The sequence below is a fragment of the Aspergillus japonicus genome (genome assembly GCF_003184785.1).
Source record: "Aspergillus japonicus CBS 114.51 unplaced genomic scaffold BO86scaffold_8, whole genome shotgun sequence".
NCBI lineage: Eukaryota > Fungi > Ascomycota > Eurotiomycetes > Eurotiales > Aspergillaceae > Aspergillus > Aspergillus japonicus.
In genome coordinates this window covers 1-234046 of record NW_020291645.1, presented here as the reverse complement: position 1 = coordinate 234046, position 234046 = coordinate 1, and the positions used below count along the sequence as shown (strand labels likewise).

General features: G+C 52.2%; 89 protein-coding genes and 2 non-coding genes across 91 annotated transcripts; 52 read left to right on the top strand and 39 right to left on the bottom strand.

Moving 5' to 3' along the window:
* Nucleotides 1–11208: 11208 nt before the first annotated feature.
* BO86DRAFT_454161 (cytochrome P450) lies at nt 11209–12567 on the bottom strand (the record flags this gene model as incomplete). The annotated part of the gene is made up of 1 exon (XM_025677040.1): nt 11209–12567. One exon carries the CDS (start codon nt 12565–12567, stop codon nt 11209–11211), a length of 1359 nt encoding a protein of 452 aa, XP_025530514.1.
* Nucleotides 12568–13235: 668 nt separating this feature from the next.
* Nucleotides 13236–14108, top strand: BO86DRAFT_386719 (uncharacterized protein). The gene is made up of 2 exons (XM_025671414.1): nt 13236–13735; nt 13794–14108. Exons 1-2 carry the CDS (start codon nt 13279–13281, stop codon nt 13913–13915), a joined length of 579 nt encoding a protein of 192 aa, XP_025530513.1. The 5' UTR covers nt 13236–13278; the 3' UTR covers nt 13916–14108.
* A 155-nt stretch (nt 14109–14263) lies between these two features.
* Nucleotides 14264–15025, bottom strand: BO86DRAFT_396871 (uncharacterized protein; the record flags this gene model as incomplete). The annotated part of the gene is made up of 3 exons (XM_025673443.1): nt 14264–14601; nt 14675–14834; nt 14978–15025. The coding sequence occupies 3 exons, from the start codon at nt 15023–15025 to the stop codon at nt 14264–14266; spliced, it is 546 nt and encodes a 181-aa protein (XP_025530512.1).
* Nucleotides 15026–15958: 933 nt separating this feature from the next.
* BO86DRAFT_376817 (zinc-binding alcohol dehydrogenase family protein) lies at nt 15959–17032 on the bottom strand (the record flags this gene model as incomplete). The annotated part of the gene is made up of 1 exon (XM_025670554.1): nt 15959–17032. The coding sequence occupies one exon, from the start codon at nt 17030–17032 to the stop codon at nt 15959–15961; it is 1074 nt and encodes a 357-aa protein (XP_025530511.1).
* A 2298-nt stretch (nt 17033–19330) lies between these two features.
* On the top strand, nt 19331–20420 carry BO86DRAFT_446166 (NAD(P)-binding protein). Its single transcript, XM_025676498.1, has 2 exons — nt 19331–19762; nt 19822–20420. The coding sequence occupies exons 1-2, from the start codon at nt 19348–19350 to the stop codon at nt 20391–20393; spliced, it is 987 nt and encodes a 328-aa protein (XP_025530510.1). The 5' UTR covers nt 19331–19347; the 3' UTR covers nt 20394–20420.
* A 1666-nt stretch (nt 20421–22086) lies between these two features.
* On the top strand, nt 22087–22974 carry BO86DRAFT_376815 (uncharacterized protein; the record flags this gene model as incomplete). Its single annotated transcript, XM_025670553.1, has 2 exons — nt 22087–22823; nt 22902–22974. 2 exons carry the CDS (start codon nt 22087–22089, stop codon nt 22972–22974), a joined length of 810 nt encoding a protein of 269 aa, XP_025530509.1.
* A 528-nt stretch (nt 22975–23502) lies between these two features.
* On the bottom strand, nt 23503–24162 carry BO86DRAFT_416648 (uncharacterized protein; the record flags this gene model as incomplete). Its single annotated transcript, XM_025674985.1, has 4 exons — nt 23503–23571; nt 23634–23686; nt 23726–24086; nt 24157–24162. 4 exons carry the CDS (start codon nt 24160–24162, stop codon nt 23503–23505), a joined length of 489 nt encoding a protein of 162 aa, XP_025530508.1.
* Nucleotides 24163–24502: 340 nt separating this feature from the next.
* On the bottom strand, nt 24503–25405 carry BO86DRAFT_306556 (NmrA-like family protein; the record flags this gene model as incomplete). Its single annotated transcript, XM_025667702.1, has 2 exons — nt 24503–24605; nt 24669–25405. 2 exons carry the CDS (start codon nt 25403–25405, stop codon nt 24503–24505), a joined length of 840 nt encoding a protein of 279 aa, XP_025530507.1.
* Nucleotides 25406–25738: 333 nt separating this feature from the next.
* Nucleotides 25739–26861, top strand: BO86DRAFT_396865 (DUF1772 domain-containing protein; the record flags this gene model as incomplete). The annotated part of the gene is made up of 3 exons (XM_025673442.1): nt 25739–25796; nt 25869–26224; nt 26565–26861. The coding sequence occupies 3 exons, from the start codon at nt 25739–25741 to the stop codon at nt 26859–26861; spliced, it is 711 nt and encodes a 236-aa protein (XP_025530506.1).
* A 1153-nt stretch (nt 26862–28014) lies between these two features.
* BO86DRAFT_306028 (short chain dehydrogenase) lies at nt 28015–28932 on the top strand (the record flags this gene model as incomplete). The annotated part of the gene is made up of 1 exon (XM_025667676.1): nt 28015–28932. The coding sequence occupies one exon, from the start codon at nt 28015–28017 to the stop codon at nt 28930–28932; it is 918 nt and encodes a 305-aa protein (XP_025530505.1).
* Nucleotides 28933–29791: 859 nt separating this feature from the next.
* Nucleotides 29792–30796, top strand: BO86DRAFT_441467 (uncharacterized protein; the record flags this gene model as incomplete). Its single annotated transcript, XM_025676265.1, has 3 exons — nt 29792–29904; nt 30017–30135; nt 30203–30796. 3 exons carry the CDS (start codon nt 29792–29794, stop codon nt 30745–30747), a joined length of 777 nt encoding a protein of 258 aa, XP_025530504.1. The 3' UTR covers nt 30748–30796.
* A 139-nt stretch (nt 30797–30935) lies between these two features.
* On the bottom strand, nt 30936–32076 carry BO86DRAFT_441465 (short-chain dehydrogenase/reductase; the record flags this gene model as incomplete). Its single annotated transcript, XM_025676264.1, has 2 exons — nt 30936–31703; nt 31794–32076. Coding segments are annotated over 2 exons (960 nt in total), but the record flags the coding sequence as incomplete, so codon positions are not given.
* Nucleotides 32077–32138: 62 nt separating this feature from the next.
* Nucleotides 32139–35029, top strand: BO86DRAFT_416644 (uncharacterized protein; the record flags this gene model as incomplete). Its single annotated transcript, XM_025674984.1, has 3 exons — nt 32139–32141; nt 32263–32291; nt 33316–35029. 3 exons carry the CDS (start codon nt 32139–32141, stop codon nt 35027–35029), a joined length of 1746 nt encoding a protein of 581 aa, XP_025530502.1.
* Nucleotides 35030–35179: 150 nt separating this feature from the next.
* Nucleotides 35180–36781, bottom strand: BO86DRAFT_306335 (polysaccharide lyase family 1 protein; the record flags this gene model as incomplete). The annotated part of the gene is made up of 6 exons (XM_025667691.1): nt 35180–35518; nt 35587–35820; nt 35938–36034; nt 36083–36208; nt 36264–36407; nt 36582–36781. 6 exons carry the CDS (start codon nt 36779–36781, stop codon nt 35180–35182), a joined length of 1140 nt encoding a protein of 379 aa, XP_025530501.1.
* A 1220-nt stretch (nt 36782–38001) lies between these two features.
* Nucleotides 38002–39026, top strand: BO86DRAFT_396859 (uncharacterized protein; the record flags this gene model as incomplete). The annotated part of the gene is made up of 2 exons (XM_025673441.1): nt 38002–38026; nt 38554–39026. 2 exons carry the CDS (start codon nt 38002–38004, stop codon nt 39024–39026), a joined length of 498 nt encoding a protein of 165 aa, XP_025530500.1.
* A 995-nt stretch (nt 39027–40021) lies between these two features.
* On the top strand, nt 40022–41693 carry BO86DRAFT_441454 (cytochrome P450; the record flags this gene model as incomplete). The annotated part of the gene is made up of 2 exons (XM_025676263.1): nt 40022–40060; nt 40113–41693. 2 exons carry the CDS (start codon nt 40022–40024, stop codon nt 41571–41573), a joined length of 1500 nt encoding a protein of 499 aa, XP_025530499.1. The 3' UTR covers nt 41574–41693.
* Nucleotides 41694–43409: 1716 nt separating this feature from the next.
* BO86DRAFT_386717 (DSD1 family PLP-dependent enzyme) lies at nt 43410–44590 on the top strand (the record flags this gene model as incomplete). The annotated part of the gene is made up of 1 exon (XM_025671413.1): nt 43410–44590. Exon 1 carries the CDS (start codon nt 43482–43484, stop codon nt 44586–44588), a length of 1107 nt encoding a protein of 368 aa, XP_025530498.1. The 5' UTR covers nt 43410–43481.
* A 193-nt stretch (nt 44591–44783) lies between these two features.
* BO86DRAFT_386716 (cytochrome P450) lies at nt 44784–46700 on the bottom strand. Its single transcript, XM_025671412.1, has 3 exons — nt 46434–46700; nt 45269–46369; nt 44784–45176 (listed from the first exon to the last, which is right to left on the bottom strand). The coding sequence occupies exons 1-3, from the start codon at nt 46479–46481 to the stop codon at nt 44844–44846; spliced, it is 1482 nt and encodes a 493-aa protein (XP_025530497.1). The 5' UTR covers nt 46482–46700; the 3' UTR covers nt 44784–44843.
* Nucleotides 46701–47230: 530 nt separating this feature from the next.
* On the bottom strand, nt 47231–51745 carry BO86DRAFT_441445 (ABC transporter-like protein; the record flags this gene model as incomplete). The annotated part of the gene is made up of 2 exons (XM_025676262.1): nt 47231–51670; nt 51743–51745. The coding sequence occupies 2 exons, from the start codon at nt 51743–51745 to the stop codon at nt 47459–47461; spliced, it is 4215 nt and encodes a 1404-aa protein (XP_025530496.1). The 3' UTR covers nt 47231–47458.
* Nucleotides 51746–52497: 752 nt separating this feature from the next.
* BO86DRAFT_441439 (Zn(II)2Cys6 transcription factor) lies at nt 52498–54587 on the bottom strand (the record flags this gene model as incomplete). The annotated part of the gene is made up of 4 exons (XM_025676261.1): nt 52498–53520; nt 53614–54119; nt 54224–54316; nt 54371–54587. Coding segments are annotated over 4 exons (1839 nt in total), but the record flags the coding sequence as incomplete, so codon positions are not given.
* Nucleotides 54588–55530: 943 nt separating this feature from the next.
* On the top strand, nt 55531–56379 carry BO86DRAFT_396853 (uncharacterized protein; the record flags this gene model as incomplete). The annotated part of the gene is made up of 1 exon (XM_025673440.1): nt 55531–56379. One exon carries the CDS (start codon nt 55531–55533, stop codon nt 56377–56379), a length of 849 nt encoding a protein of 282 aa, XP_025530494.1.
* A 1101-nt stretch (nt 56380–57480) lies between these two features.
* BO86DRAFT_441437 (uncharacterized protein) lies at nt 57481–58496 on the top strand (the record flags this gene model as incomplete). Its single annotated transcript, XM_025676260.1, has 1 exon — nt 57481–58496. Exon 1 carries the CDS (start codon nt 57582–57584, stop codon nt 58494–58496), a length of 915 nt encoding a protein of 304 aa, XP_025530493.1. The 5' UTR covers nt 57481–57581.
* Nucleotides 58497–59124: 628 nt separating this feature from the next.
* Nucleotides 59125–60375, top strand: BO86DRAFT_386715 (DNA/RNA non-specific endonuclease). Its single transcript, XM_025671411.1, has one exon. The coding sequence runs from the start codon at nt 59142–59144 to the stop codon at nt 60225–60227; it is 1086 nt and encodes a 361-aa protein (XP_025530492.1). The 5' UTR covers nt 59125–59141; the 3' UTR covers nt 60228–60375.
* Nucleotides 60376–60528: 153 nt separating this feature from the next.
* Nucleotides 60529–60950, bottom strand: BO86DRAFT_396850 (uncharacterized protein; the record flags this gene model as incomplete). The annotated part of the gene is made up of 3 exons (XM_025673439.1): nt 60529–60628; nt 60702–60751; nt 60825–60950. 3 exons carry the CDS (start codon nt 60948–60950, stop codon nt 60529–60531), a joined length of 276 nt encoding a protein of 91 aa, XP_025530491.1.
* A 727-nt stretch (nt 60951–61677) lies between these two features.
* Nucleotides 61678–64716, bottom strand: BO86DRAFT_306094 (terpene synthase family protein; the record flags this gene model as incomplete). The annotated part of the gene is made up of 4 exons (XM_025667682.1): nt 61678–63312; nt 63377–63663; nt 63740–63845; nt 63907–64716. The coding sequence occupies 4 exons, from the start codon at nt 64714–64716 to the stop codon at nt 61678–61680; spliced, it is 2838 nt and encodes a 945-aa protein (XP_025530490.1).
* Nucleotides 64717–65869: 1153 nt separating this feature from the next.
* BO86DRAFT_441436 (putative cytochrome P450 oxygenase) lies at nt 65870–67760 on the top strand (the record flags this gene model as incomplete). The annotated part of the gene is made up of 5 exons (XM_025676259.1): nt 65870–66110; nt 66202–67070; nt 67172–67279; nt 67341–67507; nt 67586–67760. 5 exons carry the CDS (start codon nt 65870–65872, stop codon nt 67758–67760), a joined length of 1560 nt encoding a protein of 519 aa, XP_025530489.1.
* A 418-nt stretch (nt 67761–68178) lies between these two features.
* Nucleotides 68179–69073, top strand: BO86DRAFT_441434 (sulfotransferase family protein; the record flags this gene model as incomplete). The annotated part of the gene is made up of 1 exon (XM_025676258.1): nt 68179–69073. The coding sequence occupies exon 1, from the start codon at nt 68246–68248 to the stop codon at nt 69071–69073; it is 828 nt and encodes a 275-aa protein (XP_025530488.1). The 5' UTR covers nt 68179–68245.
* Nucleotides 69074–71295: 2222 nt separating this feature from the next.
* Nucleotides 71296–74211, bottom strand: BO86DRAFT_441429 (alkaline phosphatase-like protein; the record flags this gene model as incomplete). The annotated part of the gene is made up of 6 exons (XM_025676257.1): nt 71296–71809; nt 71885–71995; nt 72065–72818; nt 72878–73537; nt 73634–73919; nt 74108–74211. 6 exons carry the CDS (start codon nt 74209–74211, stop codon nt 71337–71339), a joined length of 2388 nt encoding a protein of 795 aa, XP_025530487.1. The 3' UTR covers nt 71296–71336.
* Nucleotides 74212–74791: 580 nt separating this feature from the next.
* BO86DRAFT_441421 (serine palmitoyl transferase subunit) lies at nt 74792–76459 on the bottom strand (the record flags this gene model as incomplete). The annotated part of the gene is made up of 1 exon (XM_025676256.1): nt 74792–76459. One exon carries the CDS (start codon nt 76457–76459, stop codon nt 74792–74794), a length of 1668 nt encoding a protein of 555 aa, XP_025530486.1.
* A 587-nt stretch (nt 76460–77046) lies between these two features.
* Nucleotides 77047–78063, top strand: BO86DRAFT_306378 (RTA1 domain-containing protein; the record flags this gene model as incomplete). The annotated part of the gene is made up of 3 exons (XM_025667694.1): nt 77047–77248; nt 77329–77421; nt 77489–78063. The coding sequence occupies 3 exons, from the start codon at nt 77047–77049 to the stop codon at nt 78061–78063; spliced, it is 870 nt and encodes a 289-aa protein (XP_025530485.1).
* A 2371-nt stretch (nt 78064–80434) lies between these two features.
* On the top strand, nt 80435–82295 carry BO86DRAFT_441419 (cytochrome P450; the record flags this gene model as incomplete). Its single annotated transcript, XM_025676255.1, has 2 exons — nt 80435–81490; nt 81546–82295. The coding sequence occupies 2 exons, from the start codon at nt 80435–80437 to the stop codon at nt 82293–82295; spliced, it is 1806 nt and encodes a 601-aa protein (XP_025530484.1).
* Nucleotides 82296–82923: 628 nt separating this feature from the next.
* BO86DRAFT_386714 (LamB/YcsF family protein) lies at nt 82924–83847 on the top strand. Its single transcript, XM_025671410.1, has 2 exons — nt 82924–83015; nt 83090–83847. The coding sequence occupies exons 1-2, from the start codon at nt 82947–82949 to the stop codon at nt 83801–83803; spliced, it is 783 nt and encodes a 260-aa protein (XP_025530483.1). The 5' UTR covers nt 82924–82946; the 3' UTR covers nt 83804–83847.
* Nucleotides 83848–85005: 1158 nt separating this feature from the next.
* BO86DRAFT_396841 (uncharacterized protein) lies at nt 85006–85362 on the bottom strand (the record flags this gene model as incomplete). Its single annotated transcript, XM_025673438.1, has 1 exon — nt 85006–85362. One exon carries the CDS (start codon nt 85360–85362, stop codon nt 85006–85008), a length of 357 nt encoding a protein of 118 aa, XP_025530482.1.
* A 501-nt stretch (nt 85363–85863) lies between these two features.
* Nucleotides 85864–86442, bottom strand: BO86DRAFT_356157 (cell wall mannoprotein 1 family protein; the record flags this gene model as incomplete). Its single annotated transcript, XM_025669655.1, has 1 exon — nt 85864–86442. The coding sequence occupies one exon, from the start codon at nt 86440–86442 to the stop codon at nt 85864–85866; it is 579 nt and encodes a 192-aa protein (XP_025530481.1).
* A 3707-nt stretch (nt 86443–90149) lies between these two features.
* BO86DRAFT_356152 (putative MFS maltose transporter) lies at nt 90150–92517 on the top strand. The gene is made up of 4 exons (XM_025669654.1): nt 90150–90802; nt 90881–91359; nt 91415–91752; nt 91809–92517. Exons 1-4 carry the CDS (start codon nt 90584–90586, stop codon nt 92387–92389), a joined length of 1617 nt encoding a protein of 538 aa, XP_025530480.1. The 5' UTR covers nt 90150–90583; the 3' UTR covers nt 92390–92517.
* Nucleotides 92518–94730: 2213 nt separating this feature from the next.
* BO86DRAFT_306518 (uncharacterized protein) lies at nt 94731–96695 on the top strand (the record flags this gene model as incomplete). The annotated part of the gene is made up of 1 exon (XM_025667701.1): nt 94731–96695. One exon carries the CDS (start codon nt 94731–94733, stop codon nt 96693–96695), a length of 1965 nt encoding a protein of 654 aa, XP_025530479.1.
* Nucleotides 96696–97302: 607 nt separating this feature from the next.
* Nucleotides 97303–99243, bottom strand: BO86DRAFT_306082 (uncharacterized protein; the record flags this gene model as incomplete). The annotated part of the gene is made up of 1 exon (XM_025667680.1): nt 97303–99243. The coding sequence occupies one exon, from the start codon at nt 99241–99243 to the stop codon at nt 97303–97305; it is 1941 nt and encodes a 646-aa protein (XP_025530478.1).
* Nucleotides 99244–99917: 674 nt separating this feature from the next.
* On the top strand, nt 99918–100775 carry BO86DRAFT_306461 (NADPH-dependent oxidoreductase; the record flags this gene model as incomplete). Its single annotated transcript, XM_025667697.1, has 1 exon — nt 99918–100775. One exon carries the CDS (start codon nt 99918–99920, stop codon nt 100773–100775), a length of 858 nt encoding a protein of 285 aa, XP_025530477.1.
* Nucleotides 100776–101181: 406 nt separating this feature from the next.
* BO86DRAFT_441405 (Zn(II)2Cys6 transcription factor) lies at nt 101182–102568 on the top strand (the record flags this gene model as incomplete). Its single annotated transcript, XM_025676254.1, has 1 exon — nt 101182–102568. A coding segment is annotated over one exon (1387 nt), but the record flags the coding sequence as incomplete, so codon positions are not given.
* A 71-nt stretch (nt 102569–102639) lies between these two features.
* Nucleotides 102640–104191, bottom strand: BO86DRAFT_306343 (polyamine transporter; the record flags this gene model as incomplete). The annotated part of the gene is made up of 4 exons (XM_025667693.1): nt 102640–103193; nt 103252–103429; nt 103485–103618; nt 103690–104191. 4 exons carry the CDS (start codon nt 104189–104191, stop codon nt 102640–102642), a joined length of 1368 nt encoding a protein of 455 aa, XP_025530475.1.
* A 725-nt stretch (nt 104192–104916) lies between these two features.
* On the top strand, nt 104917–106334 carry BO86DRAFT_416622 (uncharacterized protein; the record flags this gene model as incomplete). Its single annotated transcript, XM_025674983.1, has 6 exons — nt 104917–105084; nt 105145–105181; nt 105237–105304; nt 105367–105738; nt 105789–105885; nt 105976–106334. 6 exons carry the CDS (start codon nt 104917–104919, stop codon nt 106332–106334), a joined length of 1101 nt encoding a protein of 366 aa, XP_025530474.1.
* A 476-nt stretch (nt 106335–106810) lies between these two features.
* BO86DRAFT_441400 (FAD/NAD(P)-binding domain-containing protein) lies at nt 106811–108339 on the top strand. Its single transcript, XM_025676253.1, has one exon. It carries the CDS (start codon nt 106947–106949, stop codon nt 108270–108272), a length of 1326 nt encoding a protein of 441 aa, XP_025530473.1. The 5' UTR covers nt 106811–106946; the 3' UTR covers nt 108273–108339.
* Nucleotides 108340–108737: 398 nt separating this feature from the next.
* On the top strand, nt 108738–110189 carry BO86DRAFT_306091 (amine oxidase, flavin-containing superfamily; the record flags this gene model as incomplete). The annotated part of the gene is made up of 1 exon (XM_025667681.1): nt 108738–110189. One exon carries the CDS (start codon nt 108738–108740, stop codon nt 110187–110189), a length of 1452 nt encoding a protein of 483 aa, XP_025530472.1.
* A 1445-nt stretch (nt 110190–111634) lies between these two features.
* Nucleotides 111635–112676, bottom strand: BO86DRAFT_386712 (GNAT family N-acetyltransferase). Its single transcript, XM_025671409.1, has one exon. The coding sequence runs from the start codon at nt 112543–112545 to the stop codon at nt 111775–111777; it is 771 nt and encodes a 256-aa protein (XP_025530471.1). The 5' UTR covers nt 112546–112676; the 3' UTR covers nt 111635–111774.
* A 385-nt stretch (nt 112677–113061) lies between these two features.
* Nucleotides 113062–113714, bottom strand: BO86DRAFT_416618 (uncharacterized protein; the record flags this gene model as incomplete). The annotated part of the gene is made up of 2 exons (XM_025674982.1): nt 113062–113300; nt 113384–113714. The coding sequence occupies 2 exons, from the start codon at nt 113712–113714 to the stop codon at nt 113062–113064; spliced, it is 570 nt and encodes a 189-aa protein (XP_025530470.1).
* An 838-nt stretch (nt 113715–114552) lies between these two features.
* On the top strand, nt 114553–115563 carry BO86DRAFT_407565 (DUF3632 domain-containing protein; the record flags this gene model as incomplete). The annotated part of the gene is made up of 2 exons (XM_025674280.1): nt 114553–114922; nt 115004–115563. The coding sequence occupies exons 1-2, from the start codon at nt 114574–114576 to the stop codon at nt 115561–115563; spliced, it is 909 nt and encodes a 302-aa protein (XP_025530469.1). The 5' UTR covers nt 114553–114573.
* A 754-nt stretch (nt 115564–116317) lies between these two features.
* Nucleotides 116318–116390, top strand: BO86DRAFT_t88. The gene has a single exon. It is a non-coding gene; the product is annotated as a tRNA-Thr (tRNA).
* A 367-nt stretch (nt 116391–116757) lies between these two features.
* On the bottom strand, nt 116758–116829 carry BO86DRAFT_t85. The gene has a single exon. It is a non-coding gene; the product is annotated as a tRNA-Ala (tRNA).
* A 548-nt stretch (nt 116830–117377) lies between these two features.
* Nucleotides 117378–119365, top strand: BO86DRAFT_441396 (DUF3176 domain-containing protein; the record flags this gene model as incomplete). The annotated part of the gene is made up of 1 exon (XM_025676252.1): nt 117378–119365. One exon carries the CDS (start codon nt 117378–117380, stop codon nt 119211–119213), a length of 1836 nt encoding a protein of 611 aa, XP_025530468.1. The 3' UTR covers nt 119214–119365.
* Nucleotides 119366–119626: 261 nt separating this feature from the next.
* On the top strand, nt 119627–120804 carry BO86DRAFT_306079 (amidohydrolase family protein; the record flags this gene model as incomplete). The annotated part of the gene is made up of 3 exons (XM_025667679.1): nt 119627–119723; nt 119808–120587; nt 120677–120804. 3 exons carry the CDS (start codon nt 119627–119629, stop codon nt 120802–120804), a joined length of 1005 nt encoding a protein of 334 aa, XP_025530467.1.
* Nucleotides 120805–120900: 96 nt separating this feature from the next.
* Nucleotides 120901–122171, bottom strand: BO86DRAFT_356146 (short-chain dehydrogenases/reductase). Its single transcript, XM_025669653.1, has 2 exons — nt 121693–122171; nt 120901–121634 (listed from the first exon to the last, which is right to left on the bottom strand). The coding sequence occupies exons 1-2, from the start codon at nt 122042–122044 to the stop codon at nt 120982–120984; spliced, it is 1005 nt and encodes a 334-aa protein (XP_025530466.1). The 5' UTR covers nt 122045–122171; the 3' UTR covers nt 120901–120981.
* A 140-nt stretch (nt 122172–122311) lies between these two features.
* Nucleotides 122312–124739, bottom strand: BO86DRAFT_454147 (methylmalonate-semialdehyde dehydrogenase). The gene is made up of 8 exons (XM_025677039.1): nt 124554–124739; nt 124283–124492; nt 124014–124184; nt 123777–123941; nt 122909–123707; nt 122748–122849; nt 122649–122699; nt 122312–122593 (listed from the first exon to the last, which is right to left on the bottom strand). The coding sequence occupies exons 1-8, from the start codon at nt 124677–124679 to the stop codon at nt 122517–122519; spliced, it is 1701 nt and encodes a 566-aa protein (XP_025530465.1). The 5' UTR covers nt 124680–124739; the 3' UTR covers nt 122312–122516.
* A 907-nt stretch (nt 124740–125646) lies between these two features.
* On the top strand, nt 125647–126923 carry BO86DRAFT_356138 (uracil phosphoribosyltransferase). The gene is made up of 5 exons (XM_025669652.1): nt 125647–125919; nt 125989–126136; nt 126218–126318; nt 126387–126591; nt 126659–126923. Exons 1-5 carry the CDS (start codon nt 125736–125738, stop codon nt 126711–126713), a joined length of 693 nt encoding a protein of 230 aa, XP_025530464.1. The 5' UTR covers nt 125647–125735; the 3' UTR covers nt 126714–126923.
* A 77-nt stretch (nt 126924–127000) lies between these two features.
* BO86DRAFT_407561 (PRTase-like protein) lies at nt 127001–127767 on the bottom strand. The gene is made up of 2 exons (XM_025674279.1): nt 127300–127767; nt 127001–127214 (listed from the first exon to the last, which is right to left on the bottom strand). The coding sequence occupies exons 1-2, from the start codon at nt 127716–127718 to the stop codon at nt 127022–127024; spliced, it is 612 nt and encodes a 203-aa protein (XP_025530463.1). The 5' UTR covers nt 127719–127767; the 3' UTR covers nt 127001–127021.
* A 268-nt stretch (nt 127768–128035) lies between these two features.
* BO86DRAFT_407560 (URC4/urg3 family protein) lies at nt 128036–129650 on the top strand. The gene is made up of 4 exons (XM_025674278.1): nt 128036–128280; nt 128340–128667; nt 128725–128901; nt 128949–129650. Exons 1-4 carry the CDS (start codon nt 128125–128127, stop codon nt 129581–129583), a joined length of 1296 nt encoding a protein of 431 aa, XP_025530462.1. The 5' UTR covers nt 128036–128124; the 3' UTR covers nt 129584–129650.
* Nucleotides 129651–130705: 1055 nt separating this feature from the next.
* On the top strand, nt 130706–132433 carry BO86DRAFT_454143 (MFS transporter; the record flags this gene model as incomplete). Its single annotated transcript, XM_025677038.1, has 1 exon — nt 130706–132433. The coding sequence occupies one exon, from the start codon at nt 130706–130708 to the stop codon at nt 132431–132433; it is 1728 nt and encodes a 575-aa protein (XP_025530461.1).
* A 4072-nt stretch (nt 132434–136505) lies between these two features.
* On the top strand, nt 136506–137216 carry BO86DRAFT_416609 (LysM peptidoglycan-binding domain-containing protein; the record flags this gene model as incomplete). The annotated part of the gene is made up of 1 exon (XM_025674981.1): nt 136506–137216. The coding sequence occupies one exon, from the start codon at nt 136506–136508 to the stop codon at nt 137214–137216; it is 711 nt and encodes a 236-aa protein (XP_025530460.1).
* Nucleotides 137217–138819: 1603 nt separating this feature from the next.
* BO86DRAFT_407558 (uncharacterized protein) lies at nt 138820–139511 on the top strand (the record flags this gene model as incomplete). Its single annotated transcript, XM_025674277.1, has 2 exons — nt 138820–138916; nt 138996–139511. The coding sequence occupies exons 1-2, from the start codon at nt 138884–138886 to the stop codon at nt 139509–139511; spliced, it is 549 nt and encodes a 182-aa protein (XP_025530459.1). The 5' UTR covers nt 138820–138883.
* Nucleotides 139512–140937: 1426 nt separating this feature from the next.
* On the top strand, nt 140938–142912 carry BO86DRAFT_446149 (ATP-binding protein; the record flags this gene model as incomplete). The annotated part of the gene is made up of 3 exons (XM_025676497.1): nt 140938–141013; nt 141087–142489; nt 142544–142912. 3 exons carry the CDS (start codon nt 140938–140940, stop codon nt 142910–142912), a joined length of 1848 nt encoding a protein of 615 aa, XP_025530458.1.
* An 885-nt stretch (nt 142913–143797) lies between these two features.
* On the bottom strand, nt 143798–144798 carry BO86DRAFT_396817 (uncharacterized protein; the record flags this gene model as incomplete). Its single annotated transcript, XM_025673437.1, has 3 exons — nt 143798–143967; nt 144027–144576; nt 144637–144798. 3 exons carry the CDS (start codon nt 144796–144798, stop codon nt 143798–143800), a joined length of 882 nt encoding a protein of 293 aa, XP_025530457.1.
* A 2965-nt stretch (nt 144799–147763) lies between these two features.
* On the top strand, nt 147764–148729 carry BO86DRAFT_332692 (YbhB/YbcL family Raf kinase inhibitor-like protein). The gene is made up of 2 exons (XM_025668789.1): nt 147764–147922; nt 148010–148729. Exons 1-2 carry the CDS (start codon nt 147799–147801, stop codon nt 148441–148443), a joined length of 558 nt encoding a protein of 185 aa, XP_025530456.1. The 5' UTR covers nt 147764–147798; the 3' UTR covers nt 148444–148729.
* Nucleotides 148730–150935: 2206 nt separating this feature from the next.
* BO86DRAFT_396815 (uncharacterized protein) lies at nt 150936–151315 on the top strand (the record flags this gene model as incomplete). Its single annotated transcript, XM_025673436.1, has 2 exons — nt 150936–150972; nt 151029–151315. The coding sequence occupies 2 exons, from the start codon at nt 150936–150938 to the stop codon at nt 151313–151315; spliced, it is 324 nt and encodes a 107-aa protein (XP_025530455.1).
* Nucleotides 151316–151641: 326 nt separating this feature from the next.
* BO86DRAFT_441346 (uncharacterized protein) lies at nt 151642–154012 on the bottom strand. Its single transcript, XM_025676251.1, has 5 exons — nt 153857–154012; nt 152794–153766; nt 152718–152740; nt 152206–152656; nt 151642–152135 (listed from the first exon to the last, which is right to left on the bottom strand). Exons 1-5 carry the CDS (start codon nt 153998–154000, stop codon nt 151747–151749), a joined length of 1980 nt encoding a protein of 659 aa, XP_025530454.1. The 5' UTR covers nt 154001–154012; the 3' UTR covers nt 151642–151746.
* Nucleotides 154013–154445: 433 nt separating this feature from the next.
* BO86DRAFT_441341 (uncharacterized protein) lies at nt 154446–156308 on the bottom strand (the record flags this gene model as incomplete). The annotated part of the gene is made up of 2 exons (XM_025676250.1): nt 154446–156195; nt 156226–156308. The coding sequence occupies 2 exons, from the start codon at nt 156306–156308 to the stop codon at nt 154446–154448; spliced, it is 1833 nt and encodes a 610-aa protein (XP_025530453.1).
* A 1538-nt stretch (nt 156309–157846) lies between these two features.
* Nucleotides 157847–158947, bottom strand: BO86DRAFT_441335 (zinc-binding alcohol dehydrogenase family protein; the record flags this gene model as incomplete). Its single annotated transcript, XM_025676249.1, has 1 exon — nt 157847–158947. The coding sequence occupies exon 1, from the start codon at nt 158930–158932 to the stop codon at nt 157847–157849; it is 1086 nt and encodes a 361-aa protein (XP_025530452.1). The 5' UTR covers nt 158933–158947.
* A 626-nt stretch (nt 158948–159573) lies between these two features.
* BO86DRAFT_227689 (putative MFS transporter) lies at nt 159574–161560 on the bottom strand. Its single transcript, XM_025666970.1, has 5 exons — nt 161251–161560; nt 161162–161187; nt 160821–161106; nt 160350–160764; nt 159574–160296 (listed from the first exon to the last, which is right to left on the bottom strand). The coding sequence occupies exons 1-5, from the start codon at nt 161411–161413 to the stop codon at nt 159669–159671; spliced, it is 1518 nt and encodes a 505-aa protein (XP_025530451.1). The 5' UTR covers nt 161414–161560; the 3' UTR covers nt 159574–159668.
* A 366-nt stretch (nt 161561–161926) lies between these two features.
* On the bottom strand, nt 161927–162792 carry BO86DRAFT_386706 (uncharacterized protein). The gene has a single exon (XM_025671408.1). The coding sequence runs from the start codon at nt 162552–162554 to the stop codon at nt 162360–162362; it is 195 nt and encodes a 64-aa protein (XP_025530450.1). The 5' UTR covers nt 162555–162792; the 3' UTR covers nt 161927–162359.
* A 1422-nt stretch (nt 162793–164214) lies between these two features.
* On the bottom strand, nt 164215–166879 carry BO86DRAFT_227519 (C6 transcription factor). The gene is made up of 5 exons (XM_025666969.1): nt 166354–166879; nt 165690–166295; nt 165454–165605; nt 165229–165399; nt 164215–165181 (listed from the first exon to the last, which is right to left on the bottom strand). Exons 1-5 carry the CDS (start codon nt 166492–166494, stop codon nt 164242–164244), a joined length of 2010 nt encoding a protein of 669 aa, XP_025530449.1. The 5' UTR covers nt 166495–166879; the 3' UTR covers nt 164215–164241.
* A 5236-nt stretch (nt 166880–172115) lies between these two features.
* Nucleotides 172116–174298, bottom strand: BO86DRAFT_332683 (cytochrome P450). The gene is made up of 5 exons (XM_025668788.1): nt 174139–174298; nt 172963–174072; nt 172740–172906; nt 172319–172672; nt 172116–172247 (listed from the first exon to the last, which is right to left on the bottom strand). Exons 1-4 carry the CDS (start codon nt 174202–174204, stop codon nt 172519–172521), a joined length of 1497 nt encoding a protein of 498 aa, XP_025530448.1. The 5' UTR covers nt 174205–174298; the 3' UTR covers nt 172116–172247; nt 172319–172518.
* A 2423-nt stretch (nt 174299–176721) lies between these two features.
* BO86DRAFT_441325 (uncharacterized protein) lies at nt 176722–178370 on the bottom strand. The gene is made up of 3 exons (XM_025676248.1): nt 177586–178370; nt 177115–177482; nt 176722–177056 (listed from the first exon to the last, which is right to left on the bottom strand). The coding sequence occupies exons 1-3, from the start codon at nt 178099–178101 to the stop codon at nt 176831–176833; spliced, it is 1110 nt and encodes a 369-aa protein (XP_025530447.1). The 5' UTR covers nt 178102–178370; the 3' UTR covers nt 176722–176830.
* A 534-nt stretch (nt 178371–178904) lies between these two features.
* BO86DRAFT_454136 (uncharacterized protein) lies at nt 178905–180373 on the top strand. Its single transcript, XM_025677037.1, has 3 exons — nt 178905–179622; nt 179690–179921; nt 180026–180373. Exons 1-3 carry the CDS (start codon nt 179093–179095, stop codon nt 180248–180250), a joined length of 987 nt encoding a protein of 328 aa, XP_025530446.1. The 5' UTR covers nt 178905–179092; the 3' UTR covers nt 180251–180373.
* A 388-nt stretch (nt 180374–180761) lies between these two features.
* On the bottom strand, nt 180762–182555 carry BO86DRAFT_407551 (general substrate transporter). Its single transcript, XM_025674276.1, has 2 exons — nt 182175–182555; nt 180762–182120 (listed from the first exon to the last, which is right to left on the bottom strand). The coding sequence occupies exons 1-2, from the start codon at nt 182538–182540 to the stop codon at nt 180834–180836; spliced, it is 1653 nt and encodes a 550-aa protein (XP_025530445.1). The 5' UTR covers nt 182541–182555; the 3' UTR covers nt 180762–180833.
* Nucleotides 182556–184979: 2424 nt separating this feature from the next.
* Nucleotides 184980–188666, top strand: BO86DRAFT_416597 (uncharacterized protein; the record flags this gene model as incomplete). The annotated part of the gene is made up of 4 exons (XM_025674980.1): nt 184980–185351; nt 185514–187510; nt 187814–188317; nt 188423–188666. The coding sequence occupies 4 exons, from the start codon at nt 184980–184982 to the stop codon at nt 188664–188666; spliced, it is 3117 nt and encodes a 1038-aa protein (XP_025530444.1).
* Nucleotides 188667–188987: 321 nt separating this feature from the next.
* On the top strand, nt 188988–190825 carry BO86DRAFT_396803 (Zn(II)2Cys6 transcription factor domain-containing protein; the record flags this gene model as incomplete). Its single annotated transcript, XM_025673435.1, has 3 exons — nt 188988–189593; nt 189654–190744; nt 190807–190825. 3 exons carry the CDS (start codon nt 188988–188990, stop codon nt 190823–190825), a joined length of 1716 nt encoding a protein of 571 aa, XP_025530443.1.
* Nucleotides 190826–191093: 268 nt separating this feature from the next.
* BO86DRAFT_441312 (Isochorismatase hydrolase) lies at nt 191094–191838 on the top strand (the record flags this gene model as incomplete). The annotated part of the gene is made up of 2 exons (XM_025676247.1): nt 191094–191502; nt 191572–191838. The coding sequence occupies exons 1-2, from the start codon at nt 191122–191124 to the stop codon at nt 191836–191838; spliced, it is 648 nt and encodes a 215-aa protein (XP_025530442.1). The 5' UTR covers nt 191094–191121.
* Nucleotides 191839–192058: 220 nt separating this feature from the next.
* On the bottom strand, nt 192059–192865 carry BO86DRAFT_396801 (uncharacterized protein; the record flags this gene model as incomplete). Its single annotated transcript, XM_025673434.1, has 1 exon — nt 192059–192865. One exon carries the CDS (start codon nt 192863–192865, stop codon nt 192059–192061), a length of 807 nt encoding a protein of 268 aa, XP_025530441.1.
* Nucleotides 192866–193294: 429 nt separating this feature from the next.
* BO86DRAFT_386700 (Aldo/keto reductase) lies at nt 193295–195244 on the top strand. Its single transcript, XM_025671407.1, has one exon. It carries the CDS (start codon nt 193704–193706, stop codon nt 194805–194807), a length of 1104 nt encoding a protein of 367 aa, XP_025530440.1. The 5' UTR covers nt 193295–193703; the 3' UTR covers nt 194808–195244.
* A 457-nt stretch (nt 195245–195701) lies between these two features.
* Nucleotides 195702–196106, top strand: BO86DRAFT_396799 (uncharacterized protein; the record flags this gene model as incomplete). Its single annotated transcript, XM_025673433.1, has 2 exons — nt 195702–195822; nt 195910–196106. The coding sequence occupies 2 exons, from the start codon at nt 195702–195704 to the stop codon at nt 196104–196106; spliced, it is 318 nt and encodes a 105-aa protein (XP_025530439.1).
* Nucleotides 196107–196264: 158 nt separating this feature from the next.
* On the top strand, nt 196265–196604 carry BO86DRAFT_227059 (uncharacterized protein). Its single transcript, XM_025666968.1, has one exon. It carries the CDS (start codon nt 196378–196380, stop codon nt 196552–196554), a length of 177 nt encoding a protein of 58 aa, XP_025530438.1. The 5' UTR covers nt 196265–196377; the 3' UTR covers nt 196555–196604.
* A 2666-nt stretch (nt 196605–199270) lies between these two features.
* Nucleotides 199271–201023, bottom strand: BO86DRAFT_227042 (alpha-L-arabinofuranosidase B). The gene has a single exon (XM_025666967.1). It carries the CDS (start codon nt 200896–200898, stop codon nt 199393–199395), a length of 1506 nt encoding a protein of 501 aa, XP_025530437.1. The 5' UTR covers nt 200899–201023; the 3' UTR covers nt 199271–199392.
* Nucleotides 201024–202272: 1249 nt separating this feature from the next.
* On the top strand, nt 202273–202833 carry BO86DRAFT_396796 (uncharacterized protein; the record flags this gene model as incomplete). Its single annotated transcript, XM_025673432.1, has 1 exon — nt 202273–202833. The coding sequence occupies one exon, from the start codon at nt 202273–202275 to the stop codon at nt 202831–202833; it is 561 nt and encodes a 186-aa protein (XP_025530436.1).
* Nucleotides 202834–203986: 1153 nt separating this feature from the next.
* On the top strand, nt 203987–204709 carry BO86DRAFT_376751 (uncharacterized protein; the record flags this gene model as incomplete). The annotated part of the gene is made up of 2 exons (XM_025670552.1): nt 203987–204033; nt 204133–204709. The coding sequence occupies 2 exons, from the start codon at nt 203987–203989 to the stop codon at nt 204707–204709; spliced, it is 624 nt and encodes a 207-aa protein (XP_025530435.1).
* A 648-nt stretch (nt 204710–205357) lies between these two features.
* Nucleotides 205358–206242, top strand: BO86DRAFT_441310 (uncharacterized protein; the record flags this gene model as incomplete). Its single annotated transcript, XM_025676246.1, has 3 exons — nt 205358–205869; nt 206051–206115; nt 206219–206242. The coding sequence occupies exons 1-3, from the start codon at nt 205431–205433 to the stop codon at nt 206240–206242; spliced, it is 528 nt and encodes a 175-aa protein (XP_025530434.1). The 5' UTR covers nt 205358–205430.
* Nucleotides 206243–208153: 1911 nt separating this feature from the next.
* On the top strand, nt 208154–211103 carry BO86DRAFT_386696 (amino acid permease). The gene is made up of 20 exons (XM_025671406.1): nt 208154–208428; nt 208513–208624; nt 208702–208735; nt 208804–208873; nt 208963–209064; nt 209116–209118; nt 209192–209256; nt 209305–209376; nt 209431–209545; nt 209600–209678; nt 209726–209760; nt 209807–209835; nt 209881–209913; nt 209960–209984; nt 210031–210232; nt 210283–210360; nt 210412–210540; nt 210586–210733; nt 210783–210861; nt 210918–211103. The coding sequence occupies exons 2-20, from the start codon at nt 208515–208517 to the stop codon at nt 211016–211018; spliced, it is 1509 nt and encodes a 502-aa protein (XP_025530433.1). The 5' UTR covers nt 208154–208428; nt 208513–208514; the 3' UTR covers nt 211019–211103.
* A 2239-nt stretch (nt 211104–213342) lies between these two features.
* BO86DRAFT_286537 (putative extracelular serine carboxypeptidase) lies at nt 213343–214974 on the top strand (the record flags this gene model as incomplete). The annotated part of the gene is made up of 1 exon (XM_025667360.1): nt 213343–214974. A coding segment is annotated over one exon (1632 nt), but the record flags the coding sequence as incomplete, so codon positions are not given.
* Nucleotides 214975–215058: 84 nt separating this feature from the next.
* On the bottom strand, nt 215059–216128 carry BO86DRAFT_386693 (ubiquitin-like protein HUB1). The gene has a single exon (XM_025671405.1). The coding sequence runs from the start codon at nt 215928–215930 to the stop codon at nt 215130–215132; it is 801 nt and encodes a 266-aa protein (XP_025530431.1). The 5' UTR covers nt 215931–216128; the 3' UTR covers nt 215059–215129.
* Nucleotides 216129–216372: 244 nt separating this feature from the next.
* BO86DRAFT_386692 (dienelactone hydrolase family protein) lies at nt 216373–217588 on the bottom strand. The gene is made up of 5 exons (XM_025671404.1): nt 217545–217588; nt 217373–217477; nt 217255–217325; nt 217149–217196; nt 216373–217092 (listed from the first exon to the last, which is right to left on the bottom strand). Exons 2-5 carry the CDS (start codon nt 217399–217401, stop codon nt 216485–216487), a joined length of 756 nt encoding a protein of 251 aa, XP_025530430.1. The 5' UTR covers nt 217402–217477; nt 217545–217588; the 3' UTR covers nt 216373–216484.
* Nucleotides 217589–218523: 935 nt separating this feature from the next.
* On the top strand, nt 218524–220338 carry BO86DRAFT_356087 (xenobiotic compound monooxygenase, DszA family; the record flags this gene model as incomplete). The annotated part of the gene is made up of 3 exons (XM_025669651.1): nt 218524–218814; nt 218879–219126; nt 219192–220338. 3 exons carry the CDS (start codon nt 218524–218526, stop codon nt 220156–220158), a joined length of 1506 nt encoding a protein of 501 aa, XP_025530429.1. The 3' UTR covers nt 220159–220338.
* A 1803-nt stretch (nt 220339–222141) lies between these two features.
* On the bottom strand, nt 222142–223938 carry BO86DRAFT_396788 (uncharacterized protein; the record flags this gene model as incomplete). The annotated part of the gene is made up of 5 exons (XM_025673431.1): nt 222142–222415; nt 222490–222818; nt 222878–223225; nt 223311–223550; nt 223843–223938. The coding sequence occupies 5 exons, from the start codon at nt 223936–223938 to the stop codon at nt 222142–222144; spliced, it is 1287 nt and encodes a 428-aa protein (XP_025530428.1).
* Nucleotides 223939–231585: 7647 nt separating this feature from the next.
* On the top strand, nt 231586–232868 carry BO86DRAFT_306582 (putative C2H2 finger domain protein; the record flags this gene model as incomplete). The annotated part of the gene is made up of 2 exons (XM_025667703.1): nt 231586–232698; nt 232758–232868. The coding sequence occupies 2 exons, from the start codon at nt 231586–231588 to the stop codon at nt 232866–232868; spliced, it is 1224 nt and encodes a 407-aa protein (XP_025530427.1).
* Nucleotides 232869–233468: 600 nt separating this feature from the next.
* Nucleotides 233469–233999, top strand: BO86DRAFT_396786 (uncharacterized protein; the record flags this gene model as incomplete). The annotated part of the gene is made up of 1 exon (XM_025673430.1): nt 233469–233999. A coding segment is annotated over one exon (531 nt), but the record flags the coding sequence as incomplete, so codon positions are not given.
* Nucleotides 234000–234046: the final 47 nt, after the last annotated feature.

Here is a 234046-nt window from a genome sequence, read left to right as displayed (position 1 = left end):
TATTAATATACTATATAAAAATATAATATATTTTAAAAACTTAATATAATTCTAGTAAAAAGTATACTTAGATTATTTTATATAAAAATCTGCCTTTTATAAGCATTCCAATACTTAATAAAGATAAAAAGTATAGAAAAAGTAGTTCTTTAAAAAAATAAGAATATTATCTAAATAGATAATATAAAAAATATCTAAAATATTATAAAAAGCTAAATAAATATAGTTTTAAAATATAGCCGAAGTGTTGGTTAATCCAAATAGTATAACTAGATATTTAAAATATTTATAACAGGTTTGGAAGGCTGTTTTTTATTTATTTTTTTATTTAATATAGATTTAATAATATATATTTTAAATATCTAATTTTAAAAAGTATTTAGCTTCTATAATCCTATTAAAAATTTTTAAAATTAGAAAAAAAAATAACAATTTTTTACTAAAACTTTATTAAATCTTCTATAATCCACATATAATTAAAGACCTTTATTTTTTTTTAATATAAAAAGAATAGGGGCTTCTGCAGAACTTTTAGAAGATTAAATTTACCCTAACCAAATATTTTTATTAATATAATAATAAAAAAATTAAAGCTTAATTTAAAATAAAAAATAAATAGATCTATACAGCAGGGTTTTGCTATTTTTTAAATTAATAGTATAGTCTAAAAATCTATAAAAAAAAATAGTTAAAAATAGTTAAAAAAAAATATATTTATAAAGTTATAAAGCTTAGGGGGTAATATAGCCTTATTAAGTCTAATTTATAAGTAGTTTAAAAAGATTTTATTTTTTAATAATTAAATATTTTCTAAAAGTTTAATTACAGTATAGATATAGGCAAGATTTTAATAAGCTTTTATAAATTTATAAAAAAATAAGATTTTTAATACTTAGATTTTATACTACTACTGTTAATTCTATACAGATAAATAAATATATAGGTTTTTTAAAATAGTTATTAAAAGTAGAATAGGGCTTTTAAAAAGATTTAGATTATAATTAATAGCTATATAATATTTTATAAATAATTATATAGTTTTTTTTAAATTAGTAGCAGTAATAGGAATTTTTTATATACTATAAATATTTATAGTAAGGCAATTAATTGCAGTAATTAATAGGGCTGTAAAATAAGCTGTATTAGAATAGAATTATTAAATAAATTAATAGCTAATAAAATTAACTTTAGTATACAAATCTAAATTTATATAGATTTTAAGGGTATTTCTAAAGTAAATAAATATATTAAAGTAAATAGCAGTCTCTACTTTAAACCAGTTTATTAAAAATATAGGGGCTTTTTTAACTACTACCCTTTTTCTATTAATTTTTATTTAATTTTATTTTTATTTTTTTTAAAGATATTAATTGGCTAAGTAATATTTACTGTTGTATTTATAGTAATAGAAAGTTTTCCCTTTTTAATTTTTTCTATTTTAAAAAGTTTTTTAAAAAAAAAACTTATTATTTAATAGTAGAGGTTTTAATTTTTTAAAGGCTTTATTTAAATAATTTTTTTACCCATCTGGATTCTGTTTTCTCTTTTAATTTAGTATATTTTAGTAATAAATAGTAATAGATACTATTTTTTTTTAAAAGTCCAGTAGTTTTAGTATATATTTATAAATATATTAACTAAGTTCTAATACTAACTTTAAAAAAAAGGTTAATATATATTTATTATTTTATTTAGGCTTAAAATAATACTTTAGAATATTTAAATAAAAATAGAACTTTTTTAGATTCTAATTATTTTGCTAATAAGCCTGTTTAAGCTGCCCTATAGTATTAAACTGTAAAATAGCAGTATTTTAAATAAAAAAAAAGTCTATTAAATAAAATAATTTTATAATTTTTTAGCTTTTTAGTAGTTTTTTAGGGACTTTTTATTAATATACTAATACTATTTCTGCCGGCAAGTAGAGTCTAGATAGCTAACTACAGCTAAAACCTTTTAATTTTTAGTATAATACTTTTAAAATACTTTTTTAAAAGTATATTATAAATTATAAATCTATTCTATTCTTTGTTATAAACTAAAGCAGAAAAAGAAGATTAGAATTTTTTTAAATTTAATTTTTTTTTTATATTTAAAAGATAAGGTTAAACTAGTATAGTATTGTTATAATTTTACTAAGGATTTAATATCTCTATATTTAGTTTATAATACTTAAACCTATTTTTTTAATTATTTTAACTGTTTTAACTAATAAATAGTAGCTTACACTTCTTAAAAATCTGCCTAAATTAGATAATTTAATTTAGGGGCAGGTAAAGTACCTTAAGGTAATTTTAATAAAAATTTATTAAATATTATATTACTTTTTTTTAAATAACTAAAAATAGAAGAATTAGAAATTATTAGAAACTATTTAATACAGTAGATATACTGGTTAGGCAAGATAAGTAAAATAGCCTAAAAATAGTTTTTTATTAATTTTAAAACTAATTTTTAAAAAATCTTCTTCTTTAAAGGATTTTAAGATAATATATTATATATAAAAAGAGGGGTAAATAATATAGTAATATAGATACCCGGATTAAAAGCCCGGCAAATTAGTACCAATTTAGAAGTGGGCTACTATAGTAGTTGATATGGGTTGCTGTAGCAGGAGGTATTGTATAACAATTATATTATTTTACTTTTTAGTTTTTATAATTTTATTATTTAATACTTTATAAAATAGCCTAGTAAGCAATAGCTGAATATAATATATAAAACTAAACTAAAAATAATTTTTTTAATCTAATTATAAAAAAACTATATATTAACTGCAGGGGATAAATTATTTATACTAAAAAAAAAGTACAGATTCTAACCAAAAATTTTATAAATATTTATATTTATTTAAATAGATTACTAATCTGTAGAAACAGTTAAAAATTAGTACTATAGAAAAATATTTATATAAAAATTTAAAAAACTCTAATTTTAGTACTGTAGAAATTAAAAAAACTAGTATATATATTAATCTATTTATAAATAAAAAATACTACAGTATCTACAACTATATTATTTACTATATATTTATTATTAAATAAAAATTAATTATAAAAAATAATAACTAAAATAAAAGCTAAAAAGTATATATTACAGTAGTTTATTTAAATTATATTTTAAATAAATTATAAAAAGATAAAATAATTAAATTTTACTATAAAAAAATAAACTGGTTTTTGCAAATTTTTTAAAATACAGCTAAAAAACTTTATAAATAAGAAATAAAAAGTCTAGTTAAAAGTACTTAAAACAAAGCCTTATAAAAAAAACCAGAAATTATTTATTTATAAAAATAAAAAAAATAAAAACTAAATTAGATTATAAGATATAAAATATTAATACTGTATAAATATATCTATTTTTTATATTTTTTTATAGTTTAAAAAAGTCTATAAACAGTAGATTTTTTTTATAATTAAATAAGATTTTATTATACTACTTGCAAAATTATACCTAGTATTAAATTATTAATATAAATAAATAAAAAATAAAATATTTTATAAATAAATTTTAAAAAAAAGTTACAGGTCTACTATTCTTACAGATAAAATCTAAAAACCAGAAATCTAAACTAATAATTCTATAAGGGGGCTTTAAAAGCTAAAATAATTTTTTTAATATTATAAATATTTATTAAAGCCCCCAGATTAAAAGCTTACTATAATTATAAATAAGTAAATTACTAAATAAAAAATTACTAGTTAACTAAATTATTTATAAAATAATTAATAAATAAAGTTACAGTATCTGTTTTAAACTAAGTTAAAATTATAATCTACTTTAGTTTAAAACTAAAAAAATAAATAATTTTTTATAAAAAAAACTTTTATAAAAATTAAAATTATTATAAATAGTAGAGTAGAGGTAAATCTAGTATTTATAATATTTATTAAATAAATAAAATAATTAACTATTCTAGCAAAAATAATTATAAAAAAGATTAGATAAAAAAATATACAGTTAAAAAAAACTATAATATTTATAGTATATTTAAAGAATATTTAAAAATATTATAAAAACTAAACAGGTCTTGCAATTACAATCCTAGAAATAAATAAAATATTTTTAAAAATATTTTTTAAAAAATAGTAAAAATCTATTATAAATTTAATAAATATAAACTTTAGTTTTATAAATACTATATACTAAAACTACTATAAATTGCAGTAAAAAAATTATACTAAAATATTTTTTAAAAATAAATTTTTATTTAGTAATAATATAAAAAATTTATAAAATAACTACTAATTAAAGAATACTAGTATAGTACTATAAATATAAAATAGTATTTATAAAAAAAAAAGCTGTAAACTTATTTGTATAAAATTTAAAATTAGATTTAGAAATTAATTTCTATAAAAAATTCCAGCTGAAGCTGGGGCAAGTATATAAAATATTACCTATAAAAAATTCTATAAAACTGTTTATAAAAAATATTAATAAAAAAATAAATCTAATATTTTAAATTACTAGTAGATATATTAGTTCTATTTATAAACCAAAAAAATAAAAGTTTATAAATATATATAAACTATTATAAATTAAATAAATAAATAATAAAAAATACCTATCTACTACTATAGATTAATAAATATATTAACTAATTTATAGGGTTTTTTTAATTTATACAGCTGAACCTATATAAGGCCTACTATAAAATTAGAATTAAAAAAAATATAAATAAAAAAGAATATTTTAAATAAAATATAAACTATTTAAGTATCTAGTTATGCTATTTAAACTAATATATCTGCAGAATTTTAAAAATTTAAAAATTTTCTATTTATAAATATTTAGATAACTTTTTGATTATTTATTTAAATAATATTATAGTATATTTATAAAATTTGAAATATATAAGATACAGGTCTATAAAATACTAAAAATATTATAAAATATAAAATTATATATAAAACTAAGCAAATACTACTTTATAGTAATAGAAATTAACTTTTTAAAATTTTAATTAGCTATAAACTAGAGTGGCTAACAGCCAGATTAGGTTAGATTAATTAGAATTTTTATACCTAACTGCCAGGTTATGGTTAAATTAAAAAAATTTTATATTTAACTGTAGTATAGCTAAAAACTAGACAGTTAACTGTTTTAACTATTTTTAGTATAAAAACTTATCTGCTATATCTTTTTTAGTTTTAGTATAATTAAAATATATTTAAATTAAATAGTTATTAATCTAGCCATCTAAACTATTATTAAAATATATATAAAAAAAGCTTTTTAAATAAAATAAATATAACTTAAAAAAATAGTATTTTTATTATTTATATTTTTAAAAAATAATAAAAGAATTCTAGTAGTATTAATAGAATTTAGCTTTTTATAAATTAGTAGCTGTTATAATATAGAATATAAAAAAATATATAATTACAGCTTTATTTAGATTGTATATTTTAATTATAATATATTATACTACTAAAACTATATATTTCCTTTTAATTAAGCTACTAAAAATAATTATATAGTCTTTAGTCTATTTTTTATTTTTTTTAATTTTAGTTTAGGTAGTCTATTAATTTTTTTATTTAAAAAAGTTAAATTATATATTATAAGTTAAACTTTTAAGTAGAACCTGTACTATATTATTTATTTAGTTTTTTTTAGTAACTATATTTGCTAGAAACTATTTAATTAAAAATTAGATAATAAATTTTATTAGATTTTTATAACAGCTTTTTTCAAAGTTTTTTTATATTTTAATTTATTATGTTTAATTAAGCTTTGCTTAAAATAAAAAAGATTTTTATATTTTTAGATTTTAAATATAATTTTCTACTTATAAGAAAGCTAAATTTAAGAAGTAGTGCAGATATTATTAGTATTATATAAAAATAGAATAAATTATATTTATATAAAAGTATATTTATAATTAAAATAATATTATTTTTATAAAGTTTTTTTATTTTTATTTTTTTATATCTATTATTTGCAGAGTAGTCTTAGAATTATAAATTAACTACAGTTATTTAGTTTATTTTTAGAAAAAAGTATTAAGTTTTTTTCTTTTATTTTTCAGATTTTTATAAACTATAATAATTTTTAAACTAAAATAAGTCTTTTAAGCCAGCTTTTTTTATTTTTAAACCTTAAGATTGCACGTGTTGCAAAGAATTAAAAAATTATTTTATATTTATTTTTTTAAAATAAAATTTTTATCTTTTAAAATTGGTGGCAGAAGATAATTTTTTTTAAATCTTATATATATATTTAGAAACTACTATTTATCTTTGGTTAAAAAAAGTTATTAATAATATTAAACAGTTTTTAAAAAAATATATTATTTTCTAATAAAATTCTTTATATCTATTGTGAAGTATATTTTTATATTTTATAATATCCATAACTTAAAAATTTAAAAACTAGTTTTATAAACTATTATCTTTGTAAGAATTATAAAAAAAATATTATTAGTTATATTAAATAAATAATTATTAAAATACTAAATAAAAAGCTATTGCAGATATTTTTTTATTTTTTTAAAATAATTTTTTTTAATAATTATTTTCTTTTAGGCCTCTACAGTCTATAATAAATAAAGTTTTTAAAATTAAATTTTATATTTTATAATTATTTATTATGTACTATTCTAAACAGTTAAGTATATTTAATTTAAATAATTAATTAATTTTATTATTTTATTTTTTTTACTAAAAGCTAAACCCTCCCAACTAAGCGCAGATTAAAAAACATTTTTTAAAATTATTAAAAAAAGTATATATATATAATTATTATTAAAATTTTTAAATATTGGATATATATCTATTGCAGTAGACTACTAAACCAGTTTTATATAAAAAATATAGATTACTATAAAGTTTTACTGGACGTTTAATCAGTATCTGGATTCTATACTAGTAAAAACCTAGCTGTAATTATTTTATTAGTTTTATATAAATATAATTTTTTTTATTAGTTATTAAATATAACAACTAATAATACTTATAATAATAGTTTAATTTTTAATATAATTTTATTTAAATTTTTAATTTAGCTTAGCCAGAGTACTCAGCTTTATAATATTTTAACTAATTCTAATCTTTTAAAAATTATTTAAAGCTAGTATTATATTTTTTATTTTACTTATATAATTTAGCTGATAGTTAATACTCTTCTGCAGAAACTTTAGATTAAGATTTTAAACAAAACTATTAAATATATATTAAAAAATAATAATAGCAGTTTTAAAGCCTTTTTTAATATTTTAAAAACTTTTAAAAAAATATATTTTAAAAGCTGTTTATAAAATGCTAATATAAATAATCTTTTTAAAAATTATTTATATAAGCCTTTTATAAACAGCTTCTAAAACCTTTCTATTAACTATACTAATTTTTAGTTATAGATTTGGAAAATTATATAATTTATTAATATAAGTTTTTAATACTGTAAAAAATTTCAGCTTATTTAAAAACTTAAATTTAGTTTAGTTTTTTATTTTTTTTAACTGTAAAATCTGCTGGAACTTAACTTATTTTATAATTTACTAAATATTTAAACTTTATTAATTAATCTAAAGCTTTATTTAGTACTGCAACTATAGTAATATTAATTATTTTTATTCTACTATAATTAAATAAAAATAAATAAAGTATTTGTTTTAAACTTTTAAATTTTTATTTTTTTTATATTTTGTCTATTTAAAAATAGTAGACCTACTGTTTATAAGGTTTATAATATTTATAATAATTTTTTAATTATTTAAATTATTTAATTAACCAACTGGTATAAAAATAGATATTTTAAAAATCTTTTTTTAAAGGTATATAAAATATATACCAGAAGCTTTAAAAATACTACTATTATATCTACTAAATAAAAAACTATATTTATATATTTATAACTATTCTAAACCTAATATTAAAGTTTAAAAAGTTTTTAAAAAAAATATACCTAAATAATAATATTAACTGGTATAAAAAGTACTAAACTATTTTTAAAAAAATATTTTATTTTTATTATAGTTAAAATTTAGCTATTAATATACTGTTAACAGTCTCCAGATTTTTATTAGACTTAAATAAAATTTTTTATAATATTTTTAAATACTAAAAACTCTAATCTACAGTAGAGATGTTTAAAAAATTAAAAATATATTTAAATATTAAAAATATATAGTTTATTAAAGTATCTTAATTTATACTAATACTATTTTAAATATTATAAATTATATTAATATTTTTATCTACTAAAAATTCTACTAAAATTAGTTTTTTATTTTCTACTAAGTAGCTAAAGATTTTCTTTTAGTTGCAACTAATAGTATTAATATTAAATATTTATTTAATAGTTTTTAAAATATCTGCTATTATTATAAAAGCTGTTTTTATTTTAATCTAATTAAAATAATTATACTTAAATATATGCTAATTATTTTATAAATAGTAAAAAATATAAAAATATTTTTAATAATTTTACTTTAGATTTAATTATTTTTATACTAAAAAAGTAAAATAAGAATAAGATAATTACTATTTTCTATATTAGTAAAAATAAAAATATAGATAATTTTAAAAATAATTTTAAAAATAGATTATTACTATAATTAGAAGAGCTGGGCTTATCTAAATTTTTAAATATTATATATATTTAAATAAAAATAAAAACCCGGTTTTTATAATTTTTATATTAATATAATTACTATTCTAAACAGCATAAAAAGTAGTATAAAATTATTAGTATATTAATTTAATATTAAATACTATTTTTATTATACTAGGTTTTATAAAAGTGTTTTGCAAAGCGCAGTATATCTATTAATAAAATAAATAAAATAGATAAAATAAATAAAATAAATTAGTTAAACTTAAAAAATATTACTATACTATAATTAAAAGTATATTATATCTTATATATAATATATATAAAAATAATATATATATTATTAATTAATCTGCAGTTAATAATCTATCTGCTATATCTAATTTTTTTAATCAGCAGATATAAATAGTTAAAAAGGCAGTTATATTTTAATATAATTTTAATTATATAGTTAAAAATTTTTTATATTTAAATCTGACTATACAGTTATACTCAGGTTAAGATTAAGATATAACAGTCAGGTTAAGCCACTCTAGTTACTAAAAGAGATAAAATAAATAGTATAGTATAAATTTTATTTAAAAATTTAATTTATAATATATAATTCAGCTTTTTTGAATAAAAAGAAAAAATTAATAGACTATTTAAACTAAAATTAAAAAAATAAAAAGTAGAGTAAAAACTATATAATTATTCTTAGTAGTCTAATTAAAAATAAATATATAGTTTTAATAGTATAGTATATTACAGTTAAAATATATAGTTTAAATAAAAATATAATTATATATATTTTTTTATATTTTATACTATATCAGTAAGTAATTTATAAGAAGCTAAATTCTATTAATACTACTAGAATTCTCTTTTTATTTTTTAATAATATAAATAATAAAAATACAATTTTTTTAAGTTATTTTTATTTTGTTTAAAAAGTTTTTTTTTATATTTTTTAATAATAGTTTAAATAGTTAAATTAATAACTACTTAATTTAAATTTACCTTAACTATAATAAGACTAAAAAAAATATAGTAGATAAATTTTAGTACTAAGAATAGTTAAAACATTTAATTATCTAGTTTTTAGCTATACTGTAGTTAAATATTAAATTTTTTTTAATCTAACCATAACCTGGCAGTTAGATATAAAAATTCTAATTAACCTAACCTGACCTGGCTGTTAGCCACTCTAGGTCAGGCTATCCTTAGGTTTATAGACAAGATATAGCTTAAAGAGCTATAAACAGGATTAGAAGCAGACAGGCAGTTAAAAAGATTACAGATTATATATAAAGCAGTTAGTAAAGGCAGTTAGATTATTAGGGTAAAATAGATTAAATAGGTTAAACAGATTAAACAGGTAGAACAGGTAGAACAGGTAGAATAGGTGCATTAGGTCTGCACTGTAATACTAAATAAACTCTTCTGGATTATTTAATATAGCTAAAAATTATAGAATTACTAGTATTTTAATAAAACTACTATTTTTAAAAATAAAAGCTATAAAGTATTAAAAAGTAGACTAGTATCTGGTTTTTAGTTTAGCTAAGTAATAAAAACAATAGTATAGACTAAACAATTTTTTATAACTAGTTTTTTAATATATTCTTTAGATACTGGATTAGATTATTTTTAAATTTATAAATAAAATATAGTTTAAAAAGCTATAAACAGGATTAGAAGTAGATAAAAAGTTAAAAAGATTATAAATTATGTATAAAGCAGTTAAAAAAACAGTTAGATTATTAAAGCAAAATAAATTAAATAGATTAAGTAGATTAGGAAGATTAAACAGATAAAATAGGTAGAATAGATGTATTAGGTCTATACTATAATAATAATTATTTTTAGTAGCCTAATTAGTGGTAAATATCTAGTTTTAGTTGTATAATATACTATAGTTAAAATATATAGTTTAAATAAAAGTATAATTATATTTTTTTATATTTTATATTATAACAGTATTTTATTATAAAAAGCTAAATTCTATTAATATTATTAAAATTCTTTTATTATTTTTTAGTAATATAAATAATAAAATACTATTTTTTTTCTAAATTATTTTTATTTTATTTAAAAAGCTTTTTTTTACATATTTTTTTAGTAATAGTTTAAATAGCTTAATTAATAAATACTAAATTTAAATATACCTTAATTATATTAAAGTTAAAAAAGATATAGTAGATAGATTTTAGTACTAAAAATAGTTAAAATAGTTAACTATTTAATATTTAGCTATACTACAGTTAGATATAAAAAATTTTCTAATCTAACTATAACCTGGCATTTAGGTATAAAAATTCTAATTAATCTAACCTGACCTGGCTGTTAGCCACTCTACACCCACCCGCCTTCTGGCCGCGTTCAGGCCACACGCCGGAAGGTTAGTAGTTGGGTGGGTAACCACCCTTCTGTTGTATGTTTTTATCCGCATATTCTTTTCTCTTCCACTTCTTGATACAATTTTCAGCATTAGTAGGTCCTCTTTCCATAAAGTATACATAACTAAAATATCAGACATCTAAAGTAGGCTTAACAGAATAGGTGTAATCTCCATCCAAATTACCTACATGTGTATATGTCTACATATACAACCAAGAAAACACCACTATGAAGCCTCAACTTCTCCACATAGCCATATATCCATAAAACCTAAACTACCGTGCAGTTCAAAGCCCGCACCGAAAAAGCCAGCGACGCCGTTGGCTCCGAAACCGGGCCCAGCCTCTTCCGCACGGCCGCCACGTTCGTCACCTCCAAGTCGGCCTCGAGCACCAGCACCGCCAACAACACCTTTGCCTGCTGCATCACATAGCCGCTGCACGGGCAGCGTCGGGGGCCAGTCAAGAATGGCAAGTATTTGCACTCGCCTTCGAGCACATGCCCGCGCAGCCCCTCCCACCGCTCCGGCCGAAACACCTCGGCGTCCGCGCCCCAGACCTGCGAGTCCCGATGCAGCATGTCGAGGGAGACGGCCGCGCGCGCATCCACGGGCAGCACGACGCCGGTGCCGGATCGGGTCTTCAAGCCCACGGCGCAATCGATGGCGCGGGCCGTGGTGGGGATGGGCGGGTACAGCCGCAGGACTTCGTTGACCACCGCGTCGAGGTAGGGCAGCTGTGACAGAAGCTGCGGCGTCGGGCGATGGCGCCATGGGTTGTGTCGCAGCTCGGCACGCAGCCTCTGCATCATGTCGGGGTGCAGCGAGAGCTCCCGCAGCGTCCACAGGAGAAGCAGCGTGGGCGCCGGGAACCCATGCGAGAAGATCTGCCTGGCGTGCGAAAGGACATCCGGGGTGATGGGCTGGCCCGCCGTGCCGCCCGTTTCCTTGGAGATCCGCCGCAGGAAACTCATCTCCTCGCCGGCCGGGGGCGGGGCTTCGGGGTTGAGGAGGTCGGAGTGGTCCTGCAGCAGTTGCAGGACGATCCGGTCGATCGTTGCGTGCAGGGTGTTCTCGCGGGGGTCGGGGGCCTCGAAGGGCTTCCCGCAGGCGAGATTCATGAGGATATGCTGCAAGGGGTAGGACATGCTCGCGGCCATCTGCACGTACTGGTGGAACGGCGCCATCCACTCGGGGGTTCCGGTGTACTGCCAGGCGTTTTCTAGGCCGAGCTCTAGACACCACACCGTGTCCAGGGCGTAGTTCTGGAGGTAGAGCTGCAGGTTGTCGCCCGTGCCCGCCTGCAGAAGTGCTTGGACGTGGCGCCGCGCGATCGCAACGAGCTTCGGGTGGAACACTTCCAGCGGCGGTCGGTTGTGAAAGCCACGCAGCATATCCGCATGCCACTGCCTGGCAACCTCACCGTCGGCGGTGATCAGTGCATCGCGAACAATGCGCTTGCCGGTGCCAAAGGGGCCTTTGGTCTGGCTTCCACACCGGCTGATGGAGTCAGCATTCTGGACGAAAAGCTGCCGGATCAGGACCGGATCACGAAGGTAGACTATAGGCAGGCCCCCGATCAGGGTCCAGGAGATCCCTTCCTCCGCTGCGCCGTCAAAAAAGGCACCCATGGATGTGTGGTAAAAATCATGGGACCATCGCTCCGACAAGAGGCCCAGGGTGGGAAAGCAGGAGATGTACGGGACGTCGGGCAGAGGGTTGACCCAGCAGCCAAAGATGGTGCGGAGCGCAGCCGCAAGCGTCGGTAGCATTGTCTTTGCCGCGACTCTGACGATGTAAGAAGTAGGCTAGATGGAACTGCAATCCATCCTAGTTTATAAATCTGCAATAAGGCTGGAAAAGTCAGGAGGGAATGTCATCTGCGAGGCATTGCATCTGTGCAACCTTTGATCTTGTTTATTCTGATTTAAAGTTTTATTTTGAGTAAGCCCAAAGCTTAAAAACTTGAAGTTTCGACACTTATTACCGGCTCTGTGCCCAGTGTCAGCCCATCGGGACAGGTTGGACTGCACCATGGCTTGCATTGTTGGATAGGTTTTGTTGGAGTTGATGGTCGCACTTTGGCACCTTGGCAGTTGCAGGTGGGCCATGACCAGCCACAAGCCTTCCCTCTATCCGGCCTTTACTTTAAATGGACTAACTCACTTAATGCCAGGTGCCAGGTGGAGGGTGCTTGCACAAATGACAAATGAGCGGCTGTTGGTAGAATCACGTGAAACTGACACTGATTCATTGTTATCACCAAGCTCAACCCGGTTCGCAATCTTGTCCTTTGCTCATCGTTCACTCACCCTCCAGATCTTCCTCGCCCGCCATCTACAATGATGCAATCCAGACTCTTGACAGGGCTCTTAGTCGCCTCTCTCCTATCTATTCCTTGGCGGGTCTCGAACACTCGCACTGTCACCACCGAGATCCCCGCGTCAGCCAACCCGGATACCATCCGCCAGCTGCTCCAAAATCAGCCACTCTTCATCAAGTTGAATCCGGTGGTCACTGGCATGAGCCTCGCGCCCACCGCACCCACGCGGTACAAGGACGAGTGGCTCCAGACCGCGGAGGCGGGACCCCCGATCCAAACATACATCCTTAGCCAAGTGATCACGATGGTGCCAGGCACGAGCGGATGGGGACAAAAGCATATCCAGTTCGAAACCTGGCTACGAGACACCCCGACCGGAGTCAAGACCCGAGCGGACGCTCCTTTTGGTGTGTCGGTGGCAAGCCACTGGGCAGTCGAGCCGACCGCGTTGTTGCCCGACCCCAAAGATCCACAAGGTAAGAGAGAAAGAGCACCGACAGGGCAAAGAAGTTCGGACATTGACGCGAAGAATAGATTGGCGGATCACGGTGCAGAGAAGAATCTCATGTGTATGGTGGATGATGCCTTTTGTGGCCTACACCTACGACGAGGTCCATGCCAGCGTCATCCGTGATTTCATTGAGCTTGCCAGCTGATCAGCCGGCCACCACGTTGTGCCTGTGGCTGGAGCTCCTGTAGAATGGTACAGTATCTTCCTCACGACCGTCAACTTGGATGTTGCGTTGGAGACAATACAGGCGGTATACGCGGGTGGGTAGAGAGGGCGCACATGGACGGCTGTATATGCTCAACATGAACCTTAGATTTGTGTGCAGAACTCGATTGGGAAATCAAGCGCTCTTCCATTTCTACGTACTATGATTTAATCCATCATTAGGTAAAGAATAATCCACGTATGAGACAGCCAAACCAAGGCTGTGCAGCATCGGCGCAATATCCCCCCTCTCCAGAGCGTATACAGCCGATCAGCATACCCCAAAACCTCAGAGTTTGATTCCCCAGTACTGCCTGGTCCGCGCGACACACTGCTCAACCGAGATCGCAGGCTCGGATTCCACCTGAATATTGCCTTCACCGACCCTCACCCATCGGGCCGGATTATATGCGGGGACGTACAGCATTTCATGGTCCGGCCCACAGACATCACACAGATCCAGAGTCCCCAGGCGCAACCGATCCAAGCAAGCACGGTCAAATCGGACACTCTGACATGCGTTGCAGACAAAGAAGCCGTTTGCGTCCGACCAGGTGGTCCCGCACTTTCCATCGCACTGCGCCTGAAGTGGGCCCTCGAGATTCTCATTCTCGACATCGTCATCTCCTGTGGCACCGCATAGAGTGGGAAATCAATCAGCTCTGACTGACCACGCTAGGTCCCTGTGCGGGGATCTCACCCAACAGTCCAACACAGGTCAACGTCTTGTTCATCCCAGCCTTGAGTTCTTGGTATTTGGCATTCGTATCGTTTGCCTCGTCTTGCTTGGTGCGAATCTGGTCGAGAATCTCCTCGATGGTGTATGTGTCGGGAACAGTCTTGAGATCAACGTTGGTGGTCTACATAGAACGAGGTGCAGACCCGGTCCCATGCCTCCTGCAAGCTATACTCATCCTGCGTTCGACTGCGAGATCGTCATCGTGCTTGTTTTACGACGTAGCATTGCCGCGCAAATGACCAAGCCTATCTCTCCGCCGCACACGGTGACAATGTTGCGCCTGATCTGCTGGCCCTGAGTTGCGGTTGCCATCCGGGGTGCATCGCCCGTGTTCGCTCTCCTCTTTCTCGCTGCGGTTTATGGTTATATTGTAGACGCGCGTCCGTTCGCGTCGCAAATTTCAACTAGGCCTTCTGGTTTCCGAAAATATTATATGCGAAAACGACTAGAACAGTAGAGTGGGGGTTGAGAAAGATATAAGTCAGTAGCCACCCTGCAAAACTAAATCTGCCGGTAGGATAACAAGAATCGGGGGAATCGAACCTCGATAAAAACCCCAACAACCCCAATAAAAACGAATAATGAAGGTAATCTTTGGTAAGGAACTCTAATAGTAATGCCCTCGGCCTTCTGAAAACCCAAATATCCCAATATAGAGGGCTTAAACAATCCCGTGATTATCTAAGGCAGCTGGAGAGCTTTGTGAGAGGAAAGAGGGGGAAGGGGATGGACATGGATAGGTATAATCTGGGAAGCTTAAAAAAGCAGAGCAGACGGGCGGGGATAGTTACAGAGAGTCTTATAAGCGGTCACTGCTGCGGTAAGAATACTTGGTAAGGGAATTTGTTCTTGCAGAGTGGCCACTATATCCTTCTGTAGTTGGGATTGAATGCTTGGAGTCGAACCTAAGCTTCGACGCTGAATAAGCTCACTGGCTGTAGAAGGTGGAATGGGATGTACTGAGGTCTATCGATTGCCCAAGATAGTGGTTGGACTTCTTGGCTTGGAGCGCAAAGAGCCCACCGTAGCGATTGAAATGACGGGAGAGAGTCAGCAAGAGGTTGTGTTATGGTAATGAGGAAACTGTGCTTGAAATCCAATGTCCAAAAGCAATACGTTCGCAAGAGTCTGACAAATACCTTGCGAACCCCAGTACAATTGAACGAGAAGAAAGACGACAGCAAGATTTTAGAAAGCAAGTAGGCTCAACAAGGTCATTAGCGACTGGGAGTAGAGTCACATCAATCACGAAAACTCGACGACAAGCTTTGTACCTCGACCCTCTCCCTTGCGTAGTGTATCTAGACCTCCGAATATCTCATTGAAACCGCCCTTAAATGTGGTGATGGGTGGAGGCCTCAGCCTCAGGCTGGGCAAGCTACCATAAAACTTGCTGATGACCTCGCGGTCCGCCGGCTTCACCGGGAACACGGGGCCAAGGGGCGCCAACATCTGGAACTTGCGACCGAAGGCAGTGTAAACCATGAGGAACTCATAGGTCACGTTTTCCTTCTTCGGCTTTCCTTGATCAAGAAGCGTGATCACTTTGCCACCCTCGCGAAACACATCAGCGCAGAAGGCGGCAGAACTGCCTTCGGAAAAGCAGTCCAGAGCTTTAGTGAGGTTTGGATAGGCCTTCTGGATCTCGCCAATGGATGCAGATGTCCGATAGTCGTATACTGCATCGGCACCATAGCGCTTCGCGAGGTCGAAGGAGCGTGGCGAGGCCGTGACCACAACCGTGTATCCTGCTCTCTTGGCCAATTGGATGGCGAAGAGACCGACGTTCGAGCCTCCTGAATAGATGAGAATGGTCGGAGGGTCCCCTTGTTGAGCGCTGCGTCCGTTCTCAATATCCACCCAGTCAATGTCAAGGTACGAAAGGGCCAGCATCGCGGTGGCTGCGGGAACTCCGTAGGTGGTGGCTTCGCTCAGGGCCGTTTCGTCAGGCACCTTCCAGGCCAAGTCTCCATCGACTTTCAGGTACTCGGCGAATGAGCCAACGTCGGGATACAAGCCCCCGTGGACAAAGCCAGCGATTCGGTCTCCAACCTTCCAACGCTGTCCTGAGTTCTTGCCGACCCGAGCCACCTCGCCCGCATAGTCGCAGCCAATGACAGAATTGCGTGGGGAAACGAAATCGATGTCTTTGAAGTCGATGGGGTTCAGCGCGACAGCGCGCACCTTGACCAAGACCTCATCATCGGTGATGCTTGGGGTTGGGACATCTTTGATTTGCGCGCCCTGCCCAAGAGGACTACGGAGAGCAAGACTCAGTAGACGCTTAGGCAAGAATCGATGTGTGATGACCGCTTTCATTAGGGCGGGTGGTTTTGCAATGTTGTGATCTCAACAGGAAGACAGGAAGTAAGAAGTACTGAACGGATGGAGCACTCGTGCGCAATACTAAATCAAACTGAAACGCTTGCGGGGAAATACGCAAGAATTACTTGGAAGGTTGACTATATAGAAGGTCGAATGAACCTCAGGTCGACGGATGCAAGGTATAATCATCAAGTGATTAGCTCATAGTGGCTGGAACAGGAGCAAACTATTGTGAAGTTGTAACGCTTACAAACCACCACATCACAAAAACATGGATCCCGCTTTGAATCGCCGACCTGAAGAAAGGAGCCTGAGGCAAAAAGCCTTGTCCACGGCTATGGTAAACCCTCGTTGTTAGTGGATGTCATTGGCTTTGGTAAATGTTGACAAATTCAAGTGCAAGCGTCTCGACAAGACGAACCGCTGCTTCGGGCCGACGGTAAGTCAATTACAGCCACAGCTACCACAGCTATCGAAGAATTCTGCAACAGTGATTAGTGATATCCCCGATTTTCCAAGATTCGACCCCCAATTAGATCCTTCTTTAACCCCACTTTTTATCATTTAGTGGCTTTCTGCATACAGTTTGTTCCCGTAAAGCTTATAGAAATTACACGAAAATTATTGAAACAGAAATGGTAAAGACATTCGACTTCTCAAGTCGTTGGTATGCATAAGCTTATATGGTGTTTGCAGGTGGCTCGTTCGGATTGTAATTACGTTCCTACCGACTGTCTTGGGATCCGACAGGCGTCCACGGCGTTTCCCGATCGACCCATACGTTGGATATACTCCTGGAATCGGACGAACAGTTGTAACTTGCCCCGAAGGTCCAACCTTCGCCTCGGCATGTTCACTAATCACTGCCACCGTCTTCCCGCCCAACCCTAGATGATTACAAATGTGTTGTGAGAAAACAAGAGGGACTGCTTTGAATCCACAAAACGAAAAGTAAAAAAAAAAGAAAATCACGGCTTGGAATGCAAGAAAAGTTAAAAAGTGAGGACAAGTTGCACTAATCAACAGAGCAGGACATGGTCAAATAAGCAGGATTGTGGCTTGTACGGACTCGGCTTCCGCCGCACCGCCGATCTCTGTGCATGCCAAATGTGGCCACAGGTACGAATACGAGCCTAACCTTGCCCTGATACGGATTCATTATGGATCTCCTTCAACTTTAACAATCTTGACTAGTCGCCCTAGTCGCCATAGGCCCCAAGTAGCCTTTGGCGACGCTGGCTACCTATCTACCAACGATCAAGGCCGCTTGGTGCTGACACTCTAGGATGTTGGCGTAGAATGTACTTAGCTAGATCTAAACCAATCAAATAAACATGCATATCAGGAAAGTAGTTTAAGCTCCAATTCTGAGCAATCGAGACAAGTCGAAGATGGGCTATCGTACTTGATCCCCGGAACTGAGATTTATTTCTATTGAACTACACGTGAAGGACGTGTCGATCTGCCCGACTAAAAAGTCTCCCTAACGTTGTAAACCAGGTTGGCACCACTGACTTTGTTGGTCCTGAGCAGGTCTATTCCTTCCAAGACACTACGTCGACCATCCTTTCCAATCTTGGGCGGATGGGCCTTTGATCTTGCTGTTATCCAAAAGAGCATGAGCCAGCTGAGTGAACTTCTTGGCGTGCGCGAAATCCTCGGGCTCGGTGGGGTCACTAGAATTCAAACCAACACTGACGGTCTCACAAGGACATAATCGTCGGGAGCTTGGATATGGTACGGGAAATCACCAAGCCTGCAGTCTGAGGTTTGGTAACGATAACGGCCCTCTGAGTAGACATGATTGCGGTAATGATATGAAAAGTAGTGATAACCATATACGTGTGTATAGAAGCCCATCATACAACACTGTGCCAAGGCTATCGAACAACAACTCCCCCAATCGTCGGATGGGATCTTGTTGGTAATCAATGCCATGGATGACAAATTCTCACCTATATGGGTCCTCCTTGTATCCATGACGCCTTTCACCGACTTGAATACAGTAGAATATTTTCTGGACGGTTCCATGTTACAGGGATCGGGGATTACGTGACTACGACCATGGAGCGGATGATGTGTAATGTATGAGGTCCTTATCTCTTTGCTCATGACTTGGATACTGGTGATGGGCCATCAGGCTCGATATGAGCCGGTGGAAAGTCACGGCATCATCATATCGGATGTTTTCGTACCCGCATCCGGTGACAGGAATGAATGATCGATTTACTCTCATGCTATAAAGATTGCCCAACTACCAGTTCAAAATAAATCATAATCCAGATTCACCATCAAAGTACCATTCCATCATGCCTGCTCCGTTGATTTTCATAACCGGTGCTACCGGTTTTATTGGCAGTGCCACGGCTGTTCACGCTCTCAAGTCCGGATACCGACTTCGAATTGTCGTTCGCCGAAAGTCCGAGAAACTTGAATCATTGTTGTCAGAGTACCGCGAGCAACTGGAATTTGTCATCGTTCCAGATCTCACGGAGGAGGCTGCGTTTCGAGGGAAGCTTGATGGAGTGGACTATGTCCTCCACCTAGCGTCGCCTCTTGCCAACGGCACCGACAAGGAAGCTTTTTTTCCCCCCGCAGTGAAAGGAACACTGGCCGTACTCAAGGAGGCAGCTAAGGTTCCAGGCATCAAGAAGGTGGTGGTCACTTCATCTATCGCCTCCTTGATTCCTCTTACTGGACTTCCCGACGGTGGGCTCATTAGAGGTATGTTTAATGAACATAAGCTAAGGCTCCTATCCCTGCCATGCTAACATCAGCCACAGAGGATAACGACTGGGATTTCGCCGTGGATGCCACAGCAGATTTTGTTGATCCCAGTAATCCCGCGGCAACACCGATGACTCTGTACCGAGCGTCCAAGCTGCTTGCGAACAACGCGACATGGGAATTTTGGAGGACAGAAAACCCGCAGTACTCACTGGTGACTCTTCATCCGTCCTTTGTCTTCGGGCACAATCTCGTGCAATCTGCCGCCAAGGAGATTGAAGCAGGATCCAATGGAATCATCTGGGGTAGTGTGATGGGCGGCGTCCCACTTGGAGGCATCACGGGTGTGCACGTCCAAAATGTTGCCGAGGCCCACATCAAGGCGTTAGACCCGAAGATCAAGAATGGTACCAAGTACCTGCTCTCTGGACCGCCAACAACATGGAAAGAGGTCGCTCGAATTGCGCACGAGTTCTACCCCAATGTTGGTGTCAAGCTTACAGAGCGCGCTGAAGGTGCCTCTGTGCCGACTGATACCACCAAAGCCGAAGTTGAACTGGGAATGCAATGGCGGTCTTGGGAGGAGATGGTGCGCAACGTGATGGACCAGCAATTGGGCTTCCTTTAAGACCGAGCCATGAAGAGCCTGGAACTGAACTAGATATTGACTTTCTGAAAACACTATCCTGTGTATTCTGTTATTTGTCTCTTCAATTATTGGATTTCTTATTCCATTCTGAGGTTAGACTTACCCTAAGTCCAATCCGTAGGCGAAAGTAACAGATTTATGTAAGGGCCCTACCAACCCTTCCAACCCTCGCGACTCTTCACAAAGGAATACCATATATTAGTCCTGAGGCACCAACCATATGACAGCTAAGCGAGCAGGCCGCAGCCACCCACAAAGGAGCAACGGCCTTGCGAATTAGGCAGATTAACAACAACACCGTAAGGCAATACATTGGCACCTTTGGTCTCGAGAGTCATTTGTTCATCAAATTATTTCACCATTCTAGCCGTTATAAGGCCTCTAAAATTATTTTTTCATCTAGCTTATATTATATAGAATGTGTGATACTACTTACAACTATAGTAGCAGATTTGAACAGTTAGTTGAAAATATATGAAATTGTGTGAATAAAGAATCAAGTACTGTAGTATAGGATATTCCTAGTACACCTCAAAAGTCTAGCTAGATAACAATTACGCTCGGAATACATTTGCGATGGCTGGGCCACAGCTGACCCCTAGATAGACAAGCCGGGGGCTTTAAGGAACAGCCGCCGACCTCGATGCTACGCCCAGTTCGAGGAGCCGACCGTCGTGGGTCTATAGCCCTGGCAGACTGTGGAGGCAGTTATCAGCGGCAAGCACTTCCGTATTGCAGGCACTCCCTGTAAGCAGTTCCCCAGTGGTGAGGTCACAGGCTTTATCGTTGAAAGCGAGTCTTTCGGGGTGAGTGACGACAGCCTCCCGAATGTGGTCTACTTCTCTGGCGATACTGCGTAGATCGACGAGCTGGCCCGTATCCGGGAAAAGTGGCATGTTGCAGTCGCGGTGCTGAATACGGGAAACACCTTATTTCCGACTCCCAAGGGGATGATGCAAATCACTTTTAACGGACAGCAGGCCGCGCATCGGATGCGAGTGTTTGGAGTGGATGCAATGGTGCCGATTCACTTTGAATCTTGGGAGCATTTTACAGAGCATCAGGCGGACTTGCGAAGGGTCTTGGAGGGAGACAAGGTTAACAAGAGGGTACACTGGCTGAAGCCAGGGGTGGAGATGAAGGCTCTCTAGACGCTTTGCGTCTACCAACGTGGGTATTCTAGATGCGACTACAGAAATCGAATATAAAAGGATGATAGAAGTAGAGCGTGTCTTGTCACTTAGTCGTTCTTGGCTATTGTTCTAGGCAGAGCAGCCCATGTGCTGGGCCTTGGGTTATGGGCAGTACCCTTTCGGCTGAAAACTAAAGGCAGGCCCGGAATAGCAACATACAAGCGTGCCATTTCTTTGTGATTACTAGCTGGAGGCCATGTGCGGTATATCAGTTGGACTTGAAACAAGGGATAAAGGTATATACTTGGTCTCGATCATAACAATGATTGAAAGGGTTCATGTTGGTGCTCTTTCATTCAAACAATGCCATTGTTGTCTTCTCACAAAGTACTGACCGGTACAATGACTTTCCGTGGCCTATAAAGGAGCACAACGCCCGCCTCTTGTCTCCTCAAATATAATATCCTAAGATTATCAGCTATTGTCACCACTTTATCTATAACCGAATTACGAACCCACGATTCCAGCACCCTGCCAAAATGCCCCACCAATTCGAATCCGGCCACGTGCTCGTCGCGCCCATTGACCTCGAAAGCCGAAAGACCCCCGAGGAGAGAGCCAGTGAGAGCGCCGCCATCCTCAAACACCCCCGCCACGCAGAGAGTATCCACTGGCGCGGATGCCTGAACAAGTCCGTCGACCTGGTCGAGCAGGTTACCCGGTACCTGCACGCCCACGGCATGACCTTCTTCGTGGTATGCTGCGCGTACTGGCACCTCGAGAACCAATGGAAGATGTTGGTGGACTTCGGCAAGACGGGCCTCCCGGCGGCGGCGCGCGGGGAGATCCTCGCGCGGTTCCTGGGACCGGAAACGCCGCTGGAGATCGACCTGGCGCTGGAGTTGCGCAAGGAGGCGCGGGCCGGGGAGCGGGCAATTGCGCACTGGGAGCGCAGGCGCGTATACTCTTATAGGACGCGGCTGGTGATGGGGGGGGGGGGGCGCGCTCGTGTGGTCGAGCGCGACGGCGAGGTTTTACTGAGGACACGGGAGTTGGAGAGCGAGTCGCCTGAGGGCTCCGCGACGGGGTCGATGGCCAAGTGGCTCCGCGCCTTCTGGCCCCCGAGCATGCGCAGGAAGAACAACTCCGGTTTGCCGCTGGAGGTGGCCTGGGCGAAGATGAGGCTGCCGGGCAAGATAAAGAACCTCCTGACCGATCTGCCCGCGTTGGATGAACCAGTTAGGTTTATTCCTGAGCTGGAATCCCGCCGCAGAAGGTAAGGCTGGGTGCCTTTCTTATTCTCTGTCAATTTATTCTGTGATTGTAATCTTGATGTGCAATTGTGATAATCCAGCACCCCCAGCATTTTCTCACAACAAACCGTACGCGCGCTCGACCCGTTGCAGCCCCGCGGCATCCTCCCCTGAACTGGTGGACACACTGCTCCGGCTCGAGCGCACCACGCCCGGATGCACCCACAGACCGTACCTCACACGGAGGCTGCGAGTTTCGCGGGTTTTGCGGTATTTGCTGCTTCTGATCTTAGCCAATGGTTTGCAGCGATCATACGCTTTTGATACTTTTCAGACATCATGCCCGTCATGGGCCTCCCAAGCCGAAGGGAAATGTGATAGACAAGCTCTAGCTTGGTCTCCTTACGTCTGGGACCCCGATTTCTCGCCCCGCGCAGAACGAATCATATTTAGAACATGATATCACCTTTTCCAAGTTCTAGACACACAGGCACGCGGTTGCCTACATCCACAAGCTTGGAACTTCACAAGTCCCTGCTCATTCAATTCTAAATTTAGCGCAAATCTTCTATTTCAATCACCTCTCAAGAGTCACCACATGCCGTGATGGTAGACCTATCGTCGTGGCTTGTTTGTTGTAGCCACACTGCGAGTCCCTGCTTGCTCATTGCGTCACGTTGGACGCGGTGCAATGCCCCCAAGTTATGTCTTGCCTGTTTGGCCTTCATCCTGATTAGCCACCAGCCGAGCCTCCTCCTGATTCTGAATATCCTGCTCCCCGGATAAATAGTCAGCTCCCTCCTCATCTACAACTGCGCCGACCCCAGACCCACCTCGATAGCAGGCACCGCCGAGTGCCACGCGGCAACCAACATCCCCTGGAGCGCTACATCCCCCCGGACCTCCTAAACAGTCGTCTGCACACTTGCCCCCCGGAACCGCGAGGCTTTCGCTACGCCGTGCATGCCGAAATCCATGTCGATGTGGTGGCGCATGAGCTCGGGGTACTTGACGAAGGCGATCAGGCTCTGATGGCAGCATGTGCGATAGTATCCGATGCTGCCCAGGAGAAAGCCCAGGCAGGAGCCGCCCAGGAACCCCACCGCACCGGCCGTGCAGGCGTAGCCCAGCACCGTCGCCCCGAACAGGCCGATGATCGCCGCCGTCGAGCTCCCCGCCAGCAGGCACTGGAACATGAATAAGCCTCGGCCGCTGGGCTTAGTCAACCCGCCCACGGCGCGCAGCGCTTGGCCCAGTGAGCTGACGGTCTGCGCTGGTGTCTCGCCCTGGAAGTTGAGATGTGAGGCGGCTCTAGTACGGGGGTGGGGGGGTGGGATCATGAGGGGGGATACTTACCTGCATGTCTGGGGGTGGGGGATTTCGATAGATGAAATCTGAGTGGAGCTCGGGAATGTCGCTGGGTGGGAAGGTGAGATCCGAGGAATAAACGCATCATTATGGGTAGGTCACATACACAGTCTGGCTATACCCACATACGGCGGAAAGGGGGACCGTGCAAGCGTAATTGAACTAGGTGGAATAGCGGTTAAAAGACGTGTCTGTATGTGCTAATTTACCGCTGTATATCTACAATCTATACTATGTGAGCATCGGATCGCAGCGACTGGCTCATTGTACTGTACAGGGAGCACCCCATGTATTCCACGCTGAAATAGAAGCTCTTCCGATCGGTGGTACTCTATTACAAAAACTTGGCCAGGTTGTTCTCTACCCACTGCTGCAAGCGCTGCGGAGGATGATGGGCATAGGTCATTATGTTATCGCGTGCAGTGAGTGCTTCGGGGCTTTCCAGGTACGACCCAGCGCGATCAATCACGTTGTGAAGGTGCCACTGGATCATAGTGGACGGCATGCCGGCGGCCTCGAGGTGCGCGACAGCCTCTTCCCGAGTGATAGCAGTGACTTGGACCTCCTTGCCCAGAGCATGGCCCACGATTCCTACCGCTTCCCTCATCGTCATCCGCTCAGGCCCAAGAAGCCGCACGATCTGTTCCTGGGCGCCATTGACCAGGATCGTCCCCGCGACATGGCCGATGTCCTCCGATGAGATAAAGTCAAACGTGGCATCGGGGTTCGGCAGTCCCACTTGTCCCCGTAGAATGGCCTGCTTCTCGTGCAGAAGATTGCTGGCGTAGAATGCAGGCCGCACCGTCACGTAGCCAGAGCTCCCATAGATCTCCTCCAGCGCGATTTCCACCTGGGCATGCTCCCAGGGGACGATATCGGAGGGATCCACCTCATGGATGTCGGTCAGGATAATGAAACTGCTGAGGAAGACAATAAACTCCACCCCGGCCTCTTTGAGTGCTCGAAGCGCGGCCCTCATGAAGTCCGGCCCGTCGAAGATTCCGTACAGAAAGGCAGCCTGCGCGCCAGCCTGGCGAACCGCAGTCCGCAGCGTATCGGGCTGGGTCAAATCGGCTTGGTATTTCTGGAACGGGAGGTGGTCGAGTTTAGGAATTGGCTTGGAGGTATTCCGCGTCGCCAGCGACACGGTGGCTCCGTGCTGATGGGCTTGCAGGGCGGCGGCAGAGCCCACGTCGCCGGTAGCACCAAAGATGATCACGTTGTTGTACTTGGGCATTGTGAACGATGATTCGGAATCGAAGAAATTGAGTCTCGCTGGCGCTTCCCAACAGATGATCAGGCAGGATGATAATGCTACATCTATTCGTTCTGATGTCAACTCACCTTGTTTTTGTAGTAGTCACTAAACGGATAATCAAGCCAGCCCTAAACCCGGTCGGGTTTTGGAAACTTCGATCTGCGTCCGTGACCCGAGCCGGTCCGCGCAGGATTCAGGTTTGCCATCCACAGCTGGACTTTAAATGGGCATGAAAAAGAATTGCTTTCTCTTGATGATTTACGATCAGTAAATTATTCGGTTAGTCCTCATTCCAAGCGCCTATTGTGTAAGATGAGTCCTTTGTCGCTAGTTCATGCCACCGGGATCATTTCTTCCTCCCTTGCGGCCGGTAAGTTGAGCCTACCCCGAGCCTAATCTCTGAACAGAATCCAACTAAGACTCACCCACCTTCTCTTAAAAGGCACGATCTTCACTTCCTCGCTCGCCGGTGTCAGCACGGCCCAGCTCGCCGTTCACGATTCTCCGCGGCTGGCCGCTCAGCAATGGGTCCATGTCCACCGAAGATGCCACAACATAGGCACCCCGTTGGTCGTGCTATCAGCAGTCTGCTTTGGATGGGTGACCGCGCAAAAGCAGAGCCACTCCCTTCTGGCGGCCGCGACCGCATGCATGGGCATCGTACCTTACACGCTTGTGGCTCTGAAGGGGCCGGAGACGGTTCTCTTCGCGGCTGCCGATCCTGAGCACAAGGTTGGGTCGGCATATTCGACTCGAGATATAGGAGCAGCGCTCACCAGTTGGGGAACGCTGAATATGGTGCGGACCATTTTTCCTTTGCTAGGAAGCGTTCTGGCGATTAGCCTGTGTTTTTGATCACAGTTTTTGGGTTGCATAAGAACAACCCTGTTACAGTTGCTGCCTGTACAGTGCTCATACGTAGAGTTGAACATCACTTGAACTTGTAATCAAATTGGCGTATCTGTCTGCGATAATAGAAACATGGGATTGCTTTTTGGTACATGAGACCATTACGAGTCATAGAGGATGCTCCTTTCCTTCTCTTCACTGGTGTAAGAGTTCGAGGTAACGACCTTGCTTGATACCCCGATATTCGTTCTTGCCCTGGAGCTTCCGCCCACGTTGATCATCTGAGCAGATTCCTACAATCCACTGCCCTTGGTTACAAGCTAAGAGCTTAGGCTGGGAGTTTTCCTTACGATACACGGCGGCGGCCGTGTTGACGCTCGGCATCGTGCCGTATACTATCCTCACAATGCGGCCGACCAACAATGCTCTTATCGCCCTGGCACAATCCCCAAAAGATCTGGCCGCGGCGGACGAGACGAAAAGCCGGGATTTGCTCGCAAAACGGACCTCGTTGAATGGCATCCGTGGCCTGCTGCCTCTTGCTGGGGCGATGCTGGGTATGGCTGCGGCCTGGATTTCGGGTTGAGGGTATGATATGTTGGATGTCGGAGTTCTCACTTTGGATCTGTAATTCGAGAAGGACAAATGTACGGTCGTAAGCAAAGAGCACGGTTGATTGTTTGTCTATGCGACATTCCTGATCCAGTAAACCTGTCAACTACAGAATTTATTTTGGGCATCTATTGAGACCTTTGTGTCTCTGAACTGCTAAATCTAGCTAGGAACATGACACTCGGACCCCGTGAAGCAGAGATATACAAGAGCAAGGGGCCTGGTTTCAAGAGAGCTGCCCCGGATCCTTCAAGGTGATCACGGCTTATATTTCAAGTATTGCGAATGTCCTCATTACGCCGTACCTAGATAACTGAGGTGGCGAACTCAGCTCGCTATCATCAATCACCGCCCGTTCCGTCACTTGCATCAATTCACATCAGGAGGACTCTGAGGTTTATTAGCAAAACACACTCGAAGGATGAGATGAAGACCGACAGATCTGAACTTGTCAAGACTCCACTGATAATCGTCACAGACCTCACCACTGGATCCAAGTACACGAGGTCTGAAATCCGTGAGCATTGACGTCATAGATTACTGTTTGTCTTGGTGATTGCCTTAGCATGGACGTATCGACGTCGAGGGGTTCGTTAGGTCAGAAGAGCTTTGCTGACCAGCAACTTCGGAATCGACACCAAGACCATGAGTCCAGACTCGAGGCCCACCAGCCCTGCATCCTGATCCTGCTTAGAAGATAAGGTTACCCGTGTGGATGACGGGCCAGCAACCAATGACAGACAACAAGTGGAACTTGAAAAAATATAAATGCAGGTGGATGACGGATTTTAAACCAATCAGAGGTATTTCCCATGGAAACAATCGACTAGGAGTTAAGGTACTGTACCTAGCTGCCTAGTAAGGAACCCAACTCTGATCAAAGTCTGAGGTTGGTGTCGAGAGTGAGGTGGACTATATATTGTACAGTACCCATGCGAATCCCGTCGAGAACCGCCGAAATAATTGTTAGGCAAACGGTTCTTTTTTTTTTTTTTTTTTTTTCGACACCAGCGTATGTCGCCAGGCCTACCCATTGGACTTCACTACCTCCAACTTTATAGCATTTTTTTGGGCATGAAGTACGTTTGCACCACCAACTCCCAATCTACTACCCATCAAAGCCTGCTATGCCTACATTCCGAAGTCAAGACATCCCTGATCTCCACGGCCAGGTCATCATCGTCACCGGGGGTAATGTAGGGCTCGGGTACGAGACCATCCGCCAGCTCAGCGAGCACCACCCAGCTAGGATCTATCTCGCGGCGCGATCCCGCAGCAAGGCCGAGCAAGCCATTGCAGACCTTGCCAAAGCCAACCCCAATTCCGCAAGCATTATCCGTTTCCTCCCGCTCGATCTTGCCTCCTTCGACAGCGTCAAAGCCGCAGCTGCAGACTTCCTCCGTCAAGAGTCCCGCCTCGACCTGCTAGTCAACAATGCCGGAATCATGATGACTCCGGAAGGTCTGACGCAGGACGGCTACGAGATCCAGTTCGGGACCAACGTCCTCGGTCCCGCGCTATTCACACAGCTTCTCCTCCCCACCCTCCGTTCAACCACAACTCTAAACCCCCAGACCCGGATGGTAACGCTCTCCTCGGCGGCCCACGCGCGGGCACCCAGCGACGTCTACAACTTCGACGAGCTTCGCACGACCGCCCCCAACCGACATACCACGGAGCGCTACACGACCTCCAAGCTCGCCAACTTGCATTACGCGAGAGCCTTGGCTGAGAGGGAGACGGTGGTGAAAATCATCCCCGTGCACCCGGGCATGGTCGCGACGAATTTGCACCATGCCTCCACGGGGACCTTCCTCAAGCCCTTCCTCTCTGCTGCGGTTTGCTTGGCAGCGACCCCAGTCGAGAAAGGCGCGCTCTCGCAGATCTTTGCGGCGGTGAGCCCGGAGGCGAAACATGGGCAGTACTATGGGCCCATCGGGAAGGCAGAAGCCGGGTCTAAACTCAGTCAGAACCATGACCTTCAGGAGGAGTTGTTCAGATGGGTACAAGGGGAGCTTGTCGGGCATGTTGACACCATTTGGTAAAGAAAGCGTCATGCTGCGTTTTGATTCTATTGCTGTGCTTGTCCTTTTTCCTGTCAGTGTTGCGATTTTTCCGTGTCTTTGTAATGACAGTCGATCGCACTGCGGTCTCATTTCCACATTCGGATTATTCTCGGACAGCCTTTCTCAACAATGTGGCCCAAAGCGAGAAGATATATATAAATGCTGAAAAAACCTTTGATACCAACGCTGATGTTCCAAAGCATAAGTCTGCCTCTGTATTTCACACTGCGATTGACTAAATCTCAAACTTCTGCTAGACCAACCCCTCACTCAACGCCCACAGCTTTTCCGCAAAGTGCCCGCTCTTCGCAAAACCCGCGACATTCTCATCATCCACCCGACAGTCCGCAGTGTACACCCCGATGAAGAGCCAAATATGACACTCTGTCCTCGAAAACTACTCTTTCCGGCCAATATCATCAGAACACAGGCTCTTGTGGGGACACCCGACATATACCTAGTCTAGGCACTTCTCAACGATTGGCTATATGATCATCATCCCGGATCTCGGAGTCGGAAAACCTTCAAGTTAGACCCGCTTGCCAGGGACGGACGCTGCTCCGATTGGCTTGTGGTCAAGTCGGAGTTAATCATCCCATGAGCTTAAGTCCGGATGACGGGATATCAGCCAATCATCAACCTCTCACTCTTGGATCAGTCATCGATTTCAAGGTTGAGTCTTCAATCGTTTCGCCCCTTCATCACAGCAGTCCTCTTCTCCATCCACCTGCAGACAAAGACTTCCACTTAATTGTCCACCACTTCAACTGCACGAATCATAGCCCGCATAGCCCCAACCCTCGTGCCACGCTCAACTGGACGCCAGTGCATCGTCTAAATGTCCTCCTCGCAGGAGCGGATTCGCCGCCTCGACGAGGATTGGTCTGGGATCACCGATCCCGCTCTTCGCAAGAAGCTGCAAAACAAACTCAACCAACGTGCTTTGCGTAGGTATCTCGAAGATTCACTTCCCCACTCATCTGAGCTCGGTCTTTGAGTGTTCAGATCCACAATAACTCGTGTCGGGCTGAAAACAACCACAGCACACTAACGGCCTCAATAGGCGCGCGGAGACGCCAAGACCGGCAACAGGCTCTGCGCCTGCAGCAGGCCAAAGAGAAGAGCCAGGCTGCCTTGCCCCGGTCATATGCTCTCATACTCCCTCGACTGGAGCCGTCCCAGGTCGAGAACAAGATATTGAGTCTGCGACGACCACACAAACAACCCACCACACTCGTCGAGGCCGTAGCATTGATGGATCGCTTCAACGCAGCAGCATATGCCAGATACCATGCCGCCGATCCCTGCCTGGACCATCTCTTTACGCTTTCCAAGTTCAATGTGCTGCGTGCCTTCGTGGATAACATGGCGGCCCTGAGGCTAAGCATTGAGGCCATGGGAGATGACGTTATCTCCCCGTTCAATATGAATTCCCCAGGAAACCCCAGCCGACAAGGCCTTCCGGCGAGTCTTTTCCCCACCTCAACGCAATGCACAATCTCCCACCATCCCTGGCTGGATTGTTTCCCATTCCCGCGCATGCGGGATAATCTGGTCAAGGCCGCGGACTCGTTTAATGATTGCGAGCTGTGCACCGATATCGTGGACCCCACCAATGGCGATATCGGGATGATGGTGTGGGGAGACCCCTGGCTACCGCAGAGCTGGGAGGTGTCGCAGTTGTTTGTGGCCAAGTGGGCGTGGGTGATCGAGGGGTGCCCCGAGATAATCGTGCATAGCAATTATTGGAGGGCTAGACGGGGGCTCGGGAGGCTTAAGGTAGGCGCCGTGTGAAATCCTCTATGATGTATTCCTCGCCTCTCTCCGGTAACGGTCAAGCTGGCACTGCATAATACACTATACACTATAATCACGCATGACTACGACTATGATACCTGGATTGTTTTGGTGTACCCGTAATGTCCCAACGATCAACCCACTATGAGTCGGGTTCATCACATCCATTCATACTGCGTTACTCACCACCATGCTACATACACAAGACAACATTCCCGCGAAGGAACGCCGTTATAGGAACAAATCTTCTGAGGAGTTTGACATCCAGCCCCGGATCTAGTTTTGTTCCCTACCGCGCACCGCAGCAAAGGTATCGAGCGTATGCGTCCAGATCAAATCTCTCACCCCTTCCACCCGATACCGCTGCATAAGATCACTGGGTCGATATGTCTCCCCGGTGGAATCCAGCCGATAAAACCCACTCCCAGCAGTCCCATCCGACCCCTGCGCCACCTCACGCCCACCATCCCCCACAAAGCCCCGCGACGGAAACCGCAAAGTCGTCGCCGCGAACAAATGCCTCTCCCCGCTCTCATCCAGCGGCGTCTCCCACGGCTTGGCCAGCACCATCAACGCCGCAAGCGCACATTTCGTGACGGGGCCGAAGTCCCGACCGAGCCGCGTGCGCACCAGTCCCGGGAACGAGTGAACAAACGAAACCCGCGGATACGCGGCCGCGAGATGCTCCATCGAGACGGAGGTCATGGCTATGGCGTGTTTCGCGCAGTTGCGCAGCGAGTAGTGGGTTTGGAGGGCAAGATCGTCCAGCTGGAGGGCTGCTTCGCGGCCGGCTTCGAGGACGGAGACGACGCGGGAGAGGGGCGGTCGGGCTCCGGTTGCTGGTGGCGTGGGGGCATCACCGGCTCTCTGCAGCTGCGGGAGGAGGTTGGCGATGAAGCGCATGCGCGCGTAGTAGTGGAGGCTGAGCTTTTTGTCGAGGCCTTCGGCGGTTTCTGTCGCGGATGACAACCATGAGGTTAGGGTCGGGGTCGGGGTTTGCCCTAAGGGGGAGGGGATGGGATGGGATGAAATGGGATGCGTACCGTCCCGCCCGTTCATCGTCCCCACGCCCGGACTTAGGAAGAGGATGTTGACTTTGTCTTCTTGCTGTTGGATGGCTCTGCATGCCTCGTCGACTTCGCGTAACAGGGAGACATCGGACTTGATGAAAGTGATCTGCGCGTCCGGGTTGAGTTGTTGCAGTTCCCCGATGATTTGGTGCGCTCGGGCCTGGTCGCGGCCGATGAGGTACGCCCGCGAGGCCTGCGTGCTGCGGATGAAGGCGCGGGCAGTCGATTCGCCGATTCCGCTGGTTCCGCCGACTGTATCGTGTCTTGTAAGTGGATTGTATGTGAAGAGTGTAGATAAAGAAAATCATGCAAGATGACATGGCAGTCGGTGATGGCTGGGTTCACTCACCAAACACAGCGACCAGGCCTGATCCGTAGAGACCAGTGATGGCGGAGTTATTTTCTCGTACGGTAGCAATTGAGACCATATTTTCTGTGGAAGGATCCTAATCAGTCTGAAAGATCAGATGGGTGGAACAGGAGCTTTTAACAGCTATGTATTCAAACGAGCAATGGGATCTGAATCAAAACCATATGTTTTATAGGGTACCGCATTGCGTGGCTTAGATGCTACAATATGATTGGTGAATAAAGCGTCATCCAGGGGCATTAGCGCAAAAAAATCCATGCTATGTGGGATATCCACTTTTATCTCCGTTTCTGCAAGACACATCATGGATCATGGGCCTGACGAGTCTGGGCCTATCCCAGTTCAACAAAAGGTGCGGTATCTTGGTACTGTGAACTCTCTACGTAGGCAGGGTCGTAGATTAGATAGCAGTCATATGCAAACAACCTTATTGGGGACGTCCAGCCATTGTCTTCTTTCAGGCGCGCTTGCAACTGGCCTAATTCCTCGCTATACTTGCCCGTCTCGCTTAAGAACGAGCTAGGGAGGAAGTTGAGGCCGTGAAGAACTGATATCGCGGTTGAGATGTGGGTGAAGGCTAGGCTGGTCTTTGGTTCATTCACTAGTCCGGGCAAACCGATATGGATGGAGATCTGCTACTGAACTCAGGATAGATACAGTCGGTGTCTCACAATGTGGGAATCAATCAAAATGATTGTGGCCTGATTCGATCAAGAATCCACATTGTTAATGTTCGCGGCATCCCACCGACGCGAATCCTCACAATTTGCCACACGCCCTGCGTTCCTCCATTTACACGGGGAAATAGAAGCCGGTATCCCACACTCAGCTGTTTCCTCACCGTGGCGACTTACCGTGAACAGCTTAAAGACTGCCAGGTTACTGTATTTGGTTGCCCGAGAAGGCCGGCGGTTGTGAATAATCAACGTTCGGCATCCCACTCGTACCCGCGATCGCCGACCCCTCAGGCCGTGGTATAAATCCAGGGTTCAGAGGCCGGTCGATAGAGAATACTGCAGACACACAACTCTCCAATCAAGGGCATAGCTGGTCTGTAGCCGCATCATGTCGTAAGCTGCATCTCCCTACCACTTTCTAAACCTCTATCTAACGCACTCCATCCAGGGAACAACGCATCAACCCTTACGATACACCTTACTTTGACCTTGGCTCTCATGGCCGCAACGTGACAACGACCTCGAAAGAAGCACAAACATGGTTTAATCGAGGACTAGTATGGGCATTCTCGTTCAACGTTGGCGAAGCCGGCAAATGCTTCGAGCAAGCCGCGCAGCACGACCCCAAGTGCGCCATGGCGTACTGGGGAATCGCCTACGCCGCCGGGCCCAACTACAACAAAGCGTACAAATTCTTCGACCGGCAGGACCTCCACTCATCGATTGAGAGAGCGAACACCGCCTTGACGCGTGCCATGCAGCTAACATCTGAAACGACCCCCGTCGAGGGGGCGCTCATCAGAGCTCTGACGGCGCGCTTTCCACCATCCGATCAGATCCCCAATGACTTCAGCTCCCTGGACCGCGCATACGCGGACGCCATGCGTCCCGTCTACCACCAATTCTCCAACGATTCCGACATCGCAGCCATCTTCGCCGACGCACTGATGTGCATGACGCCCCGCGGGCTGTGGGACCTAGACACCGGCGAACCCACCGGCGAGCACACCGTCGAAGCCCGGCGGATCATCGAGGAGGGAATGCAGACCCCCGAGGGCCGTCACCACCCGGCGCTCTGCCACCTGCAAATCCACGTCATGGAGATGTCGCCGTACCCGGAGCTGGCCCTCCCCGCCGCAGACCGGCTGCGGTTCCTCGTCCCCGACGGCTCGCACATGCTGCACATGCCCACGCACATCGACGCGGCCGTCGGCGACTACCGTCGCGCCGTGGACTCCAACCACCTCGCCACCCTGGCCGACGACAAATATTTCGGCTCCGAGAGCCTCTCGCTGCTCCCCGGCGGGTCGCTGAGCTACGTCGGCTACCGCGTGCACTACATCTGCGCCAAGCTGTACGCGGCGATGATGTCCGGCCGCTTCGTCGACGCCATGTCCGCAGCGGAGAAGCTCGAAGCGGTGATCGACAAGAACCTCCTCTCGATCGAAAGCCCCCCGGTGGCGGATGCCGTAGAGAGCTTCGTCGCGAGCAAGGCGCACGTGCTTATCCGCTTCGGGCGCTGGGAGGCGATCCTCGCGCTGCCCCTCCCGGCCAATCGCGAGCTCTACTGCGCCACGACCGCGGTAATCCTCTACGCCCGCGGCCTCGCGTTCAGCGCGCTCAGCCGCATCCCTGAAGCGGAGGTGGCGCAAAGGGAGTTCGAAGCGGCACGCGCCAAGGTCCCAGAGTCCCGGTTCAACAGCATTCCGTGCAAAGAGGTGGACGTCCTGCGCGTTGCCTCGGCTATGCTGACGGGCGAGCTGGAGTACCGCAAGGGGACCTACGAGGTCGCATTTGCGGCACTGAGGGAAGCCATCCGCCGGGAGGATGCGTTGCCCTACTCCGATCCCCCGCCGTGGATGCAACCTGTGCGCCATGCGTTGGGCGGTTTGCTGTTGGAGCAGGATCGGGTGGCAGAAGCGGAGGTCTTGTTCCGAGAGGATCTGGGGCTTGCCAAGGACTATCCGCGACGCAGAGCGAAGCTGAACAATGTGTGGGGGTTGCATGGGCTGTATGAGTGCTTTACGCGGCAGGGGAAAACTGACGAGGCGGCGTTTATCCAGTCGGCGCGGGATATTGCTGTCGCGACGGCTGATGTTCCGGTCAAGGCATCATGTTACTGTCGTGTGTCGGCGGTGGGAAAGAAGCAGTGTTGCATGTAGGATTTAGTTACTGGCCTTCCAGATGATAATGCCAAATGTGCATATGTACTATTCCTAGCTCGCTATCTTGCTGCTCTCTTTACAAAACCTCTCGAGAAATACTTTGCTACCATAAGTGGGTCTAGATATACCCCGGGGCTGGCTAATCGCTCAGAGATTGCCCTGTCCCGCATTGCTCGGCACGGTAGTCTGAATCGCCGTGTACGCCGACGCGGTCGCGATGTTCTTGCCTTCAAAGTCGACCAAGAAAGCAGTGTCCGACTGCGAGAAAGTGCCTGAGCTTCCAAACCCGTTGATCTGGCACGCGCGGCCAAGGTAGGTTGAGCAAACGGCGTTGGTCGTCGAGTCCGGGGAGGTGAACAGCTGTCCCGATACTGGCGATTCGACGGGAGTGTCGATGTTCTGGAAGACGTTGCCCTCGGCCAGCACGTAGCCTCCGCTACCAATCTCGAACGAGTGGCCGTCGGAGTCGTACCAGTAGTTGTTTACCTAGTAGCGGCTTGTTAGTGGTCTTTCTGGTTCTGCACAGTATTCAATTGGGGCAAAGCTTCGCTTACGGCGTGCAGAAGCGTGTTGCCCTGGACCTTGGGGCTCCGGCCGCTGAAATGATAGATGTAGTTCTTCTGCAGGGTGACCAGATCAGACGAGCCATCGAAATACAAACCCCAGTATGCGTAGCCATCACACGTTGCGCTGTAGCTGGTGACGCCGTCGAAGTACGAGTTGGAGATGGTCACGCGGTTGTCGGCGCTGGTGCCGAGGACGACGTGCTGACGGCCGATGCGGGCGGTCTAGTTTCTCGTTAGCTGTGCGAGAAGAGATGGCCATAGCCGCCCTGGGCGGTTTGGAATAGGTGAAATGAAACTTGAATGGAGGGAGGAATGAGACGGAGGCTGTGGGTGACATACCGTGACATGGTCGATCCAGACCATATCGGCGTCGTCGAGGGTGATGGCATCACCACCCCAAACGTATTTCTCGTTGATATCTGTAATAGCGATGTTCCTAGGTCAGGTTAGAAGAAGCCTCCGGCGCGAGACTACTGTGACAAACTGGATGATAATGTTGCTGGCACCGCTGACAATGCGAAGACCTTTGCCCTTGATAATACCGGTGGATCCGACGCCGATAAGAGTCTTGTCCGATGCGACGGTAATACCCAACACACCAGCGTTGTCGCTAAAATATCGTCAGCACTCAGGGATCGCGAATTGGCTACATGGTAGACACGTACTAGGTCACGGAGACAGTTGGAGCATCAGGCTCATAGTTTGTGCACCAGTCATTCTGGTTTATCGCGAGCTGGCATCCAGCTGCAGTTGTCCACGGGGCACATCCGGTGGCAGTGGTGGTGCCTTCGGTGCCAGTGAAATCAAATCTATGTCGGTTAGCTCATGAGTCTGTTGATATATGTGAATATGAACTCATTCATATGTCTGCGATGGGGCTATCCCCGCCGAGGGGCCAGTTAAGTGCCACCATGCCCTCCATCACCATGAATCTCGTTCAGGGGAGGCACAGTAGGTACTTAAAGTTAGGTAAATCCACTCACGTTTGCTGCAGAACAATGACTCGCGCCGAGGAGTCACCGAGGTACGAGACCAACTCGTCGGTCGTGGTAGGATAAACCGCAGTCGCACTACCACCACCGGTGACACCCTTCGCGAAGCCCTCTGCGGCACCGGAAACACTCACAGCTGTGGCGAGCCGGGCTGCAACGGCCAAAAGACTGAGAACAGTGGTCAATGCCATAGTGGAGGTCGTCAATAATGCTTGGCCGTGCTCTACTCTCAACTCGCCGAGTACAGCTCCTTTATGTGTTTTCCAACCCCACCGGTCAATATAGGGAATACTTGGCTAGTAGCACCTAAAGCATCTACTAGGACATAGAAAGCAGTGGGTCCGGCGACAAGTGATTAGAGAATGGTGGATTAGTGAATATCCGTGAATTGGAAACCATGTGGTGAAGTTCCTCAGCCGTGATTGATGGAGGCGCGCCACACAGTTTCCCGTCCTGTGCGGAGTACTTCCCGTGTGCTGAATGTGCCGGCTGGGGGCCAAGGTGTCAGTGCACCCACTAAGAAGCAAGGGAGCATGAAGAGAAGCGGGGCCAGCTCTAGGAGCCTAATGACTAGTGCCTTGTCAAATTGCATTAGACTGAAATGTCTGGGCGGTGTTCCGCAAAGACTGATTGACGGAGGGTTCGTCTCATCATTTCCGCCGTTTGCGGAGATTTGTCCGTGGGGCTATAGTATGCTTCAGTATAAGGGGGAGGATGAGTTGACCGCCAAGAGGTCCGGATAGAAGTCATTTCCCTCTAAGTGTGAATCGTTCGAATCCATGCTATCGCGACTATTTTGTCTTTGCTTGCGAGATTCGTGGTGGGCACTTGTTGCGACAAAACAGGTTCGGTACCGTCACCTTAACTAGTTGCATTCTGAAATCAAGGAACCGGAAGACTAATGCATATAACACAGTTTCTTAACTATTTTAACTATTGTATGGTCTGATATGATATGGCGAAAGAGATAAGCACCTCGGATAAAGGCTTATGAGAGTGTTTGATAACGCTCTTGGTTGTGCCAGTACCAAATCCAGTGATTCGCATTTAGAGGTAGCAAAAGAAGAGTGGCATCCTTGGGGCGGGTATATCTTTTCCATACGTACAATTTGACCGCGGCGACATTCGCATGTCTGTCATCTAGGCTGTTCGCTTAAGGAATTCCCCATGAGAAAAGAAAAAACAGTGTCGGCCTTGGAACGACTTTTAAAAGCTGTCTTCATCCGCTCCATATTGGTCTATTGAATTAAGGATGCCCACAGTATCCGTTGCATGGCTCGCAGTGTCTGCAGCCAATGGCCGTACATTCAACTCGGGAGAATTCATCTAGGCCCGTGTAATGGACGCAGACTATTTCTTTGACCGTCGCCAACTGCCCCTTTCTCAAAAGTAGCCCACGTGTTGCGACACAATGAACGGCCGTCAGCCAGTGCCAGGTCAGTCTGCGCTTAGGCCTTACCCATCGATTGGCTCCGAAGAGGCATCGCGTACATTCCTAACGATTGAGAGTATACTGCATGCAAGACAACTCGCTGCGCGCCAAGAACGTTTGCTGTAGATATGGGACCAACTGGGGAATGTCGCCAGCATAGCTGTCGAAATAATCAGTAAGGCTTTGCATGGTCGTATTCCCGGGTGCTTGTCACAAAACCAGGATCCCTGCTTTGAGCGATGCGCTGACGCACAATGAATGATGAAAATTGTATATAAACTTGTTGTGCTGGGGGCACATTTCCCGGTGTTTTGCACTTAATTCATCTCACCCTTGTCAAACCCTCCAAAAGAAGTGCCAGAGACTCGATAGCGAATCCCACTTTCCATAGCAGTGGACGTGCCGTGACGACTATACATAAGATGCAGAACTGTACTCCGGTAAGGGGAGCAGTCTCTCCACTTATCCCTCCGACCTGTTTGAGATTCGCTATTTTAACCATTGTGACTAATCCAATCATATCTCACGCAGACGCTGTTGCCCTGGCATCGTGGCTGGCTATAGACACGGGCCGCACCCTCAGAAAAGTCAGCACGAGGCTCACGATCTACGACATTCACCAGAGACACTTTACAGTGCCGGCGGTACACTTCATCAAATACACCGGGCATGCTGGCTACAGCACGATCACCGTGCCCAGGAATCTGGAAATTGATGAGCATGAGGTGATCTTGCATCTGGGTCGGTACCAGATGGACGTGGGGTCAGGTTTCGGGAATGCTAAGCCCTCCTTTGGGGTGATCGAACGCCACTCCGGACAACTAATCCCCGAGACCACGTTCCGGTCCCGCTATGACCGTGCTCGGCTGGAGCCTGATGGACCAGAGGAGGTTGTCATCTCTGCGGAGAAGGTTTCAGAATCGTTCATTGCTCACGCACTACGGTTGGTGTCTCGCTTTAATACGGGTCGGATGGCGGAGCTGGGCGTAGAGTGTGAAGCATAGCCCTGAAGGCTCTACATCTGACTTTCTCGATCGTCTTTCGTATGTACGCAGGCATGCTTTGAATTATGCAATAGTATGCATCATTGGATAAAATCACTTTTCTCTTAATGCGGTCACTGTTCTTGTAAACGACAAATTAGCCCAGTAGCCGTAGGCCTCTTATTACTATGCAACAAAGCCACTGCAGAACTTGGGGCTGGGCTTATATCGATTAGCTAAAGATATGAATCCTAGGATTGAGAATGTTTTAGTAGCTTGCAATGCCATGCAAGACACTCGCCATGTTTTTATGTTCTGCTTTGAGTTTCAAGCCATGGCGAGCTAGGTATGAACGTCAGGAAACTTAAGTCATAAGGACCCATACACAACAATCAAACATCTGGACCTCCACAACAGGTCTGTTGTTATAATATACTTCTTAGAACCACACGTTCCTGGTAAGAAACGCTTTCAGCTCACCAGATCTCCCACAAAGGTCTCGTACCAAACAGACCCACTGTTATGAAAGAAGTAAGCATGAGAGCCACTCTAAACTTCTACTGGATGTGGTCTATGACGAACTTGTTCATCATATTTACGCTACGCTGGCACATTGCTGCGTTATGGTGTGGTAGATAACGCTCTTATGGCCACTGTCTGGGATAGATACTTTCTATGAGAAGTTGTGCTGTTGTATGTAAAATCATCAAACCTCTGATACTGTATGGACAATACAAGTTTACTAGTAGTGCAGTGGAGCCAGTTTCCGATACGAACCGGCCAATAGGAAGCTCCCTTGCTAGCCACAGGCAGCACATAGCCCCGTCTTTGCGGTGGTCATCACGATCGAGTCAGCCCTAACATGACCAAGGGACTTGAGTAAAAAGCCTATCACTGCATGTCTGATCCTAACACATATAAAATACCCCTCCGCTCACTACTTACGCCCTCTATCCCTGTCACTTGTCATTTACGAGGACTTACCCTCCCACTACTACCTCCCATCAATCGCTACAATGACTTTCCTCACCATCCTCATTTTTTCAACCATCCTCGTAAGTTGACCTCACCGCAAGACAAAGACCCCAGCTCTAACAACCAGCCCAGTGTATCTTAACGCAAATCCTGTACAACTTCTACCTCCACCCATTATCCCGCTACCCTGGCCCACTCCTCTGGCGCGCCTTCCGCTTTCCCTTCATCTCAACCAACATCCGGGGTCAACTGCCCCATCGCATCCGCGCCCTCCACGAGAAATACGGCGACGTCGTCCGCGTCGCCCCGGACGAATTGTCCTTCATCGACCCCACCGCCTGGCGCGACATCTACGCCCCCTTCTGCACCGACTCATCCTCGTCCCACTCCACCCCAGCAGGCCGCGAATTCGTCCGCCCGCACCAATACAAAGACCAACCTCCCGGCAAAACCGCCACGAATCTTATCGCCTGCTCTGAGACCGAGCATACGCGACTGCGCAAAATCCTCGCCCCGGGGTTCTCCGAGCAGTCAGTCATGCAGCAGGAACCCATCGTACAGAAATACATCGATACGCTGTTCACCAAGCTTGACGCACAGATCGTTGATAGCAGCAACGCATGCGCGGACGTCGATATGGTCCAATGGATCAACTACCTCGCCTTTGACGTGATAGGCGATCTCACCTGGGGGTCCTCGTTTGGGTGTCTCGATGGCCTACGGTATCATCCGTGGGTGCAGACGGTGAGCCAGTTCAAGGCTGCCATTGTCGTGGGGTCGTTGAAGTTCTATCCGTTGCTATATCGAGGCTTGATGGCAATCACGCCTGCTGAGGCGCTGAAGCCTGTGATGGAGATGTGGAGGGTTACTGAGGAGAAGATGGCGGAGCGGGTTGCTAACCATTCATCTGCAAAGAGAACAGATCTAGTAGGTACAATGATAGCTTCGCAGGCGATGACGCAGGAGGAGATGGAGGTCAACGCGATGCTGCTCGTTGCCGCGGGGAGTGAGTCGATCACCACTGTTATCACGCGGGTGGTGAATCACCTCCTGCGAGAGCCTGATGTGCTTGGTACATTGGTGGATGGGCTTAGGCGGACGTTTGAGAAAGAAAGCGACATCACTGCTACACGGCTGAAGTCGGTCCCGTATCTGGATGCAGTGCTGAATGAAGGAATGCGGCTGTGTCCGACGATCCCGGATGCGATGCGGAGGCAGGTGCCCCGTGGGGGAGCAACTGTGGCGGGCCATTTCGTGCCGGAGGGGATGATTGTCTCTATCCCCCCGTTTGCGAGCTATTGTTCCTCGCGCAACTACACCAGCCCGGAGGCATTTGCCCCCGGGAGGTGGTTGGGCGAGGAGCGGTTCCGCGGGGACAGCCGGATCGCGTTCCATCCGTTCTCGCTGGGGAAGCATAATTGCCCTGGCCAGAGTTTGGCCTGGTTGGAGCTCAGGTTGGTGCTTGCACGACTGTTGTGGAGATATGATCTTTCCGTGCCACCGGGGGTGGAGCTACCGCGGTGGAAGGAGCAGGCAATTTGGTGGTTCTGGGACAAGAAGCCGACAGTGGTGAGGGTAGGGGCGGTTCGATAGAATGCGCTTTGCCTGTCCTAGATCAGACCAGCCATTTCTAATGATCAGAAGTATGGGACATGCAATGGCATGTAAGCTTAGAGCTGTGAATTGACAAACACATTACACATGACAGAGCAGATAATATGAATATTTGGACACTGTGTGTGCAGAGGCTGCCCCATGTACGTGAACTAATCTTCCAGCACTAACAACCACATAACCTACAAAGAAGTCACAAAAAAAGGGGGCTGCACCGTGAAGCTGGTGAGCGTAGCGCGCGGAAGTCTTTTGACGGAACGCTATCGCTGGGAAGAGGAAGATGGCGTGTGGCGGATTGTTGAAATGACGGAGATCAGCCGGGAGTTCCTCTGAGGTTATGGGTTATCTTCTCCATAGCGTGATGGGTCGCCGTGGGTACATGTGGCCTCCTTGCGGAAATCGACAAAGCCGACCAGTGTGTGGATGTTCTTCGACGCAGCGACCCTGATCCCGCTACAAGCATATTTTCTTCTGAGCTTTGAACTTAGTCGAGTACATACCCAATCCCGCTGTCTCAAGAGGATTTTTCGACCCCCATCCTTCGCTTACACGAACTGTATCCATGATCTTCTTGGGAGGGCCTTGTAAGAGTATGAACAGGAACTATCCCATTGTGGGGAGGAAACACACACTCCAGTGCGACCCAAGTTATGAATATATCTATATAGCGAGGTTGAGTAAATGCTTTCTTACATTTTATACTGCGAATAAAAGTTATAGTCACAGGAAAACATCCAGAGTGGCTTACTTTGTGTTTTGGCCGTGCTTAAGAAACGAAGGAAAAGAAGCCTTGGTATGAGGCTACGATCAGCTGCACTGCATGAGTTTCATGGAATTGTATCGGTAGCGAGAGATTCAGTAAAGCATCTGCTGTGCTCCGACCTCTTAAGGAGATTGTCTGTTCCCTGATATGCACCCCTCACAGGTCTGCGAGGAGTTTTCTTGATGCGATGACATTTGCCGCACCCAAATCTACGTTGGGCAAGCGGGAAGGCCCGGGACTCAAGACACGTTCCGGGGGAACAGGTGGGGATAGTGGGTAGCTCAAGGGTCTGCAGCACTTGATGAAAGATATAGCAGTCGGTTGTGTAGATCCAAAACTGCTGGAGCTATGCCTACGCATCTGCAATTATATGTCATTCTCAGCGGCTTCATGCCGACATCCACGTCTGTGCATCGATATATATTATGGGAATGATACACTAGCTAACACAATCTCAGAATTCTACGCAGCGTATGAATAATATTCTTGGCACATCTCTAATTTTCCGAAGCTCTTCTTTGTACTAAGCAGTTGTTCCATACCAAGAATGGCGATCCCAATAACCTGCCGCATGCGGGGTCATTGCGATCCGGATTGTTCAACTGAGCAAGGGGGGTGTGTCCGGTTGACCCGAAAATAGGCATGATCGACCCCACCCGTGCCTCTGGTATGTTTCCCCGCATCTGGTCCAGGATGCCGCTACACTATACGGAGACCTTACACATAAACAATCAAACCATGGGACTCTTTTCTTTGTGAGAGGGGAGAAGGGCACTTTTAACTTCCATCTGTTATGATGGTACTTGTCCTGTAGGGATTGTGCAAGCTTGAGCTCAAGGGTGATGACACTCACCCCATGGTTTATCGGCTTATCGCGATATCTTATCAGCAAGGGACTGTCCTTGGCGGCCGTACACGGCTGTTCCTGCAATGCAGATAAGCCTAATCCCCGAAACGAGGGGCAAGATGCCTCTCTCCATCTCTCCCCAAATTCCCTCATAAATAATGTGGACCCCCCCCCTCCTCCTCTCCCCTGCCTATTTTCATTACACCTGATCCCCAATCCCTCCACCAACCTAATAATCCATCTCCCTATACACAACACCCACCCCGCCACCACCAACATGTACAACCCGAAAATCGGCGACCCCCTCTCCGCCCTCGACACCCCGTCCATGATCGTCGACCTGGACCTCATGGAATCCAACATCCACAAACTCTTCTCCACCCTCCTGCCCACAGGGCGCAACATCCGACCCCACCTCAAAACCACCAAGAGCGCCGCCCTCGCCCGCAAGCTCGTGGCCGCCGGCGCCAAGGGCTGCTGCGTGGCCAAGGTCTCCGAAGCGGAAGCGATCACCGCCGCCGGCTTCGACGACATCCTGATCACGTGCGAGATCATCGGGGCTCCCAAGGTCCAGCGGCTGGTGGAATTGGTGCAAAAGCACCCGGGGATCCGGATCGTGGTGGACAGCGCGGCGGGGGCGACGGCCATCGATGCGGCGCTCGGCAAAGCCGGGGGGAAAACGCCGTTGGCGGTGCTGATCGATCTGGATGTCGGGCTGCATCGCACGGGGGTGGCGGATACGGCTGCTGCGTTGGCGCTGGCGAGGCATATTGCGGACAATCTCCAGAATTTGAGCCTGATCGGCGTGCAGGGGTATGAGGGCCACTTGCAGCATTTGCACAGTCGGGAGGAGAGGAAGAGGGAGTGTCTGGCCTCGATGGCTATCTTGACGGGTACGGCGGAGGCGCTGCGCAAGGAAGGATTCAATATTGAGGTGGTCACGACGGGGGGCACGGGTACCGCGGAGTTCTGTGCCTCGGTGCCGGGGGTCACGGAGTTGCAGCCGGGGTCGTTTATCTTCATGGATACGGACTACCGCAACGCGGTGGGCGGGTTCTATGCCAATAGTTTGACGATCTTGTCGACGGTGATCAGTCGGCAGGGGGAGAGGCAGGTCACTATCGATGCCGGGTTGAAGTCGTTGACGACCGATAGTGGGCTGGCGGAGTGCAAGGATGCGAAATACGTCCACCTGAATCTCGGGGATGAGCACGGGGCGTTGAGCTGGGAGGCAGGCACCACCGATTTGCAGATTGGCGATCGGGTGGAGATGGTTCCCAGTCATATTGATCCGACTATCAATTTGCATGATTTCTACTATGCGCACCGCAATGGGGTTATTGAGGAGATCTGGTCGGTGGATTCGAGGGGTAAGGTGCAGTAGAGTGGAATATATGCAAGATCATTCCAAAATTCATATTGCAGAATTGTATCGCATTCGATGCGTGCCCTTTTCCTACAGTTTACGTCCCCTAAAGGGCTTCTGGCCTAGCTTGCGCGGCTGTGCTGAAGCACTCTAGCAACCTACCTAGCACGATATTGATTTTGACACAAACAGCATTGGTACGCTCAGCTTTGAGTATCCGTATCTACAACAAGGATATTCCGAATTGACTTGTCTACTTCGCATCACGGCACTCTAATTCGGTCCCTCCCAAACTCGCAGCTTGACCGGCAGCGGCGCCTTGACCCACACCGCGTATGTCTCCTGATCCTCCCACCGACCGAGGCTACCCTGCGCCTGGAGGTCAAAACAATACAGCAATTTCCCCAGGATGAGGACAATCTTCATCCGCGCCAGATTCTGCCCGATACAGTCGCGCGGACCCTGAAGGAACGGCTGGGTAGCGCGTCGGCGGTCCTTCTCGAATCTACCTTCCGGCCGCAGCCAGCGATCGAGGTAGAAGCTCGTAGGGTCGCTGTAATTGTGCAGGGACACGTTGGCGGCCCACTGCATGTAGGAGACGACAGTCTAGATTTTGCGATACAAATTAGTCCTTTAGCTTGATGGCTCATCCGATCGCATGCTTCTCTCATGACTGGGAAGAGATTAGGGCTACCTACCCCCTCCGGGAAGAAATCCCCCGCGATGGTGTGCCCACCCTCGGGAATAAGACGGGTCAAGCCAAGCGGCACGGGCGATGTGAGTCGAATCCCCTCCTTGATAGCAGCGTCGAGGATCGGCAGCTTCAGCAACTTCTGGACGTTCATCTGATCCGCCGTGGCAAACGCACCGCGCACCTCGCTTGTCACACGGTTGAGGACGGTCGGGTTTTGTAACAAGCGGAAGAGAATGCCTGTGATGGCCGTCTGGAGCGTATGGCTCCCCGCGACGATAAGAGTGGCTGCGTTGACCACCATCTCGCCTTCTGACAGCTCGTGTCGAGACTGCTGCACAAGGTGGGCCAGGAAATCCGGTCTCTGCACGGTCGCCCCGGGCTTTGCGTCATTGACCTGCAGTTGCTGTAGCCGACGTTGCACTTTCTTCCGGGTCGTGGCTTGGTGCTGGGCCATCAGGACACCGGCAGATTTGGGCAACCGCTTGACCAGATAGTCAAATAACCAAGGGTAAAAGCGGCAGGAGGCGAGCTGGCCCACCCATTCGTGATACCGCTGATGCTCTAGACAGCCGAAGTCTTCACCAAAGCTTAGAGCACAGATGATGTCAAACGTGCAGAAGCTGATCCAGTTCTGGAAGTCAACTGTAGCGTCTTCGGCTTGGGATTGCAGCTGCGTGATCATATTGTTAACATATCCGGTTACGAGGGGCTCCTGGGCCGTCAGGGCTTGGGTGCTGAACGCGGCTGCATAGGCCTTGCCGAGTCGGTTGTGGTCCGCATCGCAGGCTCCGAGGATGCTGATCGGTTGGCCTGGTCGTGGCGGTGGCTGGCGGATGGGGTCCTTGGGGAGCGATTTGAACTCCCCGCTGATGGGTCGACGCTGGTAGATGTCCTTGACGCTGTCGGGGTTGATGAAGGAAACCTCGTTGGGCGCCACGCGGACGGTCTCACCGTACACCTCGTTAAAGTGCTTGATTTCGTGTGCCAATTGGCCGTTGCGGAAGGCCAGCATATATGGTATTCGGGTCAGGGCCCAGAGGAGAGGTCCATTGTAGGGAGATAGAGGATGAAAGTATAGTCGCCTGATAGCGAAAAGCACAGGAAACTTGGTGGTTCGGTTAGATAGGGTTCAACTCAAACTCGACCGGTGTTGGTGCAAGAATACTTACCAGAAGAACAGTGATGAGAGTAGCAAAGAAAGGCGAAATGACTGCCATGATTACCGAGCCTCGCAGCCAGGAAAGAAGAGACGCTTAGGGACAAAGACGGAAAGCAATCTGTGGCAGAGCGTACAGTTCACATAGTTATATGTACGCCCGTAGCGCGAACGACGAAATCTCTACCCGGGTACACTGGGTGGTATCTCCAAGCCGGTGAGATCTTAGTCTCGACTGGATATCAAGGAATAATAGAAAAGGTTGGGCCATCTAGTCTGGCTCAACTTGATGGGCGTTTGTGGTAGGAGCGAATGTCATTTTGCTCGAGACGGCGCGAAGCTAGTACCAGTGTTGGTTTTCCAAGCATAAGCACTAGATGCGCCATCTTGTCGATCTCACCAACGGTGGCGCCCGATCGACCCACTTTGTTTCTTTGTTGGAGTGACAGAGTTTGGTGTCTGGGCTTCAACGGAACGGAGTCCCAATCAGGGGAGACTGATTCGAGCAGATGGAGGCTGACCCCTTGTCCATATCCTGCTGGTTGGTTGTTTTGTTGGCTGAGAGAGCGCTGGCGGGTGGTACTATACTGTACCCCGGTCAAATCTAGTGATTTGGATGACACTACCTATCACATTTCACTAACGGATGTAAAGCTTGGCATTCACACTCTCACCTACTTAGAAATCGAGTTTATATAGCTAGTGGGAATCTCAGGAGCTATCCCAGGACAGAGCACATAGGATCTAGCTGAGAATGAACATAGCACCCTACACAGGGAGGTTGGTAGATTGTTAGGCAGCCTAGCCTAGCAGTACTGTACAGCAACATGGCCACCACATGCAGCCAATGCAATGAGCAACGGTATTGAAAGTCTTTATACCCTACAGCAATGCGCCCCGTGTCTATATGCGGGTTCCAACACAAGCCAAGACAAAAGAAACCAGAGCATAAACAAGCCAAAGTCACAAATGAATGAGGTTGGACTCTCTCCTCCCCGCCCAATGATCTATCGAGCAAGTCCCCCGCCCTGTAAATCTCTATCCCTTTGTCGTCCGTCTTTGTCCCCGTCCCTTGGTAAGCCAGACCACACCATACAACAGCACGAAATTGGAGCAGCAGAACCCCAGAAACGCGGCCCAGTTCCACCATCGCTGGTCGTATCCATACTCCAACGTCGCCAGATAGTCGTCTCCCACCATATACGGACAATAGCCGCAGTCCGCGGTGGCATTGGGGTTAACCAGATACCCAGGGTTCTGATCCAGATACAACCGTCCCCCACCACTGCCGCTGGGACCAGCATACTGACCGCAAGTCAAGCCGGGAGGCGGCTCGAAGCGGACGAGATCCGAGACGCCACAGTGCACGGGGACGTCATGCAGGACGACGCCGACGGTGGCGCCGAAGAAGTAGCGCATAGGGTCGACCCAGAACAGCCAGGGGCGGTAGAAGTCGTTCATGTAGGCGTGGGGGGTGAGGACGCCGGAGCAGACCATCAGGATGACCCAGATGAGGGAGTTGGCGTAGCCGGCCAGGGTCGGATCCGGGAAGCAGGCGGCCAGCAGCTGGGAATAGCCGATGCTGAACAGGGCGAGCAGCAGCCAGGTGAAGTAGTAGAGGCCTGCGATGGCGGAGACGCCCGCGGGGAACCCCACGGTCCAGTACGTGCCCAGAAACACCACCGTGTAGATCCCCAGCTGCCAGGGGATCTCGACGGCGACGAGCGCGGTCACCAGCGCCCGCCAGTCGTAGATCCCGTTCTGCTCGCGCGCGGTGAAGATGGCCCATTTTCGGAACCACATGTCCTGCAGGTCGGCGCTGGTCGTTGGGATGATCCATGATAGGAGCAGTACGGCGATCATCTGGTTCTGCAGGCCCTGCAGGCTGGAGCCGGCGTGGAAGAAGCTGAAGGCGATGAAGAGGGAGACGAAGAGGCTTTTGGCCGTCTTGCTGAAAAGGTACATCCCGTCGCGCCATACGGAGAGCCAGTGGCGCTGTGTCACGGACACGGTTTGTGACCAGAGCGATAGGGCGTATGCTGCTTGGCTGGAGGTAGAGGTAGAGGAGTGGATGGGAAGATGTGGTGGCATGGTGGTGGTGGGGGCGGCGTTCAATTGGCCGAGGGTCGCGTCGAGGGCGTTGCGTTCCGGAGACTCGCGCCAGATGGCGGGCCAGTCCTTCGAGCCCTCCCCTTTGGAGGTCACCGTCGAGAGGATAAATTCCGCTGGGTTGGCTTGGCTATCTATTGTGGCACCGTATCGTCCGAAATACTCGACAACCTTGGAGGAGTTCTCCCCGGTTTCACCAAAGTAAACGGTCTGCCCCCCCGGCGCGAGGAGCAAGACATGATCAAACATGTCGAAGAGAACCCCAGATGGCTGGTGAATGGTGCAGACAATGGGAATCCCCTCTGCCGCAATGCGCTGCAAGAACTGCACGAGCGCAAAGGCCGCTTGACTGTCCAGACCGGAGGTCGGCTCATCCAGAAACAAAAGCGAGCTGGGGCGCGCTGCCAGCTCCACCCCAATTGTGACGCGCTTACGTTCCTCGACGCTGAGCTGGCCGTCTCCGGGCTCGCCAATGAGGGCATCGGCAATGTCTTCGAGATCCAGCAAGTGGATGATGTGCTCGACGTAGGCCAGCTTATCCTCCTCCGCGACTTCGGCGGGCTGGCGCAGGCGCGCGGAGAACTGCAGGGCTTCCCGCACCGTGGCATTGGGCTCGTGCACGTCCTGCTGCATGACGAATCCGCAAGACCGCGCAAAAGACGGGTCCAGGGGTGCTCCACCGAGGCGCATAGCGCCAGTGATCCGGCCCGTATTTTTGCGTTGGGCGAGGGTATCCAGCAGCGTTGTCTTCCCGGCGCCGGAGGCCCCCATTAGGGCTGTCAACTGCCCCGGGCGAGCATACCCGCTCACATCGCGGAGCAGCTGTCTTTCCTTCCCTGCCACTGGAACAAAGTAGCTGACCTCCTTGAAGGTGAAAGTTCGAGCCACTTTCCTTGGAGGGTCAGTTTCGACCTTTTCCAGTGCATGGGATGCGGCTGGCTCGGTGACCGACTGCGTGGCGGACGAGGACCCCGAGGACCCCGAGGAGCTGGCCGTGGACTTGGGCTGGTTCTCCTCATCGCGTTGCTTGAACCGTTTGAAAATCCGACCGTGAGATCCTCCCGATTCGCGCGTCATAATGGTAAGCCCAATGCATCCCAAGACCACATAGAGGAACCACATAACCAAGACGATGCCGAAATTGCGCCACAGGTGGCTTCGCGTGTAGCCAAAGTGGTCTGCCAGATACACCGAGCCAGGGACGGATTCCTGGCCCATAACACTTCCGGTGATACTGCAGGTCTGGTACTGCAACTGGGTGTAGTTCGACCCGGACGGAACCATATCGCTTGCGGCACAGGTCAAGGTGATTCCATCCAACTCATTTGCCAGTAATGCTTCCAGCGCGTAGGGCGACGGCGATGCGCGGCGCAGCCACGAACCCCATCGTCGCTGGGTAGGCCGGGTCGGACCGAAACCCGAATATAGCAGGCCAACAGGGATCGCGCTGCCGGCCATCATCAGCGTCAGCGAGATATTGGGGACCCAGGCGCCGAGCATGCGGAACAAGCTTTGAACGGCCGCGTAATGGGTGAATATAAGCAAGACAAAAATCCAGAAAGTGGACGCGGTCTGTTGGAGACCAATCTCGAAGTAATACAAACAGGCAAACAGGAGACACTGGAAGAATGCAATCGGAATGTCGGCAAGGGTCTGGGCGATGACGAACGCGCTGGGATGGATGAACCCATATTGCACCTGTTTGAACAGGATGTTCCGCGACTTGACCGTGGAGACAGCCTCCGTCAGGGCATTGAGATAGAAGTAGATCAGAGAGAAGAACAAGGCACTGCTCTTCTCATACGTGCCGGTGACATCTTTGGGAGCCTTGTAGTAGGCCGGACCGTTGATCACCGCGTTGAGGGCGACAAAGGCCACCAGGGTCAGAAAAGTCCACTTATCGCCCCACAGCAGCTGGTAATATCGACGCATGGCAACCCAGATCTGCTTGGCCAGCGTGCTCGGGGCAATCGCCTGGCGTGGCACCCAAGACGAACGGATCTGGTGCACGTCGTCCCGGAAGGCCTGGACCCGTTGGCCATCGCTGGCTACTTCCGCCTGATACCGAACGATATCCTCTTGCAGCTGACGATACTCCGCGCTCTCACGAAATGCGGCGGCGAGGCCATCCGGATCGGTGGGCACCGGCCCCGCTGCATCTTTTAGAATAAGACGCTCCGCGGGGGAGGTGACGGCGGTCAGGAAATCCGGGATAGTCTGGCGATCGCGACACTCGAAGCCCAGTCTCAGGAAGTAGTCTTTGGCTCGCTCGGCGCGGCCGCAGAAGATCAGCCGGCCGCCGTACAGCACCGTGACCCGATCAAAACATTCATAGATGGTCTCAGACACTTGGTACATGGACACAGCATTACTCATGCCAGATTGCGCAGCGAGGGAAGTGATGAGCTGGACGAATTCAGTGGCGGAGGAGCTGTCCAAGCCCCGGGTGGGATTGTCCCAGGCCGCGAAGGTAGGGTTGACCGATAGGGCTTCAATCAAAGTCACCCGCTTGCGCTCTCCGCCGGAAACACCTCTCACGAACGAATTGCCCACGATCGTGTTGGCAGTGTGAGACAGTCCGACAGCCTTCAAGGAAGCCTCGGTCATCTGGTGGGCAAACTCAGAGTCCGACCGAGCTTCGGTCGCGGGCTTGCGCAGCTGGAAGGCAAAGCTCATGGTGTTTTTGACGGACAGAGTAGGGAAATGGAAGTCTTCCTCGCTAGCGTACACTGTCTCGGATCGGTAACGACGTGCCATCTCCTCTTTGGAGAGCGCAGCATACTGCAGCTGGCCTTGGACTTCAACAAACGAGCCGTGGCTGTTGGCTAGAGTCTTCAGCAGGGTGGTGCACCCGGCGCCCGGCCGTCCCAGCACGAGCATCGACTCCCCCGGAAAGATCACGCCACTGACATCGCGAATGAGCTTGCTCGTTGGGGTAGAATGCTTGCCAGTCGCGTGTTGTATGGCTTTGACAGGCCATTGCACAACCTTGCTCACTATCGCTGGCAGAGTCATGATCCCGTTGACCCCGCTGGCAACCCCCAAGACAGTGAGGTCTTTGAACACCACGCCAAGGGCTCGACCATCCTTGCGATAGATGGGAGACGCCGCGGTGGGCTCATCCCCAGTGACTGGTTTCTCCTGATGGAGCATTAGTTTCGTACCTTCTGGTCTTTTTGTTGAGACAACCGCAGATATACAACCAACACTTACCATAGATCGCTGGGCAGGTCAAGCCTGATCCTTGTTCGGCTGAGCTTGGTTAAAGGAGACCAGCCAAATGGCGAGACTCAAGATACTGAAAGAACTAACAGGCTGCAATATAGACCACGGTGCATCATGAGCTTAAGCCCGTTTTATACAGAGGGCAATTCTACGGGGTTGGAGATACGGCAAATTTATTGGCAACGATGACAAATTCGGCACGGAAACTGGCTACAGACTACATGGAAGCAGAACCATGTCATGGAGAGGTATGGTCTTCATGATGAGCTCGGTAGACAAGGAAAGGTAGGTTGCTAATGAGCCGAAAGTACTCGGATTGAAAGAATGGCTCCGATTTGTGGAGGGTTGATGCAATCCCTTGGAGTGGAGATCAATCATGCCGAGATTTTTCGGATATTACCCAATATGGTAATGCTCCAGTTCCACGTGGATCGTATTGGAGGTGACCCTCCCCCCTCCACCTCCATCCATTAGTCAGTACAGAAAGTCGGAGCGGTTGAAAGCTGTGGAATCTCCATTCAGCCAATAAGACATATAATTGATGCCCGAAATGCTGGTAGAGAGAAAGTCGTTCCCCCCGGCAATCTGCTCAAGTGAGGGCGTTCCCATGCCAGGAATATAGCTTAACGGCTCGTCCAAAGGATCCAACAGCTCTCCTGCTGGTGCTGAGAGGTAAACCTCGCTTTAAACAACATGCGATCAATAGGAGTCCCTTGACCAGGTTCGGTTGAGAGGGCAATTACTTACTTGAGCCAGGGGAAATTGTCCGCCATGTTCTCCTCGAGATTCGCCTCGCGAGTTGAGAGCGACAGAGCATCTTTGGCACTCTTCATGATGTCCATGCTCAGCGCTTTGCCGGTGATCGGTCCATTGTGCTCCATCTGATCGAGGCACTGAATGCCACGTTCCACCGACTCGAAGATCATTCGCGCATGCTCCACAGTGACGGACGAATCTAACACGTTATACAGGAGGGTCACGCAGGCAGAGACAATGTAGTTGGCCACGGATGCATCGTTGCGGATACACGTCGCCCTATCCATGATGGCACTGCTTGCGATCGCAATGATCTCCTTGGCCGAGTGGATTGACAAGTCGATGGACTCTTGCAGATTCTCCTGCGTAGGCGAGGCCGGCTCCGATGTCCCATCCGGGCTGTGGCAGAAGCTCGCATACACCAGAGCAGGTCTACGGATCATCATCTTGATCAGGTGGAAGGCCATTCCCAGATGAGTACATTGGATCTCCTGCCACGCTTCACTCTTTGACCGATCGCGATTAGAGAACTGCAGGTAAGGAGGTAGGCCCTGCTCAATCTGCTGCAGCGCCGCGTCGCACTCCGAGATCGTGACTTCAACCCTACGGCGGTCGTAAAGCGCTTGGAGGTTCGCCAGTGAGAAGATCCCGCTCGACACTTTTTCGATGAGCTGCCCGATCCGTGCCATTGACCTCAAATAGGCGCATTGCGTTGTCGGGCCATCCGAGTCTCCCACATAGCCACCTTCAAGAAGTGCACGGGGCACATCCTCGGGAAAGGCAGCGTCAATGTGGCTGTCGAGAAAGCATGAGGGGCGACCGGTGAAAAATGCACACACTCGCTCATAGAAGTAAACGACCCAGAATGTTATGCGCAGCTTATGCATGACGGGGGCTAATCCATTGACGACCTGACTGCGGTTGAGACCCAAGGCCAGCACACTTCGAGCGGCATGCCCTAGATAGAGATAAGCATCATTAGGCCTCATCCCGTGCAACGCATACATAGCCTGATTTTTCATTCAAGTTAGTCGTGTATTGCGCTGTTCAGCTGCTAACTCTTCCATTATGGATGACGACGTATCTGTGGAACCCGTGCCTACCTTGAGAAGTATCAAATGAATCCCCTTGATGCAAGGCTCTTGAAACAACATGCTATAGTCGTTTGACTGTGCCCAGAAATAGTCGGCCCACCGGTCCAGCGTCTCCGCACTGTGGCTATCCTCTCGGGCCATTGTCCGAGCCCCCAGAGCGAGAACCATGTAGACTAGATCTCGGGAGCTGACTTCGCGTCCCGGGGCCGGGGGGGCCCACAGCTTCTCCCACAGGCGAACGATGATGGGCTGTTCGAGGATGGGTAGATGCGGGTGGATGACCTCGAAATAGGCGGCGATAAATCGACGGCCTAGTTCCTGCGACAGGAAGGATTCAGTTGAGCCCCCAGATGAGCGAAGCCCCCCAGATCCGGCGGCGAACATGAATCGTTCCAAGCCCCATTCCCCGAGACCGGTCGGCACTGCCGTCTTGGGTTGGTCCAACAGCCGAGCGTGGGACTGGCGCTTCATACGCTGGTGGATGCGCTGGATGAAGCAGAAATGTGAAGAAGGTCCTAATTGTCCACGCTTCGTCAGTCATTTGGGCGTCTACTTTGTTCTGCATGACACAAGTGGGTCCCCATTTGTCCCTTGTTGGGGCGCTGGAGCGGGGGCATACCATAGAATTGAAAGGAGCCGGTCTGGCTGTTGGTGACTCCGATGCCCGCGCGTAATTCTAATTGCTGCCGATACTCCTCGGGACTGTACCGAGCTGGATCCCCCCCATGACTGACATTTGTAAGCTTGCACCCGTCATTGTCGCTACTGAGGATAAAGCTTGGGGTTGTGGCTTCTGCCACCGAGGGTGGTGGAGGGCTCCTCCGTGCTGTAGATCCCTTGGGGGGCCGCCCTCGAATGCGTGGTTTTTCGCGATACTTGCAGGGCAAACTGTGCTGCCAGCATCGGAGGCACGGATTCTCGCCGTTGCACTTGACCTTCTTGGAGCGGCAAAGCTCGCATGCACGTTCAATACGCATGCCCTTCGACGCTTCTCGTTCTCGGTCTGTGGGGCTATGTTAGCTTCAATGATATATGGGACCTCGTGGGGTTGCTAGTGATCAATGGTATTACATGGTTTGGATTCAGCCATCAGCAGGATGCTTGCAGGGGTGAATAAATTACATCGACGAGGTTGTATGCGAGATGGATGGCTGATGACTTTAAGTTTACTCCAAGTTAGTTACCACCAACATTACCGCTGTTACCGACATTACCGTCACGTGAAGGTATCCTAGGTATTCCATCGGTTTGCTCAACCACATTTTGATGCCTTTCCTCTATGTGTCTGACCTAACTTACTGCTGCTTCAAGAATAGCTTCGCAAACCTCTATGCTTTAATTTTCTTTTTTTTTCCTGCGTGACCAGTGAACAAGTTAGTCAGCCGGACCGCTTACCAATCGCAACTGTAGTGTGTTTTTTTCCACGCGCCAAATAACAGCCAGTGATGGAGTCTCCAAAAATGCCGCTGTCAAAGACGAAGACGTCACTTCTGGTAACGTTACGAGAAGTACGCAGGAAAGAGTTGGAGACCCCAACCACCTCCAACCACATACTGTACTGTGGTATCAAACTACCCATGTCTTAATTATTTGTCAGTGATAGCAATCAGGGAGGTGTGCTTGCCCTAAATAATAGGATCCGATGTAAGCTTCGGAATATTCTTCCGCCTTCCTGCAATCGTGACGAAACAAACACATGATGATGATGCTTCCACCTTGATACTAGGGCAGGCTGAGTCATTTTTTTTTTTTGGATAGCAGTGATCGAGCATTGCTGAATTCCTGAAGTTAAGCTATTATTGTCCAACTGCGAGTAAATCCACAAGGCGGTCGAATTTCTCGCAGTTTATCTCGCAGGACTTGCCGTTTTCCAAGTTGTTCGATCAGCAACCGGCATCGCACACCTCTGTTTCTCGATCACCAGTCATGCCTACTCAGAGGAGAAGCAAACGTTTCCACAACTCCGAAAATGAGATGCCCCGCCCCATAAGAATGCCCGATGTATTCCTTGTTCCCGAAATTTTGGAAGCTATTCTCTTGGGTCTGGACATGCACACATTGCTGATTTCAGCTCGGGTGTGTGGTACATGGAATGCCTGCATCAAAAGCTCTCGTAGGATCCAGCAAGCCCTGTTCTACGTTCCCATCGACGCAGATAGCACAAGGACCCGTCGGAAATCAAGGAAGAACCCTCTTGTGGTGGACAAGATATGGTCCGAATTCATCTATACAGAACTAAACTCGCGGGTGAGACATGGTGCATGGTTTTGCCCTCATACTGCCTCGGACAAAAAAGAAAGAGCGTACCTGCGCCCCGAGGCAAGCTGGCGGCGGATGCTTCTTCAACAACCTCCAACCTCGATCGTCCGCTTCTGGAACCCCGAGTGCCTCTGGGGCCCCTATTGGCATCATCTTCCCAAAGACCAGATGGTCAAAACTGGGGCGGAGTGGAGGCCGGAAGGAGACTATCTCCGCATGGAGAACGTCGCATTTGAGATCGACACGGGAGCAATTTCAGCAGGTCCACTGCCTTTCCTATGCTGGGCAGATGCCACGGCTCTAGGGAAGGCCACGCGCAAGTCCAAGCGCCGCAAGCAGTTACGCCGCGATCATACCCTCAAACGCTATCTTCGCAAGTTCGATCTCACCATCAACACGGAATGTCCTGAGTTCTGGCCGTGGGTCTGGATTGAGAACCATCCGGTACCAATAAGAGATTTTCGTCAGTGGTGTGACACAGAGGATGTCAAGTTGTTGATAGCCGATCCACGTTAGGTTGAAGACTATGATTCCGTCCGACGTTTTGCTTATTCTTCTTCTCTGGTGATTGATCGACCTATGTTCCTTCAAATCTAGAAAGGACTTCTTTTGAGTCATACTTCGCTTAGGAATTATTGCTATATTCCAACGCTTCTCTTCTCACGTTTCTTATCTACAGGAGATGCAACAGAACGGACTCGCCTTCTTCAATGGGAAGCGCTGGTGCTGAGCCTTATAACGGCCACCCGGCAAAAAGAAATCAAAGTTTCTCACCAGGTCTTACTGCAGCAATGAGATTATAAAATTTCAACTCTGTGATTGCCACCTTGAGGTTACTAGATTATACTTATGTTGGCCCTGTGGCCCATCTCGGTGATTCTTACGTAGTTCCTCGGATGACGTTAGCCTCACGGAGTCAGATTTCATCCGTCACTCATTCATGCTCCCTGCTGCTTGACAGCCTTCCTAAGCTTCGTCTCTACCCCTGTTCTAAAACTAAAGCTCTCTTGAATCCTCAGGGTCTGGTTTGATCACGTAACAGTATAAGGACTTTATAGAAATGTTCCGGAGTCTTGAGAGGCAAAAGGTTTTCGTTATTATCATGAGAATTGCCTACTAAAAGATGTTCATGTATGCTTTTTTTGTTTTCTTTTTTTTATTGGCCCAGTTCTCTCAACATATATATTATAATGGCCGGCATCAAGTCAGAATTAAGGTAACGTGGCAACAAAAACATACAACAGAAGGGATTCGCTGGTGGTCACCCACCCAACTACTAACCTCCCGGCGTGTGGCTTAAGTACGGCTGAGCGGACGGGAAGCCCTGTTTTCCACACCCTGTGGTCGTATGTGACTACCTGTCCGTACCCGCAGCCTATATCCGGTAACCAATCGAGCTATCAAAAAGGGTCCACTGCTTGTATTACTTGCTAATCAAATCTATAATCCCATACGCTCATGCCATTCTCACATCGCGAGCGTTCATCGAACGTAGATGTTCGTGTCCATCGTGATTGCGGAGAAACACATCGGGCCATGCCCGTGGTTCGGTTGCTTGGCCTAGATCATGGAGCGAGAGAACTATACGAGCAATGGAGCAATATGCGTATAAAGAACCATTAACATGGGAACCATTAACATGGCCTTGTCGCTCAATCCGCGCTTACCAGATTCCTTTTCCCTTGATAGCAAGGCTATATATTGGACTTAGATGAAAAATGATCTCGCCGGCTACCCACTCCAGTCTCGCTCTTTCCATCCTCCTCACCACCCTTATAATCGAAGCTTCGGCCCAAGCAGGCACCAAACTCCCCCCTTGCACCAACGCCCAAATTCGGAAAGGCGACAAAACCTCTCTGGCCCACTGCGAGTGCTTCAAGGGGGACCAGAAATGCAGCACGCAGTGTCCCGTCAGCTCGCAGCCCCCCGGATCGCCGTGCCCGGGCAACCTCCTCACGCAACTCCACCTGAATGACTGCACGCACCACTGCCGGGCCGACACAAACCACGTCTGCTCTTCCTGCGGGGTGTGGTTCCATTCGCTCTGCACGTGTCTGCAAACAGGCACCTGCGTGCAGCAATACGCCAGCCCGGCACCCGGCGCGGCCTACTGGGTGAAGACGCCGGGCGGCGATCTGGCGACCGTCACGGTCCCCGTCGCGGATATCCTTGCCCTCGAAGTCGAGCATCCCCAGCTGGCCGAGGAAGGGTGGGACTTCGGCCAGTCGGCGAAGGTCTCGAACCCCGCGACGCAGGCCCTGGTCATCAACTCCGTGCACTCCATCACCCACAACCAGATCCACATGCACCTGTGTCCGCTGAACCGCGACATGCAGAAGCTCCTGAGCGGGCTCGTTACGCTGAAGACTCCTCTTTCCCAGTTTAAGAGCCGTCAGCCGGTCCGGCTGACTTCGCAGTTTGGTGGTGCGTTCATGTACTGTCAGGCGGCGCAGGGCAAGAATCAACCGATTTCTGGGAAGGTCATGTCTGATAATATCAAGGCCGTGCGGAATGACAAGAGCCTCTGCGACTATGAGGTTGGGGCGGCGGTATTGAGAGACTCAAATGGCATCACCTGGGGATGTGTCACGGCTGATCGGCTCAGCACGGAGTATCAACGCTTCTGTGCTTGACTGCTGATTAGAGGGGGTTCTTTTGAGATAGGTCGTTGGCTGTGGAGGTCGACTTTTTCTCATATTTTTGTTTCGAATTAAGATTACACGCTCGCGGCGTTTTGCAAGGGTTGTTCTTTGCTGTAGTAAGAGGAGTTGGTTATTGTTTTTCTTTTTCTTCTTCTTTCTCTTTTTTCATATTAAACTTCCCCCAGAAAAGACGCTCTATACACTTCTACTCTTATTGTCACATCTTATGAAGCCCACTAAATTCGGCTTGTTTTGTGGCACGGTGCGGGAATCAAACATTACCGCGTGAAAGAATATACACTCTGTACCGTGGTCAAAGTGAACCAACACTTCTGCCCCAGCTTACATTCAAAACACACACCACAAATCCAAAGTAACGAGTGTGAAGAATGCACGTAATTGTCCTTGCCTACACCATGGGAGTTGGGTTTGTCAAACGGAGAAAGACTGAATTATCCTATGTAACCAAATCAGGAAATGCTCTGAAGCCACGGTTAGGGTTACATCCGGGAACGTCATGGCATCACCATTGGGAGGGAGGCCCACTCGAATGACACCCAACCACAGATATAAAGAGCATATAGGAGCGCCCATCTTTCGAGCCGTTCCCCGCGGGTGTAGCATCTTCCGCCCACAATGTCCAAATCCAAGCTCGCCAACATCGCGACCATCGCCATCCCCAGCGCCGTCGTCGCCGCGGGGCTGACCAAACTCGTCGACCAGCAGACCGAAAAGCCACAACAGCCCCCCCAGGACGGCATCACCCCGCTTCAACAACCGGATGAAACGCCAGGCCTGGTAATCCTCCCCAAAGCCTTGCCCAATACCACGACACCGCTGAGTCCCAAACTCCTCTCGCCACCACCCCCCAAACCGCCCGTCGACCCGACCGGCATCCTCAAATACGGGCACCCGGGCCCCGTGAACGACGAGCTCAACACCGTCTGCCTGTACGGGGCGTACGACCGGCGCACGCGCAACCCCATCTGGGTCGCGGAGCACATGACGCCGGCCTCGCTGGCCAACGCGCCGGGCAAGCGCCGCGACAACTTCCGCGAGGACCCCAGCATCCCCGCGGCGTTCCGGGCCAAGACCAAAGACTACAGCGGCAGCGGGTACGACCGCGGCCACCAGGCGCCCGCCGACCCGGCGCGCTGGTCGCAGCAGGCCGTTGACGAGACCTTCCGCATGTCCAACATGTGTCCGCAGGTCGGGGTGGGCTTCAACCGCCACTACTGGAAGGACTTCGAGGCCTTCTGCAAGAATCTGACCACCCGCTACCCGTCCGTCCGCGTGATCACGGGACCCCTGTATCTGCCGCGGAAGGATGAGGATGGGAAGTGGCGGGTTAGTTATGAGGTTATCGGGTCGCCGACGCCCAAGGTGGCGGTGCCCACGCACTTCTTTAAGTTGATTCTTGGGGAGGAGGAGGAGGAGGACACTGGTGGTGGTGTTGGTGGTGGTGACGGTCTGCTTGGAGGCAAGGTGGCGGTGGGCGCGTTCGTGCTGCCTAACGGGGCGATTAGCGGCGATAAAGCGTTGGCGGATTTTGAGGTCGAGCTGGATATGCTGGAGCAGGCGACTGGCTTGGAGTTGATCGAGAAGTTGAAGTCGACTGCTCGGCGGAAGTTGTGTGAAGAGGTTAAGTGTGACCTGGGGGTCAAGGATTTCAGTAATGCGGTGGAGGAGATTACAGATATGCTGGGTAAAGCGAAGCTGTAAGGGACATCTGGGGCGAGAATGAGATATGTGGTAATTTAGTAACTTCAGATGGTAATGGTGGCCAAGCGCGATCTCCGTGGAGCTGATGTAGGTGGTGGGAATCTACCAAGTCACCTCCCCTACTTACAGAACGATCACAGTCTGCTCGACACGGCTCTACAGGCTTTACGACTAGAAGCAGGGATGGGAATATGATATTAATTATTATTAACAAAAACGAGTGACCAAGATGGTAGAAGATGAACCAGGCGTGTCATGCAGTGGCCACGCCCAAACTCTCGTCGCCAAAAAACAAGATCCTTCAGGGACCGGCGGCAGGGGCACCGGCACCGGCCGGGGCAGCAGGGGCAGCAGCATTCTTTGCGTCAGCTAGCGGCCGCGTGTAGGTGCAGATGCAGCGGCTGCAAGGTTTCGAGCATTAGCACATTTGTTTGGCAAGAAGGTTTGGAAGAGGTTTGGGAAGAAAGAGCTTACAGGTCCTCTGTCCCACCACATTGCCCACTAAGGGCATTGGCGTTCTGACACTGTATATGGCGCATCAGCATGGGCTTGTGGCCAGGTCATACGTGCGACGCAGAGAGGCTTCGAAAAACATACCTGGGTGTTGCATGTTGGGTCGTTGCAAAAGAGCCGCTTGTCCAACTGATTGGCGCCAGCATTGAGGGAGGACGCAGTGGCTGCAGCGCACAGAAGAGCAAATGTGACAATCGAGGAGAACTGCATGATGAATGGAGGTATCGAAGTGTTGTTGGTGGTAGAGTGCTACGAGGAGCAGTGGAAGAATAGAATAGGAGGCTTGGACTGTGATGGGATGATCTGTGTAGAAGGACACTTCCGGGGGGTTACAGCAGACCTTTATACTTCCGTTTGCTCCTGACCACCCCCGGTGCATACAGCAGAGTGTCACCATGATCGACATGTGTATTTTCACTTTTGCTACTTAAACAGTACGTTAAGGGCGCATGATCGAAGTCTGCTACTTCATAGGTTCACGCCACATTCCATAGTGTAGGCATACAGCAATGCGATGTTCAATTCATGGTCCCCAATTCGGGGATCTTCTCAGAGGATGAGTACGATGCGAGCCCTGGTAAGAAGATACTGAACCCATGTCGGGTGGCATCTACCGTCAGAGCCCTGTCATCAATGATCAGCAACCCAAATCACTAGCTAGTTGATAGTCACCGCAAGAATCTGATGGCGAGGGGGAAAATGTAGTAATGCTGGAGAGATTGCGCCCGGACAATCTTACATGTCATACCCCTGACCGATCCCTGACAGCCGTGACATCTGTCATATAGCATGGGACCCACAACATCACAAGTACGGTGCATATTGCTTGTAATTCACATGATCTACTCTAACAAGATATATCACAACAATAATCGGCTTGATGAGCCAACACAATAGCAATGTTGGGATCAACTACCTCATCTCTTCTTCTAACCCTTCACATCGCCGTGGTAGACCCAAACTGATACATCACACATGTCTCCGAATAGATCTCACAACACAGGTAGTACATCTGCAGGTAAAGCGACAGTTTCCGACGACCGGATGTCTCCAAAATCTGCACCAAGTCCTCCAGGCATCGCACTGTACAACCGTGTTCGTACTCCGCCAGCAGCCGTAGCTGCGTCCGCACATCTCCGTCTGCCTCCAGACTTTGCCGCGACGAGAACTCCGGAAAGTCGACCGAGTTGAGGTTCGTGGCGCGTCGGTCACGTTCGATACTGCCCAGGTCATTCCACAACCTGCCCTCCACCGAGATCTGCCGCCACAGCTTCTCGGCCAGATACTTTTCTCGGGCAGTGGGGAAGACATCCCCCTTTTCTGCGGATCCAAGCTTACAAATCAAGGACTTGGAAACCACTGCACTCTTGACGTCGTGCACAGCAGAGGTGTGAAGCCAGGTGAAGAAGGACTGGCCGTTACCGACAGGGGTGGCGCATTCGGGGCTGTCTGAATGCTCTTTTGTATGACCGTTGGTGATATTGTTGTGGAGCGATCGATGCCCTTTGGCTTGGTGTGTGGCAGCAATTGTCGCCATCCTAAGTTCCTCTTGCAGATCGCGTCGATCAGCAGGACTTGGCTTGGTGGTGGCGAGGTTCTCATCCAGCACAAAGCGGATCCAGGTAGCGATGTTGCGTTGGACATTGCTGAGTACACTTCTGGCCTCCCCATTTCTTTCACAGGTGGGCCTCCCCTGAGAAGGGTGATCTCGACAAAGACCATTTGTGCTGTGACGCAACTGCTCAATGTAGTCGGCTATGGCCTCAGAGGCCGAATCAGGTAGAGCCATCAGATCCCTTTCCATCAAGTCGTCCTCCTGGAAGATCCCAACAGAGAGTTCGACCATGCTATAGACTATGCGGGTACTCAACAGATACTCAGGGCGGGAGTTGTTGGCCAGGGTCCAAAAGCAGGCAGCGAATTTGATGTATTTCTCGCCAAGCGCTTTCCCAGTGGAGAAGACATCTAGGTGCTTCAGCTTGTAGCTGAATAGAAGAGCCTCGACAACCGACGCTTCGACCACCCACTTTGGGGTTTTACTCTGCGACGGCAATCGCGCGAAGAATCCGGCCATTTTGCGAATCGTGGCAGCCGGTATCTCAACGAGCATGGATGGTATTACGGCGACTTCGTTACCAGGAGTCGCAGTCTCCCCAGCCGTCACAGCCGCCATGATGTACGAGTCAGACACCGTTGGAATGGCGTACAAGGTCTTGTCTAACCACAGCTGGTCGTCGGTCGAAGAGCGTTCGTCTCTGGAAAGGATAAACTCGATGCCTCGTCTGACGGCATCGTTAACCTCGCTGGCGATTTTCTCAGTATAACTAAAAGATGTCGCACTTTTCAGTATAAGGAGAGCATATGCCGTCTCTTCCGCAGAACCTGCGCTTCCCCAGGAACCGTTCTCCTTTTGAGTGCGGATCGTTCGGATGAGAGCCTGGAACAGCGTGATTGGGATTTGGAATCTCATCAAATCATCAGACAATGCGACTAGGTCGCCAGCACTCCAGCGGTGAAGGTAGGATATCAGGGCTTCGCACATTAGCATTGTGGGGTAGTATGACGAGATGTTCTAAAAGAGTTTCGGTTAACCATTAGGTATCAGGCTTCCTATCTCAAGTAGTCCCTTGACGTACCCATTTGTCCCGAGGCATTCGATCGCACTTGAACCATTCTTCGCACAGGTAGCGAACACACTTCTCAATCTGGGCCTGGTAGCGGTCGTCGGTGGAGAGCAGCACCAGAGCGCTGAGGACGTTGGCGTTTGTGCTGATGCTCTTATGCGTCTCGTAAGAGTACGTTGCGAAATGATCTTCACGCTCAAAGCGATCAACCATCACTTGTGGCGAGTAGCGTTTGCCTTGGAGCATCAGAGCTACCAAGGCCTTAGCAGTGTCATCGGCATCAGGGCATGCCTTGGGTACTATTGACAAGCAGAAACGTTAGTAAATGGCACAGCGGCGATAGTCTACCCTTGAATCTGAGGCAGGGTGCCCCACCGAAGCCTACGAGTCCATGCTGCTTGACTTCTGCCTCAATCGGCTCACCCGTCTGCAGTAGATCGAACTTTGGTTGAATCCCGTTGCGAAGCAGATTCGTGGTCACCTTGGCTGTATCAGCATTTCGTTCCAAGCAATACTCATGATAGGAGGGGAGATCGACATACCCACGCCCACTCAAATACTGTGGTCGGATATCCAGCTGCCACTAGCCCCGATCCCAGACCAGCGCCGTTCAAGATCGCGCTCCGGATATAGTCCTCGGCCTCGTCATCCCACACGGGGCTATACATCAGATATGCCGCTGTCGCAGATGGCGAGCCCAGCATGCTGCCGAGGACCTTGTGCTGTGCTAACCCGCCGAAGTCAATCTTTCCGACCAGAGCCTCCAACGAGTGCAGAAGCGAGGACTGCGGGCCACTGAAGATGAGGTCCAGATTGATCTTGGACAGTTTCTTCTTTTGCAGCCTCGTCAGGTTGGTCCGGTCAAAGTCAAATGTGTGTCCCTCTGCCTCCAGCAGCTCCAGCATGGCTGGGACGCGCAGTTCCAGGCTCACGGGTAGAATACTTGTAACTAGTAAGTCATTAAGATCCTTCAAAGCCGTATCGAGAAACTGTTTTGCTTCAAAAATTCGAGAGTTGAGCTCCTGCGCGTCGACCTCCCCTGGATCTGCAGCGTGTCTTTGCAGGGCAAGAAGAGCCGCCAGAGTGTTGGCTATGGTATCCAACCCGGAATCGGAATGACCCCAACCACCATCGGGCTTTTGGAGCCGCAGGAGAGTCGAAAAAGCGGCGGGAAATGCCCAGGTTGGCGTGCCTCCCTCAATCGCCTTTTTCACCAGCGAGATCCATGCGGTATCGTAGATGTTGCCGGTCATTGTCCCGAGCCCATAGGTGGGATGATGCGAGTTTGCAAAACTCTCCAATAAGCATTGACTCTTTGCCTCGATCAGCATGGCCACCGGATCCTCACGCATCACGTCAAATAGGTGCCTCGAAGAGCTATAGGGGAAATTGGGAGTGGGAATATAGATGGCCGTTAAATCTTGGGAACGCGATGTAGGGTTCTAGCCACACCTTAAATAAATTGTACGCTTACGGAGACTGAGGAGTGAGGCAACGCTTAGTCTATAGAGGTCACTTTGACACGACCACTGGAATATCCCAGCTATAAGTTAGCTCGTTTTGATGCAGCCCAAATCCCCAGCGCAACACGTAGTCACCGAGATTCAAGCGCACTAATGAAAGTCTAATCGGTAAGTCACTTTTCAGTCTGAAAAGCATCTCGGTAGTGAATATGATTCCTCAAGCTAGCCTCAGTTGCATTGCATGTTCAAGTACTGGGCTAGCCTGGACCCGGCTTCAATAGAGCAGGCAAGGTTCTTGCTCGATTTGCAGATAGATGCTGAATCCACCCTCGTCATGAAGTTTACAACCCACGAAAGGTGCTAAATAGTGTTTGGAGACCCAAGGACGTGGAAAGTTGGTCCAAAGGTTTGACCCAAATGATTCGACAACGTAGAATAAGCGGTAGCGTGATGTCAAACCCAAGCAAACATTCTTGTTGAATTTGGAACAATTTGCCGGAGTTCACTACGGGTTTTGAAATTCGTGGCGATGGAGGGTAAGAAGCCAGTGCCACAGGACAGACTCCTGATGGCTTACGGGTATTTTGACGCAGTCGATCGGTACTCTATGATACGCGTGACCAGAACAAATGTGTCAGAGACAGCGGCCCGGATTTGAACCCTTGGCAGGACTGTGGTGGATGTCGATCTTCCGGGTTTGGCAATGCGGAGACTTTCCAGGGGGTCCCATGTCACACCGAGCCCTAAAGTGATTGACATTCATGCAGAATCTGACACCACAAATTCTGCTCCCCTTACTTAGAACTGGCAGGCCTTGGCGCTGCCTGGTTGAATGTGACGCACCTTATCCTGTTGATATCTCTCCCGTCGACACCGTACCCTTGACGGCTGGAAGTGGTGGGATGCGCAATACCCCCGGACCACCACCACTGTTCAAGATGTCTTTGAAGGTAAGTCAAATATAATACCTGGTGTCCTGCATGGCAAGTGATTCTTAGAATAATCGGTCTTCTCTCCTTTCTCGCTCATCAAGCAACATAGAATGCATCCAGCCTCAATGATTGGTGCCTTGCTGCTTATCCGAGAGCACATGGTGCTGAGTGCCCTGAGCCTGACCCTCGTTGGCTTCATTCTCCGCAGTATATATCGTCTGTACTTCGATCCGCTGCATCATGTTCCTGGCCCAAAGCTAGCCGCGATTTCCCATCTGTATGAGTTCTACTTCGATGTCATCCGCAATGGCATGTTCGTTTGGGAAATCGACAGGATGCACCAAAGATACGGTAACGTGAATCTCCATTCGGTGGGATGAACGGGGTCTCCGCCCACCGTGCGCGAACCCTCCCTGCCTAACACGACATATCATCATGGTAGGACCCATCGTGCGGATCAATCCTCGGGAGGTGCACATCAAGGATCCCTATTTCTACGACGAGATCTATGCCCCGGCCACCGGGATGCGGGATAAGGACCCGAAGTCCGTCCACATCTTCAGTGCCCCCGGTGCGATGGTCTCCACCGTCGGCCACCACACGCATCGCATGCGCCGACGGATCCTTACCTCATTCTTCTCGCGACGCTCGATCGAGGGGATTGAGCCGACCATCCAGCGATCGCTGGACAAGTTCCTGAATGCCCTTCGCACTGCCTACAGAGAGGACAAAGTCCTGGACCTCATCAACCGACTGCAGGGGTTGACCGGCGACCTCATCACACAGTATGCGTACGGGAACAGCTACGAGCTTCAGGAGGAGGAGAACATCGGCAAGGGCATCGTTAAGGTGGTCCAGGAGGGGACAGACCAGATCCACCTACACCGATTCTTTCCCGTAATGGGCGCTCTCCTGCGCCTGATTCCCAAGTGGTTCATGGCGCGGGTCTTCCCCGCCCGAGCCCGCGTCTATGATCTGTTGGAGGGCGTTCGGGAGCAGTCTTTGGCCGCGCTGGATTCGAGAAGCGCAGCCCCGGGTGCCGGGGGTGGCCCCAAAACGACCACCATGTTTCATGCTCTTACGGATCCGGACGTTCCCCCGGAAGAACGGACGCTCAAACGCCTCGAGGATGAAGGGTTGGTACTGTTTGCCGCTGGCACCGAGACGACGGCGACCACGCTGTCGGTGGCCATCTTTCATATTCTCAATGATCCAGCGGTATTGAGCAAACTCCGAACGGAACTGAAACAGATCATGCCCACTCCGCACCACCCGGTGACATGGCGCCAACTTGAGAAGCTGCCATACTTGGTATGTACTATCCTATCTCTCTGATGATGCGGTCTTTTTCCTTTCCTTCCTGGTCATCCGCGAAGAGGCCCCTTTCTGATTGAGGTGTTTCCGTGGCACAGACAGCAGTAATTCACGAGGCTCTACGCTTTTCCGGAATCGTGATGCGACAGCAGAGGATGTCGCCGACGGAGGCCCTGAGATATAAGGACTGCGTTATCCCACCGGGTGTAAGCTATTCCTCGACCTCCCTGGCTCCGTAACGACGACGGACTCACGCGGGCCCAATAGACACCGGTCAGCACGATCGCATACTTCGTGCACAGAGATCCCACCCTGTTCCCAGATCCGGACAAATTCTACCCGGAGCGATGGATCCTGGCCGCGGAGCGGCAAGAGGGACTGTTGCGCTATCTAGTGACATTCGGCCGGGGCAATAGGGCCTGCCTAGGAATGAAGTACGTTTTTTCTACAACCCCACTATGTCTCGGGCGGTTTCGTTTGCGGCTAACGTCTTCCCTCTCGTGGCACAACAGCCTAGCCTACGCGGAATTGTACAATGTCTTGGCTACGGTGATTCGTCATTTCGATCTGGAACTCTACCAGACAACGAAGGAGAATGTCCGATTTGTGCGAGACAAACTGCTTCCGCGGGGCAGAGATGGGCCATGGCGAGTGCGAGTGAAAGTGACTGGGATTGTTGAAGAATAAGTGGTATTATACTTTCTGCTGTGGGTGTATTCGGCTCCATAGGGCATTGAAGCCGCCGAGGGGTTCGTAAGAAGCCATAGAAGCACTGCCCCCGGGTCGCAAGTTGTAGATCAAGAGTACTGTACCTGGGTGATTCCAACAATACATACTTTCTAGCTATCATTTTGCACGTAGTGGAGTTGCAAATCGCGCAGTCTACACCGACTGGACTCGCATGTAATTCTGATAAGATACATGCAGACATTGCACATCCCGGCATGTGTCACGCTGTAGTTACAGACGTGTCATATCCTGGCCTCTGTCATCTTGAAGTGACCAGTTGGAAACCTGGCGGGCAAAGCACCCCCGGCCAGCCCGCCTCTCCCCCTTGCGTCGACATTCGTCGGGGTTGAGGATTCTATAAGTCGAGCCATCAGTCACAGCACCCGGATAGTTTTACCCTCAACTTGTACCCTCCCCCTTCCTTCAGCCCCAACCCGAACACAATGGGTCAAGCCGCCTCAGCTCCCCAACCAGGGACACAACTCCAAGTCATCGGAGCGGGCCTGCCTCGAACGGGGACCGCCTCCTTCAGCGCAGCGTTAACCATCCTCCTCGACGGCCCCGTCTACCACGGCGGCACGCAACTCACCCGCGGCAGCCCCGGCGAGCTGAGAGCCTGGATCCGCATCCTCCGGTGCTGGCTGGCCGGCGGGGAGCAGTCGCCGCAGCGGCGGGAATGCCAACGCCTCCTGCGGCATCAGCTCGACGGCTACGCGGCCATCACCGACGCTCCAGGCTGTCAGCTCCTGCCCGAGCTGTTGGCGCTCTACCCAGACGCCAAGGTCATCTGCACGGTGCGTGACCCCGCGGCTTGGGAGAAGAGCATGGCGCAGGTGCACAGCTTTACCCGCCTACACTTCCTCAAGCTGCTCCTCCTTCCGCTGCCCGGCATGCGGCACTTCGTGGACTTCACCTGGCTCCTGCGCCGGCAGTGGTGCCGGCTCTATGCGGACGACCGCAGCCTGACCTCCGTCCAGCAAGTGCGCGACACGCTGATCCACCGCGGCGTCTACGAGCGGCATATCGCCTGGCTGGAGGCGAATGTCCCCGCCGACCGGGTGGTGTTCGTCGACGTGCGTGACGGGTGGGAACCGCTGTGTCGCGCGCTGGGGAAGAAGGTCCCCGCCGGCATTCCCTTCCCGCGGATTAACGATGCGGATGCGATTGCGCGCACCGGGCGGGAGTACATTCGACGCGCGATGGTTCGGTGGGTCGCGATCCTGGGTGTTGGTGGCACCGCGGTTCTTCTGCTCCAGCGATGGAGGGGTTGAATGTGTTTCACAATGGAGGACAGCTCGAGGGTGGCGAGGGAGTGGTGGAGATTACTTAATTTACCAAGTCTTAGATTAGGGTCGATGTAGCAGGTCCGACTGTATTCGCTAGCGAGCCGATGACAGCTCCAGTCCCCCTGGTTGGGGTCTGACCCTGAACATCCCCTGCGTATGGCATCGTCGTCAAAACGAATACCAAAGCTTGGCCTGCCCCGTCGACGGACCCACCAGCGCCTCGGCATTGAAAAGTAAACGCACCCAGCCTCTAGTAACTGTATTTGAAGCCTCCAGTTGAGGTGGGATATTCGACCGCATGGGCCTTCAGCACGGTTTCCTCCCCCCCTGTGCTTGAGGATGTGCAGCAGCACCAGGATACTCGGGTCGAAATGGATACGATGAATAACCGGAAAGGATAATTTGTCCCCCACCATATCCACAAGGGTCTGTTCCGTCCGTATGTGGCGGCCTTAGGGTTCAGGATGTCGTCGCGTATCTGGAAGATTCTACTGAGGAGGTTCGTCATTATGACGCAGCGACAAGGGGGGGGGGGGGGGGGGGGGGGGTTGTTTACCTTTTTAGGTACATATTGTACGCCCAGGGCAAAGAAAGGCCATTTCAGGGTGTCTTATTACCTCCTACCTGCACGGGCATGACGGCCAGATGAAACCAGCCTCCTCCCGTCTTGCTCAACACCATCGCCGATGTTTTGTAATACGGACGAACACTGCCAGGGTATCAGACCAGGGAAGATCCAGCCCCTGACCACGTTGCAAATTCAGGAGCTTGTCAACGGAAGCCTCGTCAGCACGCTGACCCTCTGGCTTGGACAGCCTGTTCTAAGCGAAGAGGTACGCATAGTTTGCGGAATTGATGGTCTGCGTGTCACGACAGTTGCTATGGGCAATCGGCTGGCCGTGAGGACGCCCGGAGGAGTCTTGGATATCCTCAATTGTGATTCGAGGCTTTCTGCTGGGTCCAGTATAGTTAAATTACTCACAGCAGAGAAGCGGTGTGCAGGACTTCACAATCATGCGGATGATGTTGGCCAGCTTGGACGGTATTCACAGTCACGGTCGAGACTCAGCAGGTATCCAACTTGAAGACCACAATCTGACCTGTTATAATGCTTAAAACTACGGAGTACAATTGGTGGTTTGCCTTGTGAGATGACAGGTAAGAGCATAGGCCCCCGCGGAATAAAGCTATGAATTGCGGGTTTCGGGCGCTGCAACATGACAGCTCTAATTTGCATAGTTGCAAATCCGCTCTTGGCAGAGCAACAATAATGCTAGCACTGAATTGTCATCTTACACAGATATCAGTATCTAGAGTCTAATCCTCCCCGAGCCCTTTGTGCTCTGTTCGATCCTGTTAGGATGTGAAATACATGGAGTTTAGTCACCGGAATGGCATGTTCCTGTTCATCAGGGCTCTTACCGCAAGTCACTCCAGCGCTATTGTCTTCCTACAGTTTTGTCAAATGTATGTGAATGTCGAATGTCACTCCAGCTGATAGAGGAAATGGCTACAGCTACAGCCGATGTCTACGCGATAAGACTACGCACCTGTGTTATATTAGCCTCTGGTGATCGTGGTCTGACCCTCTCTAAGTGGTTCACCAGTGTACCCTGAAGATCCAACACAAAAGCAATCCGCCTCGGCCTTGTGGCCAGTGAGTTGGTTGGTCGCGCAAAAGCCTCACGACACGCAGAGCTCCCAAAGCCAACCAAGCATTTGGCTAGTTCAACCAGATATGTAACCTACACTACCGTGTCGGTGGGCATGCGCAATGGAGGTGCTGCAGTGTTGGAGGCGGAATTGGGTCCATTTCGAATACCTCTAACCGCTGCCTCTAGCTTGCTAAGCCCTCCAGGACTATTGTAGAAAAAGGGCCGTGTTCCAATGTCATTGTTGCCTTATCCTTCTATAAGGGCCGCGCAATCAGGGTGAAGTCAAGCGTTGCTAGGTAAAGTAGGAGGCATAACGCCGTTCCCTAGGATGCTTATTCTTGTCCCAAGGAACCCTAAAGAGAACCACACGCCCATCTCGACAGGATCACCCACAAAATGAATCATTGTACACACGGCCTCTGTATCGTGGAAAAGAATGGAAAGGGATATCTCGTCAAGTGTGAGGTACATACTATACGTACTATCTCACTATAAAGACGCACCCAAGCAAAGACCTCCTGGCACGATGTTATTCGCATACATTAGTGGCACCGACCATTAAAAGCCAACCTGTTCCACGGTGCATCCTTTTCTCACAACTGGGCAACCGCCCAGAGCACGGTCGGCATGCCCATATTAAATAACAGGTGAAAGGGCACCGTCCACAGAACTGTATACAGAAACTTAGGCGCCATGACGGTCCAAACGACGGCCTCTTCCCTTCGGAGGTAGCATGCTGCCATGGCGCCGAGAAGGCCATACGCCACGAAGAGGGTCCGGAGTCCCAAGTGCTCAAAGAAGCCACTAGGACTTCTGCGTTCTCCCTGCCCGGTGGCAACCAGCAGTCGTAATCCATTACCACTCCACCAGATCGGACCAGCGTAGTTGCTGCAGAAGGTATGCACGGGGCTCAGCAGCCAGTGGTGGGCTTGAAGCCCGTTGAATCCCTCGGTGTATCGCAGCGCGGCAATCGTGTTCGCATTGCCGAGGGCGAAGAATGCGCTGTGGGTGAATAGGACGATGGCGAAGCAAACTTGAAAGGGGCTGAGGTGAACGGCGGAGGACACTGTGTCATGAAGCGGGGTCAGAGACATCTGTTTCAAGGATATAACAATCGGCCCAGGACAAGACCAATACGCACCAAGCCACTCGAGCTGAAGTCGGTAAATGAAAAGTAGCGGGATATTGGCTGGGACGGTCTGCATGATCAAGTATAAATTCAGGATTTCCAGCAGAGGGAGAAGTTCGGTCGCTGGAAATTGCCCATGTTAGCTGTCATCCAGAAGATCGACAATATCAGGATGTTCCCTTGCCAACTCACCCTTTTCGTTCTTCAGCGACGCGTCCCTGGCATGAGAGCGCAGGGCCACGTAGCCAAGCCCTATAGCCAGACTCACAAAAACAAATTGTGCGATCCGCGTAAGGGGAAGTTGCTCCAGAATAATGCCCTGCAGCCATTCGGGAGCGCGATCAATGAGACCGGGGCGGATTCGGGCCGCAGATGCGAACTTAAATACAAAGATGAACAGGAGTACTGCTCGGTGGGCGAGTCCAAGAAGTGGGTTGTCTTCAGCATCACGAGTGACGTTCCGCCTGCTCTGCGCTGCGAATGTGTAGGAGGTGTGGAGGAGGGTCACCGCAATCAGAAGCCAGAGACAAAGGGGACGTCTATCCAAGAGACCCAGAATGCTGTATACCTCTTCGGGTGAACTCCGGTCATGGATATTCCACCGCTGCGCGAGTAAATGTAAGACAACGGGGGTTAAACTACGGAGGCCTACAGCGTAGGAATGGCAACCGGTAGTGAAGACTACCCAGCCCATCCATACTGTAGAGCTCCAAAACCAAAAATGATGCTCAGCCTCCACGAGATATGGAAACAGCAAAGCAAGGCTGTGGCCAAGTTGAAAGAGGTTCAAGACCAAGAAGTCCCGGTTCAGCGGCAAAGTTGACTTACAAGTAGCACAGGCAAGGAGGAGTGCGATCACAGCGATTGCAATCCCGTAATGGAGAATAGAGACTTGGATATTTCCGCTAGTCGCATTGTCCAGTGCATTCTGAAACTTTTTGCTCATCTACAAAATCTCGTCAGTCATGCATGTCGCGCGCCGGCCAACGGGAATGGATTTGTTACCAGGGAAAGCTCTGCTAGGCTTTTTTCATTGAGAGGCTCCTGTGGTAAATGATGCCTGTCAAGGTCGGTCTGGCAAACATCCATCCCAGTATCCGACTTGCAGAATAACGCACTGAGATGATTGAGATTCTCAAGAACAAGATTGGCTCGATCTTTGATATCGCTCCACAGATCAAGAAGTTCATGAGCGAAGACACCAATGCTAGCGGAGGGTATAGGAATCCCCAGCAACCCTGCCATGGTAGGTACAACATCGACCTGACGGATGACAGTGTAGTAGTCAAAGGCACCAACCGTCGGCGCCACAGGTGATTCATAGGTCCGATTGAGCAACTTAAATTGCGGGGAGATGAACATCATCGCAGCTGACACTTCGGGATCCGATGCACCTCCATGACCCCCCCACCGATCCATGCCATGGTCACCCCCAGCCACGAACAGTGTGGAGTCTAGATGGGCCTCAGTCTCGAGAGCTTCATAAATCTCTCTGATAATAGCATCCATTTGACGTTGCTTTGATGCCATGAAATCACTGTCCGCACCGCCCATGTGACCGACGTGGTCAATGCCGGGAAAGTGAAGGACCAGTGCGCTCCAATCATCGCGTTGAAGCTCTCTCATGGCATTAGTGGACACATTCAGGTCTGGTGAGTGAATATCCTATGCAGGCTTCAGCGTTGCACCGGTCAACCGATGGGTCCTTTTCCTCTTCCGTGCGCGGAAGAAGAGGTGGGCTCCTGGGACTTCGAAACTCACCGGCACAAACAACGGTGAGATAGGACATCCTCGATCGAAGACCTCAGCAAACAGCTGTATCCACGTGTCGTCACCATAAAAGACTAGTTCTCCCCTTCCAGCAGCCTTCAATTGCGCTAACCACGTATCCGTTGTTTCGGGTGTGCCGGGTCCGTCATCGGCGTTGTGAAAAACGTCCAAGAATATGGAGGGTGAGCCAATGGTCATGGCCTTGACGCATGCCCTAGTCAGACTTGGAGAGCCGGTTTTCATAGTAAAAGGCATGGCTGCACCGGAGCGGATCAGTCTTGGATATCATGTCAGCTCAGGGGATTCTGATGGTAGTTTATGAAGTCGCCGACGGATTGATGCCTACTCTTGCGTGAATGAGAATTGAGACTGTGGGCTGTAAACAAAGTCACTGCAATCCTTTTTCTTAGTATCACGTGGTGGTTTTAAAAAGTTGTCGCCACCGGCATCTGTTTCGAAACCTACCTGCGGAGCGCATCAATAATCAAAAACACCACTTTCTCAAAGGAGGCACTTCGCGAGAGGACGCTCCTATCTACTGCTGCTCTTCTCGCCGATGAGGGGGCCATGGGTCGGAAAAAGCCCAAGGTGAACACAACTGTAGACGCAAGTACCAGTCCATTGGCAAGAAGGAGAAGAGCTCCACGGTAATGCCAACCCATGGCGTTAAAACGACTGATGGAATAACAGACTATAGACAGAGATAGTGATGCTGACGGGTAGAATCCCACGTCGGATGCGCTGTATATGTCGATCTAACTGCGTCGTAATATCTGTGCCATTGGCGTCGAGGTTCGCAATGCCCAAGGTATAAACCGATTGTGCTGAGTAGAGGCGGCAAAGCTATCCGGAGAGTCTGATATTCCCAACCAATGTTGCAAATTCTAGAACATCGAGCTACTAGGTACAAGAACAGAGGTACTGGTAGTACTCCGTACTCCGTAGCGAGTACTGTACAGTACATGGCGGACAAAATAAGTTTTTTGATGGGTCCAATTCAGCTGCATCTCTCATAATATGACCTGTCTTGCACAATACGAGCATTGAATGGATCGAGTAGGTGAGCCGTCGATCCCCAACGATCCACCATCCGACGATCTGGTCACATTGTCTGCACATACAGCTTCTCTTCCCATCCAGGCCCTTTTCTCAATACAAGCGTTGTTGTACATCCTGGACTCCGCAGCGAATTACGTCCTCCAATTTCCACCTCGGTGGGATTGAGTTTCCATGCGCCGACTGCTTGGTTCTACAACCCAATCCACCCGCAACGCCACTGGAAAACTTCAATCTCAGAATATCCCCAATCTCGTCACACGCCGCCAGAACGCGGTTGAGATCCTCCAGGTTATGCGCTGCAGAGACACAGAAACGCACTCGACACAGCTCGAGCGGAACGGCGGGGAATGGGACCACCACCACCGAGATCCCACGGGCAAGCATCATTCGTGAGAATGCGGTCATCTTACCCGGATTATACAGAATCAACGGGATGACGGGGGAATCGTCGTTCCCATAGACAATGAACCCTAGCCGCTTGAGGCCGAGGCGCAGGTAACGCGAATTAAAGGCCAGGCGCTGCAGTCGTTCTTCCTTCTGGCCCGGCAGTAGCTCACCAGTCAGGATGTGAAACGAAGCGGAGATCTGCGCCATTAGAGCCGGGGCTATAGCTTCACTGTACAACACGCCCGCATTCACGGCGCGAAGCTTGCGCACGATCTCTCCATCTGCTGCGATATATCCTCCGACGGCGCCAAAGGATTTCGTGAGCGTGCCCATTAGGATGTCAACCTCCCGCGGGTCAATGCCAAAATAGTCGCAGACGCCTCGACCCTCCGGACCCAGTGCGCCGATGGAATGTGCCTCATCTACAAACAGGTGGAACTTGTACCGGCGCTTCAACGCAATGATGGCTGGAAGATTGCAGAATGTGCCCTCCATTGAATACAGCCCCTCGACCACGACCAGAATCTTCTTCCAGGGATGATAGCCACTCCTGGGGGCGGTCGCGGTGGCCGGCTGTCCCTGTGAGATTGCCTCCCGCAACCTTGCCTCAAAGGCCTGCATGTCGTTGTGTCGGAACGCCACAATCGATGCGCCCGATAGGCGCGCCCCGAACCGTAGGGAGGCATGGTTGAGCTCATCCGAGAGAATTAGGCAGCCCGGTCCGACCAATGCGGGGAAGATGGTTGCGTTGGTGCCGAACCCAGCAGAAAAGACCATGGCGGATTCCTTGCGAACGAACTCAGCCACCAGCTGCTCGACCTCTACGTGGAGATCCAGGCCTCCCACGTCAGCCCGGGCACCGCCTGCGCTGATGCCATACGCGCGAATCGTCTCTTCAACGCGATCCGCGCAGGGTCCCCTGGACTGAGCAAAGCCAAGGTAGTTGTAGGATCCCAGGTTCAAGGTCTGAGTGCGGGCACCGGTGAGCTGAAAGGATTTGTTGTTGTCGCGTGTGACTCGATCAAGCAGCGTGATATACCGTCCGGGGACACCCGTGGTGGGACGGTCCAGGCAGTCGGCTAGACGTACCTTCATACGCCGTGTATAGACGCTCTCGCGGGCAGTGAACCAGGGTGCATATCCGTTCCAGGGGCGGAGATGCCGGTATTTTTCCTCCTTGAAGTAGATTCCGAAGAAGTCTCGGATCAAACCGATGAGATGAATGATTGTATAGCTCAAATAAGTCGTGATGACGTAGATGCACGGGGCCCGGTCGGCAATGAGATCGGTTAGGGGCTCCTTCGAGGGGCGAGGGCAGTAACGATGGCTGGCATGACTGATCGGACCAAATTGGGCAGGGTCTTGTTCCATAGAGCCAGAGATCTACGACAACCTTGAGCGGTCGCCGTATCGTCGATTGTTGCCCTGGTCGGTGTTTCGCCAGAATCGGGACCTTATAATGCAGTTGAAATGTCCGAACAAGCATTGTATGCTGGGAAGCAGGCTATATGCTGCTGTTCCATGATGAATTGTCATATATGGTCAAGGCAGTCAAATGTTAGTAGGCTAGGAGCTGTCTCGGTCATTCCGAATAGATATATCACCTACCGACCGGCAGATGGTACCTAAGCCTATGTGACATATTGCAAGGTCTTGCAAGCATGAATCGTGCCGAGATCCTTCGAGGCTCAGACCTGTAAAGAAAGACCTTCCTGCTTCGTCACGAAAGACACTCGGGAGAAATCAAGGGGAATTGGCATGCAGATGCAGGTTGTATTGAGGGTGGGCGTAGATCTGAGATGGAAATGAGGTCGATCATCCCCTAACTGGGAATAGGGTTCGAGCCCCTTGCGTCGTGCTCGCTCTTAAATCACCGCGGTGAGGACACATACATGAGAAAACCCGTAGCATTGGTTTCATCATCACTTGTTGACCTGCCTTTACTAACCCATCCAGCGATGGCGAACTCTGTTACTGATCTGACGACTGGCTGCCATGCTCTGATTGATGGATACGGCACCCCGTACGGCTACCTACCGGCCTTCGCCCCGGGCGTGGTTTTCTGTACCTTGTTTGGTCTTCTGGCAGGAGTACACGTCATCCAGATGGTGATATACCGACGGTTCTGGTGGACCATACTTTTTGTGGTTGGCTGTTTGAGTATGTACTGCCACCAAGACGCGCAAGAGCAGGCCTACCCCGGCGGCGTGGCTAACCCTAACTGTTGATCCTTGCAATAGCTGAGGTCCTAGGATGGGCCGCCAGGATCTGGACCACGCGATGCCCGTACAACCTGAATGCATTCCTCATCCAGTTCTCCACTCTGATCATTGGTGAGTGACGCCTCTACTGGTTGAAGAAAGCCAAGTGCAGAAAACTTACTACTGATTCATCCACCAGCCCCCACCTTCTTGACCGCCGGTATCTACATCCTGCTCGGGTGCTTTGTGCAGATCATAGGTCAGAGATCTTCCTTCCTCAGTCCGCGCAGCTACCTCTGGATCTTCAGCGCCTGCGATCTTATTTCCATTGTCATCCAAGCTGTTGGGGGTGGCATCGCTTCCGCGGACTCCAAAAAGGTCAACGGCAACCTTGACCACGGATCCAACATCATGCTCGCCGGCGTGGTATTCCAGCTCTTTTCCATCACGATCTTCATTCTCTGTGCCTGGGACGTTTTCTATCGGGTTCACCGATTTCGCCTATCGGTACCGGGCGCATCCATCAGCCTCTGGCGCGGGGTACTAACCGCAGCGACCGTCTGCATCTACATCCGATGCACCTACCGCACTATTGAGCTCGGACAAGGGCCGGGCGGTTATCTTCTCCTGCATGAGAACTATTTGATCGCCTTGGATGCTGTGATGATGGTGCTTCTGGTTGGGATCTGTGCCGTCTTCCACCCTGGTTGGCTCGCTCCTCGGAAGGAGTTCTCGCGTCTCAGTGAGGTTCAGTTACTGGAAAGGGTGGATTGACCGAAATGAGCGCGATAGCGCACAACCCATGTTCCGCTTCGAGCACGAACTTCTGTCCAGCATCCGTTCGCGGGGACGGGTGACCAAACTCAATCCTGTCGATCAGATCCTCTAGTTGCCTCTCATTTGTGATGTATACTATTTTTCTTCCGTGAGTGTGACTCGTCTCTTTCTTTACGCCGTAAAAGTGGGAAGTGGGGCAATCCGCGGTCACAATGCTTCGCTCGCATGGTACCTAAATACCTAAAGGGTATATGCAGGTGGAGCTGTCAGGGACAGCCTGCAGCTGAGATCGAGAGGCACCATCAATCTCGGAGCAGGTACATATCCTCTTTTAGACAGATCAGATATTGATCAATCGTAAACGACATGGGGCTCTCGATCCAACCACGATCTTTTGTTGACATCAAGAGACAAATATCTTCTGCCGTGAGACCTCTGGGGCTTATCGCAAATTTAGTCTACACCGCACTCGAAAAGGCGAAGGGGTTAGAGACACGCTTCAATAAATTCGCCTGGGTAGTAAGATCTCGTGAGGATGACAGTTTCCGATCAGGTGAATGTGCGACAATCCATTGCGTCACATCAGCTCGGTAAGGGCGCAATCCCATCCCTACCGGTCAACTCGAATACCACGATGAATGTTAACGATCATTGCTTGAGGATTCTCACTACTGGTCCTGGTCGCGCACCTATTGGCCGATCAGCATGCTTTCATCGCAGCTCTTCAGGCGCCAGTCCGGTGCTGGGGGTCCGACAAGGGCACAGTACATCCTCGAGATGTATTAGACGATTGGGGCTCTCTAGTGGTCTTCTGCTTCGTATTCATGCTCGCTCGCCCCCTCGTAGCGGACCACCTCCTACAGCCGATTCTACGCAAGTATGGTTTCGGATCCCAGGACTCCTCCCATCTCGCAGCCCTGGGCTGGAAGGCCATCTCGCGCGGTATCATGATGCTATATGCCCTAGTGCGTTTTTCACCCCGCTTTCACAGCCAGGATCACACGGCTCGCCACTGACTGTAAGCCTATCCAGGGCCTTTGGTACAACACGCCAGACCTACTCAATCCCCAGCAACTATTCCAGGACTGGCCACAATCCCAAATCACCCATCCCATGCAATGTTTCTTCCTCCTTCGCATCGCCTTCTATCTGCACCAGTGCCTGGTCATGGTCATCGAACCGATCAAAGATGACTTTATCGACAAGTTCCTCCACCATCTTCTGACCTGCGTGGTGGTGGTCACCTGCTGCAACAGCCGGGTATATACCCTGCTCTATGGAATTCTCCTCACCGCCGATCTGGCGGACTTCCTTCTCGCCGTATGTCTCCACAAGCATCAGAGTTGAACTCAGCAAATGCAAGGTCAACAGTAAGAGGATGTGCTGACCGACCGGCCAGTTCGTGCAAATCCAGCGATGTTTGCAGTATCAGAAGAGCCTCCGAATTTCGCTCGTCGTCTTCATTGTGATCTGGGTCTTGACCCGACACGTGATGTTTGCCTCTCTACACTGGAGGCTGCACCGCCTGCTGCCGGTATCCGGGGGTTGTGATGCTGTAGTGACGGGACGCATGATGCTCGATCCGGGGGCGTCCGGATGGGAGAGACTGGCCTCGCAGGCGCAGGTCACGCCAGGCGCTGTTTGTCTGTCGCGGAATGTGAAGTTGGTGTTGTCCGGTATTTCGATCGCGTTACAGGGGTTGTTCACGATCTGGACGCGCGATTTCATTCGAGTGGCGGTACAGGTGCACAATCAGTGTCGCGCTGGCGAGGCGAGAAGGAAGGCTGCAAGGAAACGAACCTAGTCTTTTCGAGGGTACATGCTCAATGTAGGGCCAGACTTCTGTTGTCGGTAGTGGTGCATTGAGGAATTGAGTTTTGTGTGTCTCAGTAGCTGCCTCTTAAGTGGCTTTGTCGTCGCAAGATCATTAGGGCGTGATAAGCAAGACTTTGCAAGAGTGGAACACTAAATGGCAAATGGACTGGATCATAACACGAACCTCTTCAGAACGGTACCTAAGTCAGTCCTCTGAGTAAGAGTGGCTGCAATTGAACCTGTTTCGGCCTCAAACTTCGGCGTCATAGACTAGAAAGCATCGGGTAAGAATTCGAGAGATTTTGGCTATAATCCGTGTGATGTGTCATGCAGACGCGTGTATGAAAGAAAAACAAAAAAACAAAGGAAAGAAATATCCCGAGCCCCGTCCCTGCATGACTGCCGATCGATCGAGTCTGCAAAGATTGTGACACCCCAAGTAATCTGGTCAGAAGGGGTCAGATCGGCGGTACCTGAAGATAACAGGTTTGTCATAAAAGCATACAGGCAGTTCACCAATTTCTAGCTTCAACGTCTTCCACCTCCCGTCAAGATGGACTTCAGCTCGGATGTTGTGACCAACGGTGTAATTGTAGGCCTGTTGCTTCTGGCTCTACACCAGGTCTACATCCGCCTTCTGCTTCCCCGGCCGATCCGCGATATCCCCCACAATGCAGCGTCTGCCCGGAGGCTGCTTGGAGACCTCCCTGAGCTTCAGAAGGTGATGGCACGTACGCAGGACATCCAGTCCTGGCTTCTGCAGCAGACGCGGCATCTGCAATCTCCTCTGATCCAGCTTTTTCTGGACCCGCTGGGCAAACCCATCGTGGTGCTCAGTGATCCCCGAGAGGCCCTCGACCTACTTCTCTACCGCAGTCGGGACTTTGACCGTACACCCATGGTGCAGGACATCTTCTCCGGTCTGTCTCCGACGCACCATATCACCATGAGTACTGGCTCCGAGTGGAAAAGACACCGCAATCTGGTGAAGCATCTGGTGACCACGCCCTTCCTTCAGCATACCGCAGCACCTGCGATCCACACGTCTGTCCTGCGGCTGGTCGAGCTGTGGAGGATCAAGGCGCGGGTGGCCGAGGAGTCGTCGGCAGGCTTTGCGCCCCAAACGGATTTTCAACGCATGGTGCTTGACACGCTGTTGGAGATATCATTCGGACGCGACTTTCCGAAGGACGGGATCTCATCGCAAATCGAGCTTCTCCGGAGCGGCAACCCCGGTGGCAGGCCGACAGTGAACAGTGGGCGGCAGATCATCACATTCCCCGAGTCAAGTCCCCACGAATTCATCCGCGCGCATGGAGTGCTCAGTGACGCCATTGAGAAGAGTGGGACATCACTGTTCCCACGACTGTCATGGTGGATGATGTCCCTGCGACCCCGACTGGCCAACGCCCTCCGGGTCAAAAGCCGGGTCACGCGGGAATGGCTCGAGACTGCGGTCTCCAGCACTGTCTGCGCACCCGACGATTCGGCCTCAGACCTTCCTGGCCGGACCCAATCGTCGGTCGAATTCATGATTCAGCATGAGAGGGAGCTGGCAAAGCAAGAATCCCGGAAGCCGGATTACATGTCCCCAGCGATGGAGGATGAGGTGAGTCACGACCAACCCCAAACCTTCCCCAACTGCTAAACTACCCCCCAACCAGCTCTACGGTTCCATCTTCGGCGCCTCCCATAGCACCGTGTTTACCTTAGCCTGGGGCGTCAAGCTTCTATCAGATCATCCTCAGGTGCAGCGCCAGCTCCGCGAAAGCCTGCGCGCGGGGTTCCCCGAAGCCCTGCAGGAAGGACGCCCGCCCAGCGCCCTTGAACTATCGGCACGAACCATCCCCTACCTCCACGCTACTGTCGAGGAGATGCTGCGGTTTGCTCCGACCGCGTTCATGATCGACCGCATCGCCATCCGGGACACCGAGCTCCTGGGCTACGCCATCCCCAAGGGCACCTGCGTCTGGGCCCTCAGCAGCGGGCCGGGATTTACCTCCCCGGCGTGGCCGATTCCCGCCGACAAGCGTAGCAGCGCTCTATCCCGGACGACGATGGCTACGCCTACCACAAAGCCGAGTCACACGCGGCAAACTCCCAGTACCGAGTGGGTGGGCGATGATCTGGACCGATTCGTCCCGGAGCGATGGCTGGTCGCCCCCGCCGGTGACGACGGCCCAACGACCTTCGATCCGAATGCGGGCCCAACCCTGGCCTTTGGGGCCGGACTGCGCGGCTGCTTTGGGCGTCCGTTGGCCCAGCTGCAGCTGCGCATGACGCTCGCGCTGCTGGTGTGGCAGTTCGAGCTCCGGCCGTGTCCCGAGGCCCTGGCGACGTACGCGGCGGTCGACGGGCTCTTTCGCCAGCCGAAGCACTGCTATGTTGTTTTGGGGAGGTTGGGCGGTGAGTAATTTGCATAGAGAGTCGTCGTTCTATGGGTTGGCTCTTGTGAGTGCATGAATATTCAGCACGATACTACCGCCTCGTATCTGTCTGTGCTGCAAATTTATATGTTTCTTTGACCATTGGGGATCCGCTCTTGGCTAATGTAAAATGGACAAATTGCCAATTCCCGGAATACGAGCCTTCGTTGACATATAAATTGGTACTTTTCAGTTGTTTTCCTTGTCTCATGCGAGACCCTTCATTACACCTAGGAATGAACCACACGAGAAGCCTTCTGAAGTTAACAGTCGTAGTGGGAGGAAAACGGACGTGAATGCTTCTGAACCACCGAACCCCGCAGCAAACCCCGACCGAGCGTACAGTACTGATCCATACATGTAAGAACAAACGCTTGGATTGCAGCATCACGTTACGTCAGTCGAGAGAGCCACTATACTGGTTAAGTAGTTACAGTACAGTAGTACAATCCACTTGTTCAAGAAAATACGCACAAGTGGTGCTGCTTTAAGTACAGTTAGGTCAAAAGCACAACGACGATCAAGTAAAGTACAGTCAAGTAAGTTACACTATCGTGAAGTTACCCGTTACTTAAACACCAACCCCGCCGCCATTCCGTCCTTCGCAAATCCACCCAACCCCAACCACCCCCATCCACCATGTCCGGGTTAGCACGCAAGTATGAAATCAACGCCGATATGGGCGAAGGCTTCGGGCGCTGGAAGATGGTCAGTAGCTCTTGTCGCTCTCGTAACTGTCAAATGCACCCACCAGTAACCAACCGTCGCCGCCACGCCACCAGGGCCCCGACGAGGCGCTGATGCCGTTCATCGACGCCGCCAACATCGCCTGCGGCTTCCACGCGGGCGACCCGACCATCATGCTCCAGACCATCCGGCTGTGCAAGCAGCACGGCGTCAAGGCCGGCGCGCACCCGGGCCAACAAGACCTCTTCGGGTTCGGACGCCGCCGGATCGAGGTCGACCCCAGGGACATGTACGCCTCGGTGCTGTACCAGGTGGGCGCACTCCAAGCGATGCTGGACGCGGAGGGGATGCCCCTCGCGCACATCAAGCCGCACGGGGACCTGTTCTTCTACATGCAGCGCGACGCGACGATCATGCGGGCGGTGCTGGAGGCCTGCGCCACCTTCCGGGTGCCCGTCTACGGCGCCCAGAACCCCCAGCAGGCGGCGATGTGCCTGGAGCTGGGCATCCCGTTCCAGGGGGAGATGTACGTGGATATCGACTACTCGCCTGACGGCCGGCTGCTGCCGGTCGCGCAGTCCCGCGTCCCGACGCCGGAGCTCTGCTACGCGCGGGCGCGGTCCGCCGCGTTGACGGATACCGGCAAGGATATCGAGGGACTTGAGTTTCGGTTTGGGTTCGAGGGGACCCCGTTCAGTATTTGTGTGCATTCGGACCTGCCGACGGTGTTGGAGAATGTGGCGGGCGTGCGCAGGGCGGTCGATGAGGCTAACCGGCTGCGGTTTCCGCAGGAGGCTTCGGCGGCTTGAAGGGAGAATCGTAGAGTACTGTACTGTACATACTGGAATGCTCAATTGCCCCAGAGTGAAGTACCAGATTAGAGAGAATCCGCGATCACGTAGCTGTACTCCGTAAACTGACTGTCAATTGGATGCGTGTGAGGCCTCGATCACCATTCAGATTGGCAGTCATTGCTATGGTTGCAGTCCGGCCCATTAACCGTACCTGCTCGCGCCTTGTACGCTGGGAAAACGTGACAGAAAATAACATTGGCCGATTGGTTGGTTCTTCGGGGTCTGATTCGTTGATTTCAGTGTGTTTCCTGGTGGTTATTAGACCATTCTTCACATTGTCCTCACACTCGGGCCGACCGGTCCATCGCCAGGGTATGCAGGGCATGCGACTCATACTCCAAGTCTTGTCGTGTGTCTCTGGTATCTTATCTGTTATTCAGCTTGCCCCGCACTAACTACTAGGTAGTGATTACCCCGCCGTTGTACGACACATGACACATGTGTGCTGTACACGGAGCGGACGAATGAGGGGCAGAAGCCAGATTTTGAGGTACTACTACTGTACCTTATCTTTGCGAGATATCCTGTTTGGGGGACGCGAGTCTAGTCATTTTGGTGGACGCCAAGGTGTGGAAAGTACAGGTTAACGTCGGCGATATACTGAAGAAAGACCAGGTAACGGCGATTCTGCAGGTAATGAAGATGAAGATGGAGATTCGAGTCTCGGTGGAAGAAACACACTGTGCCGCCCCACGTGACTGCCATCCCTGGTCGGCCCGGCACCGTGGTTGCCCCAGGCACCACACTTATTCCTGCCACTCGCATCGGCTAATTCAGTTGTCTACGTTACACATCTATTCTCTCAAGTAGCCTTCTTTTGGTATGATAACCAGTTGCTGGTAACTATCAAGCTATACCTTTAACCTTTCGTCATGTTTCTTACTCGATTAGTGGAGCGAGAGCACAAGCTGAACCTATCACACATTCTTCTGTCTTCTTCGGGATGTCAACACGTGCGTGAATAATTAGCAATCTAGTCCACCCACTGCCCCATATTGTAAATCCACCTCAGCATTGTCACTGTCTCTCTTCAAGCCACGATACACTGGCTTATCTTTCTCGTGTCTCGATTGCCGACAGCTGGCATCTCAAAGACCGAGCACTGAACTGGAAGAATAGCACTAAGACTCGACGCAAGCACTATCTAAACTCACCCATCACCCCAATACAAGTAAAAAGGCTCCACCATCATCACACACAGGTATGTAAACTTCAGTGTCAATCGGAAGGGCTGCCATTTCCGGGGATACTAAATAGTGCTCCCAGGCTTCCTCTTGCTGCTCCTCCACCTTCAGATCGATACCGGCTGATTCGCACTCCGTTCTCAGAACAGCCAGTGCGTCCTCGTCAATCTGGATCACGTACAGCTGGATTTGGTTCAGCCGGGCAAAGAGACCTGGGCCGTGCCGGACCAATCTCAAGAGCTCCGCCACCAGACTGGGATAATCGCAGTCTTCAATATCGGTAATCCCCAGAGACTCCAGCGACGCGGGCAGTATATCCAGAAGTAGCATCTCAAGCGCCTCGGCTGACTTTGAAGCCGAAATAAATTCTTCGGGTCTCTGTCACTTTGACTTACCTATAACCAGTATAAAAGTACTGATCAGTGAGCCGAGACTGAGAAGGAGGAGCAGAGTGTCGAAGATGCAAGGACTTCAGCTTGATGCGTTGTGCTGCTCGGACCTCTGTCCGATACTCGCCGGGGTCGCAGGTAGGGTTTGATAGGACGATGCATAGTGCCGTGTTCCGTGCAGCATTAGTAGTCATGGATTACCCTGTGATTTACTGCAGGTATAGTCAAGAGGAACTTTACGATGCTACATCAAGAGGAGGCAACCCTTAGGCCACGATTAAGAACCGTGTGTAAGCAATGATTAATTCAACTAACCTCAATCCAATTCTCTACAACATCCCTTCACACGCAATCGGTCCAAAGACATCATCCCTTTGCATGGCACCAGGCCGGAAAACAGTCACAGACTAATCAACCGATTCAAATCCCCCCCCGCACCCCCTCAAACCGCAACAGCAACCGCCTCCACCCCTCGCTTGCTCCTGGGAGCCTGATCGGCAAAGTCCTTGACGCCCGTCTCAATGGCATCAGAGATGCCGCCGGCGACGGTGCCAGCCAGGCCCTGCAGCTCCTGGGGCACCTTGGAGACGATGGTGTCGGACAGCTTCTTGGCGGCGGCCTTCTGCTGGGTCAGGTCGTTGTAGGTCTGGGCGCCCTTGCCCGCCTGGACGATCAGGGACTTCTTGCCGTCGAGCTTGGTAATGACGGTGGCGATCTTGTTCTTAAGGTCGTTGACGGGGCCCGGCAGCCCCAGCGCGTCGCCGGAGCTGAGCGCCCCCGTGCCGCTGACCTGGCTGTTGCCGTTGTTGATCGCTGTAACCAAGTTGTCGGACGCCTGTTGGACTTTGGTCACATCGCCGCCACCGTAGGCTTGGATGGCCGACCCCAACGCGTCGACCTTGGTGCCGATGCCGGAGAGCACGCTTGTGATGGTCGGCAGGTCGCGCTCCACCCGTGTGGGCGCGGCTAGGGTGCCTGCGGCGAGGCCGAGGGTGAGGACGGAGAAGATGGAGAGCTTCATTTTGAGGTTGATTGATGGGTAATGGCTTGTGGTTTTGTGAGTGATTTGGCTATTATTTTCTTTGTTTTCTGGGGAGTGACTGAGCAGTGATTGTTGATTGTTGAGAAATGGTTGATGGTGATGGTGATGGTCCTTTGCAGCCCTTTATAACTTTGGGGGGATTACGTGCTTCCGTGGAGATGTTGAGACCTTAAACTAGCAAAAGGGCCATATTGCAATGGGATGATGGATGAAAATTGGGGTCGGTCGATCTCAAGGATGGGACGATGTGCACATACCCGAATCTTAAATGATTGACAGGGACTGAACCACCAGTGGTTAGGAATGTCTCACATTCCAGGGAAGCTGAAGCAAGGTCCTAAAAACGGGGTGACTTATGGGCAGGTTATAGGTATACATGAATGTTGCAATCATCTTCTCGTGGCCATGCAGTACTGCTTCGGGGCTAACTCGCCTATGGTGCTGATGGCCTCAAACATCGGTTACCCTTAAATCCACAGGGACTATAGTTTCAGATGGAAGATCGGATCTCTGGGCTGGATAATTGGGCTGGAATGGCCCTTGCTCTTGCTGCCAGGGGTCTCCCGGGCGGAAGCGCAAGGCAGAATCTGCGGAGAAAGCTTTCCGCCTTACTTTCGCCGGCAGAATAAGAGAGAGGGATGGGGCGGTAAGTAACTCTGTAGTCATCGAGAGGAGAGGAGCAGGAAGTGTTGAGAATGATGAGTCTTGTGCTGACGTACCTACCTACCTAGGAGTAATGTTAATTACTACCTAGTAGTCTAAGGAGTTTCAAGTAATAAGGACCTATATCCATGATTACTTCATACTCACTCCGATCATAATCATAAAATCAAGAAAAAGGGCAAAATAACTTTGGAAGGAGGCACGCTGCTCGAGCAAGAGACTGGTCCTGTTGGTAGGGAGTCCGCACTAAACTATGGTCAGAATTCGTCCTGCAGTAATCGGGTCCTGTACTATAGATGTATTCTATTCTCAGCTCCACAGATCCTCAGCTCCCTGGCCGCAGCCATCAATGTGAGTTCTCGTTCGATATCCAAGCATTTGCCATCTAGATGAGGCTTTTTCTTTATCAACATATTTTTCCCGTAGTAACTAGAGCTGCAGTGTGGTAAAATCTGTTTTAGGAGCAACTATCCTTCGTTGCGGTATAATTGGTTCTAAGCTCCATTCTGTCGATGTACAGGCTTAGGCTGGGGAAATCCTATCCGGTCTAATGTCAGTAAAAGAAGATAAATGGTTTAAGAATTGAGGTGGAAGAAGGCTCCGGTAATTCGCCGAGGGTGAACCCGCACACTGGACAAGAAGAGTCGATTTCAGTCAATGGCAGCATGGCACATTCGCTCGTTTGAAAGCCTTGCTCGCATAATTCCTCACATATCTCTTTATCTATCAGTATCTAAGATTTTTTTAATTTATATCTTCACTCTTTGAGAAACAATTACAGGAGTTTGCCGTGGCTCGCATGCCTTGGCCAAGGGCTGACCATGAGTTACCCGATGGCCAGGCTGGATCTTTTCCCGCCGGTCAAGGCAGAAGACTAGCCGGCGCTCGCTCGCAAGCAAGCGGAGTATTACTTGCTTTTGATCGACCTCAGCAACGATCTCGTGACTAGTGGTGCACCCGAACCTCTGATCCATTTCGGTCTCTGTGCCACCTTGTTGGTGTTACTGGTCGACTGTATTGTTTATTTCTTTCCAGACTGGATCGTCCGCTTAAAAGTTCCCTGCCCACTGCCTGGAAGTTTAGGAAAGTTTCTACCTCAACGGGAGTGTAGTTGTCTGATTGTTTGTTCGCCTATCGTCTACAGCGTGCGCGAGGCGGGGTGAGGTAGGGTATTTCCTTCCGGTCGCGCACTGGTCGGCTCCAATGTGGGGGCAGTGGACCACCATGTGGGCACTGTCCCGAGCGATGGTCGGCGTGCAGTGGTAGCGTACCCCGCATCGGGCGTCATGGGCATCTATCCATGATGAAGATGCTCAGAAGGACGGAGATAGTTTTCAGATCCGGACAAGAACGCTTGTCTAAATTTGAGGGAGGTTTTGAGGCTGTTATACGGACTGACACCACTGTATATTCCAAGGCAGAGGGTAGGTTAAAATGGAGCAATATTGTAGAAATACTGTTGTTGAGAATGTTGACGCTGCTGCTTCTCCAGCCTTTGAATTCATCTTTCGGGCCTGTGGCTTCTTCTTTTTTTCCCGAAATGCAAACCATCTCCTGGTATTTATGTATGCAGTGCACACATGCACCATCCTCAAACATTTGTGGACTAATGCAGGCATTACAGTGAGGCAGTATAAGCCAGATTACCAAGTAACCTACATTGCACTAAGCCTCAATATGTCTCAGACGCACAAGTGAGTGGTGGAGGTAGCCATCTTGTATTAACAGGGTACCCCGCTTGGCCTGACAAAGCAACCTTGAAGGAAGTAGAGCAGGTGCTCTGACCCAAAGCGAATTAGCCTGAGCTTTGAACAGACAGGTTATTGTTCTTGCCTTCACCTCTTCCACATTTTTCTCGATTAAGAGTACCTAAAAGGTCCCGCAGAAATCACTTGCTCTGCGACGTGTATGGTAGTTTAAAAAAATTAAAAACATCTTCAATAATTGTTACTAAGGTCCATGTATTATTTATCCACCTGCAGGACGACCCTTCCAAGTAGCATACCCTAGTTAGATTAATGACAGTCCAGCATCTGCCACGCGCATGCTGTGAACCTCCCTGGCCGGGCAATGAACGCTGACTGTGTCTGTAGGAACACCTTATCTCCCTCAACTCCCCCTCCTCTACTGTTTTCCTCCCAGAAACTGTGCCAAGCACAAGCACAAGCACAACCCCCGAACCGGCCCTGACGGCCCTACAAAGGGCTGCAGCAACCTTACCCCATGCATCTCGGCGCCAACGCCCACCAAAGACGGCAGTACCGCTCTTGCGGGCATGGATCTCTGCCGGGAGCAGCCACAACATTGTGTATATCATTGCGGGAAAGGCGACCCAAGACGGGACGCCTGCAGCGCGGTGGCGATCGCCGCCGCCAGAAAGCTGGGCACGAACTGGATTACCAGACCGCACGCGACCACGCAGACGATGTAGAGCTGCGAAGGCGTTCAGCGGGGTGACCGACCTGCTAGGGGTCGTATGGGGTGATATATGGAGGCTGTTTGGTCATGATAATGAGTGCCACCCGAGTGGTTGTGCGATTCCAGCGAAAGTGACTGGACGAACTGTTTATTCTCAGCAACAAGAGGCTAGAGCTTGAGCTTTTTTGGTACTCTCAGAACAAACTTGACTCTTGTCATAACAGTCAACACAGCAACACTGGAATCATGCCACCTCACAGTCTGGATACCCCTGCTGCACGTGCTATGCAGGGGAAGGTCAGCTCACCGGCGTGCAATCTAGAACCCTGCTATACTGTACAATACGAGGGTTGTCTTACAGCCACATTTCCGTTCTTACCGTACAGGAGGTAATCATCCACCATTCATATTACGCCAGTTCACTCCTCTGGTGCATTTCCATGTCAAGTGACGGTATAATAGTGAATGATATCGATATTAACCGTCCTGTCTGATTGGACTGGAAATCAGCGAAGTGGGGGCGAAGGCGAGACTGGGCAGGAAAAGCTGACAGGGAAAGTTAGATAAAGTGCCAGCTCCCCCGCAGTTGCGGGGGACCGGGCCATCTCCACCCGACCCCACCGGAGTACTACCAGAATCAACGTTGCACCCGTAACACGCACCCGCTAGGGCACTCGGGGCCCCTTCGGTGCAATGAGAGAGCGAAGCGAGGCAAATGCGACCCTTCCACGGTCCACGTGCTCGGAAAACAGACCCTCCGGAGTGGAGATGTTGGGTTGCGGAGGTCCAAGTCCGGGGACTCCGCAGTAAGCTTGAGCTCGATTAGGCTAATCTCACCCTTCCCATGAATTACCAGGGAATACCAGTGAATACCAGTGAATACCACTGGATACCACTGGATACCAGCAATTACCAACACAAGCGGTGTATCACAGCTATAAAGATCTGAGATCCCCCAAGATCCCCCCAGATCTCCCTCCCTCCCCCACTCCTCTCTTTCTCTCTTTCATCCACCCCTTTTCTCTCCGAGATCGTCAATATGACTAGCGACAACCCAGAGAAGGAAACCTCGGCGATGGAGGTCGAGGACCAGCCCACCTCCAAGGACGAGCCTGTCTACGATGCCAGCGAGAAGGTCGACTACGACCGAGCCGGCGCCATCGGTGCGGAGGAGGTCGAGCATCGCATGACGGTGCTCGAGGCTGTCAAGGCGTATCCCGCTGCCAGCGCGTGGGCCTTCGTCATGTCATGCACCATTGTAAGCTCTGGTCCCCAATAACCCCAATCAACCCAACAGGCAGATCGTCTCTCTAACACTCCGAATGCGATGCGATAGATCATGGAGTCCTACTGTGTTTTCCTGATGGGACAGTTTATCGCGACACAGAAGTTTGCCGACGATTTCGGTGTCAAGAGCGACGTCACAGGTCTTTATATCATCGAGGCGTCATGGCAGTCAGCCTTCCAGTGTAGCGGACCACTGGGCGCCTTCATCGGGGTCTTTGTGGCAGGACCCATCACAAGTTGGATTGGATATCGCTGGGCAACCATCGGCGGGCTCATGGCCCTGAACGCCTTCATCTTCATCTTCTATTTCGGCAACAGCCAGGGCATGTTCTTCGCCGCCCAGATCCTGGAAGGCATCCCGTGGGGCATCTTCATCGCCAATGCACCCGCCTACTGCGCCGAGATCGTGCCCATGAGATTGCGCGCGCCCGCGACGCAGATGCTGCAGATGTTCTGGGCCATTGGCTCCATCATCGTCGGCGGTATCACCTACCACTACCAATCCAAGAATGACTCCTCGGCCTACAGGTTCGTCCGCTCTTACCGACGAGGTCGAGAGAGTACTTGACTGATCATCTCTCAGAGTTCCCATTGCACTTCAGTGGATGTTTCCCACTCCTCTCGCTATCCTCCTCTACTTTGCCCCGGAATCGCCCTGGTGGCTCGTCCGCCAGGGCCGTCTGGCCGATGCCGAGAAGGCGGTCAAGCGTCTTGGTCGCGCGAGCGTAGAGGAGAACCCCGCGGACGCAGTCGCCATGATGCGTCGCACGATCGAGCTGGAGAAGACTGTCAAGAAGCCCACTCTCGTGGAACTGGTCCGGGGCACCGATCTCTATCGCACCCTGATTGTCTGCGGTGTGTACGCATCTCAGAATCTAACAGGCAACCTGATTGCGAACCAAGCCGTGTACTTCTTCAAACGTGAGTCCCGTCATTTCCTCCCTGCAACCTCATCGCAGACTAACTCCAGTGGACAGAGGCCGGCATGGGCGAAACCACCGCATTTGCCCTGGGACTCATCACCTCGGCCCTCCAGTTGATCATGGTCATGCTCTCATGGATCCTGACCACCTACCTCGGCCGGCGCACCATCTATGTCTACGGCCAATCGATCAACTGTATCTTCCTGGTCGCGCTCGGCATTGCAGGCTCCTGTGGCGTGAGTACGGCGGCGAGCAACGCGCAAGCCTCCCTGGGCTTGATTGTCTCCGTGCTGTTCTGCCTGGGGCCCGCCCCGTCCTCGTGGGTCATCATCGGCGAGACCTCGTCCGTTCGCCTGCGGCCCCTGACCACCGGTGTGGGACGCGGCGCCTACTACTTCATCAATATCCCCTGCATCTTCCTGTCCAGCTACATGCTCAACACGGACAAGTGGAACCTGGGCGCCAAGAGCGGCTACGTCTGGGCCGGCACTGCCTTCATCTGCACCGCCATGGCCTGGCAGTGGATTCCCGAGATGAAGGACCGGTCCTTCCGCGAGATCGACATTCTGTTCAAGCGTCGCGTCCCGGCGCGCAAGTGGAAGCGTACGGTCGTGGATATCCGCGACGATGAGTAGACGGAAATTGGGGTTCGGAGGGGTGCTGCCTGGGTGGCGCGTATTCAATCTAATTCGATGGAGACGTTATCTAGCTGGAGAGCCAGGCTATTGTATCTAGCTATGTGATACTGCATAATCAAGTCAACAGCTTCAAGCACTGCTGCTCCTTAATCAACATTCTCTTCCTGTTTGTCGTAGTATATCTTAGTACCTGGTTACTGCATCTGCAGTGATCAGGTCTCCTGGTTCTCTGGGCCCACACAAGGCGGGTTCCACGATCCTCTCACCACCCCTCGCTGTATACATACTTTTGTCACTTTTCTTGCATGTGTCGGGCAGGTGGTGTCAATGACATGATATTGAAACTGGTCCACCACAGCAAAGCCATCAGGGTAGTGTCGAACCGGAAGTGCGGTGCAAAGAGTATGTGCAGGCTATCTCAACACGCAAGCGAAACCACTGCTATTCTCTGGTGACTCTGGTATCTGTGTCCTGAGTATATACGCCCATGTCAGCAACTTCGATGATACGGTTTAGAGGCACCTGATCACACTCATGCCAGAGATAACAGATGAAACATCGAAACCACCAGAGCACGTTCAATGCACGTGACTTACCACCGCCAACAGCAACAGCAACACTAATGACTCAAAGCCTCGGCTTTCCACGAATCTCTCTTTTCCCGGTAAGAACATTTTGGTTTAAGATTCGGTATCGCGGAATCGACTTCCAAAGCACCAGGGCTGCTAGCTCCCTGGAGCCCTCCATATGCTCGCCAGATCGTGACCGTAAATCCGGATCCTGACGCCGGCTCTCATCGTGCTCGCCCAAAGAGACCACAATGCCGGCGTACTTTAGTAGGATAGCATGTAAGATCAAGCGGCACGTTCTTCCGTTACCATCAGCGAAAGGATGGATCATGACAACATCATTGCAATATTTCGCGGCCATGTGGTGACCGCATCGAGCTTGTGGCTTTCGGCGGGTGGAGGCCGATCTCTCCCGGTTTCTGCCTTTTCTGCTGGGGTGTGGTGGTTTATCCACTTGATAGAGTTGCAGAAGAGGTATGAAAAACAGAACAGATGTAGGAAGAACAGATATTCAGGAATATACAGGTCAATTAAGGACACTGGGGGTTGTTCGAAAGGTCTGTGGTGTAAGCAGTGGTGATGTAGCCGGCGGAGGTCTGGGTTAATTTCGTGGTGGGAGAGCGGGATACATCAGTTGTAGAGATGATATTAGATATTCTACAGGTGATGACAGGTGAATCAGACTGAGCCGGAGCAGTACTGAGTGAATCCTCCACAAACCACGGTTCCCACCCAAGAGGCAAATGTCAGGGAAAGGCATTATATTTTGTCATACGACAACCACCCTTTTACCATAGTAGGCGCTTGATTGAAGGGTCTAGTACTAGGTTTCTAATCTTCACTTCTATTACCAAGATAGTAAGCACTATATTTCAAAGTAGTGAATCTGTGGAGGACGTGGATCAGTGATGAATGAATCATTTGTGTGTGAATTAATATGGGTGTGGCGGGCGGTGACCACCTTCAATGTTGAGGCCTCAGGCCCCAACGACATCAAGGGTTCATCGGCACCTCGCCGGCATATGCCGGCACTCAAGTGACAACGTCATCGAGACGGGCTGGGTCCATGAATGTGACATGGCTGACGGCAGGCACTGTTCCATTCCCTTCCAAGGAGAGAGGGGCCGAGTGATGATAGAAAAACCTATAGTCCCAGCAGAAGAGAAAGACCAGTCTCGAGCTGAACAGCTGAAGCGGCAAGGGAGGCATCAATCAAGCCCTAACATATCCAGTCCGGGAGATGACTGCATATACGAGAACAGCTCGAATCAGCGCCCAATGTGGAGTTGGAAGGTTGATGGGGCGAAGTACCGACACCGGATGTAACCCTAATTTGGATTGGAGGTATGGACTCATCATGCATACGAGTGGATCTACGGATTTGTGTGGGGCGGAACTGAGTCTTCTACGTCTTCGGGAATGTCAGGCAACCGACCAAGTTCTTTGGCTGAGCGGTACGCTCATCGCAGCACCACCTAGCCTCCATGATTCGTTCCCCCGCGATAGGCACTTTGCAAGCATATAGTATAGTACTCTGTTCAAGAGCCAGAGTGATGTAACCAGATTATATACGTATCATCGACTTACGCGGGAAGGATGCTGTTGGAATGTACAGTACCTCTGCGGGATCTGGGGGGGCTTGTCTCGTGCCCTAATCAGTGCCCTTTGCCCGCATGGTCGTTTTCAGTTCCCCTTCGCCCCCTCCTCTGGCGCCGCGCTCTTCCTCTCTCTCTTTTTTCTCTACTTCCCCTGTATCAAAAATACTAACAATGAAACTCGCTCGCGGTATTTGGTTAGCGGGGATAATTGGAGGTGTCTTGGGCGCTCCTGAGCGGCGCCCTTCGACTGCTGAACTTCTGGACTCGTGCACCTCTTCCAATGAATGGGACTTCTCTCTGAGCACGGAGAGCAGCGATGATACCAAACAGAGCCACCTTCATCGCGCGATTGAATTTCCCTCCGAGTCTCAAGGGACTAGTCCTCGTCAGATCAGTGGGCAGGTTTATCTCCACGGACCGGTGGGAGTCTCCGCCGACGACAGCGATGTCGCGAGTGGTAGCGAACCGACCCTGGAAGTTGTTCGACACGGCAGCACGGTCTGGTACTCGGCACAGCGACAGGTGATCACCCCCAAGATCCGATATGCCGGTCCCGGCTCCGTCGGCCGGATTGTGCTCGAGACCCCGGACCTGAGCGCATTCAACATCACGATCGGCAGTGTCTACGGCTCCTGTCCGGAAACCAGCCGCGGCTCCACGCGCATCCGTTGTGACTGGCAGAAGGTCTCACCCGGATTCTTCGGGTGGAACGACATCGGGCTCTACCTGAGCACCGAGGACGACGCGGAGCTCGAGCTGCCGTTCACCCTCACCTCCTACGCGGGCGACAAGGTGGTCGCGACGACGAAAACCACCCTGCGGTGGACGACCCGCCGCCCGTTGCGGTACGTCCAGCGCCAGCCGGAGCTCTTCCCGCAGCCCCGAACCCTCGTTCTCCCCGCCCTGCCCGCGGCCGACTCAGAGCGCAGCCGGTTGAAGCAGGCGTTCACCTTCGCCGACTTCCACTGCACCGGCTTCTATCTCAACCCAGGTACCCCGCTTCACGTCCAAGCGGACGGCGTGCAGCCGGACGGCCCGTTGCCCCAGTTCCTGGTGGGCACGCCGGCTCTAGTCGACCCGGCTATCGACTCCGAACGCCTCCCCAATACCCTGGAGCAGCTGCCCACCATGGCCAACGGCTCGCATACCGTCTCCAGTGCTCTGGGGGGCATTCTGTACGTCAGGTTTACCGCGCGGGAGGATGGCGAGGAGGTAGGCCCGGTGACGATCACGCTGCACGACCGCACCGACGCGGCGCAGCCGTTCCCCTTCGTGCGGGAGGGTATCACGACCGACGAGGAGTACCAGGCCATGCTGGCGGCGACGACGGTGCCGTTTGCGGAGCTCAGCGGGCGACGGGTGATCGTGACGGGGCTGGCGCAGGACGCGCGGCCGTACGCCGAACAGGGGCAGATGCAGGCGCGGCTGTTTCGCTTCTACGGCGAGATGATAGAGGCCCAGGACCGCTTGAGCGGCCTGCTGCCGGACGAGCAAGCGGACACAGTGGATCGCGCGAGCCCCCTGCGGCCGATGGTGGTACAAACCCGGCGCGGAGTCAATCCGAACAGCTACCACTGGCGAGCGGCCATCCCCCGCGAGCGCCACCGGGAGGTCTGGGGTGAGTATCACCTGCGGCGGTCGTGGATGATGTGGCACGAGCTGGGCCACCAGCGCCAGCAGACCCCGATCTGGAGCTGGACGGCCCTGACCGAGGTCACCGTCAACCTCTACAGTCTGGCGGTCCTGCGCCTGTCTGACCCGGAGGCCCGTGGCCGCGTGGCCGAGTGGAATCAGGCCAAGGCGTACCTGGCGCGGCCGGCCGCTGACAAAGACTTCGATAAGGCGGGCTTCTACGTGAGTCTGGTCATGTTCGAGCAGCTGCGCGTCATCTTCGGGGACAGCTTCTACCATCGGCTGCACCACGGGGCTCGCCGTGCCAGCCCGCAGGCCACCGATGCCGATAAGAAGCACTACTTCCTGACCCAGACGGCACACCTGGTGAAGGAGGATCTGACCGATTACTTTACCCGCTGGGGCTTGCGTCCGGAGCCGCGGAGTGTCGCCGAAATGAAGAAACACCCCAAGCCCACGGAGGACTACACCAAGCGGCCCGTCTATGGCGGTACCGGGCTCTGAGTACCGGGACAGGGAAGACGAACACCGCCAAGGGGGGAGGGCAGAGTACTTCGGTCTGTTGGATCATATCCTACTGGACAGGGAGGAGATGTGGATGTGATTGAAGGGCTCGACTGCTGGGGGATCATCCATCTTAGGAACAGGCCATGGTCGAAAATTCATGTCAATACGTTTGATGTATGAGTAAGCTGTCCAAGTCGGAGACGAAGTTCAGTGATGCACTTTCTACGCAATAAAAGCCCGCACTTGGCACTTCCTACGCCAGGGGCGCTCTACTCCAATTTATGCTCTGAATTTTTCTTGCTTTTTGCCTGCCTGACACACCTGCCTTGAGACTGGGGTCATTGCAACTCCACATAACTAGGCCGATGAATAATTTGAAAGCTGGCTGACACCCATGGGACAATGGACGTTATGAAGGTGGTAGCAACGGAGGTTTAAGCTCGAAGATTCCGAGAGAAATGATTTTCACTATCTTGAAGGTTGTTGATGCCGGCTGGAGTTGGCCCACTTGGCGACGGAAATCAGACACCTCGCTACGTACTGTACTAGATACTAGCAACACAGGACCACACCGCTGAGCGAACTCCTGCCATGGGTTTTGTCTCTATACCAGGAGAGACACCGCAGGCACAGGGCAGAACTCGTAACTGACGCAATCGGCCTCCAACACACAGCGGCCATTGCGCAGCATCTGGCCCGGCGGGCAGGGCGGCGGGAGATTGTTCACACAGCGTCTGCTGCTGGCATTGAAGGTCCATCCGGGCGGACATTCGGTATTTCCCTCGAAGACACACTTGCCTCCCTGGAAGGTCAGCCCGGGCGGGCAGTGCGGGTCCTCGAGGGAGACACACTGGCCCTCCAGCAGCCGCGTGCCCGGCGGGCAGGAGGGCCGGTCGCCCACGCACCGGTTCCCCTGCGGAACTGATCCCGGTGGGCACTCGGGGACGGCGTTGGAGATGCACTCCCCGTTGCGCAGTGTGTATCCGGGAGGACACTGGAGGTCGCCGGTGGAGACGCAGCGGCCGCCCATCCACTTGAACCCCGTCGGACACACGGGCTGGCCGGTCCACACGCACTGTTCCCCGACCAGCTGGGTGTTCTCCGGGCAGGAGGGGGTCGCGCCGGTCACGCAGGCTTCGCCGTTGAAGGTGGACGGCGGCGGGCACTGGACCTGCGTGTTGGAGATGCACTTGTCCCCGTGCAGGGTCGTGTCCGGGGGACAGAGCGGCGCGTCTGAGTGGGCCACGCACCGATGGCCGTCGAAGGTCGTGTGGTCCGGGCAGGTCGGTTGATCACCCGTGATGCAGGCCTCGCCGTTCCAGAAGGCGTTGTCAGGGCACTCGACGTGCCCGTTTACCACACAGTGGGTGCCGTCCCACGTCGAGTCGTCGGGGCAAGTGGGCAGCGCGGTGGTCACACAGAATCCGTCCTGGAGGACCGTGTCCGCCGGACAGCGCACGTTCTCGGTCACTACGCACTGGTTGCCGATCAACTCCGACCCTGGAGGACAGTGCGGGCGCTCGCGCGTCACACAGCGGTTGTCCTCCAGATCGAAGCCCGGCGGGCAAGTGGCCAGCTGCCGCACCACGCACTGCCCACCTTCCAGGCTCGTCCCCGGCGGGCAGCTGGGCTCCAGCACTCCCGGCTGCCGACAGCGGCCCCCCTCCAGCACGGTGCCGGGAGGGCATTGCCCGTCGACGGGGAGGAGGAAGCACTTGCGCCCATCCCAGCCCATGCCGGTGGGGCAGCAGAAGGCGGTTCCGGAGAGCGGATCGATGGCGAGCTGGCTGTGGGGCGGACAGGACGGGGAGGTCGTCGTCGCGCACACGTTGTCGATCGGACGACTGCCGTCGGGACAGACTGGGGGAGTCGTCGAGACACAGCGGCCGATCTTCTTGTTCAGGGTCGTGCCCTCCGGACAGGATGGTTCCTGGTCGGCGACACAGATGTTGCCCTGGACGTGGCTGCCCGGGGGGCAGGTGGGGTGCGTAGTCGAGACACACTTCCGGATGGTGGCATCGTAGCGAGCTCCAGTCGGGCACGAGGGCAGTTCGTTGGAGACGCAGACTGCACCCTCCAGACTCGAGCCCTCGGGGCAGGTAGGTCCTTCGCGGTGCACGCAGGCCTCGCCGTTGAACCAGCCGCCGTTCGGGCAGGACGGTTTCAGGATCGACTCACACACGTTGCCATGGGCATTGAATCCGGTGGGGCAGTGCGGCAGGATCTGGCTCACACAGACGGGCCCCTCGCGGATGTAGGGATCGGGACAGAAGGGCTCCTGAGTCGTGATACAAGTGTGTCCATTCCACGTACTGCCCGTCGGGCAGAGGGGATCTTGCTTCGAGACGCAATATTCGTCGCGGGGCACCGTCCCTTCGGGGCAACTGGGCACCCCTAACGTGCAGGACTGGCCATCAAAGGTGGTCCCCTCCGGACAGCATTTCACCTGGCCTGTGCTGGGATCGATCGAGGGTTTGATCTGGTCCAACGACAGACGCGTCAGGACTTGCTGCTGCTGAGCGGCGGCCTGGAAAGCGGGCAGCATAAGGAACCAGGCGAGAGCCTGCTGCACCGGCGGCATATAGAGGCCAGAACGGTAGCCCAATTGAACGGGAAGTTGTGAAGGAAACGAATTACTTTAGTTTCACTCGCAGCTTTCTTGTTCGTCACTTTACTAAGTAGATCGTCTCTCGTCTGTCCACTTCCTTTCATAGCTCCCACTTATCAGCCTACTCTTCAGTTGTCCAGTACATCCTGGGCTCACTGGGAGTAGATTGCAACGCCCTATCCGCAGGAGCCTCCCACAGATCAACTGCTTGTTCTAGTGTAGAGTCCGGGATACTCTGCTTCCCTACATTTCCGTGCGCATAGAGCTGCCATTGGGGAACCGGCACCGGTGGAAACTTCCGTCCGCCAAGCCGGGCGGTTCCTAGCACTCTCATTTGTCGAACCGAGAGATATCAGTGCGTGCGCATAAGCCGGTCGATTGCTGCTTTGTTCATTGGCAGGCCTGGAGCCATCGATATCAACTCCGTCGAAGCACAGAGGTTGAGTTTGATTTTCAATCGGTCGCAGAATCTTACGAATCAACGAGATCGCCTCCTGGCTAACGATGGCCGCGCCTTATATAGCCGGATGCTACCCCTATTAGGCATCATCTTCAGCATAATCCCTCGATCAATCCATTGATTCAGACACCATCCCCAGCGCTCAATAACCATGGGCGACAGTAAAGATCTTGATGCGAAGAGCACACCTAACGAGGCCCTTCAAGCTCGGTACCTCAACAACAACAGCAACAACACACCTCCCATTGATGCCTCGAACCCCGTTCTCGAGACCATCTGGCGCCACAAATCCATCCGCCACTTCCTCCCCTCCCCGCTCCCCGACGACGCCCTCGAAACCCTCATCGCCTCCGCCCAGAGCGCCTCCACCGCCTCCATGCTTCAGACCTGGAGCGTTGTCGCGGTCCAGGACCCCTCCCGCAAGGCCGCCGCCGCGCAACTCAGCGGCAACCAGGACTTCATCCGCCAGGCGCCGCTCACGCTCTTCTTCTGCGCCGACCTACACCGGCTGACCAATGTCTCGGAGTGGGAGGGCCAGGCCGGCACGGCGCTGGAGAAGACGGATATGTTCATCATGTCGACGATCGATGCGGCCGTGGCGGCGCAGAACGTGGCGCTGGCGGCCGAGTCGCTGGGTCTGGGCATCTGCTACGTGGGCGGGGCGCGCAACAACGCCGCAGAGCTCTGCGAGCTGCTGGCGCTGCCGCCAAGGGTCGTGGCGCTATTTGGTATGGCGGTGGGTTGGCCAGATCTGGCGGCGCAGGCCCCGGATATCAAGCCGCGGTTGCCGATGCAGGAGGTCCTGCATCGTGAGAGATGGGATGGTAGCCACCAGAGGGAGAATGTGGAGCGGTACAATGCGAGCCTTGGGGCGTTCTACGAGTGGCATCAGATGTTCGGTCGGCATACCTGGGCCAAGTTCGTGGCGGGCATGCTGGCGTCGGGGGAGTTGGATGGACGGGAGAGGATTGGACAGGTGCTGCGTGATCGAGGGTTTGGGCTGCAGTGAGAGGGGTGAAGGAGGAGGGTTAATAGAAATCATAGGTTCGAAAGTGAGTTTTATGTGGACTTGAACACACACAGGGGGGAATCTACTCAGTAGAAGCTTTGAAGTTCTGGGGTTTTGGTATAGAGTCGGTCTGTCTAGGGTTTAGCACGGTTCGGTGGGGCTGCACCACGCCTGTTGATCCCGATCTGCATGTCCATAGTCACTGATTATACTTTCAAAATGTGGAAAGAAGCTCCTCTGTAGAGGAATTGCGAATATATGATCAAAGCTGGAAATGGTCGAGACTATTGTCGTCATCACGTGATCGTAGAAGCCTTACTAATTTTTCCAGTGCAGCCTCGGAAAACCCGCCACAAATTGATGGGTTCGCAAGAACCGGTTCTCGAAAGCATAATGCATCTATAGCTATGCCACGCCAATCCAGCCGATCGTGCGATCGATGCTACGGCATCAAGGAGAGGTGTTCCTGGGTGGAAGGCTCTAGCCAGTGCCTGCGATGCTCCCGCCTCGGATTCACCTGCAGCAACACCCGCCAGCCCAAAAAGCCCGGTCGACGGGCTCTGTCCGCCGCAGCACTGCAGGCCAATGGCCCAGACACCAGTAGAAGCACCAGCTTGTTGCCGAGAGCCTTCCCGTCGACCGGCCAACTCAATTTGATCCATAGTTGGATGTCCAACTACGAAACCTTCGACCGCTTTCTCCTGGGCCCCGCCTTCTGGCCGCGCCACCGCGCAGCCCTAATGACGCACCTGGAACACTCGCAGCCCATTCTTGAACACGCCTTCTTGGCTTCCGTGCTCTCGGCGACTCATTCAGAGGGGAGCAGCCGTCACACCAGCCAGCCTGCAGATGGGCTGTCCACGGTATACCAGCACGCTGCCTCCGCGCTGCGGCGCCTGCGCGAATTGCACGTCACGAACCGCCAGCAAGCATCGACGTGTCTCGTTTTGGGCACGAACATCATGCTCTTTGCCATGTTCCAGCGACCCGAGAACGTGTTCACGCTATGCCGGCAGACCCTGGTGCTGGTGCGGCCCGTGTACGACACCATCGACGGGCCCGACCCGGAGGACTTCTTCTTCCTGACGGGCACGATGATGCTGGACATGCTGGGTAGTTTGATCTACGGGGCCGTGCCGGCGCTGAGGTTCCGTCCCCCCAACGATTCGGTATATGTGGATCGCTACCTGGGTCTGTCGACATCCCTCCTCCAGCTACTGTACCGGGTCGGCGAGCTGAATGCGGCGCTCTCGGCTGCCAGCGATCCAGATCTTGCCGTCAATCCCCGATCAACCCAAGACCTCGACGAGATGGAGTCGACGGTGCTCGCATGGCAGCCCGATGTTCCAGAGAAGCTCTGCTCGGCCTTCTCGGCGGTGGAAATCGCACACATCTTCTGCCAGGTACAAGTGCTGCGACTCTGCGCGCTTCTGATGATCCACCGTCTAAAAGTCCCCTTCGGAATCCATGACACACCTGCGCGCGCGATTGCCATCTCCATTCTCATGCAGTTGCAAACCACTCTCGCAGTAACAGGGAAGGCGATCAAATTCGCCATGCTACCCGTCCTTGTAGCCTGCGTCGAGCTGACGACCCAGGAGGAACGGGATCTGTGGTTGGTGCGGATCCCAGAATTAGTATGCTGCTCGAAGGCGTATGGTCTATATATCCAAGGGGCTGTCAGGGCCTTCTGGACGGCCCGGGATGCGGGGGTGGTCTTTCGCGGGTATAATATCAGCCAGTTTGTATCATGCACTGATGACGGGGCGGAGATGCGTCCGACAGCGGCCTAACTTGATTAGTCGTCTGGAATTTTCACCCTCGGATCAAACGGCCTATGGGGTTTCTCACACTGTTACACCTCCTATTCCGAATCATTCAGAATCTTCCTCCCAATCTCCCGCGACGCCAAACCGCGCAGCGTGCGCTCCCGCAATCGGTCCCCGAAGACCATCAGTCCCACCACAAAGGTGAACGCGAAGATCGAAAAGAAGGCCATCATCCCATACACCCAGCCAAATCCCACGCGAGCTACCCACTGATTAATAAAAAAGGGGATCACCAGCCCCAGGGACAGGCGGTAGGCGCCCATGAAGGCGGCCACCTCGGTGGGCTGCGCGGCGACGCACTCTATGGCGTACGTCACCGTCGCAGGCACGGAGCTCATCGAAGCGAACGTGATGAGGTAGGCGCCCAGCGCCAGCACCATGTAGTGCAGGTGGTACTGCAGGGCGGCGCCGACGATGCCCAGGCCGATGGGCAGGAGGAAGAGCGACGGGATCCAGAGCGTGTGGAGCCGGCACTCAGGCTTCCAGACCCCTTTGTTCCGGCTCCGGCAGACCCAGAGCGCGATGCGGTCGTTGCAGAGGTAGCCCCAGAGTTCGGCGGTGAGAAGGCCGGCCCAGAGGGAGAAGATGACTGTTTGCGAGGGGAGTTAGGCGGGAATTTCAGGAAGCAGTTGTTTGGGGAAACATACAGAAGGCATTCCGTTGGGGTGTAAATCCCCAGCCACCGACGTTCGCGGGTTTCTCGAGCCAGACAGTGATGAGACTGTGGGTCGCCACGAACCAGCCGAAGGAGGCAAATTGGAACAGGCCGACCATCAGGCCGATGGGGGAGAGGCCGATGCGGAAGGGGAGATATGCGATACGTCCCTACGCGGAGTTGTATTAGCGAACGCGGTTCGAGAAACCTGATTAAGAATCATACCAACTCAGAGCGGCTTATTCCAGTTTTGTGTGGAAGCAAGGTGGCCATCCGATTAGCCCAGAAGGATGTAGGCTTCCGGGTGGGCACTGTCGTCTCATCGCGTGAATAGCTGGTGTCCTCGAGGAAGCATAACGCTGCGCAGTCGTAAATCAGCCCTGATTCCCATTCTATAGATTGAGAACGTCGAAGAAGAAATGCAACAGACCTAGCACAAGCACAAAACCCTGTGCGATCACCACCCACCAGAATACCCACGGCCAATCTGTATGCTGAACGATAAAGCCCCCAAAGGTCGGGCCAGCCACTGTCCCAAAAAGAAACGAGACATGGAAGGCCGCGTAGGCCTTGCCACGCTCATGCAGGAAGAACATCTCGTAAACAGACCCGACTCCCAGGATGGACGGGATGGATCCAAAAATTCCATCAAAAAGACGGGACGCCACGAAGCGTTCATAGTCGCCTCGACCGGTCATGTTAGCTGACCAGATGGCACATGCCATGGCGAAAAGAAGACACCAGAAGATGATAGCGGTACGGCCGAACGCATGAGCAAGGGGGTTGATTAGGAGTGGGCCGTAGGCGATACCGGCAATGGAGGCGGACAAGGTGTAGGTCACTTCTATAACCGCCTTGTCCCAGTTTTGGGCCTCTTCTTTCTGGGCCAACTGATTCGCCAGGTCCAGTGCTGTGCCCGCAAATCCGGCCATACAGAGGATGGCCAGGTTCCTCAGCTTTCGAGCCTTTGTCCAGTTCTGTGGTGCGGTCAGCGCATGTGTAAGCAACGGTCTACGAGCAACAGGGTAACAGGGAGCATACCAGTGGATCTTCAGGGTCTTGAGACGGTTGGGGTATCAGAACTACCCCATTATGCATTTTTAGATCATGATTTGAGTCATTCACAGTTCCTGACTCTAAGTGAGGCTTGGCATCGAGGGAGTATTGGGCCATGATGGGTGGTAACTAAGGGAGTTCCTTCTATGCCCGTTTTTGCAGAGAGGAGAGATGAGGAGAGGGATATAAAAAAGAAAAGGAAACGAATCGGACAATGATCAAGGAGTAGTCTTACGAGGGTAGGACATTTGAACCACTGCGGGCTAATTTAGATTGCATATGATTAGTGCTTACTGTTAGGCATATTGATCCTTGCACTGCGCTGCATTAGTGTATGCTAGCACCAGTCACTATATACGGGCTGGCTAATACTTGCCTTGTTAATTTCTTGGTATTCTTTCAGAGTCGATGATGTATCTTTGTAGACGAGGCTATGGCATCCCTGCAAGGAGAGTCGGGTCCATGGATTTGTTGGAAATGACTTGATTCAAAAACTTGTTGACGCTGGCTGAGGGTTGCTTCCTCTTAATATACACCATCAACACACAACATTCCCTCGGATAATAGTCAATTGCCACGTTCACTTCAATGTTTGTTCACCATGGCACTGACACTGACCGGAGTCTACAACGCGAGGCAGCTCCAGATAGTGGTGATTAACAGTATTCTTGTGTTTTTGTCAGTGACCGCTGTGTTGTTGCGATTCTGGGCTCGAAATTTGCAAGGACTGAAACCATTTCTGGAAGACTACCTGATACTCGTTGCTTTGGTATGTTTTTCTCTCCTGAAGATCATAGAGTATAGCAGAGATTGACCAACATGGATACAGGTGCTATCCTTGGGAGTGAACATCCTTCTCTTTCAAAGTGAGTCAACATCTCTCATTTCTACCGGCAAGAGCTCTCTAACAGAGATATCAAGGCCTTCATGCCGGCGTAGGTGAGCATGTTGACTCTCTGACAACTGCGACCGTACAAGAATACTCCCTGGCATGTGGTCTCTCTGCTCCCTGTGTTTTGCATGTTACTGACCTGACTGCACGAGCACATAGAACCTGTATATGATGCAACTATTCTGGAACACCTGCCTTCCCATCATCAAGCTTTCCATTGCCCTCTTCTACCAACGCATATTCCCAATCCGATCCATGGTCATTGCCTGTCGCACCATCATCGTCTTTCTCTTCGCTTGGTACCTGGCCTTCCAGACGACGGCCATCTTCCAATGCACACCAATTCACCACGCATGGCAGAAGAAAACTACCCACGGGAGATGCATTCAATTCGTTCCCTTCGTGATCACGTTAGCTGCGACAAATCTATGTACAGATATACTCCTTCTCGCCCTGCCAACCCGCGAGATTTGGAAGCTTCAAATCGCGCAAGGGAAGAAAATCGGATTGTCGGTCATTTTTACTCTGGGTGTTATGTCTGCTGCCCCTCTTTCGGGTAACTTCGCTGTTGTTCTCAATAGTATGAGGTACTAATGCGATTTCTGACGTCCAGTGTGTGTATCATCTCGCTCGTACGGCTCGAAAATCTGATCGCCATCAGCAATGCGGACATTACGTGTGAGCGACAAATGCTTTTATTGTTTTTTTTTTTCTTTGGTCTCTATCTCCCTTATCGAACACAGGGATATTAACTCCTTATTTCCTTAGGGTCCGATACGTATTCCCATCTGTGGACGGCGATCGAAAGCAGCTTAGGGGTGGTGGTGGCGTGTCTCCCGAGTCTGATGCCCATCGTCCGCCTGATTCGCCATGGGAAGGAGTGGAGAGGACAGCACCGCAAATCTCCTCCTGGTGCCGGTCGGGGGTCGTCTTCCTACCTCAGTCACCTGCGTGGGTCCTACGAGCTGTCGCAATTATCTAACCCCAATCACATTAGCTCGGGGCCGGTTCGGCCTCGACTCCGTGCCGGCAGCAGTGATTCGGCCTTGATCGAGAAATACATGGGGGAGATTGAGATCACCACTAAAATCGCGCAGCAGGTGGAGTCTAGTCCTCCTCGTACTTAGTCTCTGCGAGCTAGACTAGGGAGGGTCTGAACGGGTGTGTCATGTTGAATGTGGGTTGGGCTCCTGCTCTGACTAGTCGTGAATGGCACGAGCTGAAGTGGGGAACCCCACTTTGGTTGGTGAGAGCACTTACAGGATCTGGATCCCTGCCTTATCTCAGTCCATTTCCAAGAGGCCGTGGCATGCTCACAAGGTTTTGCAAAGATAATTATGATGCGCGAGCTCACTTGCGTTGAAAGGAGGATAGATAATGAGAGATGGTGCTTTTAGGGCTAGGGCACTGCCACCAGGGCAGCGATGCCTTCTTTCTCTCCTATAACTGTCGAAAACCTCACATCAAATGGCTTCATGACAAGCTTTTATTCCGCCGGAAAAGCCGCTAAGGCTCCTTAGCCTCCGTAAGGCTTTTCTTAGCCTGACCGGCTAAAAGCTTAGTGCTGCGCCGCGGGGTTTGCTGCCCCCCAAGCCCTGTCAGAGCGTCTGATGCCCCTCCCACCTTAACTCAGGGGTTACACTCCTCCACCTGGCAGCTGGTCTCCCAGAATCTCTTGTAGCGGAAGAGCCTGCCACCACTGACTTCCTCGACTCACAGACTCCATCGACAAGACAACCATGGCAACCTCTCCCTCCACCGACGGTCCCGTGCGCATCGCCATCATCGGCGGCGGCATCGCAGGCTTGACGCTCCTCCTGGCTCTCCTGAAGCACACTTCGCGTGACATCCTGCAACCGCACTTATACGAGGCCGCGCCCGCATTTTCCGAGATTGGTGCCGGGATCGCCTTCGGGTCCAACTCCCTCCGGGCGATGGCCCTCATCGACCCGGAGATGATGGCCACCTACAACAAGCACGCCACCGTGCAACCGGACGAAGGCGCCCGCGACCGGAAGCTCTGGTCCAGCTACCGGATGGGGATGGACGGCCAACGGCGTCCGACCAACACCCTCATGGCCGGGGATCATATCCACGAGACGCGCGCCTCGGTGGCCCGGAGCAGCGTTCACCGCGCGCGGTTCCTCGAAGGAATGACTGAGCTTCTCCCAAAAGAAGCGCAAGAGAACCTTGTTTCCTTTGGGAAGCGACTGGTCTCGTTAGACGAGAACCCCGATGCCAGCGTGACGGTCCGGTTCGCGGATGGCACTGCCGCGACAGTGGATGCGGTGATCGGATGCGACGGGATCAGGTCCCGCGTGCGCCAGATCTTGCTCGCGGGCGAGGCGGCAGCCGAGCCCGTCTTCACGGGAAAATACGCCTACCGGGGCTTGATTCCGATGGAGGAGGCGGTCGCTGCGCTGGGCGAGTACACGGCGCGCAACAACCATTTCCACTGGGGGTATGACGGGCATGTCTTGACCTTTCCCATCGAGAAGGGAGAGACGATGAATGTGGTGGCGTTTCGCACCAAGCCGAACGGGGTCTGGGAGCATGGCGCGCAGTGGGTCCTGCCGGGGAACAAGGAGCACATGCTGCAGGACTTTGCGGGCTGGGGTCCGGATGTGCAGGCCATCCTGTCGCTGATGCGCAACTCCGATATCTGGGCCATGTTCGACCATCCCCCCGCGCGGACCTACCACAAAGATGGGCAGATATGCATCATTGGGGATGCGGCGCATGCCAGTACCCCGCATCAGGGGGCTGGGGCCGGGATGGCGATTGAGGATGTCTTTGTCCTGTCGCGGTTGCTGAAGGAGGTTCGGGACCGGAGTCAGCTGGGCCGCGCATTTGCGGCGTACGATGCGGTGCGCAGACCGCGGACCCAGAGGCTGGTCCGCACGAGTCGGGATGCGGGTCTGTTGTACCAGTGTCAAAAGCCCGGGGTGGAGGATGATGTTGACAAGATTCAGCAGGATCTGGACGAGCGGATGCATTGGATCTGGGACTTGGATCTCGAGGCTCATCTTGCAGAGGCATTGGATGTCTTTCATCAGGGATCGTAGACTTAGATTCAGGTCATTAGTCAAGGGCTTCGGTCTCGGCAATGACAGCTTGTATCCCCAGGTAGGCATTGATGCATGTCATCCCGAGAGTTTCAATATAGGCTGTTTCCCAATCAAGCCAGATGATTTAGAGAGCGGAAGCTTGAGCTGAAAGTTCAATAACTTCCCTGGAGCGCCTGACTTCCAAGTTCATCATGTAACGTGGCAGGCAATACAAGCTTTCCCTGTCCTGCTTTGCAGACAACGTAGAAGACAATATTAGTCTTGCTGCATAAGTTTGACTGTCAAATGGGTCATCTGGCGGTCTGCATCACATGGTATTGTACTGGACTAGCAAACTTGCCGTGGTTGGTAACACCGAACCGTCCCCCTCCCATGCACTTATATATGTTTCCATCCTCACCACGATGAAGGCCTACTTCCCACAGTGGAACATGCCCACTGGTGCAGTGAATACATGAAATGATGTGGGCCACGCAGTTATCTTGGTCACTTGTTTTCTTATCGGCCTCGTTGTGGATGCAGGCCATTAATGCTCTTCCCAGTGCATGGACAGGATCCAATTCTTCCTGGCCCAAATCGCAACCGAGCATCACCCGCGATATTGCCATCATCGGCGGTGGCTCTGCAGGAACGTATGCCGCAATTCGCCTGCGTCAGATGAACTACAGTGTCGTCGTCATCGAGAAGGAAGATCATTTGGGGGGACACGTCAACACTTACACCGAACCGACGACAGGAATTGCCGCCGACTACGGAGTGTTATACTTCGAGGATGACCCCTGGGTCCGCGACTACTTTGCCTATTTCCGCGTCCCGGTGGTCAAGGTCTCCGTCCTGGGGCAGGGTGTGATGCGCCGGGTCGATCTCCGAACCGGGGCCTCCGTGCCCCTCTCGGATGGAACCACGCTCCCCGCGTTGGCGGCATACGCGGCGCAGTTGATGAAATATCCCTATCTCAACACCGGGTTCAACCTTCCCGACCCCGTCCCAGAAGAACTCCTTCTCCCCTTCGGCGAGTTCATCAGGAAATACAACCTGGACGGGGCGGTGGACATCATTGCGCTGTTCAATCAAGGTGTCGGGGATCTGCTGCAGCAACTGACCCTCTACATGATGAAATACTTCAGCCTGGGTGTGATTCGGGATGCGGTTGGAGGTTTCCTCCAGCCCGCCAGCCACAATAATAGTGAGCTCTATGGTGCAGCACAGCGAGAGCTGGGGAATGATGTACTACTCAGTAGCACCGTCACAGCCACGCACCGTGAAGAGGAGGAGGGAGACGGGGAGGAGAACTGGGTCTACCTGCAGACGCGCACACCCGCCGGGGAGCAGACGATCCAGGCCAAGAAGCTGATCGTCGCCATACAGCCCAAGCTGGAGAATCTGGACGCCGTAGACCTCGACCCGACCGAAAGGAACCTCTTCGGCCAGTTCAACAACACCTGCTACTACACCTCCGTTGCTCATGTGCCGGGACTCCCCGTCGGCATGCTGGTTCTGAATCGTGCCACGAATACCCCATACCATATCCCGCCGCAGCCCGCAGTCTATACAATGAGACCCACACAGTCCCCTAACCTGACCTCTATTCTCTACGGCAGCGTAGATCATATGAGTGAGGCAGATGTCAAAGAGCACATGACGCAGAGCGTGCTGCAACTGAGGCATGCGGGTATCCCGGTCCAGGCACCGGAGTTTGTCGCTTATTCCGACCACTCCCCATTCTTGTTGACCGTCTCAGCGGACGCGATTCGCGGGGGCTTCTACCGGGACCTGAATGCTCTGCAGGGCCATCGCAATACGTACTATATGTCTGCATCGTTCAACACGCATGATTCAGCGCAGGTCTGGCGTTTCATTGACGAGACGTTGAGGACCCATTTCTCACAGTCGGAAGAATGCACAAGATCTTGAGATAGCTTCAGACACTAGATATAGGTCTTCTTCGAGAAGGTTGAAGCCCCGGATGGGTAGTCGTTGCGGAGCTAGGGCTCGCTCCGATACTCTAACATCCCGAAACCTCATTCTCATACCTCGACTTATACGTACCGCCTGGAGTCCTCAGCCATGACCGGGGACGAACAGGTATTGCTTTACATTAGAGTGGTTGATTCAATCATCTTTCTCCTTTACGATGTCCTTCTGCGTCGCTCTGATGCGTTTCTTGGTGTCGGGCAGTATTCTGAACACCTAGCAAATAGCTCACTATACGACACCCAATGGCCACGATGCAGGCTTTACATACCGCGAGTGGCTCACTGCCAATGTAAACCGTATCCAAACCGTGTTCTCCTATACCCTCGACCAAGTCCTGCTCAACCTGCTGTAGTCGTCGATACGTCCAGGCCCTAGAGGCCAGCTTCATCAGCAGGACACTGCTACCATGACACCGCAGCATGTCGACATCGTTATTGCGGTTGTCTGTCACACATCGAGCATCGGTAACGTCGCACAGCCAACCTGTATGTCAGGTCTGATGCATGCATCATCAGATCTCTTGCAGCACGTTACAAAGGTGCGGGGATTAATTCGCCCACAACTTATGACCCAGTCTAGCCCGCTGTTGATTATGTTGTGTCTGAATTTTCAATATGGCTGTTTCCTTTTCTCAAAACAACCCTCGTCGCATCAACCCGGATCAGCTTCTTTCCACCCCACACATGGTCTAGTCTGTTGAGTAAAGCGACTCGGTTCCCCATTCCCCTTGAGAATAGAATACCCAAGGAGTCAATAGAGTGAAACGAAGAAGCTCACTTCATCACGATGCATCCGATCTTATCGCGATCGAGATCCCGATGGCCGCCCGTGCTCCAATGCATCTGCTTCAACCCTGCGGATAAGGCGTTTCAGTCACGTTTAAGGGAGCGTTTGCTTGACTTAAGGTATCTCATCTATAAATAGAGGCAACTATATGCAGAGTTATGTGTTGATCTATACAGATTGTTTCAATGATGGATCACTTCAACTCGTGATACAGAGGTATGGCATACAAAACAGTGACTAAGTATGACAGCACGCACTTCAGTTAAGCACACCTCCTGTGAAGCATTTGCGCCACAGAAGAGCGGTTCAGGGGCCAGGAACCTCAGACTGGACTTATGAAACAGCCTTTGGGATGGTCTATGTGCCAACCGGTTGCTGTGAATCTCCACAGGGTGGCTGTATGAGGAATGATCTAAATAGACGCCATTAAGCCATCGGAACTCCACCACAACACAGAATATACAACGGCAGATGTTGTTGAGTTTCAGATACCAAACTTATCAGTCAAATTAGGGTAATATGGAGCATCATGCTGTCGGGGCCAGTGCAGCGAATGCTTGTAATATTAGATCCACGACTCTTCCACGGCGTGCCAGCGCGGAACATGACTGAAATTGAGCCTTCTATTGAGTAATACTGATGACACATGATATAGACACACCACTCTGTATCCACAAGGCGGGTAAAGCGTAAAACCCAGCCACGAGACGATCTATAGTATCAAGCTCTGACCCCCTCACTGCCCAGGTCTGCCCGTGCGCATAAACACATTCGAAGGCCGCTGGCGATCCCGAAACTCCTCATCCACCTCGTACACAAACTCGCCGCCGTCCTGCTCGAACCCCAGCTTCCGGTACACATGGCGCCCCATGCTCGACGCCTCCAGCACGGCCTCGAGCCCCCCGCGCTCCCGCGCCTTGCGGAGCCCCCACTCCACCAATTCTGTCGCGACCCCCCGCCGCTGGAACGCAGGGTCCACCGCACAGAGATCCAACACCAGCACCGCCGGCGAGTCCGTACCCGCAATCTCGCGCACGTACTCGATCCGACGGCGCTGCAGCCCGAACACCACCTGGCGCAGATACCGTTGCTCGGACGGGTTGCCGGGAACCAAGGCCTCCAGGTCCATCGTCTCGCCGATATCCACGACAGGGGCGTCCCCGTATCCGGCCACCTGGGACGCTTGGACCCAGATAGCCACGCCGGCAATCTCCTCGTCGCCTGCTGCGCTGCCTTCTGGGCGGGGGACCACGGCCTTGAGGAAGATAGTGTTGGGACGGCCTTGTTGGTCGGTGGTGGTGGACGACCAGCGGGCCGCGAAGCGGGCGCTGCCGCTCTTTTGGCCCTCCGGCGTGTCCCAGCCGGGGTTCATGGCACACCACACGCCGTCCTGGACCTGGTGGCCGAAGGCGAGAGCGGTGATTTGGAAGAAGCGGTCGAAGTCGGCCGGGTCGGTGATGGGTTCCACTCGGAGCATCTCCCTGGTTGACTCCGCGTTTGCGCTCATGGTGATAGCCGTTGATCCGATTGAGCGGGGGACTTGGGGACTGGCAAGGTACGTAGATGCGGGAAGTTGGGTTTCTGGGGACACTATGTGAATTGTATCAATTTGATTACAAGGTCGGACATCCAGAAAGGTATTGTTGATCGTAGATATACGCGGAACATAGAGCCACGTCACTAGGTTAGTTGTTAGTTCACTTCGGTATGAGCTTACAAATCACATGCCTAACAAAGTTAGTCAAGCTGGAATCTACTCCTTGGCATTCTGGGCCTGTTTCTCTTCAACGGTGGCAGTGACTTGGAACGACCGTTCATATAGCATCGGAAACTAGTCGAAAAAAACTCCTGCCTTTGCGCGTTGTGATTGCCAGGCAATAACCTGAATCAACATGCCAACTTCCAGTGCACTCAGAACGACACACGCTATCATGGAATCCTTCACTCTATTCCAAGAAATACATACAATATTCCCACTCAATCAAGACCAGTACACATCCACACCATTAAGTAGAGTTCTACCTCAAAGGGCAGAGCAGTTGACAAAACCATCCTCATAGTGGCGAATCACGCCACAGAAGCGCGCTCTCGCAGTCTTGCCTGTTCCAGTATACTCGAAGATGAGCCGATCCGGTAACTTCTTGACATCACCGCCGCTGTAGATCCGCGCGGGATTCTCGCGGTCCAGAGCGAACTCCTGCTTGCTGGCGCCGCACTTGAAAGGTAGCTTGTCATGGTTGGCGAAGTTGTGGGGGTACTTGTCTGTATAATGCCATCAGCTCGAGCGTTCAAAGCCTTTCATGAGAATCTTCGGGTGAGGATGGGTAACGGTAGTAGCTCCGTACTCTTTCCAAGCTTTTTACCCTCGTTGGCATACTTGGCAGCGTCAATGTATGCCTTCGCCAGCTGTCCGGAGGTGTAGGTGGTCTCCGTGTACGCGTCGGTTTTCGGGCAGGTGTAGCTCTTGCTGGGGAAGTCTGCAGTTGCCAGTTTAGGGGCTGTCTTGCCGCGCTTGTTAAAATCCTCGGTGATGTAGTCCGGCTGTTCAGTACGGGCCTCGACAGGCAAGACATCACTGGAATGGAAGTGGGTGAGGGGGCTGGCGAGAACAGCTTGGCCCATGAATGCGCCGGCCAGCAGTATGTGTAGAACACAAGCTTTAACTATGTAGGGCATTATCACTGATATGTTGTGGGATATCAAACAAAAAATGATACTGAAGGAATGCTCTTGACAAGCTATTAATGGCTATAGATGCTTAACCACGACATGAGATTACTTGCGCTTTATAGAGTTCAATTCTTGAGTACAACCTATTTCCTGTTGGTATTCCGATTCATGTCTGCTGTGAAGCTGTTTCACGTTGGACCACATTGCAATGAGAATGGCTTAAAGCTGGTATTCAGGCGTGGGTATACCAGGATGCTAGGGTTGGTGCTTGCTCTGGCGATCGAATTCATCCAGGTCATAATAGCGAGGGGGGTTGACCTTGTCTTTGGGGTCAATTGCTGAAACGGTGAGCTTGGGGTTGACAAGCACTTACTATTCGGTAAAAGAGGTCTATGTTGGAAAGCTGCCAAGGACTCTGCTTTTTCCTTTTGCGCGTTGGCCATTGTTCACTTTTGTCTCTGTATGTTCCCGAAGCCGGACCCCGAATTTTGTGAGAGTATAGTTAGAGGGCAATGAAGGAACAATTGGCATCATTGATAAACCAATCCAGAGCGCCATGTCATGATGGCTCTGTGCATAAACTGCGATGGTGCTTACTGGCAAAATTAGGGCAACGGGGCGCAATGGGGGGCTGTGTTGTAACAAGCCCCCAGCAAGCAAGCAAACAAAGAACTGACAGGGTCCGAGGTACTGACCAGGGTTTGATAGATGAGTCAGAAACTTACCAGTATCATTCACTATAGCACCCCAAACCAGTATCCCTCATTAAACATTCGATATTTAAATTCCCACCTCTCCTTCCTTCCTACTCTTCTTTTAAACAGATCTCATCAAGCCATCCATTCTTCGCCCATCGCTTTTCACCATGAGCAACATGATCCCCGAATATGAAGCCTTCTTGGCCCAAGAGGCACAGGATGAGTGGCCTCCACGCCCAGAGATCCTTTCCGCTCTCCGGACCCTGCTGATCGACCCCTCTGCTCCCGCTGCAGACGTCGCCAGAGCATGCGTATCTCGCGCTATTGCTGAGGCGAACCCGACTCCCGAGTACGGCGACCTGTGGTCACCCTTCATCGGCGCCGTGGAGCGTTTCCCCGAGCACTGCGACCGATTCGTGGAGTTTCTCATCGCCCTGCATGAGCTCCCCGACTGCGATGGGGAGTTCAAATGGCTGGAGGGGTTCTCCATGTACCTCTGCGAGTTCACTTACGACTGTGGGTTCTTACTTATACCCTGAGCGACTTGCTGTTTCGAGCGATCCTTTAACCCTGTAACAGGAACTGAGACGGTCACAGACGTGGATCACTGCTTCAACGCGACGACCCGCGAGACCGAGCGACAACGCTTCCTGGACGCGAATGTCTTCACCATCAAGTTCTACCAGCGTCTGCCCCGCCCCAACCGCTTTGGATTTCTGATCAATCACGGCGCGTGGGTGCTCCGCAGGACCTTGGAGCATGCCCCCTACGAGAGGTTCCACCATCCGCTTATCGAGAACGTCATCCAGGATTGCGACGAGGACGAGGAGGACTTCTACAATATGAAGCGCGATGAGGCGCTCGAGATCATCGACGTCAGGGCGCTTAATGGGTTTGTGCCGGCGGCTGCCGTGTGGCTGGAGTATTGTGGCAAGGAGATCTATGAGAAGCAGGGGTCCCTGGGACGGGAGATCCGCGCGTATGACAAGTGGAAGGGGTCGGAGGGCTGGTCGAAGGAGCGCTGGGCATTCTGGAAGGAGAGGTTTACCTGGATTTCTGCAGTTACGGCACTGGATCGGAAGACGAGACGGATTGCGAAGAATGTGGTGGAATCGATGCGCAGGATTGAACAGGGAGATGATGGGGTACTTGAATAGGGGGTATCTGCAAATTGTGGCGCGGGCTTCTATGTGTCTCGCTGGTTATGGTTCAGAATAGACGTTTTTGCTGTACTAAAGCACTACTCAATCTTTAGCACTCTCGGATTGGGATTGCATCTCGACTCCAACCTCTATCTCGATACAACAGTCAAGTAGTGCAGTTAATTGTAGAGACCACCGACAATTGTTGACGTATCCGATGCAATCTAACACAAATAAGCCCGCCTGACTGGCAACTGATAACCAGGTATAAAACAAATTGCTGGACTCGGATATGTAGACGATGGAGTATTAAAGCCATTGTGTGACCGGCCACCTGTATTGCTCTCACAAAGATGTTGGTGAGATATCAAATGGGTATGATTACTTGCTGTGCACTTCGATGTGCCAACAAACCTCACTTGTTATGTCTTCATCGCTAGACTTCACATGCTGGATGGGTATGAAGGACTTATCAGAGATGGTTTTAGGCGCGTATCAATTGTGCAAAATTTAACTTAAAGTTTGATATATATATTGCCAGATTCGCGCCTTGCACGTTAACGAAACACCTTCATTTCTTGGAAGATATCTGGTCTCTGTCTGTAGGTCTGTCATAAATATACAGCGATGATGGTGTCATTAAGCCTGACTGTGCAGCTCAGTGCCGGTTTCAGACACCTAACATGATTGAAATAGGACAAGACGAGAAAAGCACTCAAATGTAAGAGGTTGGTTGTGAAGGCATCCTGCAAGAAAAGACATATCAACCGCTCGCATGGCTTAGATGGTAAAGCGCAGCACTAGTAATGCTGAGATCCTCGGTTCGAGTCCGAGTGTGAGCAACTCTTCTTTTTTTGGTCTCATGTTGCCCTTTTGGGTCGCGGTTTTTACCCTACTATCAACTGGCACCGCACATTGTCTCCGGGAAGTTGGCAGACCATATGATAAGGGCTGTATGTAGATGTAGATTGGACAATGCTTCAGTCGTTACAACTCAAAGACTGCATCGTCCGCATTGCTTTGAGTACAGAGTACTGTAAGGAGCTCCGCACCGAATGTCTCAGCTATTCTATTCTGCATTCCGGGTCCGATTGATCTGTGCCTCGATTCCGGGTCCCTGACCAATGAGCAGGCATAGCAGGTCTTACCCACAGATCCACCTTTTTCCATAGCCACCGACCAAGGACCAGCAGCAGAAAAACAAAAAGATGGAGCTGCGGGGAATCGAACCCCGGACCTCTCCCATGCTAAGGGAATATTATACCACTAAACCACAGCCCCAATTGTTGAAATGTGGCTCAAAAGTGTGCTACATGGTAAAACACAAACATACCGTCCAGCATCATGCCCTGTCGTTCCCTCTCGACCAGCCCTACACTCCCTACCTTGACTTATTACTTGACCAGGTCGACCAGATGTACTCCTGAGACTAGCAGATAACACTAGACTTTGTGCCATGCTCCTCAGATTGCTGAGAGTAATATTATCCACTGATGTTATTCAACGAATGGAAGGTCTTACTATCGCTCCTGCGATGTATATTTTCCCCCTCGATGGTACTCTCGGGCATACACCACTTCAAGGCCAACGTTGGCGTGCCACAGGGCCTGCCAACTCCTTCCATCTGTGAAAAGAAACTCTTTTTCGCACCATGGAGCTTGCCAGTGTATGCTGAGGTATTTAAGCGCCCTCGATCGTCGCTCTGCATATTGCCAAGGCTCGTTCATTCCTGCGCAAGGCTGAGACGGAAGGCGATGCAGTCGCGGGGTAAGCCATATTAGGGCCTCTCCTCCGCACGACCAAAGTGTAGAATTCCTGGCCACCACATAATGATCAACCCAGATATGGCAAGATCACAAGAAGCGACGCAGATTCTCCAACAAGAAAGCAATGAGCCGAAAGACCGAACAAAAGTCCGATACTCCACGCTCGACGGCCAACAGCATGTATGGCAAACCGGGGCGTGGAAGCGACTCCCCTACCTCGGTCTCCTGTCCCTGCTGGGCGTGCTCCTATGTATCGGCTTCAATATCGCCATCCTACTGACCTGCAACGGCCAGTCCGTCAGCAAATGGTCCGTGCAGCCCTCCGTCCTGCTGGCCATCTCCGCCGCCCTCAGCAACGGCCTCCTCAAGTTCGCCATGGCCGAAGGCGCCGCCATCAGCTGGTGGCTGCGCGCGATCGACGGCTGCACCGTGGACGACCTGCACTGCTACTGGAGCTTCCCGAACAGCCTCTACGACGCGGCGAGAAACATCCGGGTCGCGAACCTCCTCACCTTCGCGAGCGTGGCCTCCGTCCTCGTGGCCGTCGACAGCCCGCTCTATCAGCGCGCCCTGACCATCGTCACCGACACCGTCGCGCACCAGACGCCCCTCTCCGTCAAGATCGCCCGGCAGATCCCCGAGGGATACACGGGCACGCTAATGCAGCACACCACGCCGCCGGCCCTGGGGTCGATGAAGCCCGCGTTCCAGCAGGTGATGGAGGGATACAACAGCCGTGAGACCATGTACATCAACAGCACGGTCGGGGGCAGCAGCGACAGCGGCAATTTCACCGGACTGACGATCCGCGCCGCGGGGTTTGCCGTTGACTGCGCACAGGAGACGCGGCCCTGGGATTTCGGCCCCGCCTACGAGACCAAGAACGGCTCGCTGACGAGCAACGATTCAAGCGATATTGTCGGGATGGTCGACGTGGAGCGCACGATGTTCCAGACCAACTTTACCTTTGACGCCACGCTGCCGTCGAATATCACCTTCACGGCGGTGTGGAAGGACCAGATCCCCTGCGTCAGTCGGTTGCAGGTCAAGCGGTGCCGGTTCCAGATTGCCGAGCTGTACTACCCGGTTACGGTTGTCAACAATACGGTGGAGTTTGCTGGGGCTCTGGACGAGCTGGGGCTCTCTGCGGAGTCGATCGCCGCGAGGTATGAGATCGACAGCAACGAAGTCACCCAGCGTAATGGCAGCACGCTGGGGGGCATCTACCTGGGCGCGGAGGATCTGCTCAACGCGCAGGCCGCTGCCGACCAGGCGGACCACATCTGGAGTCTGGATACCTCGGGCACGCTGGCCCAGGACTACGCGAATAACTCCGATCTGACCACCACGTGTCAAAGCACCTGGTCCGATCCCACGTCCGCGGTCATTTCCACCCTGCAGGAGATCATGTTCCGCACGGCGCTCGCGGCGGCGAACGACTCGAGCAGGCTGGAATACTACAAGGGGGTGGACGCTACGCGCGTACAGACGAACCAGACGGTGAACTCGGTGCTGACCACGGAGGAAGTAGTGTTCAAGCTGCATCCGGAGTACTTGGCGGTAGGCGTCTTAGTGACGATTGCTTGTGTGATTCCCGTGGCGTCGACCTTCTATGGGTGGTGGAAGATCGGGCGGCCGGTCACGATGAGCCCGATTGAGATCGCCAAGGCGTTCAATGCGCCGGTGCTGCGTGGCTCGGCCACGGGGAGTGATTTGCAGGGGTTGTTGCCGGTGGTGGGGAGGCGGCGTGTGCGTTACGGGGCGGTTCGATATCGCGGGGAAAAGGTGGTGTTTCCGGAGGAGGGATCGGAGGAGGAAGAAGGGGGCGTGGAGACTCGTCTCGAGCTGGCTCATCTTCATTGGACCTCTGTGCCTGAACAAGGGGCGCATTTTGCGTAGGGCTGAGGTAAGAATATATCAGGTGTAATGTAGACAGTATCAGCAGCGAAAGCTTGGAGAGTACTGTACAGTACATTCTAGTATGCGGTTCCAGCCCTCTTAAATCAGGGCTATAATGAATAGACCCTCAGAAAGCAATTACTTACAGCGAGCGGAGCAAACATGGTATCATGCAAGGGATGACGCCTCCTGCACAACAGCAGTGGTACTCCGTAGAGTCCGTACAGACCGCTCCATGCTTCGGGAGGGGTAATCAGCCCCTACTTGGGCAATCCAATGTACATATTAATTCCAAGCTCTCCCCGCGACTGACAGTAGCTTGTTTGGTTACTCACCCCACTCATACATCCACCATGTTGGGCATAGGCACCATCCTGGCGGGCCTCACAGGCGCCCTCAGCACACGACTGCTGATGCAGCGCTCAGAAACCCCCACAGCCACAAATTCCACGACTCTCCCCCTCAAAATCGACACTCACCACCACTTCGTCCCCGACTTCTACCGCCAAGGTACAGTACAGTACCCCCTCCCCAACAAACCCCACCCCACCTCAACCACCACCCATCAACCCTAACTCCCCCGCCAACCTCCAGCAATCGACGCCGCCGGCGGCGACCCAGCGGGCTTCCCGACCCCGAACTGGACCCTGCAAACCACGCTGGACAACCTCCAAACCAACGGTGTCCGCAAAGCCTACCTCTCCCTGACCTCGCCCGGCCCCACCATCGCAGGCCCCAACACAACCACCATCCGCGACCTCGCCCGCCAGGCCAACGAATACGCCGCCGCGCTCGCCGCCGCCCACCCCACCCAGCTAGGCTTCTTCGCCTCCCTGCCATCCCCGCTCGACGACCCATCCGGCACCCTCGCCGAGATCACCTACGCCCTGGACACCCTGCACGCCGACGGCGTCACCCTCTTCACGCGCTACGGCCCGGACAACCACTACCTCGGGCACCCGGCCTTCCGGCCCCTGTGGACCGCCCTCCACGCCCGCCGCGCCGTCGTCTTCATCCACCCGACCACCGCCGCGTGCAACGAGTGGCTCAACCCCGTCCTCCCGCCGCCCATGCTGGACTTCCCGGCGGAGACCACCCGCGCCGCGATCGATATGATCATGGGCAACGTCACCCGGGACTTTCCGGACGCGAAGCGCATCCTCTCGCATGCCGGGGGGACCTTGCCGTTTCTGATTTCTAGGGTCGCGGTGACGGCGCGCGCGGCGCAGCAGCAGAATGTGACGATGTATGGGAAGACGTATGCGGAGTGGATGGAGGGGGTGCGCTCGTTTTATTACGATTTGGCGCTGGTGGGGACGCCGGGCGTGGTGGATTTGGTGTTGGGGACGGTGGATCCGGGGAAGGTCGTTTACGGTACGTTTGTCACGTCCTTTTGGTTTCTGCGGGTGGTTGTTTTGGGGGGGGGGGGGGGTGGATTGCTAACTTGGCGGGGTGATGGGTAGGATCGGATTTTCCGTATGCGAATGCGGATAAAGTGGCCGGGTATTGCGAGTATTTGGATGAGTATGCCATGGACGAGGAGTTGCGCCAGGGGATTTACTTTGGGAATGCGGAGAGGTTGTTGGGTTAGGGCTGTGGTTGGTGGGCTTGGGGTTGTATGCGTGGTTGTAGCTCGCATGCGACTTAGGGGAGATTCATAGTCAAGTTTTTGGTTTGTCGCGTAACCCACTACGCAGCCAAAGAGGAGATACTTGTTAATAATCACCTCCCCCGTACTTCTACACTACTTAAAACAGAGTCAACCCGCTTAATCCTTCTGCAAAACCCGCCGAAACGTCTCCAACGTGTGCTCCCACACCTTCCCCGTGAACCCGCGCTCGCGGTACTCGGCCATCAGCTTCTCCTTCGTCGCGTTCTTCCCATCGTAGTTCAAGATATACGACCCGCCGCCGACCTGGCCCGTCGACGCGACCGCCGCGCGCAGCCCCTCCGCCAACGGCGTGCCCACATACGACGCATCCCTGGGCTTCGCGGCCGGGTACGCCGCCGAGGTGGCGATGAACAGGTTGCGCTGGCCGCTCTCCTCGGGCGTCATGGACAGCGGCCGCGAGAGCACGCTCATCACGGACCCGGCCCAGTTCCCGAAGGTCGACTTCATGAGCGGGGTGCGCACGATCCCCGGGAAGACGTGCGCGAAGCCGACGGTCGGGTGCGTCGCGGCCAGGTGCTCCAGGGCCAGCGAGTTGAGCGTCGCCGCGTAGGAGGCCGCCTTGCGGAAGGACCACGACTGCCGCAGGTCCAGGTTGTGCTCGTCCACGTGGCCCTCTTGCCCGGCGGCGAGCACGGACACGACGCGTGGCGCGCCGGGCGAGTTCTCCAGCAAGGGCAGGAGGTTGTGGATGAAGCGCATGCGGCCGTAGTAGCGCAGGACGTGGTTGTCGTCGAGGCCTTCTTCGGTTTCTGGGGGGGTTTTAGCTTGGAGTTTTTGAGGCTCTAGGGGGCTTGGGTAGGGAAGTACCGTTCTTGGACATGGCCAGATGGCCTGTTGAGAGAAAGAGCAGGTCGATGGATTTCTCCTTCTCCTTGATCTGCTCGCAGGCGGTGTCGACATTCCGCAGCAGGGAGAGGTCGGCCTGGATGAAGTGGAACTTGCCATCCGGGTTGGCGGCGCGGAGCTCCTCCAGGACGCGCGAGCCTGATGCTGCGCTGCGTCCCACGACGTGGATGGTGGGCTGCTTCACGGATTGGGCCAGTTGCTTGGCGGTTGCTTCGCCGATGCCGCTGGTGCCGCCGACGAAGACGGCGATCAGCTCGGGCCGGCTGGTGGAGAGGGTCGCGTTGGACTGGCGGACCTCGTTGAGGGTGGGCATGATGACGGGCTGTGAGGGAAGGATAAACTGGATCACATCAATTGTTTTACTTGTACTTGTGAATTGTGAGTTATTGAGAAGTGGTGTTTGTGATGGAATGGAATGTGGTGATAGTCGGGGTTTAAATACGAAGTCTTGGCAGAGCGGACAATGGAGGATGGGATGAGATGAGATGAGATGACGTCTTCCAACATTCTGACTCAGCAACGGCATCTCGGATGGCATTCCTTTTTCGGTCGCTCGTGATTCATTTAATGCATGATCCATGCAGGTTCGGACTCCTCCGCTAGTAGTGACTAGATATGCCACTGTAGTGGCACTACACGTACCAGACCAGACCAGACCAGACCAATAATTAACCTAGCTAGTGTTTACCTTCACCATCCTCTTTTCTATCTTGAGGTCCACTTGATGATCAAGTGATCAAGTCGACTTTCCCCGATAATTGACCGTTCAGCCTCAACAGCACAGTCTACTGCTCCCAGCGTGATGAAACGGTCTTGGTCGTGGTGAAGAAGGGCCAGTACGTCTTCCCAGGAGCATGACGGTCTGAGAACGTCAGCACAGCACACCACTCCACGTTTAGAGCAAAAAGGATGCTTACCTCCTAGGAACGAATCCTTGTTGCTCGTCCGCACAGCGGTGCCATACGGGGCTGTACATCTATCAGTATAGTACTGCACCAGAAACGCCATCAACATACCTATTAGCGGGATGTTGACCCCAATCTGCCCAACATTGACGCCGCGTTGAAATGTATTGGCGTGTTTACCACTGGTGGTGAAGATGGAACATGCGTTGCCATCTACAGAGCCAGTATGAGCTGTCCGGAATCATTGAGTTTGTGGTGCCTCGCAAACTTACATATATTCTGATTAATGAGCTCCATCGCCTCCTCCAAAGTCTCAACCTCCATGCAGATGAGCACCGGCCCGAAGATCTCCGACTGGTAGCACTCCATGTACGTCTCGACATCGGTCAGGATCGTCGGCCCCATGAAATTGCCATCCGGGTAGCCGGGGACCTGGATCTCGCGACCGTCCAGAAGCACCCGGGCTTGCTCCTGGACCGCACGTTGAATGACGCCGCTGACCCGCTTGAGGGCGGCCTCGTCGATCAGCGGCCCGATCTTGGACTTCTGGTCGCCCCCACAGCCCACGACCATCGACTCGGCCAGCTCGACCAGTTTGGGGATCCACTCGCGCGTGCTGCCCACGAAGACGGCCACGCTGAGCGCCATGCACCGCTGGCCGGCCGCCCCGAAGGCACTGCCGGCGATGGCGAAGAGCGTGGACGTCATGTTGGCGTCCTCGAGGATGACCCCGTGGTTCTTGCCGCCGCACTCGGCTTGGATGCGCTTTCCGGCGGCGCGTGCAAGGTCGTGGACTTGTCGCGCGGCAGGTTCGGACCCGACGAAGCTGATGGCCTGGACGGCGGGCTGGTGGATCAGCATCTGGACGGTCGAAGGGCCGCCGTGCAGGATGTTGAACACCCCGGGCGGGAACCCTGTTTGAAGAAAGGCGTCCGCCAGTAAGGCGGATGTTGAAGGTGTCTTCTCGGACGGCTTTAATACCACGGTATTCCCTGTGATCAGGGCATAGGGTAACGACCAGAGGGGGATCATGAAGGGAAAACTGAAGGGAGTAATGGAGACACAGACGCCCTGCAGGTTTCAATCAGCATTGAACCCTTTTCTCTTTTCAGTTCAAGACAATCCACAGTCAGCACTGACCACCGGTTCGTAGAAAGTCTGCAGCAAGGTGGCATCGCCTCCGAGGAACATGCCCGCCATTTCCGGCCCGACGGAGCAGGCAGCGTGGATGCAGTCCAGCCCGCGGAAAACCTCGGCGTCGGCATCGGCGAGAGTCTTCCCCACCTCGCGGGATAAACATGTCACCTACGGCCAGTCTGCATTAGCTCCAGGGCTACTTGGTGTCCTGGCATCCAGTCCTGGCGGAACGAGTCTTACTATTTCCGGCGACATCTGCCGGAGTACATCCACGAGTTTCAACAGCCGCTCCCGCCGCACCTGGAACCCCAGCGCCGCCCAGGCGGGCTGAGCATCCTGTGCTGCCTGAACAGCCCTCTGGACTTCCTGCAGTGTACTTCCAGGAACCCTACATAGTAAACTCTGCGAGACCTGAAATCGGAGTTCAGCGACCACAGAAACGGGACAATTTCTAGGGGAAAAAGAACGCAAGAAAAGAGAAAAGAAACAACTAGACGAAGTCCTCTTACCGGATCTAGAACATTGCTCCAGCTCTGCGACTTGGACATGACATGCTCGTTGTTAAGAAAGAGATGCGTCACGGTAGGAGGCGCGGGCGAGACCGGAGCATCTGATCCATTCTCATCATCATCCCCATCGTTGTCCAATTCCGAGCTCTCCCCACGGGGTGTGACGTCCTCGACGTGACTAGACCGCGTGCTACTCCTCCGCGAGCGGGTCTGACACCAACGTCAATCGGGTGTTGTTCGTGTCGGGCTTATCGGATGAAAGTGCACATACATCTGAGCTTCGGCGGGAGGCCCGCCCGCTGGAGACGACCGTATCGTCGCTCGGAGTGGGCGATCCCGAGGGGAAGGGGGCGAACCGCGCCGCTCGATTCGACGATTTGGTCGCGATTCGGGGCATATCTCGCAGTTCAATGTGTTATCCGCTCACCGGGTAAGGCGATTGAGGCGGAGTGTGAGGGAAGATAGAGACGATAGATTGATTATCTTTGGATGCTGGGGTTCAAGGCGGCTTATCAGTGCTTAAAACAGGTCGGGATTCCCCGAGGGATTGCGCGATAAGGAGTTTGTTTCCCCGCTTTGTGGGAGATCGCTGATAAGCAAGTCTGGTGGTGGGCTTAGCTCATTGCTCTTTATGGCTTGGGGTAATGGGAATTAAGAGGGGGGACTATAGGTGGATACTGGATTCATGCAGTGTACTCCATACTGTAAACTGATCTATGCGACCGTGGATCTCTTCTGGTACTTACAACCAGGCAGGTAGACGTCATCCTCTCGATTGAGAACTATTAGCCCCGAGTGGCTAAGGCATGGCTCACAGCCGCAGGATGGATACTTGTCCATCTGACTGAGCACAGCGTATCCTGCTGCATGATAAGAATGAGAAGACATGGGCGCAAGCCTTGGGTTCCGTAGATGTGCCTTCGTATTGAAGACTCTTGCTGTATGGTCAACAACTGGCTTCAAACATCTGGTCACGCGACAGCCGGACGTCGGACTAAACAAATTCAACTTCATGCGCACGGTACATAGCAGAAAGATGTAGGATAATGTGACTTCTTGACATTGAAGAAGATAACTCCTCTTTGCTCTCCTCCACCCGACAAGCAAGCCCCAGGCCAAACCAGGATAGCGATAAGATTAGATCCGCCTTATCAACCACAATTGCAGTCGCGTGCCAAGCCGAATCTCGTTTTTTTTTTTCTTTGTAAATTTTCTTCTCCGCCTTCTTCCGCCCACGCACGCATTAATTCACTGCATTGTACCCCTCTTCACTCACACCAAAGCGAGGTACCCCGCGGTCATCTGGATATAAATCAAGGTACTTCTACCCTTGTTTCTCTAATTCCCTCCCTTTCACGAAGTTTCGCAAACTTCATCACCCCCAACCCCCCCACAAACTCGGCACATCTAGTATATCTAAACAAATACGTCAAACTCTAAAGGCCTCCACAAAATGTCAACCCCAACTGCCGGAACCACCTCGGCACTTCCCACCACCACCCCGATGGACCACGTCACCGTGCTCGAGCAGGACCGCTCGCTGCTCAGCCTCATGACCATCATCCGGGACGTCAACACCGACGACCGCGCATTCGTCTCCGCGGTGGAGAAAGTGGTGCACCGCCTGATCTCTTCCGGTATGGTCACGTGCTCTTTTCGGGGCCGGTAGGAAAAGAAAAGACAACTAATGCGAGAGAGGATATCAGCGCTGAACCATGTCCCCGCTGAGGAGTATACCGTCACCACACCGCTAAATACCACGTACCAGGGCCTCCGCTTCACGAAGGGGGTCTGTGGTGTGAGCATCCTGCGGGCGGGCGCGAGCATGGAGCAGGTTTTGCGGGATACGTGGACGTAAGTGACCCCCCCCCCGGCCACTATGGTCTCGGTTTGTGGGTGTTGTAGTGGATGGAAATGCTGATTGTTTCGGGGAAGCGGTCGCCTGAGCTTCGGAAAGCTCCTCATCCAGCGCGACGAGGAGACGAGCGTCGCCAAGAGTTATTATTCGAAGTTGCCGGCGGGGATTTGCAATGATGGTATGTCTTTCTGTGGACTTGGTCTTTACGATTGCTTTCTTTTTTCGGGATGTTCTGACCAGAAATAGTCGTCTTGCTTCTCGAGCCGATGCTCGCGACGGGAGGCTCGGTCATCAAGGCCGTGGAGACGCTGACCGAGCATGGCGTGCCGGAGGAGTCGATCGTGCTGGTGAATGTCGTCTCGTCGAAGAAGGGGCTCGACGTGGTCACGGGACGGTTCCCCGCGTTGAAGATCGTGTCTGCGGCGGTGGATGCGGATCTGACGGCGCAGAAGTAAGGATTCCTCCTTCCTTCGGTTTTCTGTCGTGTCCTTCAAAACGCAAGTACTGACCTGTCGCAGCTATATCAGCCCTGGCTTGGGTGACTTCGGGGATAGGTACTATGGTACGTGCTGAGTATGTTTTGAGGTGGGAGAGGCAGTCGGTGTTTCGTGGCTATGGTAGTGTCAGTATTTCTTCTTTGGGTATTTGGATCTTGGGTGTTCTATGCATTGTGACGAGGATGGTAGGTTCGAATTTGGATAAGTCTTGCATATAAGGTTGGAAGGGGTTTAAGTTGCATATTCATCGCATTAGGGCGGAGGTCTTGAGTCGAACAATCTTGGCTGCTATGTTGCAAATACAATGTCAAATACTTCGTTACTGAATGCGATCATTCGCTTCGTCTTGTAAATCCCTATCTACTTTACTATCTGCGACCAAGATCAGAAGATCGTTCCAAACAGCCGATCCCCGATATCTCCCACCCCGGGCTGAATATACCCCTTCGCATTCACCTCCGGATCCACTGCGCCCACCACAAACCGACTCCCCTCCGGCCACACCTCGGCCGCGTGAGACAACCCCATTAGTGTGGCGAGCATTGACAGGAAAGTCACCTTCTCCACGCCCCATTCCCTACGGATACTTCGTTAGCCACCAGAATCACAGGTTTCTTACAGCCCAACCTATGTCGAAAAATAAGAAAAAGAAAGAGACTCACTCCAGGATACCCACAACCGCCGCCGCTGTCCCACCCGTCGCAATCAACGGATCCAGCACCACCGCCTGTTTGATCTGCGCCGGCTTGAGAGGCAGTTTGTTGTAATACTCCACCGGCTGCAACGTGGTTTGGTCTCGGAAAATGCCCAGGTGGTAGATCGCGGTCGAGAGGCTCTCTGGCAAGCTGTCAATGAAGCCATCGAACATGGCGAGCCCGGAGCGGAGGACGACGATCACGGCTACGGTTTCGTCGGGGGCGGTGGTGTCGAGATGGATGGATTTAGAGAGGGTGATCGTCATTTCACGGACCAGGGAGCGGACGGTAGAGGGCTTGAGGTCGCGTTGGCGGAGGCTTTGGAGGAGAGTTGTAAAGGTGGTGTTGTGCACTTGGTGCACGTTGGATGGGAGGGTGATGGTCATGGTGAGGTGGTAGTGATTCTGGAGGATGGATGTCTAGTGTAAAAGTAGATGCAAGGGTGTATGTGTAGTCCAGGGACGATGGCAGTAAAGCAGGCTTATATTTATTAATGCCTTAGCTCACGCATCACAGAGGAACACTTGCAATGTATCGATGCTGTTGCTGTGATATGCTGTACATACAATGCTGGCGATACAGGGTGTATCGCGTGGTGTTATCAGATAAGATAGAGGGTATCAGCCGAGGGTCCTGCGTGATAAGCGCCTTTCCCCGCTCTGCGTTGTTGTTTCTTTCCCCTCCTTCGTACTCCTGCCTCCAACACAACTTCTTCATTCTTTTCGACTGGATACACTTAAGCGAAACCCCTTCTGAAAAGCCTAATAAAGATACTGCAGTGCGACATCCACCATGGATTCCAGCATCCAGCACCTCCTGGGTCTCGAAGCTGTCCGCGACCGCGCCCGTGTTGTCCTGAGCCTAGCCGAGCAAGGCAAGCTCCACCACTATGATTATCACCCCGACCGCTTGAACGCGACCGTGGACTATGTTGTAAACATCATCACGGTGCGACATGCCACTCCTTACTACTAGCAAAGTAAAGACTAACACAATACCTCTGACAGCGCGACTTCGGCCCCGACCGATACGATCAGATCCCTCCCCACGGTCGCTGGCAGCACTTCGAAGTCGGCGGGGTGCCTCGACTACAACAGCTTCTCGAGCGATGGAGTCAAGCCGGCTATGACGACAAGGAGAAGGTGCGCAGTCTGTTGGATCTGTTCTTCGTCTCCGTGCTCCTTGACGCCGGAGCGGGCGATACCTGGCGGTACGTCGAACCAGAGTCGGGTAATGTGTATAACCGCAGTGAGGGGATCGCGGTCGCTTCCCTGTATATGTTTCTCAATGGGGACTTTGCCAACCAGGGGTCAGAGAGGAAGGATGTTGTGCATGGTAGATTGCCTCCTTTTCCACTTCCATCTAGCAAGGCTGACAGACGATGTTGAATAGGGGAGGCGCTGAAAGGCCTGACGGTGGACGTATTGACCCGGGGGTTCCAAGTCGATGATAAGAGCAATCCGCTTGTGGGAGCAGGTGCACGCGTCGAGATTCTACAGAGACTGGGACAGTCGATAACCAGTCTCCCGGAGATTTTCGGACCGTCCGGTCGCCCCGGCCAGCTTCTTGGTGAGGTCAATGCTTTGAACCTCGCGAGTGTATACTGACCAATGCAGACCATCTCCTTTCCTCGGGTGCGGAGAACCTCGATTACGCCCAACTCTGGGCTGTGCTGCAGCAGACGCTGATTCCGATCTGGCCATCCGACCGAACTCGCGTTCGCGGACACCCGATCGGCGACGCATGGCCGCTGGCTGTATTGTCAGAGTCCTCCCAGATCACCGCGACGGACCCTGACACCGCCACGATCCAGCCCTTCCACAAGCTGACGCAGTGGCTTGCCTACTCGCTCAAGGTTCCCTTCGAGCGCATACTGAAGATCACCTGGAAGAATGCGGAACTGGGAACGGGTCTGCCCGAGTATCGCAATGGGGGGTTGTTTGTGGACATGGGGGTTTTGACGCTCAAGCCAGCGGCATTGGAGCGCGGGCTGCGCACCTCCGGGGCCACGCTGCCGTGCTTCGCGGTGGGAGATGGGGAAATAGTTGAATGGCGGGCGATGACGGTTGCTCTGCTGGACGAATTGCACAAGCGGATTTTGCGCAGTGGGAAGTTGGGAGATGTTCAATTGACGCTGCCCCAGATGTTGGAGGCTGGCTCGTGGAAAGCGGGTCGAGAGCTCGCGGCCGAAAAGCGGCCGCAGACTAAGTCCAGTCCCATCCTGAACTCCGGGGACGGCACTTTGTTCTAAGTTGTCTTTTAAGGATTACACATGAGTAGTCAGGTCAAGGTTCAATGGGATGAAATGGCAAGAGTGGCTTGAGGGTCAATTTGATTAGGATCGGAGCTGCTCTTGAAGCCCGACTATACTTATTCTAGACAACTGGTCTTGGTGGCTGCGCTAGTACTCCAATTACACCAAGAAATGAGCTTTGACGGCTTAGACCCCTCCAAACCAACACCAGTGGGGTCTAAACTGTCGCCACTCTGACGGAACATAAAAGGGCCATATACAGATTGTGAGACTTGAGGCGAAACCCTTGAGCGAGCGGGCGGGAGGGAAGCTTATCTTAACCCCTTTCCCGCTTGCCATCGATCTCAGGGCCGGGCTCGGCTTGAACCCGCATTGACTCGATTTGTGATGATTGACGCCAATCCCTCCAATAAAAGGTGGATCGGAACAGCACGCCTTATCACTTATCACATCACATCGCCTTCACAAATCGCGACATCTTAGCTTTACTCTAGCCCTGGCAAATGCGCGTCAATAATGTAATCAGCCACTCTTACCGAGGTTTTCGGCCCCCGGTAAGCGGGAGGAGGCACTGCGGCTGATGGGTCTTTGACTCTTTGCCCTCCCGAGCCCCAGTCCGTGCCGAATACCCGGCACAGGAACGCTCCCTGCTTTCTTTGTCCAGAGATATGCGCCAATTCGATCATAAAGGCAAATTCAGATTGCATCAAGATGTGCAGGGTCTTACATTTCATCACACTCGCACCTCATTAGTACATTTTTCGACCATCAAATCATGCAGTGGGAGAGTCATGCTGCAGGAGGACTATCATTCTCATGCATTTATTAGGAGGGGCTGTGGGTCCGCAGAGACCCATTTTTGTTAGTGCTTTTTTTTTTCTTCTTCTGCCGTCTTGTTTCGCACCGAGTCAGATTGTGTTCAGCACAATAAAAGCAATGAGTCGCCCCGACCGTTCTCACCCACCCCTTCCGGTGTGTTGGAGGATTTCTCTCTATGAGGGTAGTCCGTCGATAGTGGGCAAAACTTCCTAATCTGTAACATATTGTCGAGCGATGATATGATGACGTGAATCTCCGCACCAGTTTCCCAGAATACAGTCCGCAGGGAATAGAGTTAAAATGATCGCGGATCTGGAAGAGCATCGCGAAAAAGGCACCCTACCCAAGGGGGTCTATCGCACCCGGATCCCCCATTGGCGCATGCTCCTCGACCAAGGCGCCATAAACGAAGAAATCCTTGAATTTGAATACCCCGGCAGTGGCACCGAGGAGGATCCGTATGTGGTCTCTTGGATTCCCAACGATTGCCGCAACCCACTGCTCTTCAGCACGGCGCGGAAGATCACCATCACGCTGATTGTCGCCTTCTCCACCTTGACCGTCGCCCTGACCTCGTCCACCTACAGCGGCAGCATCAAGGAAATTGTCGAGGATCTCCATGTCAGCTCGGAAGTCGCGACCATCGGCCTGGCGCTCTTCGTGCTGGGCTTCGCGGTCGGCCCGATCTTCTGGGCGCCGGTCAGCGAGGTCTTCGGTCGCCAAACCCCCTTCATGGTCAGCTTCTTCGCGATGACCGCATTTTCAGCCGGGTGCGCCGGTGCGCAAAACATCTGGACGCTGTGCATCCTGCGATTCTTCGCTGGATCCTTCGGATCCTCCCCGTTCACCAACGCGGGAGGCACGATCTCGGACATGTTCACCGCGCGGCAGCGCGGCCTAGCCCTAAGTCTGTACGCGGCCGCCCCCTTCCTCGGACCAGCCCTGGGGCCCATCATCGGCGGATTCCTCGGGATGAGCGCGGGCTGGCGCTGGGTGGAGGGGTTCCTCGCGTTACTGGCGGCCCTGATCTGGGTCCTGATGGCCGTCTTCATCCCGGAGACCTACGCGCCCGTCCTCCTGCGGCAACGCGCCCGACGCCTCTCCCAGCTCACCGGCCGGGTCTACCGCAGCAAGATCGAGCTCGACAAGGGCCCCGTCTCACTCCCGCGCCTCCTGAAGACCACGCTCTCGCGCCCCTGGGTCCTGCTCTTCCGCGAGCCGATCGTCCTCCTCTTCGCCCTCTACATCGCCATCGTCTACGGCACGCTGTACATGTTCTTCTCCGCCTTCCCGATCGTCTACGAGGACATCCGCGGCTGGAACCCGGGCGTCGGCGGCCTCGCCTTCTTGGGGATTATGGTAGGCATGATCATCGGCGTCGGCGCCACCATCCCGGCGAACCTGCACTTCATCCAGGTCCAAGACCGGCACGGGGGCTTCGCGCCTCCCGAGGCCCGCCTCCTGCAGTGCATGCCCGGCGCCCTTGCCATCCCCATCAGCCAGTTCTGGTTCGCCTGGACGGACTCCCCCTCCATCCACTGGAGCGTGAGCATCATCGCCACCGCCCCGTTCGGCTTCGGCGTCATCCTGATTTACTTGGGGGTTATGAACTACCTCATCGACTCGTACACCATCTACGCCGCCTCCGTGCTGGCCGCCAACACCGTCCTCCGCTCCATCTTCGGGGCGGTCTTCCCCATCATCGCCCCTTACATGTACAGCGGCGCGGGCATCCACTGGGCCCCCTCCATCCCGGCGTTTCTGAGTCTGTTGTGCATGCCGGCGCCGTTTCTGTTTTATAGGTATGGGGCGGCGATCCGGACGAAGTGTAAGTTTGCGGCTGAGTCGGAGCGGTATATGCGTGCCTTGCAGGAGAATGCGGCAAGGAAGGCGCAGGTGGTTGAGACCGGGAGGCCGGTGGTTGGGGAGTCGGTGGTTTCGGCAGATGGGGAGCCGGGTCCTGCGGAGGCTGTTGGGGGAGGAGGAGGAGGAGGAGGAGGAGGAGGAGGAGGTGCAAGTGAAAAGTGATCTTGTTATTGGTTCTTTGCATTCTGGAGCTACTTAGTAATGGGTTGCAAGGTGTACACGTTATGAATAGACACGGATAGATTATATAGCACGTGCCCATGCCTCCCAGATATAATGCAGCAAGAATATATTTGGTTCAATGAATTTGGGAGATCAAAGACAAGTAGAAACGTGACCTTATCTTGAGGCCTTCACTTTCCCTAGAGATCATTGCCAGTCCTCATCAATGGCTAGTTTACCACCGCCTTGAAGCCCGCCCCGTCGGTAAGCCGGGCTAGGGCTACCCCGCTCGTCTTCTCCGCCGGAACCTTTCCATTCCCCTACTGTGTAGCATTGCATTCACACCGTATTTCGAGATTCGTGCGGAGTCTCCGTTAACGGCGTAGGGCCAAGAGAACATTTGTATCCTGGGAACCCGTCACTAAAGCATTTTTGTTCGAGTCGAGCATGTCTAGCCACCTCCCCGGTACTACTGAGGGACATCGTCGGATAGTGCGGCGGGGCCGACGGGATTTCCGACAGCTCCCCCCCTCCCGGTTTTCAACTCATTATGTTTATATGAGGGTTGATTTGTTGGTTCTTCGTTGCTATTACTTTGTTTTCTTTTACAGGGAGTCGTGATCCAGGAAGCACTGCCAGTAAGACTGACCAAGGGCTATTGCGATCTGTGCTAGCCTTCCCAAGTCGTTGCCACAGAGAAGCCCGATCGTTATCATTCCAGCCGGCGCATTGTTTCAGCACGATTTCGCCTGTTAGTAACGCGCTTCAGAGTCCCCTGTACGCTGCCCACCTTTTCTGAATTATCTATACGATCCAGTAGGGTGGAAGGACTAAGAAGCAAAAAGACCAAAACATACAACAGAAGGGATTCGCTGGTGGTCACCCACCCAACTACTAACCTCCCGGCGTGTGGCTTAAGTACGGCTGAGCGGACGGGAAGCCCTGTTTTCCACACCCTGTGGTCGTATGTGCTGGTTAAGGACCTGGCAGAGTATATATAGCAACTCATGCAAATCCAGTAGCCTGCTGTGGGGGAATTCAACCGTGGACCCCTACGACTCCTTCTTTCTTCGGATGGCCACTCTCTAAATCTGGAATAATGCCAAATTCCTGGCCGCAGAACAACTACAATCCCTTCTGGCTGAGGCCGCGGAGGAGATCATTCTAATCGACCAACCCATAAACGAGGACTTATAGACCCAGTGGATTACCGGGACATTCAAACCAACCAGGCCGGTTCGTATCAGTGGGACCGGGGCCCTAACGGCTAGGATAGCGTGCTGCGCATTCTCAGGGAATCCGTGACAATCATGAGCCATGATAGGGCTTGGTCGTGACAGGCACAAGCGATGGAACACGCCTTGCTCCAATGCTGGTAGGCGATGCTCCATTCTTAGCCCTGTAGGCCGAGCCGTAACTGGAGCAATTGAAGTCAGCGTCGCATTGACGAGCTTCACTGGCCACTCGGGTAATTCTTGAAAGGGCTGTGTCATCTTCCTTAGGCTTCGTATTGCGCCATTAGCTCTGCAGCATCCCGCTGTCTCTGCTTTGTGTTTTGAGGCGAGGGCAAGGGGCCTGGGGAGTTGAGCTAGCCCATCTCTTGGACTTCGGTCTTTGCGGTCACCGGCCATCAATTTGCGGGGGCGACGGGGACGGGGCGACTCACTCGCGCGGGTTTCCCGGCTGCTCAAATCATGCTTATGCATCTGATGGGATTGTCACAAGATACAGGACACCCATCATTGTTCAGTCTTTGGCATCGGGGGACTAGGTCGGTCAATCCGTGCGTCGGATCTTTGGCAAACAAATTCGACCTAGGCCTTTTTGACAATGCGTTTGTTGCCGCGGATGATGCGCGGGAGATCAGATCATAGGACAGCCGCGCAGAGCAAAGCATCTACACTCCTGAAGAATGCATCTTGACCGTCCCGCGATCATTCCCGAGGTGCTGAGCCAGGCCAGCGCGGTGACGGTGAGCTACGGGAGCAGCGAGAATGCTTTCTTGGACGTCATCTTGGGATGAATTGGGACCAAGCTCGAAGGCAAGCTGCCTTTTGACCTCCCTAGCAGTATGCAAGCCGTAGAGCAGGGCAAGGAGGATTGACACTATGACACGGCAAATCTAGTTTTCAAATTTGCATACGGGCTAGAGTATTCTCCTTTGGTCAAAGATTCGGTCCAACGTTTTCTTCCATATTCTATCTTCCTCATAGGCGCTAAATTCCAGCAGCGAGGGTGTTCGCCGGGGAGAAGTGATCGAAAAAGGACGAGGAATAAGTAAGAGAAACTGCCATTAAGGTCCTTTATTAAGGAGCATCTTCAATCATCTTCTTAATCTACTTGTTGGGGCTTGTATATAGGCTTGAGTCATGATTTTTCCAGCAGCTTGAAATTGGACGCGTCGAGTCGTCTACACTCTACAGAAAGCATCTCTGGGCCCGAGAAGGGGAATCAAGTCCGAACCTGGATGTATAACAGCTGGTTTGCTCGGCTATGGCCGCGGTATAGCGGGAGCGGGATTTTCCCGTGTCTCCACAGTGCTGAGAACCAGCGCTGAGAACCAATGCTGAGAGCAACACTCGGTGCCTGACCCATCTAGCCAAATTGCTTGGAAAAGACTCGAAAGCAAAAGGCCCCTGTGTTCCTCTATTGCTTGTGTGTGCCTCTACATGCGGAAATTTCGATACGGTCATGGTTGTCAGGTTCGAACCTCAATGGCAAATCGCCGACTTCCCAGACCTCTCCTGCAGAGCCGACAGATAGCCCAATTTGCAATCACCTCGAGCGCAAAGGAAAATACACTTACTCAGGCTTTCAACCAGTCATGTGTTAGATCTCTGATACGCGGTCTTTGTGTGGGGAAGCTGCATGGCGGAAGCAGCCCTCGCAAACCCACACCAAATTGGGTAAGTTTCTTCCCCACGGTAGAACAGCTTGACACGACTCCATACAAGGGCTTCAGATTACGAATTGTACACCTACTGAGATCTACCAGACGCCTGAGTCTACCTTCTACCTTTAACAAATCGGACCATGTCGAGGCAAGCCCTGAAGAACTCGAACCGTGATCTAAATCTTGGCAGGATGATCGGTTAGTTCGAACTTTGCTGCTTGGCCAAAATGCTGGCAAAGGCGCGAATAAGTTTAAAAAGCTTGTTTTCTCTTGTCCTGCGCTCGGACCCTAAGCAACATGGCTCGGGGTGACGACGACGCCAGACGCAACTTGGACAGTCTAGATACTAATACTCACTAGCTTTATGGTTGCGCCAGACGGCCACTTTGCATTGGAATAAATACTTAGATACCCGCGACGGCGTAATAACGAAATAACCTCGGGTCGGGGACACAGTATCCCTGGCGTCTATTGAGTCTTGAGCTAACAAAATTGTGTTGTGAATATGGATTGTTGCAACGTGCTTCCGGTATATAGTGTGTAGCCTATGATTCCTAGCTGCATGCCGCTATCCGGAACTTGGCAGATAAAGCATAGTCTCTTGACAATCCAACAACGAACAGAGTGGATGCTGTGAATGCTTTACAATATGATAGGTTTGGAATCGACATGTCTATTCGAGCCCTAGAGCGACTCCAATCCTCATTTCATATAATGGACTGCAACAATTGAATCCGGGTGACCGGCAGGGTTGAGGATTGGACGGAATATTCCTCAGTATCCCATAGTGGCTCTTTATTGATGGAATACCAATAGCTGACACTTGCTAAGGGCATTGGCGAGGTCCTGCTAAGGTAGTATGCTTTAGCGTTGGTCGGTCATCACATCGGACGACGCGATAACCTTGACAAAATAGCACATTACGCTGCTGCTAGCTCGCAAGCCAGTCTCCCCCCTCGACCTTTCCAACACCTTCTCGGAGATTGACAGCGAAGGAGAAATACATGCAGGGGTGCTCGGCAAGAAAGACACCCTGTCCCTGCTCAGCAGCGTAGTATAAAGCCACGGTCTGTCCGCCGCATTGTTCAGTTCAATCAGAGCACAGCCGATCTTTCCTTCATTTCTGCCTCAGAGCTCCCTCATTCCTTTTTCTGCTTCTCTGCACTCCCCCATTTGAAAATGCCTTCTTTTATCCACTCTCTGTGGCCACTGCTTCTGGCCCCACTGGCCACTGCCGCCAGTGGCACCTGCAACACCACCGCCCTCAACACGACCACATACTGGTACGATATCACCGTCGACGGCACAACCGTCTTTGATGTCGCTCGCGCCACCAACCGCGGCGTGTGCGACATCGGCCGCCAGAACCTCATGGCGGACGTGACCATCATCCCCAACGTGGGCGAGTCCTTCCTGATACCGGCCGAGGTGTGCGAGCCGGACAACACCAGCTGCCTGCTGCCCAATACCACCGCCACCCGCACGTGTATCTACGGCGGACCACGTCTCTACTACACGGTGCGCGGCGACACCTACGAAGTAATTGCCAGGCGTCTCAACATCACCGTCGAGTCCCTCATGCATGTCGATGGGCCCACCAACGAAACTCTGGCGAACCCGACCTCGCCCACAGCCCTCTTGAACGTTGGCCAGTTCGTCAAGGTGCCCCAGTGCGATCCCAGCCAGTGCATCCTGCAACCATATTCCTTCAGCTGGGGTGTGTACAAGGATCTCGCCGACCATTTTGGGACCACCGTCGGACAGATCATGATGTTGAGCCCTACATACAACTACAGTAGTCTGGCCTTTACCCCCGGGGGCCAATTCCCCCCAATCAATATTCCGATTAACTGCACGGCATTGTCTGACACTGTTACTGTGCTTGACTGAGTGGCACAAGTATATGGATTTGTTGGAACGCGGCCAACGTCATTGTCTCTGCCCTCGCTTGAATCATTGCTACAGTTTGCAGGTCAATGTGCCACTACCATCCTCAAAACACTTGTCAACCTTTTCTTCATTTCTTTGCTTCGGATGCTTACTTTCCGTGATTCACTTTGCCCCATATCAGAGACATGCTATCAGCTCGGGGATTGTTACTACATTTTCAAGCCCTTTGGCCGATCTGGCTCGAGTACGAGGACCAAAGATGTTATATTTTGGATTAGATCTGTGTCAACATGTTGATTTATGCTACTATATTCTATTTGAATTGATTGGTCAACCTCTTCCGCCACACCACAAGCTTGCGTTTTCCAGAATGTTGATTTCTTTCTCAAGCTATTCGATGCTTCCTGGTACTCTGGGACATGGGTGGCGCGGAGGGCTTGAGGGCTCAGGTGGTCAATAGAGTTGGTCAAAGCGTAGGTTGTCTCCGTTCCGCTTGGAATGATACTATAAACTTTCCATCGTAGGATATATACTTGATCGGGGGGAATTGGCCCCCGGGGGTGAAGGCCAGACTACTGTAGTTGTATGTAGGGCTGATGTTAATAAAGAAAGTAAAGAGGGGGCCGCACTTTAGATAGCAGCAGCAAGTGGCTATTCGAAAATTGTGGAAATTCTACTTGATTATGAAGCAGACCCGACCATCTAGAACCATGAACTTGACTTTACGGCGCTTTACGGAGCTGCAGCGAATGACCACCAGCGAGTCATCGAGATAATGCTCAATCATGGGAGCGGGTTGAGTCTGCGAGATGACGATATCCACGCAGCACTTTGGGCAGCGAGAGAAAACAAGTACCTGAAGATTGTTGAGATGCTAGAGAAGCATACAACTGCTAATTGATATTTTCTCTGGTTGGGACGCTGACTTTCACTTCTGCGACAGCGTCTGCTCTTTTCGGAGATCCGCTAGATTCCAGTCAGTCCCATCTTGTTATACTCGCAATTTGAATCAAGGGCCTTGAGATGTAATGTGACAGAATCTGATTTGTGCAAACGTGTAACACTCCAACCTGCTATGAGTTTCTTAAAATCTAAGCCCAAAGCATTTTCTCACTCTAAAATGCAGTAAGAAATATATCCGAGCTAAAAGGTTCAACAAAGTACTACTCGAAAGACTTTGGACAAAGTAAGACAAAATGTGTATTCTGTGAAATTCCAGAGAGTATCAAACCAGATACAATGATGTAGAGAAGAGATGTGCCCAAGATGCTTGGCTGATCAATTGCTCTAGTGGCTGCCTGAAGTCTTAGCCAGCCACACCAGCCACACACGGGTTGGAGAGCAGATTCGGCGATAGCCGAGCCCCACATCGTGACAGCTGGAGGCAATCTTCACCACGCACGACATGCAAACTTCGCCCACGCAAGCCAGCTAGCTGCTTCGGGTATTGGGTAGCTCGTATCGCTAATTGTCTTACTGGTTGTCTCAATGGCTCGAATCTTCTGAGCGCGTCGTAACTTCCTTACATAATTATAGAGAGCTCCCCAACCCGAAGTGCTGTATTCAAGATCTCGTTCTGTCAACACCGTGCGCAAACCCTTCCCAGACCCCCACTTTAGTTATCAGCTGTCAGATCTGAGCTAAATCTTAGTCATACTACTGCCACCATGCCTAGAGAACACAAAGAAGATCCTAGCGATGTACGTTTCCTCCCTTGCTCTTTTTAAACCCCAAATCCTCGGCGGCCTCCCCAAACTGACCCGATTTCCGGAAAAACAGGCCACTTATATCTGCGACACAGATGGCTACCGCCTCCAGCGAGGCTGCTACTACCACGTCCGCCTACCCGGCGGCGACGGCCGCAAGATGAGCATTGTCGCCCCCCAGGACAAGAGATACAACTACTTCGGGCCCCTCTGTTTCGGTCCCGAGCATGCCGCTCTTTTCTCGCTCCACGAGAACAACGAGTTTTGGGCGAGCGATCAGAAGGCGAGACTAAACGTGCAACGCGCGCGGGGCGCCGAGGAGCATGGGATCTCGGCCAGTGTGGATGCCATTTACTGGCACTACAAGAGACTGGGCGAAACATTGAACGGTCATCGAACCTCGTCGGGCGAAACGATCATCTGGGGAGACTTTATGGGGGGTACGTTGCACCTTAGCGAGACCCCGATCGTCGACACGCTGTTCGACGAGAACTATTACCCCGCCGTCTTCACCTTAAGTTGGGATAAGGAGGCAAATGCGCGGATGGGGAACTTCGCGGTGGAGTTTGTCTATGTTGGGGATATGTAGATGGGGTTCTGGCAATATTGATCAACTCCACTGCCCCTGCAACCGCCACTAATACGACCATTATCATAATTTCATGGTGAAAAGTAATCACGAGCGCAGCCTTACCTCTCTGTAATCGTGTATTTCCGCGCCCAGCGTGCATACTTTCGTGTAATCGAGGACCTCTAGGGTCATCCTTGAAGTATCGTGTCTGAGAAAGAGATTTTCCAGCAGGAGCCGATATGCATGCAAACCGCGAGCAGATCGTTCCGTTCCGCATCAGCCGCGGTTCGCAAGTGCCCAGCAGCTACCTAGTACGGAGCATCAATTCCCAATTGGAAAGAAAAGGTTAGAGTGGATCAGGTGGCTGATCGACCATCTCCTGTTTTGTTCTCCGCCAAATCGATGATAGGACGACGGAACTGAGTGCGGGGCTGAATCGAGCCCGGACAAACGATGCAACGCATTGTGGCAGTGCTGCAATACAACGGGAGTAGTCTCTTCACTAGGTTACCGGAAGTCTAGACTTCCAGAAAGCTTCCAGCAAAATTTCTAACCTCCTTCTCTAAGCGAAGGCGGTTGCCGAGGCAACCATCATTTAAGAGATCTGTGGCCAAGCCTATCCTCAAAAATGAGGAGCATGCTCAGTCGCTATCGAAAGAAACCAAAATAATGCCCGTAACTGACTACTCAGATCTGTCTAAATATCTTGAACTGGATGTATTCGTGGCGTATGCGCGGGATTGGGGGTTTGATAGTCTGTGCCATCGCAATGAGGCTGGCTGAAAAATGGCCAGCCGAGTTAGGGCTGCGCGGAGGCGCAGTGATCGTCGTGACTCACCAAGTATGGGGTCGGGCCGCACCAGCCCTTCGGTATTTCTTGACATGAGATGACGTTTAGTTAGTTTAGTTCTGGACCATAGTACGTAGTTCATGGCCTGGAACCAGGTATGTTATCTAGAGCACTGGCTATTGGAAAAAAAAGGTGGAATGCAACGCTGTCATGTTCGACTACAGACTCACTGGCTAATTCGCTGGCAGAATCACCCTGTGCTACACATTACATCTCATATTATTTTGAACATGTGAATTACCAATGAAAGAAAAGTGAATTTGGTCATATCGATACTCCTTTCACTTTGAAACAGGCAAATACAATTGTCAAGTGAGTTGTTAATCAGCCACAGGCAAGGCTTAGTCCCTTTTGGCTGGACTAATACGAAGACGTTCCCCGACAACGGGAGTGGAGACCCGGTGGGTTTTTGAGGCTTGTAACAATCAAACACGCAGTTACGTTCGAGCTGAAAGTGAGGATAATCGGGTCGTGCAAGTAAATCCCCTGAAGGTTTTCATGAGCTACAAGGAAGTATTTAACAGCCAGAGAATTCGTCCATCTGGGAGTCTTTAGCTCAACATCTCTCCACCTTCCAAATCAACAAACATCACTATGACCGCGCTCTGGGATTATGCGTCTCCCGTGGACGATGGTGATGAAGTCTTATCCAGTGTAAAGGAGCTGACAGGTAGGAAAATGTTATGGTCTTGCGAGAAAGAAAATTGAATAACATTGAATGACAGAAGATACCTCATCTGCAGCATCGGCACAAGGCTCAGCTCCCAGCGAAGTTCTCAATCTCTACCGGTTGAGCCCCGACAAACCGTGGACGAAGCAGATTCCGAAAGACCTGGACGAGCCGGTCGAAAGCCTCGAACCCGTAAAGTCCCCCTTGATAATCCGGTGGACGAAGAACGAGGAAGCCCGCTGGCAGGCCCGTTCTTTCACACTGGGGAGCGAGCAGATCAGGGAAGCTCTGAAGCCAGCTTTCGCCAATTATGCTGGCATCACACTGACCCTGGAGACCCTCACGTTCGAGTACCCATACGTGCCGTTCGTGCGCCGGTGGCAACAATTCTGCCAGACACGCGAGGATACGCGGGACCCCGCAATCCGCTCGTACCTCGACCTGCTGCACCGGATTCTGGAAAACGAGGTTGGCGCCATCCTGACCCGGCGGGCGGACCTGCTCAAGAACGGGGTCATCACCCACGACCTCCTGTGGACGGTCTTTATCCCACAGACAGTGCTCTTCAGCGCGCTGAACGGCGCCCCACGTGCGTACGAGTGCGTAGACTCATTCACCCACGGCGAGGGCGGCTTCGTCGAGGTCAAGACGAGGTATATTGACTACGACGGGGAGAAGTACCACTACGAAAACGAGGGTTTTGAAATCTGCCCATTCAAGGGCACGATGGCTCTCGACGCGCTGCAGATCTTCCCTCTGGCAAACCACCGGGACGCAGAGGCCATCCGGCAGCGGTTGATTGCACGCGGAAAGGTCTGGGAATCATACGACGGCTCGCATTACAGGCATGTGCGGGAGCATGGGCGCGTGATGATTGACCCCGCCGGGTACCGGCGGAATCACTATAACAAGTCGCACGGATGGGAGACTGAAGTCACCGGGCTCTCGACATCCGTAACCGACGAGCACCGGCTGCTGGCCACCCCGTTGGTGCGCGGCTTCTCGTTGCGGAAGAAGGAGTGGCGGGCATTTTTAGTCGATGATGTCGAGGATATCGTCTGGAACAAGGACGCGTTCGAGTCCTTGGTCCTCCCCCGTGGGCAACAGGATCTGAAGAAGTTGATTCTCGCTGTCGCTCGAGCCCAGTCGCGTGACTCGTTTGATGATGTGGTTCAGGGTAAGGGCCAGGGAGTTATCCTGCTTCTAAGCGGCCCGCCGGGGGTGGGTAAGACCCTAACAGCGGAAAGTATTGCCGAAGTTATGAAAGTCCCGCTATATGTGCTGGGGGCCGGGGACCTCGGGACAACTGTTTCCAACGTGGAAGCAAAGCTGGAGGAAGTCCTCGAGCTCGTGCCTCGATGGGACGCAGTGCTTCTGATCGACGAGGCCGATGTCTTCCTCGAGGCCCGCACGGTATCAGATTTGGCCCGAAATGAACTGGTTTCGATCTTCTTACGAAAGCTAGAGTACTACGAGGTACGTATGCACCAGCTTGAAAACAGGCAAGTGGCAACGTTGACGTCTAAACAGGGCATCCTATTTCTCACGAGTAATCGCGCGGAGAACATCGACCCGGCCTTTGACTCTCGTATTCATATTTCCCTTCAGTACCCGGACCTTGATGCTGTGTCCCGGCGGCAGATCTGGGCGCAGTTCTTACGATCTACCGCGGATGTTACGGAGGCGCAACTGGATAGCTTGGCGGGATTGGAACTTAACGGCCGACAGATCAAGAATGTGCTGAAGACTGCGCATCTCCTGGCGCGGGATCAAGAGCGAAGACTGCTGTTCGCTGATCTGGAGACGGTGATCAAGTTGAGATCTCTGAGCGGGAAGCCCCCAACAATATGGCAGAACTTACTCAAAAGCTTAGGGCTTGCTTGGCTTGGCCTAGTCTAATACGCATTCCGAGTCTGTTTTATCAACCAAAGTAGTTCTCTCTTGCCAAGTATGATATATTCGGACTGAATTTGTACTCCAGACTAAATTGTTCTTGTCCTTTGGTAACCTAATGCGGCTCCAACACCCTGACTCTACATATGGTCTGGCGAGGTCGATGACATGGAATTTTTCTTCCTTGGGCGGTGCTGTCCTTGCGTGAGATTATTGACCGTGACCGTCAATGTCGGGTCCGCTGTCATGCCATGATCGATCTGTAGAGATCCTTGAATACTTGAATATTTCGACGTTTCTCGATTCCCGCAGGACACATGAATTTGCATGAACCAAAGTAGGGGCGTTTATGACCCGGTTCAAAGGTATCCCGAAGAGTCCCCGTTCCTTGGGGTACTTAATTCGGAGCGTCGCGGAAGATGGAGAAAGGGTTCCGACCATGATCGTAAAGAAAGGAGTGTACCTCTTCGTCGAGCCAAATGCCCAGGTCCGGTCGAGGGGGCCAGGGGGCAATTGCAACTTTCAGCTGGGGTCTCAACCCTGGGTCTCTTTTCGAACTGAAACCTCTCGCGAATCTTGTACAAGAGATCTCTGTAATTGCCCCCGTTATCTAGGAATCCCGAGAAGCTCATTTCGATCTTTCGGAGGGCTGGTAATTGATCCAGGAGGGATATCACGTCGACATGGATAACGATAAACCGAAATAGTTTGAAGTTTTGCAGTCTAGACCAGCTTACCACTGGGAAGAGAGTTTGAAGAGAGGTGAAATGAAAGCGAGATGTTCTCTCCTCGGGCGCTCCGTCCATTGTTGACCCTGCCATCTTAAATTAGTCACCGAGTCGATCTCGATTGTCGTATAGAGACTGAAATGTTCCAAGCTCGATGCCTCACTCAAGGCGCGACGTAGGTTCCCGTTGCGAAAGGTGCGCCCCTCCCCATATTCCTGGCCACGAACAATGCCACGAACATGCCACGAACAATCAGGGGAAGGTCCAGACGGCGAAATCCGGGGCGTTGCAGCAGGGCTGGTGGAAGATGGTGCAATTGAGTTCCGTATCCAGCTGATTAACATTCAGGGTTAGCTCGACTACTCAGTGGTTAGGATGCTGGGCCAATGCACGCAGAATAAGCCGGGCTCCCCGCCACTGCTCTTTGACATTTTCCAGTAAAATGCCCCAGTCCTCAGCCTCTGGCGTAGGTTCTCTCTCCGCCGCTGTCTGCCACCCATGCGGGATTGGGTAGTTGAATCCTTTGGGAAATGCCCTGATCATCGGCGTCTCGTAGACCGGCTGATATAGCCAACCGTGAGCGGCAGGGGTGATGGTAATTCTTTCTCGCGCAGGAAAATGTTGAAGGCCATAGACCAAAGCCTCCGCGTCGCTCTGACGAACCACAACTTCAGCTTGCTGGACAAGGAGGTTCTGATAATACTGCCAACAGATCCACAGCGACGGCCGCGTATCCTGCTGGGCTGCACACTCCGCGTTGTACCATCCATCTTTGTTTCGATCCATCCGCACTGGCCGTTTATCAAGATTATTCTTACAGATCGCGGCCAACCACTTTGGGCAGCTATTGCTCTCCTCTTTATCGTCGTCCGACCCGATGACTGCATCAAAGTCATACGGGTCAGATTCTGCTGTTGGATCGTCGAACAGAAGAGCATCATCCTACATGATCTCCGTTCTCTGTTTTCGAAAGGATAGATGTTCTGCGACGGCACGAAAGACCCAGATATCTAGCGGGTTGGCAGAAAGGAAGACGCGAGAGAGACGGCGGCGAGCAACATCGCAGAGAAGGCGGCACGTCGAACACAGCGATTTGATCTCGCGGTTTGATAGTGTTGAGATTATCAGGTGAAGCACTCCAGATGGTAATGATAAGAGAGGCATAGTGACCTTGAAAGTCAAAAATGGGGATGCATGGAGGCAGTAACTGCGGGTTTTCAAATGGTGTTAAGGTGGGATGGTTAGGAAGACGCAGCTTATATAAAACCGCATGAGCTGGTGAATGTCAGACAGCTGATCTATATTAACTGCCCGCCACTAGTTCAGGGGCCATGATAAAAGCCACTTCGGGAATTTATCCCTGCCAACTTGGAACCTTAACAATCTAGTGTGGCACACATCACATCACACTAGTTCTATCTGGTCCAAGCTTTCTACATTCTGCCCTGTCCGCTGAATTTGCATCTGGCTGTGGTCCAAATACATCAAACCATGCTTCAGGTACCTTTATCTGTATTATGGTCCATGTCCCTTGCTACTAGACCATATTGACTTGTTTTGCTAGTTTTTTGAAGTCCTAATTTATAGATGACCCATGATCCTATAGCAAAGATAAATGATTCGAAGGGTTTATAATACCATCCGAGATTGCACTTTCCCAGTGAATTTACGGTTCATTTTCTTATATAGGTCAAAAGCCCTTCTTCAGGGCCAGCGCAATCCTCCTCGAGCTCCCTGGCTAAGAATGTCATTGGAGGGTGGAAATGCTCCACAGTACCAGGGGGTCATATGTGCTCCAAGGCTGTAGAATTTGTGAAATGAGGTTTATTGGTTTGTGAATTTGTGCTTACGGGCCCTTGCGTTAAGACGATAATTGGTTTGGTTGACACCGCTATCCTTGGTTGGCACCGCTCTCTCTCTACGACTACTCGACCCTGAGGTTCGCAATATGAGGTTCCTCCGGTCTCTATCTACGATCCATTCAGTAGCAACACGAATGGCCTGTTTGACCCGCTGAATACGTTCTATGGTGTAGCTTCCTCTTAACAGACAATCGAAAAGCCATGGTCTTATTAACTCACCGTTGATGAGAGATAAATGGAGTGACGTCATATCACGTTTCCCTGGTTCAAACGTGGGGTCGAATGTATCTCGAGGAGAGGAAATGAGAGACAGGGACGATAGCTTAGACATCTGAGTTTACACTCTAGGATGGCGGCCTGAAGAGCATATGCACTTCAAATGTCGAACAGAAGGTTGCTTAATATGCAAGGGATCAATTGCCCTCGCTGCCACTTGTTCCCTTGCCCTCAGCAGCCAACAAGACGTCAGTGAGTTGGCATTCGGATTCCGTTATGTACATCTCATGCATGAGCCTGTCAATTCTGAAAAGACTCAGAATGACCCTACCAATACTTGAGCGGGTCTTGGAATAGTATGTTTAATAACGACAATGGTTGTGAGTATAACTCAGGCAGTGGTTCGGGAGCCGGATTCACAAACATATTCGTAGGAGAAAAAGTTCTAAAGTCTGGCACAAGATATCAAGACGCTTCAGCACTCGTATCCTCGACAAAGTGTTTATCTGTTAGGATACGAGGTCAAATCTTTGGAAACCAGCGATTAAGCTTGAACTAAGTGGCCGGGTACCCATGGATAGCAAGGGGTTGGCGAAAAGGTTTTTTTACCACGATTCCGCTGTTCTGCATCCTTGTTCAGACCCACTCTGCCTTAACCACCCGTACAAATGAAGCTGCAGACAAAAACAAGGCGTTTAGAGTCTTGTTTGAACTATCGGTACGACTCGTAATCCCAAAAACCAAGCCCGATGGCTTCCCATTCCTTGTCCTCCATCGTTTTCCATCTTTCGGGACCCTGGCTCATGTACATACAATAAACACTGGAAAGATGGACCGGGTGGCAATAGCTGGCTATCTTGTGATTCACAATATCTTCGGTTGACTCCTTACCTAGTACAACATGTTATAACTATAAGGGGATTGCACTGGCAAACTTCTCGCCCACTTTCCTATGTGTACTTTCAGCTTCCTTTTACAACGTCTGATCTGGCCTGAACTAACCTTCTAAGGGCTGAAGTCGCTCTACACTGACTAACTCAACATGCGTCTTGAAATAGCGTTGGGCCTACTCACAGCAATTGATGCTGTGAGTGCTGCCGGTCCATGCTATTGCTGTGATGTTCTTATTCGAGTGGTTAATCCAGAATTCACAATCTCCGGTGGGGCCGGAAACTGTCAAGATATGAAAGGTGAGATGGGCACGAGTTGTTTCGACCAAGCAAACAGCAAAGCTCTGATCACAACTCTCAGGCTGCAAGCCCGCTTCCTGCACGAAGACTTACGTATTTTGTCCGAAACCTTATGCTGTATGTGTTCTCCAACTTTCATTCTGATTGTGATCTAATCTCAGTGTAGTTTTCCATCGATCTACCCGATCACGTGTTGTGCAAATTTGAGCCTGGGAAGGAGCCAGGACCACCGTCTTGAGGATTGACTGGGTTTGTTTTCTGTTGCGTTGAATCGCTGGCAGTTCCAATATGTCACCTTGCCAAAAGTACCTTGCGAGTTGTTGGTACCGAATTGACAGCTGTTTTCCCTTGTTGATCAAGCGGGAGCATACTAGATCGGCACTGCCATACCATAAAACGGATAATATCTTGCAGCGCGATTTGGGGAAAGACTCGTAAGGAGGTGAAATAACGATTCTTCCTTACAAGGTTTGGCTTCTTCATTCGGTCGCGTCAAGGGATTGTCCATCGACTATTCCAGTGAGATGTGTTGCTTGTGTTGTAGAGTACAGCCCCTGAGGGAACCTTGCCTATCGATATCGAAGCAGTCGTCCAGACAAGCATGTCGACTGGAATGCGTCAGTGATGCCTGAAACTTGTCACCGGGTGGCAATACAAAGTAATATAATTGATTGCTACCAAATTCTACAATATCGCCTAGTTCCTCCTCGAGCCGAGGTGAGCTCTAGTCCGGTCCTCTAACGGCCGGTGTTAGGAGGCTATCACCGCCCACTATCTCCGGTCCCGGTCATGCCATTCCCATCCCGCAAGGGATGCAGACAGGCACTCTGATCCTTCCTTCTTCTCCATTCCTCCAGATCCCAGGAATAAAAAACCCAGACAGTCAATCAGCCAAGATGCTCGGCAGCAAGACCATTGACCATGCGCTCTCTCTCCTCAAACAAAATCCATCCATAACCCTAGGTCTAAGTCTGGGCGCCCACCGCAACATCCAACCAGGCCAATACATCCCACGAGCCGGTCCGTCTCGCGCTCCCACATTCCACAATCATTCATTATCTGCGCAAGCAATTCCTGGAGAATCGAATCTAACAGAAAGACAAACAGACGCCCGCACCGCACCAGACCTCACCTTCCCCGTCCCCGACCCCAACCGCATGTACATGGTGGTTAACCTGGACCTCGACGCCCCCTTCCCGGCCTTCAGCTTCCTGGGCCCGATCCTGCACTGGCTTCAACCCGGTCTCCGTCCCGTCCCTACGACGGCGACATCGGCCCCGGACCAGACTACCTACGGGTTCGAGGTCACCGCCCCCTTCGTGGCGGATTACATCGGGCCCGGTCCCCCGCCCGGTAGCGCGCCGCATCGCTACGTCTTCTTCCTGTACGAGCAGCCGGCCGGTTTCGATGTCGAGAAGTACGCGTCCCAGGAGGGGAAGACGGTTGGTCGCTGGCCTCGGTTGCGGTACGACTGGGATCGATGGGTGCAGGAGGTGCAGTTGGGGGAGGTGGTGGCGGTGAATTACTTCACAAGTAATTAATACTTGCGCTGTGGTGCTTGCTTGGGGAGGTAGAGCCGGTTCCGGGAGTGACTACCTTGCTTGGTTTGGGGGGCCGCGGGGCCTGTGGGGCCGGTACCGGGATAATAAGCCGGCCCCGGGTGGTAACTAGTTATGCTGATAAGATAAGGCCTTCGCGATGGGACAGCGTCATGACTCGGCCACGAATCGTCATCTGCCCTCTCTCGGTCTCGGCGTCCTGCATTCGAGCGGAATGTCTGCGGTTTATCATAGCGAACTGAAATTCTGAGCTTTTGTCTTGTTGCACAATCACCGAAAATCTCGTATCAATTTCTACAGCGCCATGTTCCTCTCATAAGCACAATCTAAATAGGCTCTGCCTCGACATAAGATCCTGCGTTTCCGCCCAGGAACTTTTCATCTACTCTTTCCTATAAGATCACTAAAGCTCATAGACACTACTATTCCTTCCTTTGGGACACACTAGCCGAAACCAGTCATGTTAAGTCGGATACATTCAGAAAGCTATGAGCTGGAACATATGTCCGTCCCTACTGGGCACGAGGAGCGTACCACCAGAATCAAAATTGATTTGTTGTTCTCGAGACACCCGGGGTCATCCAGCTTCTGTTATCCTTAGAGTCTTCCGTCACAGTCGTAGAAAGTAGAAAAAAATACTTCCGCGATGATATGCATTCCTATATATGTTAGACCTAAGCGGCACAGAAGCTGGAGTCTATCACATACCACCCCAGAGCAACCATACGGCCCGTGATTTCGGATTGAACCCTGCATCTCTGCACCCTATTTGTCCTGGTTCGGAGCAGGAGTCTCGTCAGGGATGTATTTAGCTAATGTGATTGACCCGTCGGATGCAGTCTCGGTGACGATCCGGGCAACAGCGATGTCGGAGAACATGGTGAGGGTGAGGAAGAAAGAGAGAGAAGCAATTGATTGGAAGATCTTCATCTTGTGCGGTGTATGTCTGAGCAGGATATCGGAGCAGGATTGGAATCTCGAATGATGGGAATTTGTTCAGGACTAGAATCAGGCCCAGGAGTTGGCTCTGTATCTATATCTATACCTCTACCCTCCAAATACTCAGCCACCATGATTGAAAGTTGCAGCTTGGATGCCATGTAAAGATCTTGTGGTCGAGGGTTTGGAGTCTACCGTTATCACATACGGTATGGGACCAACTTTCATAGGTTGTGAGTGATCTCGATGACGCGCAGAATGTGGATGACTGCGATTAAGGTCATGTGGTTTTATGCTGGAAACAGAGATACTGTTGATCATGCTGAAAGCACAAGCATGTAGCAATAGGTTGAAACAAGTACTGTGAATGGTTACCAGTCATGTGCTGATGGGGTTGCGACTGTGGTCCAAGGAAGACATGAACTTGGTGTCTACACTTTAATTGTCCTCGGGTGGGTGTGGAAACTGATCCATGGTCTAGGCGTGCTCCGCCCACGCGAGAGTGTTCTGGCCTGGGTGACTGATGCTCTCAGTACACACATGTAGTACATGCGGAGATGAAGCCTCATTGAATAAAGTTACCGCGGCGGGTCCAGGCCGTTTGCGGCGAAATAATTAAGCAGTGAAAGTATAACTGAGCCGGCCCACTTTGCGGGAGCCAGATCGAGCAGCATAGATCGATCGAATCGATCTGAGCAGGAAGTTTCTACAGCGACTTCCACTGCATGATAGGGGTCGAGAAAATAGTAGCGAGGCATTGAAAAAATCGCGCATACCATTGAAGGTGAGATCGTACCGTCACCAACTCGGTGCTGCGGGTTATCATGGTGTTGAGCTCGAGAGTCCACTTACCTACAGTCTGGTCTAGACTTCGAGGCGGGTCTGTCGAAATGTTGGTACGTAAAATGCACTGCGCCAAGGTATCAATTCATTTTTGATCTCGGATCCTGCCGTATCACAATGCAACCTCTCGAGTATCCCACGTGTGAAGTTCATGGCGCCCCCCCCCCCCCAACCCCCAGTCAGTTTGCAACATGAGCAGCATTAAAGTACTCGATGGCCTGTAGAGTCATCAAATCCCAGTTCGATATCATTCATACCTGCTGGCCTATCAAGGCAAGGATTTCCAGACAGTCAATCTTCACGTCCTCCAACAATACCCTTTCCACAGTCAGTAGGCCTTGAGAATGTCATTCTCAAACCTAATCGCCAACCGTAGATGCCCTACATTCCCGCACAGCCCCCTTCGCCGCAAGTAACCTAAACCCAAACGCCGTTTGTCTATCGATTGTACCAGGGAATTCGCTGTCAGCCGATACTTGGCATGGAGTCTAGATTGCAATTTCGGGACCTGCGGTGCATCAAAGCAGCAGAAACATCATTCCTCATCATCAAAGCTCCCCGTAATCAGGGACGTCATCGGTAGAGTGTGTGGTGTATATAAATGTCGCCGTGGGTCTAGAAATCGAATTCAGGAAAAAAGAGGCTGGGATGACCCTTCCAACTACTGCTTTATACCCATCCTACCGTTGAACATGGTCAAGCCTACAGTTCTTGCGCTACTGGCGCTAAGTAAGCCAAACATCCAAGCACACACGCAGCTCAAAACAAGATACTAAAGTCATCAGCCTCCCCTGCTTGGTCAATGCCCCAGACCGCGGTGACCAACCTCGCCAAATGTACCGACTGGTGTTACAAGAACTACGCCAACCCGTCGGCCACCTGCGTGTTTCCTGCGTTGACGGGAAAGGGCCCGTGCTATGTCTGCGGTCCGTTCAAGACCTCGCAGTCACAACAACCGTGCAACGGAGCTTGCACGGATACCAACACCGACTCGAAGAATTGCGGCGCCTGCGGTAACGCGGTAGGTCCAGACCCTGTGTGCTCTCCCCCCGTGCAAGCATTCCCAGGGTAACCGTGATACTTAGTGCCCGAATGCTGGGAAATGTACCCTGGGCAAGTGTTGTAATCCCGCCGGTACCTTCGGGTGCACTATCGAGAATCTTTCAACGTTCTGTTGTCCGCTGGATCCCTCTGGTGGGATTATAGGGTGTTATCTTGGAGGTAACCCAACAGGCACATGCCTGTGAGGCTGTTCGGGATAGGCAATAAGAAATGCCGGGAGCGGCGTTCATGATACAATACTGTCTTTGAAGTTCTATGCACCAAACGTGACTCTCTCATAGCTCTGTATATCAATTTTAATAGGTGGTGCATTCCAAGAATGATAAATCATGCATCCCGCAAGCAGGCAGTGGGGACAAGACGTATCTAACTTGCGGGCATGTCCTTAATCCCGTCGACAACAATACACCGAAACATATCATCTCCAATGAAGAAAGTCACCTAAGCCACGCGCGCCAGAATCCCACCCAAATACCCATCAACCCGAGCAACCTCGCCCAAGGACGCAACCATGCCCACATACCCATCCGGCCGCACAACCACGAGTGCACCATGCGCGGGATCAACGCCGTAGATCCCATACGCATCAGCCACCTCATAGCCACTATAAAATGACATCTCCGCGTGCTTCTTTACACACGCCGGAATATTGGTCCAGGATACCGCACCAGGTAACTCGGGATGCAAGACAATCTGCTCGAGCAGCGACGGGGGAAATTGCTGAATCAGGCCCGCCACGTCCTTCAGCGCAGTTGCGGATACGCCGTTCGGAGTCAGTAGGTCGACGGAGAGGAGTGACAGGATGCGAAAGCGCCCGGTAGATGCTAAGTCTAGAAGGTTCATCAATCTCAGTCAGCGACGGTTGTCCTCTCACGGATCAAACAGGGAAAGTCAACCTACCGTCATGGATATCCCGGTGCGCTCCATCCGCAAATCGCTTCAGCTTGACATTGAGTAAGCGGCGCCCAGGCCGGAGAATGCCGGAGAGGTAGTCATGGCCGCTGACGACGGGCTTCGCGGTGCCAGGCGAAGGCGTCCGGTCGACGGCCAGGCTCTCCACATACTCGACGCCGCAGCCGCTGGTAAACTCACAGCCGGTGCTGAACATGTCGACAAATTCGGCGTGAGAAATTCCGGACTTGGAATCAGCCGTGCCCACTTTATCTGAAAAGCCGGTAGAGAACTTTCTGTCGAAGTCGATCAGTTGCTGGGCGTTGGCGTGGCGTTCGATGTTGTATGTGTCGAGTAGCGTATTCCCTGATGTAGACGGTGTGAGTCCGTTGACGTGGTAAGCGAGCTTCCATGCTAGGTTATATGAGTCCATCATTGATACATTCATGCCTTGGCCGGCCTGCATAATTGATATTTGGTTAGTGGTGTCTATAAATGTGGGTGTAGCTGCGATTCTTTACCTTCGGGCTGTGTGTATGGCACGCTTGATCCTCGCGTTAGTCCCAGACATTTCCCCGAGAAGTGATCAAGACGTACCGTCACCAACGATAAACACCCTACCAACCCCAGTCTTATCCTTCACAATAAACTCAGGACAGACCCTCTGCCCGATCTGGTACGCAGCCCACCAATCAACCGCATCGTCCCTCTTGGGCCGGATATAGTAGGGTTGGAACACGTCTTCGATCTGCTTCAAGATCCCTTCTAGCGTCACCTGCGACCGTCTGCCCCTTGCATCCTTCCCCAGGTCCGCATCCGCATCCTTTCCCTCGGGGTCCACGAGGCCCGGAACGTGCACATAGATGCGAGTGATGTACTCACCGGTACAGATGCGCTCGCGGGGGATGACCATGACGGAACCGGCCCGGGAGTGAATCGCACAACGCCGGCGGATGTCCGGGAAATCCGTGTCGACCACGAGATCCACCACGCCCCAGATGTGGTCGAGCGACTGGCCTTCGAGCTGCAGCCCGACGGCCTTGCGGACCATCGAATGCGCCCCGTCCGCCCCGACCAGGTGCTTCGTGCGAAGAGTCCGTCGCTGGGTGCCATCGACCTCGATCTCCACCAGCACGGGAAACTCCGCGTCGCCTTGCTCATCGATCCGCAGGGACACGAGCTTGGTGTTCCGCAGCACCCCGCGCCGCGAGTAGCGCAGCAGGTCCTGGTCCATGATGCGCTCGATGCGGCCCTGGTGGATGGTGGCTTCGTACGGGAACCGGGCCGGCGGGATCACCTGCGGTACGACGGTCTGTCGCTGGATGATGTTGTGGCTGCCGCCGGGGCTCTCCGCCTGGTTCCAGAAGGCAAACTCCCACATCTGGCACGCCTCTCGCTCGATCTCCTCGGAGATTCCCAGGGTCTTGAAGACCTCCAATGTGCGGGGCTGGACTCCGTCGGCCTGGCCGGACTTGAGGGTGCTCGGCTTCGAGTCGATGCATAGAAGAGACTCGTCAGTTAAGCCGTACCTTGCGAGGAGTAATTGGAGCATCAGCCCGGCGGGTCCGGCCTATCGTTCGTGACGAGAATTAGTCTTTGATCATCGGCACAACTCCTCAGGACTAAGCCCTTTGGTTTGCTATGAGGAGGCTTAACCTACTCCGACAATGAGTACTTCATATCGTTCCACATCATTCGGCGTAGAAGGTACGAATGCCGGTGCCAAGCGAGGCAGTGGGGGAGCCAACGACGGCAGGACCCTAAGGTCACGCCAGCTAGAGGCATTTTCGGTGAAGAGCGGCATGGCGCGATTGGCTGGGAGATTGAATTGTATGTCGACCTAAGCACGGCAGGAGATGATATGATTTAGAATCTCGGACTTTTGGTCTGCAACAACGGTACATAAGCTTCCATCTGTCTCTGTATTGCGGGGGCTGGGCGTGGAGAAAGACGGGGGAAGGAGACTAAACCCCGCAGCCAGGATGAGCCTTCGGTAAATGAAACGGCTATTATACAGCATGAGGCCTGTCCTATCATCAGTCCTCAGAGTAAGGCCCTAGAAAAAGCTGAGTCCCTCGGTTTGTTCGTGTCAGGGCACCCCGCCGGCCACCCCGCCTCGTCCCCACCTTGCCCGGAACAGCGTGGTGGGGTGACTACAAAGTGGCCGTCAGCCCCCCTTGGCCCTTGGGAGGATGATGGTTTTGGAGATAGATGCTTACAAACCGGGTTCTGCGTTGGATGCTAGTGGTCTATGCACCATGGTAACCCTCGATTGCGGCACACAATACCGATGCGAACGAAGATGAAATGCCCCATCGTCCGACTCGACTCAACATATCAATCAAACGGTGCACCTGATTGGCGTCTGCCAAGATCCAGTCCCTGCCGACCTTCCCGAGTGATCCAGGCGGCGCCGCATGGCTATCTGACAGCTGGACTTCCGGGGCCTCGAACGCCTTGACGTCGACTCCTTGTTGGCCTCCAATTCGAGTAAAGGCGAACCAACACAAAGCGGCGTGAAACAGCCCTCGAGGGATGTGGATGGCCGGCTCAGCGGCGACCCGCATTTTCTCCACGTAGCGCTGCAGCAGGAATGCATGAATCAAGCATTTACTGGCGGCGAGTGAGCTCGACCAGGAACGCACAAGAGGGTAGCTAGCTTGCACAGCAGACTCCCCATCCCGGCCGCTGGCTTGTTCCAACAGGTCGAGATCGGCGTAGATGGCTATGTAGGTGGAGTGCCACAAGATCTGCAACGCAAAGGGGTCATTGTCCTCGCCGTGAAGAGTGGACTGAGTGCTGTTTCGCCTCCACCACCACATGAGCATGTTGGACAATCTCCCCACTTCCTGATTATCAAGTGTATTCGACCGTCGAGCCTCACTGACGTGAGCACTGATACTCTCAAGTAGTCCGTAGGCTGCAAATCTAGAATCTGCTGCATCACTTGGGAGGATATTGTCGAGGTACGTGTTTGACAATCGAGGACTCGGTGGAGTCGTAGTGAGTTGGTAAACTCTGGCCCATCTCACCGCTGTAGGCGCCGTGAACAACGCATCCGAAGCCAAATGAGGGTACTGCGAGAGCCGGTGCTTGCAGATAGGCTCATGATGCAATAGGCTCGCGAGCTCCGCGTCATGAATATTCAGGGCGATTTTGACCCTCAATCGCTGCTCGCGATCGATCCACCGACTCCACTGATCGTCCAGGGACGCTTCCTCGGAATCGAGATCGCGCGGGGCGGAGGGCAGTGGCAGCGCATTCCTGTCGGCCTCACGCGCCCAGGCCATGACCGTGCCGTGCAGAACACCCGCCAGAATAAGGTCCTTGGGACGGCCGGAGAGAATGGCAAATGTCTGGCCGATAATGGCTGCTTGGACCATGGACAACGCGTCGGAGCAGCTGCGGGCCAGGACCGACTCCCAGGACGCCAGAATCGCTTTGTTCAGCCTCTCAAAGAGTCGAGTCCCTTGTGCGACCGCGTGCGACGACCCGACAAATAGGCTTCCAACTGAACAGATAGAGATGAAGAGTAACGAGTTCTCGGTGGTGGGCTTGAATGAGGGCACATGGACGATCGGTAGAAGGGGGTGAAAGCGAGTGAAGAACTGATTGGCGAAGAGATTGAGTTGCTCCGCTGATGGCAGTGCCTCATCGTGCATGCGAGGTTGGAGCCTCTGTGACAGGCCTGTTCGATAGTTTTCGTCAGCCGCGAGGTTCCCTTGACCAACTTCCCCGCCCCGACTGCCGGAACTGTTCTGGGGGGCAGGCATGTCCTCTGGGACAGTCAGACGCGTAAACCATTTCCGCCTAACGGTGTCAGCTGGCAACTCCGCAGTCTGCGTTGAGCTTGGGGTAAGGAAGGCGCCGGTGTCGGTCAAGCTCGGGATGGACGGGATGGGAGGCAATTGCGCCCATTCCGAAATCGCCGAGGTCAAGGTGAAATCCAACGCGTCGACATCGAGAAGCGCTCCCGGGAGCCAAGAGGAGCTGGACTCGCTCTGCTGGATAGAGTTGACAAAATCCAACTGATGCTCTGGCTCCAGGTAGTTGCCTGTTGGTGCATCTGAAGGGTTGGAGGTCTCCTGAGACAACGGCGTCGACATAGCCATCGCGGCTACTCGGCGCTCTCGAGGCTGAGGCACCGCCGTTTGATGAATCTTTGCGTGTCGGCGTAATACATCGCTGCATCAGGACACATTAGACTGCGGTAGAAAGAGCCAACTTGTGGGCTGTAGAGGAGCAGGGGCCCACCTCCTGGAATACAACCTGCCACAGATCAGGCATTCATAGGGCCTGTCATTAGTGTGACTCCGTAGGTGACGCGTGAGATGCTCGGCTTTGGAGAAGGTCCTATTACAGCTCAAGCATGTTCTACTGCGTGTAGCACTCATTTTCGGGGCGGTTGATGGAGATTTGGTCGATGGTGACAGAAGGATGAATTTAATGAATTAACAGTACAATGCATCTCCGGTCGGTCCGATTGCGGGGGATCTCCCGATCACGTGATAGTACATCTTCCCCAGTAGAACTACTCGGCAGAACAAGGCAGAATCTACGATTAAGTTATTAGTTGGTACAGGTCGGTTAAGCAAAAGGCCCTTGGTTCTCACGCTTGAATCATTCTGTCTGAACTGGGTTAGTGGGGGTGAGGACGCCGAAAAGAACAGCTTCCTTAGACAGGTGTGGATAGACAAAGACTCCCCCGTCCCTGAATAAAGTGTATTGAAGTGTCCACCAACCACCTGTAGCCTGGCCAACAAAGTAGTTCTCTCGTGGCTCATACATCTCTTCAAAGCTTGCCGAACAATGCGTGTCATGAGCTTTGATAAGAGCCAAGCCACACAAAGAAGCCAACAACAAACCATGACCATCAAGATAAGCGTAGCCAAGCCCGCAGCATATAAAACGGACTGGTCCCACATCGTTTCCCAGAGAGTCTACACTTGAGGCTAACAGCTGTCCCAGCTTTCCAGTAACAACTAGTCAGAGGATAACAACAAAACCTCTACAGCACCATGGAAGCCCCCACGATCGTCCATCCCTTCGAGGAGGGCGTCCCCTTCGAATACGAGTACGTGCCGCAACCCGAGTTCATCTACGACGGCCAGACCCCACCAGGGATCGAATGGTGCGTCGTGGTTGTCTCGGACGCCAAATGGCACGAGGCCCGCGACGTGCTGGCGGTGAATCTGGGCGGGCACGAGTGTCTGGACTGTACATTTCCGATAAGCAGATACCACTGTCACTTCGTGGATGAGGAGACGGAGTTGATGGTCTTCCTGCTCGCGGAGACGGAGCTGGCCGCGCTGAAAAGGTCCCGGGATGATCGTGGGTCGTTTGGGCCGCCAGGTGTGGCCGTGTATTGATTGGTGCTTGGTTGTTAGATTTCTTGGCTGTGAGGTTGCTTAATTGCTAGATTGCGTGGGGACGGAAAGTAGCTGCAATGGTATCTCTTGCCTTCCTACGGTCACTTCAACTTTTGCGAATGAATTAGTATCAATGCTGTTTGTGATTTGACTTTGATGGCCGAAACTGTCAATATGGGCGTAAGTCCCATACCTATTCACATGTACCCTGGAACAATAGCCCTATCTAACTTGAGAATGCACTGATAACTTCAACCTCTCCCTTCAAAACTAAGCCTCCCTCAAGACAACGGATGGCCAAGCACCACCTTCCCAAACCCCCTCCCACCCTCCGCCAGCCCCCTCAGCTCCTCCAGCGCAGCCTCCGCCGACCCCCTAAAGACCTCAACGCGGGGCAGCCGGAAGCGCACACCGTAATGCCGCACCGCCCACTCCAGCACCCGCCACGCGCACTCATGATCCGCCGGACGAGCGAGGATGGTAATAGGCCGCGGAGCCGCGGCGACCTTGATGGTCACGTCGCGGTTGGGGGTCGCAAGGGGCATGCGGAAGCGGGGATCGTCCTGGACGACCAGCGAGACGAGGTTCGCCTCGGCGGGGAGACACCGGGCCAGCAGCGCCGCCGAGGACTTCTCCGACTCCGTGCCCCTACTTCCCACGGCGTCGAGTCCGTAGGCTATCGACGCGCTGCTCTTCTCGATCGATTCTCTGATCTCGCCCACCACCGTGGCGGACCGGTAATCGAAGCAGTGGGTGGCGCCCAGCTCCGTGAGCAGGGCATGGCGCTGCGCGGATGCCGTCACGAAGATCGGGGAGACGCCGCTGGCGCGCGCGAGCTGGACGGCGCAGAGACCCACGCTGCTGGAGGCGCCCCAGATGAGGATGCCCTTGCTGTCAGGCGCACCACCGGTCTTGGTTTCCTGCGGAGGGCGAATCCCAAACAGATTGAACAGTGCATCTGCCGCGGTCATGGCGACCACGGTGAGAGCCGCGGCATCCGGCAGCGGGAGGGCGGCGGGCACGCGAAAGGCCATCTCCTCCGGACACACCAGGTACGCCTGGTGCGTGCCGTACTTGGCCGGTCGGCTCAGGCCTGTGGGCGTGTACCCCGCGACGATGTCGCCCGGTCGGAATCGGTGGCATTGCGGCGCCGTCTCGAGCACTTTCCCGCAGAAGTCGTAGCCCAGCACGGCGGGGGTGATGCCCAGCTGCGTGGCGTGTTTGATGTCGGCGGGATTGATGCCGGAGTATAGCGTCTCCACTAGAATCTCGCCGGCATCTGGCTTGGGAATGGGTAGGTCTTTTTGGACGCTGAAGCTGAGGGTGTCGTCGACGTATAACCCTGTCTGTGAATTTGTAGTGGTCATCCTGGTGGGACAAGGTGAGCAGGGTGAATGTTTACTGGAGAAATGAGGGCGATGGATGTGAAGAGAAAACCCTTTTAAGACACCACGCTAGTCTAGTGAAGCGACTAGTCCTCCTGCTTAACATTCCCTTACGTCATTATTCCCCTCTCGCTATGATGGTGCTTATTCTGGATATACGTGATAGATTTAGGGCTGGGGCGATAGCCGATTACTCATCGGAAGCTGAGCAGCCGAAGCCGGCGGGGTGAAGCGGGGTGAAGGGGGGTATGGCGGGGTGCATGGATAATCTCTTGCTGACTGGATCCCCGGATATATCGCCTGCGAGATATGTGTGTTACTCTAGGTTTGGGAATAGTTGTCGAGCGTGCTCCAGTGGTCCCAGTTCATCTATTTTTTTAAGCTCCTGATATATGATGCATACACTCCCCAGTCGAGAAATATCGCAAGTCCATTCAACAGGCCAGACCCTACTATCTGCCCAACGATCCTGGATTGGGCCTCGTGGTTTTCCTCGTATGATTGACAGTGGATGTCAGATCTGTTCATTCATCCCGTGAACAGTGACTCAAAGTACAGAACAATGTCACATGTTGTACAGGCAAGCTATGGAAAGGGTAACCCTCAAACCCCACAATCATTGCTTCCAAAGACTACCCTAACAATTCCATGGTTTCGCCGAAGAAATCGTGTGAACCAGCCAGAACCAACACTATCAATCCCACCACATACCATCCAACTAAAGCACATACCGGAACCACCCATTCTCCCGATCCGTGAGATCCTGGAACCCCAACTTATCCCGCAGCTCTTCATCCAGCCCGGCCGCGTCTCTCTTCCGATTCTCCCGCCAGAGAACCACCCAAAGCGCCCCGGCAGCCGCAATCACAATACAGTAACAGATAACCATCCCCGTCCACAGCTCGGGGTAGTGCTGCCCGACGGTCTCGGACTTGATCAGCTGCGGGCCGATGATGTTGCCCACGGCGTAGGCCACGAACACCGTGGCGGCCATGATGGTCTTCTTGGTGGCGCCGGCGACGTTGCTCGCACCCAGCGTGATAATCAGACTGACTACCGGGCCGAAAAAGCCCGTCAGCGCGTAGCCGACTACCGGCGTGGCGGGATGGTATCCCCAGCTGGATTTCCAGATCATGACGCAGCCGGCGATGACGGGGAGGCAGCAGGTCACCAGCAGCAGAATGCGGGTGTTGGGGAGGACGGTGGGGATGTAGCCGACCAGCGGGATGAAGACGATGCAGATGGCGCCCACGGGGAATTGGAACAAGATCGAGGCGAGCGTGTTGTAGCCGAAGGTGGAGACGATCAGAGGGCCGAAGCCCGAGATGGCGCCGTTGATTGTGTAGCTGTGGGTCATTTAGCGGAGAAGCAAGCGAGAGGAAGACGGAGGAAAGCTCACGCAGCAGCCATCATGATAGCAATCAAATACACCTTTACATCGGTGAATGCTTCCACTATCTGCGACATCTTGATCGTCTGGCATCGCACGCCCGTCTGGCCGCGTCGCAGGCGCTCCACGGCGACCACCCGCTCCTCGGGGGTCAGAAACCAGGCGGACACGGGGGAGTTGGGCAGAATGCAGCACCAGATCCCAAAGAGGAAGGTGAGGACTCCCGCGAAGATGTAGATGTATTGCCACGGCCGGAGCGCGCCTGTGGTAATCTGACCGAAGGCGTAGTTGAGCGCCCCACCGATGATGGTGAACCACCCGGTCCCGGAGAACCAGATCGCCTGGCGCAGGGTTTGCTCCTTCTGCGTGTAGTACCCGCTGATCACGGTCATGAACCCGGTGGGGATCACGCTTTCAACGAAGCCTATGCTATGGTCAGGAGCACGGATCGAGTAAAACTGAATCAAGAGAGAAAGATACCGAGAAAGAAGCGCTGGACGAATAGGCCCCGCCACGAAGTGACACCAGCAGTAGCCGCGCAGGTAATGGCCCACAGCATGACAATCGGACCCAAGACATGCTGGATCTTGAACCGCTGCAGCACCAGAGTCATCGGGTACAGACCGGCCATCATGCCGAAGTAGAAGATGGACGTGGCCCAGCTCAGTCGCGAGGTGTTCTTGGTCGGGGGTGTGGTGCTATAGTCCACTACCGAAAGGGCCAAGTCGCTGGTCATGCCGAATAATGAGGCACTACCGAGGATAGCCTATGGTTGCTCTCGTCAGGAACATCGCCATACCAAAGAAGTGGTTGAATCAGACCTTATCCCAGTAAACAAACCCATAGCCTGTCCTATCTGTCAGTATCTCACTTCAGGCTTTTCTAAAGAAGGAACATAGATCTCACGCACCAACCAACATCGCAGGCATGAAGAACAGGTCAATCTTGCGCAAGACCCGTCGCTCCACCGCGGGGTCGATCTCCAACGCCTCTTCACTATTGACCACCTCCAAAGCCTCATCCTTGTGTCGGTCATGGGCTTCATCGCCCCCAGCTCCGGGCACCTGAATCATCTTTTTTCCCTCGAAAATGAAAAAGATTCAGCGGTTCTGCATCTGCCGGAGATTTATGGTTGGAGTGATGTATAGATAAGATTATCGCTCGTCAATAGAAAAAAATTCTGCCGCCGATTGCGGAGAACCAAACAAGTTAAATCCCGCGCGGTCGGAAAGCGTTTATTTATTCTTGGTGTTTATTTACCCGCGGACTTCATCGCTCCGAAGCTTGTTTCCTTTGACCATTTCGTTGGTAACTGAGTTTGCGTGTAGGTTTGCATAGAATTATATCTCGGTGACTCATTCTGTCGAATGTTGATGGGAATCATCGAGGTGTCTTCGCTTGAGGGATGTTCTGAGCTATGTGCGATCGAGCGAGGCCTGGTGATGAAAATATATAAATGTAGCTATGCAGGCAGAGATGCTGGCTCGGGGAATTCGCCGGCACTGCAAGTTTCGTGCTCCTTCAGTGCGAATCCGAGCATAGTGGCATATGGCAGGCGAAGGTTTGCCCTGGATTATCCTATTTGTATCCCGGTGGAGCGAACAAGCCAACCGTGTGGGTGGAGATCTGCTCCAGAACGCGCAAACCAGTCTACGCAATACAGGTTCCATGTTCATCTTAACTTCGGCTTCACGAATTTGGCAATTTCTACGCCCGGAAACAGTGGCGCGAGATGATTGAGTGATGGATGGAAGAAGTGATCAAGAAGGTGAAGGTAAAGGCGCGACAAGACTCACGTGGTAGCCTGCCCAAGCAGGGTATGTCCCAGACCATGCCATATAAGCCCATGAAGAACATCACCACAACATAGGCTGGCCTAAGAAAACATTCCGTCCAGCGGAGAGCATATCCCGGGAGCTATAGCAAGACGACAGCGATAAATGTATTGTTGACATCCCCGCAGCGATGAAGTCTTGGGCGGCCGTGAGAGATTGCCGAGACATAAAACCCACGACTAAGTCAAACGCCACTGGAAAGCTGGGAAGCCGTGGAATAGCTGGTGGTTATGCCGACAGCTGCACCGGGATCCATGACGGCGTGACATCGTAATCTCAAGGGCATGCGCTCCCTGAATGTGCTGGTAGCTATGCCGCCGAACGCAATTCCGAAAACGAGACCAAGAATGCGGAGCTGGTCTGGGGAACGCGAGGTCATTTTCGTAACGCTGCGAATAGCCTGATCATGGAAAGCGATCTAAATGGAAATATAACCAAGTTAATCTAGAACAAAACGAGGAAGCACTGTGCCAGTACCAAGCACACGGCCCGGAGACAAATATAGCCATTCCAGGCCGAGGTCTGCGGACGCTGGCAGACCCGACTCGGCAACAATTTGAATCACCCTGCGAGTCGGACTGATGTGAATTCAGACACGCCGTGATGCATCTTTGGCGACGATACCAGATGAGAACTATGCAAATGTAACCTCAAGGGCTCACACTTAATTCCAATGAGAGTCGGGCACCGGGCGATGGGCCAACCGGGGACACGGCCGGAGAACCAAGCACATGCATGGTGTATTCATAGCAGCAAGAATGAAGGAAATGCCCAGGCCAAGGGAAATGTGCGCCCAAAGATGAGAGATTTGAAATAATTCCACAGTAGCGGTCACCGAAGGTCCGATACGAAAAGTCATGCGACGGGCGAACAACAACCGTGGTGGTCCGGTCAAATGTGGAGGTACTGTACTCCGTAGAGCTCGGCACGGTCGCAGAATGAAGCTCAGGTGCTAAGCACTCCACGCGGGCTAGGATCAATCTCTGCCTTACACCAACAGCGGATCACAGTTCCACCTCACAGGCTAATTCCACACGAGCAGAATTGTTGAGCGATTGGAAACGGGTCGGAAATGATGGGTGTCAAATTTGCCACATATGTTGAGTCCTTAGGTCTTGGGTGCGTTGATAGTGTGAATGCCCGCGGAGAAACCACTGCCCTGTCTGACACGACACCGAGGCGGGTAGATACGAAAAGAGAGGGAAAGAAAAATCATATTGATTTTTCTCCTACTCGTACTCAATGAGGATTGGAACGTTCAGACGATGATCTGCTCCTCATCTGGGGTCTTAGCGGGCGATTTGCGCTGTCAGTGTCATGAATGTCACGAGGAGAGATGCAGTGAAGTGGCCCGTGCTGGATGGATTGCTGCTGATCGGCTCGCAGTTCCATTTTTATCCAGTACCGACCACAACACCTGACCTTCCCACCGAGATCGACCGTGGAGTAAATCTCACAACCGACGATTATCGATGTGTGGCGAACAAGCAAGTCGGAATCAGTCTGGTTTGAGACAGTGGATATGCAATTGTGCTAAACAGTACTCGAGTACGAGTAGCGCAGCTTAGTGCCGATATGTGGGCGCGTGGCTCGTCAGATGTCGCCACCTTCCCTCCGCTTGACACTTGGGGAACGCTTCGGCAGATCTTAGGGTGGCTTGATGCAGGGAGATAGGGCTAGCCGCATGCCACTCGACGGTCTAGAGCCACGATCACTCTACCGGTGGGGTGGGTTAGCCCCGAGGCTAACATTGGGTACTGTACAGTACTGTACTGCTGCCAGTCCGCCTAGCCCCACGCGATGGGCAGCACGACACTTATTCTGGGTGGCGTGCTTCCTGTGAAATCTGCAGGAAGTCGTTTCCGAGAGGCTGATGCAGGACCTGACCGAGGATTCCCCAGCGTCGAACAAGGTATCCGCCGCGTAACTTTTCGCCACGAAAAATACTTCTCCAATTCTACGCCCACAGAACAGGGGGTATACGGCCAAGAACAACCCAATAATGATTTGTGATCCCCAATAAAACTTTTGTTCAATTATGGTATAATAATACTGAAAGAGACTCTTCACCCACCTGAAGGGTCAGCGTCGTGACTATTCTCGTGATCGCGGGAGCTCAGCTTGGATATGCTCAACGCATCCCATTTGGCCAAAAATTGATCCAAATCCACATCAGGTTGCCGCAGAGACCCTTGCTGAACCACCGTATGGAAGTGTGGGTAGAAACTGCTGAATCCCCGAGAATCGCTCGCCTTCCAAGCTAGAGTCTCGAAGTCTGTAAAGAGCGCCTCCGTCTCCTCGGGTAAAACAACCTGCATCTGACTGGCAGATAACTGAATCATGCGGAGAATCCCCTTTGCAAGAGGCATCCGACGAGCAAAGGCGCGGGCAATTATACACAATTCGACAAAAGCATTTCTATTTTCCTGGGAGTCGAGAGATTCCATGAGGGTAAAGAGCCCAATGCTCCACCACTGGATCGTCGAGGGTGACATGCGATCAATACCCCATTTGGCGCGATGAATACCCAGCAGATGGGTGATTCTGCGGGCGGATGCGAGGCAGAGTTCGCGGGCATGACTGGCTGATGCCGGATCTAGAACCAGGTCATTGCTGGCGCGCATAAAGCCAAAAATCTGCATCACAGTCGTATGATAGAGAAGATGTAGACTTAAAACGTGAGGAACAGTTGCGGTCTCCGCCTGTAAACATTCTGGCAGATTAGTATACCAGCCCTGGAGCTGTGTAAAGATTGCCGGCACAAATGTCGCGATATCCGACCGGGGGATTCGTCGCTCGAAATCATGAAATGCGCGACTAATGGTGATGAGAATGCAAGAAAGATCGCACCAGCGGTCAAATACGCAGGCATGATGGCCAGGTACGGATTCAACTTCGCGAGGATACGGGTACCAAATGTCCTGAGGATCGCCGTGATCCATCGATGTGCGCGGGCGACGTGGGGGATCGATATTAAGGTGCTTCATCAAGGAAACATTGGCCGTGCTGGCTTGGTCAGTCAAAGGCATGACCAACAGGTATGAAGTACATACGAAGCCATGCTGAAGACGCCCCAGAGAGTGCGATTGGCCGCATCTTCTAGAATACGATCAGATTCCGAGTTCGTCGACCGCGGCGGGTGCGCAATTTCATATTCTTGGGCCGCTCGGATGGCTAGATCGAGGTACATCCAACCCAATCTATCCTTTCCCATAAGGGTGAGACTGAAACAACGCAGAGTTAGATGGGATGACCAAGGTGGTACGCGACACACTCACCGGATAAATAGCACGAGGAGGCCGTGAATGGTCGGTAGACTGGCTGGCCCATTCTCTTCCTCCAACAACCGACGCGCCTCTTCGTAGAAGTGATCACCTCGAGAGAACATGTCGTTTGGGACGGTAAATACTTCGGCGTAGTCGGAAAGGTACTGTGCAACGCATAAGAATCATGATTGAGCCGTCACCTCGCTCAAGCGACGCTATAAGCACAAATGTTAAGATAGGCAACATACACTAGCCTCCGCGAGGATGGCATTTACTAGGAATGGTGTACAGGATTGGCAGTTGAGTCGGCCCGCCTGCATATCCCGGATGAACGCATCTTTGTCCAACCAGTCAAAGAACGGATACGTCCACGTCAACCAGAGCGAAATCAAATGAGAAACCAATTCATCATCGTCGGTGACCCTCGTCCATGGCTTCGCGGGTACTCGATACACCGGGGTGTCTGCGAGGCGGCGCACATCTAGAATACGGCGGCTGCCACTCCGCGCAGACCGACCAACCTCATCGGCTTCTTCGGATGGGCGAGTAAGTTGGTTTCGAACTTCCTGCAGACCCGGTGATATTTCAGAGCCATCTCCAAATAGCTGCTTGTCGAGATACAATTGGAGTTCGTCGAATGAGGCGTTGCTTCGGATCAGATTCAGCACCTGGGCCAGATCTTTACTTTCGCTATCCCGGAGCGTTTCAAGCAGCCGAGTCAGTGTCTCTTCGGCTTGCTCTAGCCGCTCCAGCTTCCGTTTCATGGCGAATTTGCGACGCATATCAGCCATCTCGTCGACATGGCACTCGATACCATTGGCCACGCAGTGTTGACATGGTGGATCTCCCCTGCACTGAAGCATAATCAGATTCACACTCTGTCCTAGTCATGCCCTCCTTTGATCCACTTACTTTGAGCTTCTTCTGCTTACACGCCGTGCAGGCGGTGGTTTTATGTTTCCGACCCTGAACTACATTGTCGGGACTCTTCGAGTTTTGCGGGAGGCCGGGAGCGGGAGCGAGTGAACGGGAGGCGGACTGCGAATCGGACATTAATACAGACTGAATTAAGTGAACGACAACCAGGTCAAGACAACAAGCAGGAGGAGGTTGTCCTGGGATGAAAAGCGCACCGGGTGGCAAAAGACGAGACGGGGCGGGAGGGGAAGGAGAGACGGAGCTTTCAGCAATCGTGTTGGCGATACTGTTATATAGGTCGGATAAGGAATGAGGCCGAGGGATAGCCTGTAACCGACGTTTCGTCACTGTCGATGTGGAATTATTGCAATAATATAATTATTTTGTGTCTTGCCCGTTTTGTTCCCTCCCCCCTGTAGTAGAGCAAGGGCACAACCGGAACAAGAACCTTAAAAGTCCTCACCAATCAGAAGAAAGACGTCTGATCATTCTGGAATCTTGGGCTGCAAACTGAATCTCTGCGGGCCTAACCAGCTACGACTGGTCTTTTCGGGACGAGGGAGCGACCAGATAGAAGGAAGGGGAGGAAGGAGGACAGGACAGGCTAAGAGGAGGGGGGATCGTGCCGGACTGACGGCGGGTTGCTGATGGTTGGCAGAAACTCCCACCCAATCAAGGCCTGGACCAGAGCAGACCTGGACTTTGCATTAGCCTCGTTTTGGGGCAGGAAAGAAACAAAGAAGGGAACAGAGAGCCGGAGAGCCTAGAGGAGGAAGGGGTGGGGGAACATAAGGGAGGGGGGGGGGCCCTTCAGTGTCTTCGGCCGCCACTGGGCTTTTCGGGGCCGGAATATTGGCAGTCTCTCACATTTTTTGATGTACGATTGGTTTGGAAAGGGGAATTGTGAGGGGCCAAGCGTGCACGGAGGACAATGTTGGAGAGGGGCGGGTCCCAGCAGCCCCGGCCATCATCAAGCCTTTCGTTATTTGGAAACAATAATTTCTTGGGATTCGGGAAGGAGGATTCTGGGATTTTGGGGAACTTGGGTACCTTTTCTCACTACCTGATTCAGGTTAGCTTGGTGATCCGGGACGAGCCACAGAAAGGTACCTTTTTCCACCCAGTCAGAATGCTAGGAACCCCAAACCAATCATGAACCCATGGAGCCGTGCACCCATGCTTTTTTGTCCATCCCTTAGATTCGGATCAAAACGTGGTGGCGTAGGTATTGGGAGAGGAAAAGGAGCGCGTGAGTGGCTGCAGCGGTGGTAGTTGCGAAGGGACTCGGGGAGAATGCTGGCAAGAGTTGAGTTGAGGTTGGGAAGGAGCAGGGACGAACGGACGATAACGTCATAGCGTGGTGTGGAAGTGGACCGAGTCGGCACTCTGTGGTCGATCGCCCTCCGAGTTTGCCTGGGAGACAAACATCGTTCAAACTTCAAACACCGCATGGTAAGTTGTTTCCCAGACCCCCAGTCAAATCGGATCGTCACCTGATTCCCGCTGCCAGTCAATCATTCCTGCCTGTCCCATGGGAAACGGCAGAATGGGTAAAAATGAAAACGAAAAAAAAAAAAAAAAAGAACACCAAAGCACATTTCCTATCTCTCATCCCATTGACCGGTCGGAACACTTTTCCAGCTTATGCTTATGGCGTAATACTTTTGTCATTGATGAACAACTCCTCCCTTCCTCCCTTCTTCCCCTCCTACCCCTATCGGAGGATCAGTCACTTGCGATTCGAATAGTCGAAATAGACCTCTAACCATACCCACCCACCCACTCCTGCATGCTAACATCATGGACCGGGTACAGAGAGCCGGCCGGCCATACTCACCTCAATCCGTGCGGCACTTTTGCTAACCCTGTGTCCGTCATGCTCAAGATCTCATACGATCAATAAATTCTTATTTTCACCTCAGCCTGCGGACCCAAAGGAGGCGAGCGATACGAAATCCACGACACCGGACAGCTGACTGTCTTACATATCCAGAGCTGACAGGTGCAGACATGGGCCTAAGACCGGAAACAGACATCGTGTACATCGACCGCAAAGGCCACCGAGCTGTTCCACCAAATGTCGGAGGCCTGAAATGGAGACCTCTTCAATCCATTTTGGATTCTCCGTACGGGCTTTGCGACACTACTGACGATCTAGAAGACATAAGACCTCTCTAGCGGGCTTCCGTATCCGCTACTGAGAGGGGACACGTAAGGGTTTTCTTTTTCCTGCTCTGTTTCCATCAATTATCATTAGGCTGTGAAGTCAAGCATGCATGGAGATGAGTCTGCATGATAGGATGATATATCGCAGCGCCTGACGCCAGGCCAGGCAAGTTGCTTGCCGTGTGCAAGGTCCAGACCGAAGTGACAATATTTGTGCATCGGGCGAGGCGATTGTTACCCCATGTCGACCTTCCCAGGTAGCTGATGAGCAGAACTAATCATCATCATCATCATCATCATCATCGACCTTCGGCCCTCTCCACTGGACGAATCTCAGGAGATTCATCAGATTGAGCCCCTGTGACAACAAAGAATCCCAGCCTGATGTCGGGGTGTTGGCTGGCTGGATAACTTTGCCGGTTGGCGGCCCGTAGATCCCAGCCCAAGACGGCAAGAATCACTTAATTGTCAGCACAGCGATAGAAAGTGGTGGAAACCGGACAAGCAGCCAGGATTTGTATCCATAGAACGCTAGGGACGAATAGTGCCAGACCGCCAAGGGTCAGACCAAGACTTTGAGAGATAAGAGACAGGTGAGACAGGTAACCCATCCCGATCATGGAAAAGAGTACCGGCGGTCAGGTGGTGTATTTGTTGGAGATGCGTATGAGCAACGCAAATCAGGTGAAATTTAGATCAACCTTGCCCCAGGTCTTGGGGGAGGAAGGCCGAACGAAATCCGCCACTGATGAAAGCAAAGATGCGTAAGATGACTGAGGAAGATGGTCATGGTTGACAAGCCCGCTCGGCAGCAAACTCCCGAATATGATGCAACGCCTGCAAACATCCAGGACACCCGAATGCCAATTGGAAAGCAAAGCAAGCAATTGCTTCCATCACAAAAATTGGGCGAGGTACTCCGTAATTGCTTCCAAATCAAGTGCAAGCGACATGAATGGCTGCAAGTTTGGGCCGAGAATAACTGCCAGGTGATAGACAACGACCTGCTGTAAGTAGTAAGTATGATTGAATCATGTGAAGCGAAAATTCAGTTGGCCAGACCAACTCCCAGCATTCGGAAGTTTGCGCGCTCTCACTCTCTCTCCCTCACTCTCTCCGTCCGTCTGTCCGTCTGTCCCACCTGCTTCATTCTCTCACTCTGTCCCCTCTTTTTACCCTCGACCCTACCTGTTTGCTATACCGGGGTCTTATTATTTGTTGCCCAGTGTGCGGTTTGCGTGCCCCGTTGCGGGCCCGCCCATCCATGTCACCAATCTGGAGAGGAGTCTCTTTCCACCACCAAAAGTCTCGGCTGCACGAGGTATCAACAATCGACAGCGTTTACAAGCCACACCGGTCGACCTCCCCTTGTTCTCTTTTCTTCTCTTTTCTTTTGACCCCATTCGGTTCGACTGATTGACGCAAGGGTTGCCTTATGAGATGGATCTTCCTTTATCCTTCCCTGTTCGTGTGTGCTGAAGTGAACAGCGTGAACCGCGTGAAGGCAACCCCCGTCATCCAGCCACTAGAGCCTGAGGCAGGGGCCGGGACCGGGGAGGAAGCGAGCAACACCGACCGTCCACCCCCTTCTCACCCGCGTCGGCGGCCTGGTCAACCGTGGATAACAACTTGTCAACCACAGTGTGTCTATCCCAGCAACACATGATACCTTCGACCGTGGGTGTTGTGAAGCCTTCCAAGAAGTCTCAAAGCCACCACAAACCATGAAAGAATGCATTGAATGCATCGACTATACAGAACGCCGGTGATAAACGCCAAAGCTGTCGAATGTTCTCGCGTAATGGAAGAGTCCCTTGTCTTCCTAGCCCGTCGCCCAGCAGACCTTCACCCTCACCCCCCGGTCATTTGCGCTTCGCAACCACGAGAATGGCACTATCCGTAAATCATCGGAACCTTCAAGGCACAAAGCTTTATTGCCGCCATGTAAAAATATGTTCCTGATGATTTCGGACCACCCGAACCGATGCCTATCGACCCGGCCCATTCTCCCCGATTTAAATTAGGAGAGCAGGAGAGCAAGCAAATCAAGAGACGTTGATATTGCTCACAATGGGTAACACATGTTGACTTGAGTAAACAGTGGTGGTATCGAGAGGCCTAATGGTCATCTGCATAGGGGTCATGATGAGACACCATGGGGCACTGAAACTGCACCCCGAACTACCCCAGTGCGGAAGGGCGATGATTGCGAGCAAGGATGACACATCCACGCTCCAGTTTTGACTACTTTTGCGGTTAGAGCATGATTGGCAAAATAATAGACGGTAGGGATCGCTCAATGGATTGATATCGCAAACTGCTCCTGTGCATTGGCATGCTAATCAGCGAGCGACACAGAGCAGGGAAATCCCTCCAGTGACTACGGATATACGCCGCGACTGCAAAAAAAAAGGCGACATTGTACAGAGTATGTACGGAAAAGGAAAACAATCCGAGGCATCGAGAAGAGTTCGAAATTCGACAAGCCGGTCATTGATCCGGTTCATGTGTCCTGGACTATGCGATAACTTGACGAGGTTTCAACTGCACGTATGAGTAGACAGAACCAAGTCGGCATCGCATTATCTTTCAGACGGGTAGGGTTTGCGTCAAATTGAAAGGTCCTGGTAGAGTGTGCTTCAACTCATTGTGGCACATAAACCATGGTGCAGGCCCCACACACAAGCATGTCACACACGAATGCTGTTGACATCCCTCGCTCAGATGAAAGGAAGAAGGATTTTCACGGAGAAGGGAACCGGGAGGTGAAGAGAAGAAGAAGAAGAAGAAGAAGAAGGAAGGCAGTGGCGAAAACCACCCAACTATGCAGCTACACAATGACCCGGTCGCCAATTCCGACTGATCATCGGAGACACAAGTGTTCAGTGCAGTGCCTCCTCGAAGACCCACCAATTGCGATCGGCTCTCACGAGATCAACCGCGAAGATCTTTTGTTATGGTGGACACACTGGGGGACATGGGCGGAATATATCTTAAGTTCTAAGTGGAAAGGGGGAATGTCCAGAAAGCGCGTCTGGCCACCGTGTGGGCACGATAGGCGAACCAGCGGCATTCGTCGCACGGGAAAACGGACAATGACGGCCAGATGGGCCTGAAAGTATCCCAGGAGAGAACGCCACCATTCGGAACTATCTTGCCCGCCCTCTTCATTGGTGGCCACTGTCCCTGACGTCACCAGTCTCGAGCAGGGACCGTACCTGTGTAGGCGATCAGGTACTTTTGTTGTCCAAGTGCAGTTGGAATACACAATAGACGCTAAGGTAAGTGGTTTCCACACAGTAGCTTGAGAATTAGGTGGATTGTCACTAGGTACCTCCCCTACTGCACTGTCTCAACCCTAATAAAGAATAAGGGAATTTGTTCCGGTGTGGGGATACTCAAAGGAGCCTCTCTGCCTGAGGCTGAAAATGTGAACTCTTCTTTCCCTTACCTTACCTAGCCTAGCCTAGCCTAGCCTAGTCCGTACCAGGCGATATTGAAGCATGACCACTTCGGCCCGAGATTGCGCCGAGTTTCTAAATATCCCAACTGAGCCCGCCTCACCGCCCGGAGATCCAGCTCCGAGAGCACAGTGACTGAACTGACTGCCTGCCGTTTACTTCCAGTTGCACACAACTGTTAGTCTAAGGAGACTCAATTCAAGCGGCTCAAAGATGCTCATATGGATTAGATCCATGGATGACTCGGCCAGTGGAACGTGGGTAAGCATCATCCCGCATGGGCCTTGCTACCGTACGTACAAGTTACTGATGCGTTGCGCTGAGAGTACCAGTGCAGCTTTCGAGGCGTCCACTAATTCTTTCCTACGCTCTCCTACGTTCCTGTCTCACTCGAGGAAGCACGAGAAGTTATTGATGGCTTTTTCATACCCAAAATGAGATACACAATACTAAAACGATCATAACCTTGGTACTGCGCCGGCCGGAAATTATCCAGAGCTTTTCACGGTGGCACGCGCGCCCGGCCCCAGGCCTAGACCCGCGGATGCAGCCTCACCATCAGTGGCTTCTTCTCCCACAGCGAGAACACCTTCTGCTTATCCCAATCCACCGACTCTGGCGCTAGTGACAAGTCGAAGTGGTATAGCACCTTCGCCAGAATAATCCGCATCTCGTGATAAGCCAAACTATTCCTGATGTCAGCCACCGTGCTACAGACACTGCAGAGTAGTCTAAAGTAGCGACGGTACGTACTTCTTGCCCAAACAGTTGCGTGGCCCATAGGAAAATGGTTGGAAGGCAGCCTTATTGTCGTTGGCAAATTCTGGATCGTTAGTCCATCGCTCCGGGACGAACTCGTTCGGTCGTCTGAAGTTTTCGGGGCTACGGTATGTCGCCCAGTGGTGCACAGAGAGTGAAATCTATCGCATGGTAAGCTTCTGCTCGCTAGGACAAGGAGTTGGATGGAATCACTTGCGTTTGCAGGGATAAAGTCTCCGCACACCGTCATTCCTCCCTCGGGCACCCGACGAGCGGCGCCAACAGGTACGGGTGGATAAACCCGCAATCCTTCCTCGATGCACGCGTTCAAATACTTCAGATGCGCAAGGCGGGTCATCCCAATCTCCTCGTCTTTGAATGCCTCACGAATCTCCTGCGTGATCTTCTGCATCTTCTCCGGGTGCCTCAGCAACTGATACGTGAGGCCGCTTAGCGCTGTGGCAGTCGTCTCAGTCCCAGCCACCATAAACAGCTGAGAGTTGGAGTACATCTCGTCGCGGCTGAGCTGCAGGGACTCTTTCTGCTCCATAACAAGTCCCCAGATATCCGGCTTGTCCAGGGTTTGATTGACCCGCCAATCAACCCGTGCTTTGCAAGCTTTGTAGTGCGCCCGGGCCTTTTCCCGTAGGGAGCGGGGAACAACAAGAGCCATAATCGCAGTGAGCCAGGAGTAGTAACGGCTCACGCGCAGGAGACAGAGCATCTTCACACTGGCGAAGATTCCGCCTACCCACTCCATATACCCGGTGCCTTTGAGCAGGTTCAAAGGATCTCCAAAGGTCAGATCGCCCATGATATCGAAAGTGGTCAGGTTATACATGCGGACCATCTCAACCTTGGCTGCCGGGCTCTCCTGGACACTCTCCTGCAGCTTCGCGACAAGCATATCCGCATACTGTGCGATCAGGGGCTGTTGCTCTCGGAGCGCCTTGTCCGAAAACGCATGGGAGAAATTCCGTCTGAAGCGCGAGTGGTCGTGCGCGTTGGCACGGATGATATCCGGCGTACCATTCGGGGTCGGTCCGAAAAAGCGGTGGTCCTTTTCGGTGCTTTTCCTGCCGCCACTAGCATGGCCATAAATGTCCCGCCAGGCCTGCGCCGATGTGAAGCTCAGCTCATCCGGAGAGAACCGAACAGCGTCGCCGTAGGTACGGTGCAAGCTCTGTAGCCAGAGAATATGGTCGCCCTTTGCAGTGTGATACGCCGAAAGTAAGTAGGTGACCGCAGCCAATCTCGGACCAGGGTATTTCCTCAGCGGGCTGAACAGGAGTTCGTAGCAGCCGTTCACTACTACTGCCAATAGAACCTATATTGGGCCATGGACCATCAGTAATCCAAAGCGACATGCATCGCGTCAATGCTCGTTACTCACCACTCCGAATGCGAGGAGAAAATGATGATGCTCATAGAAAGCATGGTGCAGGTCGTAAACAGCCATTGCTTCCCAATATCTCGGTCGCCAGAAGAGCAGTTTAAGATCAAATACGCCCTCGATTCAAGCAGCTTTAGCTTCCATGTCAGGAATGGGAGACTGCGAGATGTTGCGTAGACATGTTGAACATGACATGATATTTATCCTCGACTCAAACGCCCCTACATTCACCCTCCCCACCACGAGAACAATCATTCGGAACTCAGATGCTTATCAATGCCTGCATAACGTTTCCTTATGCCACGAAAATACTGAATTAGCCAATTCATTTCCCTGGTCGACTACATTTTCCGGCGCTGAATCTGTATCGAAAGCGACCGCCAACTGCCCACCAGGAAGAAGTGGGTGGGCATCTTCGTGCCGAAAGCCGTTTCACGACAGGGATGTGCTATCGCACAGAACTTCCTATGACGTGTTCTATTCGATGCCTTGATGCCCGTTGACGATAGCTCTGCAGTAATTGTTCTCTTGCCGAGCGGGGAAGTTGACGAAGTGTGGAGGTGCAAAAGAGGGGAACCCTGGTTAGTGCAGACGACAGTCGTCGACATTAGGCCCACCTCGCCGAGTGGTGTCTTCAGGACTGAAACATACGTCCAGCTCTACAAATAACCACATTCCCAGAAATCCTTTAGATTGAACGTCAGCAATGACTCCGCCATCGAGATGCAACATGCGGCGGAAACTCTATCTGCCTACCAACTCTCAGGCGCGAAGGATCCGCGGCTGAGGGGATCATAAATTGTCAATTATGTCAGAACTAGGCCGGCCACGCATGGTGTGACACAAAGGGCCTCCACTCTAGGTGTTGTGCATATGTCTGTGCCGATTATCCTGGCCTGTGCACGGATACTAGTTGACGTCCAGCCTTCATGGCCGCCGCCGTCGGCCGCCTTGATCATGACCATTTAGGTGTGCATTACCGGAACATATGTTCTGGCCATAATTCCATGCACCACTTATGCAGCTAGTCGTCATGAGGATGCCGAGCAGAATCTCCGCCCCAGAGAAATCGTGTCATTTGACTGGCTGGTTAGCTTCGTGAGCGTCGATCACGTTCTCTTCGCGCGCGGACTAGAATGGTCCTCTGTATGCTTCTTTATGCCGAAACATCAGGAAATAAACGGAAAACCATTCGCAGGAATCGAGACCACCTGCGTCATAAAGTCATGAACCGTCTACACGAATGAAGAGCTCAACGATCATGGTGCTAAAGCCGCAGTGGTCGCACAGATTGTGGCCGGCATTTTCTATGTTTCTATGGGCCGAAAATACGCTACGATCTCTTCTTCTAGTATCATTCCTGCGGCCTCTCTGTCGCTACCTGAACCTTGGGCTGGTTAGCTTTGTCAACCTTGCCTGGGGCTATGGATCAAGAGAAAGCACTATCCGCTTGAGTCGTCAGCATCTTCCTTCCTGCATACCAAAACAACGCATGATTGAGCATTAGACCACGAAGGCGAAGAGTTGTAGTCGGCCGCCTAGATGCATCTACGGTCAACCGTCCCTACCAAGAACGCAAGTCAACAGACCACAGGCACCAGTTATGTAGATTTGCTAGCGGAAGTATGAAGGCTACAAACACGGAGCTGGCCACTTGCTTCCTGCTCTTCTTGGTTGTTGATTTTACCTTTCTGCCTGCCTCACCTGTCTTGATCCAGTACTTATTGCTTGTCTTCCTTGATTTCTCATCTACTCGATGATGTTATTGACTCACCCGGTCTGCATCACATGTCGGAACCACGCCGACCATATCACGTTTCATTCACCCCGTATTCTTTTCTCCCCAGTCGGCGATGGAATGGTTGATCGCTGGAAGCCACAGGATCTTATACGCCATCTTTACAGCGGCAAAAACCTCCCCCATCAGCTCCGACTGTCTTGCGAAGTTACAAGCTTTTCTCTCGGCCTGGTCCGGGTATTATGGATGGTCTAAGTGACATTACAGGCAGCCAGTTACCAGATCGCTCACAGACAATATACGACCAGTTCGAATCGGTTGCTCGTCGGTACCATGATCAACTAGCTATCGTTCAGCTCATCAAAGTACGAGGCCACGAACCTTCACCGCAACGAGCGAGTCTTCGTCAATGGACGTATAAGGAACTGCTACGTGCTGTGTCAAGCTTTGTGCCCTGGTTTGAAAGCCATGGCATGAAATCAGACTAAGTTCTCTTTTTTTCTGCCACGATCGGGCAGGATACATTATTGCCACACTAGCAGCGTATGCTGCGGATTGGATTTATGTTTTCATCAATCCACACAAAGTATCAAGCAGAGATAATGTGCAGTATATTATCAACACATTCTTCATCCATTTCAATCCTGTCTTTATCAATATTGTGGCTCAGGATTGCTTTGTTCGTCCAAATCCTAACCGGCTCAGATGGCCGGCCTCAACAATCAAAGTGTCATTTCTCGATGATTAAGTACTATGGATCTTCTTCAATCAGATGCCTACTCTTCAAAGCAAAGTAGAAAAGATAGAAAAAAACAAAACGAGATTCATGCTCTTCACTAGCTGAACAGCATCCCGCCCTAAGGGCTGTCCCTTAAGGATGACGGCATACATTCACGTCTTGATCAATTCACTCGGTATCGGGAGTCTTCTTCAAGACCTGGGCGGACACTAGGCCTAGGATACATTATCGAAGGCGACAGCTCGAAGGTATATCGCGACAACTGTGTAGAGAAGGGTTCTCATATCCTCTTCTTGATCCACTACATACGGTCCATATCGTTCTACAATAAGCAACGCGTCTTCATCCACGGTGCCATCACGAAGGTAAGCGGCATAGGTTTCGGTCGGTTTGGCGAATGAGAGCCAGACTTCATCACCATCCTCGCATATCAGGCATTTACTATTCAGATAAGCCTTGATTAGTGACATGATCAATCCATGAAAGCTAACTGACTTACTATCCGGAGAAAGCTTCTTCCCATGGCTGACTATTCATAATCCATCCTACCAACTCTGCAGCTTCTTGCATAGTAACTCTAGCGCCGATCTTTGATCGCTGAGCCTTCTTGACTTCAATTATGCCACGGATAGCTTCAGTACTTCGGACCCAAAGAGCCCCGTCGGTCAGGGCTCTAAATGTTGCGTGGTTAAACTTGGCGGTGAACGGGACGCGGACCATGGTGAACTCGCATTGTGAGGATCGTACAAGGCTAGCGGCAGCATTAAGAAAGAGGACAAGTGCGGTGTTAACTATCGATTCATCTCCTGTGGGGTCCTCGTCATCGTCAGGAAGGCCGGCTTCGGTGAGGTGGCGAGCTGTATCTTTCTATAGTGTTAGTCACAGTGGCAAGCTTTGACATTAACTAATGCTTACCTTCCGCTCTCCTCTTCAAGGGGCTTGAGAGACCTTGATGCCTAGCTAGACGAACTGGTACCACACGCGTATCGTCTTTCTTGCGAGAGAAAGCCACGCACGTGGCGTGAAATCTCAACACAGGCATCCAAGAACCTGCCCATTGTGGGTCAACTTCTCCCAAATCAGGGACAAGATGCGGATGCCTGAGCAAGGCAAGATATCTTTCAACCTCCTGTGACCCGTCTACGAGATTGAAGGCTTGCTCCAGAGCGCCTCCCAGGTCGTAGCGAGTCATTTTTGCTAACGAGTCTTCGGGTGGCACAGAATTAATCCATACTGAACGAAAGAGAACGAACTGTTTTTTCAGGACCTTAGATCCTGATCTCATCTTTATGAGATCGTGTAAACTCTTCCCACTCAGCTTGTTGGTTCGGAGGATGCTAAGCAAGTCATCTTTGTTTGCTGCAATGAAGACGCTCCCCGTAAAAGAATCAGCGTATGAAGGTTTCTTGGACTTCTGTTTCTCTGGCTTCTCTTCCTCAGACTTCTCGTGCTTCGCCTTCTTGGAGTTCGGGATGAAGCGCGACATGGCTGCAGTGTCGCGCTTGACAAGAGATTTGGAGAACGAGCAAGAACTTGGAGGAAAGCGATATTCAGGACTGGAGGTGAAGATCAACAGTAGCTTTGAGGAGAGTTGAGAAAGAGAGTGAGAGCAGACCCGCCAGGGTCGGAGTAACACTGGCTAGCTCGCGTCGCGTTCAAGCTATGTGATGTTGCATGAGCCCCGAGGTGAGAGATGAGTAATGACTTCAGGTCCGACAGTAGTTGCAGATGTGTTAGCTCCAAATTGCGACTCTGAGCGAATCAAGCTGTACACCCACCGTCTCTTATTCAGGATGAAACCTCACCGTGTGCGTGGAAGGTGAGATTTGGGCTCATGAAATTGACAGTTATGAGATCAGAAACAGAGAATGTGCATCGAGAGAGGTATGCGCAAGGTCTATCGCGTTCGTGATTAGAATCCAGCAACCGGATCTTATGGACGCTGGAAATAGCATTTGCTCTACCTCGCAACTACCTTATCAAAAGCACTGCACCAGGAAGACTATGACTGTGTTCTAAACGAAGGAAATTCAAAAGCAGCCCACAGTCACCCATATTCGAGGAAGCACCTGCACGCTCCTCCCATAAGACATCGAAGCGCTACATGAGTTATACCTAACTTGTCATCATCCACTTCCAGGCTAGGCTCCTGAAATGTGAGCGCTGAGCTGCTGGCATATTTACTTGGGCAGTGGAGTGAAGAGCTCTGGTTGAGAATCATGTGACAGCAGGGTGAGTCAAAACCAAAGCCCGGCCGCTGACATCAGGGTTATAACACACCCGGTTCACCTTTCTCACAACTCACCAGAAGCCAGACTCTTTCCTCTCCTTATAACACACATCTGGTTCCCAGTATCTTCGTACCCTTTTGCCTAGCCTTTGCAAAAGCCTGTGTGTCTTGTTTGACTCGGTGTGAGGAAAACACTCGGAGATCTATCACGCCTTCTTCATAGCTCTAATTCAGTTGACTTTTCATCATGGCTTCCTTCTTGCGTCGAACCTTCTCGCGCCTCACTCTCTCGCGTGCTCGTGCCCAGCACTCTGGCGTACAGGAAGATTCTAAGGAAGCCGCCGACTCGGATTGGGTTCTTCTAGTGCTCTGGAAAGTCTACAGAAGAGCCGAGGATGCCGCCTCAGACTCGTTCACACGGGGCGAAATGAGTCTCTGGAATGTCGAAATAACAAGTTTTGATCCTCTCGATTCCAGAAAGCCCGACAAAACCTCCTGTCTCGATCCTGCTGCCTACTTCGTCCCGCTTCCCATGGATGTCCATGAAAAACACCCAAGAATCGTTGACAAGGAAACCGAAGACCACCTAAACCTATATCAAAAAACCCTCGCACCTAACTACTCCCCTTACCGCAATGGCATACTCAGGGACCCAGAGGGACGCGCGACAAGCCTAGCCGCACGCTTTCGTTATGAAATGAGCATCAGTCGCAAGGATCTCGACCCGGAGTACGGGGACACCACATTGCGTTTCGCAACCAAATGGAGGTCAGAAACGTGAGTCCCTCGCAAATCGCACACAAAGACTCAGAATTCCATCAAAGAAACTAATTCATACGGGTAGAAACTTCCACATTGATGGATTTCCCGACCGCGAGGTTCGGTCAGGACGCGGCCTATATGCGGCCAACGACATATTCGTGAACTCGAAACACCCCCACGTGAAGGTCATCCTAAGCAATGCGGTTCGTCCAGAGAAAGACGATGATCTGCTCCGGTCTGAGCTGCTAGTCATACTCGCGGCTATGCACTCACGTCTGCGCGTCGAGTCTTTTCTTGATCATGTCATTATGCCAGTAAGGTTTTCCCTCTTACCCTTCCTTCTTAAACTTATCATTCTGTCTCCTTTGGTCAGTCTCTGATTCCAGTCTTGGTAACACGTCTGCCTTTTTTTAAACAGGTGATGGTCTTCTCGTTCATGCCCCCTTCCCACGTGCGCGTCCTCATGGCAATCTTTGACGGCCAAAAGATCCGGATCTCTATGTCCGGTCTGATGCCTTGCTCCGCAACCTCCCAGGATCTCTACGACACGCTCGTGCGCTACCTTGCCGGTGGCACTAATCCCAAGGTCGATACGAAGAAGTTTCCAGTTCACCCGGTTGCGAGACATATGGAGGAATTGTAGTTTCTGGTATCGGGCAACCACATCGGCGGTTTGAGGAAATGGGTTTTGATGGTTGAGGATGAGATTTTCCACATGATGATGCTGACATTGTGATGTTTTTATTTGCAATTCAATGAAATTCTTACTGGAGCTTTCGGTTTCGGAATTCCGATGCCCTCGCGGTGTCGGTGTTTAACTTTGTAGCTCAGATAGTCGGTAATCATTTCGGTATGATGATCCGTTTCAACCGCCTACAATATCCTGCTGTCGCTCTCATGCGGCAAATGACTTCTAGGCCTCGGGACCTGAGTTCCGTGTCTAGAGTTTGGATGCCGACGGTGGCGGGATTGATTACAGGTACGGCAAGCTACTTGTGCTAATTTGCAACAACCCATTTTACAGGCTAGGAAGCGCGGCTATTCAAGGGGCAAGGGTGGATCTATTAGGTTCTACGGGAAAGTACTCTCCGAATCAGATTGAAAAATGAAATTGAAAAATAGAAAGTGTCATTTCTCATAAAAGTCTACATACACCGTCCCTCACTTCCGGAGTGACTTTCATCATCCGTGTCTGAGAATTCATGTACAGTACATGATAAGTTAGCTCAATGTCCCATCGGAACCGGTCGATCCGCACTCTTCAGCCTCTCCTCAATGATATCCTTGCGCTCCTTCCGCAATTGTCTCGCATACTTGACCCCGAAGCCATGCTCGAAGACCTCCTGGACCTCCTCCAGCACCAGCCCAGATACCTCGGGGTAGAAGAAGTAGATCCAGACGTAGGCGATTCCGCAAATAGCCGCGTAGAACCCGAAGGCGCCGGAGGGGGTCATCGCCTTGGCCATGGAGAGGAAAGTGCTGGAGACGATGACGTTGCTGCCCCAATTGGAGCAGGTCATCCACATCGTGCCCATGGCACGGACCTCGAGGGCAAAGAAGTCGGTGCTCATCCATGCAGTGTTGCCTACGGAGACGCCGTAGAAGATGACGAACCAGATGATGAAGACAAGCACGACGATCGCTGCGGGACCCACCCCGCTGCCGATGGGTTGCATGGTCTCCATGTCGAGCGGAATGAAGTGGAAGGCGACGGCTACAGCCACGAGTCCAACTGACATGCCCCAGACCGTGGAGAGAAGCAGTCGCCGGCGGCCCATCGTGTCAACAACAAACATGTTCACTCCCGTCATGATGAAGTTGGTGCCGGCGACGACGAGTCCAACGGCGGTGGAGTTGTCGAAGCCAACCAGTGCGAAGAGGGTGGACGAATAGTACATGAGTGCGTTGAAGCCGGACATCTGCGAGATCACCATCAATCCGCAGGCGCTGATCAGCGCGCGCAGGTTGCGCGGGACCGTGTGCAGCTGCACGATCTTGGACCATCCGCTGCCGGTTTCGGCCAGCTCGCGCGCTTCGTCGCAGGCGATGCGGATGGAGTCGACTTGGGCATCAATCTGAGCTTCCGTAGCGGTGGCGCCGTAGACGCGGCGGAGCACGGCGCGCGACTCCTCAAACCGTCCGTGGTAGACCAAGTGACGGGGCGATTCGGGGCAGAACGGCATGAGCACAGCGAGGATGATGGCGGGCACGGCACCCAGGCCCACCATGTAACGCCAACCATGGTTGACATTGTTGAAGGCCGCACCGACGGCGTACGAGATCACTTGACCACCAGTGATGGACATATTGTTGAGTCCGATAAGGCGACCGCGAGCGCGCGCGGGGGCGATTTCTGCGATGTAGAGCGGGACTACCATCGCGGCGGACCCCACTCCCAGGCCAACAACTACCCGGCCCACTGCCATCTGGGCAATCGTGTACGCGGCTGCTTGTAGGACTGAGCCTACGACGAATAGCACGCAGCCGAGATAGATGGCCATTTTGCGGCCCCACTGTTGGCTGTTAGCGTTTACGAACTCCTGTGTTCAGAGAACGGGAAGACCTACGCGGTCAGCAGTATTTCCGGCGAAGATGGCGCCAATAAACGCTCCTCCTGAGCAAAGCGACGTGATCATCTCTTGCTCGGAACTGGTAGTCGGCCGACCGTTCAAGTCATCGTGAAGAACGACAAGTACCCCGGAGATGATACCAGTGTCGTAGCCGAAGAGCATCCCAGCAATTGAAGCTGTGAATGCCACGAGCCATACAAACCAGGTAATTGGGATGTCGGCGACACTGGTTGCGAGCCCATTCGGATCTGATCCTGGAGTGGATTCTGCAACCTCGATGTGCTTGGTGTCGAGTTTGGCATCGAGACTGTCCTTCGCGATAGAATCCGCTTTGGCGCTGTAGGTATCACTGTCTCGAGACATGATGTTAACCCAGCTAGGAAAATGAAAAATGGGAATTAGAGAGAATGAAAGACAAAGGCTTTGGTCTGGAGAGAAGACCTTGATTCTGCTTTCCCCACTGAGTCTGGAGTGGGTATTTATACCCCAGACTGTGAAGTCATTGGGGAGCGGGCGCTATCGCCGTAATCGGCAGGCCGAGTCGATCTTGGCCCCAGGTCAATAGCCGTAAATGCGGGGGAATTGCACCCGTCTGGGGAATTACTGACGCTAACTTGGCTAATGCCACCCATTGGGCAAGGATCTTCGCTCTGCGCAGGCTGCAGTTGGTCAGTGACGGCATTGGCAACGTCTCACCAGACTAACCATCCCCGTATCACGGCTATCGCTGTCGGAGTCTTGTTGTCCTGCCCCCTATCTGGGACCCGCTCAGTCGACGAGGCAATGACCTCATCGCCATGCCGTTCGCTGATAGAGATTCGGCGGGTGCCAATAATGTTGACTTGATAATATCCTCGCTATCTTTGCAAAATGAGCAGGCATAAGATGCTCCTGACTGCGTGCAGGGCTAATGGGGTTACATCGGGGGTTCTAGGCCTTGGTCGGCCCGGTCGAGTTCATTCCGCCGCTCGGAATGTGTCCGGACTCATTGCATCCCTGGCTTCTCCACTTTGTGCAATTTTGAACGAGAGGACTTCTGTAGTAAGATAAAGAGGGTTATCTGCATCATCTCTAAGCCCCTTGTCGCGCACTGCTTCGTGTCAGGGTCGCGATTCTCGCAGTCTTCGAGGTGACTCTCTCGTCATTTTGGGCTGAACTCCAGGCTTCGTCGACTTGGAAAGTGGCTGGTTTCAAGTGCAGACGTGGTTAGCGCCACACAATCATCTTGCAAGCTTGGAAAAACATCCATCTAGGGAAGGCCCCACGTAATCGATGTTTGATGCTAGAATCTCATGAATCATGTTCCATCCAGGTTCTTGTTCAATGAAAACATGGTTTATCCGGGAAAGAGTATTCGAGCCGGCCTGCCATTGCAGGATAGATTTTTCACAGCTCTACCGTAGTGTCGCCGCTAACTATTGAAATGTAGTTTCATATGCTAGGCTCCTCGCAGTTGTCACGAGCTGTCTTCCCTGTAATTCCGTTGATTAAATCCGGCTATCGTGTATTTGCCCCTGAACTGTCGGCAACTGCAGTTTTTGATTTGTCCGTGATTGTCCATCTGCATTGTAGTGGATCGAAAGAGGGCGATGCGCTGCATTGGCGCGGCGAATCATCGAACGGTTGTTTGCATTGCACCAATTTTAAAGATTGGGGGTCTTGTCCTTGGGCAGAAGAAGTCCGACGCATGCGAACGCGTACTATTGGTGTGTAAACTTTTCGCATTGGTCTCGGGCAAAGCGACAACAGTTGCCGTGATCAAGCTCATCTGATTGAGGTGTGGTGACAGCCTCTGTACCCGTTCTCCCAGCCTTCGCATAAAACAGTTCTGAGCGTGACCTATTGCACGGTGTTCGTGTGACATTTCGAAGGATCGGGGTCTATCAGATTCGGTTCCTTTTGAAAAGTGGATTAATAGAATCCAGCTTGTAGCTTGGTAATGTTTCCTCATACCAAGACCAGAGATTTGCCTAGAGATGTGGCTCGGTTCACGGAGATATATATTCTCACAACGGAAAAAATGAAGGTAGTTTGAGTGAGGGAAAGTGGCTCTGACTATGTGTAGCACAGAGCACAAGACAAAGCTCTTGGGAGACGGAAGAAAAAAGGAGGCTATCATCAAGGTATTGGAAGCTATCGATGTTGTAAGAACAATGAGAAGATGGAGGGAGAACCGACATAATGTGCATCCATCCCGCACAGCCAGGAGCAATTCTGCCTCAGGCCACAGTCAGTTCAGGCCGCAGGTGGTTGCCTCAAGCGGTTGCCTTAAGCAGTTGCCTCAGGCGTCAACTTGGGAGGCTTCCCCTCTCAGCTGCTTTCCTTCTCCGTCCGATTAACTACTGATTATTTCCTCCACCCCACGTTGAAGCTGACAACAAAAAACCATCTCAACGATTCCCTCGGAATGATTTTAATCTGTTTAATCTTCAGTTCCCCGCGTATGTCCCTCCATCTCCTGGTCAGGTTGACCCCTAGGATCACCAGGCCAGAATAGGCCTCTGATGCCTTGCAATGCAGCCTCGCGGGACTAGCTCGAGCGGGGGGCTCGGCCAGGCTGACAGCTCGATGCTGTGGTTGTCTCTAGTCATTCTTCTCAATGACTAGTCGAATCAGTATCTTCCTGCTGATCTCGGAATTCTTCTATATCCTTCTGTCGACATGAGCGACTCCACCGAATTCCCTCACAATCCCACCAAGAGACGGAAATTCTACACGGAGGATGGCCATCCACACAGTCATGATGATTACACGACTGGTTGGGTCTGCGCTCTTGCCCTTGAAGCTGCTGCTGCCAAAGCAATGCTTGACGAGATTCACCCGATCCTCGAAACCCACTCGAACGACAAAAATGCTTACACCCTGGGAGCGATCAGTGGGCACAATGTGGTGATCGCCTGTCTCCCCGCCGGCACCTATGGCACTACCTCGGCTGCGACAGTTGCGAGCTCCATGTTCTTTACCTTTGTCTCCATCCGGCATCTTTTTATGGTGGGGATCGGCGGAGGTGTACCATCAGAATCCAACGATGTGAGGCTTGGTGATGTCGTCGTCAGCGTTCCAACACCGGGATGTGAGGGTGTGATACAGTACGACTACGGAAAGACCATCCAGGAGGGATACTTTGAGAGGACGGGCACACTGAGCAAGCCTTCTCCATCCCTCTTGGCCGCAGTCACAAAGCTCCGAGCCGACCACTATTGCAGCGGGAATCAGATTGCAGCACTCCTGGCTCAGATGCTGGCCCACCGCCCTGCAATGCTGCGAGAATTCACTCGTCCCGAAGGCGAGCCGGACAGGCTGTTCCGTGCAAACTATGAACATGATCCTTCCCAGCGCACATGCGTAAACTGCGATGCAAACAACTTGATCCTGCGTCCAGAACGTCAGGACACCCAGCCGGTTGTTCATTACGGCTTGATCGCTTCCGGAAACCAGGTGATCAAGCATGCAGGCACCCGTGACCGACTGGCTGCAAAGCTGAATATATTGTGTTTTGAGATGGAAGCCGCCGGGCTGATGGATAGCTTCCCTTGCCTGGTGATACGAGGGATTTCAGACTATGCTGATTCGCATAAGAACAAGCAATGGCAGGGATACGCAGCCGCCACGGCAGCTGCTTACGCCAAAGAGCTATTGTCGGTGATCAACGCCACAGGGCCCAGGGTAGCTCGCGAAACAACAAAGAAGCAAACATCCGGCGGCGTCGACCATCGCAGGTGTGTCATGGATGCATTGCGATTTGAACAGATAGAGAGTCGACAGGCGACAATCAAAGCTGCTCACGCTAAGACCTGCCGATGGCTCTTGGAGAAACAAGAATATTTAGATTGGCTCGACATGGCAAAGGTCGTCAATCATCATGGGTTTCTCTGGATCAAAGGCAAAGCAGGAAGCGGCAAGTCAACCATCATGAAATTTGCATACCAACAAGCCCAGGCGACCAGGAATGACAATACTGTAATTGTCTCATTCTTCTTCAATGCCCGGGGCGAGGAACTTGAAAGAACGACCGAAGGCATGTATCGCTCGTTGCTCTTGCAGTTGATGGATGCTGTGCCTGGCCTTCAAGTGTTATTGGATCGAGTGCCTTTGCCATCTAATCATGACACACAGAACTATTCTTCATCGGACATCGAAACACTTCAAGAGATCTTTCGCTGTGCCGTGACCTCACTTGATGGAAAGCATCTGATTTGTTTTATCGATGCGCTTGATGAGTGTGAAATGGAGCAGGTGCGAGCCATGGTGGAGTTTCTCGAATCACTGGGACAATACGCGACATTATCGCAGATCAAACTTCATGTTTGCTTTTCTAGCCGGCAGTACCCGTTCATCACAGTGGAGAATGGAATCGAGTTGATTCTACATGACCAAAACGGCCATGGGGAAGACATCGCTCGATACTTGCGCAGCGAATTGAAGATTGGACGAAGTAAACAAGCTGATCTCATTCGAACCGAGATATCATGCAAAGCATCAGGCATCTTCCTGTGGACCGTTCTTGTTGTTCAGATTCTCAATCGCGAATTTGAAAGGGGTCGTCTGCATGCGCTGCGCAAGAGGCTTTCTGATATCCCAAATGAGCTCGGCGAGCTTTTCAAAGACATCTTGACTCGCGACAATGCTAATATGGATGAGTTGTTGCTGTGCATCCAGTGGGTCCTATTCAGCAAGCGACCGTTAAGAAGAGAAGAGCTCTACTTTGCCATTCTCTCTGGCCAGCCTGACGACCTCACGGATGCCTGGGACCCCAATGACATTACTCTGGAGGATATGGAGCGGTTCATCCTCGCGACTTCAAAAGGTTTGACCGAGACAACCAAGTTGCGACACGCGACCGTGCAATTTATACATGAATCCGTCCGTGACTTTCTGTTAAGAGGGAATGGCATCAGGGAGCTTTGGCCTGACAAGCATGACCATTTCAATGCACTGAGCCATGAACGACTCAAAATGTGTTGTCAAAATTATTTGATGACCGACATCCGAGGCTCACTTGGTGTTTCTGACGAGCTTCCCGTTGCGTCATCCGAGAGTGCTCGCGACATACGATCTGCACTGATTTCCCGCTATCCGTTCTTTCAGTATGCAGTTTCCAATGTTCTGTACCACGCCGATGCTGCACAAAGCGGTGGGGTGAACCAGAGCAAGTTCATCGATGGCTTCCCTCTCACTGAGTGGATTCATCACAGCAATATGATCGAGCAGGCCCAAATCCGACGCTACACATCGTCTGCAAGCCTCTTGTATATCCTTGCAGAGCACAATCTCCCCAGTTTAATAGGCTTGGTACTGGTGGATACACCAGATCTACAGATAGCTGGCGAGAGGTACCGTTACCCCATTTTGGCTGCTCTGGCGAAAGGGAACGAGGCCGCAGTGGAAGCGATCTTGACACCAAGCCAGTCCTTTCGAGACAGCGAGGAGACTCATAAGATGTGGAGGATGGAAATACCATGGCTACTTCAGCACGGAAAGACCCTACAACCAATGCGGAAACTCCAGCCACTGATCTTCTTCTCGGTTGCCAATCGGATTACCTCCCTAGGAGGTCTTTTGCTGGCAACTGGGCGCCTACCAAGTAATCCTGAAGACCGACACTTGTTACTATGTCAGGCTATTGATGCGGACAGACCGACAGTAGTCGACTTTCTGCTCCGGGTTCTCAAGGTTCACCCAGACGGCTCCGCCCGCGGGCCTCAAGGAACACCGCTCCGTCTGGCAATCGAACTTGGAAGAGAGCATATCTTTTCTCGGCTCCTTGCAGACTGTCGTGTCGATATCGACCGCGTGTATGATGATGGGCTAACCCCGTTGGCCTGTGCGTGCTCTGCAGGTTGGCTTGCTTTCGTCCAGGACCTGTTGGCGTGTGGCCGAATACAATGTGACCGGGGTGATTGGAGCGGCCGAACACCACTGTCACGTGCAGCGGGCATGGGTCATCTCGAGATCGTCCAGCTGCTACTCAAGACCGGCAAGGTCCGAATCGACAACACTGATAGGGAAGGCTGGACGCCCTTGTTGTATGCCTGTTCCCATGGCTACAGCCAGATAGCTTGTGAGCTGTTGAGTACAGGACAGGCGAATCCAAATCATTCCGGCTTGGACAGATCGAGCCCATTGATCCTAGCTGCCAAGTATGGACACGCACAGATCGCCTCCCACTTGCTGGCTATGCAGAAGATTCGTCCGAATATCCCATACTATGAACATCGAACCCCACTGCACATTGCCGTAGATAGAGGTCACCCCGAGGTCGTCGAGCAGTTGTTGGCTCATCCACAAGTGGACCCTGATGCTGAGGATGAATTAGGTAGAACGCCGATTGGGATTGCCATCAAGAATGGTCATGCAGATATTGCGCGCCGACTCTTGGCTACTGGACGCGTCAACGTCAATGTTATATCGCAAAAGTCTTTGGAGGCGATAATGGAAGACGACACCGAGGACTTCAATGCAGACACGGCGCCTAGAGACGCCGGCTGATATTTGCCAGTGTTTGCTTTGTCGAAGTCGGCCATTGTGTTTGTGACAACATTTGGTGGGCATACAAAATTGATTTCGCGCTGTCCAGAGTTACTTCTGTCCGCTTGAGTGCGATGAAACTACGATTCTAGAATCTGTAACATTCTTGTGTGTGGATCCAGCTTAGCGTCAAACCACTTGGCAGGAGCGAGTTCTCACGTGAATCTAACCTAGACATGCATTACCCCGCCATTGGATAAGCAGCAAAGATACAATCGTTCAGTCAGGGTCAGGGTCTGCAGTCAACTCCACTGCGCCTTGGCTTCCTCACCCCAAGTTACCATGTCACCTCCCCGTCTCAAGCGCACACGAACAGGATGCCTGACCTGTCGCCGGCGCCGAGTCAAATGCAGCGAAGAAAAGCCCACATGCCACAGATGTCAGACTGCCAATCTCGTCTGTGCAGGCTACCAGCAGAGCCGGCACGTCGTGCCTGTCGTTCTGGCGGGAGACACAGATGCAGACCAACCATCTTCCGCCGCGCTTGTGACCTCAACCCCTGCATCCCACCTGGTTCTAGCCCAGTACGTGCCAGACGTAGTACGCTCAGTTGAAAACCAGAATCACCGCACCGCGTTCTTACCAATCTACCACCAGTATGTGACCAGCACCGTCCACCGGTTCTTCGCAGGCAATGGGCTTGCATTCTGGCGCGACACGGTCGCACAGATGGCGTGGGCGGACGATCTGATCTGCCAGGCGATCCTGTGTCTCGGTGCCCTGCACCGGGCCGCGCTACTCCCGGCGGGCCATGCGCAGAAGGGTCAAATGAGGGCGCAGGGTGTGGGTGCGTACACCGCGGCGTTGAGCCTTGCGCGGGGCAGCACCGGGATCCGGCAGGTTGGGGTTGGCTCCGTTGTGGTAATGATCGTCTTTGCGTTGGTGGAGGTATTACACCCCAGCAGCCATCGCCATACAGAAAAGAGTGTGTCTAACCTTATCAGATAGATATTCCTGAAAAACCTCCCCGGGGCTGGACGTCATCTTGATGCCGCACAGAGACTGTTCTGCGAGCTTGTTGTATCGGGAAACCCCGAGGATCTCAAATATATCGAGGACCCTCTCACGCGTCTTCAATTCTCCATTCAAAATCTGACCGGTGGCACTGGGGGTGGGACTAGCCACAGGGCCAGAGAGCAGCAAACACTCGTAACCCCCTTTCCTCACTATCCAAGCCTCGTCTACACCAGCGACGGAGACCTTTCCTCGGAGCACTGCCATCTCCTCCGGACTGTGGCCTTTTACCGGGACGTCGGCCAGCTCCTGTGGCTACCCATCGAGCACACAGCCGCCTCCATAAACAGGACATCGCTCAATGCCTTCCGATCAGCACTCCTCCACTGGAGAGCAACCGCAACAACGACCCGCAAGGCCTGTCCCCAACCACTTCACCCAATTCTTCTAGAAGAGGTCGAGGACGAAACTCCACCACTACACTCACTCCCCATTCCCCCTGCCAGACTCACCTTCACGTCCGACGTCGCAGCTGTCAGCATGGCTATTTTTTACGCGCATCTCGCTCTGCTAGACTACCTCGAGCTAGCCACTTCCCCTGCATCAGACAAAACAGAAGAACGCGAGGAACGTATCTATGCGCTGATCTATCGCAACCTGCGCATCGTACAAGGTCTCTGGGGCGAGGAAGACGTCGCAGAAGAATGTGCGCGGTTCCGACAGCCCAAGGTGGGGATGGTCATGCATATGGTGCTCTTCCAGGCGATGGGGTTGGGGTGTACGGCGGAGTGGCGGTCCTGGGCGAGAGGTCGACTGGAGAGGCTTGGTCGTGCGGCGGACGTGTTTCGGGGGACGGCGTTTATGAATGCGCACGCTGCGATGGATCAGTTCCTGGACAGGGAGATGGGACAAGGGGATGGGGGATTGGTGTCTCTGGGTGAGAGGGTAAACCCCGTGGTCCGGGCGAATCCGGACGTAGATGATGGGTTTTCGGCGTGTTTTGTTAGAATGCATCTCGGTGAGCGAGAGGATGCGCTGCTGTTTGATGTGGTGGGGCGGGCGCGGTGGGAGCAGGATGGGGCTGGGTGCATGCAGGAATTAGTTTTGGAGCGTGGGGGGGGGGGGGGGGGAAGTTGACTGTTGATAGCTGGAGCATTATTATTTGACAGTTTTGTCACTTTGTCAGAGTCCTTGTTGTTATCCAGGATGTATAGCGCCCGGCTCGCTTAGCTCGCTTACCTGCATCCGAGGATCCGAGCGCATCCTTCGACTGCACCATGGTATACAATGTATACACTTAAGACACTTCTCTCACTAACTATACATCAGTCTTCCAGCCATCAGCAAGATCCCAACATTGAAAAGGACATATAAAGCAGTATCCCAACATCCACCTCGTCTTCCTCTCACCATCCCAACCCAAACTCCACTCCCCAAGCACCACCATCACCACCAAGTCACAATGACAACCTCCACAACATCCACCTCCCCCTTCCACATCCCCCTCGACCTCTCGCGCACCGCCCTCCTCCTCACCGACATCCAAACCGACATTCTCTGCCGCTTCCCCCCGGCAGTCCAAGAACCCTACCTCCAAGACATCCACACCCTCCTCACCCTCTTCCGGGAGGAAATCACCCGCCGCCGGACCACCACCACCACCAACCCCACCACCCCCCGCAACAGCAACACAGCAATCCCCCTCATAATCCACCACATCCTCCCGCACGGCCTCAACAGCAACGCCTTCATCTCCCCCTACAACAAACTCTCCACCTGGGCGCAGCGCGTCCTCCCGCCCCCGTCCCCCGCCCACAAAGACCCCACCCACCCGATCTACCCCGTCCCCGACCCCCTCCTCCCGCCCGGCGGCTGGGGCGGACCGGATGAAATCCTGCTCCCTAAGTTCTAGGTGAGCTCGTTCGGCTCCTCCGATCTGTGGGCGTACCTGCGGGCGCGGGAGGTGCGGCATGTCGTGCTGGTGGGGCTGACGGCTGTCGGGGCGGTGTTGGGGTCCGCGCGCCACGGGGCGGATTTGGATTTGCATGTTGTTGTGGTCCGGGAGGGGGTGTTGGAGGAGGAGGCGGAGGTGGGGGCGTTTGTGGTCGAGAGGGTTTTGGGAAGGTTTGTGGATGTTGTTGACCTTAGGGAGGTGGTGGAGGTCTTTGGGGGGGAGTAGGGGGGTTATTAGGGGGGTTAGGGTTGTTTTGGGGATGTTGGGGCAGGGATTACTGGTGGTACTTGGGTAGTTTACTATGTGGAGATCGATTGAATATGAATGAACCTCGCAGAGAGGGCGAAATTGTATTGTTGGTGTGGCTGTGGTTTTAAGGTAGGGAACGGGATATGTTAGCCCTTACCTGACATTTAGTAAACAGCAGGTGCGTACCCGTAACCCATCATTGCGGGGTTTGGGTCAGATCCACTACGTCCGCCTGCTTCTCCTGTTGCGCCTGCTGTTGAGGCCGCTCCTGTGACAACTGCTGGAACTGCTGGAACTGCTGTGGCTCTTGCTGCTTCTGCTGCCCCAAACCCTCCTGCTGCACACCGGGCAGCACACTCGGTACCCGCAGCACATCCCGCGCCTCCTCCAACTGCTGCTGCTGCTGCTGCTGCTGTGGATACAGCTCCGGTGTAATGTGTACGAACTGCCACGGCTGCTTCTGCTGCTCAAGTTGCAGACGTAGCTCACCCTCCATCTGGTAGAACTGCTCGCCCAGCTCGACGTGCAGCTGCCGCAAGCTCGGCCCCGTCGTGGCCTGGACCACGGGGTACAGCGGACTCTTGACGTTGACCCACTTGACGTACTGGGAGCAGTACTCCAGCCCCTGCAGCTTGGTGCAGATGAAGTAGTAGGTCTCCGCGTCGGTCCGGCACCAGAAGCGCGCGAGGTACTGGTCCGGCTCGAGCACCAGCGGCCGCGCGCCGTCCAGCATCCGCATCCACTCGATGTCTTTCTGCTCCAGCAGCTGCAGCAGGTGGTGTCCGTCCCAGCTGACGCTGGCCTCCAGCTGCTGGCTCAAGAACCCGTTGGTCACGCCCGCGTCGAAGTGGCCCGGCGGGTCCTCGGGCCCGTAGAAGCACCGGCCCGGCAGGCCTCCGTAGGGGAGGCTGCCAGTGCCAAACACTCGCGGGATCGGGATCGGGGGCGGTGGCTGGGAGGGGGCCTTGGACTGGGCCCGGGTCCGGGACTTAGACGGTGGCATTTTTGGGACGCTCTGAACCAAAGTCAGTGTGTAGGTAGTATTATCCTACCTTAGGGTTGTTGGTGGATCGAGTAGTTGTTGCCCGAGCACTGTTTCGTGGGTTTGGTTCTCCGTTGGCTGGGCTAGATGTGGATATTTATATGTATCGCAAGGGGCCTCAAATCTGAGGGTTGCTGAGGTGTGTGTTGAGTGTTCCTGAGGATCATCGGCTGTGTTCTTTGTATATGCCCATTGCAGACCATTGTTGAAACGAGACTGTTGTCGTGATCACGGTGGTGTCTATGGTGGCGATTGTCGTCTAGGCAGGGCACCGAACATTGAGAACCAGGAGGTTTACAGTCAGTATACAAAGGCAACCCTAGCCGGTAGACAACTAACAAGCATTATCCGTGTGAGACGTTTTCGGCATTTTACTTCGATTGAGACAATCCCCTCTATGTTCTTGTTTTATGGATAACCAATGCATACATTATACTGTACACAGAACCAAGGCATGAGCCGATGTGCTCCGGGTCGAAGCCCCACGCAGATCGTCCACGCAAAACCGATTAAGTCCGCCCGCTATAGCACCACCTCGTAGACCGAGCATAACCTCCGTATGCAGGGTGCATAAAGTCCATTACCCTCCAATCAGCAACCTCGGACCAAGATACCAGACCCACTTTGGACCTCCTCCGGCACGGCCAGTCGATGATGACAGCGGCAAATCCGTAAAATCCGGTATATCCGGACAGTACGCTCGATAGACTATGTTTAAGCACAAATATATCTAGCACCGTCAGTCGCATTCGCACGGCCAAAACACGACTCCACTCCAGCAGAAGAAAACCACCCCAGAATGTCAAGCCACCTCGAAACCCGACCCCTGGGCAAAGACGGCCCCTCCGTGCCCCGCCTCGGCTTCGGCACGATGGGCCTGAGTGCCTTCTACGGCCCTACCAAGCCCGACGCCGAGCGCCTGGCCCTGCTCGACAAGGCGTACGAACTGGGCGAGACCTTCTGGGACTCGGGTACATCCCCCGCCCCTCCTTTACCACCCCAGTCCTCCCCACACTTCCCATGCGAGCACAGTACTCACCAAAAGACAGCGGCCCTCTACCTCGACAGCGAAACGCTCCTCGGCACCTGGCTGCGCGCCAACCCGAGCAAACGACCGCAGATCTTCCTAGCCACGAAATTCGGCGCCGAGTTCGAGGACGGGCGGATGATCATCGACAGCTCGCGCGGCCGGTGCCTGTTCTCGTGCGAGCGCAGCCTGCAGCGACTGGGCGTCTCGCAGATCGACCTGCTGTACGCGCACCGGCTCGACCCGGCCGTCCCCGTCGAGGAGACCGTGCAGGCGATGGCCGAGTTGCAATCCGCCGGCAAGATCAAGTACCTGGGGCTGAGCGAGGTCAGCGCCGCGACGCTCCGGCGGGCCTGCCGCGTCCACCCCATCGCCGCCGTGCAGGTCGAGTACTCGCCCTTCTCGCTGGAGATCGAGTCCCCGCAGACGGACCTGCTCAAGACCGCGAGGGAGCTGGGCGTGGCCGTCGTGGCGTACTCGCCGCTCTCCCGGGGCATCCTGACGGGGCGGATCCGGTCGCGGGCCGATTTCCCCGAGGGGGATCTGCGGTTGGGGATGCCGCGGTATCGGGAGGGGAATTTTGAGAAGAATTTGCAGTTGGTGGAGCGGTTGCGCGGGTTTGCGGACGAGAAGGGCTGTACCGTCGGTCAGCTGGTGTTGGCGTGGTTGTTGGCGCAGGGAGACGATATCTTCCCCATTCCGGGGACGACTCGTCCTGAAGCTTTGGTGGAGAACGTCGCGGCGTTGGAGGTGCGGTTGACGGAGGAGGAGGTTGCGAGGGTTAGGGCGGTGGTGGATGAGGTTGAGGTGCTGGGGGGGAGGTATGGGGAGGAGGCGCTGAAGACGTGCTTTGTGGATACCGTGCCGTTGGAGTAGCATTCTGGTTTGTGTATATAGGTCTAAGCTTGAAGCGGTAGTACTGTCACCTTTGCTGAAGATGGTCTTGGTGGCAGATTGTAACTTATCGACGGTATTAGTGTGTGGTCGGCTGTGACCGTACTGTACCTAGCAGGATCCTCATGCCATCCTAAATCCGCAACAAGAAGAGTCTGTTGCCTGTAAGCGCTGAGGAGCGACAAGTGTATCATGTAGAGAGTGTGATGCAGCTGCATGAGTCCAGCCCTGACCCTAAAAAGACACCAACTCCCTATCCGGCCATCCTCACGCCCACCCACCCCTTTGGCACGCAGGATCATTATACTTGTAGCATACTCTTCTAGAATCCAATACCCCCTCTAGACAAAACCCACATAATAGCAACAGAAGACAGAGTCAACCAGAGTGAAGAGTGCACAGACCACTTATTCCCTGACGACCACCCATACTCCGCAGCATCACCCGATATCCCCTCCCGAGTTCCCCCCCGGCAAGCCCCCAAGGCACCGAGGGCACAGGATCAGCACACCCGGAAAAAGGATTTCGACGGTGGAGTGAGACGACGAGTGCATGCGATTCTTCATCATCGGCTCCACCTTTGACCCAGTCAGCCAATGGCACTGCCTCCATCGTAATATACCCCAGAAAGCGGGATCGACGGGGGCATCGTATGACGGATCGACTACCCCCGATCAGGCCACAAATACGTGGGTGTGATGCATTCTTCCGTACCTCGACTTTATAAACCCAATTCACCCATCGGTTGGACTTGGGTCAACCAGACTTTGACCATCCATTATTCAACCACAATTTTACTGAAACTACTCTACTCTACTCTACCACCACACTCACAACTCTTATCATTGACTTCAATCGATAATCCACTCAAACAAAATGATGAACCTCTCCCCCCCACACCCCCGCCCCTTCTTCAAAAGCACCCCGCACATCAACCCGGCCTCCCTCAAGAAACCCAGCCGCTGGTATCTGCCCCTGATGGCTGCCATCGCTCTCGGTACGTGCCTCCACACTCCTCTCATCCCTCAAATCCCACTCCATCTCTCCCCCCCCTCCCAAAGCCCTCCAAACTAACAGAAAACAGGCTTCGGCGCCTACAACCACTACACCGCCACCGCCACCTCTCCCACCTCCACCTCCACCAAGTCCCTCCAGAATCAACTCTACCAACAACAAGAAGAAGAGCGTCTCCGCAAGAACCGCGCCCTGATGGACGCCTACGGCGACAAGGAGACGCTCCAGGACATCGAGCGCGCGCTGGTCGTGTATGATCTCCAGTAACTTTTGCCTCTGGTGGGGTGGATTTGCGGGGTGATGTGATGTGATGTGATGTGATGCTTGCCGGGCGATGCATACGTGGTGGAGAATCAACCCTAACGCGGGTTTGGTGGGATTGGGGGTGGGTTGTAGGGCGGCGATGGAGTGGGATTGAGTCCTCTCCTGCATTATGATGACTGGTATGGATGGCGTTTTGGGATGGGTTATGATTGTGATGATTTGGTTTGGATTAGCGGGTTTGGCCTTTGGGAATACTTGACGGAAGGATGGAGGAATGCAGCGGGTCTGTTTCTTGTCTGGTGCTGTTGACGTTGCTGTTGCCGGAGGGCTGGCTACGGGGGCCTGGGGGTATGCATGTGAGGGTTCCCTTCGGATCATGAGCACGGAATCAAGTTCTCTTTCTCTTACCCCCCGTACTCGTCCTCGTCCTCGTCCTCGTGCTGGATGGTAACCCAGTATAATCTTCTGAATGGGTATATGAAACACTTCTATCCAACACGCAAACAAACAAATTAAAATCCACCACACGTCCCCTCAACAAACCCCCCAGCTAAACCACCCACCCCACCACCACCCCCACAGCAACAACCACCCAGACACTACCTGTAATCATCACCCTCCCCTCCCCCGAAACCGCACTCCCTTTAATCCCGGCCTCCTCCGCCGTCGCATTAGCGTACACATCCCCCCCCTCCCCAGCCCCCAGCACAGCATGCAAATCAAACTCCTTGGGCGCAACCCCCACCCCCCCATCCCTCCGGATCGAACTGAAATACAGATCCCCGACGTCGGTGATATACACATACGCCGCCTGGAAGAACGGCCTCCCCAGGATAATCTCCTCGCCAGTCCCCACAACGCAGCGCTGCCCCGCCGGCACCAGATCCGCCCAGACGGGGATCTCGAAGAGCGGGTAGGTCGCGCGGTCCGGGTTGAATACGACCGTAAAATTGCGGGCGCAGAAGCTCGCGTCGGGGACCGTGAGGGTCTCGGCTGTGAAGTTCAGGGTGGCGGGGAGGATGGCGGATGTGGTTGTGGGGGCGGCGGCGGTGTCGAAGGGGTAGGTTGCATTCGTACTGGGTGTGGGGTCGGGCGTGGGGTAGAGTTTGAGCTGGACGCCGCTGCTGAGCAGCTGCGTGCCGGTCTGGGTGAATGTCGAATTGCCCGCGCTCGTCTCCGGCGTCGTCTGCCAGTGCGATTCGTTCCAGATGCGGTTCGCGTCGTAGTTGCCGCCGAAGACGAGGGCGCCCGGCCACTGTGTCCCGAACCCGAGGTTCATGCCGACCGGGAGGGTGGTCAGGTTCGTTGTGCTGATGTTCGCGGGGTTCTCGGCGGTCGCGATCACCGTGCTCGAGATGGTGAGGCTGGTGTCGGTCCCGAGGAGGAGGGCGTTCGCTTCGGGGTTGAGGGCGATTTCGAGGGAGGCGGTGGTCGATTCGTCGCCGGAGGGGCTGCCGATCGGGGAGACGGTCGCGGTGGGCAAGGCACTGGTTTCCGGGGAGAGGCTTCTGGTTTTGTGGACGGTGGGGGTGCTGCTGGGTGCCGTGCCGAAGGTGATGGGCAGCAGCGCGGCGCCGTCGCGGTGGATGTGCGCGCTCGCGCCCCAGGCGGCGGTCGCGGCGCTGGCGGGCCCCGTCAGTGGGATGTACCAGGCGTTGTCGGCGGCGTCGGAGACGGTCGTGATGGGCAGGCCTGAGGCGTCGATCATGGAGACCGTCTCGACCGAGGCGGCCGCCGTCACGGGCGTGGTGTCCACGGCGAGCTGCGCGGAGGCGAGGAGTCCCACGCTCGCGATGGTGAAAAGAGTGTGTGCAAGCTTGCTTGCCATTGTGCTTTTTTGGGGGGCGGTTGTAAGGACAGACTGAGAGCAAAGAATGACTGGCTCACGCAAGGGAATGAGTGAGTCGCGAGAATCGGGTTTCAACGAATGTCAATGTAGTGAGTGAATGAACGACTGACAGCCCATACAGGCATGAAGACACGCAACCCACAAAGTTTGCAAGAAGAAAGAAGAAAGAGCAGAGCTCTCACGCTCAAGAATTTCCCCTGAGCGGTCGAATCCGGTTCCTGCGTCGCATGGGGGCGAAAGCCAGGGCACGCGGCAGCCGGCTCGCTGTTCCTGCGTAAGTCGACGTGAGAGGAGTCTCGCTGCCAGGCACGACACTTGACGGACCACACATATCGAGGCGTACCCTCGATGGGATTCGGATGGTCGCCAGGGGCAAATCGGGACGGCTTCTGGTGTTGCACTGTTGGGGGCGGCCCCAAAGCTCGCATCCTGGCGAGAGGCGGCGGGATCCTGAAATCAGATTCGACGTTCAGCCCTCGCGAGCAGCCAGCTGTGCTTCAGAGTTTAGATCCGGCACGTGCCGGTCATTTTGGGACTCTGTGGCTATCGTGGTTGTGATCAGCGTGCCATATGTTCTTTTCATTTGTGGTCTGTTGCGACTTTCGCGATGATGCTTATCGGTATGTTAAACACCTTGATATGGCGTAGAACCTCCGCCATTTGAATGGTCCCTAGAAGAATACAACCATCGAGAAGACATAGTTGGCTCAGCAGATGGTAGATTCGATTTCCAGAGACATTGGGGACGATGGGTGATGTCGACAACTCAGATAATGGAGATACACGTAGGCGGTCGGCAGTTAATCATCCTGCCGGCAGAAAGCAGCCACGAAGGCGGTCAAGGCATGGCTTTTGCTTCATCCACACATGCCACTTCCTCCATCTTGGACCATCCATCCAAAGACCCGCTCGATCGATGAACCAGGCTCAGCACCATGAATATGCGCTTCGGGGTGTGTTTCTCCGGCACTATGTCGACGACTGACCTGTGGATGAAAACTTGGCACGGAAATCATGCACAATGACGTCATAGCCCCTGGCCATCTGATGCACAGACAGAGTGAATTCGCAGTCGGGGTCGCTTGATGGTCGTGTGTCTCGATCCTTTACGGGCTATCACTTGTCTCTATCGAGTTCTCTAACAGTTCTGTCGAGATTGTGTGTACGTCGGGAGTTGAATAGTCTCCTCAAGGCTTACTATATATTCCATGCACCACTCTGAACGCTACAACAGCCTACATGAGTCACAGTCGGGCACTACAAGAATCCAAGTTAAAGACTCAAACACCGTGGGTAATTCAAAGTCATACTGAATTTGTACGGTAAGGAAGATAACAACATATTTACAAGGATTCACCTCCAAACGTATTCCACATCTGCATCAAGCATAATCATCAAACATCTCCCGGCCCATCATGTCCCCAAGCGCCGGACCTCGATCTACGCGGACGCAAAGCCCGAGCTGATCGACCAGGTCACATCGGCCGTGAACGAGGTCTGGGAGTCGAAGGTGTGAACGCCGCCGTTGCTGGCGACGTAGAGCACGTTGTTGTAGTGGCGGAACCAGCGGGTGGGGTAGTTCCAGGAGCGGATGGAGGTGCCGGAGCCGCTGAGGCCGGACTCCGGGCAGAAGGTGGCGTCCTCTTTGAACTGCTTGGTGCCGTCGCTGGCGGCGAGCAGCAGCTCGAAGTTGTAGTGGCGGATGTAGCTGCCGGGGGTGTCGACGGACTCGAAGGAGAAGCAGCCGGAGTTGGCCAGCCCCGTGACGACGGTCCAGCTGGCCTGCTTCTGCAGGGTGGAGGAGCTGGACGAGGAGACGACCGAGGTGATGATGTTGGTGGTGTTGTGGGCCAGGTAGCGCGTCGTGTACCCCGTGGTGGTGACGCGCAGCGAGATCGACGAGCCCGCCGTCAGCGCCGAGCCGCTGGTCAGCGAGGTCGTCGCGTACTTGGCCGCCACGATGTTGGCCTGCACCGAGTTCTCCGTCGCGTCCGACGGGTACCCCGAGGTCATCACCCCCTCGTAGAAGGTGCCCTGGGCGCCGTTGCTGTTGTCGCCGCCGATGCCCAGGATGATCGCGCCCTCCTTGCTCATCGGGTTGTAGCCACTCACCGTGGGCCGCGCGCCGCTGTAGTAGCTCGTCAGCGAGCCTGAGGCCGCGTTGCCACCGCGGATGGCCCACTGGTTGGGCTCGCCCTTGACGGCGGCCGTCACGAACCGGTAGGAGATGGACGGGTCCGCCGAGTTGAGGCCCTCGGCCTGCCCGGAGAACAGGTTGTTCTCGAGATCGGCCATGACCCACGGGCCACTGCCCGACCCATAGCCCCAGGCCTTGCTGGTGCCATAGTAGATGGCCTCCATGTGACCGTTGCCCGTGTCGGTGCTGCTGACCTCGGCGTTGCCGTAGTCGAAGCAGCAGGCATCATTGTAGTGGGTGCCGTCCAGGACGGCGTACATGCCCTCCGCCTCGTCGCCGGTGGCAGTGCCGTTGGCGTCGTTGTTGCGGTAGCCGGTGCCGGGCGAGACGAACACACCGTACGCCTTCTGGCCGTTCAGGGTGACGGGGGCGCCGATCGCGCTGGCCAGATTGTCGTAGCCGTTGGACTCGGGCCCATCGAAGCCACCAGGAGGCGCCTGGGTGAGATCGTTGCCACTACCGGACTGGTCGTAGATGATAGAAATCAGGCAGGTGGTGCCAGAGCAGAAGGTGTCCTGGGCGGCGGCATTCGCGACCCCACCAGCAGTGAGGGGCTTGATGTCGGTGGTGGCACTGTCAGAGCCACGGATGACCTGGTAAAGGGGGCCGGAATAGGCACTGTACAAAGCACGAGTGGTGCTGTGCGCAGCGATACAAGGCGCCCCACCGGAGGCATAGATGTCGCAGGGTCCGGCGCTGACCAAAGTGCTCGTGGCCGCCAGCCCTAGGAGGGTTCGTCGTGAAGGCATCTTGGAGGACGGTATGTGGAGAGACTGTGCGAGATGCTTGAGCGGCCCCTGGAAGGAAACCAGGAACAGGAAAGGATTTTATACCACGCCCCGTCCCTTGCAGATTCCCGGCCATCATCATCCCAATGCGTCACGGTGGCAGGGACACTCGATTAAGCCACTTGGACGGAACATTTTGTTCCACCTCTGATGCGCAAATGTTGGCAGCGGATCATGCGACGCTGCAGAATGACAATTCTATCCCGACGGGGTCATTGGAGGCGAGTCGCAGGTACCCCGCATGGGTGGCAGGCAGCATCGTGAAGATATCGCGGGCTAGGAGAACTAGGGCTAACCGAGGCCCTTGTGCCGCCGGGGTTTTTCCCATTCTTCTTCAGCAGGCGACAATGGCCCGACACAAACCGGTTGTTTAGCGCCCGACTGAGGCTGCTATGCCTCATTGGGGTGCGGGGCCCCGGACTGGGACCTGAATTAGACGGCATTTCCCTTCTGCATGTGCGGTACGAAGGATGATGAAGAATTGGCTTTGCGACACCAAGCATGCTAAGCATGAAGAGAGAATGGGACGAAAGGGGGGGATCCCGCCGGGGCCCGCCTTCCTCCAGCTGAAGAAAGGTTAAGATGAGGGTACATGGTGCACCAGATGCTGAATTTTGGGGAGTCTCATCTCTGGAGCAACGAGGAAGGTCGTAGTCGTAGATGACTGCAGGCAGGATTGTGAAAAGATGCCGAAACGAAAACGATGAGATGGTGATGGGAGGAGAAAACGGGAAGGCTGGTTTGGAGCCTTAGTGCCTCAGGTCTTCCAGCATTAGTCCTGCACCGCCATGACGTCATCCCGCCAAGCCTACATTGTTTCTTCGCTCTCCGCTTCACTTTTCTATGCGCAGTACTCCGTAACCGGGGAAAGAATTGTCAATGACAATCTCCTTGTCTAGAAAGGTACTCAACCGCTTTATTGGTTTAGTTTTAGCACAAGTTGTTTAGCTACGTTTGATATAGCGGAGAAGACCTCGCTTCTCAAAGCCTTGACTTGTGTCTGAGGGAGGTTTGTTAGGGAAGCAGACTGTCCTTACTAGAACAAAGAGTTGTACTGAAGATAGCCACTACGATCGACTTAAGCTCGCTTGAATGGAGTCTGACGGAAGTCTTCAGTCCGTTCCTCCACACATCACAAAGAGCTGTACTGAAGATAACCACTATGGTCAACTTAAGCTACCCTCTCAGACTTACCCCCTAGTGGGAGGTATATAAACCGCCTTCTATCTAACTTATGCTTATTCAACTAACTCAACCAACTCTTACACGGAGTAAAGGATCAACTCTTATACCAAAACACGCACGCCTGTCTTAAACACATTCTGACCTGGGAAAATGTCTGACACCACCGAGAAACCGGTTGGCCATATTGAGCCGCAGGAGAAGCAGCAGCTCAGCATGGCCGAGATCCATCTTGTCGGTGAAGGGGAACACACTCACGGTGCGCCCAGAAAGGTCCTGGACCTGAACGAAGACCCGGGACTTGACAATCTCGACGAATTCGTCAAGGGGCAGAAGGAGGTGATCTTCTTCACAGACGGCCATCACCTTATTCAGATCCTGCGGCCAGAGGACGTCGCTAAGATCGAGCGCTCGCCTCTCCAGATGGTGGCCCATTGCTCGCAGCTCTCGTGCCTCCCCCACCCCCCCACCACTCCGCCGCTGGCTCCGGGCCACTATCGGCTGCGCTTCCAGTGCGACGACACCGAAACCACAGTGGACTGGCCGGAGGAGCAGGCCAATGCCTACCATGCCAAGTTCGCCAGGCAGGCCGGCCACTACCGGAGGCCGAATTCCGGCCGGGAGTCGTCTTATGTGACTAACGCGAAAACGGAGAAGCCTCTGTCGCATTATTTTGATGACGACGCGCTCTTGGGGATCTTCGCGTCTGTTTGAAGGTCCATTGTCCCGCGCGTCAGGCAAATGACAAGTGAAGTAGGGCTTCCATCCATTCAAGGCATCTCGATCTGTAAGTTGGAACCCAGCCCACTTGAAGCTACTGTGATATGTGCTTCTGCTTGACCTCTCAGATTTCATAAAGAATTTAAACGGACGATTTTTCTCGTCTTTCTAAGTAAACCTTCTTAAGCTTCTTCACTATTTTTCCTTTCACAATACCAAGCCACTTCTGAGAGTCAGTCAGTATTTCTAAGGTTTTTGGTTTACACTTACAAGCCTACCGATGTTTCATATACAGTATCTCCAAATACTTCAGTACTGTAACTTGGTTATCAAAGATATAGAAAAATTAAAAAAAAGTAATTTTGAACAGGCCCTGCTTTTTATAGACATAGGACTCTTGCAGGGTCTTTATATTAGTGTTAGTTTTGATTAGAATGTTAGCTTCTTGTAAAACAAGAGCCTACAGTATCTTATTCTGTAGCAACAGCTATCAGCCCACATAGTGCTGTACTTATTGCCAAGGGGTCAATCTTTACTGAATACCCTTAGATATTACAGTATACTTAGCATATGCAAATCAATAGCTTGAAGTATATACTGAAGAACGAGAATCGGTTTTAACTTTATGGTTCTTTTTAAAACAAGTCTAGAGTTTGATAAAGAAATATATATTCTTGCTGTCGTGCCTAGCCTTACTAGATCCAGTATTTAATCCAAAATAAACTTGAAGATTAAGAAAAAGTAGAAAAAAGTAAAGGATAAATATCTAAGGTCTCCATGCATTAGTATAGCGCTGGTGTTATCCCACCAAGCCTTTATTTTTGTATGTTTCTATGTTTCTATGTTTTTCATAATCCACAAGTGCTGAAAGAGTCCATACTGGGTAGACAATGCCCTTGTCCACAATAGTACTCGATGGTATCATTGTCTTACTTCTACTTACGGCAGAGGCCCTTGGTCATGTTTGAGATGGCGGAGAAGAATTGAAGACCTTGCCTCCCAGAGATTTTACTTGGCGTTATACTGTGACCTTTTGTCTGTCCGTGTCCGACGGAGGTATTCATTAGGAAGCAGATTGTTATTTATGGATGACAAAAAGCTTCCTTGAAAGAAAGTAACCATAATCAACCCAAGCTGCTCTCTCAGAATGTCCCCAAGAAAGTATATCAATAGTGTTCTACCGATCGACCCTAGGTTCGTCAACCGGCTCAAACACATAGTAGAGGACCAACTCTTATACTAAAGCATCAACTCTGTCGTAAACAAATTCTAACCTGTGAAAATGTCTGACAGTATTGAGAAGCCGCAGCAGCCGTTGTCGCCATCCATTCCGACAGAAGTCTGCCTCTTTGGTGAAGGGGAGCACACTCACGGTGCGCCCAGAGAGGAGCTGACCTGTGAGGAGATCTACAAGTTCGCCGGGGAGCAAGAGGAGACAGTTCTCTTCACAGATGACCATCACCTTGTGCAGATCTGGAAGCCGGAGGACCTCAAGCGCTCGCGTCTCCAGAAAGTGCAAGATACATGCTCCAAGCTCTTGGGCCACCCCGCCGCCCCGCCACTGGCCCCGGGCCACTACCAGCTGCGCTTCCAATGCGGCGGCACCGAAACCACGGTGGACTGGCCGAAGGAGCAGACTGAGGCCTATTTCGCCAAGTTTGCCAAGGGACTCGGCTACTACTGGAAGGGGCCTTCCCAAATCACCCCCATGGGGAAATACTACCGCGATAGACAGGCCACTGTCTATGACCTGGTCGAGGGAAGGCCTCTGGCGCAATATTATAAGTACACGTTCGCTCGGTACCTCTTGACCCATTGTCCCGCGCGTCAGGCAGATAAAAAGTCAGCATTCCCATTCCCATCCATTTGAGACATCTCGTTCTGCGAGGTGGGGACTTTGCCACTTGATGCTACCGTGATATGCGCTACTGCTTGATCTTGTTTTTATAGAGTGTTTAAACAGACGATCTCTGTTGTCCTTTTCAACTGGCCTTTCTTTTCCAATTTTACCACTATTTCTTATCCGAGAATGCCATGCCAATCCTGAGAGTCGATATCTCTCAGGTTTTGCAAGTCCTTTTGACAGGAGTTAAAATACCTAACCGCTATTGTGATGTCTGGTATTCTTTTTAGCGCGCAGTGTAACATTCTTGTCGCTCTCTCATCTTTCCCCATACACAGAAAGTGGAGGAAACCCAATGCCTTCGTCTTGAGCACCCACTGGCATAATTTCTCTGAGGTCAGGCTCACGGTCAATAAAAGTCCTCGCTTGCTTGGTCTAGATAGCAAGTATCGTGCCATTCTCTGCATCTCTGTCCTAGTTCTACACTCTTACCTCTTTGTCTCTCTGTGCCTGACAAAGGGAATCCGGAACTTGCTGGAAGTAATCAGTAACGGCAGAGAATCTTATTGAGACTTATGGTGAGTTCGCAATCATGATCCCACTGCCTTTGCAGTTCCTTTGGTAGGAATTATACATATTAGTGCCTTTTCCAGGATGTTCGACCCTCATAAAGACCCGAGTCCCAGACCCAGGTCCCAACACCAACACCGTTTCCCCACTTCGCATATTGATTTCCCCACTCGCAATCATGTCTTCCACCACGCAGGACCTCGTTGACGAGGTTGAGCCACAGCCCGACCCAATCGAAGTCCATCTCTTCTGCGAAAGACATCACACTCATAGAGAGCCTCGACAGGCCTCTGTGAGCAAAATGGAACTCTATAGATTTGCAGCAGGTCAAAAGAAGGTCTTCTTCTTTCTAGATGACCATCATCTCATTCAATTCTGGAGATCAGCGGACCTCCCGCTCACCGCGCCGCCGCTGGCCCCGGGCCACTACCGGCTGCGCTTCCAGTGCGGCAGCACCGAAACCACGGTGGACTGGCCCGAGGAGCAGGCCGACGCCTACCATGCCAAGTGCGTTCGGCGTCTCGGGTACTACCAGAACAATGAGAATGGTTGGGTATGCTATCACTTCGCCCCTATCGAGGAGGTGCCTCTCTCCTGGTACTTTGAGGATATGCTTCGTGAGTATATCGTTCGCTGATGCGTTTCCAGTCCATACGCACACGTACACACACGCACATCAAGTAAACAAGAATTGAGCACTTCCACCCGCCTGAACGCATCAGGTCTCTTAGGGGTAGGTGCAACAATTCTGGAGTGTGTGATGCACGCTTTTCCTTAACCATCTTTCATCTCGTATAGAATTCACAGGCGATCGTCTCGTCGTTATTGATAAATCAATTCTGCCCCCAATTTCGAAACCGAAGGTAAGTAACACTCTGATTATCATTCAGCCCATCTGAGTATTGTAGCATACTATGGTAACTGCCTGAAGGTTCGAACTGATGTTTGTTCTATCATTTGTCGCAGGTAAGACTGAACACAAATGCGTGAGAAAAGAAACGGTAGTGTCCGACAACCCGCAAGTCATGATCGCTGATAAAGCTGAGATCATTCAATTGCAGAGTAATGCCAGAGCCATTCAACCGTTAGCATAACCATCGAGGCTACGGGTTCCAACCACGCGCGATCGGTCTGATCGTTGCTCCCCGAGCAAGGATTGCGCCAATCAAGTATGACAAGATCGGAGCGTGGCAAAAAGAAATGCATACAATCCACAAAACACCGAGTTCACAGATACTTCGATCAATGAGCTATTGCCATGGAAAGCACAACACGGAAACATATCTCAACAGCAGAGAGATGCAGTAAAATTGCGACATAAAGTAGCTAGAGGCAAGATGACACTCCCTCGAAGGGTGATACTCCTTGCCATCTCGAGTCACCGACGCGCGCCGTCCACATTCGCCTGCCAGGATGGCAGCCCACCAGCGCAGTTCGGCCGGTGGAAGGTCACCAAGCTGTAGACTAGAATGCTCGTTCAAGTCAAAATCGTCCCCCGTGGACCAGCGTACCACGTTATCTGTGTAGACAACCTCGTCCTCGGACGTCGTGCACCGCAGCTCCACTAGCCGAGTAGAGAAGACATACGACCAGCCTAAAACCAACAATGCAAGGTAATTACCGGAGGACTGCGGTGAAGACTGGAAGCCAGGCCACTGCGGAACGTATTCACTCGGCAGCACTTACGTATTTGGCCGCAACACCCCAATACACGCACTTCAAGGACAGCAAGTCTTTGTTGCATCTAGCTCGCATTCCCTATTCATCGGTCGAGTAACCGGAGATACAGACCACTTGGAATCGCCTTGCAAGACAAGCACACTTCCTCCCACAGAGTCAGGGACCTCTGCAGCGGGCGGGATGGACGGGGTTTGATTGAGGAGAGTCCGGATTTGCATGCATTGATCCGGGAGCTTGGTCGCGCAGTAGCCCGACGCTATTAGAGCGTTCCAGTCGCGTTGAGAATAAGCGGAGACTTTCAACGATTGGAGACCACTTGGTCGGAGTGAGTCTCTGCCACATGTGTCTGTAGTCGACATGATTGACGAGTGATTTGTCCGATGAATTGGGGTTAATGGGTTATGCGCACAATGATCTGCTGATGGAGGTCCGTCAAGTGAGCCGGTGAAACAGTGAAACAGTCAGTGATAAGTCCTAAGAATCATCATTTTGAAAGTCAGTCCTCATGCTTGACGGCTACCAGATCCACTCCAACATTCAACGCATGGGACTACGGGCTAGGAGGCGTTCTACTCCAGATTTGCAGATCAACAACATTCATCAACTGTGGAATAAGATGGCTGGGGGTTGAGCTGGCCGCCGCATCACGTGAGATGCAAGGCTCATTCGAAGAGGTCTCAGATTATTCAAAGTTCACAAAGGTACTGACTCTATCCGCAAGACATTGATCATGATGTGAAAAGGATGCAAGCAGGGCTAATACCAAACTGCGCCAGATATTGAGCGGCGAGATAGCGAGGTTGTCTACTCTATAGCAAACATACTACACAAGCAAATCCACTTCTCTTATCGCCAGTTCGAGCTGCGAGCGACCCACCGCGCGCGGGGACATGAATCCGGGATTAGGGCTGCATGAGCAGCAACAACCTGCCCCCTGACTGCAGCAGATAATTAGTGATTTAACTAGTTATTCAGCCTTGGTGGTCATCTATCTTATCACCATCACCGAAGATCCCAGAGTAATCACCCCCAGATAACCACCGACCTCGATAGATTGTTGAAGATGAAAAGATCCCCCAATCGGGCATGTCCAGGCGGGGACGGCATCCCACCCGCTGATTGGCCCGATAAGCCCTCATGCGATGGAATTCTGCCTGCAGCGGGCTTTGCAGTGGCCCCAGTATGTCAATTAGCTATCGTCCTGATGACTACCGCGTACATTGTCTCCCCATGCAGGAGAGAAGCATATATAAGGAGATGAGTGAATGCACCAAACGATTTGAACCGCTTATCGTCTTAGCGTACCGTCTGGCTTATGGTGTCATCTCATCCCGGCCCGCCAAAGTAAATTAAGCTTCCCCCGCAACCCTGGGTGGACATACCGCATGCATCCTTAGATTTCGATGCGTGTCAATCGCCGATACTTACTAACCTACCTTCTTTCCCTCCTCTCGGCGATTTAAGTTGACTTGTCTCCCCCCGCCTTGTATCCGCCTGTGAGTCTCACCGGTTTTTTTTTTTTTTTTTTTTTTTGGCTGGTGTCAATTCCTGATAATTTCGGATCTGAATCATGACAACAGTAATGATGGACGTGGACGAGAAGAAGCAACCGCCCCTCGAGAATGAGGATGATGACGTCCAGCTGGCCCAGATGGGGCATAAGGCCGAGCTGAATCGGAACTTTTCTACCCTGTGCGCTCGACCCTGGATGTTCTGAGTGAACCTCATCACAAGGCAATGGCAATGCTAATTGTATGGGGAAAAATCAGGTCGATGCTGGGTTTGGCGTTCGCGGTGCTGAATGTATGTATCCATGCTGTCGGCTTGAAGCCAGGTGCCAAAAGAAAGGAAGAACTAATGATCGAGGGTAGTCGTGGACGGCGCTCTCGGCCAGTTTATCGCTCAGTCTCCCGTCGGGGGGCAGTGTTAGTGTTGTCTGGGGTAAGTATTGTCTGGCCGTCTGGCTCCTTTCCGGACTGGACCGTTGTCGGGTCGATCCACGCAATTTGTGCTCACAGCAACACGGCCAGGTCTGGTGACGGCTGGAGCATGTAACCTGTGCATCGCCGTGTCGCTGGCGGAATTCCTCTCGGCGTATCCTACGGCGGGCGGGCAGTATCATTGGGTGGCTGGTGCGTTTACTTTCCTCCCTTTTTGCGTACAGCTTCCGAAAATCTGTTTGACTAACTACGGTGCAGCTAGTATGTATTCCTCGGTGCTGGTGGCCTGCTTGTCGCGCGTTTCTCACCGAACCACCAGTTTCCTGGCCGAGTTGGGTGCCAATCCTATCCTGGGTGACTGGCTGGGTCAATGTGGCTGGATGGGTGAGATGCAGCAATCCTATGGTGGTGTGTGCGAGGCTAACCGTTCAGGTTGCGCTGGTGGCTACCAATGCCTTGCTTTCCTGTCAGCTGATCGCTGGGATCGTGTCCTCGGTTTACCCGGTATGCCTTTCAACCCTCCCAAAGGGGTGAGCGACTGCTGACTAGCGTTCATAGGAGTTCGCCTGGCAACGGTGGCAGTACTTCCTCATGTACATCGCCTATACAGTGTTGGCGTTCGTGGTCAACGGGTTCATGAACTCGGTGCTTCCGATCATCTATCGTGGTGCTTGTACGTTTGCCTGGGTTAATCTGACGGTTGATGAGCTTGAACTGATGAAATAAGTCACTTGGTCGATTGGCGGGTTCGTGCTGGTGTCGATTACCGTGTTGGCTTGTGCCTCGCCGGACTATAATTCTGCCTCGTAAGTGGTGTTGCTGCATTTCTGACTGGCTTTACTGACTGCCGCAGATTTGTGTTTACCAACTTCATCAACCAGACTGGCTGTAAGTTTGAGTCTTGGATGCTTACAAGCATCGCTAACATGATTAGGGCCCGATGGTGTGGCTTGGCTGTTGGGGGTAGGTGCGACCTTCGATCTGTGACGATGTAGCTAACAGACCCAGCTGTTGCAAGGTGGACTCGGAGTGACCGCGTTTGTGAGTCCCCAATCGACTGTCGATCAACCCCCGCTAATGAATCCAGGACGCGGTCTGCCACATGATTGAAGGTGAAAGCGCCCTTCTCCAACTCCTAAGCGCCGGCTGACCGTCCAGAAATCCCGCAACCGTCCATCAAAGGCCCCAAGATCATGGTCGTCTGCGTAGGGATCGGCACCTTCACCGGAGCGATCTTTCTCATCGTGCTGCTGTTCGTGGCCGGCGACATCGACGAGGTGGTCAATTCGAGCGCCGGCCCCCTACTGCAGATCTTCATCCATGCGACCAACAACCGCGCCGGGGCCATCTGCCTCCTCATGTATGTGCTGCCTTTCGTCGCTAAAAGTGTTGCTAACGGATCCGACGCAGGCTTCCCCTGGTCTGTCTGCTGTTCGCGACGTTGAGCGTGATGACGACCAGCAGTCGCATGATTTTTGCTTTTGCGCGGTAGGATGGCTGGTCCCTTTCAGGCGAAACTCGCAGCTGACGAACGCGCAGAGACGGCGGACTGCCGGCGTCCAAGTTCTTCGCGCGGGTGCATCCCCGGCTCGGACTGCCGCTGAACGCGTTGGTCCTCACCACCGTCGTGGTGATTATCTTCGGCTTTATCTATCTTGGATCGAGCTCGTAGGTGTTTCTGTCTGGGCAAATGAGCTGCGCTGACTAGTGTAGGGCGTTTAACGCCATCGTGTCGGCGTCGGTCGTACTCCTGGATCTCTCGTACGCGATGCCGATCGCGGTGAACTGCCTGCGTGGACGACGGACACTGCCCGATCGCAAATGGAAGATCCCCAACAAGATTGGCTGGGTGATTGACATGGTGAGTGGGTTGGTGTTAGGCAAGGGGGTGTTCCATGCTGACGAGCCAGATCTCTCTCTCGTATATCGCACTGACCACAGTCTTGTTCGTGTTTCCCCCGGACCGGCCCGTGACGGGCAGCAACATGAGTAAGCTCCTTGGTTGGATGAATGCAGAGTATATTGGCAGCTGCTGACTGGGGTAGATTACTGCGTGGTTGCCTTTGGGATTATTTTGATTATCTCCCTGATCCAGTGGGTGGTGGACGGCCGGAAGAACTTCACGGGGCCTCGCGTGGAGTTGTAGCGCGGTTAGTGAGTTGCTGGTGCTGGTGTCTCTCGAACTCAAGTTAATGTGTAACATTTTTGGAGGGGATGGATAAATATAGCCGTGTAACAAGCCAAGAGAAGATCTGGGGCGAAGTGAACCTCTCTGCAACACCCACTGTAACATTCCAGCCTCCGTCTCCACTCGGCGACAATCGGACCAAGCAAGGAGATTAGCACTAACTTATGATAACACAATCTAGTAGTTAGTACCTTGCTAACGTAATCGTCAGCCGAGCGAGCCACGCAAGCGAGCGAGCCAGCAGATCCACCAAATGCAGCACCAACATGGATTCTTGATTTGTATACAAATATATGGTGTTTTGAAGCATTAATTACACTATTTTAAACGTCTTTTTACACAGTTCTTCGGTTTGGACACCTTGTACGTATATGTCCTTGAACACCGCACTCGCTGCACCTGGGAGGTGCCCGGCGGCGAGGCTGATTCTGATCCTCAATCTGAAGGGCTTCATCCTTTTTATACTCGCGTTGGAATGCCTCCCTTGCTTCGCTAACAGTGAGGCCATTAAGGCCTGTAAGCTGCTTATTTCTTCGTCGTTTCTTGGTGTTTAACCTCTCATTCGCCCAGCGGAGTTCTCAAACTTCCTGTTCCAACAAAACCGCCCGGTTCAACGCCATCTCAGCGCCTTTGAAGACGTAGCCCAAGGCTGACTTCATTGGTGTATCAGTTACACCACTAAGCAGTTGTTCAAGCCTTGCCTCTTGCTTCTTAAACTGATTTGTATTGACAGGCGTCTTTAAGATTATTAACCAAAAATCTTGGCTGCTTGGCCGGCTATCAAAATCCTCATAAATCAGCTTATCAAGCACCTGGCTTAGATTATACAGAACTAAGCCTAAAGCCTTAAAGGCACTCCGTATATTGGCTTCCTTAAACGCCATAGTATAAGCCTTTGGATACTCCTCCAAGAAATCACCTTTATCAATCTTCAAATATCGGGCACGTGCAAGGCGTTCCACCAAGCTGTAATATGCCTTCTTAAGAGGTGCAAAACAAGAGACATCCAACGGCTGGCAGAGATGCAATGAACCAGGAGGTATGCAGATAGGAATAATATGATTCGTATAACATAAGTTGTCAAATTTGGGTGTTAAATGCGATTCATGGCCATCAAGAATCAACAGGGTGTATTTGCCAATTCATCGGTTGATTATTAATAAAATAAAGTAATATTCAAGCCAATATAAGCCGATTTCATTGCTTGTCCAGCCATTTGGAGATGTATTGATTCTCCAATCACCCGGAATTAAAACTTCATACCAGCTTGCTATATAGTTTGTTCCTTTAAGAATCAAGTACGGTTTCAACGCCCAGCCGGCGGCGTTAATACACTCGATTGAAGTTACCCATTCGCGGTTACCTGGCTGTATAAGAAAAGGCCTTCCTGGACAGCTTGATCGAGTAACTACTTTGGCTGTTGCAACTTGGCCCATCATAAAGCCGGTTTCATCAAAGTTGAAGACATCTTCTTCAAGAATTCCGTACTCCGATACAGCCTTTTGAACGCGATTAAACCAGGCCTGTATAATCTGTGGATTCTCGCACTTCGCCCGCTTGGCATCCAGCTGGCGGAAATATCGACTTTTTAAAGCTTCATGGCGTGCAACGAAGTTTGTAACCCATCTTTCTCCCACGGTTGTCGGCTTTTTCTGATCTCCACGCTTCTGAAGCAACATATTGGCCATTTCACGAACTGCAGAATTTCTTGGAGGTGCACCGCGTGCGTCAAGCAAAAGAATCCACTTTTCAAGTATTTCTTCCTCTCTCGCAGTAAGTTTATGCGAATTGGGGCGAGTTTCTTGACGAAATGAACGGCCATTTGCACGGTGTTGAAGAGTTGAGCGAGGAACATTAAAGACGTCAGCAGCTTCACGAATTAAGGCAACTTGACCGGTCTTTATAGCTTCAAGGGCAAGGCAAATTCGGCCCTCTTGATACAACAACTCTTTTGATGATTTCGGCATTTTTGGTGGTGTAATTGACTGCTGAATTGCTTCAGTTTTGGAGGTGGGAGGATTCAGGGGGGGTGGCTCGCTCGCTTGCGTGGCTCGCTCGGCTGACGATTACGTTAGTATAAGTACAGTACTCATATATAAACACATTTCCCCGCACGAAACCCTCCCTGTTCCTATCTTTCCCCTCCCACAACAACCACCACCACCACCACCACCACCACCACCATGAACCTCTTCCTCCTGCTATACTACACAACCACCACCCTCGCCCTAGGCGGGATGAACAACGCCCGCCTCCTCAACCACGAATACACCCCCACCGCTCGTGAACAATCACAATTCCCAATCCACAACCTGACCACCCCACTGAACCACTTCCCCACCTCCCCACGCTACCCACCCACGAACCTCACCTTCCCGCTGCGCTACATCCTCGACACCACGCACTACCAACCGGGGGGCCCGGTCTTCGTGATCGCCGGCGGCGAGACCTCCGCCCTGAACCGCCTCCCCTTCCTCTCACAAGGGATCGTCCACGAACTCGCGCGGATCTACCAGGGGGTTGCCCTGATCGTCGAGCACCGGTACTACGGGACGAGCTACCCTACCAGCACCAACACCTCCTCCTCTTCCACCTCCCAAGATGACGACGACACCATCCCCCTCTCCACCCTCGCCTACCTGACCACCGAACAAGCCCTCGCCGACTACGCCTACCTGGCCACCCAGCTCCCTCCGATCATCTCACCAACCAAAACCCCCCCGGACCTCTCCCCGAAGACCACCCCCTGGATCGCCTACGGCGGCTCCTACGCCGGCGCCTTCGTCGCCTTCCTCCGCCGCCAGTACCCGGAAACCTTCTGGGCCGCCATCTCCAGCTCCGGCGTCACCGCCGCCGTCACGGATTACTGGGCGTACTACGAGCCGATCCGCGTGCACGGGCCGCGGCGCTGCGTGGCGGCGCAGCAGGCGCTGATCGCGTGGGTGGATCGGGTGCTGCTTCTCTCCGCGTCCGAGGGGTCCCCTACCCCCGGGACTCCCGATCGGGCGCAGTTGCTGAAGGAGGTGTTCGGGGGCCATGCGCCCAATTTGACGGACCAGAACTTCGTGGCCGGGTTGGCGGAGCCGCTGGGGCTGTGGCAGGAGCGGAACTGGGAGCCTGAGGTTGGGGAGCTCGGGTTTCGTTGGTTTTGTGGGAATATCACGGCCCCGACGGTGGTGGACACCAACCTGGAGGAGGAGGTTGGGGGGACGGTGAGGGGGTTGGTGGAGGATGACAGCTCCAAGGAGGGAGAGGCGTTGGTGCGGGGCGTCGTGAATTGGGTGGGGTTTGTGCGGCGGGAGGGGGTGTTCTCTTCTTCTTCTTCTGAGGGTCAGGGACAAGGTGAGGACGACGACGACGACGACGACGACGACGACGACGACGACGACGACAAACGCCTCCCCCGCACGGCCTCGACCAGCTGGAACTACCAGGTCTGCACGGAATGGGGCTATTTCATGCCGGGCTCGACCGTCCCCTCGCACATCCCGCCGCTCGTCTCGCGTCTCCTCACCCCCGGCTTCTGGGTCGACATGTGCAATGCCACCTACGGGATCACTACCCCGCCGGACACGGCGCGCATCAATCAGTACGGCGGGTTCGAGTTCTCGTATCCCCGGGTCGCGCATATCGGGGGGTTGGCGGATCCCTGGAAGGAGGCGAGTCCCTTCGCGACGGGGTTGCCGGTGCGGAATTCTACGGCGGAGGAGCCGATGGTTTTGATTCGCGTGCCGGCGGAGGAGGTCTACGATGGGATGGAGGGCGGGGTGCATCACTGGGATCAGAATGGGGTGTTTGGGGTGGAGGAGCACTGGGCAGGGAAGCGGGTGGTGCCTCCCAAGGGCGTGCGCGAGGCGCAAGGCGAGGTGATCGGGTTCGTCGGCGGGTGGTTGGGGGAGTGGCGGCAGGCACAGGGCCAGCTACAGCTACAACCACAGCTACAGGAGAAGCTGGAAGATCTCCGCCATGGCGACACGCAGGCGATCCTGACCCCCGAAACACATCAGATTATCCTCTAGCCTGTCTGTCCACCACCGAGAACCAATATACGATACAACCAACAACTGAACTAATCCCCCGTCCCAATCTCCAAATCCAACTGCACCCCATTCGTAATCCCATAATCCCCCAGACTGATGAAATCCTTGAACGGCCGCTCCCCCTGCCGCTTCAGCAGAATCTCGCGCGGCGCCCGGCCAATCTGCGCCGCCACCAGCGTCTTCAGATCCCCCACCGTATCCGACGGCAAGCAGGGCACCGTGGCCTTCGTGCCCAGCCGGTCATTCACATGCACCAGGATCATGGGCTCGGAGGGAATGGCCGGCCGCTTCTTCTTCTTCTTCTCCTTCTTCTCTTTCGGTAGGGAGTTGTCGGTGGAGGTCGCAGTGGGGTTTTCGGGTCGGTCGCGGGCGCGGGGGTTGTAGCTCTCGCGGTCGCGGTCACGGGTCCGGTCGTCCCTATCTCGATCTCGGGGCTGGTAGCTGTCGCGGCGGTCGCGGTCGCGGTCGCGGGGGTAGTCCCTCTCTCGATCGCGGTAGCCGTAGCCCCGATCACGCTCACGATCGCGATCCCTCGCATCCCGTCCATCGTCTCGACTCGAGTACTCCCGTCGATCCCGGGGATCGTACTCCCGCCGCGGCGACCGCGCGCGGTACCCCCGATCCAGCCGTCGGGCGTCCTCGCCGCCGCCGCCCCCCTCGCGGTCCCGGTGCCCCCCGCGCTCGGGACGCTTCTCCTTCCATCGGAAGCCGCCGGTGGAGGATTTCTTGGGCTGGCGGGGTGGGGAGCGAGAGCGGGAGCGGGAGCGGTGGGAGGTGGACTCTAGTGGTGGTGGTGGTGGTGGTGGTGGTGGTGGTGGGGAGTCGGGCATTTTGTGATCGCCTTTTGGGGGAAAGGTAGTGTGTGTGGTGTTCGGTGTGTGGGTGTGGTGCGGCCTGGCACCGACGTGGACTTAGTCCAGTCTGCGCTGTTGTTTTTGACAAGGTCTGGAGGTCGGATGCTTGGTGGTGGGGTGTGGTTTGGTGTTTTGTGGTTGGTGGTTGGTGATGGGATAGAAGATAGTAGAAGATAGAACTGCGAGCGGCCAGCCTGGAGCTGAGGAACGAGCTGAATGATGGATCTTGAATGAATAGCTTGGGCGGTGAGATGGGATGGAAAGGCGGTTGGTTGGGTGGCTGGGCGGGGACTACAACGGGTGGGCAGAACGTGACCGCTTACTTCAATAAGCTTCGAGCTGCATACCCTTTTTGGAAGAGCGGATGAATATGAATCACGGATGTGATATTGTACAATTCAATGATGATAGAAAGTGTCTCGATTGCTCAACAATCACACTAACTTTTCCCTCCCACTGAGGTCATTCTGTCCAGAACATGACACATCAAACGAGTACAATCACTAACTAGCATGCCGAGTGGGAACTCATCAAGCATACTTCTCCAGGAACCCCAGCGCCGTCTTATACCCGCGCTCATACTCCTTCTTGACCTCCTCATCCTCCAGGTTCGACCGCGCCGCCATCCACCCGTGGATCTGCGTGGGGAACGTCTCCACATAGCCCGGTTGGCCCAGATTCTGGCCAAACTTGTCCACGTCCTCGGGCTTCTCGTCCTTGGACGCCAGCACCGCCATCGGCACGGTCACCTTCTTGGCGTCCTCGGGGTCCAGCATGGCCGGGTGGCACTGCACCGCCGCCTTGAAGAGCGAGTTCTCCTGGCCCGTCGCCAGCGTCGCGATCTTGCCGCCCCAGCAGTACCCCAGAATCGACCACGACTCGAAGTTTCCGCCAGAGGCGAGGTTGTTGGCGTCGGAGACGATCCCCGGGATCTTGGGGAGGTTGTTGGGCGGCGCGGCTTTGGTCTGGAAGAAGTGGCCCAGCTTCTGCTTGTGGTCGTCGGTCTGCGGCGGGAACCAGGTGATGTGGGCGGGCGCGCCTTCGAAGAAATCCGGGATGAACACCCGGTACTTCTGGGTACCGGAGTGCGCGAGGATGTCGGCGCCTTGCAGGGTTTGGTCGAAGAAGCCGAAGATGTCTGTGTCCGGTGATTAGATGTAGGGGGGGAAGAGATGATGGCTGTCCAGTACTGACCGTAGATGACGAGGATGGCCTTGGAGGCGGATTCGGGTCCGGTGACATCTGCTGGGCATTAGCTGGGCTGCCCGGAGAGGAGCGGGAAAGCTGGGGGGGTACGGACAGGTCTTCAGGCCGCCGATGGTCTTGTATTCGCCCTTGGGCTGGTAGCCTTTGGCGACAACGGGGGGGATCCTGGTTTGTCAGTTGGTGCAGTCGGTCTGAAGAGCTGCAATACTCACGAGCAGCAGGCCTTGTTGACTCCCGACATGGCGGCGGTGGAGCAATGGAATGTACGTAGAGGATGGTAGCTGGTTGTGGGGTGACTGGTCAGAGAGGAGATGGACCTTCGTAGAGAGTGGGTTAGAAGCTGTCTGGTGAACATGTTAGAGGAGCGGTTAGTGGAAGACGCACTGGTTGAGGCAGTAAACGTAAAGTTGTAGAGGCTGCAGTTGGGATGAAAGGAAGAATGGAGGGAGCGAGCAGCAGGGGTGCAGCAGAGCAAGCGAAATGAGGGGATTCCCCGCCGACGTCATCCGACTTCCCCACCTGTCCGGTTTCGCCCGTCAAAGATCTTCAGTCTCGATGTTTGGTACGGGCTATACGAGGGTGTATACGAGTTCAAGTAACTGTTCTTGATGCAGTGGAGAAATCTAGTGTGAGAAGTGTCCAGCACATTCGGAGTGTTAAGTCCGTGAGAATGCCACACAGTACTTGATTGTTTAGCTAAGATGAGGGCGAAGGTGATCAGTACAAGTCCATATCATCAACTACCAGTCGGAGTGTCTAGATGTAGTACATCAATAATTGATTGCGTGCCTTGGGGTCAGACTTGAGACTATATGTTGATCATGCATCTCTTTCTCAAGTCCCATGTCTGTCTGGCATAAGCTATATACCATGCCGCACCGAGTCCAACTATGGTAACTCTCGAGCCATGCATGGACAGACCAAGACTGTATTTAATCAATCAGGAATTGCCTACACTTCTAGACATGTTTACTTTTGTTTCTTAATGATATTAGACTATACAGCTTGAGCATCCAGGACATAATTATAGCCCAAGCATCCCTCTCGACCGATAGATAACCCCAGCACGCCATAACCCCGTCTCCTCGCGACACCAGCTAATCCAGTATGCGTTATCTCGGAGCTACTCCGTTCTTCAACCCTTATGATATTCTCTGCGGAGAGAGAACCGGTGCCAAAGCAATAAGCCACGAGGAGCATCCACGACGATGTCACGCAATGCGATCGAATGATGGCGCGTGAGGGGTATGGTATGCCCATCGCTGCAAATCGACACTGTATAGCTATATATGAACGTACCTATCCCTTGAACCATACATAAGCGAACCCTGAAAAGCACAAGCAGAGCAAAGCAGCCACCACCATGTCTTCCACCGAAGCGACCCCCGATGCGCCCAAAAAGCAGATCCTGCTGAACGCGTTCGACATGTCCACCGTCGGCCACCTGTCGCCCGGGCAGTGGAAGAACCCCACGGACCGGTCGGGGACGAAGCGCACGCTGAAGTATTGGACGGACCTGGCCCAGTTGCTGGAGCGCGGGGGCATCACGGCCTTGTTCCTGGCGGATACCTATGGGGGGTATGATACGTACGAGGGGAGTCTGGACGAATGTATCCGACGGGCGGCGCAGTGGCCGATGACGGATCCGACGATTGTACGTCAACCCAGTGCACATCTTCTGCTCGATGGATATCCTGAATGCTAACCAGCCCTGACAGCCCATCTCCGCCATGGCGGCGGTGACCAAGAACCTCGCCTTCGGCATCACGGCCTCCACCTCCTTCGAGCCGCCCTTCCTCCTCGCGAAGCGCTTCTCCACCCTGGACCACTTGACCAACGGGCGCATCGGCTGGAACATCGTGACCTCGTGGAAGAAAGCGGCCTTCAAGGCCATCGGGATCGACACGCCCATCGAGCACGACGAGCGCTACGCCCAGGCCGACGAGTACCTGCGCGTGCTATACAAGTAACCCTCCCCGGCCAGTAACACGCCCACCCCCGCCCCCACCCCTACTGACTCCCCGTGCATAGACTCTGGGAATCCTCCTGGTCCCCGACCGCGCTATCCCCCAACCCGGCGGAAGACAGCTACATCGACCCGACGCAAGTGCGCACCATCCACCACCAGGGCAAATACTTCCAGCTGTCGACGCGACACATCGTGGACCCGTCCCCGCAGCGCACGCCCTTCCTCTTCCAGGCGGGCACCTCGACGGCGGGCTCGCAGTTCGCCGCCACGCACGCGGAGGCCATCTTCGTGTCGGCGCACGCGCCCAGCGTCCTGCGCCCGAAGATCGCGGCCATCCGCGCGCAGGCCGCGGCGCAGGGGCGCGACCCCGCGTCCCTCAAGTTCTTCGGGACGTTCACGCCGATCCTCGGGCGCACGGAGGCCGAGGCCCGGGCCAAGCTGGCCGAGGCGCAGCGGTACGCGTCGACGGTCGGCGGGCTGGTGCTGTTCAGCGGGTGGACCGGGGTGGACATCTCGAAGATCCCGATCGATCAGGACATCACGGCCGCGGACAGCACGGAGGCGCACAAGGTGCGCAGCATGCTGGATGCGTTCACGACGACCAGCCCCGAGGTGCCGCGGTGGACGCCGCGGGTCGTGGCCCAGAAGGCCGCCATCGGCGGGTTGGGCCCCGTCGCCGTCGGGGATCCCGGTCAGGTGGCGGATGAGATGGAGCGCTGGGTGCGCGAGGCCGATCTCGATGGCTTCAATGTCGCGTATGTCACGACGCCGGGCACGTTCGAGGATGTCGTCGAGTTGTTGGTGCCCGAGCTGCGGCGGCGCGGGCTGTATCCGGATTCTCCGGTGGAACAGGAAGGGGTGACGATGCGGGAGAAGGTGTATGGGGTCGGGCAGAGGGAGTTACGCGAGGATCATCCGGGGAGTCGGTATAAGTACCATGTTTATGTTGAGGATGGAGATGGGGATGGGGATGAGGATAAGGAAGGGGAGGGGAGGGAGGGGGAAAAGCAGCAGCAGCAGCAGCAGTAAGTGACGGGTGAGTGCAGTCGCTACTGCTACTGTGCGGAGTACGGATACTGCTCCGTGTATCTGGGTAAAGCAAAGACAATGTAGATGCTGTTCACATGTTATGACCCAAGAACTATAGCCTCAAGAAACTATAACCACAACACAAATAGACCACTTAGGTTAGTAAGTAGTAGTCTTCCGTGGTAAGGTCAATCAAATCCCTGATTTCTGCACCACGCCCATAGTACTGTCCAGTATACAGTAGTTATAGTTACACCCCGGAACCATCGCCAGATAAGCTACACACCGCACTGCGCCACGGCGAACGCCGCCTGGCACCATTCCCGTCAGCCCCCCAGAAAAAACAAAACCAAAGCAAACCGAACCAAACAAAACAAAAACAAAAAGAGAAAGAAAAAGAAAGCCTTTTTTCCCTTTGGTCAGCCGCCTGCATCAATGCAACAATGCATCTTGTCTGTCCTGTCCCCCCACCTGGCAGCTCTTGCTGTTTTCCCTCTACGGAGCGGAGGTTCCCCATCCCCACTACGGTCTGGACCGGTCTAGGTCGTTCTTCCCTACCGATGCTGGCGATGCGATGCGCTGCAGTCCAGACATTCCTGTCATGTGATGGGTTTGTTTTTTCTTTTTTTTTTGTTTTTTCTTTTTTTTTTTATCTTCGGTTTTTCCACTTTCGGTTTTATTTTTGGGTTTCGCCCTACTCCGTACTCGCGTCGCCAACCCATGAGGAGGAGGAGGAGGAGGAGGAGAAGGAGGAGGACTGTTGAGGGATTTCCCAGCGAGCGGGCATAATTGCGGTCGGTCACTGGGGTTTTTGTGGTCTGGGGGTTAAGGAGTAGATCTATTCCTCCGTGGGTTCACGTTTATTTTTATTTCGGACTGGGAACGACTCGTAACTACTATCCAGTCGGTAAAGTACTCCGTAGTAGTCTAGTAGTAGTAATGTCAGGTGAGTCAAGTTTAGCCGAGTTTGAGGATTTTGGTTTGGGGTGGGGAAGGGGAGGAGAGGGTCGAAAGGATCAATACCATTCTTTTCATTGAATACGGTAACCTTGACTTACGTGCTGGGCCTGTATGATAACTTGGGGGCAGGCAGGTAGGTCACACGGACAGTCCAGAAAGAGCTCTGCAGCAGCAGCAGCAGCAGCAGCAACTACGGGCGATACGGTACTGTACTGTACCTCCCTCCCCGGAAAAAAACTCTAGTTTAGTGGTCCGGCTGGGGTGCCTACCAGGCGGGAAGGTTGCATACTGGTAACTTACTCCGTACTCCGTATACAATTGCAGAACAATGAAGGATAGTACAGTACTATTTATCTATCCTATGCAAACTTATTCAACGCAAAGCAAAGCACATCAAATACCTTGAGTATAGTGCCCGACTGCTCAAGAACCCGATCAATCCCATCTCCCGGTGATCCAGTTAGCCCCTCTGCTTGCTGGGTGCGTCGTGCTTTGGAGATGCAGGCTTACCGGCACGGACTCATCTTACTCCTCTTCCTGTGATATATATAAACTAATCACCACAGACACCCCCGCATTGAAAAAATGAACATGGTGGGGAAAGAAAAAGGTGTTCGTCTGTCCTGTACGATATCTACATAGAAGAATCAGTGACAAATATACTGGCATCATGATACATAAAAGAATGCGTTCTCCGCCAGAACGAAGGTAATAACCTCGCTCCGATCGGAGGCGTCGACGACGCGGACATTTCAAAAATCTTCGGAGAAGACAACGTGATACAGATGACCACGATATTCTAGAACAGAGAAAGGGAAAGAATTAGCCCGGGGGCTGAGGATATCGGAGGATGCACGGATGATGTTTACCTGGGTAGCTTTTCTGTGGTTGCGTTCGGGTGAATTTCAGAACGATATATTCCTGGATCAGCTCCTCCCTCAGCATGGGGAAATACTGGCCCCTTTTCTTGAATCGTTGCATATGCTGCCGGATCCGGTCGCCGCTTCGAAGCAGTTCGACTCCTCACTGCTTCTGGGGCACCAGAAAATCAATCCGCCCGCTCCGGAGCCCCGTCTTGATCAGATACTCCGGGGAAACGGTGATTTGGCTTTCGATCAGCAGGGGAAAGAGGCAGCGGTAGAACTCCTTCTGACACAGGTCTTCAATCGGCATCGCAGGGGGGTTCGAGAGCTGGTCGGGATGGACTCTGCGTATTGCGTCGACCGCCATCTCGAGGGGGGACTGATAGACTAGTTCTTTTCGGGGATTGCTAGGCTTGAAGAGGAACTGGCAGTACCTACAGCCCGCAACTACTTGATTAGCCTAGCAAAATCGGGCATACTCTTGAGTTGTCGACAGAAGTAACGTTACCAACGATGCACTTGGGTGGGAAACATGTAGTATGTATCTCCTCCCTCCGGATGCTCGGCATGGAGCCATCCGTTTCTCCAGATATCTTCGAGCGCCGTCTCGTCATCCGAGTCGCTGGGAAAGCTCGAACGGCTAGTTCCGTTGCACGCAATCGCATGCTTGAAAACCGTCGCATAAGCGGGGTTCTGCATCACCTTCTGTTTCGGTAAGCCTCGAGAGAAGATGGTGGTCCGGATATGCTCGAAGAACAGCTGACCATCACTGAAAAGCCCGTCGCATGCGGTTTTCCAGTCGAGGGGGCGACGGCTCTGGATTGGCTTTTGGAGCTTCTATTATTCATGACTGGTCAGCCAGTCATGCAGGCCCTTCCCCCACCAGCTCGCAGGACATGTATAAGGGATGTGAATGACCCAGCATGCCCGCCACTGGCCAGGAACAGTCCGTGTCCCAATTCCTCCGTCAAAAGCTTCTCACCATTGGGGAGCACGGTGGGCAGAAACTGCGGAAGGATATCGTTGGCTTCGCTTTCCTCGAGCAGCAAGCCAATGGGCTTCCACTCTGGGTCTCTCGCTTCCGACCGAAGTGATATCTGCTGGTGCGGAAGGAAGGAGGCCATCGGGGTCTTGAAATACTTCTCCGGCCGATGGCCGTCGTCTTCGGCCGTGCCGTAGCAGGTGAACAGGACGATCTTCGCCGCGTCGCCGGGCCCGCAGGATATGAAGAGAGCACTCCATAGCTGCTTGTCCCAGTATGAATTCGTGTGCCTCGTCCACCAAGATGTAACACGGATGATTTCGGAGCGAACGTCCGGGGACCCCAACCAGTGCTTTCAGATAAAGGGTCCAGCCGCCGGCTTTCTCCACCCGGGCCTCTTCCCAGCCGTCGAGGATATAGATCGGCGTGGTCGGGTGACGCACGAGCAACTCGTTGGCGACAAGATTCATCATCGTGGTCTTCCCGGAGGCTGGGGTCCCGTTCACTCGAATCAGGCAGTAGCGGTCCAGGCGAGCGATCAGTTCATTGACAACGCGAGGTCGCTGAGCAGTCCACGTCGGGAAGCGCTGCAAAGAGAGTCGATCAACGGCAAGTTCCTTCCCCTTTACCAGAACGTGACGCACCTTGCGGCTCGGTTATCTGCGCTCCTGGAAGTCGAGAGCCGGACGAACCTGGTGATTGGGGGTGTATCAATCAGCGGTGGAAACCAAGGACATAGCCCAAAAGAACAAAACCGGGAAACGAACCGTAGCTATCGTGCTTGCTTAGGGGATGTGAACATATACCACACTGTGCTTTGCTGGGCAGGGAATCCAGATTGGATGTGCTTTCTCCGGAGATGCACTGGCAACGTCTCACTCCACAAGGTCCCATAGCAAGGAGTAATCTCTTGTCCACAGGCTCGACCGAAGCGGAGGAAGGCGGATCAGGGGATAGTTGGGATGAGCTCGCCATGATGATCGTTTGTCCTATGCTAGAGACTTATGAATCTGTGCTCGCCGTTGCGCTCTTAAGTCCAATCTCTGATCCTTGCCTATTCTCTTAGTGCTGCAAGCAGCCGTTGGTTGTGACTGACAAACGAAGGTGTTTCCGGGCACTAGTGGAAGGAAACTCATATACAGTGAGCAGAAGGTAGGTCTATTTGCAGCAGCAGCGGAACTGTTGATGCGGAAAGTCCTCTAAATCTCCAGTTCTCTTCATCTCACGTCACAAGTATTTCACAGTTGAGTGATTCTCTTTGTTGACCAACGCGGAGGTGGCTGGCTGGGCTGGACAAAGAGCCGTCGGCCTGGGATAAACTTATCGAGTACAGTACAGTACAGTACATAGTAGCCACAATAGAAACCTGCCGAGTAAGAAGGCACCTCTTGTAGCTACAGTGGTGGGCTTTTCGCAAAGATACAGCGAAATAGCAAGAGATAGTAGTTAGTAGTGTACGGCATGTAGTACATGTCGTCTACAGGTAGAACAGAGCGCGCCAGTTTTGCTAGGGTTGTACTGTACGGAGCAGCCGAGGCGTGGACCACGAGATAGCAAGGTAGGTGACAATGAAGCCACTCACGCGACCCGTTCGGCTCCGATCAGAGACTAAACAAAGGGTTGGATGTATTCAGGCACGCCTCTGCCGCACGCTGCAGGCCGATCACCTGGGCTAGGCCTTAAGGTACTGCAATAAGCATCTGCTCTCGGTGCTGTGTACAGGACGGCATACAGTAAGCGAGGAGGGTGCATGTCGGGCAGCCGGACTCCTTTTTCTGCCTGTCGCTCTTGATCTGCGGTATGGGCTATCGTACGAGTCTTATCTGTCACTTTGCGACATGAGAAGTCTAGCCCCTGAGCTAGAAACGGAGATGCGCTGGATTGCAGTGGGAAAGGAAAGGGGATGTAAGGTGGTTAGGCTGGAGGAATGTGGTGTAGGGGGTGCTGGTTCCGGTAGGGATCGGATATGCAATCTGGGGACGATGGGCAGGAAGGAGAGAAAGAGTGCGTCTAGTCTATCAATGGCATCGAGCCAAGACAAACAATCCAGCAGCAGCGGCACCAACGATCCTCAAGTTATTCCGACCCGTTGACCGTTCTCCACGGTCGGAAGGCGTGCCTGTCAATCCGTGGTGGCCAGCACGGGTGGCAGAGGGGTCCTTCAGGGACCTAACCTGCACAGACGGGGGGGGAGGGATAGTAAGATCCTCGAATGGCAATCCGCCATGGGAGGAAGATTAGACCGTTGTCTCCGATCGGAATTGAGTGGAAAGGCTACTACTTACTTCCTGCCAGGTGTTGTTGGTGGTGGTGTAATCCTAACAGTAATTCCGGTGGCGAGGAGATCATTCGTGCTCCGGTCCTGTCATGTTTGCCTCAAGTCGGGAGTGCAATGGAGGGTGGAAGGGACCTTTGTCAGCCAACCAGCATGGCCCAAACCATGCTCAGGTGCAGGGGGTGGGAGAAATGCTGGGGAAACACATGCCAATGTGGAGTGCAGGAGAGGAGGCGATGAGCCTCGGACAGGCATCTGCGATCTTGCACTGCAGTGGGTGCAGTGGGTGCAGTGGGGTGGGGGGGGAGAAGAGAGGGGAAGTGATGATAGTAGTGGTGATGGATGCAGTAACTTAGAGGTTGTTGGTGATACTATAGCACGGTACTGTACACAAGGGTGGCGGTAATGGGACCGCGGACGCGAACCCTCCACCAATACCCGACAGCCTGGTCACTGCCCGCGCCTCCCGTCGGTAGAGGCCAACTGGTGGTGGTGGTGGTGGTGGTGGTGGTGGTGGTGCACCGTTAGCTGGCTTGTGACTTGCGCGAGTTATAGTAAGTTAACTCAATTAAAGTTAGCCCTCCGTTCGGTCTGCTACGGCGGGCACTCCGGGGGGAATCAGCCACACTGAACTATCTACGGAGTAAATTATTGCTTGTTGATGGGACAAAGACGCAGTGGACAAGATGGCAAAGCAGCTAAGCCTACTTTAGACTGGATCCAATGCAGCCAAACCGCGGGCCTGCCCGGCCAATAGTGGCTACTGCAGCATATCCCAGATTCCCAAGGGGGTGGCTCGAAATCCACCGGGGTCTGGGCCGATGCCTCTGTCCGTCACTGCTCTCAGGCATTTCCCCTTCTCCCCCCCTTTCGCAAGCGACAAGAAAAGTGGGAACGATTGATAAGGATAGTTACTCAGTCGTCAGTTCCGGTTAGTGCGATTTGCGAAAATAACGAGCGGACCCGACACCAGCCATCAGTCTAAAGAAGCTTAGGGAAGGGCAAAGAATAAAAGACACGAAGAACGGCGGACAACAACATAATGGGGAAAGGGGGGCGGGGGAGGGAGAGGAACAATCATTGAAGACCAGAATAGCGACATCCTGGATATCCACTGGACATCTCGGTTGAATCGTAGATTCCACTTGGGAGATGGTGCTAGACGAGCCAATTACCTGTGGAAAACAGCTGCAAGATGACCAGGCGGGAAAGTCTCGGCTTGTGTGGGCTGCAGCAGTTGACCGGCATTAGACCTGATCAGGGTTAGAACTGGCTCTGACGCCGACGCCCGAGGTGAGAATTGCGCTAGTATGACCAGTTATGGCCAGTACTATTGCTGTCACATTGCTGTATTGCTGTATGGTTCAGCGTATGGCTGTATGCGAAAACACGAGCCACCCACCAATCGCCACCACCATCTGGTCTCTCCCCCCCCCAATCTCCACCCCAGCTCATCCATGGTCCAGGATCCGAGCAACTTCACTGCTCGTCCCCTGCCAGTCGCTTCGATCTGCCCTACTCTTTCCCCCCCCCCACCTGCCTCTCTACCTAGTAGACTATATTTCAGCGGACGCGTGCAGATGCAATGACCGTATCCCCAATCAAGAACCGAGGGGCCCTATGTTATTGGCCTTAATTAAAGAGGGTTCTGCATGCTGCATCCCAAAGGAGGTGCTGCTGATGATGCTGCTGCTTCAGAAGGATGGTGCAATGATTAATCTCTGGGAGGAATGAGAGGCAGCGAATTGGAATCTCACTTGCATCAAGTGGTCTGTTCACTCGCCCAACCAGGGTCGTGATTGTTCAATGGAAGCAGGGCACTTTGTTCTGTGAGCTTGGTGAGGGCAAGTGCCACTAACAGGTGACTGTGAGATGCCTGGAATGGATGGTGAGGGTTAGTCGAGTCGGTCGGTCGGTCGGCCGGTCGGTCGCGGAAGAGCTCGGGGCTAGCACTGGAATGGGAGAGTCTCCCAGGCGGAGCAGGGACCGTTGTTTGCCTTGAACGGGGAATGAGGTTCTTTGTTCTGGTGGGTGTCCGTGCAGGCCCTGCTGGTGTCAGTTCAATCCTTCCTTACCTGGGGGTCGAAATATCATACATGCAGACATCAAGGGGGGAGGGAAGAGGAAAGATAGAGGGTGGAATCCATAATGATTGTTAACGCAGTCCATAAGGTTATACGAAGGTAGGTAGGTATAGTAATACATAATAGATACGGAGTATGAACATATCACAGCCATATTAATGATTCCACTGGATCGGAGTAGCCATCGAAGCTTCGATGGGGAGTGGATCGAGGAGGGTCTGTACCGTCGAAAAATCGTGTTTATTTTCCGGCGTGTCAACCCCCGACCGCTGACTAAGAAGGGAGACCGACCAGACACAGTCAGTCAGTCAGTCAGTCAGTCACAGTCCGATTTTCATCTGACTGGTAACTCCTCCTCCTCCTCCTCATCATCATCATCATTGATTGTTGCAAGGACCCCTTCTCCCCAATCGACTGAAACGATAATCCTTCAATCATCAATAGTCAATAATGATCCTGGAGTACTTACTCCGTAGCCAGAGTGACTCGCTCCGTCCCGCGTAAGACTCGGCAGCAGCAGCAGCAGCATGATCACCACCACACCGGCCCAGCATCTGTCATGCATTCCACGACGCAAGGAGCAGCAGATCGCTTGCTTGCCCCTTTTTCGTCGCGCCGAGTCCTCCAAAGCCAAGACCACTTTTTATCGTGATGATACGATCGATGCATCTGATTTGCGCCCGCGGGGTTTAATCGCGTTTCCGGTGACCACCACACTGGGGGAGGGGAGGGGGGAGGGGGAAACACCATTGCTCTCTACCTGGTTTAGTAGCCATCCCCGGTGTTTAGGAATCCTGGCTACGATTAGGATAGTGTCGGACAATCCCTCTGTTGGTCATGGGAGTGGTCGTCGGCGTCATGACAGTTGTAGTATCGTGGGGAAGGGGGTGGGTGCAAAGTGACGTGCAAGTCTCCTGTCCCCCTTCCTCCCTGGGAGATTCTGACTTCTGATCGATCGTCGTGGCCGCCCCCCTCCCCCTCCCCCTCTTCCCCGTCTGCTAAGCTTAAAGCCAAACTCCACCAAACAGGGAAACAGAACAGACCAGAGGGCTGATTCCTGCTGGGGTCGGGCTGGCCGATCGTCGAACTGCGCTCCACATGCCTATCTGACCAAGCTAAGGTGACAGGGAAGATACTCCAGTAGTGCCAATTCAATAAAAAGTAAGAATAGAACCAAAAGGCGAGCGAGAGAGAAAGGGTCTTTCATGAGGGGGAAAAAGTACTGGACCTTCCGGATAGGGTGATTATCATTCCAGCCATCCGCGTGCATAGGGAGCGAGCAGCAGTTGAAGATTCGAGGAAGTTGGTTGACTGACCTCCAGGCTGAGTAATTTACTTCCCGAGCCTGAAAAGGGGAGTGGTTACTTGAAGGGGCAATCACCTCAACACAGGTACGATCCTATGGTGTAGGTCGTACGTGAGTACTACGGACTACTAGGTAGGAAGTAGGGTTCTCCCATGAAGAGGGGAGTAGGGGGAGAGGGGGGAGGGGGGACGGGGGACGGGGGATGTAGAACCGGGTTTGAGATTCCTCGTCGCTGGTCCGGAATTATTTATTCTTATCATTCCTATTGTTTTGATCAAATTTGTGGAAATCTGTGCTTATGATTCTTAACAAACTCGGTCAGGACCACGCTGCAGAAGGGAGGTCTAGCCGATTCGATACTATTGAGTCGCTGGTTGCTGGTTGGGACAGAGTCAGTTTGAAGATAGAGATGATGCTGATGACAACGACTCTACAAGACCAAGTGATAGAGTAGTTGTTCGGGTCTACCCCTCCATCCCTGCGCAGTGTGGTGTGGAACAGAATCATGTGGTGGTCGGTTAGACTTAGCACTTCACTCAAGCGGAGGAAGAACAGGACCGAAGAACAAAAGAAATAAGGAAGACAGGAAGCTGGATGGGAATGGGAAGAGCCGAGAAGGTGGAAACCCTTTTTGGGCGTCTGGTCTGGTACCAGAGCCCTGTCAACCACGTTGCCGTTGATCAGTCGTCCTGGTCGTTTAGTGTCTTTAGTGTCTTTGGTGTCTTTAGTCTGTTTAGTCTGTTTAGTGAACTTTTAGTCTCCTTTTTTTCTCGGTTACTTTGGTTAGTCTGGGAAGGGAAAAAAAAAGGGTGGGTGGGGAAACGAGCATTGCGATCCATGGGCGATGGGTAAGACTGTCTGTCTGTCTGCCTGTCTGCCTGCCTGCCTGTTGGATGTTGCTGTTATTCTCTATCTGTATCTTACTGTTTTATTCTCTAACGCCCTCATTCTCTCTGTTTTACTCTTCAGAATAGTCTCAGTCAGACAGAGGGAAATAATCACAAAGAATGAATAGTTGGATTGTCGAGACATTGACTTGCTCACCTGGTCCAGATCCAGTCCCAGCCGTGCCAGACACCACCCGCTTACCTGTATCATACCGTACATACTGTACATACCGTACCGGACTGCAGGAGCAGTGATTCCCCAGATTAGGGGATGCAGCCCGACTTTCACTCGCTTCTTTCTCTATGGAGCGTACGGAGCACGGAGTACCCTAAACTAAATTATCCTTCGCTGCTGGTGAACTACTTACTGCTGCTGCTGCTGCTGCTGCTGCTGCTGCTGCAGTCCCATGGTTGATTGATATTCCTCTTCGGATTGTTTTCCTGTCCTCCTCTTCCTTCTCTTCCTCCATTTGTGTTTTGTGTTTACCTTTTCCTGGTCCAGGGGACTCCTGCTGCAGAAGTCGAATTCTCGCCCTGAAGAAACCGTCCATTGCAGAAGCATTCCAGCCTTTTCCTAATTTTTTTTCTTTGGGACTCCCTCGTCTAATATTCCTGACAGTCTAGCTGATTTAGGGTGGGTAATTTCTCCCTGGTAATATTTCGTGACCGGAGAACACCCCGAAAAAATACCATTGTTTTCCTTTCTGGGGCTATCTCTTTTGCTCTCTTCTGCTCTCTTTTGCGCTCGCACTCACTTACTCACTCTCTGTCTGTCTCTCTTCGTCTTGTCTGGTTTCTATTTTCCCTTTACTTGTTTATTCTTTTTCCCCTGTCATTTTTATTTTCTTTTTGAATTCGCTTTTTCGTTAATTCTTCTTTTTTGCTCCCCCTCCCCTCCCCTCCCTCCGTCTTCTCTCTTCCCTCTCTTTCTTTCCCCCCCCGCGCTGGCCAGACCCGGCTTTGGACTGGTCTGGATACGTCTTCATTCCCGGGTTGTTTGGGCCTGCGAAGGTCTCTGCCCGTCCCGACCAGCAATCAATCATTCATCGACTTTTTGCACCTTTGCTTTGGCTAGTCTACCCAGTCTACCTAGTCTACTAAAATCTTCACCCGTTCCCCGAATAAATAAAATCAAAAGAGGCCCCGGACCGGCCAGCCGCAGCACCGAATCATCATTTATCTCCACCTTCTTATCTTTTTCTACTACTGCTACTACTACTACTACTACTACTCCCTCTTCCACTGCACACACACTAACTACACAATACACACTGCACACTAACTGCATACTATTATTCCTCCCACTACTACTAATCATCCCATCTCACCACCTCACCATCCCACCACTTTTACCTTCTTCTCTACCGTCTTCCCACGCCACTCCCCCTCAAAACATCATCATTACCCATTTTGTGTGACTCTTACCATCATCAGCCTTTCCCTGCGCCTCGTTGACTCACCTCCACACTCGCACTTAGCCTTTCGTCATCCCACGGTACGTCAGTGTTGACCTGAGGGTCGCATCTAGCCGCATATCGCCTGCCTCGTCTATACCACGCCTCGGTCCGATCGGTCACTTCATCTGATCTTCAATCATACAGACCATGTGCGTGAGGGTCTAATCGTCACCTTTCCAAGAAGAAACTTGCTGGCGACTGGTTTGGTGCCTTGGTACGACCAAGAGACGGGTGGCTTGATTTGCCTTTATTCACGATTTGCTCCTTCTGGGATATGACTTCCAACTGAGCGCAAGTGGTTCACCAAGCATCGACTTGAGACCGTGCCGACCGTGACAACGGATTGATCGTGCGCGATCATTCTCATCCCGACTCCCCCGCGAGATCGCTTGTGGCGATCCCATCGCCCCTCCTGGATCCTCCGGATATCTCTGGAGGCCTCTCTGGCAGTCGATATTGGACTCTCGGAACCGAAAGCGTTGCTTTTCCCCAAGGACCTTTACCCTCGACTCTGACCAACGCCCCGTTGAACGTGGTCGACCTGTTCCCTTCTACCGGGTACCCTCGTGATTCCAGCGCCAACATGGCTGCCCTTGCTATTCCCGCCCCCGGCATGGGACCCTCTCTTGAAGCGCTGTCGGCTCCCCCGCCGTTGAACACCCGTCGTCCAGGCGCTCCCCCGCTGCCCAGCATGGAGCTCCCCAGCCGACAGTTCCCCGGAGCCTTGAAATACACTCAACTCCCCAACCCCTCGGCCCTCAATCCGAGTGTCAGCAACCTCTTGACCCCACCGGCGACGAGTCAACCGGGCGAATCCACCCCCGTCACGACGGCGCACCAGACGACCGCGGGGAATATTCCATCCGTACCAGCCACACCCGATCTGGGTCCGTTCTGGCCAACACAGAACTCATATGGCAGTGCGTCGGGCGCCGCGGCTGCACGCCCGTCGTGGGCGTCGAGTTTGAGCCCCTATGCGAGTCGCGACACCTTCTCGCCACCCGGAAATAACCCGATCAGTCGTAATACGGTCACATCGCCTACGGGCGCGGACGCGATACCGCAAGGGTACGAGATGAACCAGCTGCCGCCTTTCCAACAACCGATCCCTGTCACTGCCGCGCAACAGCCCCCACACGCGCTCACGCATGCCGTGTTATCGGCACAGCACGGCCTCCCTCCCGTGCCCTCTCCGCAGCCGCTCCCATCGAACGATCCTTACATGGTCAAGTCCTCGTCCGCGCCCGCCTATAGCACGGTCCAGCAGCTGGCCAGTCCGCCGGGAAGCTATTCCCCCTATGGCCCCACCGCCATGAGCATGCAACCCCCCGGCCGGGTCGCGTCAAACCCCCACCCTGCGCATCACCTGAACTACCAACGGCAGCCCTGGCCGTCATATACCCTCCCTGGGTCGAGCGGGCCGGTGTGGACGAACCTGCACGCCCCGAACACACAGATGTCCTTGACGGCGCCTAATACGATGATGCCCCACACGTTCAACAGTGGGTTCGAGGCGCAGATGCAGCGGATGTATGGCGGACACCTGCCGCCGCCGGGCCACGGAGGACCAGGCCCCGCCAACGACCGACCGTTCAAGTGCGATCAATGTCCCCAGAGCTTCAACCGCAACCATGACCTGAAACGACATAAGCGGATTCATCTGTCGGTCAAGCCTTTCCCTTGCAACCACTGCGACAAGAGTTTCTCCCGCAAGGATGCTCTCAAGGTATGCCCCTCCTTGACATTGCCTTTCTTCTACGATGTATCCTAACGAACGCTTTACAGCGACATATGCTAGTCAAAGGGTGCGGGAAGGGCGATTCCGAGTCGAACACGACGCGGCCGACGGTGAAGGAGGAGGATCGCAGCGACGACTCCCACGGCCAACCGGCTTAACGGGACCAGGGGGGAGCACCAACGGAGGGAGAAACATGCATGTTTACGGCGTTGTGAGAATTGTTTATAGTGTTAAGGCCGCAGCGGTTTCTGTCTGTCTTGTATCTAGTTTCATTGCGGGCCGGGGACTGGGACTGGGACTGGGACGGGATTTGTCTGTTGGGTTGGCATTCAGCGATGGGTTTTGTTCGTTGTGTGTATACGTATGTGGTATGTAAGTAGAGCGATTTTCTGTTGGGTTAGTTTCGGAGCGTTGGGACTTGTTGTTTGCATAGGATATGGAGATATGAGCTCTCATTTTGTGTCTTATGATTCCTTGCTCCGTTGGCGTGTGGAACACGGGCACCAGCATCGAGTGTGGTGGTGGTGGTGGTGGTGGTGGTGGTGGTGCGACTCGACTCGGCCCAAGTAGATCCGCATAGGTTTCTCCGTGACTTGGCTGTGCTGTGCTGTGCTGTGCATTGTATCCCAATGAATTGGAGTCGATCCTCTTTTCACTATATAACATACGCCCATTCTCTCTATCAGACCCAGACGCATACCCATACCAACACCAACACCATTACAAATATCCTCCAAATCCCAATCACATCATCAAAAATGCCCCTCCCAATCCCACCGTTCAGCATCCCCCTCCTCCTCCCCCTCCTCCTCCTCCTCCTCACCCCGACCCTCCTCCCGCAAGTCCACAGCCAATACATCTCCCCGATCCCCGCCCTCCCGCTGCCCACCAACACCCCCATCACCGCCACCTACCACGCCCCGACCCCCTTCCTCTCCGAGCTGTCCGCCCCGAAACTCTCCGCCGTCAACGCCAGCGCCTTCGAATGGTGGTACTTCGACGCCGTCGCCGCCCACAACCCCAACCTCTCCGCCGTGGTCACCTTCTTCACCAGCAGCCCCGCCGCGTTTCCCCTGGCGCCCCGCAACGGCAGCTCCGTCGTCTGGAGTTATGTCTATGTGAGTTTGCCGGATGCGCCGGCGGGTGAGGGGGGGGATCGGGATCGGGAGGGGGGTGGTAGCGGGGGGAATGGGGGGAGTGGCGGGAATGATCGCGACGAGAAGGGTGATCAGGAGGAGCCGGGGGACTTGGTGGGGAAGGGGTATCCGACGGCCGGGGATGGGCGCGTGGTGAGTGAGATGGGCGTCGCTGGGGAGGAGAGTGAGGGCATCGTGTT

What these genes read in the sequence shown, in the direction of transcription:
- BO86DRAFT_386714 (XM_025671410.1), top strand. Translation starts at nt 82,947, where the DNA reads ATGTCCGGGTTAGCACGCAAGTATGAAATCAACGCCGATATGGGCGAA. An exon ending in GCTTCGGGCGCTGGAAGATG is followed by an intron (nt 83,016 to 83,089) that starts GTCAGTAGCTCT and finishes CCACGCCACCAG; the next exon opens with GGCCCCGACGAGGCGCTGAT.
- BO86DRAFT_386696 (XM_025671406.1), top strand. Translation starts at nt 208,515, where the DNA reads ATGATGGACGTGGACGAGAAGAAGCAACCGCCCCTCGAGAATGAGGAT. An exon ending in TCGTGTCCTCGGTTTACCCG is followed by an intron (nt 209,377 to 209,430) that starts GTATGCCTTTCA and finishes TAGCGTTCATAG; the next exon opens with GAGTTCGCCTGGCAACGGTG. An exon ending in GGTCTGCCACATGATTGAAG is followed by an intron (nt 209,985 to 210,030) that starts GTGAAAGCGCCC and finishes CTGACCGTCCAG; the next exon opens with AAATCCCGCAACCGTCCATC.
- BO86DRAFT_227519 (XM_025666969.1), bottom strand. Translation starts at nt 166,494, where the DNA reads ATGTCCGATTCGCAGTCCGCCTCCCGTTCACTCGCTCCCGCTCCCGGC. An exon ending in CTCCTCGTGCTATTTATCCG is followed by an intron (nt 165,400 to 165,453) that starts GTGAGTGTGTCG and finishes GCGTTGTTTCAG; the next exon opens with TCTCACCCTTATGGGAAAGG. An exon ending in GGCGTCTTCAGCATGGCTTC is followed by an intron (nt 165,182 to 165,228) that starts GTATGTACTTCA and finishes TGACCAAGCCAG; the next exon opens with CACGGCCAATGTTTCCTTGA.
- BO86DRAFT_386693 (XM_025671405.1), bottom strand. Translation starts at nt 215,930, where the DNA reads ATGCCCGACTCCCCACCACCACCACCACCACCACCACCACCACCACTA.
- BO86DRAFT_332683 (XM_025668788.1), bottom strand. Translation starts at nt 174,204, where the DNA reads ATGGCTGTTTACGACCTGCACCATGCTTTCTATGAGCATCATCATTTT. An exon ending in TTCTCCTCGCATTCGGAGTG is followed by an intron (nt 174,073 to 174,138) that starts GTGAGTAACGAG and finishes GGCCCAATATAG; the next exon opens with GTTCTATTGGCAGTAGTAGT. An exon ending in GAGACTTTATCCCTGCAAAC is followed by an intron (nt 172,907 to 172,962) that starts GCAAGTGATTCC and finishes ACCATGCGATAG; the next exon opens with ATTTCACTCTCTGTGCACCA.
- BO86DRAFT_441346 (XM_025676251.1), bottom strand. Translation starts at nt 154,000, where the DNA reads ATGCCGCTCTTCACCGAAAATGCCTCTAGCTGGCGTGACCTTAGGGTC. An exon ending in ATGAAGTACTCATTGTCGGA is followed by an intron (nt 153,767 to 153,856) that starts GTAGGTTAAGCC and finishes CACGAACGATAG; the next exon opens with GCCGGACCCGCCGGGCTGAT. An exon ending in GCACCGGGATATCCATGACG is followed by an intron (nt 152,136 to 152,205) that starts GTAGGTTGACTT and finishes TGAACCTTCTAG; the next exon opens with ACTTAGCATCTACCGGGCGC.
- BO86DRAFT_386719 (XM_025671414.1), top strand. Translation starts at nt 13,279, where the DNA reads ATGATGCAATCCAGACTCTTGACAGGGCTCTTAGTCGCCTCTCTCCTA. An exon ending in CGACCCCAAAGATCCACAAG is followed by an intron (nt 13,736 to 13,793) that starts GTAAGAGAGAAA and finishes CGCGAAGAATAG; the next exon opens with ATTGGCGGATCACGGTGCAG.
- BO86DRAFT_227689 (XM_025666970.1), bottom strand. Translation starts at nt 161,413, where the DNA reads ATGATTCAGGTGCCCGGAGCTGGGGGCGATGAAGCCCATGACCGACAC. An exon ending in GGTTTGTTTACTGGGATAAG is followed by an intron (nt 161,107 to 161,161) that starts GTCTGATTCAAC and finishes GAGCAACCATAG; the next exon opens with GCTATCCTCGGTAGTGCCTC. An exon ending in GCTATCATGATGGCTGCTGC is followed by an intron (nt 160,297 to 160,349) that starts GTGAGCTTTCCT and finishes AATGACCCACAG; the next exon opens with CTACACAATCAACGGCGCCA.
- BO86DRAFT_386715 (XM_025671411.1), top strand. Translation starts at nt 59,142, where the DNA reads ATGTCCAAATCCAAGCTCGCCAACATCGCGACCATCGCCATCCCCAGC.
- BO86DRAFT_227059 (XM_025666968.1), top strand. Translation starts at nt 196,378, where the DNA reads ATGCAGCGGGTCTGTTTCTTGTCTGGTGCTGTTGACGTTGCTGTTGCC.
- BO86DRAFT_332692 (XM_025668789.1), top strand. Translation starts at nt 147,799, where the DNA reads ATGCTCGGCAGCAAGACCATTGACCATGCGCTCTCTCTCCTCAAACAA. An exon ending in CCAATACATCCCACGAGCCG is followed by an intron (nt 147,923 to 148,009) that starts GTCCGTCTCGCG and finishes AAAGACAAACAG; the next exon opens with ACGCCCGCACCGCACCAGAC.
- BO86DRAFT_356146 (XM_025669653.1), bottom strand. Translation starts at nt 122,044, where the DNA reads ATGCCCACCCTCAACGAGGTCCGCCAGTCCAACGCGACCCTCTCCACC. An exon ending in TCTGGCCATGTCCAAGAACG is followed by an intron (nt 121,635 to 121,692) that starts GTACTTCCCTAC and finishes AAACCCCCCCAG; the next exon opens with AAACCGAAGAAGGCCTCGAC.
- BO86DRAFT_386716 (XM_025671412.1), bottom strand. Translation starts at nt 46,481, where the DNA reads ATGGCAGTCATTTCGCCTTTCTTTGCTACTCTCATCACTGTTCTTCTG. An exon ending in CTCTCATCACTGTTCTTCTG is followed by an intron (nt 46,370 to 46,433) that starts GTAAGTATTCTT and finishes CGAACCACCAAG; the next exon opens with TTTCCTGTGCTTTTCGCTAT. An exon ending in GGGATTTCTTCCCGGAGGGG is followed by an intron (nt 45,177 to 45,268) that starts GTAGGTAGCCCT and finishes CGCAAAATCTAG; the next exon opens with ACTGTCGTCTCCTACATGCA.
- BO86DRAFT_227042 (XM_025666967.1), bottom strand. Translation starts at nt 200,898, where the DNA reads ATGCCTTCACGACGAACCCTCCTAGGGCTGGCGGCCACGAGCACTTTG.
- BO86DRAFT_454136 (XM_025677037.1), top strand. Translation starts at nt 179,093, where the DNA reads ATGGCTTCCTTCTTGCGTCGAACCTTCTCGCGCCTCACTCTCTCGCGT. An exon ending in ACCAAATGGAGGTCAGAAAC is followed by an intron (nt 179,623 to 179,689) that starts GTGAGTCCCTCG and finishes TCATACGGGTAG; the next exon opens with AAACTTCCACATTGATGGAT. An exon ending in TTGATCATGTCATTATGCCA is followed by an intron (nt 179,922 to 180,025) that starts GTAAGGTTTTCC and finishes TTTTTTAAACAG; the next exon opens with GTGATGGTCTTCTCGTTCAT.
- BO86DRAFT_441325 (XM_025676248.1), bottom strand. Translation starts at nt 178,101, where the DNA reads ATGTCGCGCTTCATCCCGAACTCCAAGAAGGCGAAGCACGAGAAGTCT. An exon ending in ACGATACGCGTGTGGTACCA is followed by an intron (nt 177,483 to 177,585) that starts GTTCGTCTAGCT and finishes CTAACACTATAG; the next exon opens with AAAGATACAGCTCGCCACCT. An exon ending in GAAGAAGCTTTCTCCGGATA is followed by an intron (nt 177,057 to 177,114) that starts GTAAGTCAGTTA and finishes TTATCTGAATAG; the next exon opens with TAAATGCCTGATATGCGAGG.
- BO86DRAFT_356138 (XM_025669652.1), top strand. Translation starts at nt 125,736, where the DNA reads ATGTCAACCCCAACTGCCGGAACCACCTCGGCACTTCCCACCACCACC. An exon ending in GCACCGCCTGATCTCTTCCG is followed by an intron (nt 125,920 to 125,988) that starts GTATGGTCACGT and finishes AGAGGATATCAG; the next exon opens with CGCTGAACCATGTCCCCGCT. An exon ending in GCGGATCTGACGGCGCAGAA is followed by an intron (nt 126,592 to 126,658) that starts GTAAGGATTCCT and finishes GACCTGTCGCAG; the next exon opens with CTATATCAGCCCTGGCTTGG.
- BO86DRAFT_386706 (XM_025671408.1), bottom strand. Translation starts at nt 162,554, where the DNA reads ATGACCTCGCGTTCCCCAGACCAGCTCCGCATTCTTGGTCTCGTTTTC.
- BO86DRAFT_386700 (XM_025671407.1), top strand. Translation starts at nt 193,704, where the DNA reads ATGTCAAGCCACCTCGAAACCCGACCCCTGGGCAAAGACGGCCCCTCC.
- BO86DRAFT_454147 (XM_025677039.1), bottom strand. Translation starts at nt 124,679, where the DNA reads ATGCCCCGAATCGCGACCAAATCGTCGAATCGAGCGGCGCGGTTCGCC. An exon ending in GGAGCAATGTTCTAGATCCG is followed by an intron (nt 124,185 to 124,282) that starts GTAAGAGGACTT and finishes CTCCGATTTCAG; the next exon opens with GTCTCGCAGAGTTTACTATG. An exon ending in AGACTTTCTACGAACCGGTG is followed by an intron (nt 123,708 to 123,776) that starts GTCAGTGCTGAC and finishes TGAAACCTGCAG; the next exon opens with GGCGTCTGTGTCTCCATTAC.
- BO86DRAFT_407561 (XM_025674279.1), bottom strand. Translation starts at nt 127,718, where the DNA reads ATGACCATCACCCTCCCATCCAACGTGCACCAAGTGCACAACACCACC. An exon ending in GCGGTTGTGGGTATCCTGGA is followed by an intron (nt 127,215 to 127,299) that starts GTGAGTCTCTTT and finishes AAGTATCCGTAG; the next exon opens with GGAATGGGGCGTGGAGAAGG.
- BO86DRAFT_446166 (XM_025676498.1), top strand. Translation starts at nt 19,348, where the DNA reads ATGCCTGCTCCGTTGATTTTCATAACCGGTGCTACCGGTTTTATTGGC. An exon ending in CGACGGTGGGCTCATTAGAG is followed by an intron (nt 19,763 to 19,821) that starts GTATGTTTAATG and finishes CATCAGCCACAG; the next exon opens with AGGATAACGACTGGGATTTC.
- BO86DRAFT_386712 (XM_025671409.1), bottom strand. Translation starts at nt 112,545, where the DNA reads ATGAGCGCAAACGCGGAGTCAACCAGGGAGATGCTCCGAGTGGAACCC.
- BO86DRAFT_407551 (XM_025674276.1), bottom strand. Translation starts at nt 182,540, where the DNA reads ATGTCTCGAGACAGTGATACCTACAGCGCCAAAGCGGATTCTATCGCG. An exon ending in CCGGAAATACTGCTGACCGC is followed by an intron (nt 182,121 to 182,174) that starts GTAGGTCTTCCC and finishes AACAGCCAACAG; the next exon opens with TGGGGCCGCAAAATGGCCAT.
- BO86DRAFT_441400 (XM_025676253.1), top strand. Translation starts at nt 106,947, where the DNA reads ATGGCAACCTCTCCCTCCACCGACGGTCCCGTGCGCATCGCCATCATC.
- BO86DRAFT_386692 (XM_025671404.1), bottom strand. Translation starts at nt 217,401, where the DNA reads ATGTCGGGAGTCAACAAGGCCTGCTGCTC. An exon ending in GTCAACAAGGCCTGCTGCTC is followed by an intron (nt 217,326 to 217,372) that starts GTGAGTATTGCA and finishes CTGACAAACCAG; the next exon opens with GATCCCCCCCGTTGTCGCCA. An exon ending in CATCGGCGGCCTGAAGACCT is followed by an intron (nt 217,197 to 217,254) that starts GTCCGTACCCCC and finishes AATGCCCAGCAG; the next exon opens with ATGTCACCGGACCCGAATCC.
- BO86DRAFT_356152 (XM_025669654.1), top strand. Translation starts at nt 90,584, where the DNA reads ATGACTAGCGACAACCCAGAGAAGGAAACCTCGGCGATGGAGGTCGAG. An exon ending in TCGTCATGTCATGCACCATT is followed by an intron (nt 90,803 to 90,880) that starts GTAAGCTCTGGT and finishes GCGATGCGATAG; the next exon opens with ATCATGGAGTCCTACTGTGT. An exon ending in AATGACTCCTCGGCCTACAG is followed by an intron (nt 91,360 to 91,414) that starts GTTCGTCCGCTC and finishes ATCATCTCTCAG; the next exon opens with AGTTCCCATTGCACTTCAGT.
- BO86DRAFT_407560 (XM_025674278.1), top strand. Translation starts at nt 128,125, where the DNA reads ATGGATTCCAGCATCCAGCACCTCCTGGGTCTCGAAGCTGTCCGCGAC. An exon ending in GAGGAAGGATGTTGTGCATG is followed by an intron (nt 128,668 to 128,724) that starts GTAGATTGCCTC and finishes GATGTTGAATAG; the next exon opens with GGGAGGCGCTGAAAGGCCTG. An exon ending in TCGCCCCGGCCAGCTTCTTG is followed by an intron (nt 128,902 to 128,948) that starts GTGAGGTCAATG and finishes TGACCAATGCAG; the next exon opens with ACCATCTCCTTTCCTCGGGT.